Raw genomic sequence first — 288358 nt, 5'->3', positions numbered from 1 at the left:
CTCCTTTCTGCCTGCTCTGTAGTGTTCGTCAAAATCTCACATGCCTCACAAGCCCAAATTTCCCCTCAGAGAGGGCAGGAGCACTGTCTCCCAGACAGACCTTCTTCACTCATCCATGTTTCTTCCTCCATGTACCTTTCATGAGAAGTATACTACGTCTTGATCTATCATACCATATATGTGTAATTTATATCCCAAGATTCTCCTCTCTTCTGTGATGACTCAATACCCATTATATCCAAACAAGCAAATTTAAACTCCACTGCGCCATCCTGAGAACACCCGGAAAATGCTCATTCCTCTGAGGTTGTTCTCTTATGCAAAACTGCCGCCCCCCTAATTTCCCTAATCATTTCCAGCAGCCTCATCATCACTTTTATATGCGTCCTCAACAGTCTGCAGGTGCCCTTTGCCCCCAAACACAGACCTCCCTTCATTCCACAAAGCACAACTGAGGACTCTGGAACAGAGGAGACTTGCAGGGTAGAAAAGCGGAGCCTCAATTTGGGTATCAGCGCTTCCTGTTATCACACCCTGTAAGTGAGGTCCTCTCTAGGCCGTCTCCTCCACAGCCCCCAGCCAGCTGCTCTGTTGCTGGAACCAGTGTTGGTTCAAGTGAGAGTCTGGCTCTTGCCCGACCTCTCCCTCTGTGCCTATGGTCCAAACATTTCCTTCCCAGAAAGGAATGTTTCTGGCATGACCAGTGGGGGCTAAACCAGAAAGCCCCATAATAACCTGTATGAGTTGCCGACCTACCCAGAATGACAATAGCTCTTTGCACTGCTAGAGGAAGGAGTTTCACCCCTCTGTGTTTAAGCCTTTCCCTTCCAGACTAGCCTCTGGGATTTCCTTAACTTGGCAAACCAAACAGCCCACTAAAATGATTTCCAAATTAAAAAGTAACCTTCCTTTGAAAGCCAGTTCTGCTATGTCCCCAGATATGGGGGCAGTTTTTGAAATAACATTTTTATTCACTTTATAGATGTACAAATATATTTGATGGGGAGAAAAATTACACATACACCCATACAGTGTTTGTCGAATTTTCCAAACTAATTATTCCTAACAAGTGAGAATTCCAGGAGGAAGTGGGCATGTTATCTCAAAGCAGCCCATGGCAAGCATATCATTTCTTTGGAGTTTTGTATTTTATCTTCTAAAGCTTGCATACATTTTTGCATTCCACTTCATAATATGCCCATTTATTTCAATATGTTACAATGAAATGAAGTACATTGAAACCCAGCCATGGTGCTCTAAGTGGGACCCACAAAATTCTATCACATAAAATACAGAATTTTGTCATCCCCAAACTGACCAGGCATCCTACAGAGCTGGGCATTCTGGGGTCCCCAAGTTATATACACATCGTTACATACTTTTTGAGAACACTATAGTATGTGATTTATACCCTCCAAAGGTGGTAAGGGATAAATATAAACTAATCAAGCTCCACGGTGATATGGATTTTTGGCAGTTTTTAGAGCTGACTCACTAGCTAAGTGACTTGATCCCATCCACCAACTTTGACAAGCATATGCCTCAACGTCCTGCCTTAACAGAACTAGAAATTACTGCATGTGATGAAAACTTTGTTACTTTCGAAGAGTTGAAAACTTAAATGTGTTCTTCACTCATGTCTTCTAGAAAACAAGAATCTGAAGCAAAGATTAAGATGCTGACATTTTACAGGGGAGGAATAAGCCATGAGCAAAGAGGGTGATGGAAAAAGGGAAGTCAGGCAAGGTGCCAGGCATTGCTCTTAGAGCAGGTTCCTTATCTCAAGATTGGATTGATAATCCTGAAGGCGACTTATTGGAGGGAGCCACTCAGCACATGCAAACTCTCTGGAAGAGTTACAAGGAGAAACCATTCTTCAGAGTAGTTCATGGGAGAGAGGAAACAGGGAGAATTGATCTGTCTCCTATCTTGAAGGTTTATTTCAAAAGAATCTCTTTCTCCCATGCCTCCATTCTCTGAGCGAGACAAGAGAGTCTACAGTGAAGGGTTTCATCTAAGTCCAGAAGTGGAGGGGATCCCAGTTTAGGTGGAGCACTGAACAAGAAAAAGGAGTCGTCAAGGGACTTTGAGAAGGTACACAAAGTTGTGTCCCCAAACAAGCAAGTTATATGAAAAGATCAAAGTTCTGTCATATTCAACAACCCCTATAGGATGTCCAATGAGAAGGATGGTCATCCTGATTCCAAGGTGAATGAACTTCACATAAAGCCAATTTTATAGCTGTTTCTAGTTGGTAACGCCCAAACTTAGTAATTATATTTCCTGTACAGTTTTCTAAGTGTCTGTGTAATACTTTTCCTTCCCTTCATATTTTTGGTTGCTCTAATTCAGGGACCAAAATAACATAGTATAATATTATAGTTAAGCACATGTGCATTGGACAACTTACTAACCATTTTTATTCTTGGTTTCTCCATAAAGTCATTCTTTTATAAAGATTAAATGAGATAATGCATGAAAAACACTTTGTAAATGCTTTGCACATAACTCAAGAAATATTTTATGTTGTTACTATCATAATTATTATTAATGATTATTTTTCATACCATACATCAATGAATAAAATATGGAACATACCATAAATGTCCAATAAAAATTTTTGTTTATTGATTGATCCATGTAGGCTATGTTTTTGTAAATAAAGCACCTATATAAGAGGGAATAAAATACTTCCTGGGTCTTTTTTGAGTTATTTGTCAAATGAAATAGACTAAATTATCTCAAAACCATAAAATTATTTGTTATTTGTTAAGGATATTTGTTGAAATATCTACCTGCAATCTCTTCTAGTTACTAGCAAACATAAGTATAACATGTACTATTATGGAGAAATTACAAAAATAAACATGGGGTGTATAAGATGTGATTCATGGTGATGACACTATGATGCTCCACTTAGATATCAGTCTGTTCTACTGAAATTGAATATGTATGAAACCAAACTCATCATCTCGCCCCATAAAGCTTTTCTTTTTCTATCATAGTGAGAAGTATGTCCATCCACCCAGGAGCTCATGGCAAAGACCAGAGTGTTGGTCTTGGCATTTCCTTTACTCTCAGCACATCTTGTTATAACTACAATCTGTATATTTGAATCCATCAAATCCATCTCCTCTAGCACCAACTAGTTCAAACCACCATTGTATCTCTCTTATAATAGCACAGTGATCGTCTAATTTCTTTTCCTCCAATTATGCTTGAACCCTCTAAACCAGTGGTCCCCTACTTTTTTGGCACCAGGGACCAGTTTCATGGAAGACAATTTTCCCATGGACAGGGGGTGGGGGGTGGGGGATGGCTTAGGTGTAATGGGAGTGATGAGGAGCAATGGGGAGCAGCAGGTGAAGTTTCGCTCAGTTGCCCGCCACTCACCTCCTGCTGTGCAGCCCGGTTCCTAACAGGCCGTGGACTGGTATCAGTCAGTGGCCTGGGGATTGGGGACCCCTGCTCTAACCTATTCTCCATGCCCCCCAAAATGCACATTTTAAAACCAAATCTATTTGCCCCACTTCTAGGTTATAATCGCTCAGTGTCCTCTATGGTAGGTTAAATTATTCTAGAAAAAAATCCTCACTCCCTCTCTGACCTGTCTCTTTTGGAAGATTATATTTTGTGCCCCCTTGATGTTGGGAATAGCCATGTGACTTACTTTGGCCAAGGAGATATTAGTCATGTGACAGCAGAAACTGCCAGACTTGTTCTTTTATGCTTCTGCTATCACTATGGAAAGAGTTTCCTCAGGTAGCTACTGGCCCTTAGACTTATGTCCCAGAATGATCCATGTGGGACAGAGCCTCTTTAGCTGATCTTCAGACATGCAGCCTCAAGGCAAGCCAACCCAACTGATATGTATAAATAAGAAATAAACAAGGGACTTCCTGGTGGTGCAGTTGTTAAGAATCCACCGGCCAATGCAGGAGACATGGGTTTGATCCCTGGTCTGGGAAGATCCCAAATGCCACAGAGCAACAAAGCCCATAAGCCACAGCTACTAAAGCCCACACGCCTAGAGCCTATGCTCCAATACAAGAGAAGCCACTGCAATGAGAAGCCCATGCACCACAATGAAGAGTAGCCCCTGCTTGCCACAACTAGAGAAAGCCTGGGGACATCACCAAAAACCCAACACAGCCAAAATAAATAAGTAAATAAATAAATAACTCCTCTGTTTTTTAAAGAAAGAAAGAAACACCATCTCGTGCTCCTGAGATTGGTGGTTATTTGTTATGCAGCAATAGCTAACTGATACAGCTTCATGTAAAATCAACTTCAAAATTCTTAATACAACCTAAAAGGCCTATTATGGGTCTCTTCAGTCCCACCTTGTACCATGTTCCCTCTTCTTCCTCCCCACATTATACTCTAATCACTCTTTTAGTTCTCCAAATCTGCCAAAGCCCTTTCCCAGCCTGGAGTCTCTACACATATTGCTCTCTTGGCTGGGATGTTATTTCTCTTTCCTGGTCTAGCCAACCTCTACTCATCTTCAGTCTATCCTTATATGTCCCTGACTGAGAGAAACCAGCCCTAAAACTCTTCCTCATCCAAATAATAGACTAGGAATCAACCCCAAATTTCATATTTCCACCTCACATTGCACAGTTTTTCACTCCTAAGAATTGTAGTTTCTTAGGTTGGAGAAATATTTAATGTCTTTTACACTAAATAACTCCATCATATCAAGGACAATGTCAGTCTTATTTATGTCTGTTCCTTCATGACTAGTACCTGCCAAACATGGCAAATACTTGAATAGACAACTTGAGCCACTCATATTTCTTTGATTAGAGAAGACTAAAATAGTATTTATACACTATTCATTTTGTAGCAAATAAAGTCAATAAAACTATAATATTTTAGAGCTCTTTAATTGTGCGTTGTTTTGCTCCAGCAGACAATTTTCGTGTCTTTCTAGAATCCAATTTGTTTCTCCTATTCTTGTCACTACAATACATCTAAGTATGTCACGAGTCAGAAATGACAGTTAAGATCTACCTGTTCTTTGTTATATCTCTAGCAATAACATTTACAAGTTGAATTATGATTCCCCATATGTAAATAAAAATATTAAAAGAAACCATAACATGCCAGAGGTTATTTTTTTATGTTAAGGGGATTTTTAAATTAAAATGTTGCTAAGGGAGAAAAGTAAAGTGAAAACATCTTGAGTCCAGAAATGTAATAGAGGAGGAAGGGGCATATCAGGTAGCTTTTTTAAAAAATCAACCTGTTATCCCATATGTGCAAGAAATTGTAACTGCAAGAAAAAGAGGGGAGAAGGAGGGGAAGTGGAGGGAAGCAAAGAAGGAAAGAAGGGAAAGAAGAAAGGAAGGAAAAAGGAGTTTTCCATATCATCAGCCCCTGTGGTTGAAACAATTGGAACAGAAGCTCCTGTCTGTAAAGTAAGTAACGCTCATCAGGCTTCTAAAATAGCTGTTAAGGGGTTAATAAACAGTCTGAAGGCTGGAGCTCAGCGTGGGCCACTCTCTGCTAAAGCAGCTGTGTAAGCAACAGACTCTGTAACCTTCAGAGCAGCTGTTAGGAGCAGCAGAGAATGAGGGTCAGCCCACACGGGGAGAATAGGTCAAATCAGCATTTTTACACAGATAATTTCAAGGTAAACCTTCTTGCAGAGCTTTTTTAATAGTACCTGCTACAGTATCTAACATCTGTTCTTCCATCACTATAAACCATTAGCAAACAAGATCAGGAAAGCTAGATTTTATCAGCCTTCTCTTCCAGAATGACCCACATAGAGGGGCCCCAAAGCACCTGTGTTTCTATACCTGGAGACAAGATGATGTGATAATAAACTGAACTGAATCCTAAGGGTTGTTTGCATACATGGCTGTATTTTCTTAAATAATATGTGTAAGATACTTAGCATTACATCCATATAGTGAATGGTGTTCTGATCCACTCAAGATAATAACTGTTCCTGGAATGTGTTACTGCCTCTCCTCAGGCATATGACTAGAAGAGAAATTGCCATTTTCTTACAAATCCCACCTAGTTACCATGTACCACCGTTGAGTAGCCCAGGGATGCTTATCAGAAAGAAAGCAGATTAATAAGAGTATCCCACACCCTGGGCCCAATTTATTGGTGTAGGACAGGATACCTGACATCTGTTGAGGTCATTCAAACTTTTCCTTAGGCTATAGTTTTTGTTTGTTTATTAACTTGGGACTAGGGAGAGTTTCAGTCCCGCCTCAGCGGTGCACTAGGGAGGAATCAGGAGAAAAGCTAAAGTTTCCTGCTGTGTCATGAAAGCCAGCAACATGCAGAGAAGAGCAGAGAGAAGATAGACCAACCTAGTGGCTGTCAAGTCTATGTTCCGGTTACATCTAAAACTAGCTGGGGTCCCAGCTTCTGTCACTTGCAACCCAAAGCTCTGACTCATATACACTGACATCGAGTAACAATTCAATACATAATGAATAGTACTGTTGAGTGTACTGACCATATTTGAGAGACCCCCAAATCAAGATGCTTAGTCTGAAAAAGAATCTCACATTTGTAATTTTCTATATCAAATTCTTACAAATATGTACATGCCCAGTAATGCTTTTCCAATATTTAATGGCTCTTCTTTTTTAAAAGGAATAAAATTGTATGTTGTGGAAATACCCTGAAATATCCAGGAAACATGGGTGCCACAATCTGGGGTACTGAAAGCAATAGACGTCATGTGGAAAGACACAGAGTTGGACTGTGCCTCTATAAATGAGAACAATTCTGAATAGAAAAAAAAAGAGTCAGAGCCTAAAATCTACATTAAAATGATTATACACCTATGGGTACCATAACAAATATATGTTATCTGATGATTCCTGTGGAGAATTTCATATACAAAACTATGAAGAGAGGATATATTTACGATATTAAAATGCATCCAAATGCTTTCAAGTTCTGAGCAAGATAGCTTCAGTAGCTAGGAGTCCAAGACTGTTCCTCCACCCAGGCTGGGGCTAATCAAAACTGTGAAAGAGGCAAAATGTGTTTTCAATATTTTTCTCATGAGCACTAGATATGTGCATTTCCCAAATCTGTGAACTCATTTCTTAGGAAACTCTCCTGGCAAAATTCATTGCTCTCTGCTCTGGAGTCCTATAAGAGTTTGCTTCATGTTGAATCTCCCATACTGTAAGTATTTCCACTTTCCCTGCTATAATAGAAGCTTTTCAAGGGCAAGATTGTTTTGAAAAACATTATGTATTAACCAAATTCATTGTTCTCACCTCAGAAGAACTGAATTGAAAAAATGAATTAAAATTCAATCACTAAAATTACATTAAGATAAGCTGCTTGTGTTCCTGTCCCCCCAGGACAAAAGCATTGACTGCTTTTTGACCATGACCCAAAGTAAGAAATACATTTTATTTTGTAACACAGTACACATGTACATAGATACATAAAACCAAAACAGAAATTTCACAAAACATTTTTTTCTTAAAACGTGACAAGCTCTGACCTCTATTCTAGTCCATTTTTTAATTTTTAATAATAATGGTTGTGATTCATTAAATCAATTCCATGACCCCCTAATGAGTCATAACCCATCATTTGAAAACATTGTTCTAATGAGAACCTATGGCTTGGTTCATTTTTATCAGAGAAGGTGGGAAATATGAGTGGAATTTGCAAACCAAGTGAAGTCTCCTATGGCCATTATGTCTATATGCCTACTTAACTTACAGGTCACAGAATTATAAACCTATAGAAATATTAGCTCAGAAGCAAAATTTAGAGGACTCGTTCTCCCACTCTCCAATATTTTTAATCTACATATTACAAAATTTGCATTAAGTAAAGGAAACAAAATTGCGAAGGATTTATCCATTCCTTCAATGATTTATTGAACACTGTATTCTAACTGTTGGCGCTACAGAGGTGAATAAAATATACAAAGGTCCTGTCCTCATAGAGTTCACCTTCTAGTGAGGAGATAGAGAATAAACACAGATAAATTTAATACAATGTCAGGCAGTGATAAATGTTTTGAAAGGAAAACAAAGCACAGTAAGGGGTTAGAAAGTGATGGGGAAGGGGAAAGAGCTAATGTAGACAGCGTGGTCCAGAAAGCTTCTCTGTGAAGATGTATCAAGAAGAAGGTATTGTGCTTAGTGAAATAAGTCTAGTGAAATGTCAGACAGAGAAAGACAAACACTGTATGTTACCACATTTATGTGGAATCTAAAAAACGAAACAAATGAATATAGCAAAACAAAAACAGACTCACAGATATAGAAAACAAACCAGGGGTTACTAGTGGGGAGAGGGAGGGGGAAGGGGCAAGATAGGAGAAGGGGATTGGGAGGTACAAACTACTCTGTATACAGATGGCCGATAGGCACATGAAAGATGCTCAACATTGCTAATTCTTAGCACAATGCAAATCAAAACTACGATGAGGTACCACCTCACCCTGGTCAGAATGGTCATCATTAAAAAGTCTACAAATAACAAATGTTAGAGAGGGTATGGAGAAAAGGGAGCAGTCCCCACACTGTTGGTGGGAATGTAAATTGGTGAAGCCACTATAGAAAACAGCATGGAGGTTCCTGAAAAAACTAAAAATAAAGTTGCCATGTGATTCAGAACTCCCACTCCTGGGCATATATCTGGAGAAAATTCTAATTCAAAAAGATACATGTGCCCCTATGTTCACAGCAGCAGTATTTACAATAACCAAGACATGGAAGCAACCTAAATGTCCATTCACAGATGAATGGATAAAGAAGAAGATGTGGTACATATATACGATGGAATACTACTCAACCATAAAAAAGAATGAAATAATGCCATTTGCAGCAACATGGATGCAACTAGAGATTACCATACTAAGTGAAGTAAGTCAGAAACAACAAGAAATACCATATGATATCACTTGTATGTAGAATCTAAAATATGACACAAACTTATTTATGAAAAAGAAACAGACTCACAGACATATAAAACAAACTTTTGTCTACCAAAGCAGAAAGGGGGTGGGGGAGGGATAAATTAGGCATTTGGGATTAGCAGATACAAACTATTATATATAAAATAAACAACAAGGTCCTACTGTATACCACAGGGATACATTATACCTGAATCACTTTGCTTTACACCAGAAACTAACACAACATTATAAATCAAATATACTTCAATTATAAAAAAAAAAACCTACTATGTATAAAATAAATAAGCTACAGGATATATTGTACACATAAGGAATATAGCCAATATTTTATAACTTTAAAACAGAGTATAATCTATAAAAATATTGAATCACTGCTTTGCACTTGAAACTAATATAATGTTATAAATCAACTGCACTTCAATAAAAATAAAAAAATAAAACAAATAGGTCAGTAATGAAAGAAAAAGAGAGAGAAAGCAGCAAGTGCTGTAAATATATTTGTGTGAAAGAAAGGGGGAAGTTAGGCAGGTGGCATGGTCCATAGCTTCAGCAGTCACATCAGTGGTATAGATGGGCCCAACCACAGCCCCTTCCAAGGGAAACCACCTTGCACATAATCACTGGCCATCTGGAAGATACAGGCAGTCATGATGGTAATATCTCCTACCGTCTTCTTCCAGCATGCCAGCCACAACCATGAGGACCAGGTATGAGCACTTGACCCAGGGTATCCTAGATTTTGGATTGGTTTCAGTAACTACATAGAAAATGGGGGCTATATCTTGTTACAGGTTGAATTGTTCCCCCCTCCAGATTCACATGTTGAAGTCCTAACCCCTAATACCTTAGAATGTGACCTTATTTGAAAATAGTGTAATTGAGGTTGTAATGAGTTAAGATGAGGTCCTACTGGAGTGGGTTGGGCCCCTAATTCAATATGACTGATGTCCTCACGAAAGGGGCAAATTTGGACGTAGATATGCATTCAGGAAGAACGTCAAATGAAATGAAGACGATCAGCTCCGAACCAAGCAGAGACACCTGGAACAGCTCTTTCCCTCATGGTCCTTGGAAGAAACCAGCCCTAAGCCCTAAACTCAGCACCTTGAGCTTATGCTTCCAGCCTCCAGAATTGCTAGACAATACATTTCCACTGTTTAAGCCACCCAGCCTGTGGTACTTTGTTATGGCAGACCTCACAAACTGATATATCTCCCCTGGAGACAAGTTGAAGGTATTCTATGTGCAGTAAGATGGATAATAAATAGGTGAATTGTGGCACCTGTGACAAACAGCTGGTTGACCTACTTCCATTGTAAGAGTATCCCCACTTTTTTAGCTGAGGCAAACTATGTACACTTCCCACTCTCCAGTGCCTCTAGCTCTGGCCAGATCACTAAGTTCTGGGCGATGAGCTGTAATCAGGTGAATCCGGTGGTAGCTTCCAGCAGTCTTCCTTAATAGATAACTGATAGCTGTCCTTCGCCCTTTTTTCTGCATCCTTTCCTCCTATCTAGTGGCTGAAATGCAGATGTGATGACTGTATTCAGACCAAGAGTGACATTGGGAGTGGCAGCCATGAGGGATGAAGAACCAGAAAAAAAAGGAGTGAGTCAGAAGCTTTGTGGAGCAGAGTCATCACACAGCAGTGTACCGAGACCAGCTCGGCGACTCGAGGCAAGTGACGGGTGCCACAAGCTTGAAGAAGACACAGACACAGACTGAAGAGAAAAGTGGGACCGGGGGGCTCAAGACCTCTCGGATCAAGAGCCCCGCTGACTCATCCCAGGCTGCTTTTATTGAGTTCGTGGGCTAACGTTCTCAGGTTACACTCATAAACAATCAAAGGCCTCACATGACTGAGGCAATTATCTTTGTTTACTTCCTGGGTCCGAGTTGAGCAGGTGTGGATTTGAGCTGGGGGTGGAGAGCAAAACAGCCCTGGGGGCAGGAGACCTCTCTCAGATATTGGGGGTCGGTGCCCTACCCGTGTTGGCCCCTCTGCGACTGTGCCTGTCTTAGGTTGTTCCTCCCTTGAGGAATCTTACCCGTCTCTGGCTAACCAGTCATCCTCCAGGGCCAAACACGGTGATATAAGGAAGGTTCTATGCATCACCCCTGTTGGCCCCTCTGCGGCTGTGCCTGTCTTAGGTTGTTTCTCCTCTGAGGAATCTTACCCGTCTTTGGCTAACCAGCCATCCCTCAGGACCAAACAGGGTGATATTAGTCTCCACGCCCCGCACCCTCAGCTCCTCCACTGCTCAAGCAGGACATTCTGAATCCCATCGCTCGGCCCACATACTTCAACATTTTCAATGTTTCAAAAAGGTTCCAGAATGTCTTCCCACAGCAGTGGACTGCCCATACTTGGACTTAAACATGAGAAAGAAGTGGTCTTTTATCTTGTCTAAACATTGTCTTTGGTGGGGGTAGGGGGGGAGGGTTTATTTTTCCTTGCTGTTGAATCTAATCTTAACCAATACAAGCATGCAGAGTGAAAATAGAAGAAAAACAGAACCCAAGGGGGGATTTTAGCTATAGAGGTGGGAAAATCAGATCGAGATGGAATAATCAAAGAGATAGGAGGAAAACCGAGAGAAAATTGTTTCTGAAAAGCTAAAGGCATATCTAAAAGAAGGGAGAAACTGCATTAGATATTACTGGATCAATTGCTGTAAGAACCAAGAATTATCACACGGTAGGTCTGTGCTTCTCCAATTTTAATGTGTGAAGGAATTAGCTGGTGTCTTGTTAACATGCAGAATATGATTCAGGCAGTTTGGGTGGGGCTGTTCTGGAAAGCTCCCAGGTAATGTCAGTGCTGCTGGTACACTTGGATGGCAAAGATGTAGGCGGGAGTGCTTCTCAAAGTGTGATTCTGGAACCAGCAACATCAGCATTACCAGGAAACGTGTTTAAAATGTACATTCCTAGCCCCGCCCCGGACCTCCTGAATCAGAAACCCTAAGGGTAAAGTGCAGACATCTGTTTTAACAAACCTATCATGTGATTCTTTTTTTAAAATTTTTTATTGGAATATATAGTTGATTTACAATGTTGTGTTGGTTTCTGCTGTACAGCAAAATGAATCAGTTATACGTATATCCACTCTTCCTTAGATTCTTTTCCCATATAGGTTATCACATAGTATTGAGAAGAGTTCCTTGTGCTATACAGTAGGTCCTTATTAGTTATCTATTTTCTATATAGTAGTGTGTATATGTCAATCCCAATCTCCAAATTTATCCCTTCCTCTCCTTTCCCCACTGGTAACCGTAAGTTTGTTTTTTGCATCTGTGATTCTATTTCTGTTTTGTAAATAAGTTCATTTGTACCATTTTTTTTGATTCCACATATAAGCATCATGGGAAGTACAAACCAAAACACTACAATAGATACACACACAAAAAAGAGGAAGCAACCCAACACAACACTAAAGATGATCATCAAACCACAAGAGAACAGGAAAGAAAAAGACCTACGAGAACAAACCCCAAACAATTAAGAAAATGGCAGTAGGAAAATACATATCAATAATCACCTTAAATGTAAATGGATTAAATGCTCCAACCAAAAGATACAGACTGGCTGAACAGATATGAAACAAGACCTGTATATATGCTGTCTACAAGAGACACACATACAGACTGAAAGTGAGGGAATGGAAAAAGATATTCCATGCAAATGGAAATCAAAAGAAAGCTATTATGATTCTGATACACACTGAAATCTGACAACCACAGGGAGAAACATAATAGTAACAGTCACAATGATGACCACAGATGCTGATCACCAACTGTGGGCCAGAATGTGTGACATTTTCCTACATCATCTTCTTTGGTCCTCACAATCTATTTGATCAATGAGAAAACTAAGACTGAGGGAGGTTAAATACATGGCCAACGTCACACAACCAGCAAGTGGTGGATCCAAGAAACCACGTCTGTCTGATACCAAAGCCCGTTCTCAGGTCACTTTATCGACTCATCTTCAAGGGTCATCAATGATATAATCATAAACAATTTCAGCAGGATATCAAGACAGAAGCCAGACTGCAGTGGCTTTGGAAGATAGGGAGTAGGAAAAGTGAGTGCAAAATACTTTTTCAATAACTTTGACTTTGAAGCAAAGAAGAGAAGTAGAATGAAAACTGGAAGGTAATGGAGAGTGGTGTGCCCTTGCTTGTTTTTAAGAGAAGAAACACTTAGAGGTAACAGAGGAAGAGAAGCTTCAAGATATAGAAATGTGTTAGAGATTTCCAAACATCAGATTTGAGCACAACCAGAAAAGGATGGGTGAGGAAAAAAAGATTATTGATTATGTTATGAGTGCTTTGAGGAAATTGGATATTTATCCAGGAAAGGGGAGAGACTTCGGCAGAATAGAATAGTGAACTTTGAGTATCTAGTGGGCTATTATACAAAAAGGAAACAGATCTTATTTTTATAGCTCCAGAGAGTGGACCAAGGCATAGGAGTTCCAGGGGATAGATTTCACCTTAAAATGAGAAAGAACGGCCTAATGATTCAAGTTATTTGAAAACAGAATGACTTGCCCTTTGAGATGGTGATTTTCTTATTACTGAAAGCTATTTGACATCCACGAGGCAAGTTGTATAAGGGACTCCTGTGAACTCACTGGGCGTTTTAACTATGTGAGAATTCTGTGCTATGTCCCTGCACTGCCTGTTTCTTTAGTAAATCTATGAAGTTTAATACTGCTTATGGTAAGAAAGATTTTCTTTGTGTAGTTTACATCTTGAAGCCTCCTTGCTATAATTTATAAGTAATGAATGTGTAAAATAGGTGATTGACTACATCTCTGACATCATTAAAACAATTCATGTATTTGAAGTAATTTAAGTCACCATTCAGACTTCAAATCAGGGATTCTAAATTCTTACTTTTTTAATAAATCCTGCTTCTAAGCCTACACACACTCACTTTTCAAGATTATTTTGACTATTTAGACAAGTGACTGGATTTTTCTATCATGCTAAATTGGAGTCCCTTCATCATATATTTTCAGCATTCCTCGCTTTAGCAAATTTTGTTCAGAGTATTCTGCAAACATTACTGTGACTGAATAGGTAGAATGTCTCTTCTCCCATATGATAGACATCATTATTTCCAAAGCAGAGGAAATTATATTTCAGTGAGTTTATGAAAATAAAACCACAAAATCCAGCACATCTCAACAGATCCCAAATTGACCCTGCAGAAGCTGATCTGTTCTTTTTTCTCCTAGCCTAGAGATAACAGCATGACCTAAACACTTCCTGGTTGTTCCACTGTGGACCACCAAGCCACTGAAAAGGGAGCCAAAACTAAAGCCTTCTGCCCTCCAAGATGAATACAATTCACCAAACTAAGTGGTGGCTTTTTTGCCCACTGATAAAAGGGCAGAACAAAGGCATCTGGGGGAGCGCTGGAGAGTCACACCATCTGTTGCACCTGTTGTGAAGAACAGTTGATCCCCAGACCATATTGTAGATTGCAATCAAGGGTTGGCATTTACAGAATTGCTATTTCCTCTTGGGTTCAAATTCATTGCTGTAGCAAGTGCTTTGTGAAACTTGATTTAAACTTAGATTTTGCCAAGTTTTAAGTGATTGGAACCCTCCATCTCTTAGGATAAACTGAAGAAATAGGAGATTAATGTTTTGTTTTTGGCTTGTGAATTTGGAAAGGTTACACTTGGGTTTTTAACTCGAATCACAACACGTGAGTTTGCTTTTGAGCAGAATGTCTTTCCTTTCACATACCTTGGTAATATTTTGAGGAATATGGTAATTAATATATAATTATATACACATGCATATGTATAGATGTGTGAGTATATGTGTATATATATGGATATATATGTGAAATTTTGGACACATCACTGAAGCTTCAGGTTGAAAGTGGCAATTCCACTGAACATATTGTCACATGATATTTGCAAGCACATATATTATTAGGAACATGTCAGGAGAGAATGGAAAGAGCATATACAAAAGGTAGTCTCTTCCTTTGAAATACTTTAAAGAGAAACAATGTTTTTATATGGGAGTTTTATATTACCAACATTTGTGTCCTTCTCACAAGCTTGAAGGTCAGTAAAATTTACAAACAGTATAGTCTAGAAAGGCAGAATTCTCAGATTCTAGGGTGCTGCTTGAAAATAATTTGCTGGTGGCACATATTACAATGTATTTAAAAAGCTGCTATTCTAATTTTTCTCACCTTTTAAGGCACCAAGTAATCCTCAAATGGGCCTTTTATTTGTAAAGCAATCATGCCATTTTAGGTAAATCAGAAGAATTTTTGATAGGGTCATCAGTTCTAAAAATATTTGGAAGGACTAGTTTGAAGACTGGTGTAAAATAGGTGCAAAAAGATTTCTTTCTGGTTCAACTCCTGAGCTGAACTGTTGAATCACGGAGTTTATTCTATTTCTTCTTCGGAGGGAAAGGAAAGGAGGAAGGGAAAAACATTTCTGTCCTCTGCCTTTGGAGGTAGGGCTATTGAGGGCAGACCGCTAGGAGGCAGCACAGAACTGGGAATCAGGAGCCTTCCTCACTAGCTTATCACTGCTCCTTGATTTTCATCTAAACTTGGAGCTTCTGTTTCCTCATCAGAGCCATGCCTGGATTTTGACTTATCTATTGTTGTTTTAGGATTTTGTTGAGACAATGACCCACTCGAGGAGCCTGAGGTGCTGGGGGACGTGGGCTGGGAACCCAAAGGTGGAAGAGCAAGGGTCTATTTGAGGAAAGATGGTGCCTACTGAGGATGCTCTATTCCACAGCTCAAGGTCGGGGTCCAAGAGCAGTGGAAGGGTAGGCAAAGTGAGGGACTTCAGTACAGCCAGGGGTGTGCTACTTCCCCTTACATCTAATGCGGGATATGATGTGGTCAATTTTATCTGCAGGGCATTTGCAGGTAAATATTAGTCTGTTACTTTGTAAGACGACATGGACATCTCAGGGCTCAGAACACTCACATCTCTGTGATCAGAGCATTCTCTCCTTTAGGGCAGGCTGACATGAAAAGCAAGCAGCAACCAGAGGGTCACAAGGTGACAACTGCTGAATAGCATCTGAGTATGATGCATCTGTCTCCCACAAACAGACTTGATGGGACCAGAGCATATGAAGTCTGATAGCTGAAGCCCCCTTTTCTGCTCTTGGATTGGCATACACACTGCTCACAGATTGGCATACACACTGCTCACGAGCGCTGTTTTTTGACATTAGTTTTTCCCACAGGCCTGGGAAAACAGTGGTTATGTGTCTTAAAAAGAATTGGAAAAAATGATCCCTGATTTCCCTCCTGAGTTAGTATTCTTGATTTTGTGGTATCACCAAGCAGTAGCACAGCTGAATGGTAAAGGCGTTCTGGCCGGACTGCCAGGGGTCAGATCTTCATGCTGTGGCTTGCTGTGCCAGCTGGGAAAATTACTTAATCTCTCTGTGACTCCACCTTATTCATTTCTAAAATGGGGAGAATAATAGTATCTATGTTCCAAAATTGTCATCAAGATTAAGTGAGTTAACACATAAAGCATTTGACATGGTGCCTGCCACATAGTGAGTCCCTCAATTTTATCTCTTTTGAAATTGTACTTACCTGTTTTCTTTGTAGTATTTTTGTGGCCTTAGTGAGTCTAATATAAAGTAATGACTTGCTGTGTTTCATAACAAGGTGTGTTATAACACAGTCAAGTAATTAATATATACATGCTGATTAGTTAGCTGACATAGCCAATTTTTTAGTAGAGTATTTAATATATACAGGCTGATTACTTGGTTGACATAGCTAATTTTTTTAACAGTAGTATTAATATTACTATTGTAATGAATTACGTTGCTAAAATAAAACTTCTTTTTAAATTAATGAACATGTATTTCTTAGGCACAAAGAAAATAGATAGCTACTCCTGGTTGAAGTCTTTTTCAGCTAGAGCCATGGCCCTCAAAGGGAGACAACCTATTGATCACTTCCAGAAAAAGAGACCAGGAAAAGAAAGCCTTGGGGGCCTGTTTTGCATGCACGAGCAAAGTCCAAGGTGAGATTTCTGCAGAAGTGTATCAGGGTGTGTATGTGCTATCTCACTTCTATTCCTACCGTAGGGTCAACATGATTGAGGAAAACAAATAATTCTTAAGTACTGGGTAAAAGTTGTGAAATAAAAATAGAGAACAGTTTTAAACCATGTATATAGAACTCATTTAACAATTCTAAGTAGATGCAATTGGATTTGCTTCTTTTACAGTTGTTTTTGAATCATTTAATTCACATAAAATATATTATCCCAAGCAACTTTTTAATCTCATCTTCTCAGGGTTTAAGACTTAATAAGCAGCAAGCTAAAATGTAGTCAAATGTGTAAATCACTTGTACAAACAATCGATATTAGGATTTATTAGAGAATATAATAGCCAGTATAGCACTTAATCTTGAGTAAATGAATAATTTGTGAAGGACTTCCTGACTTTTCAAGAAATTTATAATCACGTGGTTAGATTTAGATCCATGCCTTGGGTAATTTCAGGATATAAAATAGTAAAAATATTATAGGATGAATTCTTGAAATTTGGGATATAAAGAGCCTGACTGATGCTGTGAAATCATTGTTTTAATTATACTTTCTTTAGCTGTTGGATTATATCCATTGCCTCTTAATGCCAGTTTTTATAATTTGAGACGTTCCCCTCACATTCATCTCTGTTTCTAGTACATCCTCTCTCTGCTGTTTTGCCCCTCTATAGCTGCACATACACACCACAAGGGGCAGGTCAACAGACATTGCCACTAAAAGCAAAACCAAAAATCAATGTCTATTTTTCCTCTTTTTCAACTAGAGCTTCAGAGAAAGATGCCCACTGAGCACCCAGAGGCCGTGCCCTGGGTCACAGGGCCTCAGAGAGTCTCCACGGACCAGATCTGGCTCTCGGCTTCATAGGTTCAGAAGCTCCATTTGGTCCATGTATCCAGATAATCAGCCTCTTGGGGACTCAGGTTAACAACGTTATCCCAGATTGATGCATAAATCAAAAATCCTAATTAATTAGATTGCAGTGCAAAAACACGTATTCTTTCCTGTTACCATAATATCTAAGCCAGGGAGGGTGTCGCATTTGTGTGACCAAGGTGCCTAGTGCAGTATTTTGCACGTAGCAGCCATTCAATAGGTATTAACTAAATTTTAAAAAATAAGGAAAGAAAGAAAGAAGGAGACGAAGGAAGGAAGGAAGGAAGGGAAAAAAATGAAAGAAAAAGAGAGAAAAGAAGACTGAGGAAGAGGTGTATGATTTGAAATACATCAAATCATAAAGCTTGGTATTCTATCCCGCCTCCTCAGAAAACATGCTTGTGATATACTAGTTCATACCAGTTCATACTAGTAGTTCAGATTCTATTTTTGCCTCTTGAGAAAAAGAAAAGAATTGATTATTTTAGCTTCCTTGATTTTCAGCCTTCATTTCCCTTTATAACTTAGTCTTTCTTTAGAGAGATTACATTGTAACTGATGAAGTATTAACTTTTCCAGAGACTCAACCCTAGTCAACTTGCTCAGACTCCCCAAGTCTCTCCAGGTACACATTAATAACGGTTTCTTTGTTCTTGGAGGAAATCTCTTCCAAATTCAGGGTCCTCTTTACTTGTAAGCATCACCCACAAAGAACATCTGAAAGAGGAGATAATGCTCTATGGAGAAGACAGTAGATTTCCACACACCTCTCTCTCCTTCCCCCCAAGGGAAAGGGGTGATGGCAATTGAGTGTGGATGGCTGGTACCACCCAGCAAGAAAAGAAAAGAAGAAAAAGAAAAAAAAATCCCTCATTTCCAATTTATAAATGTTTATATTTGAAACAAATTGCTACTCATTGCTGCAGAATTATGCATGTGTGCCGACAATGCAAATCTCATTCTGTCTGACTTTTGGGGCCCAGGGTTGTGCAACAGTTTTCCATGTGAAAAAATTTTTAAAGTCTGATAATTCCCTTATTCTGCTTCTTGGCCCAAACCAAGACTATGCATATCTGAAACAAAGAACTGCTTAACTGACAGCTCAAGGCCTCCATACCCCTGACTGATTAATTACCTGAACAGTTCTGAACCCCGCTTAGAAAATTTACAGGAGGCATAGGACCAGATGGTATTCCCTGGGTGATGCCAAGGAATCCTGTGGGCCCTGTCCTGGATCACAGGCTCAAACACAATATTGAGTTGGGAAGAAGCCTGCAGAAAAGTCAGACTTCCTAGCTTTCTTTCCCAGCAAATGCCTAGGGAAATTTTCCCTGATAAGGCTCTCATTATTATTTTTATTATTAATGCTAAAAATAATGAAGACAATGTTGAGAATTATAATCACCGTGTGAGGCTAGTAATGACTAATACTAATCAAAAGGCTCTTCTGGCCAAGTCTTTCCCTAGTATTTTACAGATATTGTTACATTTAATTTTCAGAACAACTCTGTGAAGTCTTATCTTTCTCATTATACAGATGAGAAAATTAAGGCCTGGGGAATTAAAAAAAAAAAAAAAACTTGCTTACAATCATACAGCAATTAAGTGGCATAACTAGTATTGGAATTTTGATAGACTCCAAGACGGAGTTTCTTAAACTAGTAGTTTGGTGCTTTCCTATCTTAAATCTCAGTAGGGAAATTAGTTGCACGACACATGCCAACAAGAGAATCTCAGATTTCTAAAAATCTCATTAGATTTCTTCTTACATTTCCCCTTTGGTCAATCTTGATTTATCTTGGGACAGATGTATATGTATAGCTAGCCCTCCTAGCTCACCTACAATTATGCTCTGCTAAACTTTTTATCCCTTTAGGATTTACATCCCACCCTATCAGAGGGAAAGGAGGGAACCTAGGAGAGGTAGAAGATAGATCAGTTAATCATGTTACCATAACAGCTTTGGCTACAGCTGAGAGACTTAGAAACTAACATACAAAATTAAGCTTCAGGATTATCTACTTCTTCGGTCCTTCGTTCATCTGGATATAATGCGATGAGTCAGCCAGTAGCCAAATCCCACTTAAAATTGTGATGTAAGTATTAAAAGGAAAAACTTCATATATTATACTTCTGCCATTTTTGCCCTAAGAACGTTTGCTTTATGTTTTCGTTTAAGAATGAAATTCTGTAAATGCAATTTATGAATTATGGTTTAATTGCTATGAAACCATAGTTTTCCAGTTTCTTAGTATTGACTCAACTTTTTAAAATGTTTATAAAGTCAAGGTATTGTACAATTTTTTTCATATCTATTTTTCCTATTATCTTGCTTTCCTATTCAATATGATTTTGTAGAAATTAACAATACTAATAACAGAAGGATATGCAGATCAATGAGAGCCCATAATTATATCTAGAGGAGACAATCCACAGTTTCCCTTGATATTTATTTCTTGAACTTTTAGGGTTCATTGAAGGAATTACTCTCTAGTATCTAAATACTATTCTTGTGCATGAGTTGCATTTCTCCCTGTTCCATCCCCATAGAGATAGAAGTTGTCACAAGACCAGGAAGCGGTTAACCTATATGCTATGAAATGTTCTGCACTTTATATATATGAAGAAGACTCAGAAATCGAATTTTAATAGGCCGCCAGTTTGGGACAGCAATCAAAGGTTTTCTCTATAGCAACAATTACACACACCACTGATCTGAGATCAAATATTTATGTCTTCCCCCACATGCTAGAGAACTAGCATTTTTCTAGTTACTGTTATTACCAGGGCAATTCAATAGAGGGCAAAAGAGACTAAAAATGTCATTTCACATTGAAAACTCTAAGAGAAAGCAATAACAAGCCTGGAAAAGATTAAGCACAATTGGAAATAAGTCTAAACTGAAATAAAGTACAGTACTTGAGTAGATCTTTTAAGACTATAATTTTAACTTCTACTAAAGGACTGTTTTTTGCCTATCATTGAAACACACATAAAAGAAGACAAAAAGGCCTGATGTTAGCAGGAAACAAAAGCCCTTCCTCATTTCCTAAAAGTACTTTCTTTTCAAGAAGTATATTGTTTGGAGAAGACTCTTCCATTATGCCTCAGGGAAAATGTAGCCATTTTTGAAAAAATGAAATATAAATTATACTTTCCTTTGGAAAAACTTCGTTTCCTTTGGTGTCTAACATAGAAAGCAGTAAAAGAGTAAATTCTGCTCATGCAGGACCCCATTAAAAAATACCAATTTCTCTTCCACCTTAAAGAACAAGAGCTTTCTTCACATTGCCACTGTCATCACCACCACCATGATCACCACATCACCAACTGCTACACTGTAATATCTTTGGAGGTGTGATCTTACAGCCAACTCCAGGTACTTTTCAGGAACTGTTACAGCTTTAGATCTGGCATAAAGAGTTTATGACTCAGTAACTTATGTTAAAGTATTATATTACCATTCTTACATGACTTTGTTTATTTTCTGTTCACATTTTTGGTGATTTTATTTGGCTCCACGGTAGCTGTGAAATTCTGTTATTTCTTCCTACTTGGCTCCAAAATATACAACCCCACAAGCCTCTCTAGAACCTCTTCAATCTCTACTAGGGCTTCTAAACTGGGGATAGCTCCAATGAGAATATGGTCCCTGTGCAAAGTGCTTGAATAATCCAGATGTGTAGATAGAACCAGAGACAAGAGAAGATAACTAGCAATAAAAGGTAATTCTGAGTAATAGAATGGTATGCCTGGCCGGAGTTCAGAAAGGGGAGAGAACACTGGATTTGCTGGCAGCTGGGTAGACTTCATGGAGACGGGTCTTGCTAGGAATAAGGCTCCCAGGTGACTGAGACTAGAGAAAAGTTGATCTCCAGATGATGTAAGTGGCAACTGTGAAGGCTCAGGGATGGAAGGGGTAAAGATGTTCATGAGGTGATAAATAGATCTGTCTGCCTGTAATGGGGTATCCATGAAGACAAGAAGTAGGAGATAAGGATGAAAAATCAGGTTGTCACAGGCCTCGAATGGCAGTCAAAGAGATTTGAACTTCGTTCTCCATTCACGTGGGATTTGTTGAAGATTTCCAGAATAAGGAAGTGACAAGACGAAGGTGGCATTTTAAGAAGCTTCATGTGGAAGCAAAGTACAGAATGGATGTGAGAGGAATTGAAATTCCTTCCCTGGAATGGGAAGACACATTAGTTATTCCTATAAAGTGCTAGGCTTCATTCATTCATTAGTAAACATTTACTGAGTATTTATTATGTGCTAGGAACCATTCCAGGCCCTAGGAATACAGTAATTAACAAAGGTGGAGCCAGACTGTGTGGTGCCTGAAGTTCAAATAATTTCAAGAGACTTTTTTTTTAAGAAAAAGAGTACAAAATTACAAACACAAAACTAAATATAGGCAGAGAGTGGCCAAGATGGTGGAGTAGGAAGACCCTGAGCTCACCTCCTCCACAGACACAAAAAAATTACAACTATTACAGAGCAATTATTGATGAGAAAGACCAGAAGATTAGCAGAAAATATCCTTTAGAACTAAACATATAAAGGAGGAACCACAACAAGATGGACAGGAGAGAAAAGTCACATTATAGTCAAGACCCATGCCCCTGGTTGAGTAAGCCACAAATTGGAGGATAATTACAATTGCAGAGGTTCTCCCCTAGTAGTGAGGAATCTGAGGCCCACTTTGAGCTCCCAAGACTAGGGGTCCTGCACTGGGAAGACAAGCCCCTAGAACATTTGGCTTGAAGTCCAGCAGAGATTACTTTCAGGAGACCCATAGGGCTGTGGGAAATAGAAACTCCATTCTTAAAGGGTGCACAAAAAAATCTCACATGCTAGGGAACCCAGAAGCATTAATTTGAAAGGAGCCTGGGTCAGACCTACCTGTGGATCTTGGAGAGACTCTCAGAGAGACAGGAAGCAACTGGAGCTCACCCTGGGATATAGACACAGCTGGCAGCCCATTTGGGGAGTTTGTTCCACCACAAGGACACTGGTGCTGGTAAGTGCCAATTTGGAATGCCCTCTCTACCTGTTACCTCCAGGACCCTGTCTGGCCCACCAGTCTGTCAGCACCAATCCTGGGACACTTCAAGTCAAACAGCAAGCCAGGCAAGGACACAACCCCACCCACCAGCAGGCCAGCTGCCTTAAGACCCCCTAAGACCACAGCTGCCATGGGACCCAGCCATATCCACCAGGGGGCCCAGAACTTTGTCCTGTTTACCAGGAGTTGACAGCCAACTCCAGGACCCCCAGGGCCCTGCAGCCAGAGATCCTGGGACTAGGCTACCCCCACCAGTGGGCCAGCACTAGCCCTGGAACCAGCCCTACAACCAGTGGGCCAGCATCAGCCCCAAGAATCCCTGAGTCCCAGTCCCAAGAATCCCTGAGTCCCAGCCCCACCCCTGCCCACCAGCAGGCTTACACATCAACTCCGGATCTAAAGACACACAAAGACTGAAAGTGAGGGGATAGAAAAAGGATTCTATGCAAATAGAAATGAAAAGAAAGCCTGGGTAGTAACACCTATATCAGACAAAATAGACTTTGAAACAAAAACTGTAACAAAAGAGACAAAGGACATTATCTAATGTCTAAGGGGTCAATATATGAAGATATAATAAATGTACATATATATGCACCCAACATAGGAGCACCTAAATAGATAAAGCAAATATTAACAGGCAAAAAAAAAAAACTGACAATAACACAATAATAGTAGGGGAATTTAGCATCCCACTTACATCAGGGGACCCATAACGGACACAGAAAATCAATAAGAAAACACTGACTTTAAATGACATGTTACATCAGATGTACTTGATAGGTGTATATATAGAACATTCTGCACAAAGGCAGCAGAATACACATTCTTTTCAAGTGAGCAGGGAACATTCTCCAGGATAGATCACATGCTAGGCCACAAAACAAGTCTCAACAAATTTAAAATTGAAATCATATTAAGCATCTTTTCCAACCACAATACTGTGAGACTAGAAATGAACTACAGGAAAAAACTGCAAAAAACACAAACACATGGAGGCTAAACAATATGCTACTAGATAATCAGTGAATCAGTGAAGAAATCAAAGAAGAGATTTCAAAAATAACTAGAGGCAAATGAAAATGAAAACACAATGATCCAAAATGTATGGGACTCAGCAAAAGCACTTCTAAGAGGAAAGTTTATAATGATACAAGCCTACCTTGGGAACAAAAAAACACACAAACAAAAAACAAACAAACAGAAAAACCTCAAACAACCTAACCTTATACCTAAAGGAACCAGAAAAAGAAGAACAAATAAAACCCAAAATTAATAGGAGGAGAGAGTTCATAAAGATTAGAGCAGAAAAAAAAATGAAATAAAGACTAAAATAAATGGAAAAGATCAATGAAATTAAGAGCTGTTTCTTTGAAAAGATCAGCAAAATTGATAAATCTTTACCCACACTCATCAAGAAAAAGACAGAGAGGGACAAAATCAATAAAATCAGAAATGAAAAAGAAGTTACAGTCAACACCACAGAAATAGGAATGATCATAAGAGATTAGTACAAACAATTATATGCTAATAAAATGGATAACCTGGAAGAAATGGGCAAATTCCTAGAAATGTATAGTCTGCAAGATTGAAGGAGGAAGAAATAGAAAATATGAACAGACCAATTACCAGTAAGGAAATTGAATCAGTAATTTTAAAAAACTCCCAACACATAGGCCAGCTATCACTGAAGCCATTCACTTTTTAAGAGACTACTCTGGCTGTGGAGAATGCAGTGTAGTAAGAATAGAAGCAGGAGTTACTGGTAATATCCTGGTAAAAGTTGGTGTTTGCTTGAACTATGGTGGTAGCTGTGAATGTAAAAAGAAGTACATGAACTTGGGTATGGGGTGAGAAATTCATGATCACCCAGTGGTTAAAAGCATGTCTGGCATATGTTGAAATTAAAAGTAGAGTAAGGTATTAGGATTTCAGTCATCAGGGAGTTATTGAAGATTTCTTGTGTGGAGAATTGATAAAATGAAAGTAGAGCTTTAAGAAGATTCTTGTGGGAATACAGTGCAGAATGGATTCAAGTAGAAGTAAAGTGCAGGAGAGGGAAAGAGATTTGAGACAGGAGATGTGTTAGCAAATTTATTCTTCCCATTGTCCAGAAATTAGATGCTAAATGCCAATCATAGTGTATAGGTGCAGGTTGAAGCAATGAGAGAGAAGAGACCAGATGGGGATGTTGAGGAGAAAGAGAGAGAGAACTGAGGGTCAAGGGCAAAATTTTTTAGAAATTCAAATCTGAAAAAATGAGCGTTTCAAAGAGAAAGAGGGTGGTTGATAGAATCAAAGGCTACAAAGTGTAGTAGGATTATATAAATTTTGCATTTGCCAATTAGGAGCAAGCTTTCAGGAAGCATTTTGGAATAATTGCTCAAAGATGGGAGACAAGATTTCATGGACTAAGAAAAAGTGAAAGACAGAAAAGGGGTTTGTGGTGACTGTGGTCCAGACAACTACCTTATATTTAGTGATTACCCATCAGGTGCAAAGGGAAAAAAAGAAAAAATGCATGTTTTACAATGAGAAGGCCAGCTTTCAAGGAACCTAGGGTGTTGATTTATCTGTTGGCCCTATACATTCTATATAAGAATTTAATTTGCTTATAAAGATGAAAAAAAAAGTAAAAGTAAAGCTTCCCACATTATAGAAACAGTAGTTTAAAATGGCAGTGGTATTTTTTTCTGTTCTGAACTAGAAGGACAATTTTCCCCCTTTCTAAAAATAATCACTATTTCTTTCTTTGCCAAAAATATGAAAACATGGTTTATTCCTTTTTCATCCTCAGAAGTAGTTTAAAGAATCTCTGTGGGGTGATGGGGGCAAAGAAAACAACAAAAAAATGAAAAGGCATTTCACTCAGTCTTCCTGATTGACTCTTCCTGCATTATGCAATTTTAACCAAACCTTTGGTTTGCTACACTATACTATCTTTCAAATATCTCCTCTTACAGAGTTGGCAAAGAGATGGCAGGTTTTGAAGTGACTATATTTTTCTTTCTTCTGTAACTTATTTCACAAATAGTTAACGTGAGTCACAAGGTCAAGCTGCTGGAAGTTTGAGATATTTCCAAGAAAATTAGAGGGGAGGTGGGTGAGGAGTGGGGGGATGGTATTGGCATCTACAGGAGAAAAATTTAATAAAACAGTGCCCTTATGTTCCTGGGAAGTTGACACACAATTCCAATTGTGTGCTTGCTCCTAAACTATAATAATAAAATATGTATTATTATTTTAATATAATTATATTAAATTAATTATAATAATATAAATATTATACATTTTTATTATTATTATTCTGCACTGCAGGTAAATGGATGGAGAGGCAGAGTTCTTTAGTTCTTGTGTCTAAGAGGGAGTGGCATAGTATTGGATTCAAGCAAATCCAAGTTTGAATTCCTGCTTCATCCCCTGCTAGCTATGCTAGAGGCTACTAACTTCTCTAAGTGCTCATTGTTAACCTATGTTTTAATAGAATATCCTATATTTTAGCAGAACACATGGCTGCCCAGCCACAGGCTACATTTTTCAGCCTCCCTTTCAGCTATATATGGTCATGCAACTAAGTTCAGATCAGTGGGGTGTGAGCAGACAGGCTTTTCTCAGTTTCTGGGTCATCTCCTTCAAGATAAAGCTACTTGCCCTATATATTTTCCTTCCCCTTCCCACAGGCTGGAATATGGTGGTGTCCAAGCTTTGGCCATGCAGGAGATGGCAGTAGCAATATAAAGGGAACGTAAGTCCCAGAATGACCCTACAGAGCAGAGCTCCTCCCCCTGGAATATTCACATCGGGCTACTAAGAAATAAACATTAATTTATTTAAGCAATTATATTTTCTGGCCTCTTCATTACAGCAGTTCAGATTGTAACTTCAAAAACACACTTGTTAAGAGTCCTTGGTGTTAAACCCCTCTGAATATCAGTTTCTTCTTGTGTAAACAGGGTGATGCCTACATTACATCCTTGCAATGAAGACTAAGTGAGAATATACACAGGATGACCAGAGCCTGGCAGACGAAAGGTGCATGATAAGTATTTGCTGTCTTCCCTTCAACCACTTAGGAACGTGTGTTTCATGTACCTTTTCAATGAATCTAAAGAGTACAGAGACCGAACATCAAACAGCTCAGTAATAAGATTTGCATTGTACAGAAGACACTCCATTCTAAGATACTAAGTGTTGTTTGAATAAACTCAGGAAATAATTGTGTTAATCAGATGAAGTCCAGTTGATCCAGCACCAAGTTTCCCTATTAAATCTCCAATGCCTAGCACAATGCTTGGCCCCTGGTAGGCTCTCAATAAATACTTATAAAAAGAACAACTACTCAGCCACAGACCATTCAGAGTGGAGGTTGTGAGTGCTTAGGAATCTCACGTGACAACATTCCAGCTGTGAAGATCGAATGACACCATGTATGTCAAAGTCCCTAGCAAATGCATGACATACCTGGGACTTCCCTGGTGGTGCAGTGGTTAAGAATCCATCTGCCAATGCAGGGCTTCCAGCCCTGGTCTGGGAAGATCCCACATGCCAAGGAGCAACTAAGCCTGGTGCGCCACAACTACTGAGCCTGCACTCTAGAAGACTAGCCCCTTCTTGCTCCAACTAGAGAAAGCCCTCGTGCACAAAGGAAGACCCAATGCAGCCATAAATAAATAAATACAATTTTTAAAAAAAGACCAAAAAATGCATAACATACATATAATAGTCACTCAAAACTTTTCATCAGACCATAATCTTCTTTTTATTTTTCATTCATGTACATTTTAAATTAAACTTTCCCAGTACCCCAGTAGGTGAGTCAGGTATTTCCCAGAGATGACATTAACATGACATATTCAAAGACATCTAGAAGCTAGGAGTAGAGGTGAGCTGGAACTCTCCTTACGGTGGTGCCCCCAATTCAGTGACTAATCTATGTCTGACACATGACCCTCAGTTATCTATGAGGAAGCTGTTTGGAGGTCATGCCCTACACCATTTTCCAGAACTAACTGAGCCATTCTAGACTCAGGATAGGCCACAGAATAGGTAACTATTCCCAATTTTTCATTAGGGAAAAAATGATCCAGGTGGTCACCAGATCAATTCATCCATGCTGCCTTATCATAGCTCTCGAAAGTCCAGTCCTGAATCATCTTCAGGATTTCATTTTTCACCACTAGGGCCTCCAGCCTTTGCCTCATATCCACATGATTGCTAGGTTTCTTCTCCAGAACGACCTTTTCACTTCTACTTCTTAACGGCTTAATGGCAAGAGCGGTATGCCACTGAGCCTGCTGTTGTTGCTCTTGCTCAAGTCCAGAAATCTCAGACTTTGGTTGTTGAGCAGCAAGACCATGTGCTTCTGGAGGGCCAGTTCTGTGTCTTGTTTTCCACTGTAGCCCAAGTACATAGCACACAGTAAGACTCAATATTTGTTCAGTGCAGAGAACATTGATATCAAATGTGAGTTAGCTATTTTTATCTCCATCACTTCCCTTCCCTCCCCCCAACCCGAGGAAGGAGGAAACTGACCCACAAAGGGAAGCAACTTTCCCAAGCTGACTCAACTTATAAGTAGCAGAGTCAAGATTTGCCCCAAACCCAGGCCTTAACTGGGTCCACATTCTGAGGTCTTTTCACTTTCAACCTAGATAAATATTCTTCCTTGAGGGCAGACTTTGAGACAAGAAAGATATTTGAGCACCAATAGATGAAGAAAAACAATCTAAAGGACAAAGAGGCTCAAATATTTTTGTATATTTTACAAATTTCTCTAGGTACTGTACAATCCTACAGCAGTGGTCATTTTTCCTACTCCTTGCTTCTTAGAGGGTATAAACTGTTTGAAAGCACCCCTCCCTTTTTATTACTATGATCTATGGTTTAACTAGAACTTTTAGGATCCCTATGGGAAAAAAAGTTTAAAGAATTTTCTTTAAAAAAAGCTCTTTGTTAAATAGCCAGATTAACAAATCTCCAGCCTTCAGCCCTGGGTGGTATTTACACTAGAGAGGAAAAAAGAGAGAAGCCACCAGCAGGGCTATTGTGTTCTAACTGGAGCTGATTTGAAACACCCTTTATACTTTCATCATAAATATCAGAGCAACAGATGAGTCACTGGTCTCAACAAGATAAGTCACTGCTCTTCAGCAAAGAGATAAGCGAACTAGTTTCCCTGTGCTGATGGTGGCTGAGGAGATGATTATAAATGGCTTGGTTAGGACTCAACTCAAATTTCTAAAGGAGGAAAGGTTTTTCTTCCCAGTATACCTCCCCTCCCAACTTATCTACTTTATGAGTCATTACAGTTTCTAAAGGCATATTGTTTTTTGCAACTATCTGATAAGAAAGATATTGGATAAGTATGTTTTAGTTGGATGATTTTCCAGGGATATCTGCATGTTACAAAAAAAAACAGGTGAGGGTGAAAAATTCCAGATGAAAATTTTTTCTCTGTTTAGATTCAGAAACTCTTCCTCCATGCTATCTCTGGACCACTGGCTGACTTGAAAAAAGAAAACTGTAAATGACCATCCTTCTGTATTTCTTCTTAGCATCCACTCAACTCAAATAAAATAAATTAATATGTATTTGTATTAGATATTGTGTGTGTATGTTCTCAAGTTTACAAAGTTTCTACAAGCATTATCTATAAATGTTGTATTGGGTCCGAGATATACATGATAAAGATTTAAGTAATACTTTTCTCTTTCTGTCTTTATTCTCTCATTTCAACCCCTTCCTTCTCTTACCACTTGCTCCTCTTTTTCTCTAACCTGAATCACGAGGGTGGACTCTGTTCAGGGTGACTATTTGGAAACCATATCAGTACCCTTCCAGTTCTGCCCCTGGATGTGGGGAAGAAAGATGCTCTCAGGTTTTGCCATCATGAGTCTTACCTTGTGAACACTCTTTGTGAGAAGCTGTAGTCACAAAGAACAGTGGTAGAATCTGCCTTCAATCCCACTTGGTTCTCTGGGGCCATGATTGTGTCTATACCTGGATGTTTTTGCACCTTTGCAGAAATCAAGGCCATCCCCACAGCTACCCAGTGGTGATGAAATATCAGACAAGGAAGATCTTGCCACACACAACCTTCCCGCAGCTGAACGTTGTGTCTTTTGAGGTTTGGATTAGGTTCTGATAGAAAAATTTTTTTCTCAAATTAGCACACATATGGAAAGACAAAAAGGGAACAGAAATGCATTTGGGGAGGGGGAGACATTGGGGGTGGTAGGGCTTTAAACTGTTGACTCAGCAAAAAAGGAGGAAAAACATTTTATGAAGCCAGGGACATTTTGGAACTTGCAGGAATTTGGTAACAAATACTAAGCCTCTTTTCGGTTTTCTTACCCCCAAGTTATGGGAGACAGAAGTGGGGCAGCAGGGAAGGGTAGATAGGGCAGGTTGGGCGCAGTCCAAGGACAGAAGAGTAAAGGGAAGCACATTTAGGTCTGAGAAATTCCTCGCGAAGAAGAAGCTATGTAACTTCTTCTTTTCACACCTCGTTTCTAAATGTAGTCAATTTTCTACTTGGAGGAGATATTATAGCCCCAAACAGCTGGCAAAACCAAACCAGGCCAAACCTGGGTACTAACTGGGTATAAAATAAATTTCTTTAGTAATCCACACTTGCAAGCTACACTTTTGAATGAATTTTAAGAATGAATATTCAAAAGTATAAAATACGTGATACACTTAAGATTGTTTAGGAACACTATACCTTTCATAAATTACTAGCCAAAAACCTTATTATTGGTTAAAAAAGTCATTTTAATTCTGTTGCTTAGCTGAGCTCTCCTTTCTGGAATCCAAGAGATAAACAATAATTCCTCATTGCCTGCACAGTTCTTCTCTCAGTGTCAGCAGTAGCATTGGAATCCCCAGTCTGCTCTCATGCCCCTTTGGCACAGCAACCAGTGACAGCTTCACCGGGGCAACCTGTTGGCGGAGGCAGGGACACGGCACATCTGATTATCAAGGACCAGGCAGCCCCGCTTTGCAGTAAACACAGTGTGGCATCCATGGCTTCACTGTTGGGTCAAACAGGAGATACCTTCTGATATATTCAGAAATTTAAACACTTTTTCCCCATACATATATATATATATGTACACTATAGATGGGTTTTGCTGCTATTATTGAAGCATGTTATATGGAGTACAGAAAGATCCCAGTACAATGTTTTATATTCTCAGACCAAATTGAAAAGAGGACCACATGCTCAAATACAGTTAAGACTTGTTTTGTTAAATAAAGAGAATCAGGATTCGTTTCAGGAGGGCTTCTGTGAGGCTTTGTGCGTTTCTAAGCGGGGGGCAAGGTGTGGGGCATTTTTCTAATGTATTTGGCCACCAAGCTGTATTTTCTTCTTTTTAGTTTTTTTTTTTTTTCTTTTCTTTTAACCAGTACATGTCAAAGGACTGGAATACTAAATTGAAAGGCTGCTGTAGAGGTTCAATGTGTCAATAATTCAATAGATCTTTCAGAACCAATCAGACAGGAATACTTTACGAGCACCAGGCACTGTCCTAGCTGTTGGGTACGTTGGGGTGAGAAAGACAACATCTCAGAGAGCTTACATTTACTGAAAAGAGACAGGCAACAAACAGGTAAACAGGAAAATTTCACACATGCAGTGGAGAAAATAAAAAAGCCTAATGTAACCCATCTGAACTGAGAGCTGAGTATAGAGGAAGACAGAGTCTTGTGAAGACTGGAAGAAATCTTCTGAGGAAAGAACAGTGCAAATGAAAGACCTTGACATGGAAACCCATTTGGCTGCTGTTCACAGAAGTGACAGAAGATGAGGTGGCTGGAGGGGTTCCAACAAGGGGCCAGTGAAGGGCGATGAGGGCGGTGGCCAGCGCGGCCAAGTGAAGATGCGCACTTGTCCAGCTAGATCTGGTAGTAAGCCACTGGAGCCTCTTGTTTGCCATGTGTTTGTTTGTTTTCACCTTTTATTTTGCACTACCTTCACATAGAGAGGAGATACAAGAATATACAAAGAACATCCGTGTACCTTTCACCCAAGTTCCCCGATAAACTCACAGTACAACCATTGAAATTAGGAAATTAATATTGACATAAATCTATCCGCTAAGAGATCCCATTTAATTTCTATGATATTCCTAATAATACTCTTTATAGAAAGTTTTTTCCTTTTGGAACAGATTCTAATCTAAAATCATGGGTTGCATGTAATTGTCATATCTCTTTAATCTACTCCAACCTGGAATAGTTCCTCTGTCTTTCCTTGTCTTCTGAGACCTACACATTTTGAAAGATTGCAGGCCAATTATTTTGTAGAATGCCCCCCAGTTTGAGTTTCTCTGAGGTTTCCTAAAATTAGATTCAGGTGAGGCTTTTTCGGTAGAAACTTCACACAAGTTATGCTTCTCCGTATACCATGTAAGAGAGTCTATGATGTTAAGTTGTCCCGTCTTTAGTAATGTTAATTTTGACTAAGGAGGGTCTATTCAGGTTTCTCCACTCTAAACATTATTATTATTTTTTTTAATTTTATTTATTTATTATTTTTTGGGGGGTACACCAAGTTCAATCAACTGTTTTTATACACATATCCCCGTATTTAAACTTATTATTTTTTAACCAGTGTAATAAGTTATCTTGCGGAAGAAAAGTTTTCAGACTACGTGGATATCCCATTCCTCAGTAAACTTCTACTTCCTGCTTTAAGATCCATTGATGCTTTATGCCTGGACCATTGTCCTTGGGGTTGCCAAGCGGTGGTTTGCTAATTTCACCGTTCCTTCAACATTTATTAGGTGCATTCTGGGAGGCAGCCAAGATGGCGGATAGAAGGAGGTTGCGCTCACCTCCCCCCATGAACACATCAAAAATACATCCACATGTAGAGCAGCTCTCACTGAAAACAAACTGGAGACTGGCAGAAAGGCTCTTCTACAACCAAGGCTGCAAAGAAAGATCCACACAGAGTCAGGTAGGAAGGGAGGAGTCGCGATCAGGTAGGTACCTGCGCTTCTAGCAGGGGACACAGAAGAGAACGTGGATATCGTGGGCTCCGAGATCCTCCCTGAGGAGGGAGGCGTTCAAACCACATACTGGGCAGCCCGGCCCTGGGGTCCAACCCCAGGAAGATAAGTCACCTTCGCTGGTTTGGAAACCAGTGGGACCTAGAGGAGGGCTGTAAGAAAGCGAGAGTCCGCTCGTGAAGAACGCACACCCACGTTGCTCAGTCCTGGGAGGATGGCTGAGAAGCAGATTGAAACTGCCTGGAGCTCCGGCCGGTTTCCTGTGCCAGCCCGGCGCATGCCCGGCCTTCACCAGGCACCTTCTCCAGCCCCTCTGGCTCTGATGAAGCTCCACACTAGGGTCGTCTGCCACGCCTACCTCAAAGGAAGGAAAAGGAAGAAAACCAATGAACTTGTCTAAAGGCACAAGTAAAGGAAGAGGACAAAAGAGGATAAAAAAGACAGAGAAAGATTTTCCCCCTTTTTAAAAAAAGAAAATTTAAAACATACGAAAAATAGGGAGACTAGTATACTGACCCCTCCCCATCACCTTGCATCAACATTTCTCAACCTCTGACCATCTTTGTTTGAATAATACCCCTATGTGTTCCCCTTCTCTCGATTATTTTGAAACAATTCCAGAAATCATATCTTTTTCATCTATAAAGTTTTCTGTATGCATATCAAAAAATTTTTTGACTATAATAATTATCACACTTTAAAATTCATAATTATTTCTTAATATCATCAAGCATCTAGGGAATGTTCCAATTTCCTCAATTGTGGAGGGTTTTAAGCAGAGAAAGAACATATTCACATAGTTTTTCTTTTTTTCTTTTTTTTTAAAATTATTTTCTTTATTTTTTTGGCTGCATCAGGTCTTAGTTGTGGCTCACAGGCTCTTTGTTGAGGCGTGCAGGACCTTTCGTTGTGGCTTGTGGGCTTCTCTCTAGTTGTGGCATGGGGGTTTTCTTTCTCTAGTTGTGGCACAAGTGTTCCAGGGCATGTGGGCTCTGTAGTTTGCAGCACACGGGCTTTCTCTTTGAAGCACACGAGCTCAGTAGCTGTGGCGTGCAGGCTTATTTGCCCTGTGGCATGTGGGATCTTAGTTCCCCAACCAGGGATTGAACCCGTGTCCCCTGCATTGGAAGGTGGATTCTTTCCCACTGGACCACCAGGGAAGTCCCCATATAGAGATTTTCAAAGAATCTCTTTAGCCACTGAATGGAGAATGGGCTGTAGGGAAGCAAAGAGAGAAATGAGGAAGATCAGATAGAATTTTGCTGATTGCTTTAGTCATAGATGATGATTACGTGGATCAAGGTGCATCATGGGAAATAAGAAGAAGGGCTCAGATGCTTAATGTATTTTGGAGATAGAATGAACCAGACCTGTTGAATAGATTGGATATGGATATGAGAGAAAAAGAGGGATGAAGAATGACTCCTAAATTTTTGGCCTGTGCACGTGACTAGCTGTTACACTGTATTCATTACCTAGTGCTGTGTGACAAATTGCCCCCAGGCATATATGTCAGAAATTCAGACAGGTCACAGTGGAGATGACTCGTTTCTGTTGCACGTGTGGAACCTCACCTGAAAGGCTCAAAAGCTGGAGGCTGGAACCATCTGAAGGCCTGTTTGTTTTTTTTTGTTTTGCTTTGTTTTTATTTATTTTTTAATCTTTATTGGACTTACATGCCTAGTGGTTAATGATGGCTGTCAGCTTCGCCCTGACCTGTGGCTACCAGCTGGAGTATGTACAGTGGCCTCTCCATGGGATCTGAGCTGTTTCACAGTATGGTGTTTAGCTTGCAAGCTTTACGCTTTCTAAGGCCCAGTCTCAGAAGTCACATAGCATCACTGTCTCTGTACTCCACTGACCAGGGAAGCCACACACCCTGCTCAGATCCAAGGAAAGAGAACACAGAATCCACCTTTCAGTGGAACAATGTCCAGTCACATTGTAAGAATAGCATGGGAAATGAGATGAGTATTTTGGTGCAGCTATTCTTATAAAATGCAATCTGCCATAGATGCTATTCACTAAATGGAGACAATTTGGGTAATGGTGTTTTGGTGGTGTTAATAAGTCTGTCTTACCAAGCAGAAATGAAGCATAGACAGACACAAAAATCTGGAGCACTCAAGAGATGTCCAGGTTAGAGATAAAGATTTAGGGGCCATCAAGATATAGATAGCATTTTTAAAAACATGTATTTATTTATTTATTTATTTTTATTTTGGCTGCACTGGGTCTTAGTTGCAGCACATGGGATCTTCGTTGTGGCAAGCAGATTCTCAGTCTGCAACATGCATGTGGGATCTAGTTTCCTAATTAGGGATTGAACTCAGGCCCTCTGCATTGCAAGCACAGAGTCTTACCCACTGGACCACCAGGGAAATCCCCCTATAGACGGTATTTTAAAATCATAAGACTAGATGAAATAACCTCAGGAAAATGGGGAGATAGAAGAGAGGGCCAGAGGTTTGGGAGAGATAAAGTGGTGTCGAGCACGGAGGGACTCAGATGTCCTCAAAGCCCAGAGAAGAAGAGTTTCAAGAAGGAGGGAGTAGGATCACTTTCAAGAAGCAACTTCTATGTTGGATTTAAATATTTAAAAAAAAAACCAAGATGCTTATATATAGGCTGAGCTATTCATACAGGGTCCTTTTCCTCAACAGAAAATATGAAGAACTAAAATACGACTAAACAATTTAAAAAGCACTGACAGTAGAGTGTATTAAATGGTCATGTGGGAAAATACAGGATGTGTTGCAAAATGTGCAAGAAGCATTCGACATAGACTGGGGAATATCAAAAAAGGACTTCCAGGAGGAAGTGAAATTTCAGCTGAGACCTAACGGATAAGTGAAAGCCAGTTTGCAATGGAGGAAGTGATTCAAGTAAGAGGAATAGCATGTGCGAAGTCTTGAAGGTATGATAGGGAATGAAATCTTCAAATAACGGAAGATGCTGGAGATATTGAAGATGTTGAAGAAGTGTGGAGAATGGGCTCAACATATACACAGGACCTCAAGTCACGAAAAAGCCGCTATCCACAGTGCTGTGGGAATCCCTCGGGGAATCTGAAAGGAGTGATTCCATCAGACTTTCACATCAGGATGATCATTTCTGGCCACAAGAGGGAGAATAGATTGGAAAGAATAAGAAAACTAGTAAGGAGGCTTCAGCAGTAATCCAAGTGAGAAATATCTCCAGCAATTCTAATAATTCCATGCCAACAAAATATTCAAATTTCTGATCTTACCACTTTTGTTCAGTCATGTCCTCACTGTTTTATCTTTTGGATCCTATAATACATCATTAAAAGCATTCCCTTGTTTACACCATCAATTCCTACTCTCCTTTCCCTCTGTTGAATTTATTTTTTTATTTATTTATTTTTAATCTTTATTTTTTTTATTTTTGGGGGGGTACACCAGGTTCAATCATCTGTTTTTATACACATATCCCCGTATTCCCTCCCTTCCTTGACTCCCCCCCCCCGAGTCCCCCCCACCCTCCCCGCCCCAGTCCTCTAAGGCCCTCTGTTGAATTTAAATTGTAAAACCTACCTCTAGTTATATGCAACTGTCCACTTATTTGATATATGGACCGGAATATCAAATGTGCCTGGAAAAAAATATGACCACGCTAATAGGTTTCGCTTTAAATTTATGACCTCATGTCGGTCTCTGGTGTGATCCTATGCTGTTTCCCTAGTTCGTTTACTTTCCAGCTGTCTTAGATACTATTCCAAACTTTCTCTCTGCTTAAACCTCCTTCCACATTCTCATCCTTGCTAATGACCTCTGTTTTCTATTTTACTAAGTAAATAGAAATTATCAAACGATAATTTCTAGATCCTGAGGACATTATATTAAGTGGAATAAGTCAATCACAAAAAGACAAATACATACAGTTTAACTACTTTATGTACATGAGGTACATAAAGTAGTTAAACTCATAGAAACACAAAGGAGAATGATGGTTGCCAGGGGCTGGGGGGGGTGGGGGTGGGGAGGGAAATGGGAGTTTTTCAATGAGCATAGAGTTTCAGTTTTGCAAGAAGAAAAGGTTCTGGAGATCTGTCGCACAGCAACATGAATATGAACGTAACACTATAGAACGTACACTTCGAAACGGTTAAGATGGTAAGTTTTATATTATGTGTTCCTTACCACAATCAAAAAAAAAAAAAAAAAAGCTTTCAGTCTGCAAACTGGTCCACTCTCAGTTGGGTGCATGGTGCCCGCCCCAGGTGTCCTGTCCTGGCCACTGTCTCCCCACCTGGCCGTCTGGTCCCACTCACTTTCACAGGCAAGCAGAGGTGCCGATGAAAACAAAACAGAGATGTCTGTACAGAGCTACTGCCGTAAAAAACCCCGAAGCAGAAAGAAAGGTGAAGGCATCTAGTGTAAAGTCTCAGAGCTCTCAAAGACTGCACGGGACGTTGCCCTGTGAGCCCATCACTGAGGAGAAGCTGTAGGGACCCCTGAAGAAGTTTGAGGAAGGTACTAAGAATGGAATGCCCGTGAAGGAGGACTGGCCGGGGACGGCACAGGGAGTGACAAACCTCAGCATCACCAACCAGAATCTATGCAGGGGACTCAGGAAGCAGAGGAAAGGGGATGTGCACGCTGCCCAGGGTGGGTGAGAACTGATGTCCTCCAATGCCTGGAAGAAAGGGCTGAGACCCAAGTATTTGGCTTTTTTGATCCCCAGTGTTCAGGGGCCTCAGGGCCAGTTTGCGGGGGAAAGTTTAACGTTGAGATGGACTCCATTCTTGGGCACTGTTTTGTTGCCTGTCCTATGCAACCAAAAGGACATTTAACACTTGTCAAAAATATCCCAGTAGAGCACTCACTTTGAATTGGCTGCTAATTCTATGAAATCTTTTCTGATTTCTTCTGTGATAATCTACAGGGTGAAAATATGTAATTGCTGAAAATAACGTGTGAAAATCAACACAAAAATAAGTGGTTCTTTAAAATTCCCATTTGTGCAGATTGTTTACCTGCTGAAACAGCTCCATCTCAGAAGTATAATATACCTTGCAAAAGTTAGGTCAAGGAAAGGGATGGTATAAACCAGGCATTGGCAAACTCTTTCTATAAAGGGTCAAGTAGAGAATATTTTCAAGTTCATGGGCCAACTGGCTCAGTAAATGGTGCCAAGAAGGCTAAAATGATTCTGTGAGTTGACTATGGTCATAAAACATGCTCCTTGTGTGGTTGAGTATACAAATATCTAGCAATGTTCTAGAAAAGGGGATTTTACTTCACTTCTACTCACAAAATTATTTGTGAGTTAAATGCTAGTGAAAATAAAGACTATATGGCAAGTCAAAGTGCCACAGGGCATCACGCCTTGATGTGGTTTGTCCATTTCCCTAAACCATTTCTCTAGTTGTTGTAGGAAGTTATTTCTAATCTCTATGATTGTGAGACCCTCGTGTCATTTTTTCCTGATACCTAGCTTAGCAAAGTATATATTTTATAAATGGGATGAAAATCAAAATAATTTTGAGATTGTGTTGTAGAAATCCAGGCTGCCCCCATCCCCACCAGCAATGACTTAGATTCTATAGTATTAAGCTGGATGTGTGAACATTTAGGGATATCTGATATTTTCCTTCCTGCACAGTAATTGAGGACCAGCTATTGGCAAAACTGTGGCCTCCACTCAATTTCATAAGCAAAGAACAAAAACAGAATAAAATAGCACAAAAGCCAAGCAGGAAAGTTTCTTTTTTAAGAACACATCCTGCCTACCACTAACATAGCTGTCCTGATACAGTGATTCTAACATAATCCAGCAGTATGGGTAGTTCTAATCCTAATTTTTGCCATGATCCTTCTGCCACTGCAAGAAAGTGAAGCAGCCCTGCATTGGGGCTTTGGAGACTGCCAGGTAGGAGGCACTTTGTTCACTTTGTTCCAAACTCTTCAAATGGAGTCCATTTTTCAATCTTCCCTAGCAAAACAAAACCAAAAATATCTAACTCTAAAAATTTAGTAACCAAAAAATTATCTAGAGTAGTTCACTGCTTTCAAGCAGAGCTACAGGTAATCTGGCCTAAATTTCCCTTAAAAAAACACAATTCTAATCTCAAGTTTCTGCCTTCCCAATATTAGAATCCTCTTTCCTCAGAGCCCAGGTTATCATAGAATCAAAGAGATTAATGCCCATATCAGAGACCACTTTCCCATTTCATTTACTCGTTTTTCTATGCATAAGAAAGGTGGATCTTGGGGAATGATGGTGAACTAAAATGGAAACTGGAAAATCCGCTATAATCTGAGTTCTCTCTTCCCTGGAGCAAATCAACCCAGGCCTTGGTACCAGCTAGGAAGCTGACCCATGTATTTTTTTCTTCAATAAATAGAGAACAAAAAAAAGAAAAAAGAAAACAACAACAAAAAAAAAAAAGAAAAAAATAAATAAATAGAGAACACGTGAAGAAGGAGTTTGCTTTCATCAGGAGGTACAACCGGTTCCAAGGGCCCTTTTTTAGGATTATAAAGCAACAGGTCATTTTCATGTAGTGGGAGGAACCATCAGTTCTGAATCCTAGCCTTGCTGCTTGCGCATGTGTTGTTGGTTCCTGGGCCCTGTGCTCTTACCTAGAGAGGCACTGTGGCAAAGTAGTTAGAGGCACAGACCCTGGAGTCACGCTGCCTGGGTTCAAACCTTGATCTAATGGAAAGATCTGGCATTTGCTATGTAGCCTAGTGATCTAACATAGCACCAATAATGGTAGAACAGCCTGCCTGTGTACACCTCCTGCGGTAATGCCACATGAAAAACACAGCATCTTCTACAAAGATTCTTGCCAAAAATATTTAACTTGAATCTAAAAGCCTCTGATTTAATGTCCAGTTTACAGGAAATGCTAGACATTAAACAACAGCATTAGAGGAAAAAAAACCATTCACAGCTGTTCTATTCTCTTGAAAAAGTCAAAGTCAGTGGGAAAAAATATCGAGGAATATAATCAGTTGCAGTGCGTGCGATGTATAAAATGTATAAAAGCCTTGGCCATTAAAGTCTCTGAGATTTGAATATGGATTGAGTGTTCGTTGATATGAGGGAAGTATATGTGAATATATTATTTAAATCTTCCATGTGAATATATTTTTTAGGTAGAGATGGCGTGTCATGAGGTCTGCAACATTAACATGATTCAATGAAGTATACACAGAGAGACAAACATATAAAACACAGAGCAGAATATTTGCAATTGTTGAAGCTTGGTGGTGAACGTATGTTTATCTGTTACACTATTCTTTCAACTTTTCTATATATCTGAAAGCTTTCACAATAATCATTTGAGGGAAGAAAAGATAGCTTTCACAGCTCCTACCAATTTATATACCAATACACCTGCAACTGTATTCATATGCTATGTCTTCCCTATGGTTTTTGTGATGGAAGTTTTATTTTGCTTTGTACAGCCAATATCTCCATGGTGTACTGGAGCTCATGACAGCAAATTTCCCTTCTCTCTCCCACATTAAACCCTTTTCCTCTCTTGGCCCACATAGCTTTCTATCTACTACTGCATTTCTCCACTACCCTTTACAGAAAAACCCAACTCAATTTCATAAATCTTTATTGAGTACGCACTATGTGCTGAGGATGTGGTAATGAACAAAAGACAAAAGCACTGTTCTCATGGAACTCATCATTTAGTTGGTGAAGACAGATAATAAACAGAACAAACAAACAAATGATGTAATATGCAAGAGGGGGGTAGGAGATAAAGAGAAAATAAAGCAAAGTAAGGGGGGTAGGGACTACCTGTGTAGAGGTGTCCAGGGTTGCTGACAGCCTAAATGGAACCTTATACAGACAAAATCTTGCATCAAAGCATATGGCTTGGCAAGTAGAGCCTGAGCTAGATTTCTGGCCTCAATTTATTCCCCTTGGCCAGACACCTGTGTAGAATAAACATCTTGCACAGGCATATGGGGTGACTCTGGAGATTTTGCAATTTAAATTGGGTGGTTTTTCAAATACTTTAGATTTTCCTATAGTTACAATAGGAAACTGTTGTTGAGCAGAGAGAAATATGATCTGACTCATGGTAATGCTTTTAGCATCACTTTGGCTACTGTGTTGAGAGTGGACTGTAGGGAGACAAAGGTGGAAGCAGGGAAACCAGATAGAAAAATAATCTAAGGAAGAGAGGATGATGTCACAGATGAGATGTTTGTGGGAAAGGTAGTGGGTAGTGGTCCAGTTCTAGATATATATTTTAATAGATTTAAAAGGATCTGCTTGCAAGGGATATGGGGTATACAAGAAAGAGAGACATCAACGATGACTCCAAGGTTTGGGGCCTGAGCAATCAGAGGGATGGGTTTTGATTATCTGAGATGTAGAAGATTATGGGTAGACCAGAGTTTGGAGGAAGATCAGGAATGTGACATTAGGTATGAAATTGTAGCTGCCTGTTAGAATCCAAGCGGAGATGGATATAGAAGTCGAGAGTTCATGTGTCTCAAATAGTTTCAAGTCTCCTCCAAAGCGTTGTCTGTAGTCATTGTCACCACTTCCTCTCCCCTCCTTCCCCTGCGAACTTGTGATATATTAAGAAACACACTTGATCTTTGTCCCCAGTTCCTGGACAAACCACAAACCCTTGAAATTTTCTGAGTGATAGGAGTGTCTTTGTCCTTATGAGAACCCCTTTTGAGCTTATGCTAATGAGGTGACTTAGGGTGGTGCCCCTAGGTAGCCTTAGGATGGGGCTGGTCACCCAAGTGATTAGAGTTAGAACTTTCGGTGCCACCCACAAACCTCTGAGAAGGGGCAGGGGGTACTGCAGATGAAGCTCTATAAAAGCTCTTAAAAAGAAGATTTGATGAGCTTCTGGGTTGGTGAACACACACACAGGCTCCGGGGTTGGGGCACCCCGGTTCCATGGGGACAAAACTCCTGCGCTTGGGATGCTTTTGGATCTTGCCCTACGTACCTTTTCATCCGGCTGTTCATCTGCATCCTCTATAACTTCCTGTTAATAAACTGGTAAATGTAAGTAAATGTTTCTCTGGGTTCTGTGAGCAGCTCTAACAAATTAATCAAACCCAGTTGGGAGTTGCGGGAACCTCCAATCCACAGCCGGTTGGTCAAAAGCACAGGTGACAACCTGGACCTGTGACTGGCATCTGAAGTAGGGCAAGGAGTGCAATTTTGTGGGACTGAGCACTTAACCTGTAGGATCTGATGCTATCTCCAGGTAGATAGTGTCAGAATTGAGTTAGTTGTAGGTCACACAGTCAAGTGTCCACTGCAAATTGGAGAATTGGTTGGTGGTATTGGAAGAAACATGGTGGAGACCTCACTCCAGACTTTTGTCCCCTACCACTCCTCTGAAACTGAGGTCACCATTGACTTCTCATTGCTAAATCCCATGACCAATTCTCTTCCCACTCAAAGAAATCTATTCCAGCTACAGGAAAATTGGAAGGCTTTACAAAGTTGTCTTATCGGATTTATTTGACACAGGAGATCATTTTCTCCTTCTGTTGAAAAAAATTTTAACAGAATCTCACCCTTTTCGGTTGTTCTTCATTCCTCATTGGACACTCCTTCTATCTGTCTCTTTTGGTGGTTTTTCCTCATTTTCCCAATGCAAGTGCTGGAGTGGAGAGTCCTAGGACTGAGTCGTTGGATTTTTTATTTATTTATTTTAATATTTATTTATTTGTTTATTTACTTAGGTTGCACTGGATTTTAGTTGTGGCACATGGGATCTTCACTGCGGCACACGGGACCTTTTAGTTGTGGCATGCGGACTCTTTAGTCGCGGCATGCAAACTCTTAGTTGCAGCATGCACTCGGGATCTAGTTCCCTGACTAGGGATCGAACATGGGCCTCCTGCATTGGGAGCACAGAGTCTTACCCACTGGACCATCAGGGAGGTGCCTGGACTTATCTCTTTATATAGATTAACTTTCCAAGCAGTCTTATCCTGTCCTAAGTTTATGTCTCCAGTGTAGATTTCTCCTCCAAACTCCAGACTCATGACTACTGGACATCTCTACATGGATGTCTAATATTGGATTCAAATTGATGGGTACAAAACCAAACTCTTTACTGCCCTGTGGTCTTCCACATCTCAAAAACAGCAATTCCATTCTCCTAGTTACTCAGGTCAAAACCTTGGAGTCATTCTTGACACTATTGGTTTTTTTTTCATATCCATACCCCATCTATCAGAAACTGTTTTCAGATCTACCTCAAAATATATCAGTAATCCACACTTACCACTACCACTCTGGTTTAAGACCATCATCCCTTGTCAAAATTAAAGAACTTGTCTCTTAACTGTCTCCCTTCTTTTACACTTCCTCTTGCATAGTCTAGTCTATCTCCTGATAAGCAGTCAGAAAGATCCTTTTAAACATCAGTTCAATGACACCATCCACTTATTCAAAGCTTTTCAAAATGTCCCCACATTATCCAAAGTAAAAGCTCAAGTCCTTCTGATGGCAAAGTGGTTTGCAGTACTCCCCCTCCCCCATCAACCCTGACCTCCTACCACTCTCCTCCTCCATCACTAATGCTATAGTCACATGGCCTCTCTGCTTTACTTGAAGACATTAAGGATGCTTGTCCTCAAGGCTTTTGCACTTGCCTTTACCTCTCCTTAACACTCTGTTCTCTTCAGGTCTACTCCCTCACTTTCTTCAGATCTCTGCTGAAATGTCACCTTACCAAAGAGGCTTTCCCTAACCACTCCATGTAAAATCCTTCCCCATCATTCTCTATCGCACTTGCCCAGACACATAAGACAAATGTACTTATTTATTTGTCTCTATCCACTGGAATTCACAAATAAATAAGAACATTTGTCTTACTTGTCTTTATCCACTGGGATGGACGGTCATGAGGGCAGGGATGTTGTCTGTCTTTGTCTTTTGTTTTCCCTATTGAACCTGCAACACCCAGGAAAGTGGCCAGCATATTGTTAGTTCTCAGGAACTAAGAATGAAGAACGATGGAGGTATGAATCAGAGCAGTGACAGCGGAGATGGGTGGAGTCAGCCTCCAAGATGGCTCCCCAAGATCCCCGCCGCTGGTCTTCATGCTCTGTATAAGCCCCTCCCTCAGTGAGTAGAGCTGACTGACCTGCGTAACCAATGGCAGAAATGACAATGTGTGATTTGCAAGGTTAAGTCATAAAAGATGTTGTAGCATCCATCTTGCCCACTTGAATTGCTCACATGCGGGATGACAAGTGTCACGCCATGAGGATGCTCGAGAAGCCTGCAGACAGGCCTGTGCAGGAAGGAACTGAGGCGTCGGCTAACAAGCAGCACCACTTGAGAGTGAACTCTCTTGAGTGGAGCTTCTTAGGAGCAGATCCATTCAAGCTTTCAGGTGACTGCAGCCCTGGCCAATATCTTGACTAGAACTTTGAGAGAATGCAGGCTAGAATCCCTTGACTCTGCTGCTCCAAATCCCTGACTCACAGAAACTGAGTGAGATAATGTTTATTGTTGCTCTAAGCCACTACACTTGGGGCTAATCTTTTATGCCGCTGCTGCCATGACCTCTTTGCTGCTTCTCTTTGGAACTCTTATACTTGCCTTCTGCCTAAAACTCCCTTCCCTCAGATAGTTTCATGTCTTAATTTCTTAGGTCCTTCAAGTCTCTGCTAAAACATCATGCTATGTAGGTTTGCAACAATGTAACAATGGGTGACAAACACAGGATGTGCTTGAGATATCCAGAAAGTAGGTGCCACAGGATTTAGCACCTGACTGGACAGGAGGGAAAAGAAAGAGAGGAAGGAGTCAAAATGATGCTCAAATTATTGGTTTGTATAATTAGTGGTTCCTGGGTTGGGGAAACAGTTTGGGGCAGAGATCATAAATTTAGTTTTGAACCTGCTGAATCTGAAATGTCTTAAGAAACACCCAAGTGAAGATGTTCAAGCATGCAGGCAGATATACCATTTGCAACACTGAAGAGAAATCTGGGCTGGACATCAAGGCCTTGGAACCAGGCCCAGCTCTATAATTTGCGGGGCCCAGTGTAAAATGCAAACGCAGGGTCCCTTGCTCAAGGAGACTTTGGGGTCCATCAGCTGCTTGGTCCTCTTCCCAACAATTTCTAGGACTAAATGTTCTGGATGAGGGTGGGGAAGTTAAGCCAGGTACCTCCGCTTCCCATTGTCTCTGTTCTCCAAACCACACCGGAGGGACACCTCTAAGAGATTGAAGCTTCCACGCTAGGATGCACTTGTGCAGGGAATGGGTGAGAGGATCATACCCACCAAGTCACCCACTGAGTGCACTGTGGCACTGACAGCCCAGAAGAGCTGCTGCCATGCCCTGCCCTACAACACCATGGGTCACACACATGACTCTGACCTTCCATGTGCCTGTGTCCAGACCCTCCTGGGTGGGGTGAGGAGGAGAGTGGGTGGGGCTGAGATGCCAGAAAATGGGAGGAGCTGGCAGCTGAACCTATCTCAGGGAGGTAGGGAGGTGGTGGGAAGCATGCTCCACCCTCTCACTGGATTTCACTTACAAAACAAGAACCCAAAGGTAAGGTTATTAATAATTTCAAGCTGGTAACAACAGGACATTAAAACCTCAAGCATTAAGCCCTTCTGAGTGCAGGGCCCTATGTGAAAGAACTGTTGGTATGCCCATGCCCATGAAACTAACCCTGCTTGGAAAAGATAATAAAGTTATAAGACTGAAAGAGTTAAGTAGGAAAAAATGAAAAGAGTCCCGAGGACAGAAGCCAGAGAAGCACCAACATTTAAGAGATGGGCAGAGAAAGATGGGCCATCCTGTGGCCAGACAAGGGTTGCAGTTAATCAGAAGACCAATGAAGGAGAAGATTCCCAACTTGGAAAAGCTTTGCCAATCCTATCACCTGGCCATAGATTGTTAGGTCCATTGTATTTCATAAACTATTCATGATATAGATGATAATTTTTCAGTCAAGGGTGTGGTTCTTACTTATGCCTAGTACCTTGATTATTTTTGAAGGATATATTCGTCAGTTGAAAAAAAAATAATGCATGAAAGAAGCTGCAGGAAATAAAATGGATTAAATGAAAGAATGGAATTTACTAAGAATAGACTTATAGCTAACCAAAGCAAATAATTCATTTCCCTCCTAGCAACAGTCACTTTACATATAAGGCCAGCAGTGTCTCTCTTCAACATTTTTCAAGCAAGAAAAATGTAAACTTTAAACTCTGCGCAGAATTTCAAATGACCTATTGAAACATGTTGCAAAGTCAGTCACAAGAGTTTTCTAACTACTAATTAACCTTGAGCAAAGTCTTAGGCCCTAAGAACCAGACTATTTGGTGAAAGAACTGTAGCAGGGAGCTGATGAGAATTTTAGAGTTTAGGATTGGTGGGAGGAAAAAAGTGATTTTTTAAAAGTGGATTAGAAATGTCTCTGGACGTGGTTTATAAAGTGGCTAAGAACACAGATTCTGGAATAAGCTGCTTGGGTTTGAATCCCATCTCGGCCACTTACTCCCTGTGTAATTTTGGACAGTTACTCAATTGGTCTGTGCCTGAGTGAAAGAGTGGTAACCACTTGTAGGGTCATTTTAAGGATTAAATGACTGAATGTAAAACATTTAGAACTGTGCCTAGCATGTAAAATGTACCATATGCGTTTGTTAAATGAAAACTGTGAATATTAATCATGTAACCAAAATACCTCTGGAATTTCTATTTTAGTAGGTCCCTTAAGCACTGGGGAAAGAGTTCACTAAAAGAAAATCTTTTCACGTTCTCATTTTTTTTCCTTCTTCATCCTCCCATCTTCCCCCCCATCCCAATCCTATCTTCAGAGTACTGTGTTGGTTTCTCTTTATATTAAAAAATAACTTTTCCCAAAAGTTTCCTTAAGAATTAAGTATAATGTTTCCTGGATATTTTCTTTTTTCTTTATTTACTTTTTTTTTTTTTTTTTTTTTTTGGCACACGGGCTTAGTTGCTCCATGGCATGTGGGATCTTCCTGGAGCAGGGATCGAACCCATGTCCTCTGCATTGGCAGGCGGATTCTTAACCACTGCGCCACCTAGGAAGCCCTCTTTATTTACTTTTTGACCACATTGGGTCTTCATTGCTGCGAGTGGGCTTTCTCTAGTTGTGGCCAGTGAGGGCTACTCTTTGTTGCCATGCGTGGGCTTCTCAGTGCTGTGGCTTCTCTTATTGAGCAGCACGGGCCCTAGGTGCTCGGGCTCCAGCAGTTACAGTGCATGGGCTCAGCAGTTGTGGCCCTGGGGCTCTAGAGTGCAGGCTCAGTAGTTGTGGTGCAGGGGCAGAGTCGCCTGGCAGCATGTGGCATCTTCCCTGACCAGGGCTCCTGCCTGTGTCCCCTGCATTGGCAGGTGGATTCTTAACCACCTTGGATGTTTTCTTAAAGGTAATTTCGTCTTTTCATGCATATTCATAGCTGTTTTTGCACTCCCACTTACAGTTGATCTCAATGTTTTATTTCTTTCATATGAAAACATCAGAAATAAGTGCATAGGAGAATAAATGCTCAGTGGATTTAGTGTTAGGATATTTAGAATAAACATTCAGATAACAATTCTGGATTAAGTGGAAGAAAACATAAAAAGTCTCAATAAGTGTTAGGGAACAATGAGTACAACAAGGATTTCAAATACACCTTCTAGCCCTTTTGAGGAGTCAAAATGGACCCATCTGCATTCACTAGCTTCTTCGAAAAATGTTTTGCAGATGCTCAACCCCAGGAACCCACAGCTCAAACTACCCCACATGTCTTAAAAGCAGAAATGCCTCTGTAATTGTCTTACAGAGCTCCCTCTGGTCTCCAGGAATGCTTTCTTTATAAAGAGTTTACACCTAACCCACAGTGGAGGTCCTCACTTCCTTTGCCTCTGTGACACCGAGGATGAAGTTGTCAAGGTCCCAATACGCTGCACGCTCGGCGATCGTCTTCCGACCCCTCCCTGCGTGCGCTCCTGCGGGCGGGGGTAGAGGGCGCTTCTCCCGCCTCCTGACCTCACTCGATGCGGAAATCCTCCTGCCTTCTGTGAACCTGTGTCTTTAGATCTCGTTCTCTTGGTCTTGCTTCTTCAGTTGTTTCTTATCTACGAGTTTGGTTTGCCCCCTCCCCATTCCCCTAAGGAATACACGTTCTCCCCCCTCCCCCCTTGGAGTAAGAGTAAGGGATACTTTAAGGGCCTCCGTTGGCTCCACTTCGCCTTTAAACACCGTGCAAAACGCGCCCTCCTCCAGGGTCCTTCCTGGGAGCTGCAGCAGCGTCTCCCCTCTCTCTCGTAACAGATGTCAAAGAAGGCGAGCCTCAGGACGTGCCCATATATGACCTTGGAAGAGAAAGCTGCCTCGCCTGGAGGCAGCTTTCGGGGGAAGCCTGCCCACTCCCCGCCTGCGTGCTCTCGCCTCCCCCTTCGGCGAGCTCAGCCGCGTGCGCAACGCCGAGGCCAGCGACTCCCTCTCTTCTCCCGACTTCCTTCTGAGCCTCACACACCCGCCGAAGTTCAATCATTCCGCAGCGAGGCTCGGCGCTCACTGGGCATGCTCAGTGGCCGGGCCCGGCTCGGGTGGCCAGAGGTTGCCTCGGGCGCACGGCTCGGGTCGGCGGCCGCTGGGGCTCGTCTTCCCCGAGCGCGGGCTGAGCAAAGCGGCCCCTGAGCCGGGAGCCAGACGCGCCCCGCTGTCCTCCCCGCCCGGGCGCCGGCCCCGCAGAGCGCCGTCGTCGCGGACCCCGAGAGCCCCCAACTTCGCGCCAAGTTCCGAGCCGCCTTCGGGAGAGCCGTGCAAATGATGACCAGGGACGTTCTGCTAGAAATGGAGCTGGAGGAGGACGACGACGAGGATGGGGATATCGGTGAGCGAGAGCTGCCCCGGGGTGGGCCGGCGCGGGGCCCCGCGGCCGCCCCCCGAAAGCCGGGGCCCACGCGGCACGAAGTCGGGCACCGCGCGTGGGCACCACACCCTCGGCGGTGGAGGTCGGCGGGGCCCCGCGGCCGCTGCGAGGAGCGCGGGTGCCGGGGGGACGGGGAGGGGGAAGCCCGCGCCGCCGGCCCGGGGCCGCAGTGCGGCCGCCTCCCGGCTCCGCTCGCGGCGGGCGAGCGGGCGGCCCCCGGGAAGGCCGGGGAGGCGCGGGGTGCCCCGCGGATCCCCAGGCCAGTCTCGGGACGCGGCGCCTGAACGGTCACGGTAGCCGCGGGGACGCCCCCGCGCGCGGAAGTCTTGACTCAGAACAACAACTTTGGGGTCATTTTCTCCGGCTCGAAGCGGCGCGGGGGATTCCGGGGAGCCGGCGCGGGCCGCGAGCTCGTGGGCGGGGTCCGGGGAGCGCGCCCGGGGTCGGGAGAGCAGGGGTTTGACCCGCCTGAGTCCTCCTGAAGGTGAAAGCCCACGCGCGGCTCTGGGTCGCGAGGTTGGGGCTGGGTGGGGCGGCCCGGGACTGATTTGTGGCCGCCGGGCGCGGGCCGGGATCCTTTTTCCATCCGCCGCGCCCGCGGGGGAAGTGATGGGAGGAGGAAATCCTTAGGCGGGGTGGACCGCAAGGCATTTCCTACCCGTCCAGAGGGCCCCGGAGCTTGGGGGCAAGCCTGGGGTGCTCCAATTTTGTTTAAAAATGCTTAGAAGTAGTGGACGGAAAGGAGGGAGAGCAAGTTGAGAGTTAAACAAACAAAAGGGGTGGGAGGAGGTGAGGAAAGGGAAAGCAGTTGGAGGAGTGGGGAGAAAATCTGGTCCCGAAAGAGAACACTGTCAGGGAATGATGACATATTGGGTCCGGAAGACGGGCAATTAAATTACCAGGCAGACTCCGACTCAGTTTCCTGGACGCCAAATCAGTTTAAGTAACGTAACAGTTCCTGCTCCTGTACTAATACTCTTCTCTAATACATGCTTCTCTAATACATTCTTCTCTAATAACTTCAGAAGTATTGATAATTTTAGGAGTTGGGTGTGGTTCTTCTTTCATTTTAGGTACTGCTCATTTACTTATTTTTCTGGTTTTTCCAGCTCTATTGAGATATAATTGACATATAACAATGTATAAGTTTAAGGTGTACAGTGTGTTAATTTGACACGTTTATATGTTGCAAAATTACCACCGTAGTGTTAGCTGACACCTCCGCAAGGTCACTTAATTACCATTTCTCTTTTACGGTGAGAACATTCAAAATCTTCTCTGAAAGTATAAGATATAGTATTATTAACTCTAATCACTGTGCTTTAAATAGACCCCTGGAACTTATTCATCTTATGACTGGAAGTGTACGCTTTGACCAATATATCCTCACCACACCCCCATATCCTGCTGTTTCTGTGAGTTCACCTTTTTTTTAATATTTCGCATATAAGTGATACCATACAGTATTTGCCTTTCTCTGTCTTATTTCACTTAATGCTCTCAAGTTCCATCTGTGTTGTTGCAAATGACAGGATTTCCTTCTTTCTCATGGCTGAATAATATTCCATTATATATATCATATACGTGATATATGTGTGATTTATATGTGATTGTGTATATATATATATCACATCACCTCTGTCCATTCATCTGTAGACAGACAATTAACATCTTTCCATATCTTGGCTATTGTAGGCATTGCTCATTTAAATACAAAACCAAATTGAATAGAAGGTATTATACTCCATGGTTTAGCATTACCTTTCATTCACTTGAGAACAATTTATTAGGTATCCATTCTTATGAGGGAGCAATTAGTTGTATTCTTTTTTATAACATAGAAAACTGAGGCCCACAGGTTGATCTGCCTAGCTTCTGACACAGCTTAATAAGATTCAAACCCAGTTTTCTGACTTGCAAGACCTGTGCAGATTGATGTCCTTTTCACCTGGTCACTCCAGCTGTCAGATAATGTAAACCTACTGTTTAGCAGGTTATGGTAGTAAATCATGATTACATACAAATATAAATCATAGGAACAAACTTTAAAAACTTATAATAAAATGAGCACAGTCTGTTTCATAGGAAAACACTCTTGTCTGTTATGGTGAGGTGTCATTGTTTACATTGACAGTTGTAAATAAATAAGGGTAAAAACCCAAATGGAAATTGAAGTAAGCAAGAGACTCTGAGCTGTGTTCCACCATGCCATCAATTTAGAAAGAAAACTAACTTGGGCTAGTCTGTATTGCCCTCTTGGTTCTATCAAGTCAAAGAGTGTAGATATATTTAAGGAAAAAGTTAAATATCTCTACTCTTCTTTCATCCCACCCTCCCTAGTCTACTGAAATTAATACTTTAGTGTATATAGGGATCTAGTCAATATTTTATATCAGTCAATGAAGATCATTAAGTCTTAGCAATTTGGGGTTGTTATACAAATTTAATGTGGGTTGCAGTGATTTTTATATCAAGAGATGTTTACCATTCCAGTGGAAACTTTATGTCATTGTAAAATAAAAAGCCCTTTTAGATGTTACCAGAAGTAGGCTGATGGTATATAGCCTTTTATGAAATAATTATAATTAGCAGCTATGGGAGAGGAGACTCTGGTGAAATGAAGATTACAGTTTTAACCTCTGCCTCTAGTTTTGTAATGCAGGGCTGTGTTTTTGTAATGCAGGGCCGTGTAGTACTAACATACTTCTCCTAGTACTTGATTGTCACTACTAATAATTGTATAATAATTTAAAACCCACTCAGGTACTGAAGATTTCTATAAAATATCTCTATAGTTATTAACTTTATAATTCAGAGCAGAAGAGTTCTTTTGACATAAGTTCTTGGTAAAACATCTATCATCAGTTAATTTGCAAGAGACAAAAAGAAAAACTACTTAAACTAGATGTAGTCCCTGGTTATATCATAGAAATGTTTTACATATATAAATGGAAATGTGCCCTCCAGTAGACTGGGATTTGGGCTGTGTTTTGTTTTGTTTTTAAACCTGTGGGTTTCTGCTTACTTTTGAAGCATTGTTTAGTGCTGGAAGTATAAGGATTGCTTCCTTGTTTGGCCTGAACTAATCTAGAGGATCAAAGATAGTAAATCTCACTATGGTGTCCTTTCCATATTTGCTTTACTCAGAATGTAGATATTTAGTATACTGTTTTATTTTGTTTCTTGCATTTCTATTGTTCAGACTACACTGAGGGAAGAAAAGTGTTCTCCAAAAAGAAGGGAGTTATCAGGAACACTTCAGATAGTTCAGGCAAAAGGTTTTTTGTTTAGATGATTGGTTGTGTCAACTGAAAAAAAAAGTACAACCTAAAAGTTGAGAATTATGTTTAGTTTGGGGACCTTACTGAGGACTACAGCCTGGGATGACAGCCTCTCAGATAGCTTTGAGGGACTCTTTCAAAGAGGTAAGGGAGGAGCCAGGATGTATAGTTTTTTGCTGAAACCCCCCCCCCCAAAAAAACAAAAAAACATGTAGTTGAACATAAGATTGCTGCTAATCACACACACACACAATAGACATCTCAAATTAAAGGTTTTTGTGCTTTTATGTGTATGAGAAAATGGAAGAGTCTGGGCTTATTGAAATCATACCTTTGATATTCATCTTAATTATCTAGGGCCAGTATCCTGTTTTTCTCCATCCTGAATTCCCTTCGTGGGGCATCATGGGATGGCTGCAGTGGTTGATGAGTTTATGGCAACCACATCTTCATTTACTGAAAGGGCCAGTGACATTTCTTGGCCACTTTGGATTCCCAGACTATTTATGGTAGAGTTTACTCTCTGATCCCCACAGCTAATGGTCCTGTCATTGGGGTGGGGGATGGGTGGGAAGAAGCCCACTATCTCTAAGAGATAATGGTCCAGCTCTATCTCCCAAGTGTCTTTGTTGGCTCCCTTTTCACTGTCACATTTTTGTATAGACTTATCTTCCTGTACCTTCTCTATCCACTCACTACACATTTTATGTTTGATCACTTGCAAATCTGATCCTAGCACCAGTTTTGCTTTGTCAGCATTTATTGAGCAAGACTGTGCTAGCTGTAGGATTAGGTGTCGAGCTGGGTGTTGGGAAATGGAAAATGAGTAAGAGGCATGCCTTGGCTGTGGAGAGGTGTGGTCCATGGAACCAGCCACTTGCAGTAAGTGCTATTATTGATGTACATACACAGCCGTGCGGGAGGATGGGAGACGGCTGCGCAGAAGAGATTGTTGGGCCAGGTGTTGAAGAGGCAGGCATACAGGGCAGGAAGAGAGTCTGGTTTCAAGTATTGCCTGTGGTGGAAGGCAGCAGTCATGAGGCTGGGAAGGCAGGGAGGTGTGGCACCATGAAGAGTTTTGGATTTTACCCTGTAGGTGATTTGGAACTCCTGAAAGATTACAAGGAGAGGAGTGAGAGAAGCAGGTTTGCTTTTGGAAAGATCTCCCTGGCAGTGCGTTGGGAAATGGGTTGGAGAGGGGAGATGGTCGAGGTAAGCCTTTCTAGTAGTCAGGTTCAGAAGTGGCCTGCAGGGGCCATGGGAATAGAGAGGAGTGGGTCTGAGAGCTTATGAAAGAGGCAGCATCTCTAAGGTCTTGGAGACTGAATGCTTTCCGCAAGCAGAGAGGAAGCCGGGATGACTCTTAGACTTGAGCTGAGTGATTAGGTGAAAAGTGGTGGCAGGAGGGGAGAATTTTGTATTGTTCCAACAAGCCTTACACGCTTCTTCTCTGCTTTAGCTCAGACCATTCCCCTTCCCAGTAATACTAGACTCTCCTCTTTCTCAGCAGCTTCCTTTCCTTCGAAACCCATCACAGTCCCAGAAAGCTATTATTGATCCCCCTAGCCCAAAGCGCCCACCAGTGAATGCTCACATCCGTTATTTTTCTGTACCACACAGGTAGCTTTCACCTTGTGCTTTTGTTGTTCATTTTCTTTGCATTAATTAATCCCCCCACTAGAATGTGAATTTCTTGGGGACTGACACTAGGTCATGCAAAGTATCCCAAACGTTGTAGACATTCCATTACCATAATTTAAGAAAATTGTTTCTTCTTCACCCTCCTCTAAAACGTAAGCTTCCCAAAGGCAAGTGTGTGGTGTGCTTTCTCTCCTAAGCTATGTCCCTAGTACCTAGAAGGGTGCTTGATATTCGGTGGAAGCCAAGCAAATCATTGTTGAGAGAAAGAATAAGTGAATTACTCTGAATAATTAAGTGAATTAACTAAGTTATTTAATTAAGTAAACTTAATTAAATAATTAAATAAATGAATAATAAAAATGATGCTTAGTGGTTTTTATGGCCCTCAGTCATCTGTTCTAAAAACGTTGATTGTGCATTCTCTTCCAGGCACTCTGCTAGGTTCTGTGGTCCGCGACCTCTGGTACCTCACTGTCTAGGAAGGAGGCAGATATGTGAATAGATAATTGCAGTCATCTGTGATTAATGCTATACTGTAATCAAGATGTGTGCCAGGTCATTGGTGGTACCAAGGACAAAACATGTAACCTTGCTTAGGGGAATCCAGGAAGGCTCTACAGAGGTGGTGCCTATGCTGGCCCTGGAGGAAGAACCAGATAGGGGAGGGAATGGCGTCAGAACAGTGGAGTGTCCTGCTCGTTCGTCAATGTTCCCTGTTTCTCAACAAATGAACGTTGATGCTGCCCTTGCCTTATTTGCTATGACAAGTGGCTCATAAGTACATGGTGTGTGTGTGTGTGTGCGTGTGTATTCTTTACCGGGGTATGACAGCTAAAAAGCAAATTGTTCTTAAAGTCCTTCTCTTTGAACACAGTCTTACCCTGTTGCGTAAACCTTTTGTTATTTTCAGTTTCAAATCCACACTTTATCTTCCATGTTCTAATTCTCAACTCCAATAATTGCTTTCCAAAAGGTTCCCCAGTCTCCTCTTACAAATCTCATTGTTCTTTGGATCTGACACAAACAGGGCTCTAAAAGAGGAAAATAGTTCTATACACACACACCACCTTTCCTTTTTTGTTTTTTGTTTTTTTCCCAAGGGGTTGCATCAGTCACATATGTTGATTGCTGTACATTTATTTTTTCTCTTAGAAATCAAGAAATTTAGACGGAAAGCTCCTGTGAAGATTTCCCTCAGAGATACTATTTAAATTCTGACATTCTTGGGGGAAGATTTTAATATATTGTTAAGAATTCCACAGTCTAGCTTTAAGTTAAAAGATGGTCTTGAATTCTCAAAGTGTTATTTGTAGCAAGTTAGATTAAAATCATTGTATTTCATAGAAGTTTCCACTCTAGTTAATACTTTAGGTTTTCTTCTGTTATCATACATATCAGTTTGTTTTGTATTCTAGTCAATTCAGTACATCTTAACAAAATGTAAGTGCTATCTTATTTCCCTTTGTACCCTATAGCCTGCACATCCTAATACTTTTCACATAGTCCCAAACGTTTGTTAACCGGTTGTAACGGGAAGGTTTGTTTGCTGTAAGATTTAAACTGCTCGATCTGCTTTTGATACAAATCATTCAGGGCTGGGTCTATACAAAAATCACTAGTTTTAGAACAGAAAAACATCATTTCCAATCACCTTCAACCAAGGAAATGTGCTTCTTGACTGACTGGTAACTCATATGTAAATGTAGAGATTGTGAGAATTTAGTACAGTCAAGTGATTGCCTTAGGTCATTATTGCTTTTCCTTTAGTCTTATCTTGCTTTTTTAAATGCAGCTAAAAGTATTTAGCACTCACCCCAAGAAGCAGCCAGTTTAAAGAATACTAGATGAAAATGTCAACAATAGAATATTTTGGACATGTACCAAAGAGCAATCCAAATAGTATTCAACCCCAAATCAGACGGAATGTTTGCACAGAAGACAAATTGAAGGGTTAATAGGCAAGTTTCTCTGCCATGGTATTTATTACTGCCCCGGCTACATGTCTGAATACTAATTTAAAGAACTTGCTGCAGTAAGTTATTCAGCAGCCAAAAATACAAATGAAAGAAAATATATTCTTTTGTGAAGTCCAGATGTTGTTTTTATATTTAATGCTTTCAATCTAGGACATTGAAACTCTACTATTTCCTACATTATTTAAAAATACAAATACTTGAAATTGGGGAAAGAAAGGATATTAGTCATTAAAATTCTCTTTTCTATAATTTTTATTTTAACTTTGGCAGAACTTTAGCCGAAGGTCAAAGTCATGTAAATAGATATTCTTTCACAAAGTACAATTATGCAAATTATAGGCTTGTTTATAAAGCTTGTTTTATATAAACTGATTGTTTACATAATTGATTTTTTAATGATTTCTTCAGACATTCTAGCTAGTTGTTTGAAAAATAATCTTTCGCTTTGCACAGATAAGATGATGGTTAGATTTTTCTTGTGGCATCACATAGACACAAACAAACATTTTTTTTTTCCTGATTTGTGCAAAGTTTTGTAGTAAACAAAAATAATACACCCTCCTCATATAAAAAACTCAGACCTTTAACATTATTTTAAATGTTTTATTATAATTTATATTATGATTTTAAACAATTGTATTCACTTGTTGTATCATTTTATTTCCTTCTACTGTTACTTATTAAGTCCTGAAGGCTCAATCTGTGTAAAACATAAGATACTTTTTTCCAAAACATACAAAAGAAAGACCAACAAATAAAAGCCACCTTTGTTTCTAAGTAATACAGCTTGCTGTAAAACAATGTAAGCTCACTGACTTTAGATGCTATATAAGGAAAGTAGGTTTTAAAGACTGAGCTTCTTGGTTTCTTTGGGGAAAGTTGATCACTGAAGAGAACATTAAAAAAAAAAAGGGAAGAAAGAGACTGTGAATGCTGTGCTGATGCAGAACCATGAAGTGGGAAGAGGACAGGACTGCAGTCAGAAGACCTGAATTGGTGGTTGGCTTTGGCACCTAGAATTTATCACCTGGGGCAAGTTTTTTGGCTTCTCATCCTGTCTTTTCAGCCCTGCGGGGTTGCTAGGAGGATGGAAGGAGGCATGTACGCTGCTGGGCGTGGGACCTTTGCACTCACACTACCTGAGTGGCAGTTACAATATCACCATCATAATGAATTCTTTTATTTAAAAGCAGTCATGGGAACGGCAGCTCTTAACCTCAGAGAGCGCTAAGCCCTTCCCCAGTTTTGTGTTGCTGTGTTGTCACATTACGCGTGCAGGAACTGCCCACTAAGTGTCAGGTTCAGGGTGATCATGACTGTGGCTCTGCTGCAGACACATGTACTTGAAGATAAAAGAGTTGAAGAATAACATGTGGTTTCTGCAAAGAGATAATTACTGAGTGTGTTTTCCTCTACTCTTAACTAATCTTCAGACAGAATGACAGCGTTCTTCAGATTCCAGGAAACCTATTTCAGGGGGAATCTGTTTCAGGGATTCTTAGCAACAGGTTCCAACAGCTGACACTTAGTAGGCTCCCGATAAATGGTTCATAAATGTAGGGATTGTATTTCCATTGGTAGCACCTGTGGCTTATCCCATCCTCCCAATTACTGTCAGGCGGTTCTTACCAAGTAAGTACGCCCTGTGTGTCACCATGTAACTGAATGCATAAGAAGTGAGGAAGAAGACTTTTCAGTAAGAAGTGAATCAATTACAAATTGAGCCTGTAGAATACCACAGGAGAACTGGGGAGAGGACCATTGATGTTGAGATTCTCAGTGGTCCGCGTTCTCCATGATTCCATCGTCACGACTGAATGGTGGAAATGTGGAGGAGCATTTAGAGAGTTCACCATTCCGTGGAGGGAGGGCGGTCACAAGGCGGTGGAGGGAGCAATTGCTGACCTGAGGTTAGAAACCTATTTGATTTCGACATCCTTCCCACCCTTGTAGATGCAGGCCCTGTCAGTCTTGGCCCCTCATGTTCTTAATGTCTTCTAGAATTTGGGATTGTCCTGGGTGTCTGGGGGGGACCTTCTCAGCCCCTTGCTGCTGCGGCACACTCAAACCCTGCTTTCGGAGGGCTGGGGGGTGCCTTGGGAATCGACACCTGCTTGGGATCAGGAGGAGAGAAGGAGAGACGAGACCCCAGGGATCCGCACCCTCAACAAAGCCCTGGAGAGTGTAGGTATTAGGGATCAGGTGAAGGGGATCTTTTCTTGAGGTTTGGATTTGCAGATGAAGACCTGGATTTCAGTAGAGGTACTTATACTGGAGGCAAAAGAAAAGGATGACTCTTCCCTGTGTTGGAAGGTCATTTCCACCACCTGTCATACACAGCCTCACCTTGGCCAAGGTTGTGGACCTGCGTCTTATGGGACTGTGAATATCTGTGGTGAGGGAGAGAGGGGCCACTCTGCTGGCCTGGGGTCCTTTTTGTTTACCCACATCAGCTTCTGCTCCTGGTTGCCAATCATTTTCCTCGGAGTCTGTGATCTTGCCTCTGTCTCAGTATTTTTGTCACACACTTAGCCTGGGTCTGCAGAGGTGGAGACCACCACTACTTAAACTTATGGTTTAGACAGATATAAGTTCAAATTCTAGTCCAGACATTCACTAACTGTGTGACCTTGAGTGATTAATGTAACTTTCTCCTTCTCTGTAAAATGGCACAAATATTAGTACCTACTTCAAGGGTGATTGTGTCAAAAATGACATAATTTTAAGGAGCTTACTTTGCAGAATTGTGGTGTCTGATACACAAAAAGCCCTCCATAATTATGGGCTAATGGTAGTATTATGGATAGCTGTTTTTAACCTGTATTTTAACTCAGATGTATCTCTTTTACTTTTCATTAGAGATTTTACCATTCTTCCATTTATGTAGCTCATTGTTATTTTTTGTCTTTTTCATTAAACTGTGAGCATTTTGAGGCTATCGTCTCAGAGAGCAGCGGAATGCCTGGCACAGAGTAGGTGATCAATATAATCTTGTTGAATGAATGAGCAGATGAATGAAAGATATTGATCGTTGAAGAGCTATGTGGTATGATCGGAAAGGTAGGACTTTGGATATAGATCAACCCTTGGACAGGTTCATATAACTTTGGAGCTTTAGTTTCCATATTAGAAAAATGTGGTAGAGATAATAATACAGAAAGGGTAATGATACTTACTATATAGGATTGTGGTAAAGTTTAAAATTAATGTATGAAAGGATAAGGGACATTTACAGGCACATAATATGCCAATAAATAATAGTGGCAGTCGGTATAAAACAACTAAAAATGGAGAAATACAAGTGACTGGCGTAACCTAAGTTGGATTTTCCAGTGGATGCACTTCACAATAGAATTACATCATCCCTTTGAATATATATAATTTTAGTAAGAAAGGTAAGAGAATATAGGGTAAAGATTCATAATGAAATTTTAACAATACTTTGATAGCCTTTACACTAAAGACTGTGTAAGAAATAGGAACATTTCTTAATCTAGCAAATTGAAGATTTTGAAAGTATCTTTTATCAAGGTCTAAAGGGTAATGTTGATATTGATCATGTGATCTTTTAATGAGATAAACTTTTAATAAAATATGTAGTTTTAAATAAATATATAATTTTGCTTACCTTGTGAAAGGTGAGTTATTTTAAGTGGGAAAATTCTAAAATATTTAAATTGCCTACAAGACTAAAATTTCTGTTCATTGAGTTTTCTTGAAAAAGTTTGAAGTCAAGAAAAACCTGTTAAGAGATGGATGTGATACAGATCAAAATGGTAAAACGGAAGACATGAACACACAGAGAAATTCCTCCCCTTATGGTTTGAACTTTTTAGAATTTAGTGATATAAAAAATAAAATAATCCATACCTAATTTGCAAAAGAGGTAGATGAAATAATGTTTCTCATTTTGTAAACTTGAAGTTTGGGAATGATTCAGCCAATATCTGTTTGTTAGAAATTAAACACTGCCAGGCCCCTTCTAGTAGCATCAGACCTAAAAAAAGTTAGACATTCCATTCTGTTTGGGTAGGCGAGAGCAAAAGACAAGGAAGAAGGCTGTTTTTATCCCCCAATAAAATAGAGTTTAAGGTTATTTGCTTTATATGTAAGCCTTTCCTAGAGGTGACTTTTCAATAAAAGCCAGTCACATCCTTCAGTTACTGCACTTAGAACTGCAGTTCTTGTTGTCCACTGGGTTTCAGCCTGTACTCCATCCACAAGATGCAAGGCTGTCTCGTATTTCCTGCTTCTGTTTAAATTTAGATAGTATTTAGTACTCACTGGGTACATGCTTCTATAACAGGCGTATTGCAGCTTGCAAATCACAGAGGAGACGTGAACATTTCTAACAGGCCTTGTCATCCTCTCTGAGGGTGAGCAACATAACCAAGGGCTTTTGAGCAGTGGGGTAATCACGGTTTTCCTGAGGGTTACAGTTGCCTAACTGTGGCTAGTGGCTTGTTTTATACTCCAAAATACTTACTCTGAAGAGTTCAGTCACAACATTGACTAACTTATTGGGCACATACACAAAAATCCCTTTGAAAGCTGATCATGGAATTGCTAGCAGTGGCCTTCATAAATCAGGTCTGTTGCTTTTTTAAAAAGCCAAGTGCGTAGAGATTTCATTTAGCTCAGAGCACGGGCTTAATCTCATCTCGCAATCTGTTAATTCAGTAAATATTTTCTAAGGACCTCCTAAAGGTCACGTGCTGTTTAAGGTCTGAGGATACAGAACCAGGGAGAGAAGATCCCATCTTCAGTGGAGCTTATATTATAATAAGTGATCAAATAAAACCCAAAAATGCATGTGGAAATCAGCACCTTGTCTGCCAGGCATTGTACTGGGCAGTAGGAATTCAATACACAAGACAGAAGAGACGGCCGCTGCCTTTGACAAGTAGGCATGCTGGCAGGGAAGATAAACATGCCAACCAATCACCAGCAAATTATATTTAAAGATTGTGAGAAAAGAGATGGAACCGGGATAGCACAGCCAAGAACAGAAGTGGGGTGTATCCAAAGCCGGTTTAGGGGGCTGGGCCCTCCCTGGGGAATGGCTAAGTGCAGCTGTTCTCATAACTCTAAAAATAGCATGGCCTTTGACTATAATCTTTAAAAATCAGGTCTACCAGAAGGCTCAAGATGTACATTAGACTAAGGTGTAAAACACCACATGTGTTTCCTGGCTCACAACTCCAGCTGTGCTGGGGGAATCCTCCATGCAGGAACTTTGTCTGTATTGATTTCAGTAGCTGTTAGTGCACCTTGCAAAGGTGAGCAAGTAGCATTGTTGCTGTATCGTCAGTCCTGTGCCTCTTTATTCCTTGGTAGATTGGCTAAAATGTTAGCACTGGGTTGGAAAGCAGCAAAACTTAGTGGGTCACTCCCAGTTCTTTTCTCTCTTTCTTTGTAGCTCCATTTAGCATGATCTTCTAACTGAAGCTGAAGGAGAAGGTGAGGTTGGGCCCAAGCAGTTCTGTGCATTTTCCCTGAGCTGCCAGAGGAAGAGTATGGGGAGACGGCGCAGGTGCCTCTTGTTCCAGGCGCTCCACCCTTCCTCTCCTGACTTGAAAGGAGTGGGGAGCTAGCAAGAATCCCTTTTCTAGATTCTCAGCCAGGAACTGGTTCTGTTCTCTTCCTGCCCCGGTCGCTGAGGGGTGTGACTCATTCCTGTTTGGAAGTGACTGGCTTTGGCTGGGAGTCATAGCCAAGCGCCTGAGGCATGAATCAGAATGTGTGTGCGGCTGGAAACGCCCCACAGAGACTGAGGTGCTCCCTCAAGAATTTCTCCCCTTGAGAAATCCTCATTCTAGAGAAACAGTCTCTAAACAGTAAGGTCCTACGGTATAGCACAGAGCTATTGATGTATTCAATATCCTATGATAAACTGTAGAAAGGAATATAAAAAAAAAAGAATATATGTGTATATATGTGTATAACTGAATCACTTTGCTGTACAGCAGAAATGAATACAGATTGTAAATCCACTATGCTTCAATAAAAAATATTGAAGAGAAGATTTTAAAAAATAGAGAAACTCTCTAGAATTCCTTCCCTGTGAATAGCCAAAGTACCCTGGTATTAGCGTAATATGGAAGATGCAAATTAAAACTTCTTTTGTTTTCAGTCGATAGGGCAGAAAGAAACAGATGCAGATTGTTTCCATTTACTCTTAAAAAATCCTGTTATTTTTCTGTGTTAGGATCTTTCACACATGACTGAACTCTAGCAGGCAATATGACTGTATTGTTAAACTTATTGTTATATCCATTACAACTAATTCCTTTCAAATGGAGACTATTTTCTTTATAAATGCCATCAAGATCAACTATAAGAGAGCCTATCATTAACCCTTTGCCATGCTTTTATCTGAATCCTCCATTCTAGTAATGTTTTAGTCCAGTGGTATTTTTTTTTAACATGTAAAAGGCATATTGCACATACCGTGAAAGGCACAGTTAAATGTTCAGTTTAAGTTTTTACAGTTATATAGCCATCCACCCAAAATAAGACACAGGCCATTTTCATAGTCCTTTCAATTCAAGCTGTCACCTGCCCCCCCTCCCCGAAATCCAGGCAAGCACTTAATGACATCGACTACTATAAATTGGTTTCACCTGTTCTTAAACTTCATATAAATGGAATTATAGAGAATGTTGTCTTTGTGTAGCTGGCTTCTTTCACGTAGCATAATGTTTTTGGAGGTTCATCCATGTTGTTGCGGGTATCAGTAGTACTCTAGTATATTTTAACTATAAGACTATCTGGAAAAGTATTTTGAATTAAGTCAACATATTACATCGCTGATCAGGCGTGCACTAACAATATTAACCTTTTAATTCTATTTTTACTCTGAATTCAAGTATTTTTTGGTCTTAATCATTTTCATACTTTGGTAATCTTTTTAGAAGCTCATACAGTGCCTTGCCTGTAATAGGAAATTAGCAAGTGTTTTCTTTACGTTGGAAGGGGGTGTATGAGGAAAATGAACTCATTTTATAGAAGTTCAGGTTTTAACGGCTGTACTGTGATGTGAAACCAAACAGCACCTGCATTTCCGAGCGTCAGTCTGTGGACAATTTCACTCATAAGTGTGATACCCGTCCACAGTGGACTGTTTGTGGGCGCTTTCCTCCAGGGTAAGGAGTTCAAGTGTAATAATAATTCACTCTTCCAAAAGGTCAGTTCTTCCTGATGTTTTTTTTGCTGGTAAAAATATTCTAAGCAGATATTATTAGCCTCCTTTGGTAACTGAAGAGCTCCGAGAACAAAAACAGTAACGGTGACCTATCCAAAGTGAAGGAGTGATTCAGTGTTGGTGCAAGACATTCAATTCCAAAATATTTGTTCTAGCACATGTGTTCCAAGTTCCCAGAGAAGTTATTGACGCTGACGTTGGTTTCCCTTAAGGGTGACTCATGATTTCTTGAGTCTGGTGTCCACTATTAGTCATCCACACTGCTTGGGTTAAAGCAGGCTGCTCAACTCTGCCTGGATTCCAGCCTTCACGGTCCCTCCACCCCCTTGATTCCCACCTCCTGGCTCAGCCACTCAGCAGTCTCTGGAACCAATTCCGACTCCAGGCAAGCAGGATTTTATAATTCAGCATTTAGCATCATTGCGGCAACAACCTTGTGTTTGTGTTTCAGTTCGGATACGTTGGCTTGTTCTTTCTTCCCCAGTTGCCTAAACTTTTCTCAGAAACATGCCTGCAACGCCAGTCTCTCTAGTTCTTCAGGTCCCGTTTTAGTCTCAGCAGTCATGCCCGGGATGTGAAGTCCTTCCTCCCCCTGTGTGGTGCCTCATGCCCTTGACGGGACCAGACCCTGATCACGGCCTGCCCGTGTCCCCAGATTTAAGAACATGAGCTGTACCTCTGTTCCTTTCTTTAGCCATTCTACCAGGGGTACCTTAAATCTTGGACCGTAAATTGCCATCGAAGTGTATATCTTTTCACTCCATTTCATTAGTCATGCCGTGCTGGCTGCCGTAAGTGGGGCTGTGAGTAAGAGTGGGATACAGTTTCCTGCAGTAAATGATAGGAGACTTAACTTCAGCCCGGCACCTAAGAAAGATCAAGTGTTTACTGGAATGTGGGCAAGCCACCTCCTGGGCTGGTAGAAATCTGCACCTGGGGCAGTAAACAATTCTATTCAAAAGCAGCTACCTAGGGACCTAGTTGAGGGACCTAGTTGAGCATCGGGGTAACTGTGCCAAGCTGGTACTCAGCTGGTAGTGCTGACGGCTGGGGCTGGAAACCTCCCTTCCCCGTTCTTCAATATGGAAAACGGATAGTTTCTCAATCTTGTGCATATACATCTTTAAGAAAAGTCCCCTGGTAACAATTTCCAGTGTTTGAAAATGTGCTGAGAATCCAGAAAGTAGAGAACCACTCTGAGCTTCTTCCTTCCCTTCCCGATGCTGTTGGGCTTCTGAATGAGCGTGCTTGTCTGCCTGCACATTCCTTGGTTACCACATCCTCTGGCAGGTGGCCTGCCTTCTGGTTCCTCTACTGGGCTTAGTCCAGGCACTTGCTCCCGGGTCTCCATCCTCCCAGGTTGCCTCTAGAGCCTCATCCTGGGCTGGCCTGAGTGTCTTTGGAAATAGCAGAGGCTGTACCTGACGGGAAGAGGGATCTTACCTGCCTTAGGAGCAATTAGCTAAGGTGAATGCACAGGCAAGACAGTCCTAACCCTGTTGTGACAGAACCTAGAAGACATCAGGTTCACATTTTAATTATTTTAAAAAAGTGATAGATGCTGTGAACAGGCAGACCGCATAAGGTTTATTGTCAGACTTCTCCTAGAGCTAGTGTGTGTCCCTGCCATTCGTTTTATTAAGCTTTGTGAGCTTTCACATGTGAAGCTGAAAAGAGATTGAGAAAGGTTCCCTTCAGAATTTTAAATTTTATACAATAAGTAAGGTTACAGAATTTCACACCCCTTTGAAAAAAGCTGACTGTGACTACTGACTTTTAATCTGCAACCGGAATAGAAATGTATGTATTAATGAATATTTTGGAAACATATGTAGAAAATCCATCATCTGTGACTTCTGTATACTGTATTAATTTATTTGTTACTTTATTTGTCCATAAATAGTAAGAGATTATTTGGATAATAAAATACTTTTGGTGACAGATTGCTTTGTAGCTTTTTGAAGTCTAAATGAATTTATTGTACATAGGTGTCACCTCGGCCATGCATTCTGAACTTTTAAAAGCACAGCTTTCTTAGCATTATCCAGTCATGACAACCTGGAATAAAGCATTTTATTTTTCTACATATCGCTCCTTAAATATAAAGCACAAACTGAATTTACCAGCTTTTTGGTCTTATTAAGGATGTTTATAGATACACTTTTTAGAGTAATTCATTGCTGCAAATTAAATGGGAGAGATTCAGACATAGTACAGATTGTCTCTCATTTAATCTCCTGGAAATGTGCAGTGTAGAGAAATGTTTAACTTAAATTGAAGCTCATTTTCTCTTAGGAAGAGTATATAAAGGACGATTATACTAAGGGTCTTTTGTCCTGTGTTTTATAGAAATAATCACAAATACTTTAATCTGATATAAATGCTGTATAAAGCTTTCCCTGTAACTTAAAAATTGATTGGGCAGGGAAATACAGTAACCGTATAAAATCATGCGTGATGTTTGATGACAGGATAGTAAGTTTCTGTTCATACCCTTCATGATTCCTGCCTTATTTTCACTGCGGCCATTAGAAGTTGAGTGAGTGAAAGGCTTCACAAGTGGGTGGGTTTCCGAAAGTGCTCTTTAAGGCAGCGGTCCCCAACCTTTTTTGGCACCACAGACTGGTTTCATGGAAGACAGTTTTTCCACCAATGGGGAGGTGGGGAGACAGCTCAGGCAGCAATGAAAGTGATGGGGAGCGATGGGGAGCAGCAGATGAAGCTTGGCTTGCACGCCTGCCTCTCACCTCCTGCTCTGCAGCCCGGTTCCTAACAGGCCTCATACCTGGGCCTGGGGACCCTTGCTTTAAAGGACAGTGTCTGTGAGGCATCTTTGAAGAGGCTTGTGGGAGTCTGAGGCATGGAGGATGGTCTTTTTTGGGGGAAGGGGCACGCAGCATGGCTCATGGGATCTTAGTTCCCTGACCAGGAATCGAACCATGCCCCCTGCAGTGGAAGTGCAGAGTCCTAACCATTGGATCATAAGCTATCATCTGGGTTCTTAAACTTAGGATCCACATGGATGGGCTTGGAGATGGGAGATTTCTTGGATCCCCTAAAATGTATGGGAAACGGGTTTATTTGCATATTTACAGGTCTCTGGTGAAAGGAATCCATAACTTTCATCAGATTCTTAAGGGACTTCTTGATGCAAAAGCACCAAAATGCCAGTTCAGTGAGACTGGGACAATTATGGTACAGAACTCAGGAGTTAAGTTTTGTTAACTGCACAGAGCTGTAAAATCGGGAACTAACACTGCTGCCTTTCGAAACTGGAAACCTGTTTCCCTGTGCTGTCATCATCTGCTCCCACACTGACATTCTTAAGGTCCACCTGCTTTCAGATGTGTGCTTGACAATGGAGTCCCTTAGGTGGCTGTATTGGGGGAAGACCAGAGAAGGAATAGAGGATGTTCTTATTATATATATTTTTTATATTTCTCGACTTTTGACTTCTGTTTTGATTAGGAATCTTAGGTCACAGGGGACAGAAAGTCAAATCAAATGGCCTTAATAATCAAGGAAATTTTTTTAGTGCAGTACGTGAAAGGCTCAGGGGTGGTTTTAGTTTCTGGAGGCAGCCTTGCCCTTGGGTCTCATGGATGGGACTCCCGGCAGTGCCAGCTCTGCCCTTGTAGCTGAGGGCAGTGATGGTTTCTCACTTGCTACCCTCCTTTCACCATGTCATACACAGAACAAAAGAGCAGGTAACTCCTCTTCCCTAGAAATCCCAGCAGATAGCTCTGATGGGATTGTATGCCCACTCCTATAACCACTATTGTGGACATGAGTCAGTATGTTAGCCCTCGATGAGAGGAGTTACTTAAGCCATATACATGAAAATGAGTGCGTACATTTCTTTTGAACTTTTGTATTGTTACCTTCTAAAACTAAAACTGCAGTGAAATAATCTGTCAGTTCAATGTACTGAAATGTCATTTTTAATAATTTTATGTTTGCTTTTCTTCATACAAAAATTGGAGTCATAAGATATTTTCTATTGCTCTGTCTTAAAAACAAGCAAAAAATTAAAACTGACTTTTTTTTGGGCAGAGCCCTCATTAGAGCCCTCCTCTGTCTCCTTGCCATGGTGGTGTTAGCAACTCTTTATTGAAAAGATATTTCCCTGGCTTAATCTGCTTTTTCACTGTGTTGCTACAAATGTTTTTTAAATATCTCTCCAGTGTAAAGTAGTAGGAAAGACTTGTTGGGGTTTTCTGAGGTTAGGATGACTGCATTAAAATCTTTACTCTGATACTGGTTGTGCAAACTTAAGTAAGTTGTTGAATCCCTGAGCCGTTTTCTCTCTTTTTAAATAAAATGAGAAAAGGTACTTAAAGGACTTTGTACAGTGCCTGGGACTAATAGTTGTTTATATTAGCCAAATTATGCAAATCTCCTGATTCCAAGTAAAATTATTATAAGGTGTACAAGAACTTAATTATAGGCATTCAGGCCCATAGCTAATTATTATGCCTATAGAATGGATATGTTCATTGTAATTTTGCATAGATTCTCTTGGGTCGGATTCCAGAAGTTAGATTGACATTTTAGTCAAAAAAATAAAAAAAAACCCCAAGAAGATTATTAAGTTGACAGAGATAGCATATGGTACATTAACATTACTAATAAGCATTACTTGTGTTACTGAATTAGGTCTGAAAATGCCAAGAGGGAAATTAGCTTAAAGCACTGAATTTCCAAGTCTGTCTGAGTGTAAGTACACGGTATGTCTGTAATTGATTTTATTCCTCGGGTGACTTTATTCAGCTTATACTGGGGCTCACTTTTCATAATATTATAATAAGGGTGAATAAAAATGAATATATGCATTTACCTTCTACAGTAAACAGTTTCGATCAGAATTGTTGAATCAGCAATGTTCTTTGGAGCCAATGAGTACAAGACTGAAATCTATTGAAAGTTTACTTTGTGGCTTTTGGGTTTCTTGCACTTTCCAGTGTAATCCTCTTTGAGCTCTTCAGGATTTTTTTAACCTGGGTCAGTTTAGTGCCTAAAATATTTCTACACTTGGGAATTCAAATAAAAATAAACATTGCTAACCCCGAGGCAAGAGTAATGGGGCTGAGGTTGTTGGGCTTTGAAAAAGAAAGCTGACCAGTAGCCTATAATACTAGAGAGGCCAGCTGTGGAAGTGGATATGGAGGGAATTCTAGCAGATTTAGGGAATTCATTCCTATAATTAACCTATTGGTTTAGATTGTTAAACACTTAACATGGTCCAAATATAGACTTTTCCCTAAGAATGTTTAAAAACTAGACAAAACAGGGATTGGTCTGTTTTGATATAGCCTTGCTGCCTATGAGGGTAGACCAGATGACTTCACATGGGTTACTTCCATCGCACTTTCTAATGGAATCTGTCCATCCAAGATTTGTTACGTGTCTGCTCTATGCCTATCAGTGTTAAAATCTAAGAAGAGGCATAAAAAGAGTAACATTTATTGAGTTGCGATGTATAATTATAAATACTTTGTATTAATACATTTAATGGTTGTAATAATAAATTTGTTTCCAAAAATTCAAATTATATATATGTTTATTTAGTCATATAAAAAGACCAAAAGCAGTACGTTATGCATCAGTAGCAGCAACAGCTTTTCCAGGTTCTGCAGTCATCTGAACAAAATTATAGAGACATCCAGCATCCTCCATTAAAAAAAACAAGGTAAAAAACAAAACCTCAGAAACAAAGTTCTGTTACTGTTGTGGTACCTGGCACCATTATTTATTTATTTTTTAGCTTCTCAGTCATCATCTGGAAAGAAAACATTCTAGAATGTTACCAAATCAAGTCTGGCTGCTCACCAATCAAAAATCACTAGGAGAGAGGAAGGCGGGGAGGGAGAGGGAGAGGGAGGGAGGTAGGTTGGTGGAGAGGAAAGTTGCTTTTAATCAGAGTGCTGGCAATCTGGGGAGATAGTGGACTCACTGTCCCCGCAAAATGACCTCTGAAGCTCGGCCATGAAAGTTTTAAAGGGAAAAAGGGAAGTAATCTCAGTTAATCATTGAGATGGGGGGTCAGAGTCATTGCCATACCCCACTGTGTGCAGACTTGTGGGCAGATGTGTTGAGTTTTTGTGATTTTTCTTTATTTACTGTCTTGTTCACACTGTTCACAAGACTACTGAAGGGGAAGCTAGGGAAGAGATCTGGTCATTTGCTAATTACATATTCTTCATTTCTACTTCTTTGATCTACGGAAAGAACCAACAAGTTGGGCAAAGTATTGTGGGATGGAAAGATTTCAAAGGTGCGCTCAGGCCAGAGATGAATAGAGCATGGGGGCGCCTGGTTTAAGGTTTGTGACAAGACAAAGGGGCCTCCTGCAGAGAGCTCTTTCCTGAAAATAGCTCTCTCCTGCTAGAAGTTGCTTACAAATCCCCACTTGTCAGAACATCATTCCATTTCTATGGGATAATGGGCGAAGGTCTGTCTTCTGTAACTTCTTCCTGCTGACATAGGGTGCCGTATCCTTAGAGATGTCAACATGCGTCTGTAGCATCTCTTTGCTGACACTTGTTGTTGCCCATTTACATATACAGGCAGGACAAGTTACAATTATTTTGATGCCCACAAAGATATAGACTATTATGAGCAATAGTGTTAATCCCATTCTCTTAAGGCCAGTTCTTAGAATTGTGCTAGTCATAGATTCAGTATTGGTCAAGATGGAGAAGCTTGTGTCATGGCTGCAGTCTGGTCAGTCAGCCTTTTTCCTCTGGTGGCAGTTACAGTATTTGTAAAACAACTCAGGAAGGTGCATTAGACACTGGATGTGTGATTCTATTGTCCTAACCATTAGCTGCTTGAGCCTGCTCCTTTATGACTCAGGGAGGCCTGGGAGACTTCAGCTTCTCTGCAAACAAGAGGCAGGAGACGTGGGTGGGCCTTTGTACTTGGGGGTGGGGGTCTATAGAGTTCTGCTCGGTTCCACTATTAGGTAGGTGCTATTATTATAATACCCTTTTTTATGAATGATAAAATTGAGGGTTAGCAAAGGTAAGTCATTCACTAAAGTCACACAGCAAGTAAATGCTGAAGGCAGGATTGGAACTTAGGCTCTGTCATCACAGTGATTCCTGGACAGTCTAGTTATGGCTACAAGAATGCAAAATAAAACAAGAACAGTATAAATATTTGATTAGCTAATGTACTGCAGGACTGTGGATCTTATTTCATAAGAATCTCATTGCCATTAATTTTGTTTCATCTACTTGAGAACCCTGCTCATTTCTCCCTAGGTGGAAGGCTGATCTGGGTATGAAAGTGAGTCCTTGGAGCTAATGAAGGAAAGAGATTGATGAATACTGCTGTAAAGTTAATTATTTCCCCCTCCTTGCAAGCATATATAATGGTAATAACTTCATTTTTTGTAGCTGTGGCACTTAAAGTTAACAAAGCACTTGAGTCTCACTTGATTCTTACAACCATCATGTAGAGTTGGCAGGACATCTGTCTTATGGATGAGGAAACTGACCTGCTGTGTCACCCTGAACTTTTGCCACTACATTGTTCTGTTATTCACTTTAGAAACCTTTTGCCAAATAGTGTGGCTGCATTTTCTTTTGTGTTTATAGGGAATATATGTGACATAGTAAAGAAAATGTGCTTCATGATAAGTAAATTTTTTAGAAAAAACAAACCAGGGAATTTGGAATCAATGGACCTGAAGGAATACAGAGGAAGACACTGGCAAAAGGCATTTAAACAAAGGGTTGTGACAGTGACTAGTAAGTGTGAGTCCCCACTGATCCAGTCTTAGAATGTGTTGACTGAAAAAGAAAAATGCACAGCCTAAAAGTTGATAATTATGTTTTATTTGGCAGACAAAACTAGACTTAAGCCTGGGGCTCAGCCTCTCAGATAGCTCTGAGAGACTGCTCTGAAGACGTAAGGGAGGATCCAGGGTATATAGGAGTTTTTGCAATATAGGCTAGGTAGTTGGAACATCAAAAGATAACTGTTAGAGAAAATCAGGTATCTCAACTTGAAGAATTTAGCGCTTTTCTGTGTGGGAAAATGGAAGAGTCTGGGCTCACTGAAATCATTCCTTTGATAGGCACTGAGCTGTCTGTGGCCAGTACCCTGTGCTTTCTCATCCCCAGTCTCCTCATGGTGCATCATTTGAGAGTGGCTGATGGCTTGATGGCAGACATCCTGTTCCCATCGTGAGTCTCCTCAAGGCTCACCGTTGGGGCGGCTGTAATGTGATGACTTGATGGCTGCAACGTCCTTTGTTTACTGATATTTTTCATTGACAAATGCTACTCCAATTCAAGGATATCTGGCCTGGGCTCCCTGGGCCAGACTGAGCCGAAAGTAAAACCTGCCTTTTATAATGCTTCCTTTTTTGAGGGTGAGTCTGCTGTGGCAATGGAAGCTGGTACTCTGAGGTCAGGATTGTTAGTCCAGTGATACAGCTCAACGTCACTGGTCTTCAAGTTGTCTTAAAACTATAGTAAAACTTATTGGTGGTACCACATAGGACTTTTTGTAGGAAAGAAATGATAGAGTAGATGTTAGACTGCTTTGAAAATTTTGAATTGCAAGTTAATAGAGAGCATTATCCCAGCTACTCTAATATCCTGGACCTAGAGTGCCTTGTAAATAACGGAAGCTGCAATTTCCACATCCAAGAAGCAGAATCACAAAATGCGAGATTAAGAAACTATTATCTGATAATAGGAAAGAGTATATTACACAGGAAATTTGCCTAATTTGTATTATGTTCATGAGATGTTCACAATTATTTTTGTGATTGGTATTTCCTCGTGAGTAATCCTTCCGCGATGTTTATTCCTTTGGATTACAGTCTGCTGTTTTGAGTTTGGTTTATTAAATATTCTGCAAGTTTATAAAGGTTTGCAAAGTCAGAAAACTTGTGTTTTCTTCCTCAGGACAAATTCATTGGCAGGGCAAGGCATTGCCATTTTAAGGCATTTTAGGGGTCTCTTCTTTGTGTTGAGGATAGGATATAGGTTTATTAAGGGAAGAAGATGTTATCCATCAGACAATAAATTTGATTTCAAAAATCTGAATAATAGTTCATGTAAATTTCTTTTGGAGGAAAATTTTAGACCTTGAGGATTCTCCAAATCATTCTGCCATTTATGACTTTTAGATATTTACAATGTGCCAGTTACCCACATTAGTATCTTATGTACTTTTCCTTTTAAATGGCTGCCTGAGCTTTTCTTTATCTTTTGGATTGTTTTCTTTTCTTTACTAATTAACAGTTTAATGAACACAGGATCCAAAAGAGTAAGGTACTTAGTGAGAAAGCTTCTGACCGAGCAGATCGTTCATCTGTACTTTCAGGTTCATATGGAGCCTGAAGAACACGTGAAAAAGCTTCCTATAGAGTGTTCACACAAAAGGCCAACCTTGGGAAGCTCGGTGCTGCCTGTTAACACAGAGTTCAGCTAACTGAAAAGAAATAAGAACTAAAGCTCAAGAACTGTGTTACTAAATCGAATCAAAGGCCATTGATGATCTTAAGTTGGAGCAAAACATTGACTGTATAAATATTGAATACTAGAAGAAAGTGTCAGTGAAAATAATCAGTCTGTAATAGGAACAGAAAAGATTTTTATTGGAGCCAAACTGAGGACTGTGGCCTGGGAGACAGCTTCTCAGGTAACTCCGAGGAACTACTCTGAAGTAGCATGGTTTTCAGCACCACTTTATATCTTGTCAGAACAAAGAACATCAGACAAGTCAGGGAGACCTTCCTTCAACGTTTCAACAAAAAACCAGATCAGCACATAGACAGTGTGTCAGGATGGCCTTGGCACCTGGGAAGGGAGTCTTATCATCCAAGGAGTACCAGCTTTGGCGTCCAAGGAAGAGGGGGCATTTAATCTTTATTTTTAACATGGACATTCTTTACTTCTGGTCAGTGTGCCCTTTTCTTTAATGATTAAGGCAGAGGTACAGTGTGTTTGCTAGGCCACAAACAGGCAGAACACGTTAGCATAAAATTCATGTTAACTCATGAATAAGCCAGAATGACTTCCCTGTACCTCAATATGTGAAAATTTCTTTTATCAAAAATAACAGCAAGGTTTACCTTGAAGATATTTCACGTGAAATGGGAATAAAGAAGTGAAACCGTAGGCATACTTTTTGAGGCCAACGCAACTGTCCACATTACGGAAGCAAATTTTGGTAAGAAGTTTTTTTTCCATACTCTCCAAATAGCAATTCTTCCCAATTTCACCCAAGGAAAATGTTTAAGATAAAGGTGGGAGAAAGAAAACAGGTGAGATCGTCCTTAACTTTTAACAGAAGATACAGCTTCTAAGAATATGCCCTAGTACTACTTTTTGAATTCCCACAATAACAGAATAAAAATGCGGAGATGGGATGTGATGAAACCAAGGTGTGGGCTCTTTGAACGAAGAGACCTAGGAGCCCAAAGACCTGCTTTCTAGTTTTAACCTGATCTCTAACTAGTGACCTTGAACACTTAACTAGTCTAGATCTGTTTCCTGAAAAGCAAACAGACTGTTTCACCTGGAGATCTTCAAACCCCTTTGCAAATTCTGTGATTCTCTACATAGTTGCTACGTAAACTGTCCTAAAGCTTAGTGACTTAGAGCAACAACCATTTTATTACATCTTGTGATTTTACACAGAGATTCGGCCACAGCTCAGGGAGTCTTGTTCAGCTGGCAGACAGTCATGTCCAAGACAGCTTCACTCATGTTTCTCTGACCTTGGCAGAGAGTCTGGAAGCCTGGGCTCAGCTGGAGCTGCCCATCAGCATGGCAGCCTCAGGGCTCAGTGTTCCAGTGGATGAGACAGGAGCTGCGTGGTCTCTGACAGCCTGGCCTTTGAAGTCACAAACACCGTTTCTGTCATACTCTATTGGAGGAAGCAGTCATGAGCCTGCCCAGATTCAAGAGGAGGGAATGTAGCCTCCACCATCTAATGAGAAGAGGTTCAAAGAGTTAATGGCCATATTTTAAAGTTTCTATAGTCCCATTCCCCAGCGGTGGTAAAACTTGCTGTTTTAAATTTAGCCTTTTCGAAATCTTGGCAAGATGGAAAATCATCCTTATGCCCTAAGAGAGAATCCTGATGACCAAAATTCACAACCTGTTCTCCACTCCTTTTTTCTTGCCCATTCTCTGATAGTGTTTACCGATTCATTTAATTTTTTAAAACTTTTATTTGTTCAGCCTACATCTCAAGGTCCTTTAACCACTGCTTAAGCTTTATTATTATTATTGTTATACAATAAAAAGAATACTGAGATCTTGGAAAGTGGAGCTTGAGAGCACATTCCAAGGGCTTGACATGAGGTGAAGTACACCGGGTGTTTCCCAACCTTCCTATTTCTTTTCTCCTTTTAAAAAATTTATTTTATTGAACTATAGTTGATTTACAATGTTGTGTTAATTTCTGCTGTACAGCAAAGTGATTCAGTTATACATATATACATTCTTTTTCATATTCTTTTTTCATTATGGTTTATTATAGGATATTGAATATAGTTCCCTGTGCTACACAGCAGGACCTTGTTGTTTATCCATCCTATATGTAATAGTTTGTGTTTGTTAATCCCAAACTCTCAATCCATCCCTTTTCCACTCCCTCCCCCTTGGCAACTACAGGTCTGTTCTCTATGTGTGTGGGTCTCTTTCTGTTTTGTAGATAAGTTCCTTTGTGTCACATTTTAGATTCCATGTATAAGTGATATCGTATGGTATTTGTCTTTCTCTTTTTGACTTACTTTGCCTAGTATGATAATCTCTAGGTCCATCCATGTAGCTAAAAATGGCATTATTTCATTCTTTTATATGGCTGAGTAATATTCCATTGTATATGTGTACCACATCGTCTTTATCCATTCATCTGTCAATGAGCATTTAGGTTGTTTTCATGTCTTGGCTGTTGTAAATAAATAGTGCTGCTATGAACATAGCGGTGTGTGTGTCTTTTGGAATTATGGTTTTGTCCAGATATAGGCCCAGGAATGGGATTGCTGGATCATATGGTAGTTTTGTTTTTAGTTTTTGAGGAACCTCCGTACTGTTCTCCATAGTGGCTGCACCGATTTACATTCCCACCAACAGTGTGAGAAGGTTCCTTTTTCTCCACACCCTCTCCAGCATTTATTATTTGTAGAGTTTTTAATGATGGCCATCCTGACCTGTGTGAGGTGGTACCTCACTGTATTTTTGATTTGCCTTTCTTGAATAGTTAATGATCCAACCTTATTTCTAATGTGCGGTTGCTCGAAGCAGAGAAGCTGAGGGAAGTGCCAGCTTCCCCTGGCTGAACACACAGACAGTCACAAAGAGATCATTTCAGCACTTGGAAAGTCGAGAGTAATTTATCATTATACAACCAAACCACCTGATCTGATGCATCATGTATGTTTCTGTAATTCTGAAGCTAAGTGAAACACTTTGAACTCATCTCTTCTGGACACCTGTATTTATCCTGAATATAACAGGTGGTATTGCAAAGAGTTTAAAGAAATTAATAAGCAAATATTACAGGAAAGTGGTCAGAAATCTCTCAACACAGACACATCTGTATCTCCAAAGATGCTTAATCAATTTTTTAAAAGTCTTGGTGATTTTTTAATTTGAATTTTTTATTTTTGGTCACTTTTTAAACTACTGTTTTTATATAGCATATGAGAAATGACATGTCTCCTTTGCTTCTTAGATAGGGACACAGGCTGAAATTTGGCTGACAATTAGTGTTCTCATTAAATACTCATTTCACTGCTATGAAGGGGTTTTGTTACCCAGGCCCATAAAAAAACCTGAAAGTGGGGCACTTGCACCAGGTCAGGAGCAGCCTCCACAGCAGGGCATTCACCCTCTTATGAGCCAAAATAACTTGCACATTTTACTGAGGCTCAAAGTGAAATGTAAGGAAGTGGTGGGGGGAATCAGCATTTATTTTATTAAAAAAAAGTTATGTTGTGTTATTTCATTACATTTTATAGATAATGGTTTGGTCATTGACAAACCTAATGTAAATATAAATTTTGTCTCATGGGGACAAGTCACAGTAAGGACATGATCTTTATAACCTCTTTCTCTAAGTTAGTTTGGGGATTTGTGGGAACTTTCACACAGTAGGGAGTAGATTCCTGACTCATTCAGGTGTCGATATTTTTCTCTTGAGACTTGCAGGGGCTTTGGGAGGAGTTACCGCTGTACTGTTCTTACCTACTCTCTGCAGATGCTGATGAAATCAGCAATTTTATTAGCCTTCTATTGCTTAGCCTTTTATTAAAGACTTATTGTGTCTTTTAATAATTAACCTCTTATTAAAGGCTTTTTGTGCCTGCGTTTAAAACATCCTTCCTTGTTTCGTGAAAAAAATTTATTTGCTTTATTGATAATGAGATGTTCTGTAGACCAGCATAACAGAAATTAAGATCCTTACAGAAAGAAGAGAACACTCTATCGTTTGGGTTAAAGTCACATGTTTAATTGCATAAATATTACATTGTCACTGGAAAAAAAATGAGAACTTGAGGAGGAAACAAAATGATAGCGCCTAAAAATATCTGTTAACATTTTGTTTACATCAGGAGTTAAATATTTATGTTTAATAAAATATAAGTTAGAAAATATTTAACAGCCAATACGGCACAGGCACCAGCTGATCAGAATGGACTGGCCTTACACAGTATATACTGTCTGGTTAAAACTGGTCTTGGATTATAGCCCTCTGAATATTTCCCCAAACATACATAGACATGCTATATATTTTATTTTATTTTATTTATTTATTTTTTAAATAAATTTATTTTATTTTATTTTTATTTATTTATTTATTTTATTGGCTGTGTTGAGTCTTTTTTGCTGTGTGCGGGCTTTCTTTTAGTTGCAGTGAGTGGGGGCTACTCTTCATTGTGGTGTGTGGACTCCTCGTTGCCGTGACTTCTCTTGTTGTGGAGCACAGGCTCTAGGCACGTGGGCTTCAGTAGTTGCAGCACATGGGCTCAATAGTTGTGGCTCACGGGCTCTAAGGCGCAGGCTCAATAGTTGTGGCACACAGGCTTCGTTGCTCCGCGGCATATGGGATCTTCCTGGTGCAGGGATCGAACCTGTGCCCCCTGCATTGGCAGGCGGATTCTTAACCACTGCGCCACCTAGGAAACCCAACGTGCTATATATTTTAAACAACTAGCTTGCTTACCTTGGCACCTCAGAAGTATGGATGGTTGGATAATCTGATTCTACCAACTTCAATCTATGTATAAGAAATACAGAATTGAAAAATAAACTTTTCTCTTGTTTATTTTTAATTTATTTTGACTTAGCTTCTCAAACATATACTAATGAACGATTTTCATTTAGTAAATGTAAGGTGGTATGTACGTCTTATTAAAGGCAGAGCACATCATAGGAAAAGAAGTGTAGCCTTACAGGATATCCTCACCCTGCTCTGTCCCACTGGGCTTTCTCAGTTGAAATCGGGGGTCCAGACTGTGCATCTTATCTACCTCCAAGCCCCTACCCTGATCCTGTTGCAGAGAAGAGAAGATAGGATTCAGAAATCTTCAACATATAAAGTTACTCACGGTTTGAAAATAATTTTTGAGAAGCATGTTGATGCCATTAGTAATGACAAAATGTGAAATAGGATCCATGGAAGAAGCGCAGGATCTAGAAAGTTTAAATATTATTCTAAATTTGCATGTGATTACAAGTTAGAAGGTATACAGTATCATTAACAACCTGGATTTAGATGATTAACCTCTCACAACATTAAAGCATGAAAATGTGTAATTAAGCTGTTCCTTTATGAGTGCCTTAAAAGTTATGTGAACACTTTAGGTTACTTTGAGCTGTTATTTTGGTTATAGGTGAGCAGTGTCATAGTTTCCTTATCTATAAAATGAAGGGTTTTGACTAGATTCTATCTGATTCCTTCCAGCTTGCTGATTCCATAACTGTATATTAATAACTCCTATAATAAGGCTAGTAATGTTTGGTTTACCCTTTAGATTTGCAAAAACTCTTCTGAACTCTTCATGTAATTATTCCAGAAAACTCACCAATCTTATGAATGAGGGAGTTGATGGATAACTGGATGGTACAGAAAGGAGAAGTCAATAGGGAAAGACTTATGAGTATAGTTTGAAGAGCTGGGAAAGGTTCCTTCAAGATTCTGGAAGCCCAAATTTGTAACAGCTCCTGGAGGTGCGCCAAGAAGTAGGGGGAGAGAGAGGATGGGTTATTGGTGGTGATTGCCTGGGAGGCAGTACCTGCTAGAACATGGCTTTGGCCCAGTGAAGACTACTTTTCCTGTCATGTTTTCATGTGGGGAACACATGTGGCCAAAGAATTGATGCCACGAAACTGTACATTTGGATGTTTTCAATATATCTCCTTTGCTTTTACTGTGATCTATGAGGAAGTATATAACTTGGTGGGTTATTTATTTATGGCTTTATTTTTGTGCCTGTTACCGTAGTTTACTGAAAGTGTACCAGATTGGAGGCCACCATGAGAAGAAGGAGCATCAACAAGAGTCAGAATATCCGTCCAGTCCTGTATCTACCCCTTGCCAGCCTTTGACTAATAACTGTCTTACACTTCACCAAAAGCATGCATAGATCCTGGATTTTAATTATGCTATGCTGAAAATATGGTATTATATGAAAACTGATGATTATTCAATAGTTAGACCTGAGCACTCAGACCTGAATTGATTTTTGTTTCATGGAAAGCCCACAAAATAGATAATCGTTATAACGACAATGACAATAGTTATAATAAAATATAATAATAAGCCAGTCTTTATTGAGCATGTACTGTGTGCCAGGCGCTCTTCTGAGTTCTTTACATTAATGCATTTACTCAAGAAATGGAGGCACAGAAAGACTAGGTAACTTGTCAAGGTCATAAAATTAGCAAGTGGCTGAGCTGGAAATTGACCCTTGGCCATCTGGCTCCAGAGTCCATGTCCTCAACCACAGTGCAGCTTCTTTCCCAGAAGACAGGACCAGTGTTTTGAAGGCATCAGAATACTAGTAACTGCTTGTACTTAAAAAACCGACTCTTTATTGTCACATTTTAAGTTTTTTTTGGGAAAATAACATAAGTGCAGTTTAGTTTCAATAATTTGTTTCGTTTCTTAATGTCACGAATCAAGTGTTTATCCCACTTTGGAGGAAACATAAAGTGGTGACATTTAACATTTTTCACTAGCTAAACTTATGATTAGATGCATTGTGGATAGTTCCCAAAATTATAAATACAAAAGACGAGACCCAGTTGTCAGTTGAAAATGAAGTAGAAATTGCGTTATGCCCAAGTTCTTCTATAAACAAATAAACTCAATATATTTGAATGCATAAAAATAAACTTTCCTGGTTCTATGATTTTAGTGTATATTTTTTATCTGATTATCATGCCATGTAATAATCATATTTTAAAGTAACCCTGTCAAGAGTTGTCATCAAATTTTTAACTCCTTTATGTATTTTATAGTTTAGAATAAGCTAGATTTTTACTAAAATTTGCCATAAGTAAATATTTCTTACATTGTAGACACTAAAAATTGTTGCCATATTTTTTGCCTGTCCAGATCATCAAACTTAATAAAACTTTATTCCTCTTTACTAGAGTGTTCTTAATGTTATAGCATCTTTTTATCTATCACTTATTCATTTATTTCATTCCTCTCTCCTTCCTTCCCTCATTTTATTTTTTTTGAAAACGTATTTATTTTATTTTTGGCTGTGTTGAGTCTTAGTTGTGGCATGCAGAATCTTTTGTTGTGGCATGCAGACTCCTGAGCACATGGGCTCTATAGTTGTGGCCTGTGGGCTCTCTAGTTGTGGCTCATGTGCTCATGCAGGATCTTTGTTGTGGCATGTGGGATCTTTCATTGTGGCACATGGGCTTCTCTCTAGTTGTGGCATGCAGGCTCTAGAGCATGCGACTCTGTAGTTGTGGTGCATGGGCTCCAGAACATGTGAGCTCTGTAGTTGCAGCACATGTGCTCTCTAGTTGTGGCTTGCATGCTCAGTAGTTGTGGCAAGCAGGCTTAGCTGCCCCGCAGCATGTGGTATCTTAGTTCCCTAACCAGTGGTCGAACCCATGTCCCTTGCATTGGAAGGTGGATTCTTAACCACTGGACCACCAGGGAAGTCCCCTGATTTTATTATTCTGGTATTTATTGAGTGTTAATGTATTGGAAGCCCTTAATCTTGGTCAGCTTTGAACACTTATAGATAATTAGTCATCATTACTGCATTTTCCCTCTTCTTGGAATTCTTTCCTCCACTAAAAGCAGAAATGTTGCTGGAGGAAATTGTAATGGACATTATTCTTAAAGGAACCATCATGGAATCACAGGATTCTCCTCAATTTAGGAAGATCATCCTAAAGTTATTGTCATTTTTTAAATTATTAATTTATTTTAATTAATTTTTACCAGGGTATAGTTGATTTGTGATGTTGTGTTAGTTTCTGCTGTACAGTGAAGTGAATCAGTTATACATATACATATATATCCACTCTTTTTTTTAGATTCTATTCCCGTGTAGGTCATTACGGAGTTGTTTTTTTTGTTTCATTTTTTTGTCTGCGCTGGGTCTTAGTTGCGCTGCATGGGCTTAGTTGCCCCATGGCACATGGCATCTTAGTTCCCTGACCAGAGATCAAACCCCTGTCCTTCACCACCAGACCCCAGGGAAGTCCCCCGTTACAGAGTGTTGAGTAGAGTTCCCTGTGCTATACAGCAGGTTCTTATTCGTTACCTATTTTATATATAGTAGTGTGTATATGTCAGTCCCAATCTCCCAATTTATCCCTCCCTCCCTACGCCCTCGCTAACCATAAGTGTGTTTTCTACAGCTGTGACTCTTATTTCTGTTTTGTAAATAAGTTCCTTTGTACAAGTCATTTTCATTTTATAAAACTTTGGTCTCTACTAGTTGTGACTCCCAGTTCTAGGTGGTTATCAAGGGGGAAATTATGACTCCATTAGTTCCTGGATGGAGAGATCTTCTATCTCCTTCTGGCCCCACATTTCTCTACTGTAATCTTGAAGTTATCGCCTCTCTTTTTATGATCAGGCTGCCATCAAGTTGAGCGTGCATATTGTCGTGTACACATTCACACGCAAACGTACTATTGACAGAGATGAGAAAAGCTGAAGAAGTCACAGTATCTGGCCTTTCCTGGCTCTATCAAACACTGCTGCAGTAATCATTTCAGATTCTGGTGCTTTCCTGGCTTTCTAAGCCTTTCCAGCTTTCACCTAAGGCAGGGAAGGTAATTTATTTTCATATCTGTCTGTTTGTTGTTGCGTTGGTACCTTGGAAGGGCTAGTGTTTTCCATTTATTTGATTGTTCCTACTGTTAATCATTACCAAATCATATTATTATTGTCCATATATAAATCAGAAAAAACAAATTTGATTTCTAGCATTCTAATCTGGTAAGAAATTCATGAGTAGAGGAAACTTCTTATGCAAATGTAAGCAACTGACAGAATAAGTATGGGTACAAACTCTTGGTGTTATAATCATCTTTTGACCTCAGCTACCCTTTGTGTAGCCCAAGTAATGACTGTTTGATATTTATTAGAAAGCACATTAAATTCCTTGATTAACTGAACCTTTCATTCCTCTTTTTTGTTTCACATAGCAGTGAAAATAGATTGTTCTATTATCATTCTTGCCAGGAAATTTATAAAATGTATAAAATTATTCATAAATGTATTTTAAACTGGAGATATATTAATGTATTGGGTGTTCTGAGCAGAAAACATTTCTTTTCACATTTGAATGGCAGGCACATGATTTTAAATTCACTTCCTACTGAATATTAATCATCAACTCCATATGGCTGGTGGTTAAAGCTCTGAGAGGCAGCCAGGAGATGTAAATTCTCACCCTCATCATGGACTTTTTCTCTGCTTTTGTTGAATGTTTAAAATCGACTGAATAACTTTTGAATTTTTTAAAGAAATCTTTCTTCCTAAGAAGTCCAAGGGCAGGATGGGTCTCAAGATGGGTTATTATTACTTCTGCTCCCCTCTTCGCTTCTGGAATCTGGGCTCTCTTGGCCCTCCAGTGTCTGACTGTTTCTTCCTTCTTGGTCTCCTGCTTCCTCTGCTTGACTTAAAACCCTGGTGTTACTCAGGGCACCAACCTGGGTTCACTTCTGTTCTCATAATATCGCTTTTTTTTCTTCCTTCCTCCCTCCCTCCATCCCTTCCTTTCTCCCTCCCTCCCTCCCTCCCTTCCTTCCTCCCTTCCTTCTTTTCCCACATAGCTTGTAGTAAAAGCCCAGAATCCTAACCATCAGGCAGCCAGGGAACTCCGTGTTTTTGCTTACTCTATTTTCTGAGAGCATTCCATTCACACTTGCAATTTATACGGTCTGGCCTGCTTTTGGACTTCAGACCTCCCTCCAGGCTGTCTCCACCGGGATGCACCCCTCTCTGTGCTTCCTTGTTTTCATACTCGGTTACCCCATCTCCACCTGTCCTGTGACCTCCTCAGTCTGGTTCACCACTGACCCCAGCATCCGGCAAGGCACCTGGCGTGTAGTAGGTACTCAGAATGTGTTCAGTGACTTAATGTTCACTGTCGAACCCATTATTCCCCACCCTCTACCCCAAAGGGCACACACTGCAAAATTCCTCTCTTCTTGTGTTCCCTCTCCCACAGTGAATGGCATTCCCTATCCACTTTCTCCCACCTCCTCGCTCTCCTCACACCACCCTGCTGCTGCTTTTTCTCCACACCCAGTCCTTTAAATTCTGTCTCCTGTGTTTTCTAAGTCCATTCCCTCTCCTCTATCCCAAATATCACTGCCTTGGTCCCAGGTTTCTGTGTCTCTTACCCGGACTGTGGCCATATCTCTCAGTTCGTATTTCAGCCTTCCAATCTTATCTTCTCAAATCCGCCTTTTTGTACCATTGCCAGATTACCCACAGAACATGTCTCAACACGTCACCCTTCTCAGTTTACAAGGCTTCAGGGAAGAAAGGCTTTAACAGGATTGCAACAGGTTTGAGTAAGTGGCAGGCGGCTTTGGTGCTTCCTGTCTGGGAGACAGTAGTAACGTCCTCATGTTTTCCAGGTTTGTTTGTTTGTTTAGTTTATTACAATGCTAATCAAGATCCTAAAGGAGTTTTTTGAAAAACTGGATATAATGATTCACTCATCTTATAAATTAAATGAGTGAGAATAAATAAGAAAAATTGAAGGGTCAGAGTGTGGTCTTTACAGTAAGAAAAGTTGGTGTCGAATCTTAGCTCTGCTGCGTATTAGCTGGGGGGGCCTTACACCTCTTCCCGGCCCCCTCACCACTCAGCGCTTCACTATGTCTTCCTCTTTAAAATGGGATAACTGCAGGAACTACCTCTAAGAATTTTTGCTAGCATTAAATGACATAATGACAGTATACATGTAGTATATTTAGCACAATGTCTAGTACCTAGCAAATGCTTCATAAATGTTAGCAGGATCAAAAGTACATGAAAACCATAGTCATATACACATATGTACGTGTTTACGGAATACATAAAGATGAAAGAATAGTAGTAGTGGTTGTCTTAGAATGGTGGGGTTATACACATTTATGACTTTTCTCCACTTTCTACAACTATCATCTCTTACTTTTCCATTAGAAAAGAGAAAAATGTCTTTCAGTGACTTCCTACCTTTACGAAATAAATTGAAGCTCCCTTCCACCCCATCCAGTGCCCTCCATCACCTCATCCCTCTTTACTGCTCTGTCCTCCTCTCTTACAGCTTCCTCCGGCCTACCTTTTCAGTCACCATGAATCCTGAATTACTTCATCCTCTGTGTACACTGTTTCCTGCCTGCCTCCCCTCTGCCTGTAGTGTCCACTCCTAACTTTTCTCATTTACTGCTCCTCCTCCTCTAAGACTTAGCTTAAAATCTCTCATCCCGTCAGGTTGACCCTTAGGATACCGGTGTTAAAATTATCAGTGTTTGTGTCTGTTTCCCCTCGATGGACTGTTTTTCTTCAGAATGAGGACCTTACTAGAAGCTGGAAAGAACAGATGATTAAGTTACAGTCCATACCCTCAGGTTGTTTCTGATCTAGCAGGAGAAGAAAGGCATGTAAATACGCGAGGGCGGTAAATATTGTAGGATCTCTGATACAAGGACCTGCTGAGTATGGTAGAGCAGAAAGAAGGTGCAATGAGAACCTCTTGGGGGGAAGTGAGGGAATCAGGGTGAAGGGCTCAGAATGTTTTCGTTCAAGAGTGATGCTGAAGCTGCTCAATAGGGGTTTTCTGGGCAGATAACATGGGGATCAGTGTTCCAGGCTGGGTGTGTGAAAACAATTCAGCACTGACAATGGTGACATGTTGAGTTTGAGGTGGGGTCTCCAAAGTGCTTGGCACGTGATAGGAGCTCAGAAACGTTCAAACTGAGCAGTATGCCCCTTCCTGGTATTCCAGGTATGGGCTTCAGGAATTTGTGAATCCCCAGAAGTTGTGTATAATATTTTATGTTTATGTGCGTCTGAGAGATTTTCTGGGGAGAGGATCCTTGAATTTCACCATTTTCCCAAAGAGTTGCATGGCCCGTGAAAGGTTAAAAACCACTCTTGACAAATATTCTACCACTAGAAATGGGTGAGGTGAGGCGCAGAGGAGAAGATGATTTGAAGATCACCTGTCCCCGGCTGTAGCTGACGGGGATGCACCTGGGCGTCCACAGGGCAGTCACTCCCCTGCTGGGGCTGCTGAGGGCCTGGTCGCAACGGGCATTTCTGGTAATGGTTCCACGCACGCTTTTCTAGCTCCTTTCCGCAAGCAAGCTCATTCCTGCCTCTTTGCTTGCTCCATCTAAGCCATTACAGCGTTCTCTCTGTGATAGTCAAAGCAACTCTCCAGGGCAGGAAACGTTATGGGGTTGAAAGGCTGGGGAGAGAATGGAAGCACCATATGTTTTATTCTGAAAATAAAATGAGGACGTGAACATGTGAGGGGAGCGAGAAAGCAAACACAGTAACCAAAGCAGTTCAGTGGTCATGGTATTAAAGAGACTGCATTAAAAGACTGCAGCGGCATCGATGCCCCAGAGACACTGTGGGGCCAGCTCATTCATTTCTCAGAGGCTGGTAAAGAGATGTGTGAATTACCTAACTCCTACATTCCTGTCTGAGCGGACCCAGTGTCCTCCTCCTCTGCCCCTCCGTGCAGTAATACCCTATACATATCTTTATTCTAGAACACATTGCACTATGGTGTACTTGTCAATACTGTTTTCTTCCATAAGGTAAGACTAGCTTATTTTTGAATACCCACCATTTAGCACAGGGCTCAGGACATGTTTATGGAAAGAACACACTCGAGCTTTCTAGCCTGAAAGTAGTGGGGTTCATAGTTCAGTCTGCACAGAGGAAACCCCAAACAGCTGAAGATTTCCATCATCCTTTGCTTGGTTCCTTTCCTCCTTTGCCCAGTGAGGCACTCAAGTAAAAGAGCTAGTCAAGGAAGGGATCAGATCTTCTGCAAAGATAGACGCTGCTCTTTTGAAGGGAGGGATTTGGTGCAGTGTTGAATCTGATGCAATCACAGAAGCTATCAGCTTGCGAAACAGTGTTGATAATGGCAAGGCAAAGCAAGGGGTGAAGGTTACGGAAGCAGACGGAGGGCACTATTGGTCACGCCTGGATCTGTCTCGGGAGCGCCCACACACCCCCATCAGTCGCCCCAAGTGAAGTAACCTTCAGAAGCATAACGATTAGTTGTATTTTCCAAAGCTCGACAGTGGGGTGCATGGATCAGGCGCCTGCCTTACGCGAAGCTCAGCCCGGCTCACAGGGGTTTGGAGGATGCCTTTACAGTGTGAGGGGATCTTGCAGAGAGCTCGGAGGAGCCACAAGCATGTTTAAAGGAGTGGAAGATTCTAAGGTGGGAACATTGGGGAAGGAAGGGAAGGATGGCTTCACAGGTGTATGCAGTACACAGAGAACGGTGATTACTATTTTCCTATTACTAGGGAACAAGGAATAGGAAAATTGTTTTGAATTGTGTCATGAGAACTTCTGAATTGGTGGGATAAATGAGAAGATTATTGAAAATATCTTCCTGTACTCCTGTCATGTTAACTTTATTAGTTTTAGACAGTTGGTCATTTTTAGCATTCAAGTTATTTACACTGTTGCTTTCCCAGATTAGCCACTTGATTGAAAAAAGGGAAGGAAAGGAAACCAGGGATACTGACTGAGCACCTACTGACTGCTCTGGGTTTTCCTACATCTCGGATTTGCAAACATTGTCCTACTTAATACCAAAGGGGCAGGTATTATTGTCCCCATTTATTTGTGGGGAAACTGAGGCCAGGAGCTCTCAAGATGACAGTTAGAGGTGGCATTCCTAGGTCTTTGTTATATGCTACTTCAGTCCTGAGTGTGTGCAACTCCAAAGGTCTTGCTTCCAATTTGTCCTTAAATGTGATGAATCTCATGTTTACTGAGGCTGTCTGGATGCCTCATTCTCTATGAGGCGTTCCAGACTGGCCTGTCCCAGGTCCGGAAAGCCTTCACCTCTGAGAACAACTGTGCATTTGATCCAATTTGGCACTTATATCCAAAACAATCATCTACTGCTATTTCTCAGCCTGGACAAAGCATACTTACAGAGCAGCAAATTTGTAATATGTGCTTTCCAGCATAGCAAAAAGAAAAAGAAAAAAAAGACATTTCAGTATAATAAAGTTAAAATTTTAACCCTAATGGCATGTCTTTGGTCGTCGCCATGGTGTAGGCAAGCCCTGGTGGTATGCAGTATCCAAGTACATCAAGGATTATAGGAAGGTGAGTGGTTCCCATCCAGATTAAACCTTTGGTAACCAAACCTTCCTATCCCTGACATCTGCTGTGCCACATATTTTTCTGATTGTAAGTGTGATACAGTCAGCACTCTGTATCCGCAGGCTCCGCATCCACAATTCAACCAATCGTGCATTAAAAATATTCCAAAAACAAATTTCCAGAAAGTTCCAAAAAGCAAAACTTGAATTCGCCACAAGTCAGCAGCTATTTACATAGCATCTACATTGCATTAGGTATTATAAGTAATCTAGAGATGACTTAAAGTATACAGGAGGTTATGAATAGATTATATGCAAATACCTCACCAGTTTATGTAAGGGGCTTGAGCATCCAGGATTTGGGTAACTGCAGGGGATTCTGGAACCAGTCACCCACAGGTACCAAGGGATGACTGAGAGTGGGCTATTGTAGATATTTTGGAAAAAAACAGAAAATTGCAAATTAAGCTAAAATCACCCCTAATGCTACTGCTCAAAGATAAACCAAACATGAATACCTTAGTGTGCGTCTTTCTTGCCTTTTAAAAATGGAGAATTTTACATATAGTTTAGACATACAGTATCCTGTCTTTCCACTTAACTTGTCTCATAAGCATTCCCTAATATTTATCTTTCATTGTGGTAAAATATACAGAACATAAAATTGACCATTTCACCCAATTTCAAATGTACGATTCAGTGGCACTGTGTACATTCACCACTCTTCGTCTCCAAGACCTTTTCATCATCAGCATTCCTTATATGTAAAAATGCTCCACAGACCATATTTAATAGCCACGTAATATTCCACCAGACAGAATTCACGTGGAAGCCTTTGCTGGCAAACATTTCACAGATACTTATTTTGTGCTCACTATGAGGTAAACTTTATGGCTCAGGCCATGAGCAAAGCACGGTTTTTGCCTCCAGGATCTTTAATCTGGTGAAGAGGTTGTCCATCAGTAGGCAGGTTAATTCCTGTAGAGGGTGAACACAGGGGCTGTGGAGAAGAGTTTAAGTCGAGGTACCATTTACGTAATCATCCCTTGATTATTGCATTTCTAACATGCAGCAGATTATTTCACTGCTATAAATAACACTACAAGATAATTGTAGGGATAAATATTTGTTCACATTTCAGATTGTTTTATGAAGGTTTTGAAAAGCAGAATTACTGGGCTGCTCATTGTAACAGGGCAGTAAGCATGATCCGTTAGATCTCTGGTTATTGCCGTCCACTGTGCTGTTCTCAAGGTCAGGGAAAGCCACCAAACGTTTTCATTGCCTATTAAACCTGACGGGCTCTACCACTTTCTAATAAATTTGTGTCTCACTTGGATTTGGTAAGATTGTGTGAAATGTTGGGGTTGAGTAAAGAGCATATCTGACTTTGAAGAGCTAGGGAGGGCAGAGGCAAAGGGATCATGGCAGAGATGGATGTCATGGCATAGGGAACATTCGAACTGTCCAGCTGGTTGTACTCATTTCAGAGGCCATGGTTTGGCTCAGGCTTCAGGGCTGTGCTCCATGTGTGACAAGCTTGGCTCCTTTCCGTGAAAATCCAGATGTGTGCACTTGAAGCCCACTGTGCAAGAAAAGTAGCCTGTTGAAAAAATATACCTGTTTATCATCGAAACAGATTTATGTAAATGTATATATACTTTTTTATGTATAGTAACTCTTCCTTCTAAGGTCAAGTTGACAGAAAAAAGTTAGCATTGCTTTGTGTCAAACAAAATGCCATTATCTTCATAGAACTTCATATCTACCTAATGACTCTAAATATAGGTCTGTGGGCCCTCTGATAATAACCAGAAAAAGGAACTTAAAAAGCCAGAGCACCAGATTTGGTGGTCTGAGGCTGTGATCCCCAATATGAGGTGATTATTATGCAACTGGAAAATCCTGTAGCTGAGATTCTAAACAGTTTCTGGTAATCAGTATCTCAAAATAATTCACAGTGTTATCAGGTCCTTTCACTTATGAGAGAAAGGAACAATTCCTCATTTATCTGAAGTCTTTTATGTTGTCAATTCCATCCTTAATTAAAAAGGCATTGGCATTTGCATTATGAAAATGGTTTTTCTGGATTTATAGCTGAGTCTATTAATTTAGTGTTTCACAACTGATTAGCCTTAACCTGTATAGTTACTTTTAAACAAAGCCAACTTAAAAATTGACTTTGAAGTATCTTGATCTTAAAGATCATTTCAGACATCTGATTTTCCTGTGTTGGTTCTCCCGTATTGATGTATTAAGTTCTGGAGAACAAAGGAATAATACAGTATATTCCACTCCAAAAAATGCCATTATCATCCTCTGTTTAAAGGACTTGAGAGCCAAGGAGACATACCTTGCTCCTGCACCTCATACTCGTCTTCTCACTCATTTCCTTCTCTTTCAGTGTGGGATAATCATTATGATACTAATAGCAGTTATATTTTCTTAAGTGCTTACTGTCAGGCCCTGTGTTCTGCCCACTTTAATATTCATAACAGCCCTATGAAGATAGATAGTGTGATGCCCATTTTATAGATTAGGAAGCTGAGACTTTTCCCAGTGGCTCACCTGATTAACTTCCTTTGATAAACCCTTTGGTTGATTAATTCTTGTCATTTCCCTACCACCTCTGGTCCATTCTGCACATCACTGCTGGTCCCATCTGTGTTCTATAATATTTTCTTTCAGAAACACCTTTAAAGACCCCCTACCCCAGAATTCAGTCAATCTGCAGATGGGCCCCAACTGCTTTAACTTTATACCCCACAACCTCCTTCCAAGAACCTGTACCATAGACACCAAGGTGAGAATACTGTGTACTTTCCCCACTGTTTCCCCTGCCCCAGCACTGGCAAATGCCTGCTATGCGCCAGGCACTCTGTTAGGATCTTAGGTACATAGTTCTTGCCTTTAAAACTTTATACTCAGTGGCAAGGCAGACCTGGTCATGTTACCTCTCCTTAGCCTTTACGTGTCTAATCCCAGATGGGTTTAGAGCTCTTGCCCTTTCCCTAACCATTCAAGGCAAAAGTGAATCTGCCCTCCTCTGAACGTGGCCTGAACGGACTGTGCCAAATACTTAGTTTGAAGTTTTGATCTTCTTTTCATGTTCCTGGATCTTAGCCCGCTTCTGAGTTATAGAATCTGTAGGTAAAAGTCTGGTTTTAATATCTCTTTGATCGCTAAACTCTAATTTTTAAAGGGAAGATTGATTAATTTATAAAAACCTATAAAATTTCATAAAGAAATTTTAGCCTTGGATTGTCATACTTTTAATATATTGCATTGTGACCTGAGACCACGTGTATTAAAGTATAAAAATGGTGGGTGCACAAATATGGCATATTGTTTGTTTTTCTGGATTTTTTACAAACCCTGATACCAAATGCTTTATTTTTTAAATTGACTCGTAATATTATGGTTAAACCTTCTTTTTCATTAGTTATCAGCACAAGAAGAAAGCCTTTTGAATATAAGCCAAGACTTTAAAAGACTCTAATAAAACATCTTGAGCTCTAGTCCTTTGAGTTATGGGATTTGTTAAAAATATCATAGAAAGTAAGTGGCATAAGCAGACTGAGTCCTGACTGAGATAGGAAACCTGTTCTCATCCTGGCTCAAGTCACTACACGGGGTCACCCTGATTTAGTCAGAAGCACCATGAGCCCCAGTTTCTTCACATGTCAGATGAGACCATCTGCACCACAGCAGACATAGCGGGGTTTTGACCCACTGAAGACTTTTGTGTGCCTCTCTCCGTGTTGTGTTGGTTTGAATTGCACCCATCTGTTTATGTATATCAGGGCATCCCTGGGAGATACTGCGGGTTTGATTCCAGAGCACCACAGTGAAACTAATATCACAACAAAGCAAATGGCACGATACAGCAAGTCACAGATTTTTTTGGTTTCCCAGTGCATATGAAAGTTATGTTTGTACTATACGGTAGTCTACTAAGTGTATCATAGCATTATGTCTAAAAAAATGGCTTCATTTAAAAATATTTTATTGCTAAAAAGTGCTAACCGTTGTCTGAGCCCTCAGCAAGTCATCTTTTTGCTGGTGGAAGGTCTTGCCTTCATGTCGATGGCTACTGACTGATCAGGATCGTGGTGGTTGCTGAAGGTTGGGGTGGCTGTGGCAATTTCTTAAAATAACACAATGAAGTTTGCACACTGCTTGACTCTTCCTTTCACTTGAACACTTAGAGGCCATTGTAGGGTTATTGACTGGCCTAGTTTCAATATTGTGGTGTTTCAGGGAATAGGGAGGCCCAGGGAGAAGGAGCAGGATGGGGAACAGCTGGTTGATGGAGCAGTCAGGGCACACACAATATTTATCTATTGTTTGCTGTCTTATGTGGGTGCAGTTCCTGATGCCTCAAAACAGTTACAATAGTAACATCACAGATCACTGATCATAGATCCCTGTAACAAATACAATCATAGTGAAAAAGTTTGAAATACTGTGCGAGTTACCAAATGTGACACAGAGACATGAAGTAACCAAATGCTGTTGGAAAAATGGTGCCAATAAACTTCCTCAATGCAAGGTGGCCACAAACCTTCAATCTGTAAAAAGCGCAGTATCTGCAAAGTGCAGTAAAGTACGATGAAATGAGGAATGCCTGTACTGTTTTAGTGCACCAGGGCTTCCATACAAAATACCAGCCTGGAAAGGTTAAACAGTAGAATTTATTATTATTATTTTTTGTTGGCTGCATTTGCGTCTTCGTTGCTGCACATGGGTTTTCTCTAGTTGCGGAGAGCAGGGGCTATTCTTTGTTGCGGTGCACAGCTTCTCGTGGTGGCTTCTCTTGTTGCGGAGAGAAGCGGGCTCTAGGTGCTTGGGCTTCAGTAGTTGTGGCACTCAGGCTCAGTAGTTGTGGCTCGCAAGCTCTAGAGCACAGGCTCAGTAGTTGTGGTGCACGGGCTTAGTTGCTCTGTGGCATGTGGGATCTTCCTGGACTAGGGCTCGAACCTGTTTCCCCTGCATTGGCAGGTGGATTCTTAACCACTGTGCCACCAGGGAAGTCCTAAAAAACAGAATTTATTTTCTCACAGTTCTGCAGCCTGGAAGTCCAAAGTTAGGGTGTCAACAGATATGTTTTCTTCCGAGGCCCCTCTCTTTGGCTTGCAGACACCACCTTCTTGCTGTGTCCTCACATGGTTTTTCCTCTGTGTGTGAACATCGCTGAGGTCTCTCTGTGTGTCCATATTTCCTCTTCTTCTAAGGGCTCCAATCAGATTGGATTAGGGCCCACTCTGAAAGCGTCCTTTCAACTTCATCATCTCTTTAGAGGCCCATTTCCAAATATAGTCACATTCTGAGATACCAGGAGTTAGGGCTTCTACATGTGAATTTTGAGGAGACACAGTTCAGCCCGTAATATCTATTAAATTATATACAGAGAGACTGGTACAAAGAAGAAACCAAAAATAGCCTTCCTAGTTAATGCCTATTATTTAAAAGCAGTGGGGTGGTAGGTACTTGAAAAGATAATTCAGACTGTATTGACTTCTCCTACACGAAGTCAGCTTCTGTAAATACACTTAACACAAATATTTACAATACAGAGTCCAGGAGCATTTTTGTCTCGTCTTAATATATGATCTGGAGTACAGATCTCTCTGTATCTGCACATGCTCTGGATTGGCCTTCCTTTAAATGGCTACATACTATTCCATTGTGTATGTACCAGGTTTTAATTGAACTAGTCACTTATTAATGGGCATTTAGGTTGTTTCCAGCCTCCCCCCCACCTCCATTATAAACAATGGAGATGCATTTCTTTTAAATACCCATTGTGAAAAGAATAGTCACGGGCTACCTAATAAAAATAACTGGCATCCGATTTTCGTGATGACAGCCTTTGTTTTTCACCTTCTGGTTTATTGGTTCTTTCCGGAGTTGTTGTGGTGAAAGGTGTTTGTCTTTCTTGCCCTCTGGTCCCTGACCGAATGCCAGTACCTCTCCTAGCTACATAATGTGAAGGAAGGTCCTCCCTGGGCGGTCTTACGTTGTCTTTATACAGCGGTCCTTTCTCCTCAGGAAGAAAGGCTCTCTGAATCAACAGACATAGACTATTTTTAGTTAAGTAAAATCATTTTTCTTGCAAGAATTGCTGTTTCCGTGTCCACAACGACACATGAATCCTTTCTGGCTGCTTCCGCCCTTTGGAGAGGGGCCAGCTTTCTAATGGCATGTGAACATTCTTACTGCTAATCAAGATTTACAGCTGAGACCAGGATGCCCAGACGCTCATTGGATCTGCAGACTCTCCAAGCTAACAGCAGCAGCTCTAAGATTAAGTACAGTGGCCCCAGCCTTGTTCTCCAGGCCCAGCCTCTTAGCCACAGGTATCATCTGGCATTATTTTATAAGCTGTGCCACTGTGCAGATGTTCTTTTCTGAAGAATTACTTTCATTTCTGACTCATTTCAGGAAATGAGGCAGTCGATCAGAGGTGTTCTTCATTTCCAGACCCCCAGAGAGTTGATTTTCTCCTGGGATTTCTAACCACATGTGGACAGCGCTTTATTTACCCAGATGTGAGAAATAACAGTAATGAACAGCCCTCATCTTAAGCAGCCCTTGCTTCCCTGAAGAATCCCACGTGAGGGCCCGGAGGTAGCTTATGCTCTTATTAATGTAAATATTTCTGGGGCTTTGGTTTCACAATGCTTGTAGATATGCTGTGTGTATGAGTTTGGTGCAGGCAAAATATAATTTAGCGACAGATTTAAAAGGTAGTCTGGAGTGTTTCTAATTACTGTTTGTTTAGTTCGCCATTGCCTAATAAGTGGATTTAAGTAACCTTGGGGGTAGGGAATGTAATGTTCATATTACAGTCAACTATGCAAATCAGATTCCAAGTATTGCAGAGAGCACGCCTTGGAGGCATTTTATAGATGTACTCCTTGGAATTTTAAATTTAGGACTGAGAGCATTTTGGAGTGGACATTTTCTACCTGTCATGCATCAACATGAATTACACACATGTCCAAAATCAACCCTACTGTGTAGTACAATTCTATATAAAATCCATTGATGGCTTTCAGCACTCCATTCTCTTTTTAATTTGGCATAAGAATTCTCATTCTTATGGGAGAAACAGGCTTCTCTTTCCTTCCTTTTCCCATCTTTCACTGGCCATATAGGAAACTGAAGTCGTGAGAGGGCGTAGAACAGTGGTCTCAACCTGGGCTGCACCAGGGAATGAGCCTGGGAACTTTAAGAAATACTGATGCCTGGGTCCCACCCCCCAGAGAGTCTCATGTAATCATCAGGAATGCAGCCTGCACTGGGAGGATGTTATTGTACACTAAGTGTTGAGAACCACAGGATGAGAGCTCATCTCAGCCAGTGGTTCTCAGCCTGTGCTGCAGGCTAGCATCACCTGGAAAGCTAATTGCGAAAAGCACTGCTGCCCCACCAATTAAAACCACATTTTGCGGGGAAGGATTCAGAATTTTTAGAAGGCTCCCAGATGATTTCTGATGCACAGCAAGGGTTAAGGTCAACTGACATAATCTAACCATTCCATGTCATAGATAAGGAAAAGGAGAAAGGTCAAATGGCTTGCTCAAGGTCAGATCCTGATTGTTGCAAAAGAAGGTCTGGGATTCAGGTCTGGTGCCTCCGACTGGTCTCTGTACTGCCTAGCTAGCCTGGACCCCTTATATTTGCTTGTTATATTTATTGATGCCTCCTCATCCTTCAGGTGATGTTCCTGCCTCCAAGAGGCCTTTAATGGCTCCTCCCACTCTCCCATCCAGTCTGGGTAAGATGTCCTTCCTTTATATTTGAATAGCACCTTACTGTTCCCCTCGGACTGTCAGCTGCGGAAGGACAAGGCCCATATCTTTCTTGTCCTTTCAGTGTCTTGCTGGCGTATAGTGGGGACCCAGATAATATTTGTTAAATTGAAGTTCCCTAACTTTTTATTCACCAGTTAGCCAGTGTGGATTGTAGCTTCTGAGAGCAAATGTTACTGTTACCTGTTGACCGCCCACTGTGCTGTGGGTTTAGATCTCACACACAAGGACTTCCCACCCTTGCCTTCCAGGAGAGAGTTGAGGGGGAAAAAAAAAGTTTATCAAGGGGATTTTGATGACAAAATAATGAAGCAAGATTTCTCTGACTTTACATGTTGCTCAGGGTATTTATAATATCCAGGGATTTCTGAATAACATACTTACACGCATATGTGGCATCAGTGAAAGGGAGCAAGTGGCATTACCTTAAGATAAAATGAAAATGCTCTATCATAAAAATATTACCAATCGAATCTAACAATGCATAAAAAGGATCATACACCATGCTCAATTTGGATTCATTCCAGGGTAGCAAGGATGGTTCAACATACACAAATCAATGTGATATATACCACATTAACAAAAGAAAAAACAAAAATCATATGATCGTCTCAGTAGATGCAGAAAAGCATTTGATAAAATTCAACATCCATTCATGATAAAAACTCTCACCAAAGTAGGTATAGAGGGAACATATCTCAACATAATAAAACCATTTATTTATTTTATTTTTTAATTTTTAAAATTAATTTATTGGCCGCATTCTCTAGTTGCAGCAAGCAGGGGCTACCCTTCATTGCGGTGCACGGGCTTCTCATTGCAGTGGCTTCTCTTGTTGCAGAGCATGGGCTCTAGGCATGTGGGCTTCAGTAGTTGTGGCACGTGGGCTCAATAGTTGTGGCTCATGGGATCTAGCATGTAGACTCAGTAGTTGTGGCACACGGGCTTGGTTGCTCCACAGCATGTGGGATCTTCCTGGCCCAGGGATCAAACTCATGTCCCCTGCATCAGCAGGCAGATTCTTAACCATTGCACCACCAGGGAAGTCACAATAAAAGCCATTTGTGACAAACCCACAGCCAACATAATACATAATGGTAAAAGCTGAAAGTTTCTGCCGAATTCAGGAACAAGACAAGGATACCCACTCTCACCATTTCTCTTCAACATAGTATTGCAAGTCCTAGTCACAGCAATCAGACAAGAAAAAGAAATAAAAGTATCCAGTTGGAAAGGGAGAGGTAAAATTGTCATTATTTGCAGATGACATGATACTCTGTATGGAGAAGCCTGAAGATGCCACACAGAAAAATATTAGAACTGATAAATGAATTAAGCAAGGTAGCAGGATACAAGATTAATATATAGAAATCTGTTGCATTTCTTTACACTAACAATGAAATATCAGAAACTAAAAAAAAATCCTGTTCACAATCATACCAAAAACAAACAAACCCAGGAATAAACTTAACCAAAGAGGCGAAAGACCCCATATGCTGAAAACTATAAAACATTGATAAAAGAAATCGAACGTGATTCAAAGAAATGGAACGGTATCCATGCTCTTTGACTGGAAGATTTAACATTGCTAAAATGGGCATACTACCTGTGGCAATCTACAGATTTAATGTGATCCCTGTCAAAATTCCCATGACAGTTTTCATAGAGAGCTAGAACAAATCTAATATTTGTATGGACCACAAAAAACCCAGGGTTGCCAAAACAATACAGAAGAAAAAGGACAAAGCCAGAGGCATAACCCTCCCAGACTGTAGACAGTATTACAAAGCCACAGTAATCAAAACAGCATGGCATTGGCCCAAAAACAGACATAAAATTCAATGGAACAGAATAAAGGTCCCATAAATAAACTCCCGTACCCACAGCCAGTTAATCTTCAACAAAGGAGGCAAGAATATACATTGGAGAAAAGACAGTCTCTTCAGCAAGTGGTGTTGGGAAAGCTGGACAGCTACATGCAAATCAATAAAATTAGATCACTTCCTCACACCATATACAAAAATAAACTCAAAATGGTTTAAAGACCTTAATATAAGACATGATACCATAAAACTCCTAGAAGAGAATATGGGTGAAACATTCTTGGATATAAATCATAGCAATATTTTTCTTTGATTAGTCTCCCAAGGCAAAAGAAGTAAAAGCAAAAATATGGGACCTAATCAAACTTAAAAAGCTTTTGCACGACAAAGGAAACCATCAACAAAACAAAAAGGCAACCTACAGAATGGGAAAAATTACAAAGGATGTGACCAACAAGGGATTTATGTTCAAAATATACAAACACTTCATATAACTCGATACCAAAAAAAAAAAAAAAATAGAAAAAATCTAACTCAACCAAAAAGTGGGCAGAAGTACACCTTTCTCCCAAGAAGACATACAGATGGCCAACAGGCATATGAAAAGATGTTCAACATCACTATTTATTAGAGAAATGCAGATCAGAACCACAGTGAGGTATCACCTCACACCAGTCAGAATAGCTGTCATCAAAATGTCTGCAAATGATAAATGCTGGAGAGACTGTGGAGAAAAGGGAACTCTCTTACACTGTGGGAATGTAAATTGGTGCAACTGCTATGGAGAACAGTATGGAGATTCCATAAAAAACTAAAAATAGAGTTACCATATGATCCAGCAGTTCCACTCCTGGGCATATTTCCGGAAAAGACAAAAACTCTAATTCAAAAAGATACATGCTCCCCAGTGTTCATTGCAGCACTATTTACAATAGCCAAGACACGGTAACAACCCAAGGGCCCCCAATAGATGATAGGCTTAAGAAGATGTAGTACATATATACAGTGACATATTACTCAGGCGTTAAAAAAAAAGAGTGAAATATTGCCATTTGCAGCAACATGGATGGACCTAGAGAATATCATACTAAGTGAAGTAAGTAGACAGAGAAAGTAAATATTAAATGATATTGCTTATATGTCAATCTAAAAAATAATACAAATGAATCTATATACAAAACAGAAACAGGGGTTTCCCTGGCAGTCCAGTGGTTAGGACTCAGCTTTGTCACTGCCAGGGGCCCAGGTTTGATCCCTGGTCAGGGAACTATGATCCCTCAAGCCACAAGGCATGGCCAACAAAACAAAACAAAATAAAACAAGCCCCCCACCCCCCCGCAAAAAAAACACAAAAAAACCCACAGAAAGACTCAGGCATAGAAAACAAACTTACAGTTACCAACTAGGAAAGGGAGCGGGGAGGGATAAATTAGATGTATGGGATTAACAGATACATGCTGCTATACATAAAATAGATAAGCAAGAAGGATTAACTGTATAACACAGAACTGTATTCAATATCTTGTAATAACCCATAATGGAAAATAACCTGAAAAAAAAGATGTAACTGAAAAATAAAAAATGAAAATAACAAAAACAAAAACCCATCACTCTTCTGTCATCCCAATTCAGGCCATGCCTGTCCTGTGTCTTGTTGTTATTTGAAAAATGTTTTCAGATTTGCAGTATGTATGTTTACTATTGTAGCCGTTGCAGAGATTTGTCTCAGAAAACAGATTGCAGCCAGTGTATCTTTACCTTACAGGTTGCCTGGAGGCTCCACACAGGGGTAGCAGAAAGTAGCTGTTTTTCTTGTTTGGACAATTCAGAGTCAAAAGTTTTTGGAGCCAAGACTGCAGACTGGGCTGTGTGGTAGGGTGGATGTTAAGATGATGTTAAGAGGTTGCAGACAGTAGCCAATAATGACCTGAGTATGTGAAATCTTTTTGAAGTCTTAGTAAGACTTTGTGGGTTCATGCTTTATAATATATCCCAGGTAAGTGGCAGTGTGGCAGCATGTAAGTGAAGCCACTATTCATCAGGGGAAATCTTCCTAAAACAAATATTTTAAAAATATAAAATGAATGTACATTTTATTTTATTTACTTTTGTAAAATATTTATTTTATTTTTTGGCTATGTCGGGTCTTAGTTGCAGCACATAGGATCTTTCGTCGTGGTGCACGGGCTCTTCGTTGCGGTTGCACGGGCTTCTCTCTAGTTGTGGTGTGTGGGCTTCAGAGCTCAGGCTCGTTAGTTGTGGCACGGGGGCTCTCTAGTTGTGGCACATGGGCCTAGTAGTTGTGGTATGGAGGCTTCTCTCTAGTTGTGGTGTGCAGGCTCCAGAGCACGTGGGCTCCAGAGCATGTGGGCTCTCTAGTTGTGGTGCATGGGATCTTTCATTGCGGAGCACAGGTTCTTGGTTGTGGTGCATAGGCTTCTCTCGTGTGGGATGTTTCATTGCAATGCATGGGCTCGTCGTTGTGGTGCGTGGGCTTTTCTCTTGTTGCGCATAGGCTCCAGAGCATGTGGGCTCTGTAGTTGTGGTGCGGGCTTAGTTGCCCCATGGCACGTGGACTCTTACTTCCCCAACCAGGGATCGAACCAGCGTCCCAGGCATTGCAAGGTGGTTTCTTAACCACTGGACCACCAGGGAAGTCCCCAACATTTTAATCTTAAAATAATTTTGATTATATAAGGGAATAAAGTGCAAAGTTTGTATAACTTTTTTTTAAGAATTTTAAAGAACCACCTTCTAGTCTCTCCTTTGCTGATACTTGGATGAAAAATTAAACCCATTAAGGTTTTTGCTTAAGTAACCAACTTCTATCTAACTAATTTTGGGGGTTCCGCAGTACATCCTGGAGAAAGGAGGGAAAGGAAGAGTTTTTTAAATATGTAAAACACCGTGTTCAGTGTTTTCACCCATGTTGTACCATCGAATCTTTATGACTGCCTTGCAAATTAGGAATTATTCACACCAATTTTTGTGTGTGAGGAGGTATGTACACACCTGTCCACTAGGGAGCAGAGCCAGAATCTGAATCCAGGTCTGTCTGATTCCAGAGTCCTTGTATTTTTCCCCTAACGTGGCCTTTCACGTCATGAGAGTGGAGGCATCTCCAAAAAAGCCTTGTTACTAACTCTGAGTATTTGCCATGCTGGTGGAAGAGGGCTGACTTTAGCTTCCTGTAGAGTTATTATTAAACACCAGTAAGTTAACATTTGCAAATTTCTGTGACACAGTTAAAAGCATTTCCTCACAATATCCTATAAAGGCCTGACTGTAAAATGGCATGTCGTTTTTGCAGTGACCCTCAGAGTTCCAGTGTATTCTTTGTCATGATTTTAAAGGGAGGAAAGGGATAGTCAGCAGTGGCTATTTTGGGCCACAAGACATATAGTGTCAGATCGAATTTTGTAATCTCTCTCAGACATCATGCCTTTGACTTGAGGGAGGCAGCAAAGCAAAAATGGTTGATAGTTTGTGCTTTGCCCTGCAATTCCTGATTTAAGAATCCTGGCTCTGCTACCCACTAGCTGTGTGATGGCGGGCAAGGGACCTGACCTCTTTGTGCCTTAGCTTCCTCATAAGACAAGAACAGCAATAACTGGATTGCTGGTTTTTTTTTTTTTTTCGAGTGACTATAACATTTTATTTTATGTATTAAAAAATTTTTTTTCATCTTTTTGGAGTATAATTGCTTTATAGTATTGTGTTAGTTTCTGCTGTACAACAAAGTGAATCAACTATATGTATACATATATCCCCATATCCCCTCCCTCTTGAGCCTCCCTCCCACCCTCCCCATCCCACCCCTCTAGGTCGTCACAAAGCACTGAGCTGCTCTTCCTGTGCTCTGCAGCAGCTTCCCACTAGCCATCTATTTTACATTTGGTAGTGTATATATGTCAACGCTACTCTGTCATGACAGACTACATAATATCAGGCCTGTTAAGAGCTTAGAACGTTGCATGATGCAGCTATTCTACAGTTTCAGTTAGTATGTGCAGCGGGGGGAATGGTTTTATTAATTTTCCTCTTACAGGCTATGAGTTAGAAAAGTGTAGGAACCTTTAGAAGAGTTCTGTCTGCTGTAGCACATCTGTTTCTCTTGCCTCTGCGCGCCGTATGCGTCCTCATTTGTCAGGCCTACCCGTTAGAGCTGTTTCCATTTTCACCGGCACAGGGATCTCCTGGGCTGCTGGCTGGAAGAATCCTGAAGGAGGGCTTGCCATGTGATGAGGCATTCATGGAAACAGAGTCTTGGTGTGCTAGGTGAACTGAGGGTTCCTATTCCAGATAACCACACAGTCTGAGTACACATAAGGGGAAGGAATGTTATCTCAGAGCATTGTTCACTCATCCTGAGTCACAGAGGCCCCTGCACTTTCTTCTGGAGTTCACGCTTATCTCCGCAGCCCTGGGCACGGTCGACCACTCCCTCCCTCCGGAAATTCTTTCTCTACTTGGCTTCTGTGATGCTTCTCCATCTTGATTCTGCTCACAACTCACTTGTTTTTTCTGTCTCTTCTGCGGGATCCGTCTCCTCTCCCCATTCCTGGCCCCTAAACTTGGCAGTGCAGAGGCCTTTGTTCTCTGACCTCTTCCCCATGGTAACATACTCCTTAAGTGGTCTCCTTCATTTCCAGGGCCTTAAATACCTTAAATCTACATGTGGATGACTTCACACTACTTATCTCCAGTCCCCATCTCTCCCTTGCTTTCCAGCTGCCTGTTTTACCTCCTTACTTGGTTCTCTAAAATAGACATCTCCAACTTAACGGGTCCAAAACCCAGTTCTTGATTTCTTTTCTAATCCTGCACTTCTTCCGTTGTTTCTCATCTCGGCAACGACACTAACCATTTGCTCAGCCACGAACCTGAAGTCATCCTTGATCCCTACCTTTCTCTCTCTCCGCATATTTGAGCCATTAACATCCATTCCAAATCCAAGTGTTCCTAATCTTCCACCTCCACTCCTAAATCCAAGCCCAGGCCACCACCAAGCCTCGCTGGGACTTCTGCAGCCGCTTCCTAAGTGAGCCTCCACTGTGTACCTCTTGCTCCAAGTTCACACTGTGGTCACACAGTGATTCTTCTGTGTTAGACTTTTATACGACCTGCGGCAGATTCCCTACAGACAGTATACAGTTTGAGCTCTCAGCCCCGTTATACTTAAGGTGCCTACTACCTCTCTGTCCCCGTCTCTTCCCACCTTGCCTGTCTCTCGAGATGCCTCAGACACACCAGCTTCTCTCTGTCCCCTGACATGTCCCCTCGCACCCCCCCCACACCCAAACTCTGTCCTCATCTTCCTCTCCACCTACTCTTACCTCCCAGCCCTTTCTTGTCTAGGATTCCTGCTTCTGCACTTCATTCAGTTCTCCCTCAAATGCCACCCCCTCCCAGCCAGCCCCCTGACTCATCTAAAGTGTCACTGTTACTCTCTATCCCCTTCACGTGCTTTATTTGTTTTCAAAGCATTTCTCCCCATCTGAAATTAGTGTATGGGTATTTGTTTATTGCCTGTCCCCTGGTAGATCATAAGCTCCCTAAGGATGTTATTCTGGTGCTTAATACATATTTTCTGAACAACTGAAGGAATAAGGGAATTAATGCTCTAGTACCCCTATATTAAGAATTAAAGAGCCAAATATCTCCCTAGACCCTAATATCCCTCACCCCATTTTCTCTGTCCCCCTTTAAGGCAGAATGTCTAAAACGTCTAGATGTACTGAATCTCTTCATTACTCATTTTCTTTTCACTCTGACAGTCTGATATCTTTTCCCATCACTCTTGTGCAGTTTCTCAGGTCATTCAAGTTCTTTGTGTTGCTGCCTCCAATGGATACATTCCTATCCTGTCTTATTAGATCTCTGAGTAGCTTTAAGCACAGTTTTCCATTCTGCCCTTGAAATTCCCTCTTAACTTGCCTTCTGCCTGCCCTACTAGCCATTCCTTGATCCTTTGCTGGTATCTCCTTCTTTTGGGGACCTCTGAATGTGGAGAGTTCAGGATGTGGCTTAGGCCCTCTTCTCTCTATATGCTCGTCTGTTCCCAGGGCTCTACATGCCATCAGCGATGACGCCCCAGTGTATGTGTGTGTCCAATACTGACCCCTTCTGAACTCCAGACCCCACATCTGACTGCCTCCTTGACACCTCTGGATGTCTCACGCTCAAGGAGGAACTCTTGATTCGCTTCCGTATCCCATCTCCCTGAACCTGCCTTTCCACACCCCATCTTGGCCATCTTAGTAAATTGGGTACCACTATCCTCCCAATTTGCAAAGTCAGAAACTTGGGTATCATCCAGGGTTTCTCCTTCATTGTCCCCCTTTGCCCCAGTCCTTTTAGTTCCATCTTTAAAATATATTCTGAATTTGTCTTCTCTGTCTCCACTATTACTGTCTTAGACCAACTCTTTTCTTTGGGTGAGGGGCATAAGTGCATTACATAGATTTGGGGATTTGGGGGGAGGGGGCATGAGGGCAGGGTTCAGTGGCTGGAGAAGCCTCCTGAGAAGACGAGGTTTCAGCAAAGACTTGTCCTCTTGTTTCATCGTCACAATATGATAAGGAAACAGAGGCTCAGAGAGGTTGCACATGTGCCCAGGGTCACACAGCATGAAGGGAAGGCCGGACGTGTATCTGCTCTGCCACACTCTGAGCTCTCACAGGCATCACCTCTCAGGTCTTTGCCCCAACACTGGGTTTGCCGAATGAAAACTGTCTTGCCCTCTGTGAGCTGCCTCTTGAAAGGAAGCCACGTGGGCCCCAAGATGGGGTCTTAGGCAGCCCTGAGGGGAGGTGTTTGGGGCATGAGCCCTTCTCAGAAACTCTGCTCGCTGCCAGTCCAGGGAGCAAGTGGCATCTTCAGGAAACAGGTCAGGGCTGGTGCCAGCGACAGCGTGACTCACTGTGAGCAGGTTTTCAGTGTGGGAGCTCCCAGTGTCAAGTAACTGGTCTGTGGCTTCTGCTGTTGCCACAGCAGTGTGCTGTGATGCCGCTCGCTGCCTGCCTGGTGGGGGGTGTGTGTCCTGTCCCCCTGCCTCCTCTTCAGACTCACTTTGTTCCCCAGCTTCTCCCCTCTTTACGACTCTTCAGGCACACTGACTGCATTTAACCATGTCCTTCAACACACCAAGATGTTTCCTGCTTCGGAACCCTTGGCTGGCTTTCTCCCCTTCCTGAATGTGCTTTCTTTAGTCCTGCACGGCCAACTCTGTCTCATCCTTCAGGTCTCAGCTTAAATGTCTCCCCCCAGGGAGCCTCCTCTGAGCCCACTGCCCAAAATACCCCCCCCTCTTATCCTCTGCCATAGTCACCTTATTTCCTCAGCACTAAGCAGAATCAATTATTTTTAAAGGATTTATGTTTCATTGTTATTATAGAATGTAAGTTCCCTGTAAAGAGACTTCTGCTTTGTTAGCGGTTGCATCTTCTGCGTCTAGCACAGCAATGACACACAGTAGGTGCTGGGACAGGGAGTCTTCTGTGGATATGTGTCATGTCATGTGATGTTTAACGTGAGTCCTTGCCCCCATTTTTTTAAAAAAGGGAAAAAATGAAGCTTTTATTTGTGTCAAAGTTTTGTATAATTAGTTTATAACATTTTACATAATGAGAAAATTAATACTTCAAGATTTATTATGAAAAACAGCAGCGTCTCCCCTTTCATTTTCTGTTTCACAGAGGCATGTGTTTTCAACGTGAGCTGATTATTTTAGTAATTACTTCTATATCTTTAATTAAGATACTGTGTTGTTACTTATCTATTTTTTTTTTTTAGTCTGAGTTATCTATTGCTGAAAATGTGAGTATTTAGCTCCCTTTCACCCACCCCTGCTTCTCTCCCCTCCTCACACAAACTCTTCCAGCCCCCAGCCTCGCAATTGTAATTGTATTATAATTTTGGTGAGATGAATATGCAGTGTTTACTTTAAGTATGTAATACTTTCTACAGAAGAGCCCTGTAGTATTGTTTGATTACGTTTCCTCTCAAGACGACCCAGCAGACACTGATTTTTTTTAATCTCTTAATTTTTGATGTACTTATGAATAGTCAACCTCAGACTCTCCCCAAGTTGTAAATCTTCTGTCTAAATTAGTCAACCGCATAGAGAATCTACCAGATTCATCTTTTGGGGGAAATTCCTCCAGAGCCTTCTGATCTGCCTGTCTGGGTTGCTTTCTCAGCCACAAAACAGTTAGGGCTTCCCCTTTGCTGCTCTTTGAGGTCCCCTTTTGCCTCCCCTGTTTTGGAACCGTGCATCTCTGGAACTTATGACTTTGTTGGTTTATAACTTCATTTTGGTGGACCATGTTCTCTAGTTTCTTATGAAAAAATGGGTTCTGAGAGGTCATTTTTTTGAGACTTGCAGGTCTGACATTACCCTTTGTTCTCCACTGGCTTTTAACTGATGGCTTGACCAAGTTTATAATTCTGAGGTAGAACTCACCTGTTCTCAGAATGGATTTTGAAGCCTCTGCCATCCATAGTTGCTCTTGAGAAGTTCCTGTCATTCTGACTTAATCCTTCGTGTGAGAATTCTTTCTCTGGAAATTCCATATTGATGTACCTTGGTGTAGGTCTATCTGCATTTTATATGCTGGAAACTCAGTTGGCCTTTTTACTATGGAAACCCCATTCTCCCACATCCCTGCTCCTGTCCTTTCTTTAAAGGGAAAATAGTGTCCTTTAGTTCTGGGGGAAAGATGTCCTTGGAGTCTGTAAATTACAATTACTTCCCCTCCATTTGCTTTGACCATGAATACTCTATTATCTGGATATTAGCTATCCTGAATTGGGCCTCAGTCTCTCCATCTTTCCTGTTTTCCATCTCTGTCATCCAATTCAGCTTTCTTGGACATTCCTGAATTGTATCTTTCAAGCCACCTATTGAATTTTTAATCTGCCTTCATTTTAATTTCTATGAACTCTTTTATTCTCTATTTTTCTCTCTCTCTTTTTAATAACCTCGTGTCCTTATTTCATGGATGTACTTTTCTCAAATCTCTGAAGATGCTAGAATTTTTGTTTTTGTTTTTTGAAATTTCTTCTTCCTGTGATATTTTTCTCTCCTCTCAGTTGCTTTGCTGTTTCTCTGTTAGGTGCTAACCTTGATATCTGGAAAGTATTGCTGTTCCCTCCAGTTTTAGGTTAGCTTTGATAGTAGATGGGGTTTGCCAATTCTGGGCTTCATTCTAGGGGGACCTGGCAGGGCTGTTTGTTTTTGTTTTGTTTAAGAAATCCTGATGTTAGTATCGTTAGGTTTTTTAAAAAATTTATTTATTATTATTATTATTAGCTGAGCAGATTCCCCAGGGAAAATATGACTAGTCAGAAAGCTAAGTAGAAGACTGAGGGCCTCTCATTTCAGCAGTATTTTTTTGTGTAACCTTTTCAGTATGGAATCCTCTTCCCCAACTATGACTAGATTCCTCCAGTCCAAAGATCCTTTATTGGCTCTTTTCAGGGAATACATTTCCAGTCTTCTAGGTGGGGCCTGGGAGTTTGGAGGCAATCCCTTGTTTTCAAGGAGTGAGGGAGAGTGTTGGGGGTCTTAAACTTCTTAAACAGACTTTCAGCCATTTCTCCACCCCACCTTCACCACCATTTCCAGAGGAACCTGGTGCTGCCACCCTCAGCCTCTTGGGGGTTTATAATTTAAATGGAGTTGCTTCTAGGTGGTCCTAGTTTGGAATTGAGTTTGTTTCTCCAGTCCGTTCAGCCAGTTGCCATTTATCTATTTGGTCTCCATCTTCCAAAATTATGTTACTATCCCTAATTCTTTTCTCGTTGTCTTTATCTCTTTACGTTCTTGGATTTGAGGAGGGAGCAGAACTAAATGCATCTGTTTAGTACCCCTTCTTTAAATTGCTGTTTATAATGCATTTGCTCGTCCTTGTGAAACAGATTTCTACATAAGCTCTGAATCTCCATGTTCACCAAATTCAATTCTTCCTTACCTGCAGTCAGAGTGGGATGGGGTGTGATAGAAAGTTTTCCAGACTGGGAATTAGGAGACTTGGGTTCTATGCCCAGATTTGCTGCAAACCACTTAACCTTGAACATTCCCATCATTATTTCCTCATCTAGAAGAACAGGGAAGTGAAGTGGATAACTTCAAGGTCTCTTTGTACCCATAGGTTTTTTCTTTCTTTTCTTTCTTTCTTTCTTTCTTTCTTTCTTTCTTTCTTTCTTTCTTTCTTTCTTTCTTTCTTTTCTTTCTTTTCTTTCTTTTCTTTCTTTTCTTTCTTTTCTTTCTTTCTTTCTTTCTTTCTTTTCTTTCTCTTTTTCTTTCTTTCTCTTTCTTTCTCTCTCTCTCTTTCTCTCTTTCTTTCTTTTTTCCTTTTTCTTTCTTTTTCTTTCTCTTTCTTTCTTTCTCTTTTCTTTCTCTTTCTTTTCCTCCCTTCCTTCCTTCCTTCCTTCCTTCCTTCCTTCCTTTCTTTTGCAGTTTAAAATATCAGCTTTACTTATTGAGATAAAATAATAAAATTCACGCATTTAAGCTTGTTGACCTTTGACAGATAAATACATTCATGTTGGTTTTATTTCTAAATAAATAATCATGTGTAACTGAACACACATTTGGAAACAAAATTGCAGCAGCCAACTGAAGAAATGTAAAGTTTAAGTGTCTCCTTGTATTTGTCAGTCCGTGTCTGTAACTCTAACACCTTTAAAGCCTTAAGTAAAATTGCAGCCCACGTTTCATGAGTAAGAAACTGTTAAAAGGTTAAAAATTCTGATTTTTCCCCCCTCTGGGCTATTTTCAGCTGATAGCAGTTCAGCTCCAAAGCATACTTGGATTCATTTTCTCATAACTAGATAAAGTATTAATTTTGAGCCAGAAATACAGGAAAGATAAGAGAAAGAGGTCTATTTTTTCTCTTTTACCCTCTGGCAGGGATGACTCTCTTGGTCGTACCCCACCAGGAAATATGCCCTTCCCATCCAAGCCATGTGTGAGTAGATAATAGCCTATCTATGTTTCCTTTCTCCTCCACGTTGCTGTTTCTCAGTTAGATGGAAAGACAAAGTGGATGTTGCCTGGCACCATGGTTTTGGCTGGTGGGTGTGATGACTCACCCAGTGTGCTCAGCAGTGGTCAGTACAGTGACTAAGGAGAAAATGTCATCTGTGAGGCCAGCGACTTGTGGCTCAGAGACCAAGGTGAGGTTCTGTAGAGCAGGAGTTCCTAGGAACCAGTCCCCACGGCAGGAGGTGAGTGGCCAGCTGTGTGAGCGAAGCTTCATCCGCCTCTCCCCACAGCTCGTGGTACTGCCTGAACCATTCCACCCCACCCCCGTCCGTGGGAAAATTGTCTTCCACAAAACCAGTCCCTGGTGCCAAAAAGGTTGGGGACTGCTGCCTTAGAGCCATGAGAGCCACCCCCTTCCCTAGTTGCTAAGCTAGAATGTGCGCAAGGTGGGACCAAGGAGTCCTTTTGCCAAAATTCTCCAGGTTATTGTGAAACACTTGATTCTAGTACTGACTCTGGGAACTATTGTCTCAGGAGCAGGAGGCCAAAAAGAAAAGCAGAGTCTTGAGCATTTGCAGAGCTCAGGAAAAGATCATCGGAGCAGAAACTGAACCCCACACACCCAGCCAGCTCTCAGCAATCACAGAAGTGATTTCCAGCTCTCACTGCTTTCCTCATGTTCTTATTTCACACTCTTTCCCCTCATTCTTGGTAGATCATCTTAAACCAGAGAGGAAGTGGGAAACCTTCAATGGCTACTGCCTCAACTTCCTTTCTCTCCTTCTCTAAAATACGTGTGTGTGTGTGTGTGTAATGCGCATGTAAATTTTTGTTTACACTCATCTTTGCTTTTCTGATTGAGGTTAACCCCTCTACCTATGCCTCTCTCCATCAGTCATCCCTCTTATGTATTTTTCTTTCACTCTTGTCCATCAGCTTGTGCGTCTGTGTGAGTATGTAATATACATCATGTAAATACATATTTCACCTTACAAAACAAAGCACAACAAACAAAAATATACCTTCCTCAAATCTATGGCCATCCTAGGTTCTGCTGTATCTAATTCATTCAGTCTGTCAGTACTCGTTAGGGTCAACCATGTGCAGAGACCTTGGGTAGGCACTGAGGGTCTACATCAGGCTAAACAGACATAACCCTTGCTCTCATCATACTTCAGTCTCTTTTTAACCAGGCTTCTTTAAAAATTATTGTTCTTATTTTCCCCCATCACAGAAATAACACATGCTTGTTGTCATAAACTTGAAAGTTGCTTCTTTTTTTAAAAAAATTAATTTTTGGCTGTGCTGAGTCTTCGTTGCTGCATGCAGGCTTTCCCTAGTGGCGGCGAGCAGGGGCTACTCTACTCTTCCTTGTGGTGCACGGGCTTCTTATTGCAGTGGCTTCTCTTGTTGTGGGGCACGGGCTCTAGGTGCACGGGCTTCAGTAGTTGTGGCACTCAGGTTCAGTAGTTGTGGCTCTCGGGCTCTAGAGCACAGGCTCAGTAATTGTGGCGCATGGGCTTAGTTTTTCCATGGCATGTGGGATCTTCCAGGGCTCGAACCCATGTCCCCTGCGTTGGCAGGTGGATTCTTAACCACTGTGTCACCAGGGAAGTCCAAAAGTTGCTTCTTAATAGAAAGCCACCAAAAGGTTTAAAGCAGAAAAATACTGGGTCAGAACTGCATTTTCAAAGGTCGCTTTGGCTGCTGAAGGGGGAAAGGATTAGGTGGGGGTGAAAGTTGCTGGCAGGTCAGGAGCTTAGTGCTACTGTCCAGATAAGGGCTGCTGGGGGCTTGGCAGCAAAAGATGAGAGAGGAGGACAGAAGCAAGAAATACAGAGCACTGTAGGATGGGGAATGTTGGCTGTGGAGATGAGGGGGAGAGAGGAGTCCAGGAGGACAGCCAGGTTTCTGGCTTGACAAGCTGAATAGATGGTGGTGTGATTTACTGAAACAAGAAATAATGTAGAAAGAATAGCTGTGTGTGTGTGTGTGTGTGTGTGCGCGCGTGCATGTGTAAACATAAGTCCTGTATGAACACTGCATCTGAGATGCCTAAGAGGTTTCCACGTGGAGGCACCACATAGGCACTTGGGTGTATAAGCCTCATGTTCAAAAGAGACGTCCGATGCACTTGGAAGCCTTAGCCTAAAGGTGTTAACAGATGCCATGGGGTAGATTACAGAGGAATGGGCCACGTGTAGAGCCCTAAATATATTTTGAAGTCAAGATTCAGTTAGGGAGGAGGCACCAACAGAGGAGACCAGCGGGATGGAAGAACCTCCAAGAAAGGAAAGCAAGGGAAGAGAGTTTTCACAAGAAGTCACGGTCACATGGTCAGCTGTGTCAATGATTGTTGAGATGTCAAATAAGGCAAAAAAAGAAGAAAAAAAAGGGGCATTAGGTTTTATCTTTGTGCAACTCCAACCTTAGCTAGAGCCGGGTGCTGGGTGGTAGAGGCTAAATCCCTGTCGGAGGGGTGCCAGCTCACCTAGAGTCCTGGCAGTAGTATCAAGGATTTGGGGCTATGGTATAACGCAGTAGATGTGGTGGAAAAGGCTGATGAACTTGTGTGTCCTTTTATGATAGCCTCTTATGTTTATTGTTTTATTCTGATTACCAAAGCAGTATGTACTCACTCTAAAAATTTTAAACGTTAAAAAATATGGCTGAGAATCACCTGCAGAATCACATCCCCTCATTTATAACTGCTGTGAATAACCTGAGGCACATCCTTCAGGATTTTTCTGTGCGTGTGCTACCACATACATATACTTTTATACATTTACTGTTAACAAATTGGGTTTATTGCTGTGTCATCTGCTAAAGCTTGTGTTATCCATATGTTGTGGACGTCTGTATAGTGTATAGCAGAAGTATCGTGTTCTATCGTGCTGCAGTATTCTCTAGATATTTGAGTTTTATTTAGACATTTTTGCTCTCATCATGCTACTCTGAACATACTTGTGCCTGTTGCTTGTGTATTTCTTTCCTATGTGGACAGGAATTTCTGTGGAACAGATTCCTAAAGTGGAATTGTGGGGACAGAGGGCGTGCACGTTTGACATTTTAATCCTGCTACACTGCCCAAGGAGGTGGGCTTTTTTGTTTTCTTCTTTTTTCTTGTCTTTTTTTTTTTTTAAGATGGAAGAATTTTGAGCATGAAAAATGTCAATAAGGGGCAAATAAAGAGTCGACTGACGTCGTGGGGAATAGTGTTGAATGTTCAGTCATGAGAAGGCCAGTGGGAATGGAAACCAAGCCATGGGGGGGGAACGGCTCTATGCTGAGCGCGGTTTTCAGGGTGAAGGGGTGGCCAGGGGAGGGCAGGGTCTTCAGCTGCTCTGCGTCCCCAGAGCCTGGCCCTGTGCCAGCACGTCGCAGGCACTCAACAAACACGTGTTGGTTGAATGAATCAACGAACATAATTTGGTTGATTGGGCAGTGGAACTTAGTGATGTTTCCATCTGAAAGCATCTGGTTTTCCACTTTCTCTACAACATAGAGGGTTAAGATTTCCTACTGAAATTGGTGAAGAAAGAGTTGGGGATTTGAAAGCCCCTTCTAGCTCAGTCACCCCAGATGCCCAGGTCAGACAGGACTCCTGGTCTAGGCATCACTTACCTTCCTCTCCAATCAGCCTGTGGGGTCTAAGGCCCTAATATCAGTGGCCTTCATCTAATTGTGTTCATCCTCACTAGTGCCAGCATTAGGTTGGTTCCAGTCTGCGTTTTCCTGCCAGAGGAGCCTTTAGATGGTCTATTTCCTCAGGGCTCATGTTAGAGGTAACTTCCTCCAAACCCAGCCAGACTGGCTCAGGAATCTCTTCTGCTCCCCAGCCCTGTGCAGGCGTCCGTTCTCTCTGGATATCACTTGTACGTTTATTTCCCTAAAGCCTTTACGTGCCAGTGTCTTAATGGCTATTTTTACATCTCCCAGACCAGCTGTAATGCTTAGCTCACGTTGCATGCTAAATAAATGATAGGTGTTATTTTGTGTGAAATAAACATGCTGATGTGAACTTAGTACAGGGACAGGAAGGACCAGGACAAAAGAAGGCATGAGATGAATTCACAAAGGACTAGTAACTTCAGACGTTTGATCCTGGAACAAGTCTCAGGATTATTATTCACTACCTTGGGAGAGGTGGTCATTTGTATTATGATTTCCAAAAATTTTTAAAAATATTTTGAGAACGTTTACATACTTTGCATCTCTAAGGTGATTCCGCTAGGTTCAGATGATCCGCTTATTTTGGAAATCTCAATAAAAGAACTGCTTTGTGGTATTTTCTAGAGTAGAAATGCCTGAACCACCTTAGCTGCCTCTGGCCAGCTGGAGGATAATCACACGACTGAAGTCCCTGATTGGATTCCAAAAGAAATGCCTTTCCAGCCCGTTAAAAGAGCTCCCAAATTGGGATGGAATGTTCGTGTTTGGATCTGCCTGCCTCCCCTGTCACCGTGCCCCACCGGCATCTGCTGGAGAGAGTAGGAGGAGGTCCTTACTAGCTGGCAACTGAGCTCCTATTTCCAGTCGCACAATCAGAGCACAGTGAAAGAAGAGACAGGAGGAGAGGGTTACTTTTCTGAGGAGCAAACAGCATGGGTTCAGACCTTCTAAAGCATTATGTTCACAGCTAAGAAACGCTGTGCTCCGAAGACTAAGAGGATAATAGTTTGGAGTCATCCACATCCCTGGACCTCGGCTTGTCATGGGGGCTGCAGTCCTGTAGAAAGAGACCAGCACCCTGAGGCATGGGGCCAGACGCTTCTTGCTGCGATCCCCGCCTTCGCATCCAAGACCTGAGCTTCTCTCAAACAGCCACCTGTTAATAGCACGTGGCCCTTGCCACTCCTTTAGCAGAAGGGAATGACTGGGATCAGGTCTGGGTGCCCCAGTGCTGAGCAGTCCCCCGAGGCTGCTGGGCCGCTGAAGGGTGAACGAGGTAGAGGATGAGGCTTGCGTTGCTGGGTTGCCCCTTAGTTTCTCATCCCATTTCCCTGGAGCCGTGGCAGCACTATGGGCTGTTTGAATGGGAATTTAAATCACCTCCGTGGTGGAGGCATTCAGTGCTCTTTAGCCTAAGATAACATCCTGAACTATTTATAACTGCTTCATTTGGAAGGAATGTTTGTTGTCTCAGTCTTATTTAACTGGTGGCTTGAAAAATGTACCCACACGTTCAAAATTTAAGTAATGGGCATGAGTTAGAAATATCTAAATATTAATACAGTAGAGAATGCATAAAAATGGAATTTACATTTCTTGAGTTTTCTTCATTTTCAGTATTAGACTGAATTTACATGCACTTTCCTAAGTTTTGATACAACGGAACATTTAATAAACTGCTGTCAGCATTTTTATTTCTTGACATACTCCGAAGACTATACTCCTTTTAAAAAATTAAAAAGAGCTTCAGGAAGGTTCAAAAATCACATTTTTTTCCCCTCTCATTCCGTAACGCTTGTGGTCAATATTTATCTTGTGTTCGCTATGTGCAGGTACTTTGCTAAACACTTTGCATGCCACAGCCCATCTCTTCTTGCAAACAACCTTGAGAGGAGGAAGTACTGTCAGCCCCATATTTCAGTATAGACTCGAAGGCATAGAAAGGTTGAATAAGCAGCCCAGGGTCGCAGAGTCAGGAATTGATGGGTCTGGGATTTAAATTCAGGTCTGACTCCAGCAGCCAGCCTTAGAGAAGTCAGCCATCCCTTTGGTCATTCAGCAGAGAATGCCTGCCTTGGCCCAGGCACTATTCTAGGTGCCGGGATTCAGCTACAAACAAGGCAAAATCTCCGCCTTCATAGAACTCACATAATATATAGTTAAATAATTATTAATTAAGTGCTACAGGAAAGTACAGCAGGGCAAGGTGACAGAGAATAGGGGCTCTGCTCTGGGGCTGTGTAAGTTAGAATTTGCGGGACAGTGTCTTGAGGCAGGGATTTTGAACAGAGACTTGAATAATGCAGGAGAGCAAGCTACCCAAGGCCGGTGTAATATAGTAGGTGCAAGCATAGCCTACGGGCTCCTGGGTTCAAATTAGGATTCTCCTGCTCATAAGCTGTGTGATCTTGGACAAAATACTTGGCTTCTCTGTGCCTCTTCATTGGTGATATAAAGGAAATGATCATACTTCTCTTTACCCTATAGGGCAGTTGTGAGGATGAGATGGGTTCATATATAAAAAGAACTTAGTTGTGAAACAGGCACTGGAGCATATTAAGCACTCTTTAGGTGTCAGCTGTTATTATGTAGGCCCTGTGGGAATGGTGAGAAATAGCTTTTTCCTAGGTAGATTTTGAAAATTCAACTGACGGGATTTATTGAGGAACTGAATGGGGCGGGGGGGGCATGAGGGAAAGGGGTCAGGGATGATTCCAACAATTTTGGTCTGATTAATTTGGAGGATTTGGGGGCCACTTTCTGAGATGAGGAAAACTTGGGTTTAGCAAGTCTTTTGGGGGGAAGAAGGCAGAGTGCTGAGGAGACATCAGGGACTTTGAGCAGGTTAAGACTGAGATGTTTCTTGACATGTTCATTTTTCATATGTTTCATTGTGGTAGAATACAAACAACCTGTAGAAAATTTGAAAAACATAGTCAAGTATTAAAATAAAAACAACTGATATTCTGCCTCCCATTATCTTTTGCTTAAATTTATTTTTACCTCCACACAAATTTTAAATCATACAATACATACAGGGTTTTTTGTTTGTTTTTTGGGGTTTTGTTTTGTTTTTTTGTTTTGTTTTATATACTCTTCAATTTATTAGGAAATGGCTCATGGCAAAGGGAAGAGTTAAAATACAGACAAGGTGATAAAAGCCTGAGCACCCTGAGAGCCCTTCACACTCACCAGCAGGGGTTATGGACTTTAGAGAGGTTTCTACTAAGAAGGGTAGAGCATGACCTAGATCAGGGGTCCCCAATGCCTGGACTACAGGCTGTTAGGAACTGGGCCACACAGCAGGAGGTGAGCCACGGGCAAAGCTTCATCTGCCGCTCCCCTTCTCTCCCCATCACTCATATTACTGCCTGAACCACGCCGCCCCACCCCCACCGGTGGAAAAATTGCCTTTCGTGAAACTGGGCCCTGGTGCCAGAAAGGTTGGGGACTGCTGACGCAGATCTTGTTTCTGCTCATCTAAGAACCCCAGACCCTGCTGCCTGGTGTAGCCTTATCCACAATTATTAGCAGGCTTTTTCAACTACACTTTTTTTTCATTGTGGTAGAATACAAACAACCTAAAGTTTACCATTGTAATCATTTTTAAGTGTCTGGTTCAGTGACATAAAGAACATTCACATTGTGCAACCATCACCACCATCCATCTCCAGAACTTGTCCATCTTGCAAAACTGAAACTTTGCGCCCATGAAACAGTGACGCCCCATTCCCAGCCTCCGGCAACCACCATTTTACCTTCTGTCTCTGTGAATTTGACTCCTCCAGGGACCTTGTGGAAGTGGAATCATAGAGTATTTGGCCTTTTATGACTTGCTTATTTCACTTAGCATAATATCCTTAGGATTCATCCATGTTGTTACGTGTGTCAAAATTTGCTTTTTAAGGCTGAATGATATTCCATTGTATGTTTTGTTTATCCTTTCATCTACAGCTGAACACTTGTATTGCTCCTACCTCTCAGCTATTGTTAATAATGCTACTATAAACATGGGTGTACAAATATTTGAGTTTCTACTTGCAATTATTTTGAGTATATACTATATATACAGTTTTATAATCCACTTTTCCACATTGAAATACACTGTTAAAATTTTCCTACAAAATTAAACAATTGCATTGTGTATTCTCATATAGCTATATCCTAGTTGATTTAAGAAAGCAAGTATTGTTTCCTAGAAATAGAATTATACATTCCACGGGTAATGATTAGTATTAAAACTTTTGCTACATTTGCCAAATTGCTAGCCAGAAACTTAGACAACTGGATGCTGGCAATATCTATATGTGTTCCCTGCATCTTTGCTAATATTAGGTATTAATAACTCCTTTCTGTCAATTTGATAATTAAAAATGGTATATCAATTCTGGTTTTCCTTTTATGAAAACTTAGGGTTCACTTTCTGGTTTAGAGTTTATTTGTAGCTGATTACTGGGGGTAATACTGATTGCCTGAACACTCAGCTTGCGAGATGTTAAGAAGTGATGGAAGCCTAGGGGTTATTCCTTCTTAGCCTTTCATTCTAAGACAGTCGCAAGCTTTTTGGTCTGTGTATATATGACAAGCTTCTATAATAGAGTTTTGAGTTTTTCTGTGATTGTGTGCTAAATACATTCTCAGTAGTTCAACTTTCACAAATCCTTGCTCACAATTCAGGTTACAAAACCTGACAGACCTGAGGGAAAAAACCTGACCTCAACCAACATGAGACTACTTATATTTTTTATTCACCCCACTTAGAGTGTTCACATTTTTTGGCTATAAAACATGACCATGGTTGATTAAGAGGTGCTGTCCCAGACCCCATGAGGGTGCATAGTAATATACAATGTATACAGATATGAGTTATTTTCTTTCTGAATTCTGAAACACAAAGGTTTTGGCATCAGAGGTTTTGGATAAGGGAATGTGGACCTATAGTGTTTTTTTCCTTGCATGTCTGTGTTTTCATCCCTCCTAGGCTTTAAAACCTGATTTTGAAATCATTTGAGCGTGGAGTTATGACTCACATGTGCTTTGAGATTAAAGACAACAGAAATTTAAGTGTGGTGTCTTCTTTCACCCCCAGGACATGTATAATCACTATACTCTGGAAACTGACAGATCAATGACTAGAACCAAGTTTCAGCGGAGCCATCGCCCAACTGCAAACTCAGGGTGGTGTTCCACTGGGAACCCTGGGGGTCTTAAGAGATTTGAACCAATTGGACTGTGGAGTGATAGTGATAGCTTTCCAAGATGTTGGAACGTACTTCTATAATTAATACCATTTGTCCTTTATAGAGCATCAACTGCCTTAACCAGGTTTTTAAAAAACAATACCAAATTGGTAAAATTAAATAAAAACTAGTCTGCAATTTTGAGATTGATTATTGTTCATGTTATTAAATCTAAAATTTTAAAAACATGTTTATTAAAATGATAAAGTTGCAGAAATGAAAAAGCTGACTTGAGTTCATGTGGAATTGCAAGGGGCCCCGTGTAGTCAAGACAGTTTGGAAAGAGAAGCGCAAAATTGGAGGATTCATGTTTACCGATTTCAAAACTAACTAGAGAGCTACTACAGTAATCAAAACAGTATGATACTAGCATATGGATAAACATATAGACCAACAGAATAGAATTGAGAGCTCAGAAATGGCCAATTGATTTTTGAAAATAGTGCCAAGTACACTCGATGTGGAAAGAAGAGTCTTTTTAACAAATGTTGTTGTGACAGCTGGATTTCCATAGGCCAAAAGAATGCAGTTGGACTCCAACCTCACATCACTATAAAAGTTAACTCAAAATGGATCAAAAACCTGAGTATAAGAGCCAAAACCATAAAACGTTAGGAGAACATAAAGGTAAACCTTTATGACCTTGGATTTAGCAGTAGATGCTTAGATATAACACCAAAAGTATGCACAACAACAACAAAATAGATAAATTGGACTTTATCACAAAAACTTTAGTGCAACAAAGGATATTATCAAGAAAGTGAAAAAAAAGTAACAGTGAGAGAAACGTTTGGAAATAATATATCTGATAAGGCTTTAATATCCAGAATACATAAAAAATTATAACTCAACAAAAAAGACAAACAATCCAGGTAAAAAAATAAGCAAAGGACTTGAGTAAACCTTTCTCCAAAGAAGATCTACAAATGGTCAGTAGCACATGAACAATGCTCAGCACCAGTTGTCATTAGGGAAATGCAAATCAAAACCACAACGTCATCTCACATCTACTAGGATGGCTAGAATGCTAAAAAAAAAAAGGAAAATCACAAGTATCGGTTAGGATGTGGAGAAACTGACACCCTCATACATTGCTGGTGGGAATGTAAAATGATGCAGCCAGCCACTGTGGAAAACAATTTGGTGGTTCCTCGAAAAGCTAAACATAAAATTACTGCATGATTGAGTAATTCAACTACTAGGTATATACACAGAAGAATTGAAAACAGAGACTCAAACGATACGTATACACCATTGCAGTATCGTTCACAATAGCCGAAGGGTAGAAACAACCCAAGTGTTTATCAACAGATGAATGGATAAACAAAATGTGGTAAATAATACAATGGAGGATTATTCAGCCAGAAAAAGGAATGAAGTTCTGATGCACAATACAACATGGATGTACCTTGACATCATTATGCTAAGTAAAACAAAAGGACAAATATTATGATTCCATTTATATAAAATACCTAGAATAGGCAAATTCATAGAGACCAAAAGTAGATTAGAGGTTACTATGAACTAGCAGGAGGAGGAAATGCAGAGTTGTTACTTAATGGTTACAAAGTTTCTGGGGTGCTTAAAAAAAAAGTTTTGTGAAACAGTGATTATGGTTGTACAACATTGTGAAGAGAATTAATGCCACCAATTTGTTCACATAAAAATGATTTAAGGGGCAATTTTTATGATTTATATATGTTACTACAATAAAACTTTTTTAGATGATGAAACTAATGAATTCAGTTAGAATCTGGTGGGTTTGTGATATATATAAATATTGGGCTTTTCTACAAAAGCATTAGCTCATGTGGTTGGGATATGAGAATGAATAATGTGAGTTCAAAAAGAGACATGTTTAACTTCCAGGGATATTTTTGGAGCTGAATTATTGGGGGAGGGTTGTGGAAGTAGGAAAGGGTAAAACAACACTAAACATCACTGGGAATGTAACAAGATGGAGAAAATTGTGTTGACTGGAGCTCTTCTCAGGGATAGTATTGTTATGTGCAGATGGAGGAAATCCTGAGAGTTGCCGCTTGGGGTAGGGCTGGAGGGCGAGATGCCCAAGGGACTCACCAAACTGTCCCTCTTTCCTTCTGCTGTGGAGTCTTCATTGCTGCGGGTGGGAACCATTCCTCTGTGATGTGTTGCTGGAGCTGTGGGCAGGGTGCAGGAAAGGCAGAGCCCCGCCGTTTTATAAGTATTGTCCAAACATTTGAAGACTATTATTTTGAAAGGAGACTCTACTATTGGCCTGTTTTGTATGTGGATATATCCCATACAATGCAATATATTTCTGGAAATATAAAAACTCTTATTATTACATAGGTAATGAAATTCATTCCGGGGAATTGAGCGCTAGTAATTTTCTAGAGTCACAAAGCATTTATAGTTCACTCCATTGTTTATTCACTCGTGTATGGAGCATCTGTAATATGCTAGGTATTGTTTCAGGTTCTGAGGAAATAAAGTAGATTAAGACAGTGGGTTGACCTCTAGGAGCTCGTGGACCAAGTGGAGAGGAAAAGCAAGTCGTGACTGTACATTGTGATAAGGGGGATGGACACGTGTGGTTTTCCCCAATTTTGTCTTCTTGGAGGTGGCCAATTGTGAGAGTAACTACTATGTGATTATTTGGGACTCTGCTCAGTACAAGCTGCAGATTTTTTTATAATAATTACTCATTTATTATTTCTCTCTTTTCCACACTCTAACCAGAAGACCAACTGAAAAATACTATATTTTAATTATTAATGATGCAACAATTCAGGTTTTGGACATCTATCATAGTGATATGATAGACCTGTAAAGTGTTATAAGAACGTGAAATTGAGGCAACTAACTTAACTTGATACATAAATGGTGACATTGAAATAAAAATTTAAAGAAAGGTAAAATGGAGGTGAGGGGAGGTGCATTCCAGGTAGAATGTACTTAGAATAAGGTTGAATATAAAAAGGATAAAACTTGGTGACTGACCGAATATCAGGAGTGGGGGGAAGAGAAAAGTAAAAAATGGCCCCAGCTCTAGTGTAGGTGGTTGAATTAATGCTAATACATTAATCAAGAAGGCAGACACAACAGGGGTAATCTTTGAAACAAGGCAGTTTTTACCATAGTGTAGGGAGAATATTAATTTTCTAAATTACTTGATGGGTAGTACTGGGTCCTAGTCATGAGCCAAAAAAAAAAAAAGTTCTTACCCTAACAAATTTGACATATTCATGAGTGCTTTTTTCCTTCTTCCCACTTTAGCTATTTTTTTCACTTCCAGAATTATCTGAGAGGGAGAGCGTGTGCACAAGTGAGTGCACACTTTTGTCTTTCTGAAGATGGGAAAAACAGAAAACTCTAAAAGAAACCATAAAATTCAACTTGGAATTGGCATTCCAGGAATGGTTAGAGGAGAATGTCACAGTTTTTTCATTTAAATAGTACAGTCATTGAGTTTATATGCCAGTAACAAGCTGTGGTAAGAGATTGATCCATCCAGATTCAGAAAAGTGAGGAAACATTTCCTGACTCACATTTCTTTTCATTGAAAGTAGTAGCCAACAGTGCTTAGGACATTGAGGTCATTCAAAAATATTTGCTGACTTAGTGTTATCTTTTTCTATGTTTAAATTTATTTTATTATAAACAAGGGGAATGAGGGACTTAATAGGTGGCGCAGTGGTTAAGAATCCACCTGCCAATGCAGGGAACACGGGTTTGATCTCTGCTCCAGGAAGATCCCACATGCCGTGGAGCAACTAAGCCCATGAGCCACAACTATTGAGCCTATGTGCCTCAACTACTGAAGCCCGTGTGCCTGGAGCCTGTGCTCCACAACAAGAGAAGCCACTGCAGTGAGGAGCCGGTGCACCACAATGAAGAGTAGCCCCCACTCACCGAATCTAGAGAAAGCCCGCGTGCAGCATCAAAGACCCAACAGAGTCAATAAATAAATAAATAAAATAAATTTATATTAAAAGAGGGGGGGATGAATGGTAGGGATGGTCAAGGTAAAAAGACAGAAAAATGGTGCCTAACAAGGTGAATGATGCCAAAATTGATTAAAGCATTAAGTTAAAGAAAGAAGTACCCAATAGTTATATAGTACTTAACAGTCTTTGAGTCACTTTTATATATGTATCAGTTAATGTGTTCTCCAATTTCTGATGTAGGTATTATAGTCCACATTTTAATGATGAGGAAGCTGAGATTTAGGGTTGAGTGATGTGCCTGAAGCCACAGGGTTGTACTGTGTAGAGGTCTTATGAATCAAGTCCAGTTGCCCTGGGTAGTAAAACATAGCCATCTTAGCCTTGAAAGGAACCCTCCTGTCTTTGTGTTCTATATTTCATTATTAATGTTCTTTTCATTAATAATGACACTTTGGCCCCATTTAAGAATCACATTTAATATTACAGGACCTATCATCTGTAAGTTTACAGCCTCTGGAAAATAGGGAAAATAGATTCTTCCCTACCTGTCACCAAAATACAGTAGGTCCTGTAAAACTGAGGCCAGAGAACGACACTGGGACCTGGAGACCAAATATGATAACATAAGATGATGGGAGATGTGGGATGTAGGCTTAGCCTTAGGTGGTGTGGGGAGTGAGACTGCGCATGCCCACGTGATATCTGGAAATTACGGAGAGGAGGAAATGGCCCAAGTGTGTGGTTGTTTTAAAAATAGTGGCTGTTGAGTGCTGGTATTCAGGTCAAATGTTAGATAAACGCTGAGATCCAGTTTTCAGAGACTTCTGGTCCAGTGGGAAAAGAGATTTCAGGTATAGGACAGCCTGGCAGATCACTAGACATCCTGCCAAATCTGAATATGTGATCACACCTTCCTTCCTAAGGTGATATGGGCCATTCTTTTAACATTTCTTTAATTGTACATTCACTAAATCATGGGATTCCTGAGGACAGTTTCTATATCCTCTTCGTCTTGGTATTTGTACTCATGTCACCTAGCTCCATCCTTGGCAAGTGAACATCTTTAGCCACTTGTCAGAATGTTGTATTTGTTTGTTTATTTTGTGGAGCTTTTCCATGAATTCTTCTAATTGTGTATGCTATACCAATAAAGTACACTGCATTTTTTCCCAGTATTTGTTTTTCAAGATACGTTAGTCTGTTGTTAATACTTTTCTGGCTTACACTCACAGTGCCATGTTAATTCCTTACCAACTTGTATTTAGCATCAGGGGGCCCCTTGGAGTTATTCAGAGCAGCTTAGGAGACATTAGTGCATTCAAAAAGATGTCCAATTTTGGAGACAGATTCAGATTCCCATTGTATCACTTCTACTGGTTGACTTCAGGCAACTAATAATCTGAAGTTTTTCATCATCTGTGAAAACGAGGATAAAAAGAAGATTCAGTAAGATCAGACCTTTAGAAGTGCCAGGCATGTTATAACACACTCAGGAAATTTCTGTTTAGATTTCTTCCTATCATGATATGATTATGTTCTGTGTACATGAACATAATGTATATTTAGATAGTGTTTTATTTTTTTACCACATACTTTTGAATTGTTTATATTCTTTGCACAGTCTATGAGATGGCCAGGGAAGGTACTTTTATAACTAGTTTCAGATAAATTGAGAATAAGTCAGTGCCCAGGATCATGCAACTAAGTTTCAGATCAACCCCGTCAACCCCCTTAAGCCATGTGCAGCGCCCTTTGCACCAGGCCATGGTCTGTTTTTACCTGCTGTCTCTCATCTACTTGTGGTGTCTCTGACCACAACCAATCACCATAAGGAATATGTCGTTGGAACCCAATGACCTGCTGTACTGATGCCTAATTCTGATTACTTTTATTGCTGGGGTACCGCTTATCGGGCACTATGGGTCTTACCCATGAGGTTCCTGAGAGGTCATTTTGTGTTTTCTGACGGATAATAGATTATCTAAGATGTAGATAATGGCTCTTTCTATTGCCCATTTTAGGTAAATCTCAATCATCTTTGCTGTAGAAGTTATCTCTCCATTTTGCAATTGGGTGATTTCCATTTCTAACTGATAGACAAGTAATCATGTGAACTGCAACTTTCTGGTGTGGTTTTTACTGTTCTCTTATTAACCCATTAATGTGACTGGACTTCTAGACATTTCTTTTGGGGCCTTCATGTATGTTAGAACTAGTACCACCAATGGCTTTTATTCCTTTAATCTTACTATAGTAACTGCATTGATAAAGTTTTAAAGATATTTTTCTATTTCATTTTAAACTGTTATGTGATTAATTACTGTTAAATTTAGGGAAAGTACATAATTGAGGCTTTTTGACCAAAGCCTCAGTTATTTGAGTTTTGCCTATAGTAAACCAGTTGATGTATGTGTATACAATGTTTTCTTTGGTATTCTTACAATACTCCATTAGTCTGTCTAGCTTAGCACTTACTAATTATTCTAAAAATAGCACTTATCATGTCTCAAATTCTTATCCTCAAGAAGTGGGAACCTTGTCTGGTTCTTCTTGGTATCTCCAGGGCCTAAGAACACAATGACTATGCAAAATTTGTATAAACTAGGCAATGAATGTTTGTTGAACCTGACTTCCAATTGAACTTTTATATTGCATCCATACAAAATTTTATTGACATGTCGGAACCAAAGATTTTTTATAGAGTAACCAGTTTCCAGTTCTCTTAGCAGCTTTGTGATGAACAGGTAACACAGAGGTCCCACATGCTTTTTATATTCCAAGTGCCAAAATTAAATAAGCTGATCATGATGCCACTGAAGGTGGTACTTCTGTAGTAGAAGGTGAGGCATTATGGCAATACTAAAAATGCATTTCAAAATATTACATTTTAAAATGACTTATATAACCTAGAGGGGTGGGATAGGGAAGATGGGAGGGAAGCTTAAGAGGGAGGAGATGTGGGGATATATGTATACATACAGCTGATTCACTTTGTTGTACAGCAGAAACGGGCACAACAGTGTAAAGCAATTATACTCCAATAAAGATCTAAAAAATAAATAAAATGACATGTAAAGAAGAAAATAAAATGAACATTTTGCCTTTCTAAATTTTCCCCCCTCCAATTCTGCACCTATTTTAATAAAAAGCCCTCAAGGTGTCACCTTGATTTTGACTATTTTATTTTTGCTGAGAAATGAACTTTTTTCAATGGCGTTAGAGTACCAGAAATGAAAATATCAAACAGTAACCGGAGCCCCTCAGTAGGGAAATATAATTATCATATTAGCATCATAAATCATTTGCTTCTCAGAACTATATTAGGTCATGAGAGCAACAGCTGCAGCTTTGTTCTACCTAGATGATGTTTCAATAAAGCCATTTCTGTTTTATTCACTCAAATTTACAGTTTCTCCTTTGTGCTGACATTAACCAGTGAATCTATTAGTTTCCATTACCAGCAGAATAACTAAAACTATAAATAGTTCTATATTTTCTCCCACAAATCTTGTCAAGTTGCATAGATGCCTTTAATTTGATAGAACATCTGGGTAATACATCTTTCTCCTCTGTATTTAGGCAAAATTTGTACTTTCTTAAGCTTATCCTTTCATTAAAAAGGAAAAATCAGCAATAGCATCTCTATCCCATCTGTTGACCCCAGATACATAATAGATAAACTGGGCATCTGTTTATAAAGGAAGCCAGATAAGATGCAGAAGTCAAGTCACTCCATCAGATTTACTGGCACTCATTTAAAAAATACCTGCAGTGTTATGTTTCACTGACTTGCTAGTTCTGCCAGGAAAAAAAAAAAAAAGTGAATCATAAAAGCACCACAGATATAATTTCTTCAATATCTATCTTACTGCTATAAAAAGGTTAGGTTTTTTCTTCTTCCTGTAAACCAAGCTGCAAAATACCAATTGAAAACCCACCCTTATAGCCACTAGTATAAATATATTTTAGCAAGGTTTAAAGGTGGTCTGCAACAATGTAATTATCTTGGACAACTGTTGTTCTGATGTTGGAATAACCAGATTATTACAATTCCCTGAGTGTAACAGGCTGTGCAGGTGCCCCTCGCCGCCCCCCCCCCCCCCCCGCTGCGAGTGCTCTCAGGACAAACACCTTAATTTTGACTCTGGTGGCAGCTCTGCAAGCCTTGGCTCAGCTCATCTGTTTCCTGTTTCTGCTTTGTTTCACGCTTAGGGATCCTGTGATGAACTCAGTTTTTCAGAAGCATTAGAATCACCTGTCTGTGTTCTTGTCTACTGATGTTTTCTTGCAGTTAATAGGCTTACAATGATACGAGTTTAGCGGGCAAGATTCTGAGTGAGCCTAAAAGGTAATCCCGATATTAGGATGCTCCTAGTGATGTGCCAAACCTAAGTAGCTGAGGTGTTGGCTAATAGTTTGTTTTGTTAACAATCACGTAGTGATCTCTTATGACTCTCACCTGTACATGCCCAGCTGTCTTTTGGGCCACTGAAGGGAATTTTTCTCAATGGTTAGGAACCCAGCCTTTTCTTTCACAAAAGGCTCTAACGGATTTTTTGTTTTTACATCAATATGCGATAAAAACTCACTACCAAGCTAATATCACACTTCATAAAATTAAAAGTAATTTAACATTACTTAAGGCTTATTCCATACTTAGCCTCTCTAGTTTTGATAAGTACGAACAAAACTTCTATCCCTAGGTTCGATAAAAACAAACCTTGACAGCTGGTTTGTTCAAGTTAGGATCCAGTTGAGTGCCACATATAGCTAATGGTTGTTGTGATATTGTGATTTGTAACAAGAAATATATACTTGTTCTTCCTTGGTTCTTGGCGCAGAGCTCCTTTTTCATTTATTGACTTTTATTATTATTCTTCAGCCATACTGCATGGCTTGTGAGATTGTAGTTCCCAAACTAGGGATCAAAGCAGTGAGAGTGTGGAGCCCTAACCACTAGGACCACCAGGAAATTCCCACGGAGCTCCTTTTTCAAAACTCTTGGGATTTCCTAAGTGATGAGAGGGATAAAGATGCCTTTTGTTCTGTTAATGAGGTGCTCAGACAGCCCCTAGGTAACCAAAAGAGGGGGGCTGGCTGCCAGGGGAACCCACCAAGTGATTAGAGGGTAGACATTTTCAGTCCCACCCACCCTGACCCCCAGGTAGGGGAGAGGGGCAAGTTGAGTCAATTGCCTGTGGCCACTGATCATCAATCTGTCATGCCTCTGTAATGAAGCTTCCCTAAAAACCCAGAAGGACAGAGTTTGGAGAGCTTCAGGCTGGCGCACACGTGGAGATGTAAGGAGCATGGTGTGCCTGGAGAGGATATGGAAGCTCTGCACCTCTCCCCACACACTTTGTCCCTGTACCTCTTCATCTGGCTGTACATCTGTATCCTGTATAACATCCTTTGTAATACACTGGTAAATGTAAGTAAATGTTTCTCTCAGTTCTCTGAGCCACTCTAACAAATTAATTGAACCTGAAGAGAGGGTGGTGGGACCCTTGAGTTTATAACCAGTTTATCAGAAGCACAGGTGACAACCTGGATGTCCCATTGGCATCTGAAATGGGGGCAGTCTTGAGCCCATAACCTGTGGAATCTGATGCTACCTTCGGGTAGATCGTGTCAGAATTGAATTGCTTGGTGGTGTAGGATAAAACACACATTGAAGTTCTGTTCTTTAGGGCTCTTTAAAACTCTGACAGTCTGCCTTTTTCATGTCATTGATTTGCTGAAGAGGCTGGACCTGTTGATTAATGAGAATATTTATTTACATTTATTTACATGCTTAGTAATATTTAAGACTATTCATGTAAGTTTATTTAACTAAGAACATTTTTCTGTATGACCAAAATTATATGATTACACTTATTGATATTAATATAACCCAACACTTAATCAATATTCAAATTTTCCCAATTTGTTTTTGTCTTTTACACCTGGATTGTTTAAACTAGGATCCAGTCCAGAACCACACACTGCAGGTGGTTGTTTTGTTCTCTTAGTGTTTTTGAATCTGAAACAGTCCCTTTTACTCAGGTCAGGAACTTGTTTATAAGAGGAGACTAGTGTTATGCAGAATGACCCACCTTCAGGATGTGACTCCTTTATCCCTCTAACACTGTGCTCTCTAGTACAGTAACCACTAGTCCCATGAGGTTATTGAGCTAAAGTGTGGCTAGTCCAAATTCAGATGTGTTGTAAGTATAACATGTACATTAGGTTTCTGAATAAGACTTAATTAGTGAAATAAAATATTTCACTAATAATTTTTATATAGACTACACACATGTTGAAATGATAATCTGGATATATCAGTTTAAATGAATCTTGTTACTAAAATTAATTGTACCTATTTCTTTTTCATTTTCTTGATGTAAATACTAGAATATTTTGTTTGGCTCCCAATATATTTCTGTTAGGTAGTGCTATTCAACAGATTTTAAAACAGAAAATTACTACCCTAAAATGACTCCACATCAGTTCCTTGAGATGTAGTAGAAAAAAGAACATCAATAGGCTAAAGTATTCCTGAGCTGGAATTTTATAACATTTGCTTGCCCTGTCCTTCCGTGTAGAAGCTAAGTGATTTTCCATGGTAGATCCTAGCCTAGAGCATTTTAAGACCTAATATCCTACAAGCGTGGCATTGTTCAACAGATGAAATAGCTGCTGAAAATTTTGAGTGTCCTGATAGCTGGAAAGCCTTAAATAATGTCAACATCTAAGTGTGCCACAGATATTAAACATAGTTGTTAAGCCACTGCTGCTGACTTAAAAGCAAAAAAGTGTATGTGAGCCAATGGAAGGTTGTGCTCATTTATTTATTCGTTTGTTTTTTCTCAGTCTTGGAAAACCTTGAACAGACAATCGTCTCCGATTTTGGATCATTGGAAAGTCAGCAGGATTTCCGAACCCCAGAGTTTGTGAGTACTACTACTCTATCTTAAGTTCGTATCAGTTAGCTAGAGGTTTCTCACAAAGTGAAGAAAGAGGTGTTTTTTTGTTTGTTTTAAATGAGTTCTTGCCTTCAGTGGCTCTAGATCTGGCACTGGTCTCGGTGGTAGGCTGGTGTGTGCAAAGCTCCAGTCCTCTGGGGAGCAGGCTCCTGAACTACAGTGTCTTGACATCATGTTCTGTAAGCTCTTTCTTCATGCTGCTTGTAATCACAAACGGGAACTGGTTCTGCAGTAAAATAGCACCGTGTTTCCGAACCTCCCCCTTTATTCACTGATACCTTTGCTACCAGTTTCTTCTGTCAGTAACTCTGGAAACCAGCCTTTACTGAGCACATCCAGGTACACTGATCAGTCTGATTCCCATTTCTTTCTGGAGCCTTCAGTAACACAACCTATATGGATACATCTTGTTTGTAGGGCTAGGAATATTCTATCGGTTGTTTCTGCTAAGAAGGGAACTAAATGCTCTCACTAAATTAGACTCATTAAAGATTAGCCATGGTTCCTACCCTCAAGGAATTAAAAATCTTATTAGATGCTACTCTGATTTTATTAATGCCTTGTTTAAAGAAAATTAAGCACATAGGATGCCTGGTGCAGAATGTCCTTCCTAAATAGATTTTATATTAGGCTCATTTGAAGAGGGGGATGGGAAGAAGTGTCTCTGACTCATATACCATGTTATTGTGCCAGGTGTGTAAGAAAAGCATGCCAGAATCCACCTAGACTTATTGCTTTTTACCCCCTGCTGCAGATTGCTTGTCTACCACTTTAGCAGTGGAAGATTCTTTTTTTTTTTTTTAAGTTTATTTTCAAAGTATGATGTATAATCACCACTCCAGTCATTGGCAGAGCACGATTATATTATTGATAGTGACAGAAAAAAAACAAAGCACCTCATTATGTGCTTCCCCTCTTCTCACTCACTCGGTGTGGATTGCCAAGAGTAAGGAAACTAGGCAGGGCTCTGGACTGAGAAGGGATTGCACATGAGACTCGGTGCACAATGCCATTTTATTTCAAAGTGTGGGACTCCTGCGGTGTACTAGCAGATTGCCTACTGTGAAAATCACTTGGGTATAATAGAAAGACATAGTATTCAATGACTTCCCTATTATATTCAATGAGATTTTCAGCGAAGCAAAATTGTGAATGCTCACCCGTGTTCCTGCATCTTAAAGTAGCAGGGCAGTTTTGTGATTTTTCTGACTTCTGCCGTTACAGCCCCAAAGTGGAATTGACACAGATATTTCATGTTTGAGTATGATGTTGGTGCAGACTCTTGGAGCTGGCTCTTTTCTGTTTTGTTTTCTCCTAGCTGCTTTTTGCTGATAATCTTTAAACAACATATGTAACCTAAGAAGGGCTGTGTGCAATAAGATGTCAGTGCGGCTGGTGAACATATAAATAGTTCACACCAATTCCCTGTGTGAAAATAAAAGTATTTTTTCCACGAACAGATTTTAGTATATAATGATGTTTGAGATTGGCATGCCTCAGCAGTAATGTTGCCAGTCTACACTGGGAATTACACCGGTAACCTTCTTCCACCTTTGGTGTTAACTTCTTAACGCACCACTTTTCCCTTTTAAAGGTGTGAAGACTGGCGAGTCTAGGCTACAACGACTGGGGGTGAAACTCAGGGATCACAGAATATGCTTCCTGTTTGGGGACGCTTGTCTTGACAATAAGTCTGAGAACACCCACACCAAGAGGAGATTTTTAGGCTAAATCCTCGTGTTTTTATTTTTCATGGTTGTTTCTCAAGAATATCTAAAGTCATTTCTGTAGACCACCTTGGTTGTGCTGAAATTGTGAATCACAGTTTTCTTATATGTGTGGTTGATATCAGATCTTTATATCCTGGCTATTGTCTTTCTCTAATTGTGTGTTCATATCATGTTCAGGGAGGAATCTGTGATTTGCTTGTGTTTTGTAAGTTTCACACACGGGATGCCCATTGCCTGCCCCAGCTTTGTGTAGCACATACAGAGCCGCGTGTGTTTTCTCGTCAGCATCACGCTAGCCCGTGTACTCCCTGTTCCGTGGTAAACGTATGTTTCCCAAACTGCTGTCTCCTTGGTAAACAAACAGGAGGTGTAGAAGCCACCTTGAGAATAGGTTCCTCAGGGGAATCCGGCATGATGTTTAAAGGAAGCCTCTTTTGTAGGCAGAAAGTTACAGCATCGGTAAGAACGGGTGCCTCCAGTCAGGAAGGGAGGCGGATTGGGCACATGCCAGGACCGAGGCAGGTAAGTTGATCCAAACCAAAATCTTCAATTAGAACCGGGAACAACAGTAGAAACCTGGGAGCAAAAGGAGCCCAAAGGCAAAGCAAAATTGAAAACAGAAAAGATAGAGAAGAATGAAAGGAGCTGGAAAATCAGTATTCTGTACTTCTCTGGGTGGCATTTTGGAAGGTCCAGCCGCAGTTTGCTGAGTTGAGCTGAAATAAAGCAAGGTATAGACCGTGTTTACTCAGGCCTTATCCTCAAAGAGTTCAGATTTTAGAAGGATCAAGAGCCCAGTGTTTTTATACAGCGGAGCGTATTTATGTAGTTTGGCCAAGAGGGAGGACAAAATCCTCATCTCTTTCCTTCAGAATTTGTTTTCCTTTCATTTGAAACAAGACCTGAGAGCCAGTGCTCGTTATGGCAGGAGAAGTACATCACAGGGTGCCTTCCCAGCTCAGGTGTCTGTAATGTGACTGGTGGGACAGAGTATTGCCGTGTAGTCTACGTAAACCATGGGTAAAGAAATGCTGTTGTGAGGCCCCTGCGTGCCTGCAGACAGCAGCCACCTCGCAGGGCAGAGTTTGTCCCGTGATCACGTGTTGCTCCTCCCCACTGTCTGCCCCGCTCTGTGGGCTGAAGTTGCTGAGTTTAGCCAAATCACGCTGACATGTTAAAGGGTGAATGAAGACGTGAACACAGGTGGTTGTTGCCACCCCAAAGCCTGTGAGGAGCTGGGAAGATGTTGAAACTGGACATAGACCCACTCCGAGGTGAGGTGCATGTGTGGGTCAGGGTCAAGGTGAAAGGGACCTGGCTAAAGGCTGACCTTACAGAGAGTCGCCTGGTGACCTCACTATGGTGAGAAACCATCTCAGTCGTGGTTCAGTGTTTTGTTTAAGCACAATGAAAATCTGTTTTGTAACCTGCTTTGTTAACTTAATGTTTTATCCTGAACGTTTTTCCATGCTGTTTTTTCCCCAGTTATAATTGAGATATAATTGACATGTAGCACAGTTGTAAGTTTCAGGTGTACAGTGCCATGCTGGTTTTTCCCTCTGACATTGATATCTTCTCTCACATTTTCCTTTCCCTTGTGTCAATGAACTATAATTCATTGCACTCAAAATTTCAAAGCAGTTAGTTCAGGTGGGACCTTGTCAAGGAAGTGGTGGCGTGGCTGGATGCTCTGGGACCATGTGATTGGTGACCATCATTTTGGGACATGGACCCTGAAAGTAGATGGGGTGTGTGATGACAGGTATTAGACTCTGAGGAAAGGGATCGACCAGAGTGAGGCTGGGAATGGAGTACCATTGACCCAGATAAATTTGTAGAGTTCAGACTTAGAAGTAGAGACTGCAGCACTAGGCACGGTGGCTAGAACCAAGGATAGGGAGCCATCCGCATGGTGATGGAGCAGATAAAGGCGGTCCTGCAGAATGGCAGCACAGATGTGGGGCATCCCAGGCTCCCGCCGGTGCTCCTAAACCCAGATGTAGTTGGGAGCAAAGGTGATCTAGGTGTCAGTGCAGCGGCTCAGCAGGCGTGACTGCCCCAGCAGACCCCAGGTTGATCCCAAGCTCCAAGGAGGAGAAAAAACTGGGGATTGAGGGGTTAGTAGGAAAAAAGGTTGGGTAGTGGTCAAGGCTCTTTCTAGAAACCCTGCCTCTGCTGGCACTGACCCCAGAACTCAAATGGGCCTGATTGCCTGAGTATATATGGGGTGAAGGATGGGGTATAGGGAGGAGCTCTAATCTAGCAACGGTGAATCTGCTTGCAGCAAGCTGGCTAGAAACCAGGCTGCAGTCAACACGAAAACACGTGGAAGAAAAGAGAAGGCTGAGGAGTTACATTTTATGATCTCAGTCTTGATAATAATACCTTCTTTGTTTTTGGCCTTTCCAGAACTTGAGGTTGGTGTATGACTCTGCGGGCTTTTTAAAGGCAGGAGGATTCTTACCTCCTCTTGTCTCATGCCAGGTGATGATGTTTCCCTTCGTCTAGCTTCTACCAAGTTTGGCGTAAGAAATAGGAAAGTGTTTAGGCTGGCAAAAGAGGATTAGGATTACAACAGGATAAACCAGGGAAGAGGATGAGAAACCACAGGATTTAGAAAAGAAAAAGAGATGCAGGAAGGTGAGGACTCCAGTGGAGCAAACATGTTCCCTCCGTTCAGCACCCGTGGTTATCCCAGAGGAGGTCGGAGGTGTTCTGATGCCATTTGGAATTCTGTGTAGCTGGCTCCCTTTTGGAGAGAAGATACTGCCTAATAGAAAATACAGTTGACTTCCTGAAATTCAAATTTGATTGTCTCTAACTAGATGAAAATAGATGTGACCCTGAGGAAAGAGTTAATATGTTAATTCAGTCAACAAATATTTATCTGATGTCTGCTATTTCAAGTACTACAGTGGACACACAGAAAACATCCCTGCATGTGTGGAGCTTACATTTTGGTAGGGGAGACATAAAAAACAAAATAAATAAGGTACACAACAGGTCACATGGTGGTAAATCCTTCAGAGAAAAATAAAGGAAGGATTATATGTGTGTGTTGCAGAGGGAGTTGGTTACAGTTTTCGACAAGGCGTACAGGGCATATCTCACTGAGAAGGTGATGAGTGGAAAGACCTGAAGCAGGGGTGCAGGAGCAAACTCTTTGGAAATCTAGATGAAGAGCATTCCAGGCAAGAGGAAGAACGTGAACAAAGGTCTTGAGGTGGGAGTTTGTGGAGTGTTTGCGGAAATGGAAGGAAGCCAATGTGACTGGAGTAGAATGAGGGGTGGTGAGATTAGTTGATAGTGGGGACTTTATAGGTGATTGTAAACACTTTAGTTTTACTCTGAGTGATGTGAGAGTGTTGTCTGAAAAAAATGCACAACCTAAAAGTTGAGAGTTATATCTTATTCGGTGACTTTCTTAGGACTTCAAGCCCAGGAGTCAGCATCTCAACTCTGAGAGCCTGCTCCAAAGAAGCAAGGAGGGAAGCCAGATATATAGAAGTTTCTGCAACAAAAGACCAGGTAGTCAGAACATCAAAGGATTACTGTTAATAGAAGAAAACCAGAGATCTCACGTTGAGGAATTTAGCGCTTTTCTATGTACAGGAAGATGCAAGAGTCTAGGCTCACTGAAAACACTCCTTTAAAATGCACCTCAGGTATCTGGGGCCAGTATCCTGTGCTTTCTCATCCTGAGTCTCCTCAGGTGCATCGTGTGGGGGTGGCTGCAGCGGCCGACTGCTAGATGGCCTTGGCAGCGGGCAGCCCGTTTATCTCCATCCTGAATTCCCTCAGGGCTCACTGACTGGGCGGCTGCACCATCCTTTGTTTACTGATATGGCAGGCCATATTTTCATTTTCAAGGGAAACCCTTGGGAAGATAAACTGGGGGGTTTTGAGCAGAAGAGTGCCTTTACCTGACCTCACCTGTATTTTAGCAGGATCACATTGGCTATCGTGAGAACTCTGTGGTGGAACAGGGCAGAAGCAGGAAGGTCTACTGGGCTTTTCAGGAACCCAAGTGAGAGATGGTGGTGGCTTGGTCCTGAGTGCTAACTATGGCAGCAGTGAGACATACTCAAATTCTCGGTATGTTTTGAAGGTAGAACCAACAGGATTTGTTGACAGATCAGATGTGAGGTGTTTGAGAAAGAGCGATCAAAGATGACTCCATGACTTTTGACCTGGAAGGCTGTGGGAGGAGCAGTTGGAGGGGAGAATATTCAGAGGAAAATCAAAAGTCTGTCCTGGTATGTCAGGTTTGAGACATCCAAGTGGAGATGCTGATATACAGTCCAAGTTCGAGAGAAGGATCTAGCTAGAGGTCTGGTCTGAGCCTGGGAGGTTCTAGTGTTTACAGGCCAGAGAGAGAGGAGGGAGCATCAGTAGAGGAGGCTGAGAAGGAGGAGCCAGTGAGGTAGAGAAAAACAAGGAGCGTCCTGGAAGCCAAAGGAAGAAAGTGGAACGTCAGAAGGAATGACCAAATACTGCAGATGAGGATGGGAGGTTGGATTTAGCAATATGGAAGAGACCTTGACAAGAGCAGTCTCAGCTGAGTGGTGGGACCCAAAACCTCATTAGAGAGGATTCAAAATGGAATGGGAGAAGAGGAATTGGATATTGGCATTTAGATAACACTTTCAAAAATTCTTGCTGAACAAGAATACAGAGAAACGGGGTATTATCTGCAAGGGGGTTAGGTTGAAAGGAGTTTTTAAATTTAGTTAGTTTTAAGATGGCAGGAATGGTTGTTTATAAAGTGATGAAAATAATCCAATAGAGAGAGAAACTCTGACGATGCAGCAGTGAGGGAGAAGAATGTCTGGAATGATGACCTTGAGAGAGCAAGAAGGGGATGGACTCTCCTCTCTGTAGGAGGAGAGGTGGGCATCCACCCACAGCTGTAGAGATGGTTCATTCTTGGAAGTAGGAGGGAAGCCAGCGTATTAGGACCCAGGTGGAATTAGTTCAGGAGATTTGCTAGTATGAGTTTGCTGAAGTTTTTTCTTGATTAATTCTCATTTACCAATGAAATGGGAAGCAAGGCATTAGCTAAGATTGAGGGAGGAAAAGAGATGAAAAGATCTGAAGAGAGAGAAGGTGTGAGACAGTCATCTGAGAGTGAATGCACTGAGTAATGGAACATGATTGCCTGGTGGTCCTAATAGCCCACTGGAGATTAGTTGCTTTTCCCATTGAAGTCCAGCTTGGGGGAGCAGGTGTGGAGTAGGCAGAGTTTGATTTAACTGTTTGGGGGGGTTTCTCCAAGTCAGTTCAGCAAAGCAAGACAAGAGTAAGAGAGTTTCAGTGTTTGCAAGAGTAGAGGACCATGAACATGAGGAAGGTGAAACAATAGGATCAATAGATTTAGACCCTAGAGAGTGAGCTGGAAAAATAGGGGGTGGTAGTTGGAGAGTCAGATGGTAGTTGAGAGAGAAGTAGTAAGTGGTACAGACCAGGTCTGGGCTGTGAGCATCGACGGTCAGGGCTGAGGCGGGGTAGAGTCACACGGACAGGGTGTGGGAAGGATTGCATATGTGGATAAGGAAATCCCCAAGGTTATGCCAAGAGTAGTGCATGGGAGAAGTAATAGTGAACCAAGGCTTAAATCTCCAAGGAATAAGGGGCAGTGACTCAAGAATCAATAGATGGCTGCAAAAGGAGAACACCAGAGAGGTAGGAGGAAGATCTGGAGGGTGACAGGATAGAGCTGAGAAGCAGGTGAAGTGATGAGTAGTTTCAGGTGTTGTGTGGGGAGCATCATTTCAGGATTTCTCAGCCTCAGCACCACTGACATTTTGGTCTGGATTTCCCTTTGTTGTAGGAGGCTGTCCTGTGAATTGCAGCATCCCTGGCCTCTACCCATGAGATGCAAAGGACCCTCTCTCCAGTTGTGACCACCCAGTATCTCCAGACATCTCCAAATGTCCCCTGGGGGCAAAACTGTCCCCATTTGAGAACCACTGAGTGAGATGAATACAGAAAAGGCATCGAGGTCACTGGTGTCCTCTGATAGAGCCGCTCCTCGGGAGTGTTGGGGATGCTCCTTTTGTCCAGATTAGAGTGGATTATAGAATGAGAAGCAGAAAAAGAGGTAGAAAATACTGACCTCTCTATCAAGGAAGGATTTTGAAGGGCTAGAGAATGAGAGAAAACTGGAGAAGAACATGAGGGCCAGGGATGATTGCCTTCTGTCAAGTGGAGAGACTTGAACACAGTTAAGTGTTGATAGGAAGGAGCCATGGGAGGGGACAGCTGACTCTAGAGGAAAGAGCGGCTTTGAAAATGGCCATGGAATGGTATGTAGATGTGGAGGAGTCCTCATTAGGTAGGAGGAGCAGCATCTCCTGAGGCGCAGATGTGGTGGGCAGATGCTGTTGGTTTATGGATTTGATGGAGAGAAGCTAGGGGAGTTCCCATCTGACAGCTTCAACGCCCAGCTGCTGAGAGTGAAGAGAACACGGAGCCTGAGGAGTCAGCACTTCAGAGTAGCTGTGAAGATCGAGGACCAAGCTGACCTGAAGAAACGTGAAAAAAGTGCTAGGCTTCCTGGGCAGTGGTGAGGGCCCGCGTGGGGCTGCGGAGGCTGAATGTACAATATGCCAAGCTGCCCTGCTGCAGCTTTCTCCAGCATCCCTCAGACACCAAGAAAGCACACAGCAGGCTGCAGCCAGAGTTGGGGCTTTGCTCGATGGGCATGATGGAAAGAGTTCTGGCAGGAGTGTTACTGAAAGGATAAACTGGGAGATGGAACCTTAAAAAAGGAGGGGAGGGAAGAAAAAGAGGTTCTGTAGATTGATTAGAAAAACGTCACGGGGCCTCTGTGGTCCCTGTGAAATGAGAAGATGAAGTTGTCTTCAGAAAGAGGGGTTCTTGACTAAGTGACTTTGGAATGGAAAGTTTCCAAGTGATGACAGGGTCCAGGGTGGGACCATGGCAGTTAATACAGGAAAAGGAGAAAATCGCTGGAGACAAGGAGTCAAGTTACTGAGGGGCCAACGTGCACCAGTCATGTCTGTGGATGCAGGTGTACTTCTCATCTGATGGAGGACTTGGAATGCGGAGGGAAATGTGAGCCAGGGCCAGATTTTCAATGAACTAGGAGCAGCAGCTGGGAAGTAGGAGAAGCGAGGCTCTAGGAAACTCTGGGGTATATTCTACTTGCGTGGACCTAAAAGGACTTTTTTCCCCCCAAGAACATCGGAGAGTAATAATCTGGAAGTGGCATGTAGAACGAGGAGAATATCAATCTTCTTTTCCCTGGGGTGTGAATGGTGTGGGAGAAAAATCAGAGCCAGTTGCCCGTGAGTCTGCAGATTTCTGTTTTCATCTTTTGATTGAAAGTGGTTGGTCATCAAGTTTTGTTTCCAAGTAGGCTCAAGGATCCATTTTTACCTTTGTTTTTTTTCCTCCACAAATCCAGACTTCATTTTGGTTATTTCTGGTCTAAATGGCCCTGAGGCAAGTGAATTGGTGCTGGGGCTGTTGAGAGAGAATAAGGTTTATTTTATGGTCAGTCCAAGTCTTGCTTGCAAATCCCAGGAACCCCAATTTAAGTCCCAACGTCTGCCTCAGACTTCAAGGATCTTTAGGATCCAGAAGACTGGGAATAAAACAGGACTCTTACTTTCAAGTATTTCTATACTTGGACTTACACTCCTGTGCCTTCTATAAATAGAGAAGCAGGCTGACTTTGCCTTGTAGCTTTATGGCACTAAGTTCACTAAACTAAAAGAGAAAAGAAATGCAACTAAAAAAAGAAACATCTCTCCAAAGAAGACATAAAGATGGCCAAAAAGCATTTGAAAAGATGTTCAGCATCACTAATTATTAGAGAAATGCACATCAAAACTGCAATGAGGTGTCACCTCACACGGGTCAGAATAATCAAAATGTCTGCAGACAATGCTGGAGAGGGTGTGGAGGAAAGGGAGCCCTCCTACACTGTTGGTGGGAATGCATTTGGTACAGCCATTATGGAGAACAGGGCAGTATGGAGATGCCTTAAAAAACGAAACACAGAACTACTATATGATCTAGCAGTGCCATACCTGGCCATATATTGGGAGAAAACCATAATTTGAAAAGATAATATGCACCCCAATGTTCACTGCAGCACTATTTACAACAGCCAGAACATGGGAGCACCCTCAATGTCCATCAACAGAGGAATGGATAAAGATGCGGTACTTACATACAATGGCATATTACTCAGCCATATAAAAGAATGAAACAGTGCCATTTGCAGCAGCATGGATGGACCTCGAGGTTATCATACTAAGTGAAGTAAGTCAGAAAAAGACAAATATCATATGATACCACTTATATGTGGTATCTAATACAGAATGATACAAATGAACTTATTTACAGAATAGAAACAGACTCAGATTTCAAAAACAAACTTATGGTTACCAAAGGGGAAACAAATGAGGGTGGGAGTGATAAATTAGGAGATTGGAATTAACATACACACTACTGTATATAAAATAGATAACTATTAAGAACCTACTGTATAGCACAGGGAACTCTGCTCAATATTCTGTAATAACCTATATGGGAAAAGGAACTGAAAAAGAATGGATCTATATATCCAAACCAAGGAACATTAATTTGGCAAAAGGACTCTCAAAAAGGGAAGTGAGATCAAAGGTAAACTGGCTAGTAAAAATTGCTAAATTGGCCCATTTGCTGTGGTAGGAATTCACAGGGCATTTCAGTGTTGTAAGCTTTTTGTGCATTCAAGAGAAAAAGGTGATGGTGCTTTGCCTGAATGTGAACAAAGGGGACCTACTCATCTGTTTCAGGTGGCTGATTCAGAAGCTACATTCGTGGATTTGTTAGGATTCGAGGGTAGGAGCAAACATAGTCCAAGATGCAAAGACCTGTCAGAAATTTTTTTCCGAGTCACTTCTTTGGAATGCAGAATGTATTTTCCCAAAGACACTGTCCTAAATGGTGAGTAGGCTTGTAGGCCCAGCCGGGCCAGACCAGCTAAAGCCAGTTGAACGCAGAGTGCGAACAAATGATCATTCTGTGCATTTTAACACTAATCCTCTGGAACACTCCAGTCTTATTTTTTTTCATTATTACTAAAAATGTGGGAATAAAACCAGAGTGCAGAGTGAGTGAGTTGGGGCTTGTGAACAAATGCTTAGCGTCATGAGTGAAAGAGAAAAGGATTGATTTTGAGTTATATGTTAGACCCTGAAGAAGCCGTGAGGGGTCCCAAACCCGAGGGAGACAATTTAATGGTACAAGATGATGGAGTAGAAAAGAGCTTATCACCTTCTCCTACTTTTGTGTTTTCTGCCAGTGAAGGTGATCTTTAGATTAAAATGGTTCAAGTCCTGGTAAGGGGCTCTAGAAGTCCATGCTGCCGGAGACAGTTTTAGAAAGGAATACAGTTATTCCACAGGAGTTTAAGTTTCCTGCTAGAAAACTTATGTGTCCACCGGAGTATTAGAAGAGCTTATAGATTTGCTCATGGAACTGCAGTTGGTAATCTTGAGGTGATATGGGGACTGGAACAGGTGCCAGAAGAGACAAAGGTGACAGTTTTCAAAAAGGGGCGGGGTTAGGGTGGAAGCTGAGCATAGACTAAATTCTGATAAATGGAGATACTGAAGCTGGAGCATTAATCTCCAGGGATATTACAGCTGAGGGTTTTTTTGTTTGTTTTTAGCAGATGAGTTGTGAATGTTAAAAAAAGAAAAGGTCATCAGGAACCAACATAAGTTCAGTAAAAATAAGTCATGTCAAACTGAGAGCACGTTACCTTTTTTTTATATATATATTTTTTTTAATGGGCATTATTAGGCTTGTAGAACAGGAGAAAGCCATGGACATTTTGTGTGCTTTGCGTTTAGCAAGATGTGTGGAAAAAAATCACTTTTAAATACAGAATGAAGAAGTATGGGCCTAGTGAGAGTGTACTTATCTGGGTAATTGATCTTACCAAGACTGTGGAATAATGGATGGAGATCCATTTCTAGAGGAGACAAAAATCAATATGAATTAAAGTCAGCTCCTGTTCCTAATTCATAAATACCATCCACCTAAGGAAAGATCATAAGAGCTGAGACTCATGACTGATCACATGAAGAGGTTAGGTATTTGGTTAATTAAACTCAGTATGAGTCGAGCATGTAATAACAATGTCCGGAAGTTTATGCAAATCTGGGTTGTGTTCGTACCTGTGTATCCAGAACGAAGAAAGTACTAGGCTTCTCCTGTTCAATATTGGTAAAGACACCTGCCAGTCTGGGTGCTCCCATTTTAAGGGGAAACCTATTGAGAGGAGAAAGATGAGCATGGTGGTGGATCCTGACATAGGCAAGAATATGACGTTTAAATACTCGATAATGGTGTAAGTGCATGAAGGTGCAAAATACGGTATTAAGACCCGTGGATAGAAGGTATATATAGGCAGACAGATTTCATTTCAGTAGAAAGACGTTCTCATAATTAGACTACCTTAGTTCCTTGGAGTAGTTCACATACAGACAGACTGGATAACAGTCTAGGCAGGACGTGATGAATGCTTGAACAAGCCAGTGGGGAGGGAGAGGAAGGGCGTGCATGTTTTCTGTGCAGCAGGACTTGGTAGTTGATGGAAAGTGGGGAAGGAGGGAGAGGATGTTTCTGGGAACGTACGGCTTCAGTCAGTTGCATGTGGCTCACGGATGAATCCGAGTTGCTTTCGTTTTACTCTGTATTTCCCTCATTCAGCCTATTAGCAGCAGCCGCCAAATTATGTAACTGATTAAAACCCTTTCCTCCACCTAAGAGCGTTCATTCTATCTGGTTTTATTCCCTTGTTTTCAGAAACCCTTGACTGTAAAATGCTTTGTGAATTCCTGCCCCACAGTGCATCCCATTTGAAATTCAGCAAGCTATCTGTTACCTGGGGAATGTCAAAATTAATTTGACAGAAACATGCATGAGGAAAGCAGGGAGCCCTGGGCATTCTGAGGGCGTTCTGAACAAAGATGTGATATCAGTATTTACCATGGAACTCATTTGATTATACGTCATCTAGGAGCATATCACAGTAGTGGCCAGAAAAGCCCACAGAAGCAAAAGAATTGAGTTAAAGCTGAGAGTCTGCCAGTAAATGACCTGACCGTGTCATGACCTAAAAAACAGCATTCGTGTAAAAAGTGGTAATAAAAATTTAAAGAGAAACACAGAACTTGGTGAAAATGTATACACAATATGAATTCACAGGATTTCTAGAAAATTGAAAAGAGGAGCCCAGTGAGATTTTAGCTGCAGCTGTCCCTCCCATATTTTGAACTCTTCATTCATTTGGAAAACTTAGGGGCTTTGGAAAGATGATATAAAATTCTTTTCTTCCTGAAGTCCCAATAGTTAAGTGTAGTTTTCCTTATTTCAACAATAATAATAAAAAGTGCATTTTTACTCTGTCTCAAATGTATTCCTTAAGTTTGTCTCTGGTTCAAAAAAAAAAAAAGGCTATGAATATGCTTTTACCCTGAAAACCCTAATGGCTCCTTCAAAAGGAAAATGCATTTACAGTTCCTTCTCCCAAGTCACTTTTTGAAATGTAGATTAATGCGATCTGACAGATTGTAATAACTACCAAAGAGCATTTTCATTAATTATAATGGGCAAACCAATAATATGGATCTTTACGATGTTAGTATGAATTAGAATATATCAAGTCAGGGCCATGCTTGTAGCTGGAGCAAAATTTGACTGTGAAGTCCAAATCCCTTAGAATAAAAACACAGAATGAAAATTTTGACAGATCATTTAGTGATACTAATGGTATCACCACCCTTTCATGCACGTTTATTAGCCTCAGGTGTTTTTAAAAAGAAAAGAAACTGTCCTCTGAAAGAGGAGTAAGAAAGTTGAAGAAGAGAGGTGAACTAGAGGAGGCACTTCTGTGACTTTGAAAAGTGTTTTTACTTAAAAAAAAAAAGAAAAATTCTTTTTTGTAAGGGAGAGTCCTTCTAAGAGTGCCCTCAGGAAGATGAGCGTGGATAGAATTCCAGGGGATCAGAGCCCTCTGTCCCTACGAGGCTCTGCTCTCAGTACCTTGGGAAAAAAATTCGATTTTCCTTTTAGGACCTCAGTCTCCTTATGAACAAAAAGCAGAAAAATCAGCAGTAGGTTTCCTCATAGAAGTGTTGTTCAGTGACTATGCAGTGATTGAAAAGCATTCTAGCTATCTGAAAAGTGTGTTCATGAAATAACAATACAGTGAGAGTTCTTATCTAACCCTTATGGATTGGCTTATCGCTGGCAAAGCACACTGCAGGCACAGGGCTCGCCAGCCTTGAAATGGCCATAACCTCACATTGTTCAGCCCGGCCAGACCCTTCTCATTCCCTTGCAGGTGAAATCAGACTGTGTTGGCCTCAGGAGTTGGTTCTGCTCTCTTTGGAAGAGCACACAGGAGCATTTGTGACTTGTGTTCCTGAGAAAGTAGTTACAGGCACTTACGTACATACCAAATTATCAACTGGTTGAGAGTTAATCATACCTGGCATTATTACAAAATACCAACAGTACAGTCCATCAATGAATAAGTCTATAGAGTACTTACTAACACTTGCTGATAGAATTTTCAATTGAACTAGTAATAGCTATTTAAATGACACACTATTTTGAATAAACCACTATCAACTTCACTAAATTTTGCAGTAAAATTTTTATTCATTCCATCACATAATATTAATCAGTGTGCTTTATGGAATAATACCAAGCAGCGTATCTCGTGTTTCCCCTCAAGGCCAAGGGTGGATATACGGTTGCCTCTGTCACCTGCACATTGTCTTATTATCTGACAGATGTTAGTCATGCAACTGATGCTGGTTAGTTGGTTGGTTGGTTGAAAGAATGTAAGACTGTGCTGTGTTTGATGAGTTCCAGCGCCACTGACAGCAGAGGTGCCAGAGGAGTTCAGTCTGAACTGTGGATCTCAACCCCGGCTGTGAGTCGAAATTACCGGAGAAACTCTTTTTCAAGCACAGAGACCCATGCTCCACCTTCATGTGCTAATCTTACTCATGCATGTTTATATAAAGAGCTTGAATATGTTTATATAAAGTTTACAAAGGTGACTTAATGTGCAGCCAGGTCTAAGAATAATTGTCTTTGAAAAATCAGATTTGTATTTTTGAAGGAGGTGGTATACAGCTCAGCCTTGATGGGTCCAGATGTCAGAAGGTACTGACATCTGGACCCATCAGGTTTTACAGAAAACAGAACCAGTAGGATACAGAGAGAGAGAGACACACACACACACACACATGTGTACACGTATGTATATATGTATGTGTGTATAGATATACTTATACACATGTGTGTACAGATATGTATATTAATATACACATACAGAGAAATACTTATTAAAGAGATTTATCTCAAGCAATCTGCTCCCGCGATTGTGGGGTCTAATCTGTCGGGCACTGTGACAGGAAGGGCAGGCTGGAAACTCTTGGGCAGGGGCTGACACTGTAGTCGAGAGGTGGAATTTCCTTTTCCCAGAGAAGCCTCAGTTTTTCTCTTAAGGCCAGTCAACTGACTGGATGAGTCCCTTCAGATTATTGAGAATAATTTCCTTTACGTAGAGTCATCTGATTGTAGATGTTAACCACATCTACAAAATACGTTCGCAGCAACTCTTAGATTCGTGTTTGATTGCATAATTGGGAGTTAAAGCCAAGGCAAGGCAGTGTATAACCGAAGCATCCCAGTGGATACACTCCAGGAGAGTGTCCGAATAGCATGACCTAAGCCAATAAATGAAAGTGGAGAAGGGTGAAGTGTGCCCAGTTTGTATGGAGCACAGAGTTGGTCTAGGGGAGTGGGAGGAGATGAAGTTAAAAAGATAGTTTAGGGTGGAATGTAGCAGGTGGGACTAAGGGTTTGGACTTTTGCACTGAAAAGACAAAGCAATGCTGTAGCGACAGCACTTTCTCTGACGATGTTTCCGTCTGTTCTGTGTCTGTGCTGTCCGCTTAGTTAAACGTGGTGGTGGAGACACTTGAAACATGGCTGGTGAGACGGAGGAACTGCATTTGTAATTCTGTTTTATTTTCATTCATGTCAATTACATAGCCCCATGTGGCTAGTAGCTACTGTATTGGACAGTGCAACCAGAGAGAGCTCAGTCCAGCAAGAGTATCCAGGAGGCGTAGGAAGGAGAAACAGAACGCAAGCAGTCGGGTTAGTAGCCTGCTCTGGTAGTCCCGGTGCAGCGTGGGCAGAGGCAGGAAAAGTGGGAAGGAGGGGAGAGAGAGAGAGAGAGAGAGAGAGAAGTAAGGGAGGAGGGGATCAGAGTTTACCCCGTGGTTGGCCACTTCACCATCTTTCCAGCCACTTTGCTAAGTCCCTGCTGTCCCGTCCTCTTCCACCCAAGCCCCTTCCGTCACACGTCCTCAGAGCTCGTCCCAGCTTCTTTCTGCTCACCGTATCTCCTCACACTCACTTCCTCAGCTTTCATCACAAGCTGTATGATAACAACTTCCACGTTTATACTTGTAGCCTTAGATCTCTCCTCTCAACACCAGACCCCTAGTATCAACACTTGGAAATCTTACAGATACGTAGTCTTCCCCTGCTAATCATATTTCTCTTCCAGTTTTCTGAATTTTGGTAAATATAATCTCTGTATATTCTCATCTGCTCAAGCTGGAAACCTGACCCCTTATTTCCAACCTGCTGATGCGGCCTGTCCCTTTCTCCTCGTGTCCGTGGTCTTCCCCCCCGCTCCCGCTGAGAACAGGTTGCCACCTCTCTTCCCTGGCCTCTCCCGTCTCCTCATTCCCGCTTGTGCCACCCGTGATCTACTCTCTGAGCAGTTCCTTTAAAAACAGAGATCACATCAATTCATTTCTTCTGCAGTGTGTAACGGAATTTCTCCCCATTGCTTTAGCTATCATATTACTAAATGTCACAGGATAAAGGGTTAATTAATTTCAGTTGATTTATTTAATAATATTTATCCACTTAATATTTCTATAACCCTGTTAAGCAGGTACAGTTGAGAAATTTCACTGAAATATCCCTCTGGGCATGTAGTCTAGTGAGAGAGACAGACATTAATCAAATAATTACATAAATAATTAGACAATTAAAATTGTGAGAGGTGACATTTAAAGATGAATGTGAGGTACCCTGAGAGAATGTGAGAGGGAGACCTAAGCTACCAGGAAGGTCAGGAAAGGGCTGCGTAAACAGGCATGAGCCATGGAAAGGGTGAGAAGGAGATTCTAGGAAGGGAACTGCAGGTGCAAAGACGGGGAAAATGCTTTACTTTGATGGAACGACGTAGCCATTCAAAACGTTAATGGAATAGAGAAACTGACAGCTGCATCAGGGTAGAATGTGGTCTTCAATATTCTGGACCATCTGGAGCAGCCTTTGGAAACTGACCAGAACGAACCTTTGTAGAACTTGAATAAAATGGCTCTTTTAAACACTTTGACTCGAATGTGTTATCTCAAGTCAGTTCAGCAAGTATCTGCTGGCTTACTTTCCTAGGTGTTATAGGTTAAAAACAGTTTTTTTCCTTCATTATTCAATCCAATTAAAATTATAGTATGTATGTATAAAAATAGATATTATACTATGTATATTGTATCATACTATTACAGTTTATATAAAGCAAAATTAAGAGCCAGAATGAATGCTATAGAACAGCAGTTCTCAACTTTGTATATTCTTACACTTTACACCCTTAATAAAGTATTGACCCTGAAAAGCATTTTTATGTGGATATATCTATCAATATTAGATATTGATAGTATTATAACTTAAAACTGAAAAAATTATTAATTCATTTAAACGTAACCAATAATAAATACTCAGTATACATTAAAATAAGTATTTTATGAAAAGTGACTTTTCTAAAACAAAAAAATTAGAAGGGTGGCATTATTTTATGTATTTTATAGATCTCTTTAAGAGAAGATAGCTGATTCTTCTATTTGCTTTTAACTTCAGTTAAAAATTGCAATATGTTGTTTTGGTTGAAGTCTATGAAGTAGATTCAGCCTTACAGAGATAGGTAGGTAGAAAAGAGGGAAGTATTTTAAAGTCTTTTCAGGCACTTGTCGATATTCTTCTTTGAAACCGCATTAAAACTCAACAAGTGGTAGTTTCTTAAAAGATTGCTTGTGATGTGGAATGCAAAACTATTTCAGTGAACTTCTCTGCGTTAAAAACCTGTCTTGCATCTTTTATGTGCCTGTTGGTCTTCTGCGTTTCCTCTTTGGAAAAATGTGTATTCGGATCTTCTGCCCATTTTTTAATTGGATTGTTTGTTTTTAGATGTTGAGTTGTATGAGCTGTTTCTACATGTTGGATATTAACCCCTTATCAGTCATATCATCTGCAAATACCTTCTCCCATTCGGTAGGTTGTCCTTGTAAAAGCTTTTTACGTTTAAGTAGGCCCCATTAGTTTATTTTTGCTTTCGTTTCCTTTGCTTTAGGAGACAGATCCAAAAAGATACTGCTGTGATTTATGTCACAACGTGTTCTGCCTATGTTTTCCTCTAGGAGTTTTATAGTATCTAGTCTTATGTCTAAGTCTTTAATCCATTTTGAGTTTACTTTTATATGTGGTGTTAGAGAATGTTCTAAATTCATTACTTTACAAGTGGCTGTCCAGGCACATGAAAAAGTGCTCAGCATTGCTAATCATCAGAGACATGCAAATCAAAACCACAGTGAGATACCCCCTCACACCTGTCAGAATGGGTACCAGAAAAAGACCACAAATAGCAAGTGTTGGCAAGGATGTGGGGAAAAGGGAACCCTCCTACACAATTGGTAGGAATGTAAATTGGCGCAGCCACTGTGGAAAACGGTATGGAGGTTTTCAAAAAGCTACCATATAACCCAGCAATTCCACTCCTGGGTATAAATCCGAAAGCAACAGAAACACTAATGTCAAAAGATACATGCACCCCAATGTTCATAGCAGCATTCCTTACAGTTGCTAGGGGGTGGAAGCAGCATGGGTGGACTTGGATTGCATTACGCTAAGTAAAATAAGTCAGACAGAAAGAGACACATACTGTATGATATCAGTCATATGTGGAATCTAAAAAATACAACAAACTAGTGAATAAAACAAAAAAGGAGACTCACAGATACAGAGAACAAACTAGCTGTTACCAGTGAGGAGAGAGATGGAGGTGGGGGGGGAGGGGAATCTGTGTTGCATTTTGATTGAATCTTCACCCAAGCATGATTTTTATCACCTTGGAAAATATTGGTTCATTGAGTTGAGCAGCTCTCACAAATGTCAATCCATTTCATGATACAATATGTAAAAAAAAATACATTTGTTAACACGCCGCCAGTCTCCATTTCATCAATCTCATCAGAAAAGCCATTGAATATTTGGGAAGCTGTTAAGTTCCCAGTGGCAAATACAAGTTGTCTTAAATTGTAATACATACTTGCTTGAAAGCTTGAATTTTATCATTAGTAATAAATATTGATAGTTGTTTTCCTTGAAATGACAGTTTCACTTTGTTCATTTTTGGGCAGATATCTGCCAAATACTCAAGCTTGTATAACTGAATTTTGTGTCAGTTGTCTGTCAGGTAAAAGTGGTGTCTATGAAAGAAACTGGCAACTCAGAGATTTCACTGCACCTTTCCTCAAGACCACCCTCATACTTTGATTTGCAGCGGAAGTGCTTTAGGGGTACTTCCGTTTCTTCACGTAGAATATTAAAAATCCAGGTATTCAAGGGTCAAGATTTAGGAAAGTTAAGTCATTGTTACGGCCTCACCAAGAACATTCCTAAGTGAAGTGCCTTTTTTTTTTTTTTTGCTTCTTTTTTTTAAAACTGCAAGTCGGTGGTGATGAAGAATGTGATAGTGGCTCGTAGAGTTTGGTGCCACTGCTGAGTTGTGCTAAGATGCTGAAAGTCTTACCCACCATTGCCTTTGGGCCATCATTGCAGATGTTAATACAATGAGAAAAAGGAATGACATCTTAGTATTATTATAGAAATGTTTGTGACCTCATGGGCCCCCTGAAAGGGTCTCAGGAATCCCTAGAGGTCCACTGAACATGCCTCCATTGACACAGACAGTAGTCTGGTGAGGGAGAGAGAGCCATGGACCCCGCTGTTAGGAAGGCTGCATGAGAGAAGAACTGAGCTAGACCTCGGAGGAGAATTAAGATTTGGGTAGGTGGGAAAGGAAAAAGGGAAGGGGTTTCAGGAGGGGAAATCATGTGAGCAAAGGAGGAGAGGCCGGCAGCAGCATGATACAGTCAAACACTGATGAGAAAGCATAGTGGGCTTGGAGGGTTAGGCACAGGGAGTGACAGTAAGTAAAATGTGCAGTAAAATCGGATTATGAGGGATCTGAATACCTATCTGAAAATTTTGCACTTTCTCCAGAAAACATGGGGAGAAACTGAAGCTTTTTGAATCCTGTGAGTTGAACGTGTTGATTTAGGAACATCCGTATGTATGTATGTATCAATTTTTTTTAAGATTTATTTTATTATTTATTTGTTTGTTATTTTTGGCTGCATTGGGTCATCGTTGCTGCACAGGGGCTTTCTCTAGTCGTGGAGAGCGGGGGCTGCTCTTCGCTGCAGTGCAAGGGCTTCTCATTGCTGTAGTTTCTCTTGTTGTGGAGCATGGGCTCTAGGCATATGGGCTTCAGTAGTTGTAGCATGTGGGCTCAGTAGTTGTGGTGCACAGGCTTAGTTGCTCCTCGGCATGTGGGATCTTCCCTGACCAGGGCTTGAACCTGTGTCCCCTGCATTGGCAGACAGATTCTAAACCACTGCGCCACTAGGGAAGCCCTATATGTATAAATTGAATTGGCACACGGGACAACTGGATGTAAAGAGACGGACAGGGATATTGTAATCCAATTAGTGAAGGTCAAGAACACAGGCTAGGGTGATGGCAGTAGATGAAACAGTGAAATGCAGACTAATTGCTTCAAAGGTAGAAGCAATATGAGAACTGGAGACAAAAAAGTCAAAGGTTACCAGCATATTATATTTTATAACCCCAGTTTCTTGCCAAGGACATTGTCTGTTAGGGCGGTGGACAGAAACTGGGTGTTTCTGTATAAGATCTCACATGAAACTTTTTCCTCCCCCCAAAATCAGAATGCTTCCTTTTTTCTGATAACAAGAACTGTATCATTGAACACATTTCCTTTCTGCCGTGCTGCCAGGAGGCCTTGTGCCAATGTCATGTTAAAATCACAGTTACATTGTCACAATGGTTAGTGCATTGCTTCCTCCTACTTTTGCTGGCCCTGATTCTCTATCTCTATTTATTTTTTACTGAGGTATAGTTTTTTTTTTAAGAAGTTGAATATTTTATTATTAAACTGTTTCTTAATTTCCTGCAAGCCTGTTGTTTCACTGTGTAAAAACAGCACCAGTACACACAGTATATTGCCAAATTAGGATAGCAGTGTTCTTCATCAGACACTATACAACTAACAAACTTTTCTACACTGCCAGTTATCTCCAGTGGGAAGATCGTTGCGTGTTTTGACCCAAATCTAGCGGTGGCTGTAAGCAAGTTACAATATTGTATAAGGTTTAAGATAACAGTGTTATACTTGAATTACATATTTTTTATAGCTAGTTTTACTGCAGATAATTTCAGGAATTCTGAATATTATAACTGGAGCCTTGCCTGAAAATCATAGGGTGCTGTGAACAAGATGCATAGCGTTTATCGAAGTCATTAGGAAGGTAAGGGGTATTTTCTTCAGGAAATATTGTTGCAAAGTAGTTTCTTTTGCTAAAGGTTGCTTTTTAATAATCTTTCCACCACTAATTTAAGACACCTATGCCAGATTAGGTTGTTTCAAACTGATTTATTTAGGGATTCCACGTTCACGCAATAGATTTTATGTTTTTTTCATAAGCTTCTTCACTCAATAGTTCATCTAGTTCTGAAGGGTCACCAAGTGTCATCTTGACCAGTCAGTCGTCTTCATGACAAGATTTGTTGACAAGTCCTGGATTTTCTGCTAGAGCTTCATTGACTTCAGTTACTTCTCCTGATAGAGCAGAATAGTGTTCACTAGCAGCTTTCACACTTTCCAAAGCACCAGATTCCTCTCGTTTGTTCAATTTTGTCCTGACTACAGGCAGACTGCAGTCAACAACATCTCCCAAAGCTTCCTGTGCAACATTGCTGGTTCCCGGTATTCCAACACTGTTTTCTGTTGTTACCCGTTCATGTTTGTCTGTGAATTTACGAACCGGTAGCAAAGCGGTGCCCACGTGCAGCTCCCAGGGGCTCAGCCCCCTGCCCCCAGGGCAGGGCATGTGGCCCGCACGATCCACACCGCTTACAATGCCATGTTTGCTTGAGGCATAGTTAGTGTACAGTATTATATAAGTTACAGGTGTGCACAGGTGTACACTGCAGTGAGTCACAATTTATAAAGGTTATACTCCATTTATAGTTATTATAAAATATCGGCTATATTCCCTGTGTTGTACAATGTATTCTTGTAGCTTATTTATTTTATACATATTTTAAATATGTATAAGTACATATTTAAATATACATTAAATAATGTAATAAGTATACATTATTTTAAACATAATAGTTTATACCTCTTAATCCCCTACCCTTATCTTGCCCCCTCTCCTTCTCTTTCCCCATTAGTAACCACTAGTTTATTCTCTGTATCTGTGAGTCTGTTTCTTTTTTGTTATATTCACTAGTTTGCTGTATTTTTAGATTCCACATGTAAGTGATATCATACAATGTTGGTCTTTGTCTGACTTATTTCACTTAGCATGATACCTTCCGAGTCTATCCATGCTGTTACAAATGGCAAAATTTCTTTTTTTAAATCTCTATCTCTACTTATAATTCATTAATCTTATTATTTTCATTCTGTTTGATGCCAGATGTCATAAGACCTCTTTTGAAAGAGATTAGGAGAAGGGGAATAATATATTAACACATACCAAATTTTATTCATTTCTGGGATGGGGCCCTTTGCTTCAGTCACAGTTTACTCAGAACCTGAAAAAAGCTAAAAAGCCTCTGACATCCAAAACCAAAACACCAAGACTTAATTTCAAAGAATCTCAACAGATTCAGGTAATCTGGTTGCCCAATTCAAGGCAAATATAGGCAGTAAATAAAAGGGTAGTGGAATACCTATTAAAGACTGGTAAACTGATAACAAAAAAAGTTAAAATCTGAGTGATGGCAGAGAGAAAAAGCAAGATGCAGGTGACAGTTTCTAATGATTAAAAAGTAGGTGAATGCACTTAACACAGCTAGTTATCAGTAAAGAACTGTTTCATGTTAAAATAGAGAACACCAAAAGCTCACATTTATTGAGCTTTTACTATGTTCTAGGCTCTGTGCTGTTGCTTTACATGCATCATCTCACTTAATCTTCACAATAACCCTGCATTTCTTTCTATGATTTCCACCTTCTTGCAGGTAAATAAATTTAAAGAGAGAAAAAAATATATACAAAGGCACATAGCTAGTTGTAAGTGGCAGAGTTATGATTTGAATCCAGCTCTGCCCATGTTCTTTATTCTTATTTTGGGCTCCCATCATTTTTACCTCCCTGGTAGTAGTAGTAGTGGTGGTAGTGGTGGTGATGGTGGTAGTAATAGTAGTAGTAGTAGTTGTTTGGGCTCCCATCATTTTTACTTCCCTAATAGTAGTAGTAGTAGCAATAGTAGTAGGAGTAGGAGTAGTGGTGGTGGTGGTAGTGGTAATGTTCCGTGTCCTCTCTTTAAAAAAAAAAAATATGTACTATGTCTGAGAAAATTTTGAGCACAAAAAGATTGAAGTAACTTTTTAATTGGCATAAAGTTCATCTGAAAAATCATTTCCTCAGAGCACTTTATTTCTTGAAAATTCACAATAATTGATGGGAGGAAGATTTTGTAAGGCGTTATTTATTATCTGTAGTCAGTTTAAAACATTTTTTGTGCCACTGTTTTAAATGAGTCATTTGGTTTTTCTAACTTTGTTTTGGAAGCATCTCTGCATCCCCGTTTTGATACTAGAAAGGACAGCCATTCTTGTAAACGGCTTCTTGAGTTACAGGAGCAAAAGTAACATCTTTACAAAGCATTAACCAACTGATAGGAGTTGTCACATTCCTTTGCTTTGCTGGGCACTAGATGATGCTCTGATTTGTTTTTCTTCCTCTTCCTTTGAATGGGGTTGCAAACATCAATTCCCAGAGCAGTGGTCTGAGAAGATTATGGCCAAGGCACACATGGGACATTACAGTCCAAGAGGAGAGTCGCAGTTGGTGACAGGATGCTTGTGCTGCAAACCCCAAGCAGCTGAAAATAACTCAGATCAGTTCTTAGACTGGAAGTGGAAACCTCCTGTGAAAGATGGAGAGCTCTCTGGGAATGATGGATTGTAACTTTGAGGGAGTCTGAAGAAGAAGATACCCAGGAACCCAGTGAGGAGCTGGACACTCGTTGCCTTAGTTACACCCTCAGTTATACCTTATGTATCTTCTTCAGCTCAACAGTCTGAAGGGCAGTATCCTTGAAACTCCCTTTTCTGTTTATTCTCAGATCATAATCACATTTTGTGAGACTGGCTTTCATTCAAAAGCATGAAATCTCAGGGACTGGTAACCCGGGACCCATGCAACTCGGGTGACTGAGGAGAGGGGGCAGTTCACAGCTGTGGATTTGGTGAATGGGCACTACCAGTTAATACTTTTGAGTCATAACCACCTAATTTTCCAAGAACTGAACATAGATATGCTGCTGAAATAAGATTGATTAAGAGGAACAAGAGGTAAGTGAAGGGAAACCTATGGTTATGAAGTCCAGCTACATTACTGTTCCTTAAGTCTAAGGATCTTAAAATTGTAGATAGGATAGTGTGAAAGTCAATTAAGTCATGAAGGATTTGGTTGTAGCAGTATGATTTTGGCTCTAATTGATTCCCGAATATGAGATCGAGAGCTATTTCTTAAAGATCAAAATACATCATTTAGGATAACTGTTTTGCCTGCGTGGAGAACCTACTACATATTCTTCCTCAGGAGGTGATACAAACTGAAAATGCTAATAGGTTCAAAAAAGTTTAAGGTAAATGGATTGATGTTTAAATCTATAATGGAATATTGAAACAAAACAAGGCACTTTGGGGGTATCAAAACCTTAAGAGGTCAGCCTCTGGGAGGGTAATCATTCTCTCACAAATGTCTTCTTGCACCATGTGTCTTGTTTCATCACACCCATAACTTTATCATTCCTGACTTTATTGGGGATACCTTACAGCTTAATCTCGCCCACATTTCTTTCACCAGCATTACCACTACCAGGTGAGAACAGTGCGGACAGATGATGGCTTCTTCTAGAAGAGGGAAAGTAAGAAAACAACCACGATAGGCCTTTTCACATTTTTCCTTTCCTTTCCTTGTTCCTCTTCTTTTCTGCACGTCACCTTTAAAAAGGTTAAATGACAGCTTTAAAAATGGTGGACCACCTGGAAAACAGGAAAGCAGAGCAAGTTTGAAGTCATGCTAATGTAAATCCCAATCCCAACTCTAACTGTTGGTTTAATAAAAGGTTCACTCAGAGTCCTTCCTCTCTGAGACAGCTCCTAAGCATCTTACCTCAATAGAAAGCGTATTATCTGCCCTGGTTACTTAACTTCTTTTAAGGAAGCTTTATTTTAAAGTTCATTTCAAAGTTCTGTTTTCATATTTCCTCTAGCCCGGTTCACAAATTTTAAGAATATAATAATGTTTCCCTTAGCCTTGGCACCGGCTAGAGGGAAATAGTTAACAAAAGTTATGCCTGAGGCGTTATGCCTCCCCCCTCCCCCTGCATTTGAAATGTGATGTTCTAATAATGGAACTCTGGAGTTTAACACAGGCAAAGGGAAACAGAGGCAAAATGCATATACCAGATCGGGAAGCTGTTGACATGTGAACATTCCCTGATGAGCATAACAACAAAAAAAAAGAAGCAGCAGCAGCAACAGCATTTTCATGGCACAATCTAATATTATTTATAAATAAGTTACATCAATTTCTGATGGGAAATGACCGAAAATAGCCAGTTCCACTATTTGGAAACTACTTATAGCCATTTACAGATATAAAATAGCAAGACTGTTTTTTAAGAATTTGTATATCAGTTTTTAACTTGCAGCAGAAATCATTTATAAATTAAGTGAGCAGTCAGTTTTATATATTCTAAAGAAATATGAGTCAAAATATATACTGATATTTGGTAGTTACAAAGGGGGCATGTAAACCGTAATGAAAAGTATATCCAGGGGGCAGTGACCTTCTCAAGCTAGTATCACACATTCCAGTTAAATGTCTATATTTCAGGAAACGTGCCAGCATTGTTGAGCCCCGAGCTGGCAGAAAGTGCCCTAGAGTATTTCTCTCTTTAACTTTTGGGAAATAACCGTATGGGCTGCTTCTTTATTACCATTCACCCACGTGCTCATTTGCCAGTATGGTCTTTAGAATCTCATGAGTAAAAACCAAGAGAATCTGCTGAAAAGGGATCAAATAATGAGATAGTTCAGTTAGGTCAAGAATAGTAATTGGCACTTCAGAAAAGCAGTAATTCAGTTGTGCAGTACCAATAAAAATAGTAGCGCTCTCTAATTGAAAGGTGCAAATTAAAAAAAATTTTTTTGAGTATCATGGGAAAAGTGAAAATGAGTGAAATCCAGTGAGGGAAAGGCACTTTCATACTCTGCTGGAGGAAGTGTTCATTTTCAGAAATGTTTTGGATAACAGTTTAGTAACGTGTATATCAAAAAAACCTCTAAAAGGCCAGGTCCCCTAAAATCTGCTGCTAGAATTTAGCCTAAGAAAACAATAATTAAACATGTGCACAGATACACTTCTTGCAGCAGTGTTTATAAAAGCAACAAATTGGAAATGACTTATATGTTCATCAGTGGGGCAACTGTTTAAATGGTATTGCAGCTATTAAACATGACGGTGCAGAGATTTATATCAAGCTAGAAAAACGGCTGTGATGGGTGTTTTCAGAACAGTCTGTATAGTATGGTGTTATTTTAGTAAATGTGCTTGTGTCTGTGGGAGAGACAGATCCAAAATATTAAGAAGCTCAGCTCCTCTCAAGGAGATAGGATTACGTGTGACTTTTACTTATTCGTTTATGCTTCTCTATATCTTCAGAATTTTTTTTTGTATTGAGTATATATTACTTTCATCATCAGAAAAAAAAAGGTAATTTTTTTTTCCTAAGGAAAAAGCAAACCACGCACCTGCTAAATGCAAAGGCTCAGCAGAGAACTCGGGGTGAACAAGAGCTGGCCACTGGCTTCAGAAATCAATAGTGTGTTTAACAGAGTGAGGAAGGAGACAGTGTGATTTGTGCACATATCATTCTGGGTCACTCCTGAGTTTACCCTGATTGCCGCAGAGCCACCAACAAGGGATATTCTTGAACTCTCTAACAGACTTGGAGCCCTCACTTCTAGATACACCTCCTCCTTGAATGAGCAGCTTTTTCACTGCACTTCTTTCCCATCAATACATTCTGGAATGTCCCACCAAAAACACGCTCACGCATCCTCCCAACATGCCATTGGCTGAGCTGACTTCCTGCATGGCTCCCTTGTGCATCCATGTGCTTCTCATCCCTGTTACTAACGTGTTACTTCCTTTTCTCCCACCCCTGCTTCTCACAATACTAATCTTTCCACCTTCAGCATTCAGCCTTCCGTGCCTGCCGTTCTTGGCACTTTTCTTTGTACTTTGCATTTTCTCACTACCAAGTTTTCTTACAGTCTGAGGAGGAATAAAAATTGAGTCTTTGCTATCCTTTGCAGTAATTTTGCACAATTGTATAAAGAAAAAAAAAAAAGGCCCACCATTTCTCATGCCTTGAATCTGCCTGGACTATGCTACAGCTAGGGAAAACACCAGAATATATCTCACTTATAACTGCATGGCATATAAATAAATTTTCATTATGTCCTGTGTTTCATGGGATCTAAATATTTACGTAAAGGCTTTTGCTTCTAAATATTTGTCTCCCTAAAACTTGCCATATGCAGGGAATCAAGGTTTACTGAAAAGTAAAAAATCCTAGACTTTCACTTTAGTTTTCTACTATAATTAAAGTTTGTTTTATTCTGTTATGTTCTTCTTAGAATTAACTATTTTGTTTTGCTAGCCTTAAAGACTGCAGAGAGCCATGTGTGTTTTCCACATTCACATATCAGTTGATTTTTGATTGAGTGTTTTGATATTGTTTATTTTTCATAGTGTAGTTCCTCGACTATCATTTTTAGACAATAAGACTTTCTTGTGTCCTGCTTTCTGCAGAGCTTGAGACCATTAATCTAAATAAGCCTGGAATACTCTCTAATCTCATAGTAAATGACAACCCTATCAAGGCAGGAATAGACTATTTAGAAATTCTCTAGAATTTTTTAATCTGATACAATCAGATAATATCATTTGATGTCCAAGGCAAGTTTCCAACATCCTTACACATAAGCGAGAGTTTGAGCAAAGATCCCAACCTGATTGCTTTGTATCCAGATCTTGGACAAGTCATTTAAATTCTACATTTTAAACTCTAGGAGTAGATGCCTCTGTTGTGAAATGGGACTGACAATCTTGGTTTTGCAGGGTTTATTTGAGGACACATTTTGTTTCTCTGAGGACATTTGAGAAGTGTGAGGTTGGACACATGTTGAGTGGCAGGTTATTTCCTGGACTCACCAAGTGCTGATGCCAGGGGTTCCAGGAGGGTGCTTAGTGAGATGGGCTGCTCATCTCTAACTGACCTAAATGCCACGGAGCAGTTACACCCAGGCAGCTGTTTCCCCGGTCCCCTCCTTCCCCAGCACTTCTTTCTCCACCCAGAAGACAAGCCTCGGCGTCATGTACCCATCGTGACCCTTCATGTACCTGAAGCATCCTGTTCGTGGAGAATTCCAATGCCCTTCATGTACCCGAAGCATCCTGTTCGTATAGAAGTCCAATGCCTTATTGCACTCCAAGATTACTTACGAGAAGTTTTCCTACCAAGTAATTTCAGTCGTCTCTTGGTATTCTCAGGGGATTGGTTTCAGGACCCCTGCAAATACCAAAATCTTTGAACGCTCAAGTCCCTTATACAAAATGGCGAGTATTTGTATATAACCAGTGCACATCCTCCCATGTCCTTTGATCACCTCTAGATTACTTATAACACCTAGTACAATGTAAAGGCTATGTAAATAGTTGTGAAAACAGTGTAAATGTCGTGTGAATAATTGTGGGCACATGGCAAATTCAAGCTTTGCTCTTTTTTTTTTTTTTTGCTGCATTGTGTCTTCGTTGCTACACGGGGGCTTTCTCTAGTTGTGGTGAGTGGGGGCTACTCTTCGTTGCAGTGCTCAGACTTCTCATTGTGGTGGCTTCTCTTGTTGCAGAGCTCGGGCTCTGGGTGCATGAGCTTCAGTAGTTGCAGCATGCAGGCTCAGCAGTTGTGGCACATGGGCCCTAGAGCGCAGAGGCTTCGGTAGTTGCCGTGCGTGGGCTCAATAGTTGCGGGCTCTAGTGTGCTCAGGCTTCAGTAGTTGTGGCACACAGGCTCAGTAATTGTGGCGGCATGGGCTTAGTTGCTCCACAGCATGTGGGATCATCCCAGACCAAGGGATGGAACCCGTGTCCCCTGTATTGGCAGGCAGATTCTTAACCACTGTGCCACCAGGGAAGTCCTCAAGCATTGCTTTTTGGAACTTTCTGGATTTTTTTTTTCAGTCTGAGGTTGGTTGAATCCACAGATTCTGGCAGAATAATTTTGCTGCTTTCATTTGTATCCTGATTTGGTTAAAAAGGGAGTCTTTTGTTGAAGGGGATGCCCTACAAATAAAAGGAGGAAAGAAGCCAGCTGAGAGGAGGGAGACCTGGAAAACATCACTTGGGTGCATCACACCCGACCTTTCTTATTCCCTCTTTCCTACACTACTCTGCCAGGCGCTTATTTCTCAGATCTCCTCTTGCTCAGACCAAGCATGTCTTCTCTTCTTCCCAAGTGTGAAATGTCGAAGCCAGCAGCCAAAAACAGTGGTGGTTGGGTCACTCTTCTGCAGTGGTTGGGCAGCATTGGTTTTGTTTATTTTGATATGATGACAAATGAACATGGATAGTCTTTTTAACTACTGAAGTCTTTAAGTGTAGCTTTGGGTCAGATTTCTGAAAATCAGTAAATGAATGCAAAATTGGCAGAATCTAGCATCCTCAGGACCACAGAGGGCAATGGCTGTGAACATATAAAACATATTATGGACTCCAGGAAGAAAGAAGTATTAACAACTAAAGACTGTTTACTTTCTTGGCATTAAAAGACATTTGCCTAAAACCCTCAGGGTAATAGTAAGTTACTCTGATGAGTGTAAGAATTAATGTCTCCTAGCTGGAAAGGCAGTAGTCATATATAAGCTCTGATCTCTAAAATGATTTGACCTGTTAAGTTTTATTATTTATTTATGTATTTATAAAGTATTTTATTTATTTTTGTTTCTGGCTGTGTTGGATCTTAGCTGCAGCACAGGGGCTCTTTGCTGTGGCACATGGGCTTTTCTCTGTGGCATGTAGGCGTGTGTGTGGATTTTTCTTTTCTCTAGTTGTGGCACGTGGCTCTGGAGCATGTGGGCTCTGTAGTTGTGTGCGGGCTCTAGAGTGCATGGGCTCTGTAGTTTGCAGCACTCGCGAGCTCTCTAGTTGTGGCCCAAGGGCTCAGTAGTTGTGGCATGCGGGCTTCACTGCCCTGCAGCATGTGGTATCTTAATTTCCTGAACAGGGATCAAACCTGTGTTCTCTGCATTGCAAGATGGATTCTTTACCACTGGACCACCAGGGAAGTCCCTGACCTGATAAATATTAAACCATCTCTTAAAGTGTTTTTAAATTTAAGCTGCTGAACAGGAAAGATTGGGTTTCAGGGATTTTTTGTATTTCATCTTGGTGCCATTTGACTTGGTAGAAGAGACTAAAGATCAGATTTTGAGTATATGTTGAGAAGTCAGGACTAGAGCTCTCCATCTCTGAATAATCAGTCATTGTAAAGAAGATTACCAATATTTATCCTAGAAAACTATAAAGACTTTACTTCAAAACTTTAGAAGGGTTGTTTTGCGTTTTTTTGTTTGTTTGTTTGTTTGCTTGTTTGTTTGTTTTGTCATTTCAATACCTGTTGGATGAGTCAGGCCTGTGGTGGAACTTATAACTGCAAAATCAAAAAAATCCAACCTTTTTTTTTGAACAGCATAGTTTTGTTCATAGATCGGTCTTTTTTTTAAATTTGGGCCCGTTCCCTTGTTTGTTAGATATTCTTTCCAGCACAGCATTTTGTTTCTTCCTTCTTCCCAGTTGCCTAGTGGAATGTTTTCTGCCAAGAGATGGGAAACCTGGATTTCACAGCAGTACAAAGTTGGCACTCTTTCCCCGGCATTGCATTCTAATAATACCATATCAGAGTCTGACCTAGTTATTTCACACAGACAGCTCTTGCCAAGCCAGTGGGGTTTTCCTTCAACAAAGGGCCATGGTCTTCTATCACACAGGAGAGACATGCGTGCAGACCAGATTATCTGGGAGCTGGCTGCCAGCCTGAGCAAGGGCCACGCGGGGAGGAATGCCTGGAGCCATGTGCAGATGTGGTTCTCATTCCAGGCCTCATTCTTCAGAACTTGACTTCAGTGATCTCCTGCTAGATGCCACCAAAGAAAGGCAGCAGAATTTGGGCTGCAGAGAACAAGCTGCTTTTGTACACGTTTCAGATGTCTGTAGTGATGACCCTACCCTACTTCCTCTTTGCCTCATAGTTTTTTCCTCTACACATAGTTTTCCTCTAGCAACTGCCCAGGTTGTCACGAATAGTAACATCTTCATTGAAAGGAAGAGAAATTGAAGAGAGGGGCCCCAAGGACTCCATGACTGAAATGAAAACGACAGGCCTCAGCATTTTTATATAGCTTTTTTTTAAATGTATTTTTAAATTATTTATTTATTTTTTTATTGACGTATAGTTGATTTACAATGTTGTGTTAGTTTCAGGTGTACAGCACAGTGATTCAGTGATACACACACACACACATATATATATACACATATATTCTTTTTCAGATTCTTTTCACTTATAGGTTATTACAAAATAGTGAGTATAGTTCCTTGTGCTATACAGCGGGCCCTTGTTGGTTATCTCTTTTATATATAGTATTGTGTATATCTTAATCCCAAACTCCTAATTTATCCCCCCCTACCCTTTCCCCTTTGGTAACCATAAGGTTGTTTTCTATGTCCTGTATAGTTATAAATGCTCTGAAAGTTTATTGATGTGTCTGTCTTTCTGGCCCCTCAGCATCCTGGCTGGGAAAGGTCTCAGGCCAAGTCACACTGTTCATGATGAGGATCCCTGCGGATAAATGCGACTGTGGTGAAGGCGCTAGGAGTTAGATTAGGTGGGCAGCATGCATTCTGGACGTGAAATAACTTGCTAAAGGGAAGGAGCTGCGAATACTGTTAATAACCTTCCACTGCTCTGTGGTGGAGAAAGAGGAAAGGAAAGACAAGTATCAGGCTGTATACATTTAGCAAAATATACATCGTCTCAAAAGTGTGAAGAAAACAAGAAAATGGTGGTGGTAAAATAAGGTGATTTGTGTACTACTAACTGATGCTGAATGCAGAGAAGAATTAATCACATCTAATGATTAAGTGGTTCCACCAAAACTGTAAAATTCAACCTTCTCATGAATTTTTAATGGAAAAAAAAAAAAAAGAAAAATTGAAAGGTATTATTTGTCAGTTAAAAAGTATTCTGATTCTTAAACAACAAAATTCACACAAGCATCCTGACCAGCCTTGTGAGAAACACAAACTCAAGTCTTTCCTTCGAGCAAATTAAAACAATTCTATCCAAATCCATCTGGTAGTAGAGGTTGTTTTCAACTATATTAGGTCTGTGTTCTGCCATTATGAATTTGTGTTTATACCAGAAGGCTTTTAAGCTCTAAACTAAAGGCTTATTTATTTGTTCTTGTTGCAGGGATTTTTGTTTGTTTGTTTGTTTTTTGCCAGGAGTGAGGGGTTATCTTGTGTGGATTTGGGCACAAATACCAATGACCACTGTATCTTTTGTTTGTATCAAAGCATTTTCTGGCATTTGTTTAAGGTTATAAAATGATACTTTCTGTAAAGTAATGAGGCTCAGAGAGAAGTCATGAAAGTTGATGAAAAGGTTAGAAATTATGGCATAGGTAGGATGAGATTTTCATAAACAGTGTTTTGTCTTAGATTTTCTTCTCTTGTTAAATGAACTTCGGTCTTTCAGATAGGCATCTCTGGTTACTGTGTTCACTTCCAAACTTGATACTCCTTTGCTTGTTCAGGTGGGAATAATGCTGGGATAATTGTGTTACGTTCATAATGCTGATATTTTCCTATACATTTGTAGAATAATGCCAATCTGTTCAATTCAAGGACTTCTTTTCACCAAGAACAACTATGCTTTTAAAGATCATAGTGTCCATGCCCTTTTGGTCGAGTACCTAGTAATGGATGTATTTCTCTTTCTCTGTAAACATACTGATGTACCTATTAGAACTAGAAAATAAAGACTTATAAACCAGCACTTTCAAAAAACTATATTAAAATTTATTTTTCTATTCCACACAGGAAGAATTTAATGGAAAACCTGACTCCCTCTTTTTTAATGACGGTCAGCGAAGAATTGACTTTGTTCTAGTGTATGAAGATGAAAGTAAAAAAGAGACCAATAAAAAGGGTTCAAATGAAAAACAAAGGGTAAGTTTCTTATCCTATTTTCCTTTCTCTTTATTCCTAATAATATTGTGAAATGAAAAAAAAAATAAAGTGCTATTTTTATGTAAGCAATGAAGTGAAACTGGTGTTTGAAATATCATACAACAAACATACCTTCGTACTTTCTCTGTTCATCATTTCCTCAAGGCATGGTAACAGAATTTTTTTTTTTAAGTTTTTAAAGTTTGAAACAGAAGCTTCCTCAGGCTCTTAAGCTGAAGGCAGACTTTCTTCCAAGCGATTGCACTTGCTTTCTGTAGGAGGGATTTGCATTAAAAGCACACTTGGCTATTTACAGCTAGGTGTGAAGGGAAGCTAATGATTCGTAATGACAGCAGGTGAAATGACAGCCAGCATTCAGGGTGTGCTCACTCATGGGTGGTACATGTACTTTGCATGCATTTTGTTCTCAGAACAACCTGTGAGGTGCCTTTTGTTTTCATACCATTCTAGATGACAAACTTGACCCTTAGAGAGGTTAAATGATTGCCCAAGGTCATGGACTCTAGTGCAAGAACCGGTGGAGCTATGGTTCAGACTCTTGCCTTGAATCTCAAGCCTTTGCTCTCCCACTTTCCATCTCCTCCCTCCCTTCCCTTTCATTCATTGCCATTCAGGCTGTTCCTTGCCTTTCCTTTGAGTCAAGCACTTTCAGGTAACAGGGCCATCTTTATCTCAAGATATTAAGCCATTTAGGAGGCTAGGGTTATAACAAGGGTTATAACAACTTTCTGGAACTTTTTTACCTGAACCCAAAATGCATTAGACTAAAACAGGACCAAAAAAAGCATACATGTAAGTGTCACTTTTACCCACTTTGAAAATCACTTCCTCATTCTTTGTTTTTTCTCACCTTTGTGCTGTTATACACACACAACTCTTTTGTCCCTCTCTGGACTTTCTCTCTGAAATACATCCTTAAATCTATTGATTTCTGTCTGTTCTTTCCAACCAAGGATGAAACCTGCTTAAAATGAAGCAATCAGTCCTGTTTTATTTTGTTTTTTTTTTTGTTTGTTTTGGAAAGGGTATGTTTGGAGGCTTGTATTTGCATAGTGTCACAGAATGAGCCCAGGCTTTGGAAACTGACATTCAAATTCTGATTCTGCCACTGTATTATTTGGAATAATTCTAGTTGAGGTGACACTAGCTTTGAATTATAGTGGCTTAATAAAAGTTTACCTATTGCTCATGTCAGTCAAATGTGGCATCCCTGCATGGCACAGTGGTTTGAGGGGGTACAGGCAGGGCTTTGTTCCTTGCAGTCATTTAGGAACCCAGGCTGACAACAGAGGCTTTGCATATTCAATGGGTAGTTTCTAAGATCATCCGGGGCATCAGTAAATGGTAAATGGTATGAGAGAGAGGATGAAGAAAGTATTCATGCTTCTTTACCTCTTTGGGCCGGAACTGACTCTGTCAGTTGTGTTCACATTCTGTTGGTCAGAACTCTGGAAGGTGGGAAGCATAGATTCCGGCCAGACAGCCGTTTCTCGGTAGGAACTGCATGCTGTGGAATGTGAGTTTTTGGTGGACAGTGGCTTGTCTTTGCCGCAGCTACCAACTGGCTGTGTGACTTGGATGAATTTTCTTATCAGTATCGTATTTTATTATTATTTTTTAGATGCCTGTTATTTTTATATTTTGACATCTCTGAAGTCAGGGTACATTTTAAAAAAAGGTGTATCATAATTTCATTGGCTGAATTTTTTCTTATTGGTACATAAAATATTGGCTCACTCTACAACCAATGACATCTTAGATTTAGGAAAATGGAAATCCCAATACCTAGTCCAGAGGATTATGGTTAGGATTAAATAAAATAGGATTAAGTTAAATAATTACATAAATTTTCAGCGCATATTAGATAATAGATGTTCATTCTTATGCCTTCTCTTTTATTTGGGGTTTTTTAAATTGTGCTAGTATGAAAAGGCATCACTCTCCTATTATTATATAATTTTTTCACTAGAGGAAACTAGCTTAGAGTATTTTATTATTTTCCTGTGGACACTAAAATATCTTCTGCACAATCATGATCACCATCATCAAATATTTATTAGGCATCGGTATGCCACTGGAAAGGAATTGAGCACTATGTAAGGCAAGTTAAACAAACCTAATCCATTAAAGTATAGAGGAAACAGTTCTAGTTTTAGACAAGAGCTTCTGTGCCATGGTAAAGGAGCCCTAGAGCCTCTTACATGATCCATAAGGTCTGTATTTGCTTTACACACAGCAACTCTCATAAATCAAGAGAAAAAAAAACAAATCACCATTAATTTTGGCAATTCCTGAACTCGTGAATTGATATACCATGATGTTGGCTTTTATAAGCTGTGCTTTGAAGTGTTTTGAGTCTCTATTTATACATATTACTTAATTTAGAATTCAAAGCTCAGCTTTGGAACCACATTTTTATTAATTGGAAAATCATTTGCGTGTTCCATCATACTCCCTATCAGGACATAATTAGGATTTAAGACAATGCCAAGGAAAGGCAATTTCAAAGTTCTCTTTTCTTTGAGAAGGAAGAAAATTATATCTAAATCATACTGATTTCCTAAAACAATACCAAGGTTGACTTTTCCAGGGGCTGATCTAAAAAGTCTTGTTAGGGTTTCCTAGGTGGTGCAGTGGTTAAGAATCCACCTGCCAATGCAGGGAACACGGGTTCAATCCCTGCTCCAGGAAGATCCCACATGCTACGGAGCAACTAAGCCCGTGCACCACAACTATTGAGCCTGTGCTTTAGAGCCCATGAGCCACAACTGTTGAACCCACGTGCCACAGCTACTGAAGCCCATGCGCCTAGAGCCCATGCTCTGCAACAAGAGAAGCCACGGCAATGAGGAGCCCACGCACCACAATGAAGAGTAGCACCCACTCACCGCAACCAAAGAAAGCTCGTGCACAGCAAAATAAAAAAAGACGCAGCACAGCCAATTAAATAAATAAATTAATTAATTAATTAATTTTAAAAAACCCAAAAAAACAAAAACAACAACAACAACCAAAGAAATAGCCCAGAGATAAGAGCGTTTCTGAATTAGGTAATTTATTGGCTAAATGAGGTCATCAGGAATTGAGGTTCGTTTCATCCTTCCGCCTTGCCATCCTCAAATGTTGGCTGTTCTTAAACTGTCTTCACTTTGTTTCATGAGGTTTGCTGCGTTTCCAGACATCCAGAGGCAGAAAGAGAGAATGCCCTTTCCCATGGTCCTTTTGGAGGGAAAAGAAAGCTCCCCTAGAAGGGCAGACTTCCTTTTACTGTCGATTGTCTATCGCAGGTCTATTCCTAAACCAGCTACTGGCAAGATGAATGGAATTACCATCATTGGCATAGACTCATCAAGACTAATCTTTCATCTCTTGAATCACCTGATCACCCGGTAGCTGAAAAACCATCAGGCTTTTCTTAGTAATAAAGAAGGGAGAATTGCTGTTGAATAGGCAGCCAGCAACGTCTGGCACAGCACATGATTAAATATATCTAAGTAGGTTTGATCTATATTGTGAAGAGCAAAAATGTTTTAAATAAGATGAATTTCCGTGTATTTCTCCAGCTCCTCCTGCTCAGTTTTGTTAGTGATGCTTCTTTCTTGCATTTCCTTTATCTAGGACTGCTAACAAGTGGCAGAACTGATCTATTGTGAATTTTGTCTGGCACTTGGCCTCCCTCCAGACAGATGTGTTTATGACGAAGTGATGGTATAATGCAGATGATGGTAGAGAGGATAGAAAGGTCTAGGTAGCACAAAAACCGTAGATGACGAAGTGATGGTATAATGCAGATGATGGTAGAGAGGATAGAAAGGTCTAGGTAGCACAAAAACCGTAGAAGCAATCCTGAATGTGTCATTATTTACTGATATTTACTTTTTTATCAGCAGAACCCATTTCTAAAAGTTGATGGAAATTTTATTTCCTTGAAGTTGATGAAAAGTTTATATATGGGTTAAACTTATAAGTATACAAACTTATACAATACAAACTTATATAATACAAACTTACAAGTTTGTATTGTAACTCTGACCTTGAGAATCCTTTAGTGGATCTGGCCAGTGGAGACTACAGAATAAGAAATTTTCCCAAAAAATGAGTGATTGAATTAAATGATATCCAGACTTTCAAATTATGTGAGACAACTGACTAATTGTTTACAGATCCTTTGAGCTTTTAAAACTGTTTTCCATTAAAACTGTTTTCCATTGTTTTAGGTGAGTTATCATGAAGCTGAAACTGTTTACCTAGAAGCTAGATGAGATCTCTTTGGAAGTGGTTAAAAGTTCATCAAAAGTTCTAATATGATGAACACAAATACATCACTCCATTTACTGAGGTTTTATATACTTTAGTAAAGTTTTATAATCATATCTATGAGGATCTTATACATTTTATTAACTTATTAAATTTTTGTTGCTGTTGTCAGACACATTTTAAATTACAATTTGTGATTTATTATCGTGTGTGTTAGAAAAGAAGTCTGTTGATTTTTTGTAAGTTCTATCTGGCCACCTTGGTAAACTTTTTAGTTCTAATAGTTTCTAATGCTTGTTTTAAGTTTTCTCAAAAGAAGACCACTTTGTCTACAAATGACAGTTTTGCTGTACCTGTCTTTATACTTCATTCTTTTTCTTGTCCAAGTGATATGGCTAAGACCTCCTGAATAAAACCAGTAACACATAGTAGTCACCACTGTATTCCTGATTTCAGTGAGAAGATGGTTCTAAAATTTCACCATTAAATATCACATTTCCCATAAATTTTTGGTAGTTTTCTTTTAAAAAGTTAAAAGTGTTCCCTTCTAGTCCTAGATTGCTATGAGTTTTTATAATTGGGTTTTTAAATTTATTAAATGCTTTTTTTTTCTTATCAAGGTATCATACCGCTTTATTTATCAGTAATTCATTTTTTAAAATTTATTTTTATTGGTTGCGTTGGGTGTTCATTGCTACATGCGGGCTTCCTCTAGTTGTGGAGAACGGGGGCTCCTCTTCGTTACGGTGCCCTGCCTTCTCTTTGCAGTGGCTTCTCTTGTTGCAGAGCACGGGTTCTAGGTGCGCGGGCTTCAGTAGTTGTGGCACGCAAGCTCAGTATTTGTGGTGCATGGGCTTTGTTGCTCTGTGGCGTGTGGGATCTTCCCAGACCAGGGCTCAAACCTGTGTCCATCAGCATTGGCTGACGGATTCTTAACCACTGCACCACCAGGGAAGTCCCTTATCAGTAATTCTTACGTGCGATAAGTATATGATTATTTGTGGCTAATAAGATAACTAACAGCACAGATAACTCAGACATCATTCATTATTGGCTTTAACATGCAGTGTGTCATTTTTATAGTCATTAGCCTCCTGTTTATGCTAATACTACATTAACATAGTTTATTTATAATTCATTAAAAAGTATTTGAGGTCACTTACAGAACATACCAAAAATAAAAGTAATTAGATGAGGAAATCAATGTGACAGAAATGTAAAAGCCAGAAAAATAAAATGAAGCCATGTGTCAAAGTAATAAACAATGATGTATTATAAACCATAAGGTCCTATTCAGAAGTTAAGAATTCAGCTGCAAATTTGCCTCTGAGTTTCCTAGTAGCCAAAGAAAATAAAGGATGTTATCAATGCCATGGTTTAAAGTTTCAACACAATAGAAACAAAACTGGTTGTTCAAAAGGAATATAATCTTTCTGGTCCAAAGATTCCCCACAAAGAAATTTATCCCATGGAGACTCCTAAAGGGGATGGCACAATTGAGTCAACTTCACATTGCCATACATTCTCCAAATTGAAGAAATAATGAGATGGCAGAAGGGGATTATGAAGAATCAGAATAACATAAAACATTTCCTGGAAATGACATATTTGCCACAAATAGTCCGTGAAAAATATTAGGCTAGGTTAAGTGATATTGGCAACCAGTGTTGGGTGGTTTCACCTTCTCAGATAACTTTTGGTAGATGTTCTGTCTTTTGTCTTCAGATATGAAATCAGGTTTAGCTTCAACTCCTTAACATTTTAGACTAAATCTGGGTGCTTTTTATATTTTTATCTCCTTCCTTTACACCCAACTTGTTTAAGATTGTAGGTTTAAAGGATAAATTAAATTAGAATCAGTTTCAAATTACAGCTACAAAATGTGTTGCTGGTATAAGCAGTTTGGTTTTATTTTTGAGTACTTAGCGCAGAAGCAGTGAATCCAAATCTTGCTTTTTATTTCCAAAATGGGAAGTGTCCTTGGGCCCAATTCTTAAAAAAAGACAAAGAAGACAGTGAAATCCTGAAAAGTAAAGTCCGATTATTCCATTTCATCTCAGAAAGGTGTGGAGAAGAGACAGCCCTTTTCCTGATTGATCCTTCTGAATTAGTTTTGAATGAAGAAGCTGTCATTTGCCCTGGTCCCAACAGTCACCTGTGTCTCACTTTTTTAAAGGGTCATCTGTAAAAGGGTAAAGTTTGGGAAAAAACAACTATACCGAATTTTCATACAAAACAGAATTAAAGGGGATAAATAATCACAAAAGAATAGCTGCTTATGTGCACAGAAAAGATGTCCTAAAAAAATAGTATTTCTTAAACTTGTCTGCTGATGAGTCCTCTGCTTTGCTTGTTAAAACTAGATTATCCAGGCCCCATCCTGTATGTACTGTGCCAGAATCTCCAGGAGAGGGGCCCTAGAATCTGCATTTTAAGCAGGTGTTCCACGTTGTTCATATAAGCTGGTAGGTTAGTTTGGAAAACACTGCCCTGAAGCATTTACAGTGGTTATCTTAGCAGTGGATTGATAATAGGTGATTTTTTTTCTCCTTCTTGGAAAATTTCTAAGTTACCATTTGTTTATTTATTTTTGTAATTACAGCAAAAATGTTAATTTAAAAAGAAAAGTTGGAAATAAACTTCAGCTAAATATTCACTTCCTTTCTATGCTTATCATTTAAGATGCTCGTCTGTTTTCTGTCCCCTCGTGGACATACGTTACCTACTTGAGTAAATACCTCGTCAGATCAGTCCACTAATGTTGAGTGTTTTATCACCAACATGTGGATTTAAATTAAGTCCCGATTAAATAATTTATTCCTGCTTACTAAACCTTCTTTTGGACATGATATATGACTAATAAGAAGCACTTTGAGTAATTAGAGAGTAATTTTTTTGCACAAATTAAGTACCTTTGCGTTATTTCTCATCCATCTTTGTAGGTGTAACAAAGATTGGCAAGTTGAAAAATACAACAGCACCGTCAGTATTTTGCCTAACAAAGCTGGAAGAATATTTGAAATTAATCTATTCATATATTTCATTAATCCCAACTGATTTATGCTGATTTATTATGACAGTGTATTCAGTAATCTTACTTCTCAGACATTGCAAACCCTGCTTTTTATGCATGAAAGCTGGGCAACATAAAGAAAATGGTAAAAATTGGTGTTTAAAATCAGTATTATTACTATATAATTCACAAGCAAGTTCTTCCCAACAATGACTTTATTAAGCCCAATGAGATATGTAATCTCAGGTGCTTAGGGAACAGAAAGCTGCCTTAATTATGCCAGTCTGTCCTTTGTGATTTTGATTGCTTTATTCTTTATTTTTCTGACAGCTTTATTAATCTCCCAAAAGAGGTATGAATAAAATTCCAGTTTCTGGGGTGGGATAAATGCTCTTGTCCTTCTTTACTTTAAACCCCCAGTACCATTCTCCACCGACAGTAGTAGAAACACATGCATCTTTTTGTGATGCCCATAGGTCCTCAGTGATTATAGTCACTTTGGCTTTGCTAGAAGTAGTAGGTTAAAAAAAAAAAAAAAAAAGATCCAGGTTACATTGCCAGTGAATTTGCTCCACTAGAGAAAGAGGAGCTTACAGCACAATCTAGTGGCTGGGCTTTTTTCAGAGCCAGTGAATCCAGTTTAGCCATTTTGTGCTGCCGAATACACATCATAGACTATAAACATAGGTTTAGGTTCTTACATGTAAGGTTTCCAATAAGGCACATAGATAATTTTTAGTTAAAAATCATGTGGCCTCAGATATTCATTTATTCAACAAATATTATTAAGCAATGGCTACATCAGGCAATATGCAATATTAATTTTCTTTCAGTTTTAACATGGAAGACAGCTCACCCTAATTTTTTTAAATGTCAAGAACACTGTTACTTATCCAAGTGTAAATTCTACAGAGCAGTAAAGCTGATGATTTCATATTAAATAGATTTAAGCAATCTTTTCTTAAGTAAGCAGTCTTTTCCTGATATGTGCCTGTTTAACAAATATAGCACGTATGCTAATATGCCTCAGCTACCTGACAAACCAAGAAAACTGGTTTGATCGATTTTTAAAATATCCCACTAGTTCTTTGTGAATTGCCAAGCCAAAGGGCAATAACAAGAACTGTCTTATTAAAGTAACACCAAGGTGATACGTTGACATGTTTAAGCAAATAAAAATGTCCTACCCTTGATTCAACTATTTAAGTATTTATAGTTAGTAATAAAATAGAAGGCATTATAAACCAACTCCAGGGTCTACCAGTTATCGAGAGATATCAGGTAAATATCTCAGGAGTCCTTTGTAAAGAACCAAATAAGAACTAAAGTAGGATAAATTGGTACAACTTTTCTCAAAGACAATACAGCAATACATGTTAAAGAACTTAAAATTGCATGCACTCTTCAACAATTCTGCTTCTAGGACTTTATTCTGAGGAGGATGCACAAAGATTGTTCTATAAGAATTTTAACAATTGTGAAAATTTGGAAACAACCTAAATATTCAACAATTTGAGATTAGTCTGTTTCTGTTTTGTATATACATTCATATATTTTAGATTCCATGTACAAATGATATCACATAGTATTTTTCTTTGTGTGACTTATTTCACTAAGCCTAATAATCTCTAGGTCCATTCATGTTGCTGCAAATGGCAATATTTCATTCTTTTTATGGCTCAGTAATATTCCTTGTGTGTGTGTGTGTGTGTGTGTGTGTGTGTGTGTGTGTCACATCTTCTTAAGCCAATCATTGGATTGCTTCCATATCTTGGCTATTATAAATAGTACTGCTATGAACATTGGGATGTGTGTATTTTTCAAATTAAAGTTTTTATTTTTTCCAGGCATATTCCCAAGAGTGGAATTGCTGGAAAATATGGTAGTTCTATTTTTAGTTTTTTGAGGAAACTTCATACTGATTTCCTTAGTGGCTGCACCAATTTAAATTCCTACCAGCAGAGTACAAGGGTTTCCTTTTCTCCTCACCCTTGCCAGCATTTGTTATTTGTTGACTTTTTAATGATAGCCATGCTGACAAGTGTGAGATAATGTCTCATTGTGGTTTTGCATTTCTCTAATAATTAGTGATGTTGAGCATCTTTTCATGTGCCTGTTAACCATCTGTATGTCTTCTTTGCAAAAATATCTGTTTAGGTCTTCTGCCCATTTTTAAATCGGGTTGTTTGGGGTTCTTTTTTTTTTGTATTGAGTTGTATGAGCTATTTATATATTTTGGATATCAGCCCCTATTGGTCTTATTATTTGCAAATATTTCTTCCCATTCCATAGATTGTCTTTTCCTTTTGTCAGTGGTATCCTTGGCTATACAAAAGCTTTTAAGTTTGATTAGGTCTCATTTGTTTATTTTTGCTTTTATTTCTTTTGCCTTGGAAGACTGATCTGAGAAAATACTGATAAGATTTATGTCTAAGAATGTTTTGCCTGTGCTCTTTTTTAGGAGTTTTATGGTGTCATGTCTTATATTTAAGTCTTTAAACCATTTTGAGTTTATTTTTTATATATGGTATGGGGGAATGTTCTAATTTCATTGTTTTACATGTAGCTGTCCAGCTTTCTCAGCACCACTTGTTGAAGATACTATCTTCTCCATTGTGTATTCTTGCCTCCTTTGTCATAGATTAATTGACCATAAGTGCTTGTCACATATTAATTGACCATAAGTGCATGGGTTTATTTCTGTGCTGTCTGTGCCACTGATCTATGTATCTGTTTTTCACCAATACCATGCTGTTTTGATTACTATAGCTTTGTAGTATAGTCTGACATCTGGAAGGGTTTTACCTCCAGCTTTGTTCTTTTATCTCAGGATTGCTTTGGCAATTTTGGGTCTTTTGTGGTTCCATATAAATTTCAGGGTTATTTGTTCTAGTTCTTTGAAAAATGTTAGGGGCATTTTGATAGGGATCACAGTAAATATGTAGATTGCTTAGGGTAGTATGGCCATTTTAACAATATTAAGTCTTTCTTCAGAGAATGAAAAGGACATCCATCCATCAGATATTAAAGAAGGTACTTGGAGGACCAAGACTCTTTATAGTGGTATAAAGAGTCAAGAAGAGGGAGGGCTAAATGACTCAGATTTAAGATTCATTTCCTGGAGTTCTGGTAAAATGATGTCATTGGTATCCCACTGAAGGAATTAAGATGTCATTGGGTGCACATTGTGGAAGCCAAGTGATTGAGGTTGCCTATTTTTGTTCATATGTTTGGCATTAAATAAAAGAGTTGAGCCTCTAAGGCTTACAGAGTAGAGAGGATTTTTTTTTTTCAAAGAATAGAGGAAGTTGAGCATATTTGAAGGCAGAGAAAGAAGCCAGTGATGGCTAACATACAGGGCTTATTATGTATCAAGCCTCATGCTGAGAACTTTATACCCATGATCACATTTAATCTTTAAAAATGAAACAAAACTCAAGATGAAGCTATTTTTTATACCACCTTTGAGGTGAAGCCACTGATACTTGCATAGTTTATTTGCCCAACATCACAGAGCTAGCAAATGGAAGAACCAGGATTTGAATTTTGACTTGGAATCTAACCATTGCACCCAGGAGTAAAAGGAAAACCAATACTACAAGAGCTGGAGGGGCAATTGCTAGACTAAAATTGAGAGGATAGAGTCGTATGAAGGTGATAAGGAGTTATGACCTCAACTAGAAATCCCACGGAGGAGGAACTATGTCTAACTCCCACTATGTGCCTTGTCGTGGTCATGGTTGATGCAGCTGATACAATCAAGACAGGAGTAGTTTGTGTTTGGTATGTGTGATGCTGGAACTGCCCTCTCATGGAGCCTGTTTCTTCCAGGTTCTCTGAACTGGCCCCCTTTTGTCATCTCATAATTCAGACTCCGAAGGGTTGGGAAATCTTTTCCTGCTCTGTATGTCCTGGAGCTGTCTGATGCTAGCACACTCCAGAACGAAACTGTATCTCTCCTTCTCTGTCTTATCCCGTAATGCCCATAAGTAAAAGTTCATGGAGCATTGGGGGGGGGGGGGGGGGGGGTTGGGCATGCCTCAGGGAAGAGGGGCCCAGTTGCTACACTGCAGTGATTTGTCTTCCTCAGTCAGTCCCCGCGTAACAGGCAGCCATCCACCCACCATCCACTCAACTTATTCATTCTTTCACTAGGCATTTATTGCCTGTTTATTCTGCTTTAGGCCCATTTCTAAGTGCTAAGGATATCAAGATTAAAAGACAGGCGTTTCTAGGGGTGGGAATGGTAACTAAAGAGCAGCCAGGGCTGAGGCAGGATTTTATATTCTTAAAGATGGGAAACATTTAATGTGTTTGTTGGCTGAGTAAGAGCAACAAAGATAAAAAGACTGAAGAGAAGAGAAGAAGATATTGCCAAAGCAAGCTCAGAAAACATAGGAAAAGGGCATAGTCTCCTGACACCCGGAAGAGAGATGGCGTCCAGCTGTGAGAGGTAGAGAGGATGGCATGTGCAGGACTTTGCGTGCATGGCTGCATTTGTCTGATGAAGGAGGCGACGGCATTTGCAGACCCTGGGAGTGAGGTGTGGAATGCGAGGAGCACCGTCAAAGTTTAGAACTGCTTTCCAGTGGAGGACAGGGACCAAGAAGGAGACGGATGTGCATGGTGGTGGCCTGTGATGGGAACCATGGAACTGCAATAAAGCCAGGTAACACAGTTATGTGGTTTCTTGCTACCAGCATTTGATTGTTCACACACCCACTAAGCCATAGGAGAAGCCCCTCTCTTGACGAATTCTTCTAGTCTTGTAACTACAAGGACATTTGTTCATGAGAGCTAAAATCCTTGGGTCTGAGCCTTCACGTCCTAACTGAGATTATTTCTAACTGACTCCTAGAGGATGCAGAAGACAGTTGGATTCTGTTTGTGACCTGTAGTGAGATGATCTGGCTTGCCCCTTGCATAGCCTCAATCTGAGTCATCTCCTGGGAAAGAGAGGAAGTCAGAGTGTCTGGTCTGCACAGAACACCCCTCCCTCTATGGCAAGGTGATTTAGGTTTTAGGCTAACAAGTTTTTCCTAGTTCATGGTTACTTCTTTAGGATTCTTGCTGGCAAGTAACAGAAATGAGCTTTATCTTAAGCAGACAAAGAGTTTATCAGAAGAATGTTACTGGGCTCACAGGTTCATTGGAAGGCTTGGACAAGCAAGCCTGGAGATGAGGCCACCAGAGGCAATGCCCCAAATCCCACTGCACAGCCGGCTTGGGAGAAAGCACGGGTGCTCCCCAGGGCGCAGAGCTTCATCTGGCAGCAGTGACCAGCAGTGCTCCTTGAAAGCTCCTGGCACCCAATCTCTCAGCCACTGCAGAAGGGGTTCTGCTTGGCCTGACTTCTTTGCATCGCTAGCTTTTGATTCAGAGTCTGGAGTGAGTAGTCTGATTAATAGGGCCTAGCTCACGTGCCAGTAGCTGAACTTCATAGGAGACAAGGAACAGGAGTGTCTTGTTTTTATCTGCTGTAGAGGACGTGGACTCTGGCGGGAGTTGAAATGTTGAGCGGCCAAAAAGAATGACAGATGTCCGTTACTGCGCTATAGACACATGAATGAATGTTCTGGTCCTTTTGTATTGGGGAAAGTTCTAGGCCACTGGACACGGAGTTTCTCTGTAGTTCTTCTACAGCAGACTTTCAAATTCTTCTTTGAATCTTCAACACTTTGAAGGATGCTCTCAGGAAATGTTCGTTGAACAAATTAATAAGTGTCTGTTGCATATATTCTTTCATCAAACACATATTGGGCATATACTCATGCCAAGCACCCTGTCAGGCATTGTTTAAAGGATCAGAAATGCTTTTACACAATAGTAAAGAAAGAAGCCATCAGAAACATAGACCGGGCTGCCATGCAGGAATCAAAATATGAGGATTTGGGTCTAAGGTGAAGAAATGCTGCTTGGGTACAAAGCAGGGTGGGTCTGAACCAGCTTGCCAACTGAGGTTGGGGGTATGGTAGGTGTGGGGTGGAGAGGGCTGAAAAACATAGCAGGGTGAATTGCAGAGATGATGTGGGAGGCTGGCAGAGTGGACGGCCACCTGCTGGGAACAGAGTGGGAAAGCGGCACCTGCAGCCCCCTGGCTCTCATCTCACTGGGCTTTTCTAGGCACGTTTGGCTTGTTCATTTATAGCACTTGCTGGTTTTTCTGTAAGTGACTATTCTTTGCTCAAGTTGTAACAAACAATTAAATGTGTTGTATTTGTGAAGCTCTTAGAACAGTGTTTGGCACAGTCAGTACTATATCACCATGTATTAAATATATGAAAATAAATATTCTGTTTCTAATATTTCCACAAAATATGTTAGGGAAGCCACTGGAACGCGCATTTAGTCAAATGCCAGGTGTATTTTTTCACCTCTGAACTTTTTTACATACAGCATCTACTTTACATTTTCTAGGTGCTTTCAATGTTCTAAGCACTGCTGTGTAGCACAGCAGCCCAGTGTCCCCTCTGCCTGTTTACAGTTGGCAAATCATGAGTATTTCTCCCTGGGCAGAGTGGCCAGTCTGACCCACTGGGTTTGACCCAGTAATTCCTCTCTATCTTGATAAGTGCTGAAGTTAAAAAACTGATTTTAATGCACCTTTTTCTGTTGTCTTCAGTGGGAGAATTGGTCCAGTTCACCTCTTGTGATTACTAGAGATGGAAATTCTAGGTTATATACTTTATGTGGTACCTAAGAGAGAACCTCAAAAGGAAGCTAGTGAGGTTTTCTCCATGCTACAGAGAAGACAAATGAGGCAAGACAGTTTAAGTTTCCTGCCAAGGGTCAAAGAACTAATAGGTAATGACATCAGATTTGAACCCAGGCAGGCTGATTTCAGACCCTGTGTGCTTAACCTCTATGTCCACTCATTCTCTTCTTTTCATAAAACAGCATAACTCCTTCATCATCAAAAGCATTCTTTTCAAAGGTCAAACAAGTCTCTACCTTTACATGCTTCCCTTACAAGTTAGGACACAGCTTGGAAAAAGCCTAGCCAGATAGAACTTAATATCAAAAAATAAGTTATATTTTGTATCTTTTTAAATGGCCGTGTAACATGGACAGATATATTATCAGTTAATTAGTTTTGTAGATTTAGGTGTTATTCTATTTATGTATTTATTTTTTATAAATTTATTTATTTATTTTATTGGTTGTGTTGGGTCTTTTTTGCTGTGCACGGGCTTTCTTTTTAGTTGCGGTGAGTGGGGGCTACTCTTTGCTGTGGTATGCAGGATCCTCATTGCTGTGACTTCTCTTGTTGTGGAGCATGGGCTCTAGGCGCGTGGGCTTCAGTAGTTGCAGCACATGGGCTCAGTAGTTGTGGCTCATGGGCTCTAAAGCTCAGGCTCAGTTGCTCCACGGCATATGGAATCTTCCTGGAGCAGGGATCAAACCCGAGTCCCCTGCCTTGGCAGGCAGATTCTCAACCACTACGCCACCTAGGAAGTCCATAGGTGTTATTTTATAGCTTCACAAACATTTCAGTCTTGCAGAGCGAAAAATTTCTTTGCATTTTGCCAAAATTGTCTGTGTTTATTTGAATTTTGTCAAGGCATGCAAAGATGAAATATACACATCCAAAACTGAATGATTTGAATGTCTGGTATAGAAACAAAATTTTAATAATCTAGAATGTCAGGTCTGGACTATAACTCTGGTAAATGACAGCAGTGAATGGGACTCCCAAAACTCCATTTGTATGCAAAACCTCTCATAAGCCAAAAACGGTCCTTGGAATTGTGCCAAAGCCAGAGACATTTATGCACTTCAAATGGCCGAAAACTCATGGGGACAACCGAGGGTCTTCCAGAGTGCCAAGAAAATCCAATTATTCTCCATGGCATTCCAGCTGAGGAATCCAAACCCACAAGTCACCAACAGCCAGAGCACCTTCATTGCTTCTGTGCTGGTTTGAGCAAATGTGTCTCTTCACCAGGTTCAAATTGGTTTCTTGTTTATTTTGTTTTTTTTATAAAAAATAACAAACTTTTTGTTCCCTTAATAAAACTAAAGGTCTAACATATTTTCCAATTTCTTTGGACAGAGAAAAAGACGAGCATATGAATCTAACCTCATCTGTGGTGGCCTGCAGCTAGAAGCAACCAGATCGGTAAGTGTCAGACCCTTTCCAGCCACTGGCTGACCATTGCTCCTGGGAACCCACGTGTCACTTGGAATGCTGGAATGGCATTTGAAACATGTAACCCCAGCCACACCTTAGCTGTTAGCTGGGAGGGGAGTCAATCAGAATCTGCATTATAAAATATATATTTGTTTCTGATAAAAGCCAGCAGATCTTTTTTAATAGCCAAAGAATGTAATAAAAAAATCCATATAAATGTATTTATTCAAGAATCTTTTTTGAAGATTTTTTATTATAGAAATAATGCTTTGCTAAAAAAAAGAATATATAGGAATAGTGGGATTAAAAATCATCTGTACCTTAATCATCTTATATTTCTTCTAAACATTTTTTTGCTCAAATATATGTTTTTCCTTCCAAAAAGGAAAATTATTTCAAAAGTTTTAAATTTGCTTTTTTCCCTTTATTATATAGTAAATGCATTTCTATATCAATAAATATAATTCTTTTAAATCTTTTTAATGGCCACATAACATGACATTGAACAGATATATAATAAATTGAACAGTCTTTTTCTAAGTTTAAGAAATTTAAAAAATTGTCATGACAGTAACACTGCAATGACTATTCTAGTGTTTTTATGTTTAGTTAATAATTTGGACTAAAAGTTAACGTTTGCTTTTCTTCATCTAACTATGCAACATAGCAAAAATCTGTGTTTTAAAATTGTGAGAATAGTTGGTTTGGTTTCCTGGTTTGTGGGGGTTTTGTTTTGTTTTGTTTTTTATTTAAAGTGTACAGTTTGATTTTTTTTTCTTATTAGTAATGTATATATGGCAATCCCAATCTCCCAACACATGCCCCCCCAACTGGTTTGTTTTTTTTCTTCCAACATAGCTTTTGGATGACAAGCTTGTATTTGTAAAAGTACATGCCCCATGGGAGGTGCTATGTACCTATGCTGAGATAATGCACATCAAATTGCCTCTGAAACCCAATGACCTGAAAACCCGGTCCTCAGCCTTCGATAATTTCAATTGGTTTACCAAAGTTCTCCAAGTGGATGAAAGTATCATCAAGCCAGAGCAAGAGTTTTTCACTGCCCCATTTGAGAAGAACCGCATGAATGACTTTTACATTCAGGATAGAGATACATTCTTCAATCCAGCCACCAGAAGCCGCATTGTAAGTCTAAACCCAATTTAGGTGCTGTCTTTGGGTGGTTTAGAACCTGCTGTTGGATAATTAGTGGTTCAGTTTGGTTGGTTTGGTTTTGTTTTTAAACGTTGCCAAAAAAAAAAAAGGAAAGAAAGAAAAGAAAAGGAATACGCCCACAGATTCCTGTTAGGATAGTAAACAATGATTGGTTAGTTACACTGTATAAACCACACACTCTATTTTGGAATCTTTTTAGGTTTACTTCATTCTTTCTCGGATCAAGTATCAAGTAAGGGACAATGTGAAAAAGTTTGGGATTAACAAACTCGTGAGCTCTGGGATCTACAAGGCAGCTTTCCCTCTCCACGATGTAAGTCAAACTACAAAAATGAAATAAAATATCTAATGTGTACTCCACTGTTAGTAGGGAATGGCTAATTTCTTGACCTTGTTTCTTCCTTGGTACAGTGAAGACAATATATTGCAAGACTACAAGCCGTTCAGGGCAGGAACCATGTTATATTGTTCCCAGGTACAGGGAAGCCCTCAGTGTAAATGAGTGCATGAATGTGTCAATAAATGAATGAAGGAAAGAAGGAAGGATGGAATGAACAGTAGTTTTCCCACAGTTAATGTGCAGAGTGGTATACATTAGCAATTAAGAGCACAGACTCAGGCTGAAATACCTGCTGTGCCACTTTCTAGCTGGATGATCTTGTGAAAGTCATGTAACCTGTCTGTTCATCAGTTTCTTCATGGATAAGATGGGCATGATAATAGTACCTACCTCACAGAGTTGTTATGAAGATCAGTTAATCCACATCAATGTTAGAACAGTTCCTGGCAGATAGTAAGTACTGTATATCTGTCAGCTGTTTTCATAATTACTGACAGATATTATTATCAACCAGAAAAGTACTGGTTCTTCGTTAAGAAAAATACATTTAGACCATTTCATTTATCATTTTCTGTAATACAGGCGTTTTCCCCTCTGAAATACCATTTTCAAACTGTGCCCTGGAATATCACAGGGCTTTTAAACAGGCTCTGTCAAGGTTCTTATCACGCTGGCAATACAGCAAAGTGTTGACGTTTTTAAGGACTACGTACTGAGATGACAGCAACTCCTCAAATTCAAGAGCACTTCTCTAGCTGATAACATCACTCATGAAATGAAATTTTTAAAATGTGACTGCTTCAGCCCCTTAATGATTCCATAAATGCAAGGATATTATATCTCAGATCTTTAAATAAATTCTGTCATTGAAATAAATAAAATCCTATGTTATACTGCACTGTTAGTTATATTTAGTATCAATTTATCTGAATCTCTAAGAGCAAAGAAAGCAAAGACTGAGATTGATAATTGCTACTGTGTAGTACATGTATTTGTAGATGAAGACAATATTGAAATGTACTGTATAAAATAATAAAATGAGGACAGTAAATAGCTCCTCCATACACTTGCATGGCTAGAGAACAGGGAGCTGGGTGAAAAAACAGACGCTGAACTTCCTGGCTAAGAGACCCCACATAGCAAGCCAGCCCAACAGTCCATACGTTTTGTATTTGTGCCCCAGCAAAATTAGCAATGAGGGCATGACACGAACATTGTGGAAACTTGCAAATAGCTGTCATGGTCATTAACACGGAACACCAAGGTTCTATAATACTCAGTTGACATCTGCCCATACCCAGTTCTTTTCCACTAAAGCCTCTTGTAATGGCACCAGTCCCATGTCCAGGCTAAGGAATGATGTCATGTAGCATTCGGAAAGGAAGTGAGTGGAGGTCAGGATCTGTGGTAAGGCTTTAATACTAACACTTTTCTGGTTGCTAATAACATCTATCAGTAATTATGAAAACAGCTGATGGATATATAGTACTTGTAGTATGCTGGGGACTGTTCTAACATTGATGCGGATTAATCGATCCTCTTAACAACTCTATGAGGTAGCTACTGTTATTATCCCCATGTTATCGATCAAGAAATTGATGAACAGACAGGCTAAATGACTTTCACAAGGTCACCCAGCTAGAACGTGGTGGAGCAGGTGTTTTGGGTTCTAGGACAGGTAGAAGGAAAGTGAGTCAGGTGGGAAGAAGAATGATTGAATTTAAGCAAAGGCAGGAAGTTTGGTTTCTTGAACAAGCTAAATGTATAACATCACGTCAGGCTTTTTTGTTGTTTATAGTCTATGTGTGGTCACAGAATAACTGCTGAATTGCAGGACAAAATCCTGGGTTTTAGAATTGACCTTGTCGCTAACCAGCCAAGGCTGTGGTTCCCCCAGGTGCCCATGGAGGGGCTGGACTGTCAGGTGTTCCTCCACTGTGGCAGTTTGGGCCCTTGAGCAGGCCAGCTTTTCATGGTTTAGGACTGGCCCATTTATGGATGTGAAGCATCTTCGGGGCTCTCATCGAGTACCTGCGGTGGTCCCCAGGATTCTAACAACCCAAGCACTCCTTTCCACCCACATTCGCAGATGACCCTCCAGAGCTTAGTGTGACCCCCGGTTGAGAATTACTAAAACATACATGGTATTTCCATCTCTTCCAGCAAACGAGGACCCCCTCTTTACAAATGACTGTGCAGTGCTAGTACCACCTTTAGTCAACAAAACACCTGAGCATGTGGTGATTGTGATGCTCACTTGTTTTTGCTTCTGCTTCCCAGTGCAACTTCAGCAGTCCGTCAGAGGACCTCAGCTGCCCCAATGAACGCTACCTTCTGTACAGGGAATGGGCTCATCCTCGAAGCATATACAAAAAGCAGCCCTTGGATCTTATCAGGTGAGCACACCAGTGGAAAGGGCTCAGGGTGCCCCTCGTGGCTTCCTAAGTGTGACCGTCCTCCAAGAGTCTTGCCAACCAGTGCATTTCACCCAGAGCGCTGAGCTTCTTTACCCAGGCATGACTGATTGAGTCATTTGCCCACATGGCTCCATCTCCAGCCCCTTCTTCTCCTGGTGGTCCTGTAATATCACATGGCTCCAATCACATGGTTGGTCTTTCTGGCATGGCCAGTCCCCATCCTGAGTCATCTCATTAGCACAAACCATCTAGGGTCCCCCATAAATAATAAAGTCATTCCTATCTTGGGAAGTTCCAAGGCATTTGAGGTTACCTCCCAGGAACTGGGACCAAAGACCCATGAAATTCTTCATTAAACAGAAGTAAATGTTAGATTTCGCTTAAATTGTATGATAAGAGTTATCAATTTTCACTGCTTTCCTGTACCTGTTATTAGGTACCGTTTCCTTCAGCATATGAATATAATGTCTCGCTCAGCATTTGTGTTCCGAAAGCACCAAAGACGGCTACTTTCCAGAAGCTTATGTTGTTTGGGCAAGGCTGCTGGAGAGAGAGAGATCAAGAACAACTAAACAAACAAAAATAAGCAAACAAATAAGTCAACAAAACTTCTGATTGAAATGAAGAAAGTAACACAGTGATGAGATGGGGAGGGGTGGGGGGGAGCCAGTCAAGAAGGTTTTCTTTGAGTAGGTGGCACGTGAGCTGAGATTTGTCTCGTGAACAGGAGCCAGTACCTTGAGATTTGGAAAAAGTCATTCCAGAAAGAGAGGCAGCTGGTGCAGTGGCCCTGAGGCACAAAAACACTTGGCAAGTTTAAGGAAATAGTGAAAACCAGTGCTAAGGAGAAAGAGAAAGATGAGACACACGGTTCGAAGGGTATCAGGAGCACGGAAAGGAGTGTAGGCAAGTGCAATGAGAAGCTGTTGTCATATTTTAAGCATTCGAGTAATTTTATCTCGCCCACATTTTGCAAAGATAGTGTGGGGAATGGGTTACTGGGGGCACAGGAAGCAGGGAGAGCCAGTAGGAGGCTACTAGCGTGAGCCAGAGGAGAGATCGTGGGAGCAAATATGGAAACGTTTGGAGAGTCGCGTTGACAGGACATGGTTACGGGTTAGATGTGGAGGGTGAGGGGAGGAGGAGGGTCAAGGTAGCCCCAGGTGGGCCTGGAGCCAGGTGCCTCTTCTTTCTAGGATATCTCAGTGCCTGTCCACCTGAACTTGGGGAAAACCTCTTAACCTTAAAAGTGAGGGTTTTAAAACACGGAAGAATTTTCATTTTGTTTTACATTTTGTTAAGGGAAATTGCAGACACATACAACAGTGGAGAGAATAGTACAGCAAGTCTACCTATGTCTGTCACCCAGCTGCAAACATTATAAACTCCTAGTCACCGTTATTGCTTCTTTACCTCCTACTGGGTCATTTTGAAGAAAATTCCAAATAGCATAACATTTCATTAGTAAAATGACAAGATCTCTTTTCAATGCAACCAGAATACTCCTTTTGTTTAAAGTCATGAAATAATCAGTATTCACATTTTCCTGATTGTCACAAAAATATTTTTTTAACAGTTTTTTGGTTATAATCAGGATCCAAACAAGGTCCAGATGTTGCAACAAATCTCTCTCTCAGATAGCTTCTCACCTTTAATTTTACTGTTTCCTTCTTGTTTTCCTTGCAATTGCTGAGGGGTTTCTCTATTCTCTATTTGTCTGATTTCTTTCTCCCCTGTGGTGTTAGACCTGTTTCTCTGTCCTATGTATTCGCTTTAGCTAAGTCGTTTGATCCTTATCTAAAAGCTTGATCTGACTGAGGTTCGACTTTGTACAAGAATACTTGTGTGAATTTTGTACTTCTATCAAAAGGTGCATAGTGTCCAGTTGTCTCTTTTTCCTAATGATGGCAGCCATTAATGAATGTTGCCTAGATTCATTATTTCCTAAGGGGTTTTATTTCACTTGGTCATACTCTAATTTCTTCCTTCATTTATTAGCTGGATTAGAATCTTGACGAAGGCATCTTCTCTCATTAACTCCGGTTATCCTGTAGAATAAAATTTTGAAAGCAGATGTTTGTACACATGTCAGTATTTGAAGCTGATATTTATATGAGCGTTCCCTTCCATTATTTTCATTTTATGTTAAACTTATAGCATCTGATGGCAGGGTGATGGGTTTTGTGGCTTTTTAATCATTCTTTACGGGTTTTTGTTTCAGGGTGGGAGTTCATAAAGAAAACAATTTCTCCATGATTTTAAGTATCTTTAAATTAATAGTAAAATACATTTAACTATTCCCTGTCTCTGGTCCACATGGTCCCTTTATTGCTTTATTAGTAACCCCTTAAGCACTCAAGCTATTGAATCTTCATCTTTGGGCAGGAATTAGCAGAAGGAAAATGAACTCTTTCCCAAGAAGCAAAGCAAACAAACTGGAAAGAACAACCTTGAGGACACAGACTTTACACAGGAAAAAAAAAAAGCAAAGTTTCCCACAACACACCCTCAGAGTGCTAAGAGAAGATATGGTATCCACAATACAGATTTCTAGTTAGGAAAAAAAAAGAGAAGAAGAAGAAAAGAAAACAAGGATCACTCTAAGAATAAGATGTAGCTCTTAGGAATTAAAAATGAACAGAACAAAAAATCCCCAACAACAGTATTAAGAAATGAGGTTGAAGAAGTTGTGCGGAACATAGAGCAAAAATACAAAGAGACAGGGTAAATGGGGGAAAAGATAAAAATTTAAAAATCAGTCCACAATATGCAATGAACAAATAATAGGAATGCCAGAAATAAGGACAGAAAAAATATAAGGAGGAAATCAGAGAAATATTTCCAGACAACTACCTGAAGCACCGTGTTGAAGAACAGAGCGCCCTGAATCTGCAGATGGACAGAGCATACAGAGTGGCCAGCCCGGAGGATGAACATGAAGCCATGAAGTCACGGCAACATGACCTCTCAAATACTGGGGACACACGGATGGTTCTGTAAGCCTCCAGAAAGAGAAACAGGCTTTGTATGAAGGAGCAAGACTCAGAATAGCATTGAATTTCTCAACAACACTGCAAGGTACAAGAAAAGAGAGCAATAATTTCATATTTCTGAGGAAGGTGATTTTTTAACTCACTGCCCCACATACGGCCAAACTGTCCATTAGGTGCAAGGAATTTTCACAATTTAAATGTGCAAAGGAATGGCGGAGGTACTCCACCAAGAAAGAGAAAGACGTGGATTCAGTAAATGAGGATTCCCACTCCAAGAGAAGGACAGGGAGATCCCAGGTGACAGCTCTGTGACAGGACCAGCAAGTCATTAATCCAGGTGGCAGGAGATCTGCAGAGACTGATTCAAGGAGATGACATTGATAGACTACCTCATGTGTTAGTAGTGAGAAAGTTACACATTAAAGTCTGGAGTTAAATCATTGATAAGTACACAGAAAACTAAGCAATGAACCACCAAGACAATTATTAACTCCAGAGAAAAGACAATATTGGGCAGGAAAGAAAAAGTAAGCACCGCAGACGATGCAGCTGTGAACAGTCTTTACTGAGTCTTAATAATGTAAAGCAAGGATGTTGCTCTAACCAAGATTATATCACAGCCATGTCAAGAGGATGCAGGAACAGAGGTGTGGGTGTGTAGATGAGATGGGGGTTGAAAGAGAGCTTAATCCTCATCTTCCAAAGTAGAGCATCAGTAGGTGGGGCATAAAACTGAAAAGTCAATAAACTAGACTACAAGTATATTATTTAGAGAGATGGAGGTAAATATTCCAAGAATCAGCTGTAAGAGTCGAAAGTGATTGCTTCTGGCCAGGAAATGGGAGAAGTTGTTGGGGACCGCTTCTTTTTATAATGTGTTCTCTCAGTAGAACTGTTTGACTCTTTAATGAATATATAGTTATAACTTTGATTAAAAAAATCAAAGCTGAATTTTTAGAAATTTGTATTAAGAATTGGGACGTTTGGGGCAGAGAGAGAGAATGATCAGAGAATATCACATTTGAAGAGATCCTCATTTTCCCCAGCCTTTCAGCAAGAACCAGGAGGCAGGCTTTCTGTTTAAGATTTAAAAAATTCTTTCTGACCTTCCTGCCTACAGTGTGACATGGGTACCTTTAGAAGTAATGAACCCCTGTCACTGTAAATACCCAAGCAAAGACTGCCTATAACCTAACTGTAGCAGGATATTTTTACTATTGGGCAGTTGGAGTGGATGACTTCTAACATTCTTTCCAGTTTTAAATGTGGCATTTCCAGGGCAGATGATTGATAAGAACATATTACAGAAAGCCTAACAGCAAAGAATCCAAGACCTCAAACCCACTGCCAGGGTTTTCTCTCTCAGACTCCATCCTGAGCCTGCCATTTACCTGCCATCCATGAGCCAGACCACAAAGCCCCAGTCTCATGAGAACAGACACTGTGATCCTCCCGGCACCCGATGGTCTCAGCCCTTCCTTTTCCCCCATGGATGTGACCCACACCCAGGCCTGTGACCGGGGAGCTGGTCTCACAGCTGCCCTGTGAGTGCTGGTCCAGCACAGAGATGTTCCTGTGTGAAGCCTCCCAGGACTCCAGGCAGTTTTCACAGCCAAGTCCCCACTAGGCTAAGCCCACCAAGCTCAGCCCAGCTCCAGACTGAGCCAGAAGTCTCACAGAGGCCTCAGAGCTAAGTAAATCCACAGGTTTTACCAACCACTCCTGAGCCAGAAGTGAAAAGTGAGTCGATGAAGAGTGTCAGCAAGCATAACCTAAACAGCCGTCTCATTGTTTTCTCCTCGCCCCGAAAGGCTTTCTCTCGGTCTGTCTGTATTTGTCTCCCTTTCAGGACAACCTGGCCCTGCTTCACGCCCTGCCTTCTTTCTTATCTTGCCTACCTGGCCTCTTCCACTTACCCCAGATTAATTTAAAAACATTGAAGCGTTTTTAAACCTTAGGAAAATTAGAAGTGCTGCATACAAAGAATACAGGGCAGTAGATTCCTCAGTCACATCCATCCTGCCCTCTCCCATTCTCACAGTGAGTTTTATAAATATTTTGATCAGAGAGACATTCCATTCCTAGTTATTACTACCAGCCATTTCCTTATTGTGATTTGCGTTTCTTCTGCTCCAAGGAAGTTCCTGAGATAAAGCAGAAGCAGGTAACCGAGCAGATCGTTCATGTTCATTTCATGTGTGTTAAGAACAATCTTTGGGGGAGTTTATCAAGTCCGTCAGTCTTCACAAAGAGTGATGATGATATTCTCTCTCTGCGCCGTATTCAGCATTTCCCCTTCCTTTGCTCTACTTTAATTTACTTTGCTTCAGCAGGTTAACCACTGATCAGTACTTCTGTGATACATAAAGTACTTCTTGTTTCACAGTAGAGTTGGGGGCCTGCTAAGAGAATGGATATGTTTTTAAGCGTGAATTCAGTCAGAGGTTTAAGTTTAAAGCCCCCTTTATATAGAATTAGAAATTAATATTAGCATAGAGCTGCAGAGTGATCGTATGTCCCTTCTGAAAATAACTTCTGTCTTTCTTCAGGAAATACTACGGAGAGAAGATTGGAATCTATTTTGCCTGGCTGGGCTATTACACTAAGATGCTTCTTCTGGCAGCAGTCGTGGGAGTGGCTTGCTTTCTCTATGGATATTTTAATCAGAATAACTGTACATGGAGGTAACCTCTCTCTATTCCTTGTTACCATGCTGAAAAGATGATTAGACATAAAATTATTTTCAGGGCCTTAGACTGTTTTAGTAAAAGAAGATTCATTGCAGAGCACTTATTGCTTTAGATAATATATCCCTTTTGTCCTGAGCATAATAACTAAGTGAGATGGAAAAAAATTTTTCTTAGATAATGCAGCCCAGCTTCTGGCAGGAATATTACCCTTAGGAAACACTCCAGTATGATAAGACAATACTTTGTTTGAAAAAGAAAGGCAGTCTGGAGGGAGGATCATCTTTGAACTTCTGGCCCCCAGAGGAATGCTTCACTCAGCCCTACAGATGTGGGCCAAGAGCAGCTCTGCTTGCTTCAGGGTTTCAATGGCAAAACTGGTAAAATCGGTGTTTTTATGTTTTTAGAAATGACTTCTTAATATATATGAAGGAATACATTTCAAAAACTCAAGTAAATGATACTTTTTTTGTTTGTTTGTTTTACTTTAAAAACAAACCAACAAACAAAAGCCCTCACAGTATTGGGGGGAAAAAAGTAATAAAGAATGAGTTTGTGCTTCATGTTGAAATTAAAATACCAGCTACACTGTCTAAAGGGAAATACATGGGTGCCAGAACAGTGAATTTCACCACCACTGTTCTGAAATGTGTTATTAGGCCCTTGCTTTTGGTGATCTCAACCTCCAGAAGGGATGTGACACTGAACCAGGCATTTTCTCTTGTTCCTCTGGCCTCCAGCCAGGTGTGAGACAGCCAGATCAAAATTTCTGGGCAACAGTGACAAGCTAATGACCAAATTTTTCTAGCCCAGAGCATACGAGCCTGGCTCCGGAGGCAGGAAGCTTATGTGGCAGCTCTGATGTGTAGGCATAATTATCCATCCTATTTAACAGAGGGTTCTGAGCACTTGTGCCTATTGTGGTTCTTAGCTAGAAAGCTGCAGATGGTCTTTGAAGTACCCTCCTCTCTTCACTAAAAAAGAGTTTAGGGCCAGAGGCTGACTATTGATATCTTTTGCCTAAATTTGTCTTTGGCTCCTCCATTATTTTGTATGTTGTTCCAACCAAAAAAAGGTATCTCAAAAATATATTTTCGAAGTGAAAAAGTAGCATTTTTATATAGTTCTTGCATGTTGGTGGTTCTCATAATTTATTTTATAAAATCACCATAACAGGCACACCATGTATTTCTTACTCTTTCACACAAATTAATTTACAGAAAAGGGTGTGGGGGGGATAGGGTCTTGAGGATATACTCCCTGTGCCCAAAACTATTGTGACTTTATTTACTTAATTTTTAAATAGTTTAAAAATATTTAAAATATATGTATTTACAGTTAATTTCATTACATACTGAGTAGATTCACAAGAATAGAAAATGTGTTCAAGTTGTAAGGAATAATGATCCATTACCCAGTTTAAGAAAAAGCACATAACTGTTACCCATGAAATGCTTTGCTCAATCGCATCCCCTTACTTTCCACTTTGGAGGTGACAACTATACTGGATTTTTATTCTTTTCATTCCTTAACATACACTGTATATTCTTTTTCACATATGCTTGTACCCCTACAAAATATAATTTATTTTGTGTGCTTTTGAAAATATCTATGGATAAGTGGTGGATACTGTAGGTATTTCCTCTTCTATAAAAGGCCTGTTTAAAGCTTATGCACACTGTAAAATAACAGCTTTATTGAGAGATAATTCATATGCCATAAAATGCACCCTTTGAAAGAGTACAATTAGTGGTTTTAAGTACATTCACAGAGTTTTGCAGCCCTCACCACTATCTAATTTTACAACATTTTCATCACCTTTAGTAGTCACTCCCTAACCTCCCTTTCCCTTAGCCCCTGGCAACTACTAATCTACTTTCTGTCTCTACCTGTTTGCCTGTTCTGGACATTTCATGTAAGTGAACCATATAGTATGTGGAGTATGTGGTGTTTTGTAACTGTCCTCTTTCACTTCGCGTAATGTTTTCAAGGTTCATCCATGGTATAGCACGGATCAGTACTCCATTCCTTTCTGTGGTCATATAATATGCCGTTATGTGGATGCACCACACTGTTTATCCATCCATCAGTTGACATTTGGGTTGTTCGCACTTTTTAGTTATGATGAATAATTCTGCTGTGAACGTTCATGTACAAGTTTTTGTGTGGACATATGTTTTCAGTTCTCTTGAGAATGTATTAAAAAATGCAATTGCTGGGATATATGGTATCTCTAGATTTAACATTTTGAGGAAGTGCCAAAGTATTATTTTAAATATTTTGCACCATTTTACGTTCCCAGTGGCTATGTATGAGGATTCCGGTTTCTCCACTTCCTCATCAACACTTGTTATTGCTGGGTTACAAGCAAACAAACAAACAAACAAATAAATAAATATTAGTCACCCTAGTTGGTATGAAGTGCTGTGTCGTGGCTTTGACTTGTATCTCCCTAGTGCCCACTGATGTTGAGCATCTTTCCATGTGCTTATTTTGTCATTTGTATATCTTCTTTGGAGAAATGTGTGTTCAAATCCTTTGCCCATTTTAATTGTATAATTTGTATTGTCTAGTTTTAAGTGTTCCTTATATATTTTGGATAAAAGCCCCTTATCAAATATTTATATTGCACATATTTTCTCCTATTCTGTGAACTGTCTTTTCACTTTCTTGATGCCATCCTTTGGAGCACAAAAGTTTTTAATTTTAATGAAGTCCAGTTTACCTGATTTTTTACTTTTATTGTTTGTGCTTTTGGTGTCATATCTTAGAAAGCATTTGTAATCCAAAGTCATGAAGACTTCCCCAATGTTTGTCTTCTAAAAGTTTTATAGTTTTAGGTCTATGAGTTCATTTTTGTAAATGGTATAGGGTAAAGGTTCAATTTTCTTTCTCCCCAGGTGTATATTCAGGTCTCCCAGCACCATTTTTGTAAAGATTATTTTCTCCCCATTGGCTTGTCTTGGCACCCTTGTCAAAACATAATTGGCCATAAATGTAAGAGTTTGTTATAGATTGTCAGTTCTTTTCTGTCAATCTATATGTCTGTCCTTTATGCATATACCACACTATATTGATTACTATAGTTTTTTAGTAAGTTTTGAAATTGGAAACTTCAAAACTGTGTTTTTCAAGATTGTTTTGATTATTCTGGGTACCTTGCATTTCCATGTTAATTTTAGGATCAGCTTGTTCATTTCTGAAAAAAAGCCAGAATTACTTTGAGTCTGTAGGTCACTTTGAGAACTATTGCCATCTTAACAATATTAAGGCTTCTGCTCTGTGAACACAGACTAAGTCATTTTTAATTTTGATCAATATTTTGTAGTTTTCAGTGTACATGTTTCACCCTTCTTTTCTCAAATTTATTCTAAGTATTTTATTATTTTTGATGCTATTGTAAATGAAATTGTTTCCTTCATTTTAGTTTTAGGTTATTCATTCATGGTGTGTAGAAATATGATTACTTTTTCTTTTTTTGACATACAATAAACTGCATATATTTAAAGTGTACAATTTGATTTTTTTTCTTATTGATAATGTATATATGGCAATCCCAATCTCCCAATTCATTCCCCCCCAACCCTTCCCCCCCCACTTTTCCCACTTGGTGTCCAGATGTTTGTTCTCTACATCTGTGTCTCTATTTCTGCCTTGCAAACTGCTTGATTTGTACTATTTTTCTGTATTCCGCATATATGTGTCAATATACAATATTTGTTTTTCTCTTTCTGACTCACTTCACCCTGTATGATAGTCTCTAGGTCCATCCATGTCTCTACAAATACACGAATTTCGTTCCTTTTTATGGCTGAGTAATATTCCATTGTATATATGTACCACATCTTTATCCATTCATCTGTTGATGGACATTTAGGTTGCTTCCATGTCCTGGCTATTGTAAATAGTGCTGCAATGAACATTGGAGTGCATGTGTCTTTTTGAAGTATGGTGTTCTCTGGGTATATGCCCAGTAGTGGGATTGCTGGGTCATATGGTAATTCAATTACTTTTTATATATTGATTTGTGTCTTATAACCTTGATGGACTGGCTTATTAATTCTAATAGTTTTTTAATGGACTCCTTAGGATTTTAATGTAGTATATCATGTCATCTGAAATAGAAATTGTTTTACTTATTTCTTTCTAATCTGGAGGTTTTTAATTTATTTTCCTTGTCTAGCTGCCCTGACTAAAACCTCTAGTACGATGTTGATCTTGGGAGGAAAGCATTCAGTCTTTCACCATTAAGTGTGATCTTTGCTGTGGGTTTTTCATAGGTGTTCTTTATCAAATTGAGGACATTCTTTTCTATTCCTAGTTTTTAATCCATTATTCTATTAATATGGCATATTACAGAAATTGATTTTTGTACATTGAATGATCCTTGCATTCTTGGATACATCCCACTTGATTTGATTTGCTTTACTTGATTTGATTTCCTGGATTTTATTTGCTAATATTTTGTTGAAGATTTTTGCATTTATACTCATAAGAGATAGTAGTTTGTAGTTTTCTTGTGATGCCTTTGTCTGGTTTCGGTATGGGTGTAATACTGGTTTCATAGAATGAATTGGGAAGTTGTTCTACCACTTTGTTTTTAGAAGAGTTCATGAAGCATTGGCATCAGTTTTTCTTTCAGTGGCTGATAGAATTCACCAGTGAAGCCATATGGGCTTAGGCATTTCTTTGATTACTAATTCAGTCTCTTAACTCACTGTAGGTCTGTTCAGGTTTTCTATTTCTTCTTGAGTCAGCTTCAGTCATTATGTTTTTCTAGGAATTTATTTCATGTAGATTATTCCATTTGTTGGCATATAATTATTGACAGTATTCCCTTGTATTCCTTTTTTATTTCTGTAAGGTCAATAGTAATGTTCCTCCTTTCACTTCTGATTTTGGTAATTTGCATCTTCTCTCTCTCTCTCTTTTTTTTTTGAATAGTCTAGCTAAAAATTTGTCGGTTCTATTGATCTTTTCAAAGAACCAGCTGTTGATTTTTCTCTCTTGCTTATCTATTCTCTGTTACATTTATTTCTGCCTTTTGTCTTTTGATTGGAATATTTAATTCATTTACATTAATGTAATTTCTGATAAGCCTGGAGTTACAGCTGCCATTTTGCTATTTGGTTTATATATGTCTTATGTCTTTTTTTTCATTCCTCCATTACTACCTTTTTTTGTATAAACTTTTTTCTAGTATACCATTTTAATTCTATTTAAATTTGTTGTTTCTTTTACTTTTTGGGGGGGGGTATTTGCTTAAGTGATTGTCTTGGAGATTATAATTAACATTTTGTTTTAAAGCAATCTAGTTCATATTAATCCCAGTTTAATTTCAGAAATATACAAAAACTCTGCATATCGTTTCTTTTTAGATTCCGTATATAAGGGATATCGTATGATATTTCTCTTTATCTGACTTACTTCACTCAGTATGACAATCTCTAGGTCCATCCATGTTGCTGCGAAGGCATTATTTCGTTCTTTTTAATGGCTGAGTAATATTCCATGGTGTATATATATACCATATCTTCTTTACCCATTTCTCTGTCGAGGAATATATAGGTTGCTTCCATGTCTTGGCTGTTGTAAACAGTGCTGCAATGAACATTGAGGTGCATGTATCCTTTTGGACCATGTTTTTATATATACCATATCTTCTTTATCCATTTCTCTGTCGAGGGATATATAGGTTGCTTCCATGTCTTGGCTGTTGTAAACAGTGCTGCAATGAACATTGAGGTGCATGTATCCTTTTGGACCATGTTTTTTTCCAGATATATGCCCAAAAGACCCTGAATGGCCAAGGCAATCTTGAGAAAGAAAAACAGAGCTGTAGGAATCAGGTTCCTTGGCTTCAGACTCTACTACAAAGCTATAGTCATCAAAACAGTATGGTACAGACACAAAAATAGAAATATAGATCAATGGAACAGGATAGAAAGTCCAGAAATAAACTCACACACCTGTCATCAATTAATCTACAATGAGGGAGGCAGGACTACACAATGGTGGAAAGAGTCTCTTCAACAAATGGTGCTGGGAAAACTGGACAGCTACATGTAAAAAAATGAAATTAGATCATTCTTTAACACCATACACAAAAATAAGCTTAAAATGGATTAAAGACCTAAATGTGAGACCAGACACTATAAAACTCCTAGAGAAAAACATAGGCAGAACACTCTCTGACATAAATTGCAGCAATATCTTTTTTGATTTGTGTCCCAGAATAATGGAAATAAAAACAAAAGTAAACAAATGTGACCTAATTAAACTCTCCTTCATTTTTTGAAGAATAGTTTTGCTGGATATAGAATATTTGGTTGACAGTCTTTCCCTTTAGCACTTTGATGATATCATCCCACTCCCTTCTGGCTTCCATGGTTTCTGATTAGAAATCAACTGCTTATCTTACTGAGGAGTCTTTGTATATATTATGTTACTTTTCTCTTTCTGCTGTCAAAATTCTCTCTTTGTTCTTGTCTTTTGACACACTGAATCTGATGTGCCTATGTTTGGATATCTTTAAGTTTATACTACTTGGAGCCTGTTGAGCTTCTTGGGTGTACAAATTAACGTTTTCATCAAATTTGGGAAGTTTTTTAGCCATTATTTCTTTACATATTCTTTCTGCCCCATTCTTTCTCTCCTTCCTTCTGGCACTCCTATTATGTGTATTGTTGATGGTGTCCCACCCACCTCTGAGGCTGTATTCATTTTTTGTCATTTCTTTTTCTTTGTGTTTCTCAAACTGGATAATCTGAATAGACCTAGTTTTAAGTTAGCTGACTTTTTCTTCAGCCAGTTCATATCTGCAGAGGAAACTTCTCTAGTGATTTTTTCATTTTAGTCATTATATTTGTATCTCTAGAATTTCTAATTGGTCTTTTAAATAATTTTTATTTATTGATATTCTCTGTACAATGAGATGTTCACATACTTTAACTCTAGGTATAGTTTCTGTTAGTTCTTTGAATATACATATAATTGCTTACTTATGTCTTTGTCTAGTAAGTCCAACATCTGGACATCTTCAGGGAATTTCTATTGAATTCTTTTTTACCCTGTGTTATGGCCAAACTTTTCTGTTTCTTTGTGTATCTTGTAATTTTCTGTTGAAAACTGGGCATTTTAAATATTATAATGTGGCAGATCTGGAAACCAGATTTTTCTCCTCCTCAGGGTTTGTTATTGCTTCTGTAGTCATTGCTGCTGCTGCTGCTATTTATTTACTTTCTTGAACAAATTCTGTAAAGTCTGTATTGTTTATCGTGCATGGCTATGAGATTTGTGTACAAAAGCTTAGTTGTCAGCTAATGATTGGACAGTGATTTCCTTCAGTGCTTGGCACCAATCATTTTTTTGAACCCTTGCCAAGTGGCTCTGTGTTTGTGTGTTAGGGAATGCCTTCAGCACTACAGCAGGCAGTTCGCAGCTCTTCCTTAGCTTACTTCTTCCTTCTGCAGAACCTCAAGGTCAGCCAGAGTTAAGAGATTAAGGTTTTCTCAGATCTTTCCTGGCCATATGCACAGTCCACAATGCTAGGAATTTGTTGGAGCTTTTTAACCCCACCCCACTCCCAGAACATCTCATTACCCAGTTTTTCCTTCTAAGTTTTCTAATCAGCATCTTGTTAGTCTCTACTGGTATCACTGCCTCAGGCAATTGTAATGTTAAATAATTCCTGCCAGTTGCTTTCAACAGACACTCTGGGGATAGAGCTATTTGCATAGCATGAGCTTGAGATAGGTCAAATAGTGACAGCTCTCTGGGGATGGGTTTTGGTTTTTTGTTTTTTGGTAACTTCAAACCACTCTGCCCATTCAGTGGCTGGTAGGCTACCTTGGTTTTGAGACTGTTGGTTTTAAAGGCCACCAGGAAGCTGAGGTTATGAGCAGAGCAATAAATCAAGTTAAAATGCCACAAATTTTATGGGAAATATTTAGCTGTTTTTCCTCAAATAAACACTCCTCAGACTGCTGGAAGCCTTTGTTTAATTTCCGCAGTTCTGCAGAGGTTAATTTTGACAGATTTTTCCAGTGTCTTTGCTTTACGAAGGAGCAAGTTTTCTAGGATCTTTACTCAGATATTCTAGAAGTGTTTCTCATGCCCATTTATTTTTTACTGAGCTATTTGCAAGGCCAACTAATTCTGCAACTCCAGTCCCATTCACATAAGAGTCCATTTGCATGGCTTCTCCTAGAGTGAGCAGTGTGTAACCTATTGTCAGTTTGCTGGGTTTTTTCTTATTAATTTGTAGGATAGTTAAAAATACTCTTGTGAGTAGTCCTTTATCATTTTTACATGTTGCAAAACTTCTACCAGTCAGTGACTATTTTTTTTTCCTCTCTTTACGGTGTTTTAATCAAGTTCTTATTTTTAAAAAATTTTGAATGTATTAATATTTTCTTTTATGATTTATGCTTTTTTATTTTTCATTAGTAGAATTTTTCATTACCCCAAGGTTATCTAGATATTATTCTCTTTTTTTAATGAGTTGGTACTGTTGCATTTTTATTATCCACCTGGAATTGATTTGTGTATGATAGGATTTAGTGGTTCAATTTCACCTTTTTCTGTATGGATTGCAGCAGCTCTATTTATTCAAACATCAGTTCTTACCTTACTGATTTGCTGGACCTATCCTGCCTGTTATACATCAGTTTTGGTGTAGGCAGAGGTCTCTTTCTGAACTCTTTATTTTGTTCTCTTGTTCAGTTTTTCTTAACCTATCCCAATTGCACCTTGTTCTTTAGGAGATGTCTTGACTATTCTGAGGCTTTGCTCTGCTATTGAATTTACAGCTCAAATAAGGGAGAAAGGACATCTTCAAGTATTGATTCTTCCAAATTATCAACATGATAATGTACCCATTTATATAGGTTCTTCACTCTTTCAGAATAGTTTTATCATTTTCTCCATGTAAATTTCATACATTTTGAATTAGTGTTTTATTCCTAGGTTCTTCATATTTTTTAAGCTATTGAAAAATGGTATTTTAAAAAAATTAATTCCTAACTGTTGCAGGTCTTTAGAGACACAATTTCTTTTTGTGACCCTGTATATATTTTGTATACTGATTTTGTGTCCAGCAAACTTACTAAACTCATTTATTCTCATAATTTATCTGCAAGTTTTATTGAGTTGTCCATATAGACAGTTATGTAATCTGTTAGTGATAGCAGTTTTCTTTCCTTGCCATTCCTCCTATCTTTGTTTTTTTCATTTACTGTGCTCACAAGGACCTCCCCTGAAAAGAAGTGGTGATAGTGGGACCCATCGTCTTGTTTCTGATGTAAAGGAAATACTTTCAGCATTTTACTATTACATATAATGCTTTTTATAGGTTTTATGTAGCAAAATTTTATCAGGTTAATGAAGTTCACTTCCATTCCTAGTTTTATAAGAATTTAGTTTAGTTTTCTTATCATGAATGGATGTTGAATTTTATTATGCTGGTAGAAAGTACTCTTCATTAAATTTTTTTTTAATTAAATTTTATTTTTCTTTTTTCTTTAGCAAAGAAGTTTGTGATCCTGACATTGGCGGCAAGATCATAATGTGTCCTCAATGTGATAAGCATTGTCCATTCTGGAAACTCAATGTTACTTGCGAGTCCTCAAAGGTATTTTTTTTTTCCAAACATTTATAAGTAATGAAAGATTTTTTTTCTTCTAGTAATTCTAGTACAACATAGTGATTATATTTTTTTCCTCTGAGGAATTTAGAAAGGTAATTTTCAACTCAACCTTCATTTTGAAAGATAGATGTAAAATGTATGTGTTTATTCCTCATTTACAGATAATAAATTGAAATTAAAAGCCTTATCTAAAATCTCCTGAAGGGTCAGTGAGGAACTGTGGAATTGAAACTATTTGAGTATTTCAATAATCAAAGCAGAAATCTCAAACCTATCTTATCTCATAAATACTATTGTAAGTATTTTCCTTAATTCAAGTGAATAGAAACCTGAAATCTGTACTTGTGTTTTCCCACTTTGAAAATGTGCTGAAATTCTGCTTGGATTTTTAAAGACCTTGCTGGTCAGATTTAGACTGTATTTATAAAAATGTGTAACAAAGGTTTTGTCTGCAAATGATAACAGATATTCACTTTGTCTCAAAACATTCCCACAAAACACATCTGGTTCCCCTTATACATGCAGATGGTCTTGAGCTATATGACCTCTTAAAATCCAGGAGGTTTAGGAGAAGCATTGACACTGGAGAGAACTTACTGAAAGGCAAGCCAGAAACACCAGACAGGAAGAAAGGCTTGCTTCAGAGAGTTTTTAGTAGTCTTCCTTGTCTTGATCTTTCCTCTGTCACCTAGTTTTGCCATGAAAGTTTAGGAATCTTTATATGACCTCAAAAGATTCTGATCTACTCTGTGTAAGTCTTATTTTAACTGAATACACTGCTAAGATAGTGATGCCACTTTATAGTTTTTACTTTGCAAAGTTCTTGTACCTATGTTATCACTTGACACACAAAACAACCCTGTGAGACAGGCAGAACAGGTGTTACCTCCATTTTACAGATTAAAACACTGAGGATCTGAGAGATTAAATGATTTGCTCAAGATTGCCCGCCTACTAGCTGATAAAGCCAGAAAATGATAGCAAATCCGCCTTCCTTTCTATTACTGTGTTCCTCACTGGCTGACTGTAGTACCAGGCACTTTACTCTTGAATTGAACTCTATGTTTGAAGAATTGTTCCACCCCTTAATTAAGATGATTGCAGGGTATTGTCAACACATAGATTTTTACACTTGATTTATGAATTAAATTAGATTTCATTGCCCACCCCCCTTCCAACCAACACAAGTTCTAGACTATAAATATCTATCATAGATCACTCAAAGTAAAAGACTTGGAGCTAGTAAGACAGAAGCTGCCTTCCAGTGATACTGACTTATAAAGGTCACTAGTTAGTGTATATCCCCAGGCATTGGACTTAAGGCAAGCGAGAGTGATGATACCAGAGGCAAACTGTACTCCACAAAGTACAAATGGAAATTCCGTTTTCCTTAAGAAATTATTTTTCACATACCCAACCCCCATCTCTTTTCTCATATTTTTTGCTCCACCTGGCCATCCTGAAGCACATGAATTTCAAATATGTCCCTGTGTCATATGTCATTGTTTTGGAAAAAAATGAATCATTCTTTTCCAGTTTCTAAAAAAATCCCTTGAGTCTTGTCAGAGTGATTTACAAAGGGAAGGAAGCATATAAAAGAAATATGAATAAAGGAATGAAATGAAGAAGTAAGGTAAAAAAGGAGAAAAAGAGAAGCACCTTTTCATGCTTTTCTGTTTTGTTGGTTAATTCAGTCATTTCTTCATTTACACATTTTTATATTCATTTCTTTCCTTTTGGAAGGAGATGGAGTATTCACTAATTGACGTGTATGCCAGAATTGTTAACAAATTAGAAATAGAAATAGAAAGTCAGGATCAAGGAAATGAAGAAACAGTTATGAAAATAATCAGGATTAATACTGTTTTTGTGACTGAGCATTAAATAAAGTTCTTAGCTTTTTAGCTGGCAAGATAAAATGAAACATGGTTAAGTTATAATATTTAGTTCTTTGAAATACATTGTTATAAAATTTTGATTTTGTTTCTTTGCAGGAAGAAAGCATAGCAAATTGTCACTTTTTTAGATTCTAAGTGGTTCCTCTGCTTAAAATCATCATGCCTGTGTATACAGCTCTCTCTTCTTTCCTGCTCCACATGACTAAAGCAGTGTGCTGACTTGGGGCTGCTGTTAACACAACTGGTTTTCCTTCTCTGCGCCATCCTGCCAAGCTAGCTAAGCTAAGCTTCTCACCAACAAAGCTCTTTGCTTATCTTCTCCCCTACTTCCTGCTTCTGTGTTGCTCCTGGGGCACGTATTGCAGAGAGACCAACCATCTTATTCTTTCTCTCAGTTCCTTGATTCTTACACATGTGGCGAAAATGGTAACTTCCTCCAAGCCACCTAACTCCCTTTCATAGGAGTGCAAGGCACATCTCTTGTCTTGAGCTAGGCAGCTGGCGTGAGCTTGACATTAGCAGTAAACTTGCCTTTTCTTGCTGCTCCCCCCTCCCGCCCCCGGCATTGACAGATGTGCTTCCAGTGGCTTTTTCTCCGCATAATAGGATTTTCTCTTCCCGGAGTGGGTGGGTGGAGGTATCAGGGCAAATAGGGAGGTATCAAATAGAGAGAGATTTACATTGATTTCTAGAAGAGGAGTAACATTGGATAGAATTTTCAATGATAACATTAAAACATGCAGAACTGTTCCTTGTAGGACTTTTCCTATAATAATTTTCAATAAGGGATAAGGTATGACATTAAAAGACAGCTTGGAAAAGATGGTGTTTACGGAGTCCAGGCTCCCTCTGCTTGCTGCATGACAGGCCAATGAATCAGAGACAAGGTGCTGAGACAAGGAATACAACTTTATTCAGAAAGCTGGCAGGCCAAGAAGATGGCAGACTAGTGTCTCCAAAAAACCATCGTATCAGGGTCTGGATGCCAGTTTCTTTTACAGAATTAGGAAGAGTCGGTGAGGAGGTAAAGTGAAAAGGCAGAATAGAGTGGGAGAGGCACGGGGCAGTAAAGTAAAAACGGCCATCAGTTGGACCTAGGGACTGTCATACAGAGTTAAGTGAGTCAGAAAGAGAAAAACAAATATATTTTAATACATATATGCAGAATATAGAGAAATGGTACAAATCAACCGGTTTGCAAGGCAGAAATAGAGACATAGATGTAGAGAACAAACATGGACACCAAGTGGGGAAAGCGGTGAGGGCTGGGGGGGAAAGAATTGGGAGATTGGGATTGCCATATATACATTACTAATAAGAAAAAAAATACAGAATTGTATACTCTAAATATATGCAGTTTATTGTATGTTAACTGTATCTCAATAAAAGTTATTAAAAAAAAAAGGCCGTCAGTCTTACAAAACACCTCCTGGAATGACTAACTTCAGTGAGGGGATGTGTTAATTTCTTCTTTTCTGTAGCCATTCACAGGTGGGCAGGACAGATCGTCTGCCTGTGAGCTGAGCAGAGGCACTTTAGTTTAACATTCAGGCAGACGGCAGGGTTCCCTGAGGCAGACCATTATGTGTGATTATAAAATTATAATAAAATATTATAATAAAAGCAGCGGAAAGCAAAGGTTAAAATCAAAGAAACATATTAAACATGGAGTCCGAGTTAGCTCTTCCCTGTTACAATGGTTTCATAAGAGCCAAAGCTACAAGATTTGAAATCATGTTCCATGGAATCCCAGGAGTAAAGGAATCGTTGGGGAGCATTGTTCCCCAGATTGATCACTCATTTATTTTGTCTTCCTTGAGCTGGATTTTTGAGAGGAGTAATTGAATGACAAGCAATTCAGGACTGTGCTTCCTGCTCAGGGTATATATGGGTGGTTGAGGGGCATCTATATGCTTTGGAAAAATGATATATAAGAAGATGGGCGGGTGGATATTATTTTACAAAAATAACATTTTTATGTAGATGAAAGTTTACTCATTTTATATCAGTATAAAGGGCAATCCAGAAAGAACCTTAAAAAAGTCGAGTTTTTCTTAGAAACGCTTTAAATTTTCTTTTGCACCGAAAAGTTTGCTGTTTTTTTGTTTGTTTGGTTGGTTGGTTGTTTTTAGCCTATGGCTTCCTTTTCTACCATGTCTTCTTTACTTTTCATAGGATCTATCATAAAGTTATCATGTTTGCCACTAACTTCATAGACCTTTTTAGGGGGTATAAAAATGGTCACTAATGAAAAATCGGTAACTAATTGGAAGATTTTCCAGGAATTTGTAGAGGGAGATAGACTATTTTTACACTAGCAAAAAGGTGAAACTTAGCAGGACTAGTAAATAGAGTATGTCATGTGTTCATTCGTGATCATTGTACCCTTTGTAACGTCAGCAAAAGCATCTGTGCGTCCTTATCCTAAAGGAAGCTTCCCTCAGCAATGGCAGAAAAGTCATCATTGGATTTGTGGAAACAGAGCTCTTCTGGGGGAGAGCCATCTCAGAGTAACCCCTAGCTTTGTGCTTCTCTTAACAAGAAATGCAGGAATTCAGGAACTTGTCCTTCAACCAGGGTGGGATAATAAGACGCAAATCATAAATCTAAAAGTTGTTTGGAGTTCATTGTATTTTTAGGGCCCTTCTGTTTCCTCAAACTCACCGTCATAGTCCATAAAAAGAAGCTGTTATTCAAAAGTATGTTAGAGACTTTCAACAGAATGAAATCTTAGCAGCTGTGCCTATTTCTTTAACATGATATGGAAAGATTCCGTTGCAAAATGTACTCTGGTAAATAACAGCAAAGGCTGCTTGCTTTCAAGAGGGTGAGAAATCTCATCTGTAAGTATGTAGTAGATATGGTGATTGTCAAACTAGGTAACAGCTTTAAAAGAAATTCCCAGACTGCAGCATATACAAAGCAGTTCATATTTGCTGAATCTTAGTAAGTGAAGAACCTGTTTCATGTATATGTCATTATTGTATTTTCCAGAAATTGTGCATCTTTGACAGTTTTGGAACCCTAGTCTTTGCAGTATTTATGGGGGTATGGGGTAAGTTGTGTTCACTTTTTTCAGTTTCCTTTTGCCTCTTCACTGAAAACAAACAAAACCCCTAAGATCATACAATTACCGAACTTAATAGCATTATATGGTTTTATATAGGTGACTAAAGTAACCCACTTTTAGTCCCTTGGATTGCCCAAGCTTCAGCTCCCCCTAAACTCCATTTATAATTCTTAAGGCCATTGTGTCAATTACTGCATTAAAAACTACCTCAAAATGTAGTGGCTTAAAACACTCATGTCTTGTTTCTCACGATTTTGTGTGTCAGGTGGGAGGTTCTCCAGGCAGGGTTGGTCTGTGGGGCTCGGCTGGGCTGGCTCGTCTTGGTCTACATGGTCTCTCTTCCTCCAGTGGATTGGCCCAGGATTCTTCACATGGAAGCTTAGGGTTCCAAAGAGAAGCAAGACAGGAGACGTGCACTCCAGGCATTTTTTTAAACCTATGTTTGCATCAAGTTTGCAAATGTTCCTTCAACCAAAAGCAAGTCATGGTCAACCCAACAACAATGTGAGGAAGTGGGAGGACTGCCCAAGGGCTTGGATACAGGGAGGGATGATTCACTGGGGGGTGTTACTGTAATAACCCCCATAGTCGTGATCCAACTGACTTTCATAGGGTTGGGGTTGGGGCAAAGCAGCAACACAGGGATCACAGGTAAGCTTTCTTCCTTACACACTTCTCTATGAGTGAGTAGTTAATAAGCACTGCTGCTACTCTTATAATAATAACATTCTGTTTAATAACTAGAACAAATATGATCCTATAGAATATAATTTGTATATAGAAGCTTTAATACTATACTTATTTATTTTGAATAGCCTCATTAATGTAATGATTCAATTATCATTTTATTTAAATACAGACTTTTACATGTTTAATTGATGGAAATGCTCTACCATAGAAGAAAAAATATCCACTTTCAAAGATAAATGCATTTCCAATGTCATTGTGTAAGTCAATGTATAAATGCATTTCAATGTCCTTGAAAATAGAGTTCCGGGTATAGGTGGGTAGGGGAAGAAACGGAACCAAGTCTCTTATTTTAGAGAAGACAACACATCAACACACGCGACTCACGTTTGAATACAGTTGTTTACAGGTGTCCTCGGTGGTGTTTCTCTTTTGCAGTGGTTGTGCCTATGAAGGCTCCCCAAATGAATCACAAAACAGACAGGCCAATTATTTCGGACACTTTTAAGAGAGATTAGTTGCCACTGTTGCGTAAAATAAACTGTAAGATGGCCAAACTTACCTAATAAGTCACATTGTCATTCAGACATCTAGCATGTTTTGGCTGGAGATCAAACACTAGCTAATAGTTGACACATGGAAGAATAAAGATCAAGTTCATATGTTAAGATTCTCTGCGCTCCTCCACTGTAAAATACACCATTTTTTTTTTTTTAATCCCAATAAGAGCACGGGTGCTGAACACATGGGCAGGGCACTTTTAGCTATTGCCTAAACCTCAGTCTCAGCACTGATTCATAATCTATAAAATTCTAAGACATCTATTGAACTCCATATACTAATGGATGCTGATAGCCCTAATGAAAAGAAACTTAAAGCCAAAAATACTAAATTTGACACTGGAAAGAAAAACTTCAAATTTCCTAGCCAACCCTGCTTTCTGTGATCATTAACTACACCATGTTTATAGAACTGACAGGCATATTGAGCTGCTGATTTTATTTCATCAGGTTTTAGAATGCAGAAAACATTTCAGCCCTGCTCGCAGTACCCTATGTGTATCTTTAAGGATATGTGTATATGATGAAGTCTTTATTTTAAATGCCTGATATTGCTTTTCTTGTTACCTCTGCCTTATGAGAACTACTGCTGTGAACCTCATTACAGAGAGCCTGCAGTTGCAGAACTGAAGTTTTCCATATCACCATAATCATATCCCTGTGGCATCTCTTTTGCGCCCAGATGTACATGGCAGAGTATTTTTCTGCTCCCTAGAAATTATAAACGTTGAGGATAGAAAACCTTTTATAATAAATATAGCACAAATCATGTACTTATTTGAAAAATTTCCTCCCTTTTAGACCTAATCAGTCCATCTACTCATACTGACTCCTAGTTGGTCCTAAACACCAACTACCCCCGGTTGAAGTAAAGTTACTGAACATGTCTTTCCCTCCACATTCCTTGTCGTTTCTTACCTACTGCTCTCTGATGCTCCCTGCCAGCCTCTTCGCTGTATGGCTGCAATTTTTTATTTTTACCTTTAAGTTGAAGGCTGGGCCAAGTGATTTCCAGAAAAACCCAGACACCTGGCTCATAAGGAGGCGTGGGGAGATTTCAGGAAGCCATCACCCTAACTAGCTGCAACTTGGAGATCAGAAAACGACTGTCGCGATTCTTAGTTTCAGGTCTCTGCGTCTCCAGCTGCATGCATACCAGCAAAATAGCGCAGCTCCTATAACCACCTCTGCCTCCGTTCAGCTGCATTTCTTTTTTTTTTAATTAATTAGTTAATTTATTTATTTATTGGCTGTGTTGTGTCTTCGTTGCTGCACACGGGCTTTCTCTAGTTGCAGCGAGAGGGGGCCACTCTTCATTGTAGTGCGTGGGCTCCTCATTGTGGTGGCTTCTCTTGTTGCAGAGCACAGGCTCTAAGCGTGCAGGCTTCAGTAGTTGCGGCACATGGTCTCAGTAGTTGTGGCTCATGGGCTCTAGGGCGCAAGCTCAATAGTTGTGGCGCACAGGCTTAGTTCCTCTGCAGCATGTGGTATCTTCCTGGAGCAGGGATTGAACCTGTGTCCCCTGCATTGGCAGGCGGATTCTTAACCACTGCGCCACCTAGGAAGTCCTGCATTTCTGATTTAAGTGACACACAGATACTTCTGATGGGTATTTATTTATTTATTTATTTACTGTGTTGGGTGTTCGTTGTTGTGCTAGAGCTTTCTCTAGTTGTGGCGAGTGGGGGCTTCTCTTGCTGTGGAGCATGGGCTGTGGGCGGGCAGGCTTCAGTAGTTGCGGCACGCCAGCTCAGTAGTTGTGGCTCATGGGCCCTAGAGTGCAGGCTCAGTAATTGTGGTCATGGGCCTAGTTGCTCTGCATCATGTGGAATCCTCCCGGACCAGGGATCAAACCCATGTCCCTTGCATTGGCAGGCAGATTCTTAACCATTGCGCCAGGGAAGTCCCCTAATGGGCATTTTTAAATGCCACATCTGGAACTCTAGGTGCAAGAGAGTCTGCGAAATGTATTTTCTTTTTTTTTCTTTTTTTTTTTAAGAATTATGATTTTTAAAATTTATTTATTTCAAATATAACTGATTTACAATGTTGTGTTAATTTCTGCTGTATAGCAAAGTGATTCAATTATGCATATATATGCATTTTCCCACATTCTTTTCCATTATGGTTTACCACATGATATTAAGTATCGTTCCCTGTGCTCTACAGTAGGACCTTGTTGTTTTTCCTGAGATATGTATTTTCAGACTCATAGTCTTTCAGTTAGGAAGTTGGAATACACGCTGAGCAAGCTCATCTGCCTTTGTAAGTAAAGAGGTCTGAATAGTTTCAAGGCCCAATAAAATGTCTCAGCCCTTCCGCAGCAAATTCTTCAAGCGACCAGAACACTCCCAACTACCAGTGTGTGTCTTGTCCTTAGACATTGCTGGATACAACCAAAAATGCTGTGTATTGGGAATCTTCATCATCTGATCCCTATTTTCTTTAGCTGTGTGATATCCTGATTAAGAGGACAGCTGGTTTTGATTCCCAAGTTCCTAGGCAGCCTTCTCTCTTCTCTTATTGTATGTTTATATAAGAGTCCTGTCTCTCTCCAGTCCACTGGAGCTGCCTGGTGTGTGGTTTGCCAGAGAATATAAGTGCGGTGCTCTCCACTGGAGTCCAACCAGTTGTTTTATTGCAGGAAGAGAGAGAGAGAGCAAAAGATAAAGAACCGGAAATTCCTGTCTGGCATCATGCAGTCCCCCCAGGTCCCGGTGCTCTACTCCAGGACACACAGCACTGTGAGTCAGCAGCCTCGTGGCCCAGGAGTACTCCAAAACACTGGGTGCTTATACTAGGCTCTCAGGCTCGTTCACAGACCCTGCAAAGTTCTCGGCTCTGTGAAATGAGGAACTATGAAACTGCCACCCATTCCCGCAGCTCCCAGGGTTTGTGCCCTTCAAGGTTCCAAGGATTTGCTCCCCACTCATTATTTTTCACCAGGCCATTTCTTGCTTATCCGGCAGTCGTATCGCCTCCCACTCAGAACTCCTCAATTTCAGGATTTGGTAAAAGCAGTTATTTTACCCTTTATGTTCAAGTTCAGGGAGGAAGGGGAACGGTATCCACTGTTCTTCCCGTAGAGCACTGATTAAAATTGCTTCTGTTGCTTTTTGTGAGAAGAGTACTTTTATTTTCATAGATCATCTCCTGTTGATATGGTTGCTAAATAGATACTGAGCAAGTGCATGGCTGTTACACTCCCATTTTAAAGATGGGCAAAATGACACTCAGGCAGATTAGGCAAATCACCCGAGGCCCCAAAGACAAAAAGTGAGAAGCACAGAGTAGGAGCTCTGCAAACAATTTGGTTCATCAGCCTTTAGATCAATGACAAAATGCAATGTATAGTAATAAAGGTGTAGCAGACTTTTAGAAGGATGCAGAAATATTTATTTCATATAATCGCATTGTCTTGTGTGGGGCTCTGAAAAATGAATGAGAAAATGATGGTTACATATCCTTGGTCCTACCTCACCTGTACAGGTATGGACTCTTCTTTCTGTAACAGGAATAGGAAAGCCCCAGCCTTCCAGCCTCATGAGATCAGTCCTGTTTGTTTCATTTATGCCTGCCTGTAGGTGCCAAAATGCAGGTGGACTTTCATGTCCTGCATCACGAATTCCTTTAAAAATAGATGTTTGAAGACATAAATTTGTGAAAATAAGCTGCTTTTCTTAAAAGTAATTTTCTTGACGTAGCAGAGGAGGAAATGGAGGAGTTTCTCCATTGAAAAATCAATAAAAATTTCAAAAACATCTGTATTTCTAATATTTCAGCCAAAATTTAGAGGGATTACAGAAACACAGGAAAGGTATCCAAAGTGGCTTTAGAAAGCTTTTTCTGGGCTGAGCTCATAAAGAGACTATTAATGGAAAGATACCCTCTTCTCATCCGCAGTCGCTTTCTTTAGGTTGGAAAGGTCCAGTGGTTCCCCTGATCTGCGGTCCTAGTGCTTTGTGGGAGTTGTGGGGTAGGGCAGTACACACGATGAGGCCTCAGTCTGTCGACCCTGAGTAACTCCCAGCAGTTAAGGGGCTAGAGCTGCCACTACCTCCCCAGTCAAAACAGTCACATTCTCGTCTCAGCTCACCCAGGCCCACGTGACTGGCAGAGCGGTGCGTGGTGGACAGTGGATGGTCAGGCACAGCAGGGAGCAGTTGCCGTCATCTGGGCCCTCCGAGTGGATGGTTCCATCCTTCAGGCGTCCCGGGTGGCGGAGGTCCCCCAGCTTCTGGGATGCCTTCCCATGGTACATTCACTTAGCTCAGACTTATCCGGTGCGTGCTGTGTGCTAGGGTTTCCGCTGTGAACAAAGCCAAATCCCTGCCCTCATGAAGGTGACACGCGGGTGGGCATGATAAACGATAAACACAGAAGCAAGTATAGGCCAGAATGCGTGAGTGCTATCCATTTTGAGGCGCACACGCTGAGGTCAGCGTAGGGAATAAAGTGTGCCCTTTTTGGCAGAATGTACACCAGCACTGGGCGGATTTCATAGTTGCAGAGGGGGAGACAGAGTAGAAAGAGCTTCATGGGTGGAAGGTGTAAAGCAACGTTGGCAGTAGAATTCTCAAGTAACTTAAAGAGTAGTGGTCTTCTGTTTGATGGGGATGCATGGTGTTTTTCAAGGAGATGTGAGCCTAGGGGACTTTAGTAACTAGGTGTCATCCTATCTATCCTGTGCTGCTTCATATGCAGCCTGGGGAGAATTGGGTCATTCCCTCAAGCAGGGGTCTCTTTTCAGAGTATCTGCCCATGAGGCCAGCAGGGGTCAGGTGGGCAGCAGGAGCAGCCAGGTACAGCTTGGTCCATAGTTACCTGGTGCCCTCAAGGCTTTCGTCCCATAGATACTTCATTCCCCCTGAGTGGGGGCAAGGGCATGGATGGCTGGGCAGGTTCTCAGTGGTGGAGGCGTCCCCCTCTATACGCAACACCCCTCCGCAGGGACCCCTTGCGCTGGCCGTGGTCTCGGCCAGATGAGGCTGTAGGAGACCTGAGCTTTGGGCACCCCACTTCCATTCCCACACAGAGGCCTGTTTTTGAAGGTTCTGGTCAGGGAGTCCCCAATGCTCTCTTACCCATAAATGAGGAACAGGCTCTTTCTTTCTGGGAAGGGCGCACAGAAGGAGAGAGAGGACCGTCCTGAGAGCGGCAGCAGCCAAATCAGTCCTGCCGTCAAGGGTCTGACAAGCAAACCAGCTTGTTTCTCTTGCGAGTTATTTACTTAGGGGATTTGCAATATTTGGGTGACCTGAGAGTGTCAGGAAATAATACCCAAGGGCTTTGTAGCCTTCCCTCTCCAGTGTGAATTCGTCCCCCTGTAGCTGTCATGCAAGGTGGTGGAACTTGGTGGACTATAGGCTGTCGCCTCTGCTCCCTGATGGGGCAGCGGATTACAACGTCAGCTGCAGCTTGGGGGGCTGGTGGCGGGGGGGACATCATTCCCAGGTACAGAGGCCAGGAGGCCTCACGTAACTCCCACACTAGGTTTCAGAGTTGCACAGGGGGACTAGCTTCCTTGCAGCTCCCCAGCCAAGTAGGAGACAGGAAGTGGCCTCCCCCACTGACTGTGTGCTCTTTGCCGCCACTGACAGCAGCATCTGTGGCAAAAAGCTGGGCTGCCACCTATCCTTGCTTGTGAACATCAGGTCATCACAGCAGTGGCCTCGTGAGGGTTAGTGCACCCACAGAGGCTGTGGGGGACAGAGGGCGGTTAGTAGCATTATGTCCCGGAGGAGGCGTGCCTGAATCAGACGCTGGGCAGGCGAGCAGTGATGACATCTCAGCAGAGCGGGTACCGTGGAACGGACCCGAAGGAAGGCGGCTTGTAGAGCAGGTGGCTTGGGCAGTACCGCATCGTAAGAAGGGCTTGGGCTCTGGGGCCAAGGATGCCTTGGTTTGGTACCTGCCTCCCTGTCTTGGGCAAGTATTTGAAGCTCTCTGTGCCCCTGTTTCTTGGTGTCCACAGTAGGGATAGTAATAGCAGTTACGCCAGAGGGTCATGAGCACCTTTACAGATGTTATGTCGTTAAGGTCACGACAGCCTATGAGGTAGGTTCTGTTTCCCCCATTTTCCATACGGGGAAATAGGGGCTCAGGACATCGAAGGATTTTAGCTGGTAGTACGCATCTAATGATTGTCAGAACTAGAAATCGAACTTGATTCCAATGTCCAGATTATCTCTACTCTCACTCACTGTTAATGGAAAATCAATAAATTCAGAACAAACACTGCTGGGAAGTGGGTGCTTTAAGCATTTCTATTGTCCTTGCAATCGGGGAGCGTTGCTTTCATGTTCCTCACAGCCCGTCCCGAGGTTTCCCCCATGTCTCCGGCTGCCCGCGGCAGGGTCTGCAGGATTTCAGGGCAGCCTCTCTTTGCTCTGCACTCAAAGGCTCCCTGTGCTCTACAGGTTGATACTCAACACTGACTGCTCAGTAGAGCTTTCCAAAAACAAAAAACAGTGCACAGGCCCCAGTCCAAACCAATAAAATCAGAATCTTGGGGTACTGCCTGGGCTGAGTATGTTCAAAGAGCTCTCAGGGCTTCACGTGCAGGCAGGGTGAGAGCTACCCTTCTGTAGCTCATCCAGAGAGCGCATCCACTCACGCCCCACAAGTTACCACTGGAAACAGGAAAAATTCTTGGCTCAGCCTAGATCTTTCTCCAGAGTTCTAGACTTTTATCTGCCTACCTGACATCTCTCCTGGAACCCACAGGTGGCTCATCAGAACCGAATCAGTTGTCTTCTCTCTCAGACTTGCTCCTCTTCCTGCCCTTCTTATTTCAGAGAATGGCACTAGAATTAAGGACATCACCAAAGCCAGAAACCTGGCAGGTATCCTTGACCTCTTCCTCCTCCTTCCATCATACCTGCATCCAATCTGTCTACCTGCTAAAACACCGTCTTCTCTCACCTTCTGGCTGAAGCAGGTCTCATCCTGGACCTGCCAGTAGGTCTCCCTGCCTTTAGTCTCTCTCTTGACCACCTTCAAAGTCTCCTCCACCTTTAAGGCACACAGAGTCGTCTGTGATGTGCCCCTGCCGTCTCTCCACTTGGCTGCCCCACCTGCCTCACCACACCTTGTGTTCACTTCCAGACTATTTACGGTTCCTGGAAAGTACCTGGGTCTCTTTGGCCTCTTGCCTTTGCACGCACAGCTCCCTAGGGGGGAATGGCCTTAACATTCCACCTTCACCTGATCATCTCTAAGACATCTCCGAACTCGCCCCAGTGGTCCCCTCTCCTGGGACAGCCTTGTTACGTCCTGGAGCTGTGTGCCCAGAGCACCCCGTGCTTGCTTTGATCACAGCCCTCTTAAAAGTCCACTGGAACGATCACTTCACTGTAATTCCTGTACACCTAGGAGCTGAAGCAGGGACCATATCTTTTTTCTCTTTATTCTCAGCACTTAGTAGAGACTCAAGAATATTTGTGGATGGAACAGTGGTTATTCCAGAATCTCTATATAGGAAGGGCTTGAAGAGTCTGATTGGAAGAAGGACCTAGGAGGTTTACCCTGAAACCACATTGTCAATGAACATTTAATGCTGTTTTTGTCTAGTATTTGAAGTTACAAATCTTGAAAAATAATAGATTTCTAAAAATTATTTTATTCATACTTTACACAAGATTGAGAAAAATACCCGTTTTCCATATTTAAGAATATTGTTTTAATTGGGGTGACTTGTATGGTAGAAAATAAAGATTTGGGGACCACTGAAGCATTCTCATCCCTGCACCCCCAGACCCTTTGGAAGGAAGAGAGGGAGAGGGATGCAAGGAGAAGGAGACTAAAGGATGGACCATGAACTGCTTTGAATTATAATAGTTGCCTGTGTCTTTTCACTGGCAGTAACTGGAGCAGATGCTTAACAGTAGACACAATCAGGTGCCTTCTGACCATCCCATGACTACCTTCCCATGAGCTATAGTCTGTTTTCACAAGTTGAATAAATTAGCAACCTTTTCCTTTTTAAAAAAAGTATTAACTCATTTTTCTCTCTTTTAAATATTAGTATCACCTATAAATAAGTAAAATTAGACTTTATTGACCACATAGAAAAGTGTTGTGGATAATGAACAGGATTCAGTACAGATTTCTGAAGCATCAGTCATCACTGAAGATCCACATGATGCTGTTCTCTTTGGTAGTTACCTTGTTTTTGGAGTTTTGGAAGCGGCGCCAGGCAGAACTTGAATACGAATGGGACACTGTCGAGTTACAGCAGGAAGAACAAGCTCGGCCAGAATATGAGGCACGGTGTACTCACGTGGTGATAAATGAGATCACTCAGGTAAAGAGGATGTTATCTAGATGCAATTCAGTCTCTTCATTGCAGGGGTCCTCAACCTTGGCTGCACATTGGAATCATGGGGGGAGGGGAGGAGGAGCCTTAAAAAATATTGATGCCTGGCGTCCGTTGCTACATACTCTGATAATACTCAGTGGCCCGGGGTGCACTCTGGCACAGGAATGTTTTTTTAAAGCTCCTTTGGTGATTTTTAACATACAGCCAAAGTGAAGGAGTGCTGCTTAGAACAGTGGACACAGGAGATACGTGGTCCCTTCTTTCATAATAACAATAAAAATGAAAAGAAAAAAAAAAACCACAACTCTGACATAAATGTATAAGATGCATTGATTTATGCCCTTTCATAATACCAATAAAAATGCAAAAAAATAGACTCTGTGACATAGATGTAGAAGGAAAGACACATTGGTTTTCATAGTTGATTCGCAATTTTTCACATGGTCCATTATTTCAGCCCCTTTTCGTCGTAGACTAGCTGCCCCTTCCTCTCACGCTGCGCCCTGGTCCCTGCTCCCCCTTCTGGTTGGGATGTGCCCAAAGCAGTGTAGCTCTTATCCTAAAATCAGAAAGGAGAGAAGAAGGGAAACATTTGTTGAGGTCCAACTCTATTCGGGCCCCATGCTAGGCATTTTATATAATTGGACAGGTAAATTTGCTGCTGTTACTGCTGCTACAGAATTAAAAAAATAAAACTGTAATCTCTTTGTATAAACATTCCAAAGCCAGTGAAAGACCATTTTTTTTTTAAATCATCTGCATTTTTGCTTCTTTCCAGCAACACAGAAAATTTAGAGCTGATTTTACTCGCAGTCATCAGCATAAGGACAGTAGGTTTTGAATACGAATAACTCTTGGAAAGAAAATGCTTTCATCAGGAGCATCTGAAAATGTCTCCAACTATAGATTTTATAAATTGAATCACAGATTTACAGAATGTTGGCACTAAAAGGGTCTGGAGGGAGCAGTTCAACCTCCTCATTTTATAAATGGAAAAAAAAGAGATTCAGTTACCCAACAGAAGGTGACATTTGTCTTTTACAATGTAACAAGCTTCAACTAATCCCCATTATGAATAGTTCCCATTGTTTACAGCCAAAGACGGGGTCAAAGCATGTGTTGGTAAAAGATTGTACATTCAGAAATGAAAGCTGAAACTTGGACAAAATTAGATGTTCATAACGTTTTTGAATACTGAAAAACAAAAGCTTATGTTATTGGCAACATACAGTGCACACTGAAGAAAAGACATTTTGGAAATTTAAATCTTCCCATTTTAAATTTTAAATTGCCAACTAATAAGTTCCATTTCCACTGCAACATTGCTTGTTAAAGAAGTGAAGATGAAGGTTCATTTCTCCTTATCGCTCCTCCTCGTTTTACTTTGATTGAGAACACATCCTCTGCTGTCTAGAGAGACCAGCAGTGCGGTGGTGAGGCCTGGGGAACAAAACTGCCTGAATTCATATCCAAACACAGCAACTTACTAGCTGAGTGATCTCGGACAACTTAATAACTTCTCTGTGCCATAGTTTGCCCAGCTATAACACAGGAATAAGAGAGTTGCTTCCTCATATGACTGTGGTAAGGATTGACTGAGTTAATGGATAGAACCTACTTAGAACAGCACCTGGTACAAGTAAATGCCATGTACACGTTTGCAGCTATGATCACACTGTTGATTTCATCTCTAAAAAAATCTGCATTATTCATATAAACTATAAAATGGGAACTCTAAAAATTCATAGTTATACCTAATTAATACATAAAGCTCAACCAAGAAGCACATATTGAATACCTAGTATGTGCAGACCTCTGGAAACTTTCTGTCCTGCACAGGCTCTGGGCTGTCTCTGCAGTCACTTCTAAAATCTAAGACAAGCTTAGGAATGGCATCGTCAGATACCCAGACTCCTGAGCTCAGATCACAGCAGATAAGCAGTTTATTATGCACATTTGCATTTTCAATAACTATTATTATTTTTTTAATAACTATTATTAAAATGAACACTGACCATATTTTATTGTGTGTATGTCTGAAATTAACAAACATGCAATTATGAATAAGGAGGCTATGTCTGAAAACTAATTTTTAAAAAAAATTAAGCCTAGGATTCAGTGACCAATTAGGAGAAAAATCGTTTCGTTGGAGGAATCCCTTGACTGACTAAACCTTTTTTTTCTTTTTTTTTTTCTTTTTTAGGAAGAAGAGCGTATTCCCTTTACCACCTGGGGAAAGTGTATACGTATAACCCTCTGTGCCAGTGCTGTCTTTTTCTGGGTAAGAATCTGCCACAGATTTTTTTAATATCTAATTTTAAATGTTGAGAAAACTGAAAGTTGAGCTGGAAACTGTGTAGTCTCTTAGAGAAGATTGTTTCCAGAAAACAACTCAGCCACCACGTGGAGCAATGCTCAAGGTTTCACAATATCTTCTGCTACCCATGGCTCTTCCAGCTCCTTTCACCTCATTTGTTTAAATCAGAGCCGTGGTTCAGGATTTTCCAGTTTCTGATGAAGAGAACAGGTGGGAGGCATCAAGAATTCTACAATCTTCCAAGAGTAACAACTAATATAAAATGTCTAGAAATAGCCTTAACAAAAGGATAGTAGGAATTATTTTAAAAAAAGCCATAAAAAATACTGAAAGACATAAAAGAAGCCTTAAACAAATGATTCCAGATAAAAGACAATGTTTCTAAAATATCAGAACTTATGAAATTAGTTTTGGGTTTATTATTAATAAATTCATGTTAGTAATATAATAATTAGTAATATAATGGGAGTTTTATTAGCTCAAGAATAGCCAGGTTTAGAGAATAGGACATAAAGCCCTGATATGGGCTCAATAATAATTTAATATTTGAAAAGGAAGGCATTACAAATCTGGGAGATAAGTAAAGATTATTCAATAAATGCTAATGGAACACTTGTTAGCTATTTGGGAAAATAGAAAAGTAAAGATTGAAATCATACTATGAACCACATACTATGATAAATTCCAGAAACATTCAAAAAAATTTTTTTAAAGTAACACTATAAAAAAACTAGAAATAAATATTGATGAATATACAACCTCTAGATGTGGAAGAAGTTTCAGAGGAAAGATTTAAAGATTTCCATACATCAAAAGCGTCCCAAGTTTAAACAAAACACCAGAGGAAATATTTGTTAACAAATAGGGCAAAGGGCTAATTCCTTCAATACATAAAGACTTCAGAGCCCTTCTAAGATAACACCAAAAATCTCAGGGTCTAAGAAGGCAGAGAAGACGCATCTTCAATACACGAAGACTTCAGAGCCCTTCTAAGATAACACCAAAAATCTCAGGGTCTAAGAAGGCAGAGAAGACGCATCTTCAATACATGAAGACTTCAGAGCCCTTCTAAGGTAACACCAGAAATCTGAGGGTCTAAGAAGGCAGAGAAGACGCATATACATTCAGAAAAGAAAAAGTATCCCGTGGCAAATGTCAAACCTCAATGGTAATTAAATCAGTACACATTAAAACAAAATACAGTTTTTCACCTGTCAAGTGATAAGACTCTGTTTGTAAGGATGACGTGTCCGTGATCAGCTACTCTCATACCTGTGCTGTTGGATTTTTACACTGCTCCAGGCTTCTTAAAAAGCAGTTTTGGCAGTATATAGCAAAAGTTGAAAATATTCATATGCTTTGTGTCACTAATTCAGCTTTTAAAAACTTTTAATCAGGAGGTATCTCAAAATGGCAAGTAAAAGTCAGTATGGATTTAGTCAGACGTTTATGTATATATATATTATATACACACACATATACCCATATAATACATATATATTTGTGTTTATATATAAATATATAAATATTAATTATATATAAATATATATAAAATCTCAGCCAAAATGTCCTCCTTCCAACCCTTCACACAGTAGAATATTGTGTAGCCATGAAAAAGTATGTCCACGAAAATATTTTATGACATGTAAAAATGTTATTATGATAGGCTTAAGAATAAAATTAATATGTAAAATATTTTTATATGCAAACAATGCATAGTTCTGAAGGAATTACACCTGTATACAGACACATTTTTTTTCCTATTTTTATTTTTTATTCTTCATTTTGATTGTTGGGGTCTTTCAATTTTAGGTGATAGGAAATCAATCACCAATTGGTTTAAACAACAACCAAAAAATGGAGATGGGTGAGATTTCTTGGTTCCTGTAACTGAAAACCTCATGTCTGAGGTAGGACTTCAGTCAAGAATAGATACTGTAGCCCACATGATGTTCAAGGCTGGTTCTCTTCTGTCTTCACACTGTGTCCAGAGGTGTCCCAGCATGGTGGTTCTAGGCATCCCTCATGGGTGCAAGGTGGCTGCAGCTTTCCAGATCTCACATCACATCCACGCTAAGACGGGGCTCCTTTAGCAGATTCCCCTGTTGATAGAGGAAGCTCTTCTTTCACATGGCACTAGCACATATCTCCTCACATCTCAGTGGCTCTTAACAGGTTATTTGCCAATCCTTGAATCAGGTGCTGAGGCCAATAGGATGAGACACCTATTTGTCTCAAACCAGTTGGGATCTACGTCCAGAGCCCTGGGGAGGGTGGGGCAGTTCAGCCCAAACCACTAGACTGAAAATAGAAGGGAGGTTATTTACCCTAAAGCAAAATCTAGGTCCTCTTCTCAGGCAGGGGACAGACTCAGGGCAGCCGAAGCAACCCGTGTTCACTGCCAGGTACTTTCAGTTTTCTCTAATGAGCATATATTACAGTTACGATCAGAGAAGATGATATGTAAGAAACTAGAGGAAGGAGAATGAAGAGTGTTCCTGTCTCCTAAGAAATATTGAACCCATTAAGCACTCTGAAGAAAAATGGAAATGTCAAGTTTGTAAAAGTTCTGAAATGAATTAGAATTCATTTCATAAGCCATGTAGGAGGCAGTGCCATATAGAGGTCCGTGTATCTTTGGATTCTGAGGATCTCAGTTCTCTCCCTTAACTAGTTGCTTAATTGGGGGCAAATTGCTTCATCTCTCTGTGGCCCTATTTCCTCATCTGTAAAAAGCGATACAATACTACCTACCTCACAGGATGCTTGTGAGGATTTCAAAAATATGTGTGTGCCGAAGCAATAGTAAACATTTGAAGAATCTTAACTATTAGGATTATTTAATGTGTAATTTAAAACATTACCAGCAGCCTTAAAAAAATACATACTATCAATATTTAAATGGCCTGTATGTGTTGGGCTGAGGCAGGAAGACTTGATATACCTTCTCTAATACATTTTTCTCAACCTTAACTAATTTTCACATATAATCTCATACACACACACACACACACACACAAAATGTCATTCCTTTCACAAGTATGAAGCTGTAACTGTGAAGACAAGGAGCTAATGAGAGAGATTAGAGGAGGAAATATAATGCTTTCTCTACAAACTGATGGCTTAAAAAGTAAGAAAAACATCTTTTTGACACTTTGGTCACCGTAATCACAGCTAATTTTTTTTAATTTTTATTTATTTATTTATTATTTTTGGGGGGGGTACACCAAGTTCAATCATCTGTTTTTATACACATACCCCCGTATTCCCTCCCTCCCTCAACTCCCCCTCCCCACCCTCCCTCCCTCAACTCCCCCTCCCCACCCTCCCTCCCTCAACTCCCCCTCCCCACCCTCCCTCCCTCAACTCCCCCTCCCCACCCTCCCTCCCTCAACTCCCCCTCCCCACCCTCCCTCCCTCAACTCCCCCTCCCCACCCTCCCTCCCTCAACTCCCCCTCCCCACCCTCCCTCGAGTCCCCCCCCACCCTCCCCGTCCCAGTACAGCTGATATTTAGATAGCACTTTTCATGTGCCTGGGCTTAATGCTGTAATTGTTTTTACCTGTAGTAACTCTTTGAAGCCTCACTATACTCCTATAAATTAGTTGCTATTATTATCCCCCCATAATATGGGTGAGGAAATTGAAACCCCCAAAGGCTGAGTCATTAGCACAAGGCCCCCAGGTCAGTGGCGGAGCTGGGATTCGAACTCAGGAGTCCAGCAGTGCTTGTGATCACTCCCTCTACTGCCTCCCACCCCGCCCGGAGGTGGAAACCAGCCTCCCCCTGCGACTGTAAACAACGTGACGTGATTACGTGATTTACGTGGTACTGAAATTCATACTCTTTGTAGCTTTCTCCACCATGGCAGTCATCCCGAGCTATCAGAGACACTGAATACATGCTCTGGAGTGTGTCCAAGAAGGTGGTGGTAGGGAAGGCAGTTTAAAAACAGGACCTTTGATGTGCCTTGTTCAGCAGCCAGAGAAAACCTGCCTGGTGAGGAAGTGAAACCCTACGAACCACATGGAGATCATGTTTCAGACACCCCCACTGACCTTGGGTCTGTGCAGCCAAAACTACAATGCATTAGGAAAATGAATCTTGTGCAAGCGCAGGTAGGGATAACTGCCAGTTTAATATCTCAAGATCCAAGTATGAAAAGTGTGTGAAGCGTTTATCAGCAGAGACCTGCCTGCTGCCATTTCCAACAGTGGCCTCGGGGTACCTCTGCAGCTTCACGGGTCCTGTTCAGAATCTCCTCGGCTACGGGGACGAAGGCACTTACTGACCTGTGAGTCAGTCATAGGTTCTCTGTTGGAAGGAAACATATCCTCTTAATGGCTTACAAATGAGCAAAAACCACTCATTCATAACCTAAATAATTCCATAACTATTATCCTACAATGGGATGTTTTCGCTGGTTCTGCTCTCACAGACTTTTTTCTTCTACCAGAACATGCTACCAGTTACTCCATTTTTACCCCATCTGAAGATATTCTCTCTCTCTCTATTATGCCTTTTTTAGAGCAGTTTCGGGTTTACAGAAAAATTCACAGAAAGTACTGAGAGTTCCCACAAACCCCTCATTCCCTGCTCACAGCTGCTCCTGCTGTCAGCATCTTCAGTTAGTGGGTTCACCAACTCTTTTGACTGCCACCATGCCTTCTCCTTTATTGGAAATTTAACGTGCCTGACTTTCACCTCTCCTGTGGCACTTATGTGAGATGTACATCACTTCACAATGTGCATTTTCCATGTCAGCATGCGGCTGGCTTTTAAGAGTACATGTCTAGTCATGGACTTGTGTTTACTGTATTTTCAGATCCTGTTAATCATTGCTTCAGTTATTGGGATCATTGTCTACAGGCTCTCAGTGTTCATTGTGTTTTCTGTGAAACTGCCCGAAAACCTTAAGGGAGCAGACCCCATCCAGAAGTATCTGACTCCACAGATGGCCACGTCCATCACGGCTTCCCTCATCAGCTTTATCATCATCATGATCCTGAACACCATATACGAGAAGGTGGCAATCATGATCACTAACTTTGGTAAGGTCCTGCTATGTACGTAGCGTGGGGCATTTCTAAGCCGAGTTTAGAATCAGGTAAAAATAGAGGCTGCATGTTTTAGGTATTTCAATTCCGGTATGTTACGATTTTTAGAAAATTTCAAGTGTAAACATATTTTCTTCAGCCTGTACGAGAAATGAATTATCTCCAGCTTTGCCTTAGTAAAAGGGACAAGGCAAAGACAGTCATTATAATGTCCAAGCTCCATGTAAACAGATCAGTGCTGAATAATATTTTCAGTTCCATTAGATCATGTACCCTATTGTTGAAAGTAAATAGTCTCTTTATTGCAAATAAGTGGAAGAGGGTCGTGGTTCCAGTGGCACATCTGCCCCTGCGTTGCCAAGAGGACAGGCAATCACACTGTTACGCGTCTTCCCCCACGCTGTTCCTGTTAGTGTCATTCCATGCTCTTCAGCGCTGGCTTTTATAATAAATGTTTCTTCTCTCTGGCTTGTATCCCAGGCAGCTGCTTAGTAGCCAAAGTTAAGTGCTTCCCACACACTGCATTTGGCTGGGTCGTTCTCCAAGTGGTGTGCTCAGTGGTCATCTTCTGAAAATGTCAGAGGAGGACCCGTTTTGTCGTCCCCAAATGCTTCTAGCAAGTTGCCCTGTGTTTTGTTTGTTTTCTTCAACAGACCTACCTTATTGCAGTTCAGGAAGACAAGAGAATATCATGTAGCAGGCTGTTCAACATTAATTTTCTGTCTTACATTGAAAGAAGACAGTTCTTGCCTATTTGATTTCATTGTGCTTATAAATTTTAAGGAACAGTGACTATTTTCTGCCTTGTGGGATATTGTGTTCATGCAGGAGAAGCTCTTACAGCAGCGTGTAAACTTGGAATTAACATAGTAGCTAAATTAAGAAATTCAAGGCAGCTGAAATGGAAACAGTGTGAATTGTATTTTTTTAATCATGTTAACTCATGTATCAGTGTCTTTGATTAAGGTCTCAAAGCTGTTCACAATTTTAAAATCTTATCATTTCTTTTAACTACAGAACTCCCAAGGACCCAGACAGATTATGAGAACAGCCTAACCATGAAGATGTTCTTATTCCAGTTTGTCAACTACTACTCTTCGTGTTTCTACATTGCATTCTTTAAGGGCAAATTTGTGGGTTACCCAGGAGATCCAGTGTATTGGCTGGGAAAATACAGAAATGAAGAGGTATGAATGTGGAATTGTGTTCTCTTGACAATTTAAGCTGCTCCATGTTTTCTCTCAGTTGCCCAATGAAGAGTTTCTTCACTGTATATTCCTTAGATTTTTTTTTTTTAGCCTAAACAATATCAGAGAAGATAAAATTAATGACTGGTTCATATTAGACTGTTTTATTAACGACTGTTTCATTGAGTTTCCATCTAAAACTTAAATGGGACTTTCTTTTTAACATTTCAGTGTGACCCCGGTGGCTGTCTCCTTGAACTGACAACGCAGCTGATAATCATCATGGGAGGAAAAGCAATCTGGAATAACATACAAGAGGTGTTACTTCCGTAAGTACCAACTTGTGTGGTCTTGGGGATGGAATGGCCCACCCATCCAGGGCATTTCCCTGCACGTCCACATAGCTGCATGCCCGCCTCTGAAATGGAGTAGACTCTCTGCTTATTAAAGGTCTCCAGATAAAACGATCCAACCAACAGTGTACATGTCTCCAGGGTTTAATAATTATATTTAAAAACCTTCTTTATATTTAACATAAATCCCCATCTGCTATTGTTTCTGCCTGTTAGCCCATTGTTGGTGGCTGCTGGATCACAGCCCTTTAAGAGATGGCCCTTGTTGGAGCTTTTTCCACTTCTTACAACTTTCTCCTCCTTTTATACGTGCATTTAAAAATCAGGAATAGTAACTTGTTGAGTTCCTAGTATGTGCCTGTCACTGTCTTAAGTGCTTTATGTATCTCTCTCATTTAATCATCCAAACAATCCTTATTTTTATCTCCCTTTTGCAGATGAAGAATCTGTGTCTTAACGGGGTTAAATGATTTGCCAAAGTTCACATAGCCAATAAGAGGCTACTGTGGGATTCAAATGTAAAACCCCATGGCTGCATACCTGTGTGCTTTTAAGAAGAGAGGTTCTCTTATGGTCCTAAGGCACCAGGTTACATAGCATTTTAAGAGAGAGTTGTCTAAAATAACTACAAAGGTTTTGACTTACTGTTCTTTTCCTAGAAATGAGAAGAACAGATGTTAGCTAAGGTCACCCTGTCCTTTTAATTTTTGCATAAGCCCAATCCCATTTCAGAGTGGATAAGTCCAGTGCCATCTGGAATTTCCGCATATTCCAAGGAGCTTATTGTATTAGTGCGCTATTGCTGCTTTAACAAATATCCCCAAACTTAATGGTAATAAGAAGAAAACAGGGTAAAAAAGCCCCACAAAACAACAACTAACTTAATATCTCGTGGTTCTGGAACTCAGAAGCCTGCAGAAGTCTCATTGAGCTAAAGTCAAGGTGCTGGTAGGGCTGCTTCCTTCAGGCTCTGTGGTAATCTGTATCTTTGCCTTCTCTAGCTCCTAGAGGCCACCTGCATCCCTTGGCCTGGGACCGCTTTTCTCCTTCTCACAGCCAGCAAGGTTGTATGTCTCTGACTCCTCTCTGTGGTCTCATCTCCCTCCCTCACTCCTCTCTCCCTTCTCTTCTGCCTCCGTCTTCCACCTTTAATGACCCTTGGGTTACACTGGGCCCACGTGGATAATCCAGGCATGTCTCTCTTAGAGTCAGCTGATTAGCAACCTTAACTGCTTCTGCAAGCATAATGCATATATTCTGGGGATTAGGATGTGAGATCTTTTGGGGGGACCATTTTCCTGCCTACCACACTAACCTTTTCAAGATCATTTCTGGCACTGAGTTGCAGTTCTCACAAAACTGTTGATCTCTCTTCTCTCTTGCCTCCCACACCTGTATTGTCTGCTCTGGCCAGCCTCAACACAGAATGCAGCCTTCTCGGTGTCCTCCAATACCACTCACACAAGCAGGCCTTACCGATGTTTGGGGCACAGAGGAGAAACTCAAACAACTTGAATTTCGAAATACAAAACCTCCATCATTTCAGTCTTTCATGCCCACTATATACCTGGGAATTTTGTTGCTGTTGTTGTTGTTGACTTATCACCCTTCTATGTGGGCTCCAGAATCCTGCCATTTTGCCCTGTCTTCCTCCCACCACATCCAACTTCCTTCTCATTCTTTCTACTCCCTCCCCTAACCTTTCTTCTCTCCCCGTCATCACCAAGTTTCTGTTCCTTCTCTTTGTAGAGCAGTTAAGTTCTTTTTTATTTTTCTTTCTGTTTTTGTAGAGAAAAATCCTCTGGGTTTCAGTGTGTCCTTCCACATTTCTTCACCAGGGCTTTATCCTCCATCTTTCATGTAAATTATCAGGGTCTACTGTAAATAAAGACATCTCTCATATCCCCAGTTCAAACCGCCCCCATCAAAAAAAGATTCTGATCTTAGCTGTGAAATGAATATTTTTTTTGCCCCACTGTGCAGTAGACAACCCTTACCTTGGGCTCATAGTTAGATTTTTCCAGATGAGTAAAAGTAGGTCTTGTGCAAATAATACTGCATTTCTATGTGAAAATAAATATATCAAATAGAGGAAAGGCTTAATTCAGATTACAAAAAAAAAAAAAAAGTGTTTCCTGAAGGAAATTGGTTAATTATTTTTTTAAAGCTGTTTCTATTTATTTATTTATTTATTTAATTTTTGGCTGCATTGGGTCTTTGTTGCTGTGCACAGGCTCTCTCTAGTTGTGGTGAGCGGAAGCTACTCTTCGTTGCAGTGTGTGGGCTTCTCAATGCAGTGGCTTCTCTTGTTGCAGAGCACAGGCTCTAGGCATGTGGGTTTCAGTAGTTGTGGTGTGTGGACTCAATAGTTGTGGCTCACGGGCTCTAGAGCGCAGGCTCAGTAGTCGTGGCGCACGGGCTTAGTTGTGTCACAGCGTGTGGGATCGTCCCAGATCAGGGCTTGAACCTGTGTCCACTGCATTGGCAGGCAGATTCTTAACCACTGCACCACCAGAGAAGCCCCTGGTTAATTATTTAACACTAAATTTTTGTGAATAATTTGTTGTCAGTGAGCTGTTTTCTGATTTAAACAATCAAGTATCTAAACAGGTATGTACTGAGAAATTCATACAAAATGAAACATGTTCATATGAAATATTTAAAAAGAAAGGATGTATTATAGTATCCTGTGGTCTTTTTATACCTACATTTCAAGTAAGCACATTGTTGCACATTCCAATGAGCTCAACTTTGCCTTCAGATATTTCTACTACTGGCCTCCTTTGAAAACTGGGAGTGCTAAATTTTAGGCAAATTAGAGAGTGCCTAGGGGGTTCTTCCCATCTCTGCTTCTGCTCCTTGTAAAAGTACCAGTTTCCTTGCTACTTTTTCACACAAAATTTTAACATACCAAAGATATATCAGTTACTTTGCTACCCAAAGCTACACCCATCCCAATAATACATAGGAAGGGAAAAGAAAACTTATAAAAGTTAGTGACTATTTTCACACCATTTAAATATGTCAAAAGGAACATAGTGAAATAAATTTCACCATAAACTCACCTGCCTCCACCCCCAGCTCCACCTGGGGTCCTTGACTAAGATTCTCAGAGCAAATGACGGCCATGTGGCACTGTGATCCAGGCTCCATTGCGGGGGTGCGGGTGGGGGGTCTCTCCAGCACCTGGATCAGCACCTGGCATTTAGTAGGTCCTCAGTAAGCGCCAACGGAGTGAATGAGTAACTCATATGCTTCAAATACAAACATCAGTAAATTAAGAGACTTGCTTGTTGGACCCCCCCAGAGAAAGAAGCTTAGAGCCCTTTGGTCTTACCAGCCTCACTTACTCTTTTGATGGTTGGGGCATGCTTGGGAATTTTATTCTGTACTTGACAAAAGGCCAGTACAATTCCTGTGTTAAGCTACTTGCTCTGGAGAAATTTTATGATACAGTGTTCAGAAAAATAGAGTTAAATATCCAAAATGCCTTAGCTTTGTTTTTTGATGTTTAGATAATGGATGGCTGTAATTTTCTTCTATATTTTCCACAATGAGTATTCACTATTTAGTAGATAATAAGAAAAAGCAAACTCTTACAAGAGGAAATATCTATGCTATTGATTTGATATGATTGGGTTAGAGAATGAATCAGAGACATACAATAAGGGAATTCCAAATACAGGTATACCTCACCCTACACACTTGGTCTTAAAATTCAGGAACAGTAAATTCAGGAGTAAAATAGATTGAGATAGTGAAGGATGCTTGTATTTAAAATCAGCAAGTGGCAGTCTCCTAAAGAGAAATGGTGATTATCTGTAGTGTGCAGATTAAATATGGTAATGAAGAGACAAAGACAAAATGAGGTGTAAAGTGCTTCACACCATGCTTTACACATAATAAGTACTCAGTGAAAGGCAATTTGTTATGATACTGTTACACTAATGTACATGGTCAATACCTAAGAAAATTATTTTGTAGCCCCTATTAGAGGGAGGAAGCTTTCAGCCTTGGCCATGGGAAGAAGTATCCAGTATCTGTACTTTTTTTAAAGTTCTATACATGATTCTCACGTGCAGTCAGATTGATATCTGTGTACTAGAATCATAACCCAATAGAAAATCCAAAAGACCAAGGACAGTGATGGATGGACTACAACCCAAGATTTCCTGCTACAGGTGAGTGATTCAACTCAGACTGAACAAGAGGTTCAGAGTCTGAAGCTCAGAAAAGCACGCTAGTCAGGACTTCTCACTTGACCTAATACAGTTGGTTGGGGGAGGCAGTACAGTACAAGAAACAAGCACCAGATGCGTTAGTCACCCATGTGGCTACCAGGACAGATGTCTCATCCTGAATCCAAGTCATCATGGGTTTGGGTCCCCAATAGTAAAAGACCCACTTCTCTGGGACAAGAAGAGGATTCCGCAAGAGGCTGAGGCTGGAAGTGTGAGGCAGAGTGAAAAGGAAACCAATAGAAACCAGTGATCTTGAGTTTGGGCATCATGAAGGGTGATGGATGTGTGTGGTCCTCAGTGCCCCATACGCAAGGCCCCTGGAATGTCTGTAAAACTTTGGATTCCCGGCCAAACCTCAGACTTGACTGATTACAGAGCTCTGGGTTGTGGCCTAGGGTGTAGCACCAGCAACAAGCGTTCCACATCGTTCTTATAAGTGCTGGAGTGAGATCCAAGCCAAGATTCTAAGTAACTTAGGCCGCATTTACTGTTGGCCTCAGCCAGTTAGCCTGTATTCGTCAAAACATAATCCCACACAGCGGGATTTGATGTGTTAGGAAGTCTGCTAAATACTTCACCTGTTCTGAATCATTTAATCCTGATAACAACCCTGGGCAGTGTAGGTTTTATCACCCCGTTTTATTTGAACTTGACTAAAGTTAAGCAATGAGGTGGATTCAGATGCAGGGTTGTCTGAGTCCATATCTCCTCCACTTCCACAGCCTCCTGCTATTCCCCTAATGTCATAGAGGAAGGAAGTGGGGAAAGATTGTGAAGCCAGGGGCATATTCCATTGTAGAGAAATCTCCCCATAGCAAACCTGGGAGGGTGGTTGAACAGTTAACCCAGCACGGTCAGCTGTTTGTAAGTCACATCTTACACTCTGCGTGTGTACACACGTGTTCACATGCAGTGTATACCATGGTCTTTACAGTGAAATCCATACAAATGTGCTGTGTAATCAGCCGGAACGTAGCCAGATACTAAGTTTGTTGTTGTTGTGTATCTTCTGATGAACTCGACAAGTAAACCACAAACCAGCTGTTGCTTCGGGGGACAACGGCCCTGTAGGCTACAGGTGCACACCCTGTTTCACTGCCAACTGTTTCCGATTTCTTTTCAGGACAAATTGCCATTTAAAAAGTGGGGAAGTGTTCATTTGGCCCACGAGCTCCTGAGAAAGAAAAACGCATAACCCACGAGGAGACACCAGGCTGCTCTGCAGGGCAGCATCCAGCAGGGGGCAGAGTGCTGGGCCGCGAGTTGAGGCAGTGGTTCCTCCAAGCTCTGCCCTGACCCTGACCCTGAGGAAGCATGTCACGTCTTTGGTCTTTAATTTGTTCAGCTGAAAATAGGAGGCACTCTATTTTCTAGGGGGCACCACCATCCTCACCATGGTCTCTTAGGCTCCTCCCCCACAACCAACAGACTTACTTTCGTCTTTGCCCTCGACCACACTGGCCTCTGTGCTTTATTTTCTCTAATGATTTTCAGATTGAAAAGACCATGTTGGATATCAGGGAAATGGAAAACAAAAAACAAAAAAAAAACTAAAGTTAATCAAATGGGGGAAAGTATTTTTTAAAAACTAAAATGTCCACATGAAAAGGAGGTAGGAGAAAACATAGTAGTAGTTACAATTTGGATAAACCCAGGTATGTAGGGAATACTATTTTTCAAAATATTTTGTGGTAGGGAGGCAGAAATAAAAAGAAATTTAGCATGAAAACAAGGAAAATTCTTGGGAAGATGATATGTTCAGCTCAAAATATCTGATTTGGTCTGACAATATTCTGATTAATAATTTGATCTTTTTGGCAGCTGGATCATGAATCTAATTGGACGGTGTCGCACAGTTTCGGGAGCAAAAAAAATAACCCCACGATGGGAACAGGACTACCATCTGCAGCCCATGGGCAAACTGGGATTATTTTATGAATACCTTGAAATGAGTAAGTCGCTAGTGAAATTTTGGGTGATATGAATTACATTGGAACATGTTTTGGATCCCCAAAACATCAACTATAGAGCCAAATAATTATCTAGCCTATTGCAATGAAGAGGAGTCTGTTTTACTCCCCTAGATAAAATTATACAATCAGGCTTTCAAATAAGGTGACTGAGTGTATCTTTGTCAATACTTATGTTGTACGAAGTGAAGATTTATTACCCAGCAATGAAATGGAATATTCATCGAGGTACATCATCACCATTAATTCTCGGAGGATTCTAACCATGTTGTCTAAGAATGAACACAGAGCTATTATTAGATGTGACTCAGCCTGGGCTGGAGTCCATGCAGCACAGCTGTTGGCCAGTACCCTTCTGAACGGAGTCGTGTACAAGCCTGTGCAGAAAGCCCTTGGGAGCAAGGGTCACTCCACATCTCACGCTTGCCTTTGACATTTTATCTCTTTCTTCTGGCCGGTGGTTTCTGCCCGGTTCCTTGAGTGACCTCATGGCAAATCACTGGCTTAAATTTGGAACTATTTTGCTGGTCTGGAATTAAGATTTAGCACAGGTCCCCTCCTTTTTGAATGTCTTTGTCCATTTCTATAGTATTTGCTTGGGTGCTGTTTCTCTTCAGGTGAACTTGATTTTGAGCTTTCAGTTGCCTTTAAATGGATGCATCTCACAATATATTTCCATAGGAAACACCATCTTTTCTATTATGCATGACACACTTTCATCTAATAGAAGGCTAACAATGGACATGTTTTGTGTCTGTGCCCTTTCAGCTCCCCATTGCATCGAATTACAGTTTTTTAAGCTTAGGAGAACAGGAAAGGATTTTGACAGGCTTTGCATGTATGCGTGGGGGTTTGTGTATTTGCAGAGACACCCCTTTGTGGTTCCTGTTTATAAGTTTGCAGAGAAATGGAGGTTTTTATTAAATCACATTCTATATATAAAATAATTGCTTTTAAAAATATACATTATACATGGAAACGCATCCGCTTCCTTCAGTGAGTGAAAGGTTCATCTTGTAGCTTCTTCGGTCAACAATGCTTTGCAGCTGAGAGTCTGATTTGAATTTCATTTCTGCTTTTGTTATGTTTCATGACCAGGTTCCGTTAAGGGTGTAGCTGTAGTACATAATGTAGAAGCTATGTTTCTTTATTCCGTTTATTTTCAGAAGGGCTACAAGACAATTACCTGTTATTCCAAAATGAGTCATAATTGTAAATATTACTTAATGGAACTATTATTAGCATTAATAATAACAACATTCTGGGGCAGACTACCATTTGTTATTTTAACACAAAAAACAAACTTGGAAAAAAGTTATTTTTTCTGTAGTTAGTCAAATAAATGGTATTGAAAGGGAAAGTTATGTGGTCCTGCTTTGGGGGAGAAATTGATAGGACTTTTAGATTTCATAGTCTCGTTCAAGTAATTACCAGCTAAATAATTTGGCCTCACGTGGATGGACATAGTGATTATCATACTAAATGAAGCAAGTCAGACTGGCAAAGACAAATATCATGTGACATCACTTACATGTGGAATCTAAAAAGATGACACAGATGAGCTTATTTACAAAGCAGAAACAGACTCACAGACATAGAAAACAAAATTATGGTTACCAAGGTGGGGGGAGGGAGGGATAAATTAGGAGTGTGCGATTAACAAGTATATACTACTTTATATTAAATAAACAACAAGGTCCTACAGTTTAGCGCAGGGAACTATATTAAAAAATAATAATAAAAAAGAAAATAATTCGACCTCACCCTACACTGTAAGAAAGGATGGAATAACAGTGGTTACAGAGAGATTTTTAAAATTTTTTTTCTTTTCCATTATGGTTTATTACAGGATATTGAATATAGTCTCCTGTGCTATACAGTAGGACCTTGTTGTTTTTTTATATATATATAATAGTTTTTATCTGCTAATCTCAAACTCCTAATTTATCCCTCCCCCAGTTTTTTAGATTAAATTGTTTTCCTATTATCCAAATAATCCTTAATGAATTAGAAAAATTAATCAGTTTCTGAGAGTAGGAAGTCTGTTATTCTGTATTCAACACCAGAGTGAAATCTATGTTTTGTTCTTCTGGTTTGTAGGAGATAGAATTTCCAAATGCCTTTTGAATTATTTTCGTTCCTCTAAAATAAACATAGAGTGCCTTGGGTGGTGAGCTCATACCCACAGTTTCCTCCTTCCGGTTTTACCCATATTCATTAATGACAGCACCATCTACCTTTTTAATTACGCCTCTTAGCTACTGAAGGGAAACATCGTCTGACAGACAGCCCTGGAGCCCTCCGCTCTTGCTTAGTTAGGCCTTGTGCCCAGCCACCAGCCCTGGTCCCCTCTGCCCCAAGCAGGGAACTAGAACTCCCCTCTGCCTGAAAAACCTTTCCCTTCTTTTCTGCCCAGAAGAGTTCCTACCAAGCCTCAGGAACTCTCCACCTTTCACACAGATTTTCTGCTCTCTTCTCTAAGGCATCAGTAGTGCTTGACTTCTGTCCTGATGGTATGTGATTGTGTGCATGCCTCTCTCCCTGGCTAGACGGATCCTGTTGGAGGGAGCACTCAGGCCTTTTCATCTTTCAGTCCTCAGCTGGAGCACCGCTGCCTGGACCCTCATAAATATTTATTTAAGTGACTTGAGCTTGGAGTTCCAACACACACAAATACAACTGTTAGTTGAGTTTACAGTAACATTGCCCCAGTGGCCCCCACCAGGCTCTGTATGGCATATTTTTTTTTTTTTGAGTGAAATTTTTTTATTTTGGTTAGTGAATTCCCCACCATCCTTTGAGATTATTAGAGTAACCCTGGGTTGTTAACCAAAATTGCCTCCCCAGGTGTATGGTCCTGACTTCTGAGAACTCAGACATGGGACATAAGAGAAATAGTCTGTTAATCTTAAAATCTGAAAGCCATAGGATACCATTTTGTACTTAGAGCACAAACAACAGCCCCTTGAGACCTTGGTAACGCCTTCCCGATGGGCGGGTGCCATGATTGAAATGCAGTACAGTGAGGAAGTGGGCCCTGTTTGTTTCTGGTACTGCCTCTTCCACCCTTGCATGTTCACGTGCTCTTACCTTCATATAGTATTTTCTCCGTGTAATTTACTGTAAGTAACATCACTCGTTCTTCAGCATCTCCTTGCACCTACCCCTTTCTTTCCCTCTCTCTCCAGTGCTACGCCCACCCAAGCCTTCCCTGCACTCTCCAGGACCAGGCCTGCCTTCCCCCACTCCCCCATCTCTGCTCTGTTTCTGCCCACCACCTGCATTGACGTTTCCTCATCTTTGCAGGATGAACTTTCCCAAATGTCAGCAAGGTGACTGGGGAGGATTCGTAGGCCTCTTCTCTCTTTACTGGCTAATTCATTCATTCCTCCATCCATCTAACAAACATTGAGCAACTGCTCTGCCAGACACTGTATCAGTTGCTGAGGATACCAAGACAAGTAAGACCGGGTATCTGGTCTCCCAGGGCCAAGCGAGGGATTCTGAATTGCTAAGCAGGTGACCACAAATCAGACTTCCTAGAGCAGGTGATATTTAAACTGGATTTTGAAGGGTGAATGGAAGGTCGCTGTCGAAACTGTCATAGAGGTAATGGGCATTTCATGCAGAGAGATGAATGCAGTTTCAAGTACCAGGGCATGAAGCAGCTTGGCCAGTTCAGAGCATGGCAAGTAAACAAAGTATGGCTAGAACACAGGATCCATAGGTGGGACTGTCAGGTAAGCAAGAGCTATGTCACAGTGGGTCTTGTGGGCCTAGCCAGGGGACTTGAACTTATCCTTAAAGAAATAGGGATACTTCGGAATATTTGTAAGCAAGAGAATTAAATAATGTTTATGTTGAAGAAGATCAGATTATTCTGGCAGCAGAATGGAAGATAATACTTTGGATGGGGCCCATATTTGGTGGGAATAGGCTATTTCAGGGGCTACACCAGGTAACCCACACAACGAGTGATAAACACCTAAATAGATGCTATGGGCTTAGGTAAAGATTTGATAGATGTTAGGGAGATGACTAGTATGGCAGGTGAGGAATAGAATTGTTAAGATAACTTCCGGGAGACTGAATATGCAGGGTGGACTATAAGGAGAGGAGCTGGTTTTAAGGAAATGGTTCCGTGTTGGATATTTTGAGTGTGAGGTGTCTATGAGGCATCTGAGAGGCGATGTTCATCATTAAGTTGAATTCACCAGTTAGGAGCTCAGAAGAGCTGCAGGTGAGGCCATGAGGGTGATTCAGGCATGCCAGGCAGAGAACTGATGAGGCCCTGGGCAAAAGGGGCATTTAAGGGTAAATGGGGGAAGAGACATCCACAAAGAGAAAGAAGAATAGCAGAACAGTTGGGAGAAAACTAGCAGACTTGGGTCAGCACAGAGAAGGCTATAACCTTGCTTGAGAGGGATTTGAACATTGACTAAAAGGACCATAATGAAAAGGGAGCTAAAAAGCAAGAGCGAAATTCCCTATAATTGCCGGGACCATGGGGAAAAATATAAGAAGCGCTATAGTTACATCATCTTTAAAAATATCTCTGTGTGTGTGTGTGTGTACATACACAGTTTTACCTTGGCTTTTGAAAATTAAGTAAACAAAAATCGAGGGGGAGAAACATTCCACAGAGAGGAAGATATTTGGCCATATCAAAAACTGCCTGGGGGCGGGGGTGGGTGGGAAGGTGTCTAGTGATCTAATAAACAAGGACTGAAAATGCACATTGGCTTTGGCATGTGCAGCCACCAGCAGAGTTAGCAAGATGAGTTGCATTGCAGTGGTGAGGGCCACAGAGAATGGAGAGCTTTGAGTGGTGGAGAGAGAATCCGCGTAGGTACTTCTTTAAGAAACTTGACTTTAAAGTGAAGAAGAACGCATAGAAAGTATCAGAGAGCAATTTGGGGTCATGAGGAAGCTTCAGGCGAGGGTTATTTTTGTTTTTATGATGGGTGTTTTTTTGCCTTGCTGAGTTGACAGGCCTTTATTTTTATTCTTGGTTTCAAAAGTTGTGTGGAAAGTTTTTCTTACTTGAATATCAGAGCAGATTATACCGTGTTGATTTTTTTCTGGTGCCTTATGTTTTTAATTAAAAATGTTTAATCTATCTGGAATTTATTTTGATATCAAAAGTGAGGACTGCATATCCGTTCTTCTAATGCTGTAGCTAATTACTCCAATACTTGAATCCATTGATTTGAAACATCATTTTTATAATATACTAAAATCCCATGGATATCTTCATTTATTCTTGAAATCTGTTTAATTCATACTGCCTGTTAATGCACTAGTTCTAAACTGTTTCAATCACCATAGCATTATAACATACATTAATATCTCTTAGAGCTGGTCCCATTTTTATCCTTTTTCAGAAATATCCCTAACACTGTCACGTTAAACATCCCTCCTCATTTTTTTACGTGTACTTGTAAATATTTCTTGAAGAACTTTAGCATCACCTTTCAGCTGTTTTTCTTAAATCCATTGGGATTATTAACTAAATTTGCGTCCGAATATTAAATTTTATTTTGGAGAAAAAATTTGATATGTCCCCAAACCTGAGTCTTCCCAATTAAGAGTATGGTGCATCCTACCATTTATTCATCATTATTTGTTTTTCCTTATTTTTTAAGTCAATTATCATAACAATCTTAACGTTTCTCACTAATTTATTTCTGAATAGTCTATGCCTTTGTTGTCATTATAAATGGTATAGTTTCTCCTTTGGATTTTTAACTGGGTTTATTGCTAATAAAATCCTAATTTCTGGCTTCTCTTGGATAATGAGATCTGGCAGCATTGGGCCCTCGTCCCAATATGGTGCCTATCAGCAGCCCCTTCCATTAGGACATCCACGTGCCAGTTTGCTAGTTACTGTACCCACTCCACACATTGCTGTTGCTTGCCTGGCCCCTGGAGGCGGATGAGTTCATTTAGGGTTGGGTGAACCATGGACACAGATGTCAACATCACTGCTTGGCGCCATGCTGCTGTCTCTATGACGTCACCAACTGTGGTCCGTGCCTGTCTGATCGCCCTGAATACAATGGCTCCTGCCTGGCCTGTAGACTGGCCATATCTTTCCAACCCTGACTGCTTTTCTGCAACACATTCTGGCCTCTCAGATCAGAAGCAAATGCCAGCTCCTCCTACCCAGGCACTGCCCCCAGAATCTTGCCCTTCCTGGCCAGTGGGGTCCCTGCCCCTTGGCTGAGCAATAGCCCTAACGGGGCTGTAAATTTTCCTCTGATTCACTGTCTTAGTTATTCAGTACATACCTGTGCTAGTTTACTTTAAATATCTGCCAGTTAGGAGGAAAGGGTCTGAAACTTTTTTAGATCTCTGGCCTTATTATAGCTCACCTCTACCCCCCCGTAATACAGCTCCCCCCAAATCTCTGCTGCCTCATCTATAGCGAAGCCACGTAAATTACAGACAAAGAAAAGAACTTCTAAGCCACCACCACAATTTTGACTTACTGTGACCACATAGACTGCGATAGTATCAAAATAAAAATTCCTGAAAAAGGATTATATTTTGACTTATGAAGACACTTATTGCATGCATTTCCATGATTTGTAATAATATCACAAATTCTCTGAATGTGCTGCTCTTGCATCCACAGACTCAGGGGAGCTTGCTTATTTGCCTATTTTCAGCATATTTCTTCCAACATTCTTTAAACATAGCCTTCCCAAAGGTACATTCTTACTTCTTTTTAACTTGTTAGCTATTTCCACACTATTCCTTTTCTTTTTTTTTTAATCCTAAATCACAAATCCTCTTCCAACATTCTGTTATTTCTATATTGGGAGTGAATAATGTTTAGAGTGTCCCAAGTTTATTACCAGCAAATAACCATGGCTGATTAAAGATTTTTAAATATGTTATTCCTATTAAGTGTATATATGTGAAAGAAACAGGCTATAATTAGGCTTCTTTCCAGAGATTTTATATTTGTCTTTGGTTTGGATTCTTTCACTGTTGAACATTATTATTACCATGAATGTCTTTTCTCTTTGGGATTTAGTTCACTGTTTGCCTTTCTCTTTCTTGATAAGAGTAAAGGAATGTGTGTTGTCCTTCCATCCATCCACCACTCCGTGATGTGTGTCCATTCCATTGACAGTTATTCAGTTTGGGTTCGTCACCTTATTTGTGGCCTCTTTTCCACTGGCCCCTCTGTTGGCTCTGGTGAACAATATATTGGAAATAAGAGTGGACGCGTGGAAAATGACTACCCAGTATAGACGCATGGTGCCAGAAAAAGCCCAGGACATCGGAGCATGGCAGCCCATCATGCAAGGAATAGCAATTCTGGCTGTGGTGACCAATGTGAGTAAATAGGCTTCACAGGGTAAAGACCTTGAAAAGTCCAAAAACGCGTTAGTGTTGCTTCCTAAGGAATCCAGTGTTTCGTATTTCATAACATGGGAGGAAGATGCTAATACTGTCATCCCTAAACAACATAGTTGCTATAACTGTAATTGTTGTTATTTTTTAATGTATTTTGTTTGTAATTATTATTGGTGACTTACAAGACCTCTTACAGAGGCAGCTGCTAAGAATAGTGACCATTAGGCTATTGCTGCCCATTTGTTAGTTTTTATTCAATAGAAGCACCATAATAGTTTTAACAGTAAGTATTAACTCTTTGAATCCTCACATGACTATAAAAGGAGTTATCTAATAATGCTTTTATAATGGAGATGGAAATCTCTCCATTTAGAGTTTGAAGACCCTAAAATAAGAACAATCATTCCACCATATTTTACTATATATTCCAGACTATCAAATTAAAATAGTAATTTTGATTCCTATTTGATGATGACGTATAATTGCTTTGTGCATTCCCGATCATTCTTTACCTTCCTTGTGCCCTGGGGCAGAGGTTCTTCAAGGAGGCAGATTTAGGGCAGGTCCCATCTCTCCTCTTCACCGCACCCTTGGTCTTTGCTACCCACTGTCGGTCATTAGCTAAGCATCCTCATGCATGAGGGACTAGAACTCAGTTGTTTACAACCTGTACTGATTATGGACCAGTCTGAACAGTATCTCTCCTTCCCTGCCCCTGCTCCCACAGGCCAACAGGGAGCGGTCAAGCAGAGCAATTCCCATGCCAGCCCATCAGGGTTCCCATCAGGGAACCTCCTTCCCTAGAAATGCTCGTACAACCAGGGCTATTTCCTCCCTTATTTCACTGCCAATTTCACTCCCAGCTTATAGTCCTCAACAAAATGATACCCCAGTTTTAACGTCTTAAGTCACACTTGCCCTGAGTCTCCTGCCTTTTCCCATGCGCCCTTGTAGAAACAGAACAGAGTCCAACAGTGCCAGTGGGTCAGGCTCCCAGATGAGGCAAGCTGCTGAGCACTGCACACTCTGCAGTCAGACCCGAGCCCCAGTTCCCAGCATGGCAGCTTCTCAGCTGCACGATTTGGGGCCAAACCTTAACACTTCAGAGCTTCAGTCAATTGTAAATTGAACAATTCCCTAACGTATTTTAAGACTATTATATATCACAAAGGGTGCTTAGGGACTTCAGTGAGTTCATGTATGGAATGCACAGAGCCTGGTCCTCATGGAATGTTTGCGGCTGCTCTGTTATCTACCTCATTCCACATCATCATTTACAGGGACTGTGTAGACTTTTGCCAGGTGTCGAAACTAGAGGCACAAGAATTTTACAATGTGTCATTGTCTGGACCGTGGTCACAGTTTTACACAATAAGACAAGTTATCTGGAACCCAGCTGTCACCCCCCAAGAACCTCAGTTTATCTGGACTGCATGCTGTCCCTCCTTTATGGAGAAAGTTGGCAAATCACACACACAAAAAACAACTGCTAGATGATGTGCATTTCTATTCACCCACATAGACCCTACCTTCAGCATCCATCGCGCTGCAGAACCTAGGCTGACGTTCACAAATATGACAGTGAGGCCCTTGACGTTCCACAGTCATAAAAGTATGAATCTGTCATGTTCAATATGCTATACGACACGAAGCCTGGCAGGAATGTGGACTTGTGTGCTCTAAGGAAACTTTTAGCAACAAGGTTTGGAACTAAAAGCTTTTTTGTTTGACCTTCAGCTAACCAGAAAATTCAATTGACTCCTACTCCCCATTACTCAAGCGTCCTGGTTTGATTGTATGAGGCACCTTTTCCTCGTCCCCCCAGCATGGCTCCTCGCCATTAGCTCAGATGGAGTATTGGCTGTGTCTCCAAGGCTGCTCTACGTGCGTGTGCGTGTGTGCACACACAGGCACACACACGCCCACTAACTGGTGCTACTGGTTCTATCCAGCAGTTGTTTTTTCCTATAACTCAGGCATTGTTTTATTATACCCTAGAAAAATTGCTTATTCGATCATCGATTAAACTATGGACAATCCTTTTTTCCATATTAAGATTTGTGACAGCTTCCAAGATGCAGGTCCTCTTTATGTTTACATATAATTCTGTAAGAATTAAACATGTACATAACCCCTCACATACCTAATTTGTGCCTTCCCAATCTCAGGTGTACAACAATAGCTCGCTTTCCATAATAGGAAAACTCTTAGGAAGTAGGAAGAAGAGAATAGCTGCCAGGGATATGAAAGGGCACCGGGCAGGAGTCTGGTATAAAATCATTCATTCTAAAGCTGCTGGTTCAGTCAGTAAATAAGCTGAATTGACATTGCTGTATCATGCCAGAGCATCTGCTATTGAAGACCAATTTTAATTTATTTTGATATAAATGGAAAATTGTGTTTGGAACAGCATGGGAAATGAAGCACACTGCATTTATTTGTACTCTTGCAGTGTGTCTCAAAGCAGCTCAATTCAGAAGGAAAAGTATCATGTCCGAAGACAATAGAACTATCTTCCTTGTTGGAATTTTTGTAGCTTCTTGAAGCACATCTGCAGGTGATTGTATAAAAAGCCATAGTTGAGTTAAATGATAACAGGAAATTTTAATCTATTGAAATCTAAGAAAAGTAAAATATTCCTGCCTTTCACTACTAACTACCACCACCACCAACAGGCAGGCATACACACACCCAGAGAGACTTCACATCAGGGGAAATGACAAAGCCGGTTCTAGTAGGGGCAAATTTTGCAGTAGAAAAGCCCCTCAAGTTGTTTTCCTTGCTTTGCCTGAGATCTTGTTTGTTGACTTGTGGTCTCACTGTGTCTAAACCATATGTTCAGGTGAATACTATTAAAATCATGTCATGCAAAAAACATGTCTGCTCTGCTTCAGTAAATGACTGAAACATTTAGCTTTGTTTATCCACATAGAATTTGGATTGAAGAATATTCTTTACTTTCTCCTTCCTTCACACCAGTTTTACACACTGGGGAGTTAAAAGCCCAAATTAAAGAATTTTGGAAAAAATTCATGTAATTCATAATAGCTTTAGATCCTGATAAATGTCTGCCTGACACAGACTCAGGTTTAAGAGGGACCCATATTTATTCCTGTAATCTGGGAACACACTAAACTCTCTTTATGTTATTTGATAATTTATAATGTTTTTAACTTTATCTGTTTAACTTTTTGGAAGTTTAGAGGCTTAGGTGCTAGTTCTAACAAAATAGATATCATTGCTTGACTGTATGAATGGAATGATCCCAATACAATTTCCTGTTACTACATTTTATTAAAGTAATAAAGAATTCTTGCTCTCTAATGAAGCAACAGACATAAGTATATACTGAGAGTTTAATCAAACTATTGGTTGACTTGTTTAGACTGTAAGGAAAGTCTAAACAAGATACTACAGGGGAAAAAAGTATGAATTTGAAGGAAAATATATACTATGCAGTTAGTATTCTATTTTTAAGAGGTAAGTGATAAAGAAGCAGTTTTTTATCAATTATTTATCTACAAAGGAATCATATATAGCCAACCTACTTTCATAATATTGACCTTAGTATTAGGCTTTCAAAATCATAAAAGATTAAATTATATCAAGTAGTGCTCTAAGGTTGATTGAATTTCATTATATTCTAATTTTTTTAAATATAAGTTACAAATAACATATGCAAGCAGCTCTTGAGTTATCCACAGTACCCTAGTCTACAGTTATTCTTATTGTACTTAAGGCACATAACTATCAGGCCTTTGCTTTTGAACTGCCGATGGACTTCTGGACACTCCCTTAAAGACCAAAAGCAAAGGAACTATTTTACTTTAAAGCAGCTGCTCAAAGATTTTAGGACATTCACTACCTATATCCATTTGACAGGAAAGAATTAAGATTTCTAAATCTTTAATTTAAAAAAAACATCAACTGATGAAAATGTAACTCTGGCATGTCTGTTAACCTTAGCTTTTCTAAAGGTTCTAAATTAATACCCCCTTTACTGTTTTCTTCCCAATATAGGCCATGATCATTGCGTTCACATCAGACATGATCCCCCGCCTGGTGTATTACTGGTCCTTCTCCGTCCCGCCCTATGGGGACCATCCACAGTACACCATGGAGGGATACATCAACAACACTCTCTCCTACTTCAACATTGCTGACTTTAAAAGCAAAAACAAGGAAAATCCATACACTGAGCTTGGCAACTATACCACGTGCAGGCAAGTTCTACTTACAAGTGTTTAAAAATGCACTTCATCTTTTAAAGGACTTTTATTGTAATATAATTCTATTTGGTATCATTTAAATAAAATTGCTAGAGATGGTTTTTTCCTAGCTTTCTTTTCAATCAGACTTTAAAAAGGATGATATATAAAAGTCAATACAGACTAGGGTTAGAATTTTCAAGCCAAACCATAAGGCAAGATTTTTAAATGAGAGTTTCAAATGATTATAGGAAGACTAATCCAGGGGGAAAGTCTTATATCTTAGAAATGAAGAAACTCTAAGGGTTCCAAAAAGCAAGATAATTCAGTTGTTATGACTAACGTATTATTCAAGTACAACCTGATGGTACTGAATGATGACAGACTAGTATATACCATCACTTAACAAAGCAACACAAAGACAAAAATGTAAACACCTCAGCCTGGCCTAGCAATGTTCTCTAAAAGTGTTCCAAAGCTCTCCGCATTGCTTTTAATGGCTGGTAAGATCAACTGTATACATTGTACACTTAGTTTTGTCAACTAAGTTACTAATTGAAAAGTTTGTTGACTGCATGTCCTAGAGGGGTGTGTGTGTGAGTGTGTGTTTTCAAAGTCTTAAACCTAAAAGAGGCTTTAAAATTCATTTAGTGCAACTCCTCAAAGCCTTCTCTGATTCACATTCTCAACACCACAACCAAGAAACCAGAAATAAGCTCCAAATAAATGTTCCCAAGTTACACATAGTAAAGCCTCTTCAGAACCCTGCACTGAATCTGCTTACTCTTACTTTACATAATTCTGAAGAGTAATTAAACTCCTAGATCTAATAGGTTACAGGCAGAAACTTAGAGATGTGCTACCTGAGAGAAATACATTAACAGCAGTAGCATATGATATCTGACAACAGCTAAACTGAGTAAGAAAATTATAAAAAGTAGGTAGTATTCTCTGTAGAGAGAGAGAACCCTATAGCTGAGTGAACCCTGACGACACCATTATACAGATAAATTTATAAGCATGTTTCTGAAAACATGCTAACTTGTTTTAGTTATATTCTTTTGAGGAAGCAGGGATAAAGTTTAAGATATTTTTCTTCTTTTTTACAAAGATGGTATCCATCATTACTATCATCTTCCTCTTGGAAGTTAAAGGAAGTATTACTGGAGCAGTTATTTAAGGGTTTTGTCATCAAACCAAACTCTTGGAGAAAATCTGGGACTTCCCTGGTGGCCTGGTGGTCAGGATTCCAGGCTTTCACTTCAGTAGTCCCAGGTTCAGTCCCTGGTCAGGGAACTGAGATCCTGCAAGCCAAGCCATGTAGCACAGCCAAAAAACAAAAACAAACAAAAAAAAACACTCTAGGAGAAAATGTATATGCTGTCCAATTTAAAAGTGTTGCATTAAATATGACCTTTTTAAAAAATATTTATTTATTTGGTTGTGCTGGGTCTTAATTGCAGCTTACCAGCTCCTTAGTTGTGGCACATGGGCTCCTTTGTTGTGGCATGCGAATTCTTAGTTGCAGCATGCATGTGGGATCTAGTTCCCTGACCAGGGATTGAACCCGGGCACCCTGCATTGGCAGCGTGGAGTCTTAACCACCATGCCACCAGGGAAGTCCCAAGTATGACCTTTTTCAGTGGGCCCTTGTTTACAGCATTTGATCGAAAAGAATTATCTCCTGAGATGTTTCTGTCTTGTTTCCAGGTATCGTGATTTCCGGTACCCTCCTGGACACCCACAAGAGTATAAACACAACATCTATTATTGGCATGTGATTGCAGCCAAGCTGGCTTTTATCATTGTCATGGAGGTAAGAAAAGTATACTTTCAAATAGCTTATAAGGCAGTGTATTTGCAGGCTATTTATTAGCTTTAAGTATTGCCCCTTCTGACTTAAAATGTACAATATGTTCTTATCTCTTACTGATAATTATTTTATAACATTTATTAGTCATATTTGACCTGAGAATACTCATAATGCTCTCAGTGATTAAATGAAGTGGGTTATCTCCTTTAAAAGTTAAAAGCATGTTGTGTGCTAGGGTGATTCAGTTCTTTTCAGTTCAGTATTAATTCAAGTCCATTTTATTTGGGACACTGGGCTCCATATTAGGCTATGAAGGGGCTTATTCAAGATAAATAAGATGTCATATCTTCCCTGGAGAAACTTTTCTTGTTATAACATTTTTCTTTGTATTATTTTTATTGCATTTTCACAATATACCTTCTTACAATAGTTTTTTCACACCCCTGAAATTTACCAGCTCTGAAAAATGACTAAGGCAGCTATAAATTTAAAATTGATCTAGCCAACTTTACTTTTTACACTGAGTGAATAACTACTACCAAATTCCATAGGTTTGAAAGTTACTTGAGTGGTGTGGTCAGTTAGGATTATATTTAGCTGCAAGAAACAGAAAACCCATCAATAGTGGCTTAAACAAGTAAGGGTTGATTTTTCTCACATAACAAATTTCACTAGAAGTAGGTGAGTGCTGGGGGCTTCCCTGGTGGCGCAGTGGTTATGAATCTGCCTGCCAATGCAGGGGACATGGATTTGATCCCTGGGCCAGGAAGATCCCACATGCCGCAGAGCAACTAAGCCCGTGTGCCACAACACAACTACTGAGCCTGCGCTCTAGAGCCTGCAAGCCACAACTATTGAGCCCACATGCCACAACTACTGAAGCCCACAAGCCTAGAGCCTGTGCTCCGCAGCAAGAGAAGCCACCACAATGAGAAACCCTCACACTGCAACAAAGAGTAGCCCCCACTCACCACAATTAGAGAAAGCCTGTGTGCAGTAATGAAGACCCAATGCAGCCAAAACTAAACAAAAAAATAAATCTTAAAAAAAAAAGAAAATGTAGGTGGGTGCTCCTGAATCAACACCAGCTCACTGATTTAAGGACTGTATCTGATTCTCCAGGTTTTCTCTCATTGCATGTCACTTTCTGGTTGTAATATGACTGCTGCAACTCCAGATAACACATTTATGTTCTCAGCAGGAAGAAGGAGAAGGGAGATGCTAGCCATATCTTTTCATATTTGTTAGGAGAGAAAATGCTTTGCCAGAAGCCCCCAGAGTAGACTTCCACCTGCCTCTCACTGGCTAGAACTACAGCATGTGGTTCCTCTTAGCAGCTAAGTAGGCTGAGACAGGAGGTGTTTGGTTTGCTCTGAGTAAAATCAAAATCTGTTAGCAAGAAAGAAGCAGGACAGGCTACCTGGCTCTGATAATTTTTCTAGTATTTTTTTAATAGTTACCAAAAATTAACAGAAGAAAACAGTGCATCATGAATTCACCATCATAAGTGGGTTCCTCAAGTACAGTATCTGATATATCGGCAAGAGTCACTAGTTTATATTCAAATATGTAGTTGCCAAAGTGTTTCGACTTCTACTTTTGACATCATGGTGGACTAGATGTCAAAAGTAGACTATGAGGGGCCATCTCACTACAAAACATTTAGAATCAGCTAAAAACATAATTTCCTTTGTGGTTTTGAGCTTACTGAAGGGAAGAGAATATACAAAGAGGGAAAAAAACATGATGGCCTAAGATAGAGCAGTGAGCACCCCTGAAGTTCAGGAGTGCTCTGAGAACAAGAGCTATTATTAGTGCCTCCACCTCAAAGCTCAAGGAGACCAAGCCTTGGGTCAGCAGTGAGGTAGAAGAGCTGAACTTGAGACTCTTGGATTCAGCCAGGGACCCTACAAAAGGCTGGATTTGTCTCAGAGCAGAGGGAAATGTGTATCTTCTCTGAAGAAAAGTATCCTTAATTTAGACCCCAGTTTTCTCCCAGATTGAGATAAGCAAATATGAGCTATCAAAGATCGACAGCAACAAAAGGGAAATTAAAAAAAAAAAAAAAAAAAAAACAAGAATGAGATTTAAACCACACTCCGCTCCCCCCCTCCCAAAAAAAAAACCGTGATTTGGATCATCAATAACTTTAAGACTTTGAATTATCAGATAAGGAATATAAATTAACCATATATGAAAATATTTAAACAAATAAATGACAGAGACAAAAGTGAACAAATAAGAAACTGTAAAAAATTATAAGGCAATTTTGAAAAATAAATAAAACTTTTAGAAATAAAAATAGTTATTGAAATGAAGACATTAACATTAACATATGGGTAAAACATAAGTTTAGACAAATCTGAAGAGAGAATTAGTAAACTGGGAGACAGATCTGAAAAAAAATTACCACTAGCACATCACAGACAGATAAGAAAATGGAAAAATACAAAGAGGTTAAGTGATATGAAAGACAGAATGAGAAGGACTAACTTCCCAAAAAACATCATAGAAGAAAAAAATAGATAACTGAAGAGATACAAATCTGAAGAGTTAGTTGCTAAAATTTTTGCAGCATAAGTGAAAGACATCTGTTCACAGAGCAGAAAGCACAACAAATATCAAGCAGAATAGATAACAAAGAAGTCAATGTTTACATGCACTGTAAGGAAAATGCAGCACACCAAAGATAAGATCTTAAAAGTAACCTGAGGAAAAAGACAGATGACTGACAAAGAAATTTAAGATTAGAATGAGAGTAGACTTTTTAACAGCAGTCTGAAAGCCAGAAGAGAGGAGTCATATCTTTAAAATGCTAAAGAAAGTAACTGTAAACCTGGAATTATAGCAAAACTTTGAGTAATTGAAAAGTGTGTCCACATTAAAAAACCAAGCCATATGGCTTTCTAGGAGATCATTTCTTTCTAGAACAGATCATTTCAATCTTACACAAATTCCACCAGAGATCAGGAAAAGGAAATACTCTCCAACTCCTTTTAGATCCTAAAATCAGACCAGAATAGAAAGGGAAAGGGATATTATGTTAGTCTTTACTCAATGCATAGATGCAAAGATCTTTTGAAAATGTGCAGACTGAATCTAGCAATCTGTTTGCTAAAGATGACATCATACCACATTGGCTTTATCCCAGAAATACAAGGTGGTGTAACACAGAAGATATTCATATCTATGAATATTACCTACCTCAGAAATAGATGGGAGAAAAAACTCTTTCCTACATCAACTTTTGCCTCTTTACTGTGTAATTTCCATCACTCAAACTCACTAATATCTCTCTCATCTCAAAATATTCTCCACTCTCACACTACCTGACTTACAAGAAACATTTGACATAGCTGATCACTCTTCTTTGAAACTCTTCCTCACTTGGCTCCCAGGAAAACACATGTTTTGTCTTTCCTCCTACCTCACTAGGCAGTCCCATCTTAACTTCTTTGCCAGTCCCTTCCTTCTCTTCTCCTTAATGATCCAGGGCTCATTCCTCAGTTGTCTTCTTTTCTCTCTACTTACAGCTTTGGTGATCTCATGCAGTCCAGAGACTTTAAGTGCTGTCTATATGCCTGTGACTCACTAGTGGATATCCACAGAAAACCTCTCTTCTGAGTTCAACCCATCAGACCAACTGCATACTTGACCTTTCTGCTTGGCATACTTGACCTTTCTGCTTGGCATCTAACAGAATCTACTGCCCTAAATTCCCATATTTTCTTAAGTCCACTTCTAATATTCTCCTGCCTACCCTGTACTAAATCTGTTCTATCGACAGTTTTCTCTCCTCTATTCAATTATGGTAGTTCCATCTCAACAGTTGCTCGGCCAGAATTCTTGGAGTCCCTGTGTTTTCTCTCCCCCACTTATTCCACATCAAGTCCTGTTGGTTTTTCCTTTGAAAATAGATCACAAATCTGACCACTTCTTAGCAGCTCTGCTGCTGCCCCCCAGGTTAGAGCCACCATCATTTCTTGCCCAAATTAAAGCAACAGTCTCCTAACTGGGCTCCCCATTGTCTTCACATCTCACTCTGAGTAAAAGCCAGAGTCCTTTATAATGACATACAAGGCCCAACACAATCTGGCCATGCCCTGTTACCTCCCTGATGTCACTTCACTCCAGCCTTCCTAGAACACACCTTGCAGGCTTCCACCATATGGACTCTGTGCTGGCTATCCCCTTTGCCTAGAATGTCTTTCCTCCTGATGTCTGCATGGCTAATTTCCTCACCTCCTTAAAGTCTTTGCTCAATGAGGCATGTCCAGACGGATCTATATAGAATCTATATAAATTTTACCTCCCACCATAACACTCATAATAACTGTTACTCTGCTTTACTTAGCTCATGTCACTTTTTTCCCCATGGCTCTTATCACTTTTTAACTCTGTGTAATTTATTTGTTTTTAATTACGTTTATTCTATATTATCTCTATCCTCTTGCTAGGTCAGGGATTTTTGAACAGTGAATAAATAAAAAGGTTTTCAAGCTCATTAGTCATCAGGGAAATGCAAAGTAAGACCAAAGCGAAAGTCCATTTCATAATCACCATGTTGGTTTAAAAAAAAAGTGATAATAGCAAGTGCAGACAAGGATGTAGAGCAACTGTAATCATCCCACACTGCTGGTGGGAATGTCAGCTGGTATAGTTGGTACCATCTTATAAAACTGAACATTCATGTGACATAGGGTCTCAGCAGTTCCACCCCTAGGTGCACACTTTTGAGAAACTCACAGGTATTCTCTAGCATCCAAGCGCAAGAACATTCCCAAAATCATTGTTTTAACCCCAAAACTAGAAACAAATCCAATTCCTTTCGATAAGGAAAGAGAGAAATTATAGTGAGTTTGCACAATGGAATGTTATATAGAAGTGGAAACGGACTACAGTTATGCACAATAACAGATGAATCTTAGAAACTAGTTTGAATGGAAAAAAAGCAATTTTCAAAAGACGGTAGCGTTACCGTATCATACTGTTTTTATAAAGCTTAAAAGGAGCAAAACTAAACAAGATGCTATTTGGGGATATATACATACCTTGTTAAACTATTCAAAAATAAAAAAAAGATATACATATACTCACACAGAGGTTAGTGTTTACCTTTAGGGAAGAGGCCTGGGAACAAGATAGCAAAGGAACACACATAAAAATACCGTAGCATTGTCAGTGTCATTGTGAGTGTTTTAAATATTAGATGTATTCTTTTCTACATACCAAATAGTATTCTTGAAATTTATAAAGTAACAAAATGTAGCTCCTTGGCAGAGCCATGCTATGGCGGGAGAGATTGGATATACCTGGTGAATGCCCCCCACCTTGTCCTGATATACTGCTATAATGACCAGCAAAAATACATAGAAGAAACTCTGTGGTCCCCTGCATCTCTTTGTGATTGACATTTCTCTTCTCTCCCTCAGCATGTCATCTACTCTGTGAAATTTTTCATCTCGTATGCAATTCCAGACGTATCGAAAAGCACGAAAAGCAAGATTAAAAGAGAAAAATACCTAACCCAGAAGCTTCTTCATGAGAATCACCTTAAAGACATGACCAAAAATATGGGCGTCATAGCTGAGAGGATGATAGCAGTAGTAGATAACAATATACGACCAAAATCAGATTAAGAGCTTTATGTTCTGAAAGGCACTTTAAAGAGTTGAGCTCTGTCAAAATATATTATGAATCACTAATGGGAATGTTTCAGTTAAATCACTTCGGCAAATATGCATCTGAACTACCGCCATTTTCACGCAGATTATTTTTCAGTTTCAGCTAGCGATGCAGGAACTGGAAAATGTAAAATTGAGATCAAGAAGGGCATAAAACTAATCCCCAGGAACACCAAAAATGTTACTTTTTTTGGATAAATTGGAACTTTAGCAACACCAGAGAGGTTTCTTTGTGTGCTTAAAAACAACCCCTACCCAAGCAGAGTGGATTTTTTCCTCCATTTGATTATTTTCATTCCTTCTGTTCTCAAACACGTGATCTTTTTTATTTTTTGGCACTGTTTCATTTCTTCACTTTCCCCTGCTCTGTTCCAGAGTTATCTTTCCCTTACAAATACCATCATTAAAGGCTAGACATGCTAGCAGTTGTATGATTAAAAATATTTAACGTAGAATTCAATTCAAATGCTGTATTAAGTGGCAGATAGACCCAAGACGTCACCGTATTTAGACGTATTGTCACATTCCTACAGAAAAGGAAACTTCAGGTAATAAGAGGAAATAGTTTCAGTCTTCATCTTGACCTATCTTTCCATCTCAGAGACATACTCTTAATGGACTGCAATGACGATAGTAAGGTTCTGAGCATACTTGTGCTAATTCACAGTGACACTTTTCATCTTCCAGGAGCGCTCTTAGGATGCTCTGTGCCTAATCAATGTTGACTGCTTTGCAGATCTCAAGGGAATAAGATGACAAAAGCGGGGAAAGTTACAGATTGAAACAGAATTATGACTCGTATTGGTCAGGATAATTAATTCACCTCTTCTAAAGATAACGTCGTTTCTTGAAAAAAAATGAAATCCAAATGATTCAAATTACATAGTTATCAACATAATGGTTTGGAAAAGATGAGCCTATCAAGTTCCCACCAGTTGCCCTTTATCCATGAGATCCAGGAAGTAGAGGATTACAAGCACCCTTGTGATTGGCTCACAGCCATCGTGACAGGACGGTGCCACACATGTCAAGAAAACAGCAAGTGCCCTCAGTGAGACCGCGCTGTGTTCCTACAAGGGGTTCTGCATGTCCAAGTGATCAGCCTACCAAAGCATCTGCCACAGTGAAGGTAGCTCAGTGCATCCTCCCTTCTCTTACTTCCAGCCCAGTAACTTGTTTGTAATTGCATGTTTGCACCAGGGGAGCATTTGTTAGGGAGGGAGAGGGAGAGACAGGAGAATACCTAGATTATTCCCAAAAAAGAAAAGATGCTGGATTTGATTTGAATTTCCAGCCTCTCCTCAAGTCAGTCAGGCAAGTAAGGGTCAGAAAAGAAATTCGTTTGGTCACAAATCCTGCCGTCAGCTGGAGGTAACTTCCTGCTGAACTCCTGCCCCACATCTTGCCCTCGATTTATTCAGCTCTGCAGTCTTTACTGTGCTTTACTGCCTTTCGGGTGCCAGGCCCTCTGGTAGGCTCTGGAGAAGACACAGGGCCTGTACCTCTCACCTGTGACTGGTGACAGGGCAGGGCGGTGGCAGGAGAGGGTGTCTGGCATCAGGTTCTCGCTAGATGGGCCACCACCTGAGATGCTGCTAAATGCCCAGGTGTCACAGGAGCTGAGCCACTCAGAGTCCCAGCAGTGAAGGAAAAGGAAACACTTTTCAGTGAGATTTACAGGCTTGTTATAATAGAGTAGTTTCACTCCAGGTCGCAATTCTAAATGCCTGCCTTGAATCTTAAGAACAACAAAACAGTATTTATGTAGGAATCATCAGAACAGTATTCTGGACTTTTGAATTGTCCCAGTGGATGATCAGGACCATTTCACTAGCTTTCTTGATAATGTTAACGGTGTGATCAGAGAGTGGCGCACAACAGGCCACGTGAAGTCTGGCCGCACGGGGAGCGAGACATGAATTTCTTCCAAGTGGGGAAGTGTTCTCCTCCCTTCCCGCACTCAGCTGGGACACTGCTCCTGGAAGTGGTGCTGCTTCCTCTCTATTACCTCTTCTCTTCTCTGACGTGTAGGACTATCTCCTAGTGTTGGATTTGGCAATTACTGTTCATGGAATCATAGAAAAGGAAATGTTTTTGCCTTATCTTCTTGTATATAAAATAGAACTTGAAAAGAGTTGTGCATTTATGTTTTCATAAATCATCTTCATAGTTTAAAATGTGCTTCTGTGGACAGGAGGGGAAAAAAACCTCTAACCTCTACCTTTCTAAGGGCAGCAAATGTGATGTATGGCACTGCCAATATTCTCCAAACAGCCAGGTTACAGTGGGGACCCAGGGTCTCCTGTGACACTGACAGTGTTCGTGTACATCTTGTGCTGACTTGTGGGTGGTGAAGAAAATGTGGGGCTGTGTCTGCAGTCGCTCATGGGCTGGGTCTGTAAATGCCAGCAGAGGCAGCACCCAGGAAACATGGATGGGTGTGGCAGTGGACCTAAGAAGGGAAAATCTGGCCCTAGACCTACCTGGTGTTAACCACTTGAAAAATTTTACTTTGTATCCTTTTGTGATGCCTGTGAGTTTTAACAGATCAAAGCATTAGACCAAAATACTCAGGAGATTTTTCTTTAAATATCCCTCAGATATTTTAGTTATGTCAATAGAAAGGGAAAGCTTTCATTGTTTGAAAACTAAACAAGACAATCTTGCAAACTGTTTATCACCAAAAGCCTTCCTTTATAATTGCACGTGCATCTTGAATTTCAGAAAACATTAATTCACAATAGGGAGGCAGAATGTGCTCTGTTGTTGAAACACTTCTTGTAGCATTTTCTTATGGCCATATCATATTTTAAGATGTTTGAAAAGTTAAAATGTATGAGCAGCTTAAGTAAAACTGAAATATTAATGATGCTTTTCATACACTGTGGCATAAGATGTAAAGTTTGTAATATTTGGCAAGTTTATGTGCATTTTAATATTCTTTTATAATTATGAGCATTTTAATAAATTCATTTTTAAAAACAATACTGTGGTCTACTCTGTATGCAATTGTAATATTTTTAAGAAAGAGAGGTGTATATCTGTTCACCAATTAGGTATTACTCAAATGTGTACTTCTATGTGGATTATATCTAAAATTATATTTTTCCTAACCTGCACTTACTTTAAAATGTGTTTTTCCTGAGAAAAATTGGGGGTGGGGTTTCAGCCAGGGCTGCTGCCGACAGTTGTTAGGATTGAGCCTGCACATGGCACCAAGCCTGGAGACTGGGTGTGCCAGTGTCAGCCTGCATCAGCCAATAGGGAGAGGTGCTTCCCGCTAATTGCTAATTGCATAAAGATGCTTCTGCATTCTAAACCTGGGGCATGTCATCTGACGTGGGGCAGTGTCACCCAGAGAGGGTACACCTCTAATAAGTCTCAAGAAGGCTCTGTTTGGATCTGCTGCGGCCTTGGGTACAGAAAGGGGTAATTATGGAGAAGAATGTAAAGGAAAATCTCATTACAAAAACCAACATTTCTTTTTAATCCTCGTCAACATAGAATACATATTTTAACTCATTCCATCCTTTGATTTTTTTTTTGTTTTTGACCAGCTTAAGTCTCATTGGGCTTCCAGTAAAACTAAATCAAGATAGTCCATAACTGGACCAACAGGAAGAAGCAGTTTCTCTGATTCTTAAATGATATTCTTGGGGCTGCAGTGATATTATTCTTCCCTTCAAGCATTTTAAGTCCAGCAAAGGAACAACTAGAAGTTCTTTAGTGAAGTACCCCCTTCTCATTTCCGGGAAATGATGAAATCTTAAATAACTGGTATTTATCTGACCCCACCAGGTACTGTGCCAGATGTTTACTTACACATGATCTCACTGCCAGCATGATTTTGTTGCAAGGAAATTTTAAGTAAATCTTTTAAAAATGCATGATTGAAAAAGAAATGCAACATGTTAAAAAAAAGAAAAATCTCAAGTTATATAAGAAGGCTGTGCCAGAAACCTAAGTCCTGCTATCACCCTAGCTCAGCCCAGCCCAGCCCAGCCCACTCCCCAGAGGTCCCAGGAAGTGTGAGTTAGGGCCATCAAGGGCAATCTTTTTTGCCCAAAAGAGACATCAGAGATGTTTTTTTGGTTTTAAAAAATTATATTCAGTGAGTTAAAGTAAACAGATCAGAAAAGCTGGTTCTTAACCTTTTAAGTTGAGCCTAAATCCTATTCTTTACATAAATTTAGAAATTTTACCACTTTTTAAAAGACTTTTGAATGGTCCCACTTGCAAACTTAATGAAATGCTTTAAAATATCTGAAATAACAATTATAAATTTAGTCCAGTCTATTTCCTTTTTAAGTACTCCAGTTTTGCAACCAGCTGTGACCTAGAGGTCGTAAGTGGAGGAACTGCTAACTCTTCTTTCTCCTGCTCTTCTCTTTGGAGGATTCCTTTCACAAAGCCATATTCTCCCGTGTTACCACTTGTTCCTGGGAGATTGAATGTACAAGTGGACAATGGCCAGACCATATATAAAAATAGAACTCTCACCCACAATCCACAGCAACCAGCCCAGGAAACCAACTCCTTATCTATAATAATCAGACCAGGAAGCCAGCCAGACTTGTAGGAAGTCAGACTGTTTTCTCTCTAGTGATAGTCCAGGAAGCCAAACAATAGTCCCTGAAACAATCAGCCCCAAATGGCGAGGACTTGATTACCAACTGACAGCTTCCCTAATTTTTATCCTTACTTCCAACATAGGACCAATCCAGAGAAAGTCAAATATGTACCTCTCACCAATTACACAGGATGCTCTGCTTCTATTAGCCCACCTCCAGCTTCTCCATGCCAAGTGCCTCATCAGAGCACACCTGAAGCCTGCCCTTTTTGCCACTGTAAAGCTTTCCCACTCCTCTGCCTGCCTGTGAGTCTGCCAAAACACAAGTGGCTGACTCCCTTGCTATAGCAAGCTCAGAATAAATAGCCTTTGCTTGTTCTCATTTGGTTGGTCTTTATTTCCACTAAATTATTTAACCTAAGTTCTAGCTTCCTAATCCATGAAATGGACCTAAATAACCATTAGTCAGTGTCATTTTGAAGTCCCTAATGTCTCACACTGGATATAGTGTGCTAGGAAGTATAAGAAACCACAGGATGAACACAAGGCATCTTCTTGGAGGTGAATGTTTTAATGATTAAGGGAGAAATGATTGTATTAAAACAAACACAGATATCCTGCAGAATTGAATACAAAATGTGAATGCATTTTTAATATAAAATAACAATCTTCAAAGGAATGGTATGTTTATGGTGAGCTGCTTCATCTAGACCCCTGGGTCATACCTTTGCTTTCCTCTCTTCATTGGAACTCAGGTCGAAAAGTCTGTAAATAGTGACATATTTTGAAAGCACCTTGTCAGCCATGAGGCTCTAGAAGAGTGGTTCTCAAAGTGTGGTCTAGGTTCCTTTGGGAGATTCTGAGACCTTTTCTTGAGGTTCACAAAATCAAAACTATTTTCATAATAACATGAAGACTTCTGCCTTTTTCACTCTCATTTTCTTATGAGTATACAGTGGAGTTTCCAGAGGCTACATAACATGGGATTTGGCTACAGATTGAACACAGAAGCAGTTATGAGCATCCAGCTGTTTTTTTATAAAGCCAGACATTAAAACTATAAAACAATGTACTATTCTCTCATTTACAAAAATATTTTTCATTTAAACATTGTATATTTCACATGCAATAGGGTTTATTTTTAAATTAAGTAAATTTGTAAAATTTCTTAGTTTTAGTTTCTAATATACTAAACATTAATAGATACTATTCACATAAATAAAAGTTTTGGGGGATTCCGAATACTTTAAGATTATGAAGGGGGTTGGTGACCAAAAAGTATGAGAACCACTGCTTTATAATAATAAAAATTTGAACAGGAGCCAACCATGGCATTCATGTTGGATTTGGACAGTAAAACTCCAAGTGCAACAGTGTCAGGAAAAACCAATGAGCCCTTTCAACTCAATGCACGTAAAATCCATCTTCTGGTCAATGTCAATGGTTTCTGCTAAAGCTCAGCTCCAACACAAGGTCTGCATTGGTGCTTCTGCTCCAACAAACCTTTCATCCCTGCCTGAAACCTGATGAACTCTTGGTCTTGTTTCCCAGCTCTCTGTCCTGGGCTACATAGTTTGATGAGAACTGCTGCAATTTCTTTTGTGTATCCTGCCACATTCAGCACATATTTGTGTATATATTTTGGATTCCAGGCTATTTTGCTTAGTAATCCTGAGGTCTCAGGCAAGGAAGCATGACCAGCAATATTAGTGGACTAGATGCAAAAAGTGGTCAGAACTGGTGCCAAATCCTGGTGCCATTTAGAGGCCCATTGCAAAAATTTGGTTGTACACTGATCCTGTAAGCCATGTGCAAGGAAAATTGCCATTAAAGATATTCTTTTAATATTTTAAACAAGGAGGATAATGTATTATTCATTATTGTTTCTAAGCAGACCTGGCACAGTAGATATTCAATAAATACTTGTTGAATGAATCAATGAATAAATGAACAAATGCCTTGCCTTCCCTTATATCAAGTTTTTCCATCCAAGAAATTTAGGAAGAATACTCAGGAAAGTAGAATAAGGTTAAAATGGAAATGACAGCTGATACTATATATAGAAAACCCTAAAAACTCCACACAAAAATTACCAGAACTGATAAATGAATTCAACAAAGTAGCAGGATACATGATTAACATACTGAAATTGTTATGTTACTTTACACTAACAATGAAATATCAGAAAGGTGACATAAAAAATATCTTTTAAAATTACATCAAAAACTAAATAAATAAAATACTTGGAAATAAATCTCACCAAGGAGGTGAAAGACATATGCTGAGAACTGTAAAACATTAATAAAGGAAAAACTGAAGATGATTCAAAGAAATGGAAAGATATCTCATGCTCTTGGATTAGAAGAATTAATATTGTTAAAATGGCCATACTACTCAAAGCAATCTACAGATTTCATGTGATCTCTATCAGATTATCCATGGCATTTTTTTGTTCACAAAACTAAAACAAATAATCCTAAAATTTATATGGAGCCACAAAAGACCCAGAATTGCCAAAGAAATCCTGAGGAAAAAGAACAAAGCAGGAAGCATAACCCTCTCAGGCTTCAGACAATACTTCAAAGCTACAGTAATCAAAACAGTGTAGTACTGGCACAAAAACAGATATATGGATCACTGGAACAGAGAGCCCAGAAATAAATAAACCCACAAACCCATGGTCAATTAATCTCTGACAAAGGAGGCAAGAAAATACAATGGGAAAAAGTATCTTCAGCAAGTGGTGTTGGGAATGTTGGACACATAAAATATAAAACAACCAGAAAATAATAAGATGGGATTAGAAAGTCCTTACCTATCCATAATTACTCTAAATATAAATAGATTGAATTTTCCAATCAAAAGACATAGAGGACTCCCTGGTGGCACAGTGGTTAAGAATCTACCTGCCAATGAAGGAGACATGGGTTAGAGCCCTGGTCTGGGAAGATCCCACATGCCATGGAGCTACTAAGCCCTGTGCCACAACTACTGAGCCTGCATTCTAGAGCCCATGAGCCACAACTACTGAGCCCACATGCTGCAACTACTGAAGCCTGCACACCTAGAGCCCATGCTCTGCAACAAGAGAAACCACTGCAATAAGAACCCTGCACACTGCAGTGGAGAGTAGCCCCCGCCTCCACAACTAGAGAAAGCCTGTGCATAGCAATGAAGACCCAATGCAGCAAATAATAAATAAATAAATAAATAAATAAATAAATAAATTAAAAGACATAGAGTGTCTGGATAGATAAAAAAATTCAAGACCCAAGTATATGTCACCTATAAGAAACTCACTTTGGCTTTAAGGACACACATAGGCTCAAAGTGAAGGGATGGAAAAAGATATTCAATACAAGTGGAAGCAAAAAGAGAGCACAGGTAGCTATACTTATATCAGACAAAATAGAAATTAAGCCTAAAACAGCAACAAGGGACAAAGGTCATTATGTAATGATAAAGGGGTTGATTCATCAGGAAATTATAACAATTATAAATATATGTGCACACAACATTGGAGCACCTAAGTATATTAAGCAAATACTAATAGACCTAAAGGGAGAAATAAGCAAAAATACAACAATAGTAAGAGAGTTCAATACCCCATGTTCAAAAATGGATAGATCATCCAGACATAAAATCAAGGAGGAAACACTGAACTCGAACCATACTTTATACCAACTGAATCTAACAGACATATACAGAACATTCCATCCAACAGCAGCAGAATACACATCCTTCTCAAGTGTACATGGAACATTCTCAGATAGATCATATGATAGGTCACAAAAGAAGTCTTAGGACATTTAAGAAGACTGAAGTCATGCTAAGTATCTTTTCCAACCACAATGGTATGAAGCTAGCAAACAGTGATAAAAGGAAAGCTGAAAAATTCACAAATATATAAAAATTAAACAACACACTTCTGAACAACTGCTGGGTCAAAAGAAGAAATTTTTTAAATCCAAAAATATCTTCAAATAAGCAAAAATGTAAACACAACATATCAAAACCTATTGGATGCTGCAAATCATTTCCAAGAGGAAACTTTATAGTGATAAATACCTACATTAGAGAAAGGGGGGGTGGGGAAGAAAGGAAGAAGGAAGGAAGGAAGAAGGAAGGGAGAAAAAGAGAAAGAGATGAAGGGTGGCAGGAAGGAAAGAAGGAAGACAGGAAGGAAGGGGAAAAAAGGAAAGAGGAAAGAGGGAGGAAGGAAGATACCAAATAAACTAACTTTACACCTTAAGAAATCAGAAGAACAAACTAAGCCCAAAGTTAACAGAGGAAGAAATTAACAAAGATCAGAGCAGAAATAAATGACAGAGACAAGAACAACAATTAAAAAGAACAAAACTAAGAGTTGTTTATTGAAAGGATAAAAATTGACAACGTTTAGCTAAACTATGAAAAAAAGAACACTCAAAAATGTAAAGTAAGATATGAAAAAGGAGACATAACAACGAATGACCCAAAATAAAGAATAAGAGACTACTGTGAACAATTTTATGCCAATAAATTGGATAACCTAGAAGAAATGGATGCATCCCTAGAAACATATAGTCTCCAAACTTGAATGATGAAATAATAGAAAATCAAAGATCAATGTAACAGAGTTGAGATCCTGGAAGTAAACCCTAACATGAACAAATACAAAAGGGCAACTGTAATTATCTAATAAGAAGAAATAAACTCCTGAACCACTGGTAAGAATAAAGAGTACAAAAAGGAAGAAAAGGATACAAGAGGATAACAGGCACACTCCTGGAAATTGGGGTCATTATCAAACCCTTTCTTTGTGGGAACATCATTTAATTGGCTGTTTTTCCTTGCATCTGATCTTTGACTTTTGAAATCAGGATGACAATATCTGTTCATTTTAAGTCCCATTCACTTAAATGTACATAGAGAAACAATTATTATTTTTCTCAGGACCCTTTTCAGACATGTACCATATTTCAAAATGTATAGGCTAAACCATGGAAACTTTTTATCTGATAAAGCTCTTTGAAAGAAAGAGAAATAAACCTAATATATACAGTGAACTAATATTTGACAAGGAGGCCAAGACACTCAATGGGGAAAGAATAGTCTCTTTATGAATGGTGCTGGGAAAACTGGATAATCACAGGCAGAAGAATGAAATTAAGACTCCCATTTTATACCACTTACAAAATTAACTCTAAATGAATTGAAGACTTAAACACAAAAACTGAAATCAGAAAACTTTTGGAAGAAAACATAAGGAAAATACTCCTTGATATTGGTCTTGGCAACAATATTTTGAATATGAAACCAAACCCACAAGCAACATAAGTAAAAATTAATAAGTGGGACTACATCAAACTAAAAATTTGTGCACAGCAAAAGAAACCATGAACAAAATGAAAAGACAAACTTTGGGATGGGAGAAAATATTTGCAAAAATCATTCATCAGATAAGGGGTTAATATCCAAAATATACAAAGAATTCACACAACTCAACATCAAAAAAACAAACAACCTAATTAAAAATGGGCAGAGGGGAAAGTTGGGCCCACGCTGGGCATAGGGGATCAATGACTTGACTTGTGGACATGGCCACCTGGGCCAATTGAGGCAAGAGAGCAGAGTAGAAAGACCCTGAACTCACCACCTCCAAAGACACAACTATCTACAGAACAACCATTGATGAAAAAGACTGGAACCTACCAGAAAAGATTTTCTACAGCTAAAGACATAAAGAAGGAACCACAATGAGATTGGCAGAAGGGATGGACTCGTGATATAACATCCCATCCCCCCTGGGTGGGCAGTCCACAAACTGGAGAAAAATCATATTGCAGAGGTCCTCCCACAGGAGTGAGAGTTCTGAGTCCCATGTCAGGCTCCCCAGCCCAGGGTTCCTGAACCAGGAAGATGAGGCCCCATAGCATTTGGCTTTGAAGGCCAGTGGGGGTTAAGTGCAGCAACCCCACAGAACTGGGGGAAATAGAGACTTCACTCTTCAGGGATGCACACAAAATCTCCCCCACACTGGAACCCAGGACAAAGTCAGTAATTTAACAGGAGCCTGGGCCAGCTAGTCTTGCAGAGTCTCCTGGAGAGGCAAGGAATGGCTGTGGCTAACCCTGGGGACAAAGACACTGGTGGAAGACATATTGGGGAACATTCAAATGCATTAACACTTGCTGGCAGCTGCCATCTTGGCTCATTAGCACCAAGACTTGGGCCCACCCAACAGCCTGTAGGTGCCAGTGCTGGGATGCCTCAGGCCAAACAACTAACTGGGCAGAGACACAGCTCTACCCATTGACAGACAGATTGCCTAAAGACATCCTGAGCCCTCAGCTGCCTCTAGACACACCTCTAAACCTGGCCCTGCCCACCAAAGGGCCAGGACCCAGCTTCACTCACCAGTGAGCAAGCACCAGCCCTTCTTACCAGGGAGCCTGCACTAGCCTCCCGACCAGCTTCTCCCACCAGGGGGCAGACATCAAAAGCAGTAAACAACAATCCCACAGCCAGCAGACCAAGCCTGCCAACAGCAAGTCAGACCCTACCCTGGGACCACTTGGGCCCTGACCCCACCCACTAACAGGCCAACACAACCTTTAGGACATGCCAGACCCCATACTCAACTGTGTCAGGAACTGTCCCCTGCCCACAAACAGTGATCTGAAATTAGATCTTGGATCCCTGCATCCTGTAGCCAGACTCCAGGAAATAGCTCTACCTGCCAATAGTTTGGCACTAACTCCAGGATCTGGCTTCACATGCCAGTAGACCAGCAACAGCCCTGGAGTCTTCAGGACCCTGACTCTGCCCACCAGTGAGCCACCACTAGCTCTGGGGCCTCCTAGGTTTCTGCAACCAGCTGCCTCATGACAGTTGAGAACATATTGGAAGAGATAATAGCTGAAAACTTCCCTAACCTGGGAAAGGAAACAGTCACCCAAGTCCAGGAAGCTCAGAGTCCCTTACAGGATTAACCCAAGAGGAAAACACAAGGACACATTGTAATCAAAATGACAAAAATTAAACATAAAGAATCTTAAAGCAGCAAGGGAAAAGCAACAAATAACAAAAAAGGGAACTTCCATAAGGCTATCAACTGATTTTTCAGCAGAAACTCTGCAAGCCAGAAGGGAGTTACATGATGTATTTAAGGTGATGAAAAGGAAAAACCTACAACCAAGAATACTCTACCTAGCAAGTCTCACATTCAGATTTGATGGAGAAATCAATAGCTTAACAGACAAGCAAAAGCTAAAAGAATTCAACACCACCTAACCAACCTTACAACAAATGTTAAAGGAAGTTCTGTAGGTGAAAAAGAAAAGTCCACAACTAGAAACAAGAAAATTAGAAAGTGAAAAAGCTTACCAGTAAATGCAAATATATAGTAAATTTAAGAAATCATTCACACACAAAACTACAAGGGAGGTTAAAAGACAGAAGTATTAAAATCATCTACATCCACAAAAAGCAGTTAAGGGGTACACAAAACAAACAGGTGTAAAATATGATATCAAAAACAGTAATTATGAGAGGAGGAGAATACAAATGCAGGGTTTTTAAAATCCATTTGAAAAATAAGACATCAGCAACATAAAACATCATATATATGTCATATATTGTTTGATAGACTACTATACAAAAACTTCATGGTAACTGCAAAACAAAAATCTATAATAGATATACCCTCAAAAAAAGAAAAAGGAATTCAAACATAACACTAAAGATAGTTATCAAATCACAAGAGAATTAAAGAAGGAGAAAAAAGGAAAGGGGGAGAAAAGACCTATAAAAATAAATCCAAAACAATTAACAAGATGGCAATAAGAACATACACATTGTTAATTACCTTAAATGTAAAAGGACTAAATGCTTCAACCAAAAGACACAGAGTGGCTGAATGGATATAAAACTAGACATCTGCATAGGCTGCCTGCAAGACTGACTTCAGACCTAGAGATACACAAAGATTGAGAGTGAGGGGATGGAAATAATATTCCATGCAAATGGAAATCAAAAGAAAGCTGGAGTAGTGACACATATCAGAAAAAATAGACTTCAGAATAAAGACTGTTATAAGAGACAAAGAAGGACACTATATAATGATCAAGGTATCAATCCAAGAAGAAGATATAACAATTGTAAATATATACGCACACAATATAGGAGCACCTCAATATATGAGGCAAATATTAACAGATATAAAATGAGAAATTGTCAGTTACACAATAATAGTAGGGTGCTTTAACACCCCAGTTACATAAATGGACAGATCATTCAGCCTGAAAATCCATAAGGAAATGTAGGCCTTAAGTAACACATTAGACCAAGTGGGTTAATTGATATATAGAGAACATTCCATCTGAAAGCAACAGAATACACATTCTTTGCAAGTTCACATGGAACATTCTCCAGGTAGATCACATGTTAGGCCACAAAAGAAATCTTGGTATTTTTAAGAAAACCAAAATCAGATCAAAGCATCTTCTCCAAGCACAATGCTTATAAGACTAGAAATTAACTACAAGAAAAAAAAAAAAAAAACCTGCAAAAAAACCCCAAACATGTGGATGTTAAACAATATGCTAGTAAACAACCAATGGATCACTGAAGAAATCAAAGAGGAAATAAAAATACCTAGAGACAAATAAAAACAAAAACACAATGATCCAAAACCTATGAGGACCAGCAAAAGCAGTTCTAAGAGGGAAGTTTATAGTGATACAAGCCTACCTCAGGAAACAAGAAAAATCTCAAATAAACAGCATAACCTTCATGTAAAGGAACTAGAGAAAGAGGAACAAACAAAACCCCAAAGTTAGTAGAAGGAAAGAAACCATAAAGATCAGAGTAGGAATAAATGAAATAAAGACTAAAAAAAAAATAGAAAATAAAAATGAAATTAAAAGCTGGCTCTTTGAAAAGATAAACAAAATCGATAAATCTTTAGCCAGACTCATCAAGAAAAAAGGAGAGGGCCCAAATCAATAAAATCAGAAATGAAAAAGGAGAAGTTACATCCAACACCACAGAAATACAAAGCATTATAAGAGACTACAATGAGCAACTATACACAAATAAAATGGACAACCTAGAAGAAATGGACAAATTCTTAGAAAGGTACAATCTCCCAAGACTGAACCAGGAAGAAATAGAAAATATGAACAGACCAATTACCAGTATTGAAGTTGAATCAGTAATTTAAACACTCCCAACAAACAAAAGTCCAGGACCAGATGGTGTCAAATCATTCTACCAAACATTTAGAGAAGAGTTAATATCTATCCTTCTGAAATTATTGCAACAAATTGCAGAGGGAAGAACACTTCTGAACTCATTCTGAGTCCACCATCACCCTGATACCAAAACCAGACAGAGAGAGAGAGAGAGAGAGAGAGAGAGAGAGAGAGAGAGAGAGAGGGAGGGAAGGAAGGAAGGAAGGAAGGAAGGAAGGAAGGAAGGAAGGAAGGAAGGAAGGAAATTACAGGCCAATATCACTGATGAATGTAGATGCAAAAATCCTCAACAAAATACTAGTAAACCAAATCCAATAATACCTTAAAAGGATCATACACCATGATCAAATGGGAATTATCCCAGGGATGCAAGGATTTTTCAAATCAATCAATGTGACACACCACATTAACAACTTGAAGAAAACCATGTGATAATTTCTATAGATGCAGAAAAGTGATAAAATCTGGCATCCATTTATGACAAAAATTCTCCAGAAATTGGGCATAGAGAGAAACTACCTCAACATAATAGAGGCCATATATGACAAACCCACAGCTAACATCATACTCAAGGGTGAAAAGTTGAATGCACTCCCTCTAAGATCAAGAACAAGACAAGAATGCTCACTCTCAGCACTTTTATTCAACATAGTTTTGGAAGTCCCAGTCACAGCAATAAGAGAAGAAAAGCAAATAAAAGGAATCCAAATTGGAAAGGAAGAGGTAAAACTGTCACTGTTTGCAGATGACATGATACTATACATAGGAAATCCTAAAGGCACCAAGAGAAAACTATTAGAGCTCATACAACATTTGGCAATGTTGCAGGTTACAAAATTAATACACTGAAATCTGTTGCATTTCTGTACACTAATAATGAAATATCAGAAAGAGAAATTAAGAAAAAATCTCATTTACCATCACACTAAAAAGAATAAAATACCTAGGAATAAACCTACCTAAGGAGGCAAAAGACCTGTATTCCAAAAACTGTAAGACACTGATGAAAGAAACAAGATGACACAAACAGATAGAAAGATATACCATGTTCTTGGATTAGAAAAAAATATCAATATTGTTAAAATGACCAAACTACCCAAGGCAATCTACAGATTCAATTCAATCTCTATTGAAATACCAATGACGTTTTTCACAGAACTAGAACAAATAATTTTAAGATTTGTATGGAAACCCAAAAGACCCTGAATAGCCAAAATACCTACAGTATAATACAGGGAACTCTACTCAATACTATGTAATGACCTATATGGGAAAAGAATCTAAAGAAAGAGTGGATATATGTATATGTATAACTGATTCACTTTGCTGTACAGCAGAAACTAACACAACATTGTAAATCAACTATATACTATTACTCAGCCATAAAAACAAATAAAATAATGCCATTTGTAGCAACATGGATAGAACTAGAGATTATCATACTAAGTGAAGAAAGACAGAGAAAGATAAATATCTTATGATAACACTTATATGTGGAATCCAAAAAACAATGATACAAATGAACTTATTTACAAAGTAGAAATAGACTGACAGATATAGAAAACAAACTTATGGTTACCAAAAGGGAAAGGGGAAGGAGGGATAAATTAGGAGTTTGGCATATAACAGATACACACTACTATATATAAAAGAGATAAACAACAAAGCCCTACACTATAGCACAGGGAACAATATTCAATATCTCATAATAACCTATAATGGAAAAGAAAATGAAAAGAACATATATCTGTGTGTATATATATATTCACACACACACACATAACTGAATCAATCTGCTGTACACCAGAAACTAACTCAACATTGTAAATCTACTATACTTCGATTTTTAAAAATGGGCAAAGGATCTAAATAGACATTTTTTCCAAGACATACAAATGGCAAACTCATACATGAAAAGGTGCTCAACATCACTAATCATCATGGAAATGCAAATCAAAACCAAATAAGATATCACCTCACACTGGTTAGAATGAGCATCATCAGAAAATCTACAAACAGTAAATACTGGAGAGGGTGTGGAGAAAAGGGAATGCTCTTGCACTGTTGGTGGGAATGTAAATTGATACAGCCACTAGGGAGAACAGTATGGAGGTTCCTTGAAAAACAAAAATAGAATTATCATATGACCCAGCAATCCCACTACTGGGCATATATCCAGAGAACACCATAATTCAAAAAGACACAAGCACTCCAATGTTCATTGCAGCCCTATTTACAATAGCCAGGATGGGGAAGCAACCTAAATGTCCATCAACAGATGAATGGATAAAGAAGATGTGGTACATATATACAATGGAATATTACTCAGCTGTAAAAAGGAACGGAATTGGGACATTTGTAGAGACATGGATGGACCCAGAGACTGTCATACAGAGTGAAGTGAGTCAGAAAGAGAAAAACAAATATTGTATATTAACATATATATGCAGAATATAGAAAAATGGTACAAATCAACCAGCTTGCAAGGCAGAAATAGAGACACAGATGTAGAGAACATCTGGACACCAAATTGGGGGGAGTTTTGGGGGGGAATGAATTGGGAGATTGGGATTGCCATATATACATTACTAATAAGGAAAAAATATCAAATTGTACATTTTAAATATATGCAGTTTATTGTATGTCAATTGCATCTCAATAAAAGTTCTTAAAGAAAAAAAAAGTATGTTACTTAATTTCCAAAAAAAAAAAAAAACCAAATGAGATATTACCTCACACTTGTTAGAATGGCTTTCATCAAGGAAGGAAGGAAGGAAGGAAGGAAGGAAGGAAGGAAGGAAGGAAGGAAGGAAGGAAAGAAGGAAAAGTGTTGGTAAAAATATGGAGAAAAGGGAACCATCATGTACTGTTTGTGGGAAGATAACTTGGTGCATCTACTATGGAAAACAGTATAGATATTCCTCAAAAAATAGGACTATCATATGATCCAGCAACCCAACTTCTAGGTATATATCACCCCCAAATTAAAAAGGAATCCAAAAGAGATATCTGCACTCCCATGTTTATTGTAGTATTATTCACAATAGCCAAGCTGTGGAAACAACCTAAGTGTCTTTCCTCAGATTAATGAATAAACAAGATGTAGTGTATAGATACAATGGAATATTATTCAGCCATGAGAAGGAAGGAAATCCTATCATTTGTAACAACTTGGATGAAACTTGAGGGCATTATGCTAAGTAAAATAATTCAGACAGAGAAAGATAAATACTGTATGATATCACTTATCTGTAGAATCTAAAAAGTGCCAAATTCATAGAAACTAGAAGTTTAGAATAGTGGTGACTGGGACTGGGGGTGGGGGAAATAGAAAGATGCTGGTCAAGCAGTACAAACTTCCTGTTATAAGATGAATAAATTCTGTGGATATATGTACAGTATGGTGATTATAATTGATAATAGTGTGTTATATACTTGAAAGTTTCTAAGAAAATAGATCTTAAATGTTCTCATCACACACTCACAAAAAGAAATGTTAATCATGTGACATGATGGAGGTGCTAGTAAACACTATGGTGGGATCATCTTGCAGTACATTAGCATATCAAATCAACTTGTTGTATACCTTAAACTTACATGATGTTATTGTCAATTATATCTCAATAAAGGTGAAAAAATTAAAATAAGAAAGATGTTCTAGGAGTGCTATTTGCTTTGCATGTTTATAACATTTCTCTTACTGGATGTGCTGACTATTCTATAAATGTAGAGAAGTGATTAAAGAGAAATATAACAAGGGGGAAAAAACCCAAAGAAGCAGGTTAACATGGGCCATTCAAGGGAACAACATAAATCTCCAGAAACCAACGTAAAGAAAAACAGCTTTGGACTTATTAAACAAAGACTTTAAAACTATATCAACAAAGATATAGAAATTATTTAAAAGAAACCAATTCTGGAGCTGAAAATAATAAATAAAATTGAAAAATGTATTAAAGAGAGTCAACAGTCAACACAAACAAGTAGACAGAAAACAGCAACCTTGAAAATAGATCATTTAAGTTTGAGGAGCAGAAAGAAAAACAAATGAAGAAAAGTGAAAAGAGCCTAAGGGACTTACTAGAAACCACCAAGGAAACCATATATATAGAATGGAAACCACAGAAGGAAAAGAGAAAAAAAATTAGATAGCTTATTGAAGAGATGACAGCCAAAAATTTCCCAAATATGAGGAAAAACATAGATATACAGATACAAGAAACTCGATGAAATCTAAGTAGAACAAGCCAGAAGATACACTGAGAAACATTATAATCAAGTTGTCTAAAGTCAAATATAAAGAGAGAATCTTGAAGGGAGCAAAAGAAAAATGACATCTATAGAATGGATCCTCAAGATTACCAGCAGACTTCTCAGCAGAAACCTCATAGACCAGAAAGCAATATGATATATTTAAAGTGCTACGAGAAAAAAACTACCAACACATAATTCTATATCTGACAAAATTATCCTTTTTAGGACATTCTTAGATAAACAAATACTGAGGTAATTCATTACCACTAGGCCTTCCCAATAAGAAATGCTAAAAGGAGTTCTTCAAATTCAAATGAAAAGACATTAGACAGTTACTCAGAGCCACACAAAAATGTAAAGTTTTCTGCTAAAAGTAAATACACGGACAAACATAAAAAGCAGTATTATCATAATCTTGTTTTATAACTCCACTTTTTATTATTCTACACATTTAAAAGAAAATGCACAAAAGTAATCATAAATCTATGTTAATAGGCATATTACATACAGATTTAACAAAATAAATTTACATATTTATACATATAATATGTATACATTATAGGTACATATACATATAATATGCATACATTTATACATTATATACACATATATAAACACATTATATAAAGATTTAGTTTGTGAGAAATAAAGGGAACAGAGAGATAAAGTAGTTTTTGTCATGCGCCTGAATTTAAGTTGGTAACAGTTTCAAATAGTTATATGATTATTTAATAATATACAAAAATATCAAATCAGTGTTATACACATGAAACTAATATAATATTGTATGTTAATTATAATTAAATTAAAAATAAAATAAATTGTTTTATCTTTAGGATGTTATATATAATCCCCATGGTAAACATAAGGAGAATATCTAGGACTTCCCTGGCAATCCACTGCTTAAGACTCCATGCTTCCACTGCAGGGGGTCATGGGTTTGATCCCTGGTCAGGGAATTAAGACCCTGCATGCCACGTGGTGCAGCAAAAAAAAAAAAAAAAAAAAAAAAAAAAAAAAGAATATCTATAGAATATACACAGAAGAAAATGAGACGAGAATCAAAATGTGTCACTATAAAAAAAATCATATAACACAAAGGAAGGCAATAGGATACCAAAAAAAAAAAAAAAAGCTATAAGACATTCAGAAAACAAATAACAAAATGGCAATAGTAAGTCCTTCACTATCAGTAGCTACTTGAGACCAAAATGTATTGAAAGCCCCAATCAAAAGACATAGATAGGCACAATGGATTTAAAGGGAGGACCCAACTATGTGATGTCTACAAGTGACCAACTTTAGATCTAAGAACCACACAGGATGAAAGTGAGAGGATGGAAAAGATATTCCATGCAAATAGTAACAAAAATAGAGCAGGGGACACTATTCTAATATCAGGCAAAATAAACTTAAAGTCAAAAATTGTTATAAGAAACAAAGACATTATATAATGACAAAAATGTCAATTCACCAAGAAGATGTAACAATTATATTTGCAGAAAACATCAGAGCTCCAAAATATATGAAGCAAACAGTGACAGAATAGAAAGGAGAAATAGACATCTCTACAATAATCATAGGAAATTTCAATATTCCACTTTGAGTAATAGATAGAACAACCAGGCAGAAGGCAAATAAAGAAATAGAGAACTTGAACAACATTATAGACTAACTGGACCTAAAAGACATACATAGAACACTTCATCCAGCAATTGCAGAATATACATTTTCCTCAAATATACATGGAACTTTTAGGAGTTTGGGATTAGCATATACACACTACTCTATATAAAATAGATAACCAAGAAGGACCTACTGTATAGCACAGGGAACTATATTCAATATCTTATAATAACCTATAATGGAAAAGAATGTAAAAAGAATACATATATATTCAGATATACATGTGTGTGTGTATATATATATACACATAAAATATTCATATATATATATATATATCTGAATCACTTTGCTATACACCTGAAACTATATGACATTGTAAACCAACTATATTTCTATTAAAAATTTTTTTTAAATGTATGTGGAACAATCTCCAGGATAGACCATATATCAGGTCAAAAAAAACTTAATGAATTTTGAAAGATTGAAATATACTAAGTATCTTTTCTGATAACAAAGGAATGAAATTTGAAATCAATAGCAGAAAGAAAATGGAAAATCCAAAAATACACAGAAATGAAACAACACAGGTCTAACCTTTGGATTAATGGAGAACTCACAGGGAAAATTAGGAAATATCCTGAGACAAATGAAAATGAAAACACAACATACCAAAATTTATGGGATTCAATGAATGCAGTGCTGAGCAAAAAATTCATAGCAGTAAATGCTTATATTAAAAAAGAACAATATCAAACCAAGGCTAACTTTACACCTTAAAGAACTAAAAAAGAAAAAAAGCAAACCCAAAGCTAGCAAAAGGAAAGAAAGAATGAAGATTAGAACAGAGATAAACAAAATAGAAAATTAAAAACTAATGGAGAAATTCAATGAAACCAAGAGTTTGTTGTTCAAAAAAGAACAAAATTTACAAAGTTAAACTTTAACATTAGTTAAAGTGATGAAAAAAAGGGAACGACATCAAAGAATATCAGAAATGAAAAAGGGGACATTATAGTTGATTTTACATAAATAAAAAGTATTATGAGAGTACTGTGAACAACTGTACATCAAATTGATATCTCAGATGAAATGGAAAAATAACTAGAAACACACAGACAAAAATTAACACCAATCCTCCTCAAACTTTTCCAAGAAATTGAAGAGGAGGGAATATTGCCTAACATTGTATGAGATCAGCATTACACTGATACCAAATCCTAACGAAGACACTACAAGAAAACTGCAGACCAATATCCCTGATAAATATTTTTGCTAAAATCCTGAAGAAAGTACTAGCAGACAGAATTAGCAGCATGTTAAATGGATTGTGCACTGTGACCAAGTGGGATTTATTTCTAGAATACAAGGATGGTTCAATGCATAAATATTAATTAACATAATACACCACATTAGCAGAATAAGGGAGAGTGAGGGACCCATGATCATCTCAATCAATGAAGAAAAAGCATTTGGCAAAATTTAACACCTTTTCATGATATAAACACTCAACAAACTAGGAATAAAAGGTAACTACCTCAACATGATAAATGACACACATGAAAAGCCCACAGCTAACATCATACTCAAATGGTGAAAGACTGAAAGCTTTCCCTCTAAGATCAGGAAAAAGAGTACCTACTTTCCTCACTTTCATTCAACATAATAAATACAAGTCCTAGCCAGAGCAATTAGGCAAGAAAAAGAAACAAGGCATCCAAATTAGAAAGGAAGAAGTAAAATTATCTCTGGTTGCAGATGACATTATCTTATATGGAGGAAACTCTAAAGACTCCACAAAGAAACTATTAAACTAATAAATTAATTCAGCAAAGTTACAGGATACAAAATTAACACACAAAAATCAATTGCCTGTCTATGTATTAACAATGAAAAATCTGAAAAAAATTAAGAAAATAATTCCATTTATAATAGCATCAAAACAAAAAATCCTCAGGAACAAACTTAACTAAGGAGATAAAAAACTTGTACACTGAAAATCAAAAATTATTGCTGAATGAAATTAAAAAAGACAGTAATAAAAGGAAAGACATTCCATGCTCATGGATTCAAAGACTTAATGTTGTTAAAATGTCAATACTACCCAAAGTTATCTACAGATTCAATACAATCCCTATCAAAATTCCAATTAACATGTTTTGCAGGATCAGGAAAATCGATCTGAAAATTCTTATGGAATCTCAGGGGACCCCAAATAGTCATAACAATCTCAAAAAAAGAACAAATTTAGAGGTTTCATACTTCTTGATTTCAAAACTTAACTATAAAGGTACAGTAATGAGTTTGGTACTGGCAAAAGGACATATTATATCTACTTAACTGACACCCTGTACCCAATCATTCAATATCAGGAGGTCTTGGGTATCTAATTTGCTTTGTGTTGTTTCTGCTAACATTGTCATACATAATGGTTCATTTCCTATGTGTTTTGAAATTTTGAACCATGAAGACATACTTGGGTTTAATCTATAAGAATCCTGCAGAGCCTGAGTAAGGAGACAAGCCTCCTTGGGGATGTGCATTTGCTTTTGATAGATGCCCCAGGGTCCTCTCAAACAAGAACCACTTTAATTCCTCCATCTAGAGTTTCCTAGTCATTCAGATAGTATAAATTCCAATCCCAAGCCCTCATATGGGAAGGCCACAATTATATCAGGAAAAAAGTTTTTTTCAACCTGGAGCTTAGGCCATGATACGCAAGTGTCCTTGTCATTTCTCTTTGCCAGCAGGTGATTTTTTTTTCTAGTCCATTCTTTCATTCAGAATACATTCCTTGAGATCTTGATTGTGAAGGAGTCTCTAAGCTCCAATTCCCCATCCAGCATGGGTCTAAAGCTTCATCTTTTATCTCCTGTTCAACTGTTAAAATGAAAGCCTCTTGGTTATTAGAATTGACAAATGTTCCCTGGGAAGCCAGTGCTTCAGAATGAACTTGCCATGCAGGTTTCCGGCTCCTTCTTTGTTTCTGGCCTCTGGAGATTTCTCTCATATTCTTATGATTTCAGCTCTGTGTTTAAAGGATGTTTGTTATATTTGATCTAGCATTCCTAGGAGTTTTGTATGCAGTGGCTTTTCAGGATATTTAGTGTAACATATTGCCAGAATTATAGGCTCATGTTACTGTTGTAATAGGAAAAAATGAAGGTTTTTTTTTCCACCTTAGAATAAGAGAATGAAAACATGGAGAAGTCTTAGATCAGGGTCCACTATTGTAAGATCTTTATCAGACATCTAACTCCCATGTTCACTTCTCTTATTTCTTCTCTGTTTCCCAGGTAGCTTTAGTAGTAAACTACTTAAAATGAGATGGGCATGGGTCCTTAAGGACACTTCTACTGGGGGGTTGGAGGGTAAGGCAGATGGAAACTTCATCTTGCTCTGAGTCTAGACCTGAAAAAGGAAGAACTCTAAAGACTAGAGTGGGGCAGGGTAGATAGTGAGAAGAGGGGGAAAATTAGGCTGACAAAGGGCACAGGGACTCACAATATTCAGGTGACCAGGCAGAATTCTTTGGCATCCCTAAATGGGATACTCTTACCTTGCCTATTTATCAAGTATGTTTTCCAGCTGACTTTTAAGATTTAATAAGGACTACATCCTTAGATAAGTAAGATTTGTTTTCTGATCACATCAGGAAAGAACATAACTCAAGGTGAATTGAAATAACTGGCACCCAAGCCACATGTTCATCCATCCCTCTGCCAGGAGTGAAACCCAGGATTGATAGGCTTTGTACCTCTGTCCTTTGATCTCTCCTCTGTCCCCACAGTTCTCCTCCACCACCACTGAGGAAATATGCTCACACTGTGACAGGAGGTGACAAAGAATTTCCCAGAGGAGAGAACATTTGTGGACTCCCTTAGCGTCCCTCTCAGGTTTTGTATGGTTTATGTATAACCTTCTCTAAAAGATGGAAGCAAATGCTGGGCATCTCAAAGACATCAGGGCAGCACAGTTTTTCTAAATTCACAAAATTAATTTACTTTTGGGAAAACAAAAGGAAAGAAAATCAAGTGAAAATTTTCTTAACCAGGGCTTTAGCAAATTATGGCCCTTAGGCCAAATCTGGTTAGCCACTGCCTTTTGTAAGTAAAGATTTATTGGAACACAACCATGACCACTCATTTCTGTATTATCTATGGCTGCTTCATACTACAATGGCAGAGTGGCTGTGACAGAAACCATGTGACTTGGAAGCCTAAAATATGTACTTTACAGAAGCAAGTTTGCAGACTCCTATATAAATTTTCCATTTCAGTCTCCTCATGATTCAGTGTGACCAAAGGTAATGAAGAGGTCTCAAAGGATGTTTCCTTACTATTTTGCTGGAATATTCCAGCCTCTGTTTTCTTTCTGGCCTCCAGTCTCCTCCTATATCACTCACTATACCTCTCACTATGGTTTTTGCGTTTCTAGAAGAACACATGTAGTACCCTCTTCACTGGATCACTGGGCAAATTAAAGAAGATAGGATAAAGCACTTCAGGTAGCACTTGGCACATTGCAAACATTCAGCATACAGTGGCTATGAATAAAATCCACCCATTCAGCACATATTTATTGAGTTGTTACAGGTTGAGTTGTGCCCTCTCCCCAAATCTGTATGTTGAATGACTAATCCCCAGTCCCTCAGAATATAACCTTATTTCGAGATAGGGTCTTTACAGTTAAAATGCAGTCCTTAGGGTCAGCCATAATCCAACATGACTGATGTCCTTAAAAGAATGGGAAATCTGGGTACAGACATTTACAAAGGGAAGACGATGCACAGACCCAGGGAGAAGACGGCTGTCTACAAGCCAAGGAGAGAGACCTGGGACAGCTCCCTCCCTCACAGTTCTCAGAAGGTACCAACCATGCCAACACCTAAATCTCAGACTTCTAGCCTCCAGAACTACAAGATGATAAATTTCTGTTAAGCGCTATGGACTGAATGTCCCCTGAAATTCCTACGTTGAAACCATAGTCCCCAGTGTGATAACATTTGGAGGTGGCGCCTTTGGGAGGTAATTAGGTCATGGGAGTAGAGCCTACATGATGGGATTAGTGTCTTTATAAAAAGAGACACAGAGAGTTTTCTTCCTCTCTCTCCCTGCCATGTGAGGGCATAGCAAGGAGGTGTCCGTCAGGGAAGAAGGTTCTCACCAGGAATCAAATCAGCCTCCAGAACTATGAGAAACAAATTTCTATATGTAAACTACCAAGTCTATGGCATTTTTGGTTATAGCAGCCTGAACTAAGACATTAACCATCCAGTCTGTGATACTTTGTTATAGCAACTCTAGTAAACTAATACAGATTTCAATAAGAAAACAGATAGTTACAGTGAAATATCAGGAGGTGCTACTTCGTATGAATAACTCTCTGAGATGACATTTGTGTTGTAACCTGAATAGTTACAAGGTACAAGCTGTATGAAAATCTGGGTAAAACTCATTCCAACTGAAAGAAATAATAAGTGCAAAGGCCCTGGAACAGAAATGAGTTTGCTGGTACTGCTCCTATCTCTCCTGACTTTTTCTTACCTTGAACATGGATGTGATACACATGATGTCTGGAGCTATAAGAGCTACCATGGGAGGGGGAAAAGATGGCGGCGAAGCAGAGGGACGTGGAGTGCATCCCTCTCCACAGATGCATTGGGAATGCACCGAAGGACGCAATAATTCCCACAGAGAGCCAGCTGAACACCAGCAGATGGCCTCGGACACCAGAAAGGACCGCAAGGAGCCCGACATAGCCGGTAGGGAGGCATCTACGATAGCTCAAAGAGGGTGAAGCGGCAGAGCTGTGGCAGACGGGAGGGAGTGAGAAACATACGGAGGGTCCGCAGCGCAGCTCAGCATTCCTGGACCGAGACATCGATCCACAGCTGAACGGAGGGTCCAGGAGCGGGAGCGTGGGAACCGGAGAGCTGGTTCAGGGTGAGAAACATCGTTGCCAGTAAGGTGACGGACCGAGAGGACAGGAGGGAAGAGGTCTGCGGCAAGGAGTGCCTGCCCCTGAGAGCTGCCCGGCCATGATGGTGGCTGGAGGCTGCAGGCTCATGGGCGGGGGGGAGGAGCCACACACATAGCCTCTCTCTCTCTCTTTTGGTGCCTCTGCAACAGGCAGTGGAGAGACGCCCGTGGGCCACCTAAGGCGCTCAGGGATAACAAGCACCCTCAGGCACTCAGGAGGGGCTAGAGTAAAACCCCTTGGAACTCCGGCAGCAGGGAGGCTGCCAAGAAAAACAACAACAGCAACAACAACAACAACAAAAAACCCGAGAGAGGCCCAACTCTAAGACTTTCTGTTTATGCCTGAGCCACCAGCGTCCCTCTGCAACAGGCACCTCCAAGCCTGACTGAAACAACAGTGTGCCACTGCTCACTCACTCCCAGGAGAAGGAGCCACTATTGTACCCTCTCCCTCCCCACACACCAACGCTTACAGATGAACAATAAAGGAACCTCTGCTGGTCACAGAATAATGCAAAAAAACCCAAGGTGAGGAGAAGGACACTTACAGCTGAGACTCTAAAGAAACAGAAATATTAGTATCAATTCCTATTGAACTGGTCCATTCTGGGATCAGTTCTGGATTTTTTTTTTTCTTTTTCTCTCTCTTTTTTTTTTCTTCTTTTTTTTCTTTATTAAATACGATCTTAGCCCTAAGGGATCTAATGATATTTTTTATTCTTTTTTTTTTTTTTTTTGCCTTTTTATATACTTCTGTATCTAGCTAAGTTTTTAGTAGTACGGACAATATATCTCTCATACTTTCCTTTCATCCCTATCTTTTATACATTTCTATTCCTTTCTTTTTATTTGCATATTTCCAACCACACTACGCTCTTCTGTTCCCCTTTCTTCCAGCCTTTTTAAGTTTATTTTATCTTAACATACTTATAAGCAACACTGTCGATCTGCTCAGACTCCTTGCTCTATTCTTCAGATGATGCACTGCCTTGGTATTTAATATTAGGTTTTTGTCTTTATCTTAGTTCTTAATACAGTTGTCTAATTACATTCTGAGAATCTCCATTCTCTCTGGTGGTACTCCAGCTCTTTTCTATATTTGATCCTAGCTTACAAAATCTCCCTGGATTAATGTTTGTATGTGTAAGGTGTTATTTGTTTGTTTGTTTGCTTTTGCTTTTGTCTCTGATTTGTTCTGTTTCAGTTGTCAATTTCTGTTGGCTTTCTCTTTGACTAACTGATAGCACACTGGGGTTCTGTCAGGTCTTTTTGAGCCTTATGTCCTAATGGATTCAGTAATCGTGTGTCTTATACATGTATGTGTTTCCTAGACTTAATATTTGTTTAATCCAATACTTGGACATTAGTCTGAGGCTTGGACAGTCTTCTATAAACACCTCTATCGCCAGGACAAGCAACCCCAAAAGTCTGCACAACGATGAGGAAACAAAGAAACACCATGCAGGCAAAGGAGCAGGAAAAAAACCCACAAGACCAAATAAATGAGGAGGAAATAGGAAAAATGCCTGAAAAAGAATTCAGAGTAATGATAGTAAAAATGATACAAAATCTCGCTAACAAAATAGAGAAAGTACAAGAAACAGTTCATAAGAACTCAGAAAAACAAGCAGCAATGGATAACAAAATAACTGAAATTAAAAACACTCTAGATGCTATAACCAGCAGAATGACTGAGGCAGAAGAACGAATAAGTGAGTTGGAAGATAGAATGCGGGAAATAAACGCCACAGAGCAGGAAAAAGAAAAAAGAATAAAAAGACTAGAAGACAGTCTCAGAGACCTCAGTGATAACATTAAGCGTACCAACATCCGAATTATAGGCATCCCAGAAGAAGAAGAAAACAAGAAAGGGTCTGAGAAAATATTTGAAGAGGTTATAGTGGAAAACATCCCCAACATGGGAAAGGAAATAATTCACCAAGTCCAAGAAGCACAGAGAGTCCCATACAGAATAAACCCAAGGAGAAATACACCAAGACACATATTAATCAAACTAATGACAATTCAACACAAAGAAAAAATATTAAAAGCAGCAAGAGAAAAGCAACAAACAACATATAAGGGAAAACCCATCAGGATAACAGCTGACCTCTCTACAGAAACTCTGCAGGCCAGAAGGGAATGGCAGGATATACTGAAAGTCCTGAAAGAGAGAAACCTACAGCCAAGAATACTCTACCCAGCAAGAATCTCATTCAGATTTGAGGGAGAAATCAAAAGCTTTCCAGACAAGCAAAAGTTAAGAGAATTCAGCACCACCAAACCAGCCTTACAACAAGTGCTAAAGGAACTTCTCTAAGTAGGACACACAAGAAAAGGAAAAGACCTACAAAAACAAACCCAAAACAATTAAGAAAATGGTAATTGGAACACACATGTCAATAATCACTTTAAATGTAAATGGATTAAATGCTCCAACCAAAAGACACAGACTGGCTGAATGGATACAAAAACAAGACCCTTCTATATGCTGCCTACAAGAACCCCACTTCAGACCAAGGGATACATATAGACTGAACGTAAAGGGATGGAAAAAGATATTCCATGCAAATGGAAGTCAAAAGAAAGCTGGAGTAGCAATACTCATATCAGACAAATTAGACTTGAATTAAAGACTATTAAAAGAGACAAGGAGTGACACTACATAATGATCAAGGGATCCATTCAAGAAGAACATATCACAATGGTAAATATCTATGCCCCCAATATAGGAGCACCTCAATACATAAGGCAAATGCTAACAGCTATAAAAGGGGACATCGACAGTAACACAATAATAGTGGGAGACTTGAACACCCCACTTACATCAATGGACAGATCATCCAAACAGAAAATAAATAAAGACACACAAGCTTTAAATGACACATTAGATCATCTCGACTTAATGGATATTTATAGGACATTCCATCCAAAAACGACAGACTACACGTTCTTCTCAAGTGCACATGGAACATTTTCCAGGATAGATCACATCTTGGGTCACAAATCAAACCTCAGCAAATTCAAGAAAATTGAAATCATATCAAGCATCTTCTCAGACCACAACGCCATGAGACTAGATATCAATTACAGGAAAAAAACTGCAAAAAAGACAAACACATGGAGGCTAAACAATTCACTCTTAAAGAACCAAGAAATCACTAAAGAAATCAAAGAGGAAATCAAAAAATATCTAGAAACAAATGACAATGAAAACACAACAACCCAAAACCTATGGGACGCAGCAAAAGCAGTTCTAAGAGGGAAGTTTATAGCAATACAGTCCTACCTTAAGAAACAAGAAAATGATCGAATAAACAACCTAACCTTACACCTAAAACAACTAGAGAAAGAAGAACAAAGAAACCCCAAAGGGAGCAGAAGGAAAGAAATCATAAAGATCAGAGCAGAAATAAATGAAAAAGAAAGGAAGGAAACCATAGCAAAAATAAATAAAACTAAAAGCTGGTTCTTTGAGAAGATTAACAAAATTGATAAACCATTAGCCAGACTCATCAAGAAAAAAGGGAGAAGATGCAAATCAACAGAATTAGAAATGAAAAAGGAGAAGTCACAACGGACACCTCAGAAATACAAAAGATCATGAGAGACTACTACAAGCAACTATATGCCAATCAATTGGATAACCTGGAAGAAATGGACACATTCTTAGAAAAATACAATCTTCCAAGACTGAACCAGGAAGAAATAGAAACCATGAACAGACCAATCACAAGTACAGAAATTGAGGCAGTAATTAAAAATCTCCCAACACACAAAAGCCCAGGATCAGATGGGTTCACAGGCGAATTCTATCAAACATTTCGAGAAGAGCTAACACCTATCCTTCTCAAACTCTTCCAAAATATTGCAGAAGGCGGAACACCCCCAAACTCATTCTACAAGGCTACCATCACCCTGATACCAAAACCAGGCAAAGATGTCACAAAAAAAGAAAACTACAGACCAATATCACCGATGAATATAGATGCAAAAATCCTCAACAAAATACTAGCTAACAGACTCCAACAGCACATTAAAAAAATCATACACCATGATCAAGTGGGGTTTATCCCTGGGATGCAAGGATTCTTCAATATACGCAAATCAATCAATGTGATACATCATATCGACAAATTGAAGGATAAAAACCATATGATCATCTCAATAGATGCAGAAAAAGCTTTTGACAAAGTTCAACATCCATTTATGATAAAAGCTCTCCAGAAAATGGGCATAGAAGGAAATTACCTCAACATCATAAAAGCCATATATGAAAAACCAAAAGCCAACATCGTTCTCAATGGGGAAAAACTGGAAAAATTCCCTCTAAGAACAGGAGCAAGACAAGAGTGTCCACTCTCACCATTATTATTCAACATAGTTTTGGAAGTTTTAGCCACAGCAATCAGAGAAGAAAAAGAAATCAAAGGAATCCAAATTGGAAAAGAAGAAGTAAAATTGTCACTCTTTGCAGATGACATGATACTATATATAGAAAACCCTAAAGACTCTACCAGAAAACTGCTAGCACTCATTGATGAGTTTAGTAAAGTAGCAGGATACAAAATTAATGCACAGAAATCTCTTGCATTCCTATACACTAACAACGGAAGAGCAGAAAGAGAAATTAAGGAAACTCTCCCATTCACCATTGCAACCAAAAGAATAAAATACCTAGGAATAAACCTGCCTAAGGAGGCAAAAGATCTGTATGCAGAAAACTTTAAGACATTGCTGAAAGAAATCAAAGACGACACAAACAGATGGAGGGACATACCATGTTCCTGGATGGGAAGAATCAACATCGTGAAAATGACTGTACTACCCAAAGCAATTTACAGATTCAATGAAATCCCGATCAAATTACCAATGGCATTTTTCACAGAACTAGAGCAAGAAATCTTACGATTTGTATGGAAACGCAGAAGACCCCAAATAGCCAAAGCAATCTTGAGAAGGAAAAATGGAGTTGGTGGAATCAGGCTTCCTGACTTCAAACTATACTACAAGGCCATGGTGATCAAGACAGTATGGTACTGGCACAAAAATAGAAAGGAAGATCAATGGAATAGAATAGAGAACTCAGAAGTAAGCCCAAACACGTATGGGCACCTTATCTTTGACAAAGGAGGCACGAATATACAATGGAAAAAAGACAGCCTCTTCAGTAAGTGGTGCTGGGAAAATTGGACAGCAACATGTCAAAGAATGAAATTAGAACACTTCCTAACACCATACACAAAAAGAAACTCCAAATGGATTAAAGACCTACATGTAAGGCCAGACCTATAAAACTCCTAGAGGAAAACATAGGCAGAACACTCTATGACAGACATCAAAGCAAGATCCTTTTTGACCCACCTCCTAGAATCATGGAAATAAAATCAAGAATAAACGAATGGGACCTCATGAAACTTAAAAGCTTTTGCACAGCGAAAGAAACCATAAACAAGACTAAAAGGCAACCCTCAGAATGGGAAAAAATAATTGCCTATGAAACAACGGACAAAGGATTAACCTCCAAAATATACAAGCAGCTCATGCAGCTTCATACCAAAAAAGCAAATAACCCAATCCACAAATGGGCAGAAGACCTAAATAGACATTTCTCCAAAGAAGACATACAGATGGCCAACAAACACATGAAAAGATGCTCAACATCACTCATCATCAGAGAAATGCAAGTCAAAGCCACAATGAGGTATCACCTCACACCAATCAAAATGGCCATCATCACAAAATCTGGAAACAACAAATGTTGGAGAGGGTGTGGAGAAAAGGGAACTCTCCTGCACTGTTGGTGGGACTGTAAGTTGGTACAGCCACTATGGAAAACAATTTGGAGGTTCCTTAAAAAACTACAAATAGAACTACCATATGATCCAGTAATCCCACTCCTGGGCATATACCCAAAGAAAACCATAATCCCAAAAGAAACTTGTACCATAATGTTTATTGCAGCACTATTTACAATAGCCAGGACATGGAAGCAACCTAAACGCCCATCAACAAGTGAATGGATACAGAAGATGTGGCATATATATACAATGGAATATTACTCAGCTATAAAAAGGGATGAGATGGAGCTATATGTCATGAGGTGGATAGAACTACAGTCTGTCATACAGAGTGAAGTAAGTCAGAAAGAGAAAGACAAATATTGTATGCTAACTCACATATATGGAATCTAAAAATGGTACTGATGAACCCAGTGACACGAACAAGGACGCAGATACAGAGAATGGACTGGAGAACTCGAGGTTTGGGAGGGGGCGGGGGGTGAAGGGGGAGCTGAGACGAAGCAAGAGAGTGGCACAGACATATATATACTACCAACTGTAAAATAGATAGTCAGTGGGAAGTTGTTGTATAACAAAGGGAGTTCAACTCGAGGATGGAAGATGCCTTAGAGGACTGGGGCAGGGAGGGTGGGGGGGACTCGAGGTGGGGGGGGGAGTCAAGGAAGGGAGGGAATACGGGGATATGTGTATAAAAACAGATGATTAAACTTGGTGTACCCCCAAAAAAATAATAAATAAAAAAAAAGAAAAAAAAGAGTTATCATGGATCAATGAGGCAGTAGGCATAAGGTCAAATACTAACATACTAAGGGTGGCAGGGAAAAAAGAGTCTGAGTACTTCATGGAATCATTAAACAGTTGCACCAATAGCATCAACTGCCTACTCAGGTTTGCCTGTTCTGTGAAGAAAATTAATCCCTTTTTAAGGCAGCATTAATCAGTTTTTCCATTACTTGGGGCCAAAAATATTCTTAACAGACATAACATTGTACAATGTGGCAAGGATTACTAGATTTTGAAGGTTCTTAATCCAGGCAATGACAAAATCTGATTTAAGTTTTTCAAAGAACATTCTGTGAAATTAAGAATTATAGAAAATGTAGTCACTGAATTCAGAAACAGATCTTTCAAGGCTTTGTATGCTATGATAAGCTCAAATTTTATTCTAAATGTAATAGGAAACTGCTATAGGAAATGTCCAAACGTATTTGTATTTTAGAGGAATGCAAAAATACAGAATTCAGTTGCAGAGTCTGGAGATCAGTTAAAAGGCAAATGTATTAGCCAGGAAAAAATATGATGGTGGGTTGACAAGGATGATATCAGAAAAAATAGAAAAAATTGGGGGAAAAGAACATTCTGGCTACTGCTAGAAGGAGAGAAACCTGTTAGACAGCTACCATAGTCATCAGAGTGAAGGATAATGGAGGCTGATGGCTTTGAGAAATATTTTGGAGGTAGTCTTGAATGGACTTGCTAATGAATTAGATGTGGGATAAAAAGAGGGAGAAACAGGAGTTGAGAAAAACTCACATTTTTTGCTGCAGCAACTAGGTGAATGAAAAAGATATTGTTTAGAGAGGTCAGTGTAAAATTAAGAGTTCTGTTTTCACCAAGTTTTAAGTTTCAGATCTTAATAAGACTTTTGAGACAGGATATCAAGTAAGCATTGGATATATAAATGTGTGGTTCAGGGATGACTTTCAACTTAGATATGTAAGTCTGAATTCATCTACATGCCTGTGTAAGACTGGATATGATCTCCTAGAAAGAGAGAAGACCATCGCAAACCAAACTCTGGCACTTGTCAACCATTTAAACACTGATTATGGAAGGAGGAGGAGGAGATTTGGAACTGTCATGAGGAAAACTAGAATCAAGTTTAGTGTGGAAGGCAAGAGAAGATATTTCAGGTAGGAGGCAGGAGGTCATCCATTTCAAATGCCAACAGGTCAAGAAAGGTAAGAAATGAGGGAAATTTGGATTTGGCAAGATGATAAATCTTGAAACACAGTTTCAATGGATTGATGTCATCAGAAGCCCCATTCAAGTAGGTCCTAGAAATCATTAACCATAAAAAAAGGAGACACAGCAACCATGGACAATTATAATGGGAGAGCTGGGGAAAACACCTGTGCTTTCCCTGAGGACTATATTCTTCCCACTTGCCTTTTTTCCTTACTGTTTTTCCCTACTCTTTCCCTTTGTGCTACGTGGTCCTCTGGGCTAGTGCCCAAAGGCCCGTGAGGAGTAAGTGGTCTGGGAGCCCCAGGCATGGTGGTCCCAGGCAGAGGGGAGACATTCTCCTTCCTTCTACTGCTTTTCTAACTGCATACCAGGACTGAAAGTTATCTGATCATGGTCAAAGAATGTTGCATTTTCTGACTCTATTGTATGTCACATCCTCAGCCTAGCATCATCTTCATTTCGTTCTTTCATTTAATTTACTTAGTTTCTCAAAAGCAGCAGAGAACGAGTTGTGTTTGTGTCAGTTTATTTTAATGTATAATGAGCGATTCGAATGATTGCACATCACACATTCAAATTTTGTTGAATGTGTAATCATTTAAATGAACACAGGTGCCACGCGCCTGTGTGCGCCTGGAAAAACCACCCTCTGTGCTTCATGTGGCAGAAGATGATGTACTTGGCTGTATACAGCTCATATCTTAATTTCTTTTTAATTTCGTTCTTCCTCCACTGCTTTGTTTTTTCCATCCAATAAAACATGCTGAACCCTGGGTGTTGTAAGGTAGATATTTGGCCCAACAGCAAACCTGAAACCACACATGAAGCAGCAAGCCTACAAATGTGAAGTGTATTTTTAACTTTGGGAATGAAAAATTATAAATCTGTGCTCTTCAAAATTAGCATTTTCAGGAAGGTTTGAAACGCTAGAAAGAAGGAAAAGAGAAATTAAATTATCCTTTCTGATGATGCTCCTGTGAGGCTGGAATAATGGCACTGCCACTTCTCTCATGTCACTCCTGACAGTTTAGTATCAATCCTCCCAGGTGAGCTAACAAAATCAACTCTGGTATGTTTCACTGTCACATTGACTGGAATGGCATTATTAATATGACCATGTTATTTCATAATTAACTTACTTTTTATTTTACAGGCAGGAACTACAACTAGAGAAATAAAAGCACTTGGGGTTTCTGTGAATATGCCCCTGACTGTTTATATACCCACATCACTAAATCCCAGTTGAAGCTTAGCTGTATGGTGCAATTCATTCCCACTACCTAACTTGTTGCAGTCATTATGAGGGGATCAGAAGTCCTTGTGCCCTACCATAACTGTCAGAGAAACCCTTCACCACTATCACTGTCACACCTGAACACACATTAAGAATCAGCTGAGAAACCAGGGCTCCTCAAAATGAGGTATGTGGACAATTTTCGGTGGATTCAACTGAAGGGATTGTTAAAAAGTACTGATACCTGTTTGCCATCTCACTCAATCAGGATATCTGAAAGAAGCCCTGGCATCTGCATTTTTAATAGGCCCTCCAAGGGTGTGTATGCCCCTCTAATGCGTAAGAACCATTGAACTCAAGTATTTTGTATTAGCCCTGTTTCACATGTGATAACACTTGTCATTAAGCCATTTCCTGTGTGTGTGTGAGAGAGAGAGGAACACTGGATCCTACTATAGCACAATTGGGATGGATGCTGGGATGCCCAGCCAACGCGCTCTTCTCTGGCAATGCTGCCCTCATAGATTCTGCAAAAGTCAGCAAAGTATTTAGTGGTCATGGTGCTACCACACCCATCAAAACTGATTAGGCTTGGGCTGGACATCTGACCCAAGGTGAGTTAATTAGGGCCTCTCTCTTAATAATTTGAACCGAGATAGCAAAACTGTAGTAATTAGTGGTAGTCACTGCAAGTGAAGTCACTCCAGTGGAAGTGGAGACCTCAAGGCTGGGAGTTTAGGGACGGTGTGGATGGGTGACCAAACGGAGAGAACCAGACATAGGAGGAAGCAGAGGGCAAAGCAGATGTCCTAGAAGAGGAGAAATGAAATACACCATGGAAAGAAAGAGAAGCTAAGCATGGGCATGAGAGAGAGATGAAAAGAACAAGAACTTTGCTTCCTGAAGGCCTTCTAGCTTCCAATTCCAAACTCATTCGGCTCAGCTGTCCTTCCAGGTCTCCGATTCCATTCGCTTACATTGGTGTCTGCCGGTTTCTGCTTCTTGTAACCAAATGGCCCCTGAATTAAACAGGGATTCTTTGCTTTTCAATGTTCATGGTAAGCTAAAGGAGTTCCTAGTCTAACCAGGACCTTGCTGGGTTTTTTGTTTTGTTTATTAACGGCTCTTTCATACTCATAGATTACAATTAAACTCACAAAACAGGGAATTCCCCGGCAGTCCAGTGGTTAGGACTCCACGCTTCCACTGCTGGGGGCCCAGTTCCGTTTCTGATTAGGGAACTAAGATCCCACAAGCCATGCGGTGCAACCAAACAAACAAAAAAACTAAACAACAACTCATAAACCAGAAATGTGCAATACTTGGGTGGCCAGGCCACAAGCCAGAGTAACTGTGTATTGTTCCCTGCCTTCCCTTTGGAAAAGTTGAAGGACAAGCTGGCAGGAAAAAGTCCAATTGCCTTCAAGGGTCATTTATGTGCTTTGAAGCCAACAAGTACAGCCACATCTTGAATACCCACAGCTGAGCTCAACGGAAAACAAACAAACCAAGAAAGAAAGAAAAAAAAGCTGAAATCTTTGCTTACAAAATAATAAACAAAGGGGAAAAGCTGCCAGTGTTTTCAGCGGCCTACACCTGCCCTTCTTGCTAATGGAGTGCCGGGAAGCCGGGCCTCTGTCCACTCACCATGTTCATTAGGCAGAGAAGAATGTTCATTTCCCCTGCAGACAGATTCCAGCGACTGGAGGGAAAGCTCTGAGAACGGGATGGCGTTCCAGGGTCCCCCCCATCCATCCCCCTTTCACTCCCCTCTCCTCCACTCCTCATTCCACTCACCCGGCAGCTGTTCCAGAAAAAGGAGCTAGGAGCTGGAGGAGGGCCCCAGACTGGTCTGTGGAAGAATAGGCTCTGCCAGGTTTTCAGCTGCAATTAATTTTCCAGATAAGCCCTAAACCTCTGAAATGCATTTGAAATTGAGATGCTGATACAGTCATCAACCACCGCAGTACTCGACCATAAATCTTGAGTACAGATAGTTGTTTGTTGGTAATAAGGAAGTACAATATACATTTAATTAGTGTGAGATTTAGGAAATGTGCAGTATAATAAAACAATATTCTAATTAGGGTTAGGGAAACATCTGAATACAAGTTGTGCAGTATTGTCTATGGAGTTTTTATAAAATATGCAGAAATCTGCTCTTACTAAGCCAAAAAACAAAACAGAAACAAAACCTAGAAGAGACAAGGTCTTTCTGCCCTTGAATATCAGTCCCAGGGAGAGCACCAGGTTAAAACAAATGCTTGGTAGAAGTGGAATGGTCTGCCCAAGGGAAAAAAATGAACTGGTGTGAAAGTCCTAACTTAACTGTTAGTGAAAGTCCAGGCTGTCCTTATATCTTAGTTTATTTTCCTGTGAATTTATGCTCTAATCTTCCTAACTTCCTGTTCAAAACCCATCATCTGTTCCTGGAAATGCCACTTGTGCCCCTATGATTATTAATGATGCATTTCCTAAAAGTCTCTAAGTCCTGCAAAGGAGTTGGGGATCTAAACGGACTCTGGGAAAGAACAGCCTAATGGAATAAAGCATCTGGATCAGGAAACGTAGATCCTAATCCTGGCCTTGATTGTAACTTTCTGTGTAACCTTGAGAAAGTCAGCTAACACCTCTGTGCTTCAATCTCTTTACCCAAAAACTGAGGATAGCAGGTTTCACCTGGGCAAAGTTGTATAGGTCTCAGATAATTCCTATATCATAATGACTCAGTAAAACGTGATGGGAGATTATGTTAACCTCTTCCTCTCTGTGACATACATATACACGCACACATAATAACAACTGGAAAAAAAACCAAGTAGTTTCCTAGCTTTTTGCATTGGTTTTTGTTTATTTTTTGAAGGGAAGATGTAAAGAATTTTTAAAGTCAGGACATTTAGTATTTAGAACTAGTTTATTTTAATGTCAATCAGAATTTTTCCCCCAGAGCTAATAATTCATATGAAAAGGGTAAAAATAATTTTAATATCTGCCCAAAGTAAAATCTAGATAATGGACATTTTTTGGAGCTTCACTTCTGGAAAAATAGATCTATTTATATATTTCAAATTTCTAGATTCAAAAGACCAAGTATAAAGCTTTTGTGTGATTTTAGGCATATTAATTAACCCTTCTATGGCTCTGTTTCCTCATGTGCAAAAACACTGCCTTACGAAGAAGTGGTGAGGAATAACTTGGTCAAACTTACCTCATTTTTTCTCTTCATTTGGAGATATTATTATATGAATGTAAAACAGTATCACAGAGTTTCATATCTGGTAAAGTCCTTAAAAACCACCTAATCTAAGCCCTTCCTTTCGTCGATAAATAAACTGAGGCCCAGAGACATTCAATGATACGTCCAAGGTCACGAAGGTGGCCAGGTCTTGCCTGTCCCAGTGTGGAGTTCTGCCACACCACAGCTGCCGCCTGGCTTTGAAGGACTTCGTGCCCCTCCAAAAAATAAACAGGGGAATCTATTCATAGCCACCTGGTGCAATTTGTCTCCATTCCGCAGTACTGCATATTTGTGAAGATGTTGCCAATCTTTTTTTTAATATTGAAAATCTATCAGGTGATATTACCATTTTTTGACAGTCAGCCAGAAAGCCCCGAAAGAGGAATTAACAGCTTATTGTTTGAGAACACTTCATAACACTATTAGTGAGAGTGATTTTGACACTTTTATATGATTAGCTATGGTTTATTGTAAACGCTGCATTTGCTCAGCTAAAATCTGTTTTATTCATCCTTGATTTCTGCAGAGATGCTTCACCAACTTAAGATCTTAAGATGAAGTTCTCCCCCCTTCCGCCCCTCCACACAAACAAATGGCAAAATATGGCCCCTAAGGGGTATCACCTAATTAGTATGGGTTTCTTTTAGGGCCTATTTTGCTTGTTCTATCAGCCACTTGGAGGGACCCTTGGCTACAGATTGGCTTAATTTTCTGCTTCTCTGTTTGATTTATCCCCATTGAGTGAAGTTAATAGTTTGTAAAGGCGCTCCCTAGGTTTTGAATTCATATATCATGAAAAGCCTGCACTCACCCTTGCACCCCACCAAAATTAGGAATGTATGTAACATTTCCAACTTTCAATTTCCAACTTCTTATTCAGCTAAGAAACAAAAGCCAAGTATCACCATTTCATAACAGAAGGAAAAATGTAAACAAACAAACAAAAACCACATTCTCAAAATAAAGAAAACTTTACACGGAACACAGACTTTATGAAACCCTAACCACCAGGTCCTCATTTTACAGTTAAACATAGTGAGAACTTCATCACCAAAATCATCAGACCAGGTGTATTTCAGATGTTTAATGAATTAAGAGATTTTAAGTGTATTGGACGAAATACACCTACATTTTCTGTTTTACTTTCTAGTCCTTCAAACCCAGAGGTCAGCAAATGACCTGTGTGTACTATTTAACAAATGCTGCTGTCTGAGCTATACCCCAGATCTTTTGGGGTCAACCAGAATCTCTGCTATCCTGAGTGGGATCTTCTTGTGGAATGGCAGCAGTACAAGAAGCCAAGCAAAACCAGTCAAGAACATTTAAAGTCTCTGAGTGGTGACATTCCATTGGTCCAGCCCAACATCAATGAGACAAGAAAATATACTCTCCCTGCTCTTGTGGGAGGCACGGCACAGTCACAAAGCAAGGCCATGGATGTCTTGTAATTCTATACCAAGGGAGGGAATAAAGAATTGGAATATAATCCAATCTGCTACAGCTTAATACCTGAAAATGTGTCACACTACACGAATAATAATGGCCTACCTCATCATCCAGGTGAGTAAGCAAGAATTCTATTCTTCCAGATAACAATTTCCTTAGAATTATTTGCAGGGAAAGATCACATAATAGCAGGCCTACATTTTGGTTTTCATTTAAGAAGCAGGTGGTCTATCACATTTTATAGCAAAAACAAGGTTTGTCTTTTATCGTTCCTTTTAATAATTTTAATACTAAGTCCTTCTTAATATGCATTATACCATCTTATCATTTAGAAAAACTTCTCAAGGGCAGACTTGTCATAGATCTGCTGTGCAGAACATAACAGCAATTTATGCAGCTGTTTGACTTCATTGCCTGGGGCAGTGGTTCATTAAATCTGGCTCTCAGAGAGTAGAGCCTAGGCACTGATGTTTTTTTAAAAGCACCTCCAGGTGACTCAAAAGTGCAGCTCTGGTTGAGAACCATTGGCTGGGGCCCTTGACTTATGCTTGATTAAAAATACCACCAAAAAGTTGTGACACACAATAAATCTCCCTTTACCAGAAGTAGCTACAAAGCTACAATTTGCAAGAAGGTAGTTTGTAAAATTTCCTCTGGGGACCACTCAGACCAGCGGCAGCAGCATCGCCTGGGAGCTTGTGAGAAATGCAGATTCTCGGGCCTCTGCACAGAGCTACTAAATCAGGAAATGATAGTTGAAAAGATCCCCAGGTGATTCACAGTCACGTTAAAGTCCAAGAAGCACTGCTGAAAGTCTTAAATCCTAATTAGGCAAGACAAATCAGTCTCCCCTTAGAATGATTTCTTCTTATCAGGTTCTTGAAATTCAAGTCCAGGATACATCATCAAGAATTTACAGGTGAATTAATTGCTATAGTGAGATATGTATGTAACATAGTATACTGTAATGTAATATATGATAATATAATATAACATGATATAATATAATAATTTCTCTTCCTTTTCAAATAAATTTATTTGCAGAGGAGGAAACCTAAATTGTGTTAGGAATAGAAGGACTATTCAACTACCCAGCACAGTAGTACTTTATTGCCACTTAATTGCATTGTGATGGAGATAAAACAGATAAGATCCAGTCCTGCCCTCAGGCTGCTTATTCTCATAAAGGATGCTGACAAGTAAACAACTAACCAAAACTTCATGTGGTCTAAAATCCTAAACTAAATGGAGTCAGGTCCCCTGGGTTAAAATTCTGTTCCTAGCTGAGCAATTTTAGGCAAAAGTAGCTAACTTTTCTGAGTCTCAGTTTTCTTATCTGTGAAATAAAAATGATAAAATAAAAATAAAACCCTAAACTAGAAATACAGTAGTAGGTTTAGGACAGTGACTCTCAAATGTTAATGTGCAGTGGAGGGACTTCTCTGGTGGCGCAGTGGGTAAGAATCCGCCTGCCAATGCAGGGGACATGGGTTCGATCCCTGGTCCAGGAAGATATCACATGCTGCAGAGCAACCAAGCCCGTGTGCCACAACTACTGAGCCTGAGCTCTAGAGCCCATGAGCCACAACTACTGGGCCCATGAGCCACAACTACTGAAGCTCGTGCTCTGCAACAAGAGAACCCACTGTAATGAGAAGCCTGTGCACCACAATGTAGAGCAGCCCCTGGTCGCTGCAGCTAGAGAGAGCCTGCATGCAGCAAAAAAGACCCAACGCAGCCAAGAAAATAAATAATTTTTAAAAATTTCACACACACACACACACACACACACACACACATATACACACACACACAAATGTGCATTGGAATCACCTGGAAGTCTTGTTTAACCACAGATTGCCCCAACCCCAGAGTTTGCCAGTAAGTCTGTGGTGGGACCTGAGAATTTCCATATCTAACAAGTTTGCTGCTGGTCAAGGACCACACTTTGAGAACTAGTGGATTCAGGTGTGTGGCAAAGGATGAGCCAGATGTTGACAGACAGAGAAGAGAGAGAGGCATTCCTGGTTGAAACAACAATCAGAGTGGAGCATAACTGAGGATCTGTGGGAAGTCTGCTATGACTGGAGCTCAGGTTACATGAAATGAGGAATAGATGAGACTGGAAAGATGGGCCAGGGCCCATTCATGGAGGGTCTAGGACAGCAGCAAAGGAGTTTAAAGTTTATTCTGCGGGCACTGGGGAGTGATGGAGGGTGTTTGAGGATGAAAAAGTTTGCTTTGAAAAAAGACATGGTCCAAATTTTCCTCTAGGAAAGTGAAGAGGATGGACTGGAGAGGCGAGAGGATGGAAATCAGGAGAGCAGGCGAGAGGCCACCCCAATGGTGAAGAATGTCCCATAAATATGGCCACTGCCAGAACAGCTGGTGACCTTCATACTTTTGGGAAGCACTAGGAGAGCCCATGATGGAACAGTGACAGAAAAGAAGGAGGGTCATTCATTTAACACTGTATATTGAGCTCTTGTTGTATTCCAAGCACTGTGCTAGGCACAGAAGAAACAGTGATGAAGGAGACAGACAAGGTTCTCAACCTCATGGAGCTCTTAGACGAGCAGGGAAAACAAGACAAGGCAATAGGACCAGCAAAGGACCAACAAGACAAGGCAATAGAACCAGCAAAGAAGAAGAGAAACTATGGAACAATGTGCATGTGATGTCAGAGCTGGGGATGCGACTGGTTGCCTCACCCAGATCGGAGAGTGAAGGAAGGTTTCTGGAGGAAGAAACACTTAAGCCTAAATTCCTCAATGGCCAAAATGCCTACGTGACCCTGCGTGATCTGGGCCCTTCTTTTATTTTCAACTTACTATAAGTCATTGTTTCTTTTACTCTTCATGCTCTGGAACTGGACCTCTTTTAATTCTTTTCAGCCTCAGGACCTTGGTACTTGCTTTTCTCTTGCCTTGGAATTTTCTTCTCTCTCTTACCTCGAGAATTATTACTCATCCTATGAGGTTCAGTTTAAATATCACTTCCACAAAGATTTCTCTTTGCCTCCAAGATTAGATCAATACCCCTCTTTTATTCTCTGGAATCTTCCTATATTTCAGCTCCCTAGCACTATCACATTAATAATTATTCATTATTTGAGAATCACTTGCTTCATGTCTGTATCCCCTATTAGATTACAAGTTCTGTGGGACACTTGTATCTTCTTCATACCTGTACTCTGAGTTCGTAACCCAGTGTCTGGAACATAATAAGCACTCAGTATTTCACCTTATAAATAAAAACCAATAACTAAAACATAAAATGGAATAGTTAAGCAAAGGGAATGAGAAGACAAGGAATAGCAGGTGTGGAGGCCATGAGGTAGAACAGAGCTCTACTCAATAAAGGAGCTGCACAGAGACCAGGGGGTTGGGTTTAGGCAGACAGAGGTAAGAGATGGGGTTAGAGGGGCAGTCAGTGGGAAAACACCAAAGGATATGAAACCAGGGAATCTTGCACCAGGTTCATATTTTTAAATGCCTATTCTGCCTGCTTTTTGGTTTCTCCAGCTCTGGTGGGAGGGAGTGAATAATTATATCATTGGGAGGATTTTCCAGGACTCCGGGTATCAGTAACCTGGGGTAAGGAGGCGGCAGTGTGAAGGGAAAGATAAGGACACTTGAGCAAGACATTTAGGAGATGGTACTGATAGAGCTTGGGGGTGGATTGAATGTGTAGATAAAGGAGAGAAAAGGTGGTCACAGTTGACATGCAGGTTTTTGGCTCATAGGATGATCAGTGCCATTTACTAAGATGGGAACAATGAACCTTCGGGGTGATGGAGAGCTCCTCCCAGCAACGACACAGTCCTAACTAGGAGCATAGAGCCATGGACGGTAAGAGGCTGAGATTCAGGCAAATCTAGAGCTACAGAATTTAGAGGCCACCTGAGGGACCTTAGAGACCATTCCAGAAAAAACAGTTCTGCTGCTAAAAATGTCTGATCACCACTGTGCTGTGCCCTGGTGCCAGTGCCCCTATACCTGGTAGACTGACAGGTGATATACAAGCCCAATTTGCTTAGTGAAGTATATTGGTGTGATTATGGACTTCTCTATATGCAGAGGTGGAGATTTTTCTTCTAAATCAGAGGTTGGCAAAATTTTTCTATAAAGGGCTGAATATTAAACATTTTATACTTTGCAAATGACGCAGTCTCTGTTGCAACTCTTCAGGGACCTCCTAGCAAAACTGTCAAACTCAAAAGATTGTCCACAGACTAAGCATATGTAATCACCAGAGCTGGATATACATATTATCATATAAGATCATCAATGCTCTTTTTATAAATAAATTATAATTGTACGTATATAATTGTCTACATCAAAGTGTTTAACGTCTGGACTATGAACTACTTGAGGCTGTGAATCTTATTCATCTCTGAATTATCAGTATCTACAATAATTACTAGCACATAGATGATGCCTAATAATGTTGGTTGAATGAGTTCATAAAAAGGTTATAATATTAAAATTGTTAGTAGGGGAAAAAAGTATATGCTTTTGTTCCAAATTACAAATCCTCATCTTAAAATAGATGCTTGAGGAATATACTTTGTGACTGCATCTCTTGATAGGAATACTCGAAATTAAGGAAGTCTGTGATAAAATAAAGACATAGAACTTCTTGCTTCCCTACCTGAGGACAAAGTGGGATTTTAACTTCTTGCTTCCCCACCTGAGGACAAAGTGGGATTTTTACTCATTAAGTGCCCCTGAGGAAACACTGCTGGATCTGCTTACCCAACAGCCATTTGCACCCGCACCCCTTCTCTCTTGCCATCTTCTACAGCACAGGCTGAAAAATGTAAAAACTCACTTCTT

General features: G+C 40.0%; 1 protein-coding gene across 3 annotated transcripts; it reads left to right on the top strand.

Annotated features, from left to right (window-relative positions):
- Positions 1-48466: 48466 nt before the first annotated feature.
- Positions 48467-247151, top strand: ANO6 (anoctamin 6). Of its 3 annotated transcripts, XM_057701115.1 has the most exons (21): positions 48467-48819; positions 94506-94565; positions 127106-127185; positions 160624-160752; positions 176097-176162; positions 177033-177320; positions 177550-177663; positions 179971-180086; positions 185650-185784; positions 195313-195418; positions 200326-200386; positions 209811-209953; positions 212172-212249; positions 217111-217336; positions 218360-218529; positions 218761-218858; positions 224945-225075; positions 232235-232440; positions 236482-236684; positions 238380-238485; positions 243915-247151. In XM_057701115.1, exons 1-21 carry the CDS (start codon positions 48753-48755, stop codon positions 244119-244121), a joined length of 2790 nt encoding a protein of 929 aa, XP_057557098.1. In that variant the 5' UTR covers positions 48467-48752; the 3' UTR covers positions 244122-247151. The 3 variants fall into 3 exon arrangements, with proteins under 3 accessions (XP_057557098.1, XP_057557099.1, XP_057557100.1); XM_057701116.1 differs by lacking the exon at positions 94506-94565; XM_057701117.1 differs by lacking the exons at positions 94506-94565; positions 127106-127185.
- The last annotated feature ends 41207 nt before the right edge of the window (positions 247152-288358 follow it).

This window comes from Hippopotamus amphibius, chromosome 12, assembly GCF_030028045.1.
Source record: "Hippopotamus amphibius kiboko isolate mHipAmp2 chromosome 12, mHipAmp2.hap2, whole genome shotgun sequence".
NCBI lineage: Eukaryota > Metazoa > Chordata > Mammalia > Artiodactyla > Hippopotamidae > Hippopotamus > Hippopotamus amphibius.
This window is presented reverse-complemented; position numbering and strand designations above follow the sequence as displayed.

Bases quoted from the DNA above. Each gene is read 5' to 3' on its own strand.
- ANO6 (XM_057701115.1), top strand. From the start codon at position 48,753: ATGATGACCAGGGACGTTCTGCTAGAAATGGAGCTGGAGGAGGACGAC. The intron at 48,820-94,505 runs GTGAGCGAGAGC...CTCATCCTTCAG, and splicing joins CGACGAGGATGGGGATATCG to GTGATGTTCCTGCCTCCAAG. The intron at 180,087-185,649 runs GTGAGCACACCA...GTCTTTCTTCAG, and splicing joins CAGCCCTTGGATCTTATCAG to GAAATACTACGGAGAGAAGA.